The sequence below is a fragment of the Cervus elaphus genome, chromosome 25 (genome assembly GCF_910594005.1).
Source record: "Cervus elaphus chromosome 25, mCerEla1.1, whole genome shotgun sequence".
NCBI lineage: Eukaryota > Metazoa > Chordata > Mammalia > Artiodactyla > Cervidae > Cervus > Cervus elaphus.
This window is the reverse complement of record NC_057839.1, coordinates 28,824,436-29,112,793: the sequence shown is the minus strand read 5'-3', so window position 1 is coordinate 29,112,793 and position 288,358 is coordinate 28,824,436. Positions and strand designations below refer to the sequence as shown.

The 288,358-nt window shown below is 38.2% G+C and overlaps 2 protein-coding genes and 2 non-coding genes across 5 annotated transcripts; all 4 read left to right on the top strand.

Moving 5' to 3' along the window:
* Positions 1-75,882: 75,882 nt before the first annotated feature.
* On the top strand, positions 75,883-75,989 carry LOC122684008. The gene has a single exon (XR_006337905.1). It is a non-coding gene; the product is annotated as a U6 spliceosomal RNA (small nuclear RNA).
* A 42,873-nt stretch (positions 75,990-118,862) lies between these two features.
* On the top strand, positions 118,863-281,986 carry ITGA1 (integrin subunit alpha 1). 2 transcript variants are annotated; one of them, XM_043887636.1, is made up of 29 exons: positions 118,863-118,985; positions 179,916-180,027; positions 190,009-190,121; positions 192,558-192,646; positions 192,767-192,878; positions 193,794-193,921; positions 207,417-207,565; positions 211,892-212,042; positions 218,786-218,951; positions 222,447-222,520; positions 223,464-223,608; positions 232,311-232,453; positions 235,625-235,768; positions 236,896-237,153; positions 239,647-239,777; positions 249,366-249,532; positions 250,889-251,025; positions 252,968-253,078; positions 255,145-255,354; positions 257,259-257,339; positions 257,774-257,850; positions 260,846-260,935; positions 262,780-262,882; positions 264,530-264,643; positions 264,812-264,916; positions 265,079-265,183; positions 266,605-266,697; positions 269,051-269,167; positions 275,157-281,986. In XM_043887636.1, exons 1-29 carry the CDS (start codon positions 118,925-118,927, stop codon positions 275,199-275,201), a joined length of 3,531 nt encoding a protein of 1,176 aa, XP_043743571.1. In that variant the 5' UTR covers positions 118,863-118,924; the 3' UTR covers positions 275,202-281,986. The 2 variants fall into 2 exon arrangements, with proteins under 2 accessions (XP_043743571.1, XP_043743572.1); XM_043887637.1 differs by lacking the exon at positions 118,863-118,985 and adding an exon at positions 119,182-119,230.
* Positions 131,565-135,958, top strand: PELO (pelota mRNA surveillance and ribosome rescue factor). Its single transcript, XM_043887638.1, has 2 exons — positions 131,565-132,305; positions 132,608-135,958. Exons 1-2 carry the CDS (start codon positions 131,580-131,582, stop codon positions 133,040-133,042), a joined length of 1,161 nt encoding a protein of 386 aa, XP_043743573.1. The 5' UTR covers positions 131,565-131,579; the 3' UTR covers positions 133,043-135,958.
* Positions 241,912-242,018, top strand: LOC122684027. The gene has a single exon (XR_006337923.1). It is a non-coding gene; the product is annotated as a U6 spliceosomal RNA (small nuclear RNA).
* Positions 281,987-288,358: the final 6,372 nt, after the last annotated feature.

Below are 288,358 nucleotides of genomic sequence, written 5' to 3'. Positions count from 1 at the left end.
TAACCAAAAAGACTAGAAAGCTTCCATGGGGAAGAGGAAATAGATGTGAAAATTGAGAGAGTAATGGAGCCAAAATCCAGAATGAAATGCATGAGATTTAATTGGACTAAATCAGAAGCCCTCAAAGTTTTACAAGCATGAAAATGAATGTTCAGAGCAAGACTTCAAAATGATTAATTTGATAGCAGTAGAGAGGATAAATTGAATCAATGAAGACTGGATGCAGAGAGACCATTTAGAGAATTATTACAATATTCCAGGGAAATCATTCTGAGAGCCTTTATAGTTGAATCTCAGAAATGAAACTGCTGCTGGGAAAGAGGTAGGAATAAGCTTGGGATGCTTGCAAGACAGAATCAATGAAACTTAGCAAATGATTTCACACAGGGTCAAATAAAAATGATACCCAAGAAGAATTAGAAGTTTTAAATCTGAAGGATTTGAATAAAAACAGGGAATATGTTACAAACAAATTTGAAAAGGAAGATTACTCCTGTTTTTGTCACATACTTGGAGACAGTGACACATCCAAGTAGCAATGTTTAGTACAAAACCTGAAAATTGTCTAAAACAATCTAAGAAGGATTGTGACTGAAAGGAAAAATTTTGGTCATTCATCTTAAGAAATTATTGAAAGACATGAGAATGAGTGTTAATGCCAAGGGTAAAATGTAGGAAAAGAAGAGGCTTGAGAAAGAAACTTGGGAACAACCCACATATAGGAAACTGAAGGATGGAAAGAACCCCCAAAGAGAGTAGAAAACAACAAATAATCATGAGATCATGATCCCTGCAATTGAGGAAAAGCAAAGTGTAAGTAGAAGAAGTTACTGACAAGGTCTAATGACATTGAAGAATTGAAGATGTGCCGTCCAAGAGGGTGGCCACTAGCTACATGTGCCTATTTAAATTTAAATAAAATTTAAAATGTAGTTCCTCAGTTGTACATTTCAAATGGCTTAACACCACATGTGGCAAATGACTTCCATAAGAAAATAGTGCAGATATAGAATTAAGTAATCTATCATGACAGAAAGTTCTTTTAGACACTGTTGGATTGAGGGACATAAAGAGTAGAAGAAAGGTAAATAAATAAAAGTGACGTTTTAGGCATTTAAAGACATTGGTATTACAATTATACCAGAGCTAATTCCTCCTTATTCCATTTATTAAATTAATCTCTATACCTAGTTGCTAGCACTGACCCCCTAAAGCTATCTTTTAAGTGATTAAATGGTGAGATATGATATTTAACCACAACTCCTGGACCACTGTTAGTCCTCAATAAAGGGAAAAATAGCAGTAGCACCAATAGTACAATGCAGAGGGATGGAAGTCAGGCTGCTGAAGATTGAGAAGAAAATATTTGGTCAATATGTGGATGCAGCAGGTCTGGACCAGAGCTTCAGGAGACAGAAAAATAGGACAGCAGGTTATGCAAGTAACAGTTTAGAGAGAAGTTCTTTTAAAATAAGTGCCCTACGACAAAGGAAACTATAAGCAAGGTGAAAAGATAGCCCTCAGAATGGGAGAAAATAATAGCAAACAAAGCAACAAAGGATTAATCTCAAAAATATACAAGCAACTCCTGCAGCTCAATTCCAGAAAAATAAATGACCCAATCAAAAAATGGGCCAAAGAACTAAACAGACATTTCTCCAAAGAAGACATACAGATGGCTAACAAACACATGAAAAGATGCTCAACATCACTCATTATCAGAGAAATGCAAATCAAAACCACAATGAGGTACCATTACACGCCAGTCAGGATGGCTGCTATCCAAAAGTCTACAAGCAATAAATGCTGGAGAGGGTGTGGAGAAAAGGGAACCCTCTTACACTGTTGGTGGGAATGCAAACTAGTACAGCCACTATGGAGAACAGTGTGGAGATTCCTTAAAAAACGGGAAATAGAACTGCCATATGACCCAGCAATCCCACTGCTGGGCATACACACCGAGGAAACCAGATCTGAAAGAGACACGTGCACCCCAATGTTCATCGCAGCACTGTTTATAATAGCCAGGACATGGAAACAACCTAGATGCCCATCAGCAGATGAATGGATAAGGAAGCTGTGGTACATATACACAATGGAAAATTACTCAGTCATTAAAAAGAATTCATTTGAATCAGTTCTAATGAGATGGATGAAACTGGAGCCCATTATACAGAGTGAAGTAAGCCAGAAAGATAAAGACCAATACAGTATACTAACGCATATATATGGAATTTAGAAAGATGGTAACGATAACCCTATATGCAAAACAGAAAAAGAGACACAGATGTACAGAACAGACTTTTGGACTCTGTGGGAGAGGCGAGGGTGGGATGTTCTGAGAGAATAGCATTGAAACAAATATATTGTCAAGGGTGAGGCAGATCGCCAGCCCAGGTTGGATGCATGGGACAGGTGCTCGGGCCTGGTGCACTGGGAAGACCCAGAGGGATGGGATGGGCAGGGAGGTGGGAGGGGGGATGAGGATGGGGAACACATGTAAATCCATGGCTGATTCATGTCAATGTATGGCAAAAACCACTACAATATTGTAAAGTAATTAGCCTCCAACTAATAAAAATAAAATAAAATAAAAAGTAAGCCAAGGAATACTGAAAATAAAATAAAATAAGTGCCCTAGAGGACACACGAGCATAAGGGGATGACAGAATACATGAAGAGGGAACAAACAGGAACAAAGTTGGAAGAATATGTAAGTTTCAATATACATTTTCTAATGGTTAAGAGGATGGTTGTGTTTCCTATCAAGGAAAATATGACATATCTGTGCAGAGACGGGCTCAAGGAATTTTTTTTCATGACATGTTTTTCACGACAGTATTTTCATTTTTTTTTTTCAGTTTCATCCATATAGAGCCAGACTTTTCTTTTTTTAATTAATTCATTTTTTAATTGAAGGATAATTGCTTTACAGAATTTTTTTTTATTTCTGCCAAACATCAACATGAAACAGTCATAGATATACATATGTCCCCTCCCTCTTAAACGTCCCTCCCATATCCCACCCCACCCCACCCCTCCAGGTAGTCACAGATCCCCTGTTTGAGTTCCCTGAGTCATATAGCAAATTCCCATTGGCTGTCTATTTTATATATGGCAAGGTAAGTTTCCATGTTACTCTCTCCATACATCTCACTCTCTCCTTCCTACCCTCCTTCCCCCAGGTCCATAGGTCTGTTCTCTATGTCTGCATCTCCATTGCTGGCCTGAAATAATTTCATCAGTACCATCTTTCTAGGTTCCATATATATGTGTTCACACATGATATTTATCTTTCTCCTTCCGACTTACTTCACTCTGTACAATAGGCTCTAGGTTCATCTACCTCATTAGAACTGACTCAAATGTGTTCCTTTTTAAGGCTGAGTAATATTCCATTGTAAATATGTACCACAGCTTCTTTATCCATTCATGTGTCAATGGACATCTAGGTTGCTTCCATGTTCTAGCTATTGAAAACAGTGCTGCAAAGAACACTGGGGTACATGTTTCTTTTTCAATTTTGGTTTCCTCGGGGTATATGCCTAGGAGTAGGACTGCTGGGTCATATAGTGGTTTTATTTCTAGTTTTTCAAGGAATCTCCATACTGTCTTCCATAGTGGCTGTATCAAATTACATTCCCACCAGCAGTACAAGAGGGTTTCCTTTTCTCCACACCCCCTCCAGCATTTATTATTTGTAGCCTTTTTGATAACGGTCATTCTGACTGGTATGAGGTGATATCTCACTGTAGTTTTGATTTGCATTTCTCTAATAAGGCGGCTCGGGGAATTTTATTGGAGAAATACAAGAGAAAATCAAAATAGAATAGGAGCAAGAGGTGTTTTCCATTGCCACTGAAATGATCTATTATTAGGTCAGGGGTTGGTTTTATTTCTAAAATCCAGGCCTGACTTCATTGGTAGTTACTACCTAGAATCCTAGGTTGAAGAAGTTTCTAAGCCTGTTTTAATTCATTGGGAAAGCATACATGAATGAAGAGCATGTCCACAGGGACACAAAAGTCAACTCTACATGTGATCCTGGTTCACATGGTTTCAGGTGATTAAATGGTCACAGAAAGAACCACCTTGGGCTTTTCTTCCCAGAAGGTCTCCTGCTTCTGGGTCACATGGACTAGAAGGGCTTAGATTCAGCTCCTGGAGAACTGTGCTCTAGTGTTCTACATCCATGTAATTGCAAATCCATGTTCTATTCCTTCCTTCACCAAACACAGGATAAATTCTCCAGCTCCCTCATTCCACACACTTTCTGTGCTCCAGGACTTCCCTATAACCTCAATGCAAAATTAATCCCTACTTGCTCGCCAGGATCCCCTGAGGCACCACTGACCCCCACGCCTGGTGAATGTTGACATTCTTCCCACATACCATTCACAGCCACTTGAACCTTGAAAGGCAGAGAGCAGTTACTTGAACTGGGTAAGGACACAGGTCATGAAAAATGAAGGCTGGGATTCAAGAAAACAAAAAGTGGTGATACTGAGAACTTAACCTATGTCCTTTTTTGTTTTGCTTTGTTTCCATGCAGGATTGAAGGTGATGAGCACTGAACTGACAGGAGGAAATGCATCACCAAACACGATGACACAAACTGGTAACCTAAAACGGAAACAGTTTAAAGATTCTTTGTTAACAGGCCCCAAACACTATTCAGTCTCATCTGAACTTTGGGTATCTACCAATCATCAGTGTAGTTGACATTGACAGTAAAATGATGAACAAGAAGTCACTCCTGACTTCAAGGCAATAAAGGGCTTGCACATAGTAGGCACACAATGATTTCTGTTGCTTTTAAGTGAGTTGAGAAAGGAAATGAGGTTTCTATTTGACTATTTGTAAAGGGATTAATTTAAGTCATTATGTGCTCTTTTACCTATACTGGCCCTAAAAATTTCCTAGAATAACAGTGATCATGCTCATCATTAAACATGTCAGAATAACTTAGAGATATATAAATAAGTAAATGTTAGTCACTCAGTTGCATCCGACTCTTTGCAACCCATGGACTATATATATACCCTGTCAGGCTCCTCTGTCCATGGGATTCTCCAAGCAAGAATACTGAGATGGGTTGCCATTTCCTTCTTCAGGAGATATTCCCAACCCAGGGATCGAACCCAGGTCTCCTACACTGCAGGAAGTTTCCTGCATTGTAGGCAGATTCTTTCCCAACTGAGCCACCAGGGAAGCCCTTAGAGATGTAATCAACTAGATACATGAATGAAATTTTCAGATTCCCTTCATAATTTTTAATCATAGTCCAATACCATCCATACTTGAAAAAAATGGAGAATATTGTTCCCATCCTAGCTTTCAATCAATTAAAATCCCAGAATGGCTGTTTTTGCCTTATCCCTTCTCGCCCTCCCCAACAAAAACACCTAATTTTGGAAGAGAGGCAAATTCCTGCGTTAGGTCAAGTTTTGCCAAAAATAGTAGCCAGACATTACCACATGTTTAGTTGTTCTGCTTTAATATATTTTTCTTCCTTAAATTGAATCATTTATGACAGGTTTATGGAGAACTCAGAGAAAAATGGAAGAATCACTTTGAATAATCGTGTTCAGTGGTGGGGTAGTAGGGAATAAAATAACTGTAATGAAGCCATTTCCCCCTTTACCTGAAGTATGACTAATCCTTAAGGTCTTATTCTCCATGATCAAATGACTTTGAAAAGTTAAAGAATTGGGGAAGTGAGACAAGGAGTGTTTAAGCTTAAACAGAGACCTCTCAGAAGTTTGTTGAGCCACACCAAAAATAGAGAGCAAAGTGAAACCAAAAGAAGACTTCTCTTAGAGTTTCAATGCCATTATACAGGAGCTCTGTGGGTACTGGAGCCCAAAAGAGCCTTTCATTTCTCTCTAAGGAAAAATGTTTCTATGTAGATACAAGAGTTCTATAAATCAGCCAAGCCTTCCAAAATCAGTGCCTCAACTCTCTCTCTGTTTATATACACTAAGCATATGCTTCCTGTGACCACTTCAAAAGAAATATAACTTTCTTAAATATTATTTAAGTGCAGCTCTATGGCTGTGAAAGAGAGAAAGTATAAGTGACTTTGAATCTTTTACTACACGGGTGGAGAAAGAAGGGAGGAGTGATTGAAATGTTACACTGACCAGTCTAGGAAACGGGTAATAACTTGTGATTAAATGCAGATGTTAACCTGAAAAATTCAGTTAATCACAGATATTAAACATGCCTGGAAACTATAAAAAAGCAGAAAGTAAACCAATGAATAACCTCTCACTGAAGTAGTATACTGACACAATTCACATTGGAAAAAAAATAATGGACTAAATTTAAATTACTTCAACTTTTCCATCTTATATAAATGTTTATGTACAAATGAACAGACCATTACATGGACTAGTAACCAGGGAACACTGGCAAATTGAATAAATCAAAATCAGAGTGAAAAGAGCCTTGAATGACAGGTGTGTAAGTAGCACTTGGAAAGGAACAAGCTGAAAAATATTCCATTTGAGTAAGTATAAACCACACTAGAAATATTAAAAATAGATTTTAAAATTCAGAATGCCTGTTGCATCTAAAGATTGTGCAGTAATTTAGAAAGCAGATCATAATTTTCCATAAGTGGTGCTTGGAGATCACAACTAAGCATTTCAAAGCTAATGCTCCCCAGCCTAGCACTTGGCTTGGCACTTAATTGGCACTCCATAAATGTTAGTTCTGATTTATTGTTAGTAATGCTCCTCAAAATAAAATACCTGATGTTATAGTAATAAGAGGATTTCAAATAGAATTCAAATAGGTAAGTATAATTGCTACTATAATATATATATTCATACATTTGACCAGTAGTCACCACTCTTTCCCACGTCCAGTAACCAATCTAACATTGTTGAAAAGCACCTATATTTCACTTTGAGCTACAATGAGTCTCTCGTTCATCATTTTGAGCTGCTGATTTATCACTTTCAGCAGCTGGTTCTTCAAAGCTCAGTTGTAAATGCAGTCAGGAGTTGGGGGATAGAGGAGGAGAACCACAGGTTACAGACTGGCTTTTTTGGAAACAAAACTATTTCTTACCATATTTTCTTTCCAAAGAAGCTTCCAAGATACATTCTCACAAAATGTGGAGATATGCCATATCCATTCATCAAATAAACATAGTCTTGAGAGCAGCAGTCCTTGTCAAATCACATTAGGAAGACTGGAGGAGAATTCCAAAGTTGTGAATGTAGACAAGTGAAATAAAAGAGTTTGGTGTTAAGGAAACCACTGAGACTAAAAACTGTGATTCCTAGTGCCATTGATCCAACCCCTTATATGTCTTTCTCCACCAGATTAAATAATTTTGCAGTGTTTTGGATCTATAGGGAGAGCTTCCTTGAAAGACAAAGGAAAATTTTGATGAAATCAGTTTAAAAAAAATTCAAACTGAACATGCAATCCTGTAGGGGAAACAAAGGAAGGAGCCCAATTAGAAGGTCTGTAAAATGGAATAAAATGACAGAGTGGAGGAATAAGAGTCTTGAGGTCAGAGTCATGGCTATGCACGGTAGAGCAGGTCAACTCTTGACATGAGACGTATTCAGCATGAACAACTAGTCTATAGCTCCTGTAGAAGTAAGGGAGACACGGAGGATATGAGACTTGAGGAGATATCTCAAATCTCATAGTCCTAAACAACGATTAAGAAAGAAAATTCTAATGAATAAGACTTGTAGAGTTTCCATCAAATGTCATTTCTTGCCTTCTCTAGCATATGCAAAATCCCATATGTTTGTAAAGTTAGCAATGTTATCATTGTATTTCTACATATTGGGTTTCTTTATCACAGCAAAAATGCGCTACAAAAAAATGGAAAACAAATTCCAGCTCATTTCTTGTGATGAAAAGCGAAAATATGAAATAACAAAGAGCAGAATCATTATCACAACTGGAACCATACTATAATTTTTGAAGCTTTAGTTTCTCATTTCATGACACATGCCCACAAACATGGAAATACAAGTAAATTTCTTCACTTAGAGAAAAGCTATTTTGACATTTTCCTCTCTTTTTATTCCCCCAAGTACACCACTGAGATAAAAATGGAATTAAAACTATTTCCCATGATCCAGTTTAAGTTTAACATATAGTTGGATATATCCAGGGATGAAACAGTGACAGCATTTAGGGATAGAGTTCGCGATCTCTTAAGGATTTAAAGAAATTCTATCTCTTATCAATTGTGGTTTAGCTACACAGCTTTGTTTGAAGATCTCCAGTCCAACTGTGAGGTAAGTCACTTGGTTTATCACAGGCCTTTTCAAATGGAACATTTCTGCTGGTTCATCAATACTGTGGCTCTATCATAAAATAGTTAGCCATGTTCTTTCACTTTCTGAAACCTTGAGGGGTTTCAATACTTTTTTTTTTTTTTTTAAGTCAAGAACTTTTATTTGTTATAGCCCAGTGACATCTTTAAGTCATCTGACTTAGTCTGTTAAATGACTATCAGTTCAGTTCAGTTCAGTCGCTCAGTCATGTCCGACTCTTTGCGACCCCATGAATTGCAGCACGCCAGGCCTCCCTGTCCATCACCAACTCCCGGAGTTTACTCAATCTCATGCCTATCAAGTCGGTGATGCCATCCAGCCATCTCATCCTCTGTCATCCCCTTCTCCTCCTGCCCCCAATCCCTCCCAGCATCAGGGTCTTTTCCAATGAGTCAACTCTTTGCATCAGGTGGCCGAAGTATTGGAGTTTCAGCTTCAACATCAGTCCTTCCTATGTCAATACTTATTTTTAAGCTGGAGATTTCTTTACCCAAAAACAATGACTTTAAAAAAAGAAAAGAAAAAACTGGAGTCCACTCACATGTATCATGGCAAAAAATAAGAAGGTACCAATGAAGCAGCTTGCAAATATAAGCCAACAGAAAGTATAAACTCAGAAACTCTTAGTAAACCACAAATACTCCTCATTCAGGAAAACACATTTCATTAAATCCAAGAAAAATTTCATTGCATGTTAACTCCAGTGCCTACAAGAGTGCTTGGTTCATAATATCTGTTTGATAAAGATTTGCTGACTGACAAAATGAATTAATGAATGATTGAAAAATAATGCATATAACATTTAATTTGCTGTACTCAAAACATGTGGGGCTATGAGGTGCTAGGTGATTATTTGTGATCTTGTCCAAATTACTTAGTAGAAGAAACAAGGTGAAACTCATAATAATCATGTTTCTATTTATATGCCTTCTTGAAAAACTTTTTCTTTGAAATAATTACAGACCATACGCAATTGTAAGGGGGCTTCCCAGGTGGTGCTAGTGGTAAAGAACCCATCTGCCAATGCAGGAGACATACGAGACATAGGTTCAATGGCTGGATCAGGAAGATCTCCTGAAGGAGAGCATGGCAACCCACTCCAATAGTCTTGCCTGGGAAATCCCATGGACAGAGGAGCCTGGCGGGCTGCAGTCCATGGGATCACAGAGTTGTACATAACTGAAGCAACTTAGCAGTCACGCATGTGCATGCAGTTTTAAGAAAAAATACAGAGATTCTGTGGACTTTTACCTAGTGTCCTCCAAAGGTAACTATAGCTACACTAGAGCTGTAGTTGTATAACTAGAGCACAATATCACACCCAGGAAAGGTTACAATGATATACTCCTCAACCTTATAAACAAATGCACTTATAAAATATTCACAGATTTGCATATATATGTGTATTTAGTTCTATGCAATTTGATCATATATATAGATTCATATGATCCAATTAGATGTCTCTTATTATTTTTAATTTTATTTCAAGGATTTTCTTCCAGAGAGTAGGTGAAGAGGGCTTAAGAGGAAGAGAAATGACTGACATCAGGGAAGCCAGAACAGAATCTGGGTATGCAAGTAAACATATTCAATAAAAGACAAAGCCTTTTACAGTATTATAAATTGAGAAAGGTACAAGCAAAAAGAAGATGAGATCTGCTGGACTTACATAATAAATTAGTAAAGGACACTTGAAGGAACCAGGTAAATGGCAGAATGCAATAGCGTAATCCTAAAGGAAATTCTAAAGGGTCTTCCCTGTAGCTCATATGGTAAGGAATCTGCCTGCAGTGGAGGAGACCAGGCTTCAGTCCCTGGGTCAGAAGGATCTTCTGGAGAAGAGAATGGCAATCCACTCCAACATCCGTGCCTGGAGAATCCCATGGACAGAGGAGCCTGATGGGCCACAGTCCATGGGGTCAAAGAGTCGGACACGACTCAGCGACTAACACCACTACTACCACTAAAGGAAATCAACCCTGAATATTAATTGGAAGGATTGACGCTGAAGCTCCAATATTTTGGCCACCTGATGTGAGAAGTCAACTCATTGCAAAAGATCTTGATGCTGAGAAGGATTGAGGGCAGGAGGAGAGGGGGCAACAGAGAATGAGATGGTTGGATAGCATCACCGACTCAATGGACATGAGTTTGAGTAAACTCTGGGAGATAGTGGAGGACAGGGAAGCCTGGAGTGTTGCAGTCCATGGGGTCACAAAGAGTCGGACACAACTTAGCAACTGAATGACAACAAGAAGCACTGGAAATCTGCTTACATGAAAAAGGTAGAGCAGATAGGAACAAAATGCAGGTGTTGATCAACATGGGAAAATGTCCAATGAAAGAAAGCTGTGTATTTTTTTCTGTAATACATACATGTAAATTTTAAGTTCTATTTTCCAAAGTTATCATCTTCCTTTCACCTAATGGTTCTTACTAATTTCACACCACATTCATTAGTAAAGATCTGGTTAGCAAAACCATTGGATAAATAATTAAGCATAGCATTTTAGAAACAATGCAAGAGATGAGTTATGTTTTTAAGGTTTGTTTTTTTTTTTTCACAGCCACACATCCACAAACTTGGAACAACATCTACTCTTTCAGGTAGAAAAATAAAAACACATTATGTCAATGTACTATTGACAAGTCTTACTAATATTTCTTTCCTTTATTTTGACATGCTTGAGAGATAATAAGACAACTGCTATCACCCATAAAAAGGGTGCAAGAACTGGAAAAGTGGTGTATTTACAGAAAAACACTCTAAAATATACTTGTTTCTCATACTAAATTTGAAACTAAATAGTACTAAAGCCTCTTGAAATCTCAGCAAAAATAAACATTTGTCCTTTTCATTTACATTTTTCTTCTTCATGAAGTTACAGATCTATTTCTAAAGATCTGCTTATATTGTTAATCACTTCAATTAAAGCTCTGAAACCATGCCATTGCTTAGAGTTTTTGCAATGTTCAGGAATTGTAACTTCCTTCTTTAATATTGCTTGCTTGCTGTATAAGAACTTCTGATATCCTTTCCAGGAAATCTACTGAATTTCTGCCTACCTATCATTCTCCATGGTAACTGATGTAAAGAATTTATTAACATTTTATCCGTTTCTTCATTCTTTTCTTTGACTAATATCTTTCCCTTTTTAAATAGCTCTGTCACATCTGTACTTCTGATCTCCAACCATATTTATAATTAACTACTCACATTCTTGAGGGATTAGACATACAAATTCTTTGGACTCTAGTAAACAGTACTCTCTTTATATTTCTAACTGGGCTATGAATAAAGAATTCTTATAAAAATAAGATTTGGTCCTGGATTCAGAAGAAACTAAGATAGACAAAAGTCATTTCAAGAGTGGTCCCCCCAGAAAACAGCATATTGGTGTCTTCTTGATAATTTTGACTCTCCTAATTCTACACACAAAGGAGTCCCACCTATGCACCCATAATATCATATATAAAACCTGTGTATGTTCACAGTTTTCAACAGAAAGGAAAAAGGGTGGAAAACTGGCACTAAAAGATGCCATTCAGACAATATAGGAAAATTCAAAGTGAATCACAAACAATTTATTTTACAAGCACATGGGACAAGTAACTAATCTTAGGATTCAAGACAATTGAACATAGGATAAAATGACTTATGGCAGAATTATTTCAGTACATTAAACACTAAAATAGTGTGATTGAACATAGGAGGAAGTGACAAAATTTTATACATCCTTTCCCTCCTTTTATTCAACCCATGAAACAAGATTAGAAAAAAACTTGAAATGCTACCCACTAGCCTGGAAACGTAGTAAGAATGTTTGATGGAACTCAGAGCAGTAAAGAGGGGGAAAGATTTTAATAAATGGATATCAGGGACTTCCCTGGTGGCACAGTGGATGAGATTCCACAGGCCAGTGTAGGAGACCCAACGCCCACCCCTGGTCCGGGAAGGTTCCACGTGCCTTGGAGCAGCTGAGCCCGCGCACCACAACTACTGGGCTTGCACTCTAGAGCCTGGGAGCTGCAAGTACTGAAGCGCATGCACCTGGAGCCTGTGTCTGCAAAGAGAGAAGCCACTGCAATGAGAATCCCACACACTGCAATGAAGAGCAGCCCGCCACAAACGAAAGCCTGCACACACAAGCAACGAACGCCCAGCACAGCCAGAAATAAATACTAAATAATCTTTAAATGTTTGAAAAATTAAGAGTAAAAGATGTCAGCATCTCAGTCTTATTCTTTATGTGTTTAAATCTAATCTACACTAAACAGAAAATTTATTATGAAAACGGATCCAAAATCAGAGGAACTCGGGAATCTAATGTAGGTAAGTTTAAATCTATCCCTTATAAATGCTTCCACAGACCCAAGTACAGTGCCCATGGAATCAACTGGAGCGGAGGATGTGGCTGACTGTTACATGACTGCATTCTAGGAAAATGTGGGAGAGCATCAGTAGGCTCGGCAAGAGGGCAATTTTGCACCCAAAGGACAGAAAGTCTTTTTTGAAAATCAGAAAGAAGCTTCAAATAAGTAAGTTTAAAATATTTCACAAAATAAAGGACTAGTAACAATGTTTTCTCCATAGAAGAGTGAAAAAAGGCTATTTGAAAATGACTAAAATGGAATATTTGGCAAGAGAAATACAGTGACTGTAGAAGGAGACGGATTTGAACTGTGCAATTCACTTATATGTGGGTTTTTTCAATGATATATGCAGTTGGTTGGATGTACTACAGACGCAGAACCCTAGATACAGAGGAACTGGGGATAAAGTGGGTTGATTATAAGCTATAATGTGAATTTTCAACTGCTTCAAGGGTCATCCCCCAACCCCAAATTTGTTTAAGTGTCAACTGTTTATTTTGTGTGTCAGGACTCCCTAAGACCACTCTTGGGTTTGATGTTTCACTTGAAGAACTCATAGAACTTGGAAAAGCTGCTATATTCCTAGTTACAGTTTTTTTTTTTAATTGCAAAAGGATACAGATTAAAATTAGTAAGGCACCAAGGGTGAAGTCCAAGAGACACCAGACTCAAGCCTCCAGATGTCCTCTTCCAGGAGAGTCCCACAGATTCACTTAATTATACCAACAGTGATGTGTGAGGACATACCTGAAGCTCCCCTGAGCCTTATGTTCAGGATTTTTCTTGGGTATCAATCATGTAGGCAACTGCAGGACTTAGCTTTTCAGACTCCAGTTTCACAGAACAGAGGAAAAAAAAAAACAACTGAGAATATGATTTACCAAAAATTATATTCATTAGCATAAACTATCAATTGAATTGGTGCTGTGTGGCCCAAGACCACAAAAGTGCTCTTGTCAGAAAGAATATTCCAAGACTCAAAGAGTTCAACTTCCAGGAGCTGTCCAAGAGCCAGTTCTGAAGTCAGGCCTTTCTTGGGAATGTGAAGGGTTTGAGCAACTCACACCCGAAGAGTTAACCTAAACACATTTATAAAATTGAAACAAAAAAATATCATTGAGTGAGAGGAGCACAAGAATAGACACAAGGAAAACAGAAGTGAAAAAAATTTAAAGACTGATCCAAGGACATTTCCCAGAATTCAATACATATAGAGACATAAAGGATGGAATGGGATGGTCCAGGGGCCCAGCAGGCAGAGTTAATGAAGGAGGAAACAGAATTAGAGAAAGGTGCTCATTGTCCAGAGAGATGTAGAAGAATGACTCCCAATTTGAAGAAGTTCACCAAGTCATGAGCAGGATAAGAAAAACAAGTACATACCCAGACCTATTAAAATGCAAAAGCAAAATATCAAATAATTTTTAATTTACTGAAGAGGTTCATTATCACAGAAAATAAGATAATTAGATAACATATTTTGCATTAGTGGGTGTCAGCTAAGGATAGAATTTTAGTGAAGCAGCTATTTTCCCTCAATGTATATTGTTCTATTATGTTGGCATTCATTGTTGGTAGCTTTTAAGAATTCTCCAGTCTGAAAAATGTATTTATCCAGTCATTGTTCAGTCTCCTCATTTATGAAATTGATTAAAAATTATAATGCTTACTTTGTAAAATAAAATCCAGACATTTTCAAATATACATAGATGAAGAGTTTATGATTTGTTAAAAAACACACTTAAACAGGTGATTCAACAAGAAATAAGTTGAAACCAGAAAAAAAGAATGGGAGAAATAAAGACATGCTAAAGCTTGTTCGTACATACATATAAATAAGTATAGGCCATAAAATATGTTCATGATGAATGGAGAGGTAATATTTTTAAAAAGTTGGGCGAGGCAGGACGATATGGGAGAATGGCATTGAAACGTAAATTATCATATGTGAAATGAATCGCCAATCCAGGTTCGATGCATGAGGCAGTGTGCTCAGGGCTGGTGTACTGGGATGACCCAGAGGGGTGGGATGGGGAGGGTGGTGGGAGGGGGCTTCAGGATGGGGAACACATGTACACCCATGGAGGATTCAAGTCAATGTATGGCAAAATCAATACAATATTGTCAAGTAAAATAAATAAATAAATATTTTTTAAATGTTGGAATTAAAATACCAGACAACAATAACATGAGATAAATCAGAGTTAAATTTTTCTAAGAACCTTGTATTATATAGGTATTCTATAGGAGAGAGGCATAAAGATACTGAACAACAATGAACATCTTTCAGCTAAATATGCAAGTTAAAATTTAAGATAAACCATCATTTTAAAAGTTGAGTAAAATAAGTACTCTCTCAGAAGACAAAAGAAAGAAATCTTGTCAAAATGGAAAAGCAAGAAAGAAGTAAAGTTGGGGGGGGTGGGGGCAGCGGGAAAGGAGGGAAGCAATCACTATACAATTGTATACTTCTATAATTATACCTAAAATACAAATCAAGTTATAATAACTATCCAAATATGGCAATAATTACAAAAAAATATGAATGTATTAAATCTTCCCTAAAAGGCAGACTATCATAATTGAGTACAAGTAAAATCCAGTTATATTCTGTTTAAAAGTAAGTTCACACATTCCAGTTTGCTCAGAACCATCATGGATTTCACCTAGCTGTCCTAGCTTAATTATTAATAGCATCCTTCCCTTGTGGCTCAGCTGGTAAAGAGTCTTCCTGCAATGCAGGAGACCTGGGTTCAATTCTTGGGTTGGGAAGACCCCTTGGAGAAGGGAAAGGCTACCCACTCCAGTATTCTGGCCTAGAGAATTCCATGGACTGTATAGTTCATAGGGTTGCAAAGAGTCAGACACGACTGGGCAACTTTCACTTTCACATACTCTCAAAAGGTTCTGGTTTGAATAATAAATAACACACTAAAAGCAACACTATACAAGTAAACTGAAAACAAATGGATGAAAATACAGACTGAACAAATATTTACCAAAAGAATCTTGGTATAGAAATATGAATAACAAATAAAAGGGAATTTAAGATAAAAGTCATTAATAATGACAGCGTGGCATCTCATAAAACTAAAAGGAATAATCCACCAAGGAGATTGTGTGTGTGTGTGTGTGTGTGTGTGTGTGTGCGTGCGTGCACGTGCGCACACATACTCAGTCATGGGTTGCTATTTCCTACTCCACTAAGGAAATTAATCAATCATTAATTGGTAAGCCTTCCACAACATCGTCCTAAAATATATAAAGAAAAACAGTGACATAAATACCCATGTAACACTAGACCATAAAGTCTGTGCTCCCCAATTTTACTACCTTGAGGCTGTCTCTTCCAAGTTCCACTTGTCTGTGTTAAGAGCTGAAGAAATCAGTACACTGACATTCCTGTAATCTATTCATGGTTGAGATGCTCTATTACACAAGTCCCGAAGAATTAGCATTGCATTGTTAATGCACCTTGCCCAATATGTAATACATCCTCCTAAAAAATGGATTGAAGAGAAAACCACAGTAATGTGAAATATTTAAACTGAATAACAACAGAAATAATGTTTTGAGACTTCAATGATGGAACTAATGTAGTAACTTCAATGTTATTTCCTAGAATGCCTTTCTTGAAAAAGTAAAATTTTAAATAAATGAATTATACATAAAATAGATAAGAAAAAGCAAATAAAGAAAGAAGAAGCCAATAATAAAGATGAGAATAGAAACTAACAGTATTAAAAAACAGTCAAGCAAAAAGAAAAGTAATGATTACAAAATAAAATCTAGTCTTTGAAATAATAATAGATTACAAAAACATGTAAAAGACTAATCCAGAAGTGGGACATACAGACATATACACATATATTCACATGCATGCATTTTTTTCATATGTACTAAGGGGGGGGGTGTGTGTGTGTGTATTAAGGATATTTACCTTATATAAGGTGAAGGTGTGAAAAACTGTAGTAGAGTGGTAGGATGAAATAATACACATAAGCTTGAAAAAATGGACTAAATCTATAAATATTCTGAGTAAATCTTAATAACGTAAGAGAATGGAAAGAGTAAATTGCAGAACGTTACCTCCAGCATGCTATTAGTTAAGTAAGTATAAAAATCACATGAAGCTCTCATGTATGGATGTGAGAGTTGGACTATAAAGAAAGCTGAGAGCCAAAGAATTGATGCTTTTGAATTGTGGTGTTGGAGAAGACTCTTGAGAATCCCTTGGACTGCAAGGAGATCCAATCAGTCAATTCTAAAGGAAATCAGTCCTGAATATTCATTGGAAGGACAGATGCTGAAGTTGAAACTCCAATACTTTGGCTACCTGATGCAAAGAATTGACTCATTGGAAAAGACCCTGATGTTGGGAAAGATTGAAGGCAGGAGGTGAAGGGGACAACAGAGGATGAGATGGTTGGATGGTATCACCGACTTGATGGACATGAGTTTGAGCAAGCTCTGGGTGTTGGTGATGGACAGGGAAGCCTGGGGTGCTGCAGTCCATGGGGTCGCAAAGAGTCAGACATGACTGAGTGACTGAACTGAACTGATATATGTTATAAAAGTATAACCATATATTTTGACTACACATCTAACTTATAATAATACTTTCCCACAGAAAAAGAAGATAAGAGAGAAGAAAAGAGGATTTCAGAGAGAAAAAAAGAGCTTGAACTTATTTGTAATGTTCGGTTTCTTTTGTTTTAAAAATCTGAAGCAACTATGAAAATTTTTGTTTTTTTTGTTATGACTGGTGGCTCAGTTTGTAAAGTATGAATATCCCTCCCTAGATTCAAATGTTTCTTCATCAGCTCTTCTGGCCCAAGAGTTATCATCAAAAATTTAGGATTGAGATATATTCTGAGGTCAGTTTGGTGATCTAGAGTATCTCCAATGTTCCCTACACTAACGTTATGGGTTGTCATGAATCTTCTACAACAGTGGTTCTTAATCCTATTATATCCAATATCCCACCATCTTCTAAACAAATAATTGTATAATATCTATCCTAAAATAAAATAAATAGTATAGTATGACTTCATCCAGTTTTGAAAAATCAATATAAACCTAACTATAAACTGAAGAAGAAATAAAAATAACTTATTTAAAATCAAACAATATACATTTAAATATGCAAATGTCCAGATACTATTACATTTGAGATGACAATAAAATATTTTTACTTAAGCCTATAAAGTTATCAAGTAGATGGACACAAAAGCAGACCAATATATGTGTTTTACATAATACAGCCTAAAACCATAAACACTGCAATTTTCTAAGATAATTAGCATCTCTTGATAACAAGGTATTAGACAACCTTCCCTCAACTTATATAGCACTAGCAACAGAAGACTTGATAAAATAAGGACTTCTTGGTCTCACCCCTGAGTTTTTGACTCAATAGGTCTGGAGTGGGATACAAAAATCTGAATTTAAAACAATTTCTCAGATGATGATGATGGAGGTTGAACTTTTAGAACAATAACTTAGAAATTTTTAAACACTCTTTTTACATACATGAGTGCTTTATAGAATATCTGAAGCCCTGTGTAACCACTTTTAGTTTGGCATGACTGCCCCATTATCGCAGGAGGCATAGAATCCCTGGCGGAATGCACTAAAGGTCAAGGTAGTTCACCTTCTTGCATGGTAACTCAGTTCTAAGCACAAGTGTTTTAAGAGTAGGGCTAAGGTATCAATCTTTTACAACCTGAGTCAGAAACTGGCACTTCCATTGTACTGTTATCATGGAGTCAGAGACACTCCTCAGAATCAAAAGAAGAAGATATAGACCCCATCTCACAATGAAAATAGCAATACATAAATAGTAGACATCCTTAATTTATCATAATCTACCTTTTTATTACAAAATCTACATTTCTCCCACATCCAAAATCAATTCCTACTTCTCTCAAAACTCTCACCCCTCAAGGCCTAAAGTTTTTTGTTTTTTTCGTTTTTTTTTTTTTGTTTTTTTAAGGCCTAAAGATTTTGTCAGCTCCTGCAAGTCCAGGCGCAGATAAGTTTCTCAGGTGCCGTTCTCTGTGAATATCTGCCCCTCAGACATCCTTATACACTGTTGGGACAGAGATGACTTTATAGGATACTGCCATTCAAGCAGAAGTGAACAGGCGGCACACAGCAGTCCTTGGTCTGTAGAAATTCTGAAATCCAATGGGCACTTGTTGCTACTGAATTGTGCCCCCTCCTACTCCCCATTCGTAGGTTGAAGATCTAGCCCTTAATGCAATGGAATTTGGAGATGGGGCCTTTGGGAGATAACCCAGCTGTAAGGCCAGAGCTCTCATGACGGGATTCAATATAATTGAAATTTTCTCTTTCTCTCTTTGTGTGTCATGTGAAATCACAACAATGGCCCTCTGTCAGTCAAGAAGCAGCCTCTCACCAGGAGCTGAATCTGCCCATACTTTGGACTTGACCCTGAAGTCTGAGAAAGTTCTGTTGATTAAGCCACTCAATTTATGATATTCTGTTATGGAAGCCCAAGGAGAGTGAGACGCTATTCCTTGACTGCAGTCCAGCCCTGCTTCCCGGTAAAGACTGTCTGCAGCTCTTGGTCCACTTTTTGGGCTCTTTATTCCAGTTACCCTTCCTTTTCCATAAAAAATAACGTATGTTTGCAGCCGGGTAACCTATGTTTCCAGCTAGGTTTGGGGTCTAAAGACCTCTGTCCACTTTGCATTGTTCTGTTTCTTCAAGTTGATGGTATTTCTTTTAAAACATTATAGGTTTCCATAACTGAAAAAGACACATATACCTCAATGCTCATCACAGGACTATTTACAATAGCTAGGACATGGAAGCAACCTAGGTGTCCATTGAAAGATGAATGGATAAAGGAGTTGTGATACATAAGGTGGCCCTAGGGATAAAGAATCTGCCTGCCAATGTGGGAGATGCAGGTTCAACCCCTGGATTAGATACCTATGGACACCTTATCTTCGACAAAGGAGGCAAGAATATACAATGGAAAAAAAGACAACCTCTTTATCAAGTGATGCTGGGAAAACTGGTCAACCACTTGTAAAAGAATGAAACTAGAACACTTTCTAACACCATACACAAAAATAAGCTCAAAATGGATTAAAGATCTAAATGTAAGACCAGAAACTATAAAACTCCTAGAGGAGAACACAGGCAAAACACTCTCCGACATAAATCACAGCAAGATTCTCTGTGACCCACCTCCCAGAATATTGGAAATAAAACCAAAAATAAACAAATGGGACCTAATGAAACTTAAAAGCTTTTTCACAACAAAGGAAACTATAAGCAAGGTGAAAAGACAGCCCTCAGATTGGGAGAAAATAATAGCAAACGAAGCAACAGACAAAGGATTAATCTCAAAAATATACAAGCAACTCCTGAAGCTCAATTCCAGAAAAATAAATGACCCAATCAAAAAATGGGCCAAAGAACTAAACAGACATTTCTCCAAAGAAGACATACAGATGGCTAACAAACACATGAAAAGATGCTCAACATCACTCATTATCAGAGAAATGCAAATCAAAACCACAATGAGGTACCATTACACGCCAGTCAGGATGGCTGCTATCCAAAAGTCTACAAGCAATAAATGCTGGAGAGGCTGTGGAGAAAAGGGAACCCTCTTACACTGTTGGTGGGAATGCAAACTAGTACAGCCACTATGGAGAACAGTGTGGAGATTCCTTAAAAAACTGGAAATAGAACTGCCGTATGACCCAGCAATCCCACTGCTGGGCGTACACACTGAGGAAACCAGATCTGAAAGAGACACGTGCACCCCAATGTTCATCGCAGCACTGTTTATAATAGCCAGGACATGGAAGCAACCTAGATGCCCATCAGCAGACGAATGGATAAGGAAGCTGTGGTACATATACACAATGGAATATTACTCAGCCATTAAAAAGAATACATTTGAATCAGTTCTAATGAGGATGAAACTGGAGCCCATTATACAGAGTGAAGTAAGCCAGAAAGATAAACACCAATACAGTATACTAACGCATATATATGGAATTTAGAAAGATGGTAACGATAACCCTATATGCAAAACAGAAAAAGAGACACAGATGTACAGAACAGACTTTTGGACTCTGTGGGAGAAGGCGAGGGTGGGATGATCTGAGAGAATAGCATTGAAACATGTATATTATCAAGTGTGAAACAGATCACCAGCCCAGGTTGGATGCATGAGACAAGTGCTTGGGCCTGGTGCACTGGGAAGACCCAGAGGAATCAGGTGGGGAGGGAGGTGGGAGGGGGGATCAGGATGGGGAACACATGTAAATCCATGGCTGATTCACGTCAATGTATGGCAAAACCCACTACAATACTGTAAAGTAATTAGCCTCCAACTAATAAAAATAAATGAAAAAAATAAAAAAAGAAATAAAAAAAAAAAGAAAGATTCCCCTGAAGGAGGAAATGGCAACACACTCCAGTATTCTTGCCTGCAGAATTCCATGGACAGAGGAGCCTGGTGGGATACCACGGGACCTCAGAGAGCTGGACCCAACCAAGAGACTAAGCACAGCACATATGATGGAATATTACTCAGCCATAAAAAGGAACACATTTCAGTCAGTTCTAATGAGGTGAATGAACCTATTATACAGAGTGAAGTAAGTCAGAAAGAGAAAAACAAATATCAGATATGAACACATATATGCAATCTAGAAAGATGATATTGATGAACCTTTTTGTAGGGCAGCAATGTGTCAGACTTTATTTTGGGGACTCCAAAATCACTGCAGACGGTGATTGCAGCCATGAAATTAAAGATGCTTACTCCTTGAAAGGAAAGTTATGACCAACCTAGACAGCATATTAAAAAGCAGAGACATTACTTTGCCAACAAAGGTCTGTCTAGTCAAGGCTATGGTTTTTCCAGTGGTCATGTATGGATGTGAGAGTTTGACTGTGAAGAAAGCTGAGTGCTGAAAAATTGATGCTTTTGAACTGTGGTGTTGGAGAAGACTCTTGAGAGTCCCTTGGATTGCAAGGAGATCCAATCAGTCCATCCTAAAGGAGATCAGTCCTTGGTATTCATTGGAAGGACTGATGCTAAAGCTGAAACTCCAATACTTTGGCCACCTCACGCGAAGAGTTGACTCTCTGGAAAAGACCCTGATGCTGGGAGGGGTTGGAGGCAGGAGGAGAAGAGGACGACAGAGGATGAGATGGCTGGATGACATCACCAGCTCGATGGACATGAGTTTGAGTAAACTCCGGGAGTTGGTGATAGACAGGGAGGCCTGGCGTGCTGTGATTCATGGGGTCACAAAGAGTCAGACACGACTGAGCAACTGAACTGAACTGAACTGAATGGGGATACAGACATAGAGAACAGGCTTGTAGACACAGTAGGCGAGGGGGAGGCGAGATGACCTGAGAAAGTAACACTGAAACATATCCATTACTGTATAAAATAGATAGCCAATGGGAATTTGCTATATGACACAGAGAGCTCAAACCCAGTGCTCTGTTACAGCCTAGAGGGGTAGGATGGGGTGGGAAGTGGGAGGGAGGTTCAAGAGAGAGGGGACATATGTATGAGTGATTCATGTTGATGTATGGCAGAAACCAACACAATATTGGAAAGCAATTATCAGTTTATAACCAACTCCATTAAACAAAAGTCACACCCACATTTCTTTCTAAGACTAGCCATTTTTACTTATTTCTATGAAAGCAGTGTGGGGAAATGCACTTAATATCCTTAAACATATTGTTGTCTAGTTGAAGAGATATAAGAAGCCACCTACACCCTGATTTAGTCCTTGCCTTGAAGGAATTTCTTTGACTTTTGCTTAAAGGAACTGGAATGAAAAATATCCCCTTAACTCAGCAAATCCTGAATTCTTCATATTTTCTCTAAATTTTGCTTAAAACTTATACACTTCTATGTAGCTTAGCCCATCTTTCTTTCCTATTTTAGCATAAACAGCTAAAGTACTCAAGTTGGTGTTTTTCAGATTCCACTTAAAAACTTTATCTGATACACCCGTTTATTTGATATGTTTTCTATTTTCCACATGAATGCAGGTAACAGCTTCACTTCCTGCCCCTACATAACAGAATCTTTAGCCTCTACTAACATTCTTTTTCATTTCTTTCAGACTGCCCTTTCAACAGTCTCCTAAAGGCCCTTCCAGCTTTAACGAATAGCTTCCTTGAGGCCCATGCAGCTTCTAGAGGCATGTGAATGAGGCAGGTACTATTTCCCCCACATCTTGCATGAAGCCTTAGCAAGGAGAGATAGAATGCTGAGCTCATCTGGGCACCTCTTCTTCTTATATTCTGTGTCTTCCCACCTAGTCTCTCACGAAGTTAAGACAGACTTCTTGTATGTTGGATGAGGGCTTCACATTCTGTGAAATTTCTGTTGAGAAAACTTGCATTTTTCAACTTAACTTCAGGAAAACTGCTATTCCCAAGAACCTGTGTTCTAATGTTCAGTTTCAGTGAAGGAGCCATTTTCTCTGGGGAAGTGTCCACATTCACAAACAGTTTCTTGATCATGCTAGGAACACCTCAGTGGGCTAGGACTTTACAAGACTACCAAGTGCTCTTTTTCTTGGGATTAACTTCAACTTTTCTTGAGGTGTTGCAAGGAAATCAACAAGGGCCTCTATTTTGGCCCAAAAAATGGATTTCTGGCTTGTCTCCAGGGAATTCCCAAAGTGAGTTTCCTATTTTAAACTGGGGAGTCTAGACTTACAAATATTTTAGATTTCTTCTGGAAGAGACAGGAACAGGCTCCTCTGGGCTCCATGTGGGCTGGTCAGCTACAAACTTCTTTTTTTTTTTACTTTCTTTCTTTTTTTTTTTTTTTTATTATTTTTTTTTCCAGTGGGTTTTGTCATACATTGATATGAATCAGCCATGGATTTACATGTATTCCCAATCCCGATCCCCCCTCCCACCTCCCTCTCCACCCGATTCCTCTGGGTCTTCCCAGTGCACCAGGCCGGAGCACTTGTCTCATGCATCCCACCTGGGCTGGTGATCTGTTTCACCATAGATAGTATACATGCTGTTCTTTTGAAATATCCCACCTTCACATTCTCCCACAGAGTTCAAAAGTCTGTTCTGTATTTCTGTGTCTCTTTTTCTGTTTTGCATATAGGGTTATCGTTATCACCTTTCTAAATTCCATATATATGTGTTAGTATGCTGTAATGTTCTTTATCTTTCTGGCTTACTTCACTCTGTATAATGGGCTCCAGCTTCATCCATCTCATTAGGACTGGTTCAAATGAATTCTTTTTAATGGCTGAGTAATATTCCATGGTGTATATTACTCAGCTACAAACTTCTTTATACAGACTACATTTAAATATCCTTACCACTGTGCTCAGCTGGAGCTGCCTGGGCAGTGTTAGGACAGAAGAAAATAAATAAACGGCTCAGGATTCATACAAAAAGGTGCCAAGGACTAAACCTGTGGAGCCAAGCTACTGTGGCCCAGGGCTTGAGATAAGAGGCCAGCTTGACCTATGTGTGCAAAACATCTGCAGAGGAAGGACTCTGTGGTTTTCTCTCTGTCCGGTCTTTCAAACCTGCTACTAGAACACAGACTTTCTAAACTATAAAGCATGACCACAGACATTTGTATAAAGCCAGAATCTTCAGAACTGGAGGCTCTCCTTAATGCAGTAACCTTTATAAATTGCCTGTGACTAAACCCTTCCTTCCTTAGCAATAGGCTGGAAGGATTTTCTAAGCCTCTTGCCTTTATGTGAGTTCAGTTCAGTAGCTCAGCCGTGTCCGACTCTTTGCGACCCCATGAACCACAGCAAGCCAGGCCTCGCTGTCCATCACCAACTCCCAGAGTCTACCCAAACCAATGTCCATTGAGTCAGTGATGCCATCTAACCATCTCATCCTCTGTCGTCCCCTTCTCCTCCTGCCCTCAATCTTTCCCAGCATCAGGGTCTTTTCCAATGAGTCAGCTCTTCGCATCAGGTGGCCAAATACTGGAGTTTCAGCTTCAGCATCAGTCCTTCCAATGAACACCCAGACTGATCTCCTTTAGGATGGACTGATTGGATCTCCTTGCAGTCCAAGGGACTCTCAAGAGTCTTCTCCAACACCACAGTTCAAAAGCATCAATTTTTCAGCACTCAGCTTTCTTCACAGTCAAACTCTCACATCCATACATGACCACTGGAAAAACCATAGCCTTGACTAGACAGACCTTTGTTGGCAAAGTAATGTCTCTGCTTTTTAATATGCTGTCTAGGTTGGTCATAACTTTCCTTTCAAGGAGTAAGCATCTTTTAATTTCATGGCTGCAATCACCGTCTGCAGTAATTTTGGAGCCCAGAAAAATAGTCAGCCACTGTTTCCCCATCTGTTTGCCAAGAAGTGATGGGACCAGATGCCATGATTTCAGTTTTCTGAATGTTGAGCTTTAAGCCAACGTTTTCACTCTCCTCTTTCACTTTCATCAAGAGGCTCTTTAGTTCTTCCTCACTTTCTGCCATAAGGGTGGTGTCATCTGCATATCTGAGGTTATTGATATTTCTCCCAGCAATCTTGATTCCAGCCTGTGCTTCCTCCAGTCCAGCGTTTCTCATGATGTACTCTGCATAGAAGTTAAATAAGCAGGGTGACAATATACAGCCTTGATGTACTCCTTTTCCTAGTTGGAACCAGTCTGTTGTTCCATGTTCAGGTCTAACTGTTGCTTCCTGACCTGCATACAGGTTTCTCAAGAGGCAGGTCAGGTGGTCTGGTATGCCCATCTCTTTCAGAATTTCCCACAGTTTATTGTGATCCACACAGTCAAAGGCTTTGGCATAGTCAATAAAACAGAAATAGATGTTTTTCTGGAACTCTCTTGCTTTTTCGATGATCCAGCGGATGTTGGATGATATGATTTATGTGAGTAAGTTCTTTCAATTCGGGGTGTGCACCTCTCCTATGTTTAGAATTTCTTCACTCTATTATTTCCAGTGAGTCGTGAGTAAATACTGAGGTCAGCTTCAGGGGCTCGGGTCATGAAGTTAAATGCTGTTGACTTCACAATTTCCACTATATGTTAGTGAACAGTAAGCACTAAATACATGTTTCTGAGTTGCTTATCCATCTAGGATTTTATGCTACTTTGTATATTGATTTCTTCTTTTTGAAACTTACTAACTTCACACTGGGGCCCTGGTTAATATATTTCAAACCAGCTGAAACCTATGTAGCCTCCCTGTATTCCTGATTTAGGAAAATGAGACACACAGCAATAACCCAAAGTATTAACATGTTGTCCATTTGTGTCAGAGCTTTTTTTACATCTAGAAGAATTCAGCTGAATCACTCATGTGGTCTACAAAAACAAACACAGGAAAACTGTTGCTGATTTTAAAGTCGTTAGAAATGGAGAGAAGTTTCTTTTTTCTTTCAACAATGAAAAAACCATTGGTTTCCTTTCATAAATGCTTCATCATCTTCCAAGCAATTCCAAGCATGAGTTTATCACTGATGAATACAAACTACAATGGCTAATTTTCTTAGATTTGTTTGGGTCTTATAAACTAGTCCGTAGATTCATTGCATGAAAAGTGGAATGTTAACTTATTTCCACTTTTTTAGGGTAAAAGATCACATGAATTTTTTAAGCCAAACCCCAATGAGGCATTTTCCAGAAAGTCACAAACTATAATTGCAATTTTATAACACATGGGAATTTTATCTGTGCCAATTGGAACTTGGAAAGAAACAGTATAGAATTACTTGTCTCTGTGCAGTTCACACTACAATGCTCCTCAAAGACTAAGCCAATGTGCAGTGTGTGTTGTACAGTAACATCTACAGTGAGAATGGGGGAAGAAAAGCTGAGCTGGTCAAATGCAATGTCCCCTTTCGTGAGGTCAGCCAATAGGAATTGTAACAGCTAATATCCTAGACAGTGGGAATGCAGTAAAGGATTTTTTCCCTTCTTTCCCAAGAGAAAAAGTAAATACCAAGGCAGTCATTTTGAAATCCAGAAAAGTCACAGCTGGAAACCCAAAATAAACCATCTTCAACTCTCAGTTTCTATCATTTGATCTATTATCTTCTTAGAGTCCAGCTAAAGTAGGGATGTTAACTTTAAAGGAGTTTCATCCTAATTTCTATTAGGGGATCTCAATTAGAGGTAACTTGCTATTTGGATTAAGGTTTCTGTATACCTTTAAAGTTTAATACTACTTACCACTATTTAATATAAATGACTCCTATCCTTTTACATTCTCTGTCAGCAACCTGCCTTTCATCATCTTCTTCATCAAGTCAGATAAGCCTTTATGAATCTAACCTTCAGGATGCTTTCCCGAATCACAGATATCACTCCCTTACACATCTTTACATATGTGTCAGTTTCCATCCTTCTGACTTTAAAAGGTTCCATGCCAACTCTCATCCTCTTGCCTGATGAAGTGGGGATGGGATGTAGGATTCTTTAAAATCATTGCACAACCTACTTGTCTCCACGAGCTGCATCTACTTCCCTTGTTGCTTTATTTCTACTTGGAAGCAAAAGGACAGCAAAACAAAACAAAAATGAGGGACCAAAGGATGGGTATGTCCAGCCTTTTGTATTACTACTGGCTTCAGAGTAACTGATTGTGCATTTTATCCATATAGATCTTGGCCATATACTGTGCCTAGTCAGCCTGACCTCAGTGTGAAATAGACAAACTAAAGAGCAAATGGCACAACCAAACCTTGTCCATTGTCCATCTCAGACCTGTTCCCAGCAACATCTGAAAATCTTCTCTAGCATATTCTGTAAATTCTGTTAGGTTAACATTTGTTAAAAATCTTCCTCTTCCAAAGTATGGATGAAAGCTTATAAACTCATTTTAATAGAATATTCTCCCCCTAATAATTTGTACACAATTATATGGCACATTCCATGTAACATGACATTGTACTAATATCTCAAACACATTTGAGCCTCAGCAGATCCCTACGTGGCAGGTATGATTATATCCTCATAATACAGCATAGAAGGGGAAACTGAGAGACATACAGGCTAAGTAAATTCCCTGAGCTTACAAAAGCAGTCAACAGCAAGCAGGCCATGTGTTTGAACTCAGAAAGTCTTGATATCATGCTCTTAACTACTGTGTGCTGCCTATATGGCCGCCAGAGGTCAGCTTCCCTGAAGGAATCAAGATTGGCCGAGGTGTGGTGTTGTGCCAAGGGCAGCAGGGAAGCGTCCTGGGGATCCCCAACAGGTTTACAGCAGGGGGCTTCCACACAAGAGAACACTGGCGACAGAAGTGAGACCTCAAATACTCCTTGACTCAGAAATTTCCTGAAGCACAGTTCTTCTGAGGCTTGTTGAAAGAAACATAAAACATTTCCGGGGGGAAAAAAAGGATTTAAAGGCATTACAGGATACCCAGAGTTTAGAGGACTACAGCTGTATATGTATACTATTTCTCTGCTGCTCAAGTTAATTCCCCAAACATTTATAAAGTATCTATGATTCTTAACACCCTAGACTAACAGAGCAATGCAAAGATGAATTCTGTTTGTTGGCTGGAATGAACGGACCTAACCCTATCTCAGCTTGTAAAGTAATGGTTCCTGAACTTGTCCACATATTAAAATCACTTGGGGAGCTCCAATTAAAAATCCAATAGGGAAAATTCCCAAGACTCCAGACCAGTAAATTCAGAATCTCCAGGGTGGGACAAAAAGCATGAAGATTTTTTTAAAGCTCCTCAGTTATTCCAGTGTGAAGACAAGGTGGACAATACCGAGGAACCCCTGCTTTAGGGCATCTTCTAGAGCCTACCTGCCCTTAGACAAAGGATCTCTCTTGTCATTGCATTTTCTTAAAAGAGCGATAAAAGGCTATAGTTTCCTAATTGCATTTTCTTTAACCTATTTAGTGCCTTTATTTGGAGCACTTACTTGCTTCAAATTCAACAGTGGCATCAGGCGGAGTGGTATGCTGTAGGGGTGGCCACCACTTCTTGCTTTTCCATTTTGGACTATGGAAGATTCTGCGGGCAGTTAGATAGGAGGCAACGCAATGTCATGAAAAAGGTCTGAGCTCTAAAGAGCCTGGCTTACATCTCAGTTCTATTCTGTGTTGACCTTGAGTGTGTCGCTTAGCTCTTAAGTCTTGGTTTCCCTTGTAAAATAGTGACAGTAACATCTGCTTGTGAAAACTAGACCAAATAACTAATGTAAAGTGCCTGCTATAAAGTCTGTGCTCAATGAACAGCATCTTCTCCTCTGCTACAATTATCTTCCTACTTAGAATAAACTCTGTCCCTTTTGGATGCCTTCTTTGGTAGATTCTTTCAGAGCTTCCATGCTGGGTGATGAAGCCAAGGGGCTATCCTCCCCCATCCAGACACTTCCTTTAGCAGCAGTTTCCCACACTAGCCTGCTGAAGTCACATCTTGGCTTCGTCCTAACAGTTTTCAATTCTTCAGATTCTTTGTCTCTTTCATTTTTTTTTTCCATATCCTCAGACTTCCACTTTAAAAGTGGTCTTTGCTCTCAAGATCTTCCCATATAGTTCCTTCCTGTTAGCTATCTCCTCCCTGTGATGAATCCCATTTTACCCTCTCCCCATGCTTTTAGATACATAAAATAGACACTAAAACTCTTTTTATTCCAGCTTTTTACCTTGGCTTTTGCTTTTAAGATTAAAGCTATAAACCCAATGAATATTTCATGTGGTACATTTCTCAGCCTTCATTTGATGAGGTAGATGTAATAACCAGCAAAAAAGCTGTAATAAAATAAACTCGATAAAGATCATCAGACATAGGAATGCAAGGGATTTCTGTGTGTTAATTTTATATCCTGCAACTTTACTATATTCATTGATTAGCTCTAGTAATTTTCTGGTAGAGTCTTTAGGGTTTTCTATGTAGAGGATCATGTCATCTGCAAACAGTGAGAGTTTCACTTCTTCTTTTCCTATCTGGATTCCTTTTACTTCTTTTTCTGCTCTGATTGCTGTGGCCAAAACTTCCAACACTATGTTGAATAGTAGTGGTGAGAGTGGGCACCCTTGTCTTGTTCCTGATTTCCGGGGAAATGCTTTCAATTTTTCACCATTGAGGGTGATGCTTGCTGTGGGTTTGTCATATATAGCTTTTATTATGTTGAGGTATGTTCCTTCTATTCCTGCTTTTTGGAGAGTTTTAATCATAAATGAGTGTTGAATTTTGTCAAAGGCTTTCTCTGCATCTATTGAGATAATCATATGATTTTTATCTTTCAATTTGTTAATGTGGTGTATTACATTGATTGATTTGCGGATATTAAAGAATCCTTGCATGGATAAGGAAGCTGTGGTACATATACACCATGGAATATTACTCAGCCATTAAAAAGAATTCATTTGAATCAGTCCTAATGAGATGGATGAAACTGGAGCCCCTTATACAGAGTGAAGTAAGCCAGAAAGATAAAGAACATTACAGCATACTAACACATATATATGGAATTTAGAAAGATGGTAATGATAACCCTATATGCAAAACAGAAAAAGAGACACAGAAATATAGAACAGACTTTTGAACTCTGTGGGAGAAGGTGAGGGTGGGATGTTTCAAAAGAACAGCATGTATACTATCTATGGTGAAACAGATAACCAGCCCAGGTGGGATGCATGAGACAAGTGCTCGGGCCTGGTGCACTGGGAGGACCCGGGGGAATCGGGTGGAGAGGGAGGTGGGAGGGGGGATCGGGATGGGGAATACGTGTAAATCCATGGCTGATTCATATCAATGTATGACAAAAATAAATAAATAAATAAATAAATAAATAAAGATCATCAGACAGATTATAGTATGAGACCCAAGTTTATGGCTTTTTGATGAGTCAAATGTTCTAGAAGAAAATTTGCAAGTTCTCTTTTTTATCTTACCTTCTTTTAATCTCTTTTCTCAGTGCTGTTTAGCATTATCCTTTGCAACTCACCTCTACCAATTTCCTTGTTAAATCCATGATGAGCACTTTTTATTCCCTGTTGTAAGTACCTTGCTTTCACTTTTATCAGTTGTGAAATGGATGGGAAAGCCATGATCTATTGATACTGTTTGCCTGTTGGATATCTCTGAATATCACAACCCTGGTCCCATTTTATGCTCCAAATCTGCTTTCTTCTCGTTTCTTGTCTTTCCCACAAGTCTAGTCTAAAGATAGATGGCTCTGTTCTATGCCTGCTTTCAGTACATAGAGCAGAGTCTTCTGCGGAAAGTCTGACTTAATCTGATGCCTTCCTCTTTCCACCAACCCACCCACTGACTAAGGAGATGCCAAACATGGATGTGTGAAGTGCCATGAGTGACAGACAGCTATGAGCTCATATTGACTATTTTAAAGAAAGCAACATCATCAGCCTTCCTAATGCTAGTTGGCTTATGAATCTTCTCATTTCTAATCTAACCATTTTTTCCTACTTTCTGAGCTTTTTAATGTAATTTGCCACCTTCCTCTGACCACATATATATGTCTGTACCTTTTATCTACTGTTGTTTCTGCTAAATTACCTTTTCATCAGGGCTATGGGGAAATATCTTCAATTCTGTTTGTCATAAATAAAATCTTGAAGGGTTTTATTTGGAAATGATCATCTTTAAAGAATCTTTAAGGTCTTACTTATCCATACTCTCACTTAATAACTCAATATCTTCCGAATTTTGCTCGATGCTTTATGGACTTTTCCTCTTCCTTTGGAGATTATATATGACCTAAACACAGACTCTCTTCAAGGTAATGTCTATGGCCCACTGATAGCTGTGAGTCTTTCAAATAGGTACCATCTGTCAATATTGTTTAAGCTATTACAGATTATAAATCCTTAAGCTTTTAAAGACTGCAAAATCCAGAGATTAACTTACCCAGGGTTACTTGTTGTCTCCAAAAGACTTTTTTAAATGCACAGTTCCTAAAATACCTAAGACTAAATACATCCTCTATATCTATATGACAACAAAATTGTGGGTAACAGAGAAGAATAATAAAAGGTCGCTGAATAAAAAAATCTCAAAATATTCAAGGAAAAAATTCCAGTTGGGGGATTATAGCATCAAGCAATTGAATGTAGAAAAAAATGTCACCTTCTTAATTTATCCTGAATACTGCATTATCAGCACAGAGCATATACATAATAGAATCTGCAAAAATAAGTAGTAACTTGTTGAATTTAGACAATGATATCTTAGCCTAAATGGGTATTAGACAAGAAGGCCATAGTCTAATCAGTTAATCTATGGTATTAATATAAACATAGTCATAGAATTGCTTACAAGTAATATTTTTTCAAAAAATACATTTGAAATCATCAAACTCAGTCATTAAAAAACTTAAATAAACAAAACAAGAGAGCCCTTTCTCCTAAAGAAATTTTAGGAGATTAAAAAAAAAAAATAGTTTCTGGCTTGAAAAATGTAGTCCCACTCTATAGTCCCACTCTAGAGCCCACACCAATCTCCCCATCCCACAAAGCCTTGTTTGAAAATTTCTTATCTAGGTCAATATGGTTATCTACAATTGAGGACACTAAGACCGAGACAGACTAAATATCTTACCAAAGAACACAGACCTCGTTAGCAATACAGCATAAACAAGAACTGAAGGCTCCCAATGTTACATTTCAAGAAAACAAGTAGAGAAGGCCCATCATGTCCACATATGTCCTGTGTTTTCTATACTCTTGCGTTTATATTGCTGATTTCATCATTAACAAATGGGTTATACAACAGCTTATAACAAGAACTCTGATTTTCACATGGTATGTGAGAACCTGTGACTACAACTATGACAACAAGGATAGAATTATATAAATACTTGCTATGGTACCATTCAGCTGTGTTTAAATTTAGGCAAGCTTTAATGAGTTTGAGTAAGAAATATTTTCATATATGTTCTATACTGATCACTGACCTACAGTTATGACTCAGCCAGGGACATAAATCAGCCAACAAATAAACGAAGTTCTACAAACTGGATTTTTCTTGGGAGTGAGATGTTAACACAAAGGCTCAGGGAAGAATTAATTGACAAATCATGTTTATAAAAGACTATGAAAACTTTTATATATTATTTATTCCTAATGATTAAAAGTAATCTAACTAATGAGGCCCACTGAATTCAGAACATAGAATTCTTAGAATCAATATGCATTTTCTCAGTCAGCCTGAGCCATAATAAAACACCATAACAGGGTGGTTTAAACAACAGAAATGTGTTTTCTTACAGTTATAGAGGCTTATTATTGTTCAGTCACTCAGGCATGTCTGACTCTTTGTGACCCCATGCACTGCAGCATGCCAGGCTTCCCTGTTCATCACCATCTCCCAGAGTTTGCTCAAACTCATGTCCATTAAGCCAGTGATGCCACCCAACCATCTCGTCCACTGTCATTCCCTTCTCCCCCCGCCTTCTATCTTTCCCAGAATCAGGGTCATTTTGAATGAGTTGGCTCTCACATCAGGTGGCCAAAATATTGGAGCTTCAGCATCAGTTCTTCCAATGAATACTCAGGGTTGCTTTTCTTTGGGATTGACTGGTTTGATCTTCTTGCAGTCCAAGGGACTCTCAAGAGTCTTCTCCAACAACACAGTTCAAAAGCATCAGTTCTTCGGCACTCAGCCTTCCTTATGGTCCAACTCTCACATCCATAGATGACTACTGGAAAAATCATAGCTTTGACTATAAGAACCTTTGTTGGCAAAGTAATGTCTCAGCTTTTTAACATGCTGTCTAGATTTGCAATAGCTTTTCTTCCAAGGAGCAAGTTTCTTTTAATTTCATGGCTGCAGCCACCATCAGCAGTGATTTTGAGCCCAGGAAAATAAAGTCTCACTGTTTCCATTGTTTCCCCATCTATTTGCCATGAAGTGATGGGACTGGATGCCATGATCTTAGTTTTTTGAATGTTGGGTTTTAAGCCAACTGTTTTTCACTTTCCTCTTTCACTTTCATAAAGAGGCTCTTCAGTTACTCTTTACTTTCTGCCATAAAGGTGATGTCATCTGCATATCTGAGGTTATTGACATTTCTCCCAGCAATCTTGATTCCAGTTTGTGCTTCATCCAGCCCAGCATTTCTCACGATGTACTCTGTATAAGTTAAATAGACAGGGTGACAATACATAGCCTTGCTGCTGCTGCTGTTGCCGCTGCTAAGTCGCGTCAGTCGTGTCCGACTCTGGGCAACCCCATAGACGGCAGCGGACCAGGCTCCTCTGTCCCTGGGATTCTCCAGGCAAGAATACTGGAGTGGGTTGCCATTTCCTTCTCCAACGCATGAAAGTGAAAAGTGAAAGTGAGGTCACTCAGTCATGTCCAACTTTTCGCGACCCCATGGACTGTAGCCCACCAGGCTCCTCCATCCACGGGATTCTCTAGGCAAGAGTACTGCAGTGGGGTGCCATTGCCTTCTCCATACAGCCTTGTCATACTCCTTTCCCATCTGGAACCAGTCTGTTGTTCCACATCCAGTTCCAACTGTTGCTTCTTAACCTGCATACAGGTTTGTCAGGAGACCGGTAAGGTGGTCTGTTATTCTTATCTCTTTAAGAATTTTCCACAGTTTGTTGTGATCCACACAGTCAAAGGCTTTAGTGTAATCAATGAAGCAGATGTTTTTCTGGAATTCTTTTGCTTTATCTATGATCCATCAGATGTTAGCAATTTGATCTCTGGTTCCTCTGCCTTTTGTAAATCCAGCTTGTACAGGTGGGCGTTCTTAGTTCATATACTGTTGAAGCCTAGCTTGGAGGATTTTGAGCATGACCTTGCTAGCACATGAAATGAATGCAATTGTGTGGTAGTTTGAACATTCTTTGACATTGCCCTTCTTTGAGATGGAAATTAAAACTGACCTTTTCCAGTCCTGTGGCCACTCCTAAGTTTTCCAAATTTGCTGGAATATTGAGCGAGGCACTTTAACATCATCATCTTTTAGGATCTGAAGTAACTCATCTGGGATTCCATCACCTCCACTAGCTTTGTTCTAGAGGCTGGAGCCTGGAGATCGAAAATCAGTATGCCAGCATAGCTGGGTTTAGGTGAAAATGTTCTTCCTGATTTTGCAGACACTGCTTTTCCACTGTGTCCTCACATGGCTGAGAGAAAACTCTCTGGTGTCTCTTCTTAAAAGGATGCTCCACCCTTATGACCTCATTTATTCTTAATTCCTTTCACAAAGGAATTATCTCCAAATACAATCACATTGTGTATTATGGCCTCAACATATAAAGTTGCTGCTGCAGCTAAGTCACTTCAGTCGTGTCTGACTCTGTGCGACCCCATAGACGGCAGCCCACCAGGCTCACCCGTCCCTGGGATTCTCCAGGCAAGAACACTGGAGTGGGTTGCCATTTCCTTCTCCAATGCATGAAAGTGAAAAATGAAAGTGAAGTCGCTCAGTTGTGTCCAACTCTTAGAGACCCCATGGACTGCAGCCTACCAGGCTCCTCTGTCCATGGGATTTTCCAGGCAAGAGTACTGGAGTGAGGTGCCATTGCCTTCTCCCATATAAAGTTGAGGGAGACAAAGTTCAGCTTATAGTATGTGTAATTCTTATTTAAAATAAAACTTAGAATACATACCATAACATTGGCCTTTGATATTTATAGCATATAAAGTATTTTCTGTATTGCACAATTATATTGAAATCTATATTGCCTCTAGGTTTAGACTACGTATAATACAAAGGGAAAACCACTTTTCAAACATCATGTGGCAATAAAATATTTAGTACATATAAATTTTCCAGATAAGTAAAAATAACCATTATAAGCAATGAATCCTTTACTTTATAATAATTTCATGGAATCATTTGCAACATGTTCACAGGTCTCCCTCTTTAGACAGCATATTTTAAAAACAATTCAAAAATCTTCTCTTGACCATCCAAGGTCATCAGTTAGAGGATCAAGCTTAATACTCTAACAGTGAAGAATACAAGATGTGAAAAAATGTTTCCCTCTACCATGAGACCCCAGATTTAACATCTCCATACATGAAAATAAAACAAAGCCAGATAATCTCAAATATCTAAGGTAACAGACCTTCTATTAAACTGTTGTACACTTCTATTTATTGGATAAACTGGCATATTAAATTGCAAGGCTTCTTTTTGCCTTTAATTCTGAATTAATATAGGATGGCCTAACAGTCTAAAATTTTATCCCTGGGTAAATACCAACTCTGTAACTTTTACATTTGTTGTTACAAGTCTCTTATTTATGCGTGTGTGCATGTGTGTTTGTTTGTCTTAAGAATCAAAGTTATTAATAATCCAGTGATATGTGAAGACTCATTGTTTGAAAGAAATCAAGTTACATTTAATTTAAATATCCTATGATTCAGGCTTTTCACTAAATGTAGTTATAAACATAAATTTGGATTAATTTAGTATTAAAGAAATGAGTGGGAAATATTAAACTGGCATGATGATTGCTCCTGAAATATAATCATGTAAATATTTCTCAGCTCCATTGGGAGTAACCTAAGTACTATTTTTAATGTATGTACTTCCTTTTCTCATACACTCTCCACATTTAAATAATTTAAACTAAATAAAAACAAATGTTTTTGTATAGTCACAAGAAATTAACACAGATTTTTCATTATAACACCATTTTATATATTTTCAATCTTTATTTCATTTCCACTGAGCTGACTCATAATTTTGTCAACAATTTTTATAGTTATTTTGATAGATTTTTATTACTATTGGTGAAATTAAGGCCTAAATTGTACTTTGTACATACAATTTCATTTCTTTAAGCAGCATTCAAATATATGTTAAACATGTAGCATGTCTCTGCACATTTTAGTGTTTTAGAACATATCTGTTCTCTTTCAAAATTCAAAATATACAATTCCAGCGAAACATAAAAGTTACTGGTTATTAATATTAATGAAGAGCTCACTTCTAGATGAGAATCCATATTTTTAAGAAGGATTTTGAAAGTATTCTACATGGAGATAAGACTAAAATTTATGATTTATTTTACTTAAGATTACACTATTGATTCATTAAATATTACTCTTGTTGAATAGAATCTGGCCTTAGTTTTCTCTCTGCCAACCTAAACCTGGTAGATCAGGTGTCTGCAGTTCAAGAAAATCACAAAGTAAGCCATCACATAAACTTCATAGATAGTAATTTAAATAATAAAATAGCTCTTTTAAGAGCCCTTCATTGTCAAAAACAATGTGGTATAGTAAAAAGTTTAAACTTAGTCTCAGATGTTTTGTTGCAAAGGAATTTGAGAATAGGTATCAAGAAACTATTCTTATCTTTTCTTGACTTAGTATTTTTCTCTTGGGGACCTATCATTAAATAGGAAAATGTTAATTGATATTGAAACTATGAACAAAGATAGGCACTGGGGCATTATTTGTTACAAACATCTGCAAAAAATTCATTTCTATGACAGAATATTATGTTGTGCTAAAGACGTGATATGGTGTGTAAAACTAAGACCCAATACTGTATACTGCACTGACAGCTAGTGAAATCAGAAGGGCCTTGAAAAGCCTAGTTCCCCTCCACATTCTGTTCCCAAATAAGGTATTTTTAGACAAGCAACCCTCTCTGTCAAGGGGACCAGGTATAGTTCCTGCTCATCACTGAGTCATGGGTTTCAGTTCACTGACAGTTCACAGAATGATTCAAATGAGCCAGTCACATCCTCCTGCAGGAACTAGAGGGCACCCCATGCTTTTGATACCACAAAGCCCGCGCCACGCAGTTCCTGGTTGCTCTTTCTGTTCTCCAGTGAAACCCTCACCTGGCCCTGCATGCCGCAGTGCCCTCCTTCCTTGGGTTGTGAGGAGTAATGAATAAGAGGAGCTTGCAAGGAATAAACTGCTATCATCCTCATTTGCCTAGTGCTGGGTGTCCTGTGTTCAGCCATCCCCTTTGCTTAGGGTAGGAATCCCTTCCTTGCCAATAGCGTAAATAGGAAGTGATTAAAACATTACGTACATAAAGAATTTGTAATTACATGAGGAAAAGAACAAATTATAATAATATATGGGAATGCAAACTAAAAATGCATACAAAAGACAAACTTCATTAAAAAAAATATTTTTAAAGGACTGGAAGGAAACAACCAATATATTTATAGTGATTTCCTTTCCATAGTGGAATTCTGTATTTTTCCTTCTTTCCTACTTGTTGTATATATCCATTATTTAAAGTTTAATATACAAGAACATTTTAAAATAGGAAGCCCTATTTTTCCCTAGCTAAAAAATTTGAACAAACTCTCTCCATTCTTCATTTATCCCCCCAAAGGGGTATAACAGTACCTTCAGAGTCATTGCTAGACTTGATCCAGAGTATTTTGAGACTATCTTATAAATTCTAATAGGTTGTACAACGGAAGGTATTTTTGTTGTTAGTTATTACAGTAATAAGCCAAATTCCTTCCATTAACACAGAGTTAACTAACTGCACAGAGACAATTTCCTGCCTTCAGGCTCTGCTAGCTCCACAAAAATTCTCACAGTTAATCGGTAAGCTGACTTAAGCATTTCACTCCTCTCCCCACTCCTCAGTATTATCCTTTGGAGGTCCAGGGCCCCCAGATTGCTCTCGGAGGAACCACGAAGAACCTCATTTCCCTTCTCCATCCCTCTTCCCTTCTCTGGTCAAAATAGATTGAATTGTATTCAAAATTCTTTAGTCTCTCCTTTCTGCTTTTCATGATATTCAAAAAACCATCTAAAGCATTCCCATAATGACTTAAAATCTGCCAATGACTTATCTATCTGGGTAAGGTATGTATATATTTTAACAACACCTTCTTATAGTCTTAACCCAAAGAAAGAAGTAACTCAAATAGAAGTCATTTATTTTACTCTAAAATTGTCATTATATCCCTGTTTACACAATGAATGATAGAGATTTATGGCACTAAAGTTGATCAACGGGGCAAGTAATTAAAGGTAGGAGGAGCCGCCTAACTAGCTTCTGCCCAACATATTACAAAGTCCCTCAAGAAAAAATCAGGATGAAAGTGTGAAGAAAATGATGTGTCCAGGATTGGCTCCATAACCTGCCCAAGACACTGTGAAGAAAGGAATTAAAGTGGCCAAACTTCTAAAATTATTACTGTAGTTCCCATTTTCCAAGTAAATTTAGGAAAACATGCTGGGGAAGCAAGCTTATAAAAAAAGCACTATGTGAATTTAGTCACATACAGAAATATATCCTTAGAAATGAATGTCGTTTATATTCTCATTTTCATTTTACTTGTTATTCCTTCATCCTGATGGATGTCAATGAAGCTGCAATTGCTTCAGAACTTGAGCATGCACTGTGATTACATACTCCAGGCTCGACAGCCTAAGCCCTAAACAGCTCTCTCTCGTTCCACCAGCAACACTATTTCTCCCTTTGTGCCTGGAATCCAGGTGCTTGTATTCTCCTATAATTATTACTTGACATTTGGAATGGGCTGAGGGTTTGAGCTATTTTTTTTTTTAACCAGTGATCATCAAAAGGCTGCATCAATGATAATTTCAAACATCTTAGGAGGCCTGTTCCCATCTAAACTGTTTGATCATGTGTAATTATAGGTTAATACTCTCTCACGAAAGGCCTCAGCAACTACCATTGGAGGCATTCACAGATTTAGCTGATGCATCATACAGGACCGTCAGCATAGCCCTGGAAAAGCCAGGCTAATGATGATCGATGGTGGACTGGAACATGGCTTGAGTGGTAATAAAGTGCCAAGTGAAAGTAAATGAGTCGAGGAAAAAACAAACAAAAAACTTTTGAGATCTGTTCTGAGGTAAACCTTACCAACAGAGCTATCAGGGAAGCCCTCTGATGGACTGGGAAGCCTGACACGCTGCAGTCCGTGGGGTCGCAGAGCGTCGGACACGACTGAGTGACTGAAGAGAACTGAATCATTAAATTAACTCTTCATTCATTTGAAGACACAAAAATAAAAAGGCATATCAGAGCTGAGGGAAATATAATCTCTTTCCCACAAGAATGCTACCAATTATAACTTACATAGGCACAGAGGTCAGCGGCTATTTTTAAGGGTAATTTGACTGACTTTCTTTCGTAAAAGATTAAGGAATGTATCTTAAAATGCACAGAAGCAATTCTGGAAGACATGCAGATGTTTAACTCTTTGACTTATGAAGTCTTCTCAGGGCCCACCTCGAGATGTCCTGCACAAACTGGTTAACAAGGTACCAGGCAGTCCTCCAAACTCTTCACTGTTTGGTTCGAAACAGAAAACGTACCAGTTAGTCTTCCATGAGAAAGGCTTTCTAGAGTCAAGTATCCCTAATATTAATGACATAAAGCTTCATTTGCAGATGCTTTAGGCATAATTATAATAGGTACCCTTGAGTAGGACTTTCAATTAAAGATAGAAGCTTAGGAGGAAGGAAAGAGTCCCTTGTAAGGAAAAGGACTAGGGGCCAAGGGGGTGAAAAAGATTTACTAGATCATTTACTTTGCAGAAGTATCAATATCTTTTGCATAAGTTCAGAAATACACATTAAACCACACATACAAAATATACAAAAGCAACACATACAAAAATATGCAAAAATATTTTTGACATTAATTCAACAGATAGTTCCTTATCATTAAGATCATTCACTTCAACATCTAACTATAGACGCATGTTAGAATTCAGCTCTGGGCACAATTTTATTAAGGCAGAAGAACAATTATGCTTTCCCAGTCTCGGGAACTGGGACTAATGTTAAAATTTCATCACAGCTAAAAAATCAGGCTTCTGACTCATCCATTAAACAAACCAACAAATACATCTGAACAATTCTTTCCTTGTAATTTTCTTAGACTTGCCACAGCAAAGAGATTTGGTTTTGCTTCCATAGCTATATGTAGGTACATTTAGCTAAATATTTCCTGAGCGAACTATCAATAGCATCCTTCAGCTATAAGACCACTTTTAAATATTCTTATAAAAATCATCAGTACTGCCATATATTTTTGAGACAGACAAGCCTCAGAGAAACTTTAGGTCTCAGTGTACATGAATTTACTAGTCTCCAATAAGTTGAAACTAAAGTCTAGAGGAGGAGTAGCTCTCAGTGGAACTACAAGAAAATTTGAGTATTTATGTGTCTTTGTGGTTTTGGAGAAGACTCTTGAGAGTCCCTTGGACTGCAAGGGGATCCAACCAGTCAATCCTAAAGGAAATCAGTCCTGAATATTCATTGGAAGGACTGATGCTGAAGCTGAAACTCCAATACTTTGGCCACCTGATGGGAAGAACTGACTCATTGGAAAAGACCCTGATGTTGGGAAAGATTGAAGGTGGGAGGAGAAAGGGATGACAGAGGATGAGATGGTTGGATGGCATCACTGACTCGATGGGAATGAATCTGAACAAGCTCCAGGAGTTGGTGATGGACAGGGAAGCCTGGTGTGCTGCAGTCCATGAGGTTGCAAAGAGTTGGACATGACTGAGCAAATGAACTGAACTGACTGAAAATCTAGAGGAGGAGAAGCTCTCAGTGGAACTACATGAAAATTTGAGTATTAATGGAAATCCGCAAAGTCTACACAGATCTCAAATCTTACATTTTTCTCACACCTCTGTACTTCTGTTTGTCTTTCAGACTGAACATGGAAGTGCTCAAATACCAAAGGCATTACTCTTTTATGCTATTTATGGCCTGATCGGGGCAGGAAGCATCACAAATCTCATGAGGATTCCCTCCCTTGTGATATTTTCAGCATCATGTTTCATGTTTTTAAAGATGTGCATAGTTTAGAGGGCTTTCTCAGAAGCAAAAGAACCTGAATCTTTTTCCAATGGAAGTCCATAGTCATCCCAGTTGTATTCTCTAATTTTTGTTTAGAGCTAGGAGAAATGTTTCCCAGATAGATATCTTCTGACCTATAAACTGCATGCAAGTGTGCTTATTCACTCAGTCGCATCCGACACTTTGTGACCCCATGGATTGTAGCCTGCTAGGCTCCTCACCATGGGATTCTCCAGGCAAGAACCCAGGCAAGTGGGCTGCCACGAACTCTTCCAGGGGATCTTCCCGGAATGGAACCTGTATCTCTTTTGTCTCCTGCATTGGCAGGTAGGTTCTTTACCACTAGTGCCACCTAAACTAGAGTCCATAAAAAGCAAGATGTTCCTATACACACACATATATATGCGTGTGTATGTATATACATATATATATACATATGTGTACATATGTATATGTGTGTATGGTGTGTGGTTTAATCTAAATCTTACTCAAAATAATCACATGAGCCCAAGGACCCAAGTTGGATATAGAACATACAATATACTTATTGCTATTGCTATTTGACTAGTAGCAAGTTTTTTTGATTCCATCAAAAACACCAAATCATAAAGCTTCCACTAAAAGGAGCCTATGGAAGAGTCAGTCAGTTCAGTTTCGTCACTCAGTCATGTCCGACTCTTTGCGACCCCATGGACTGCAGCATGCCAGGCCTCCCTGTCCATCACCAACTCCTGGAGTTTACTCAGACTCATCTCCATTGAGTTGGTGATGCCATCCAACCATCTCATCCTCTGTGATGGATATGGAAGAGTAGAACCATGTTTCACCACCAGAAATCACAACGGCACAACCACCGCCCAGCAAAAGGATAATAAGTTACAGTAACTCTAACCAAGACCACTGCTCCTGTCTATCTCCCCCTCTGGAGAGACGTACCTGAAAAGGCACCTCTACCAGAGAAGACACATTAGGAAAAGGGTGCCTTTCCTACCAGTAAAGGTAGTTGCCTCCCTGGGCACATGACATGGAGGCTGCAGCACAGGCTGCAGAATTCTTTCCCCGCCTCCCTCTCTGACACAACCTTTGCACCCAAATGCACACCATGAAGCAGGCTCCATTTTGAATACACGGTCCTGACTACTGTCGTAGTTCACAGGCTCGAAGCCTAAAACAAGTCAGCAGGCGCTGGATTTAAACATTGCTCTCATTTAAGTCTTCCATTTTATGTTCACTGGGAGATCAGGAATGCTAAAGGCATCTCCTATCAGTAAGATCCATATTCTCATTCTTCTGAGGTAGGAAGTGATAGAAAGGAGAAAAGAGTAGGAAAGGAACAGAAGAACGCTTGTGTTTGCGCAGGATGAGTTAAGACTACATGAATTCTGGGGAGCAAATGCTACTTCTTCAGGCATGTTGAATTTTATAAACTATATACAAGGCTTGACAAATGTTTAACACCAAAATCTCTTTCACAAAGTGGCCTAGTGCTTGTCAAAAAAAAAGACAAAAATTCATTTGTTATACATACTATTGATGACAGAATCACACTGAATTATGGAAGAATTTCACATTGCTGTGAGTTATCATGTTTGTTCTGTTCTCTGTTCTAAGTCAGGTAGTTGACTGGTAGATAGACAACTACTGAATACTGAAAGAAAAGTAAATAATTGTTTCAGTTCAGTTCAGTCCGTTAAGTCACTCAGTCGTGTCTGACTCTTTGCGACCCCATGGACTAAAGCATACCAGGCCTCCCTGTCCATCAACAACTCCCAGAGTTTACTCAAACTCACGTAGATTGAGTGGATGATGCCATCCAACCATCCCATCCTCTGTCATCCCCTTCTCCTCCCACCTTCAATCTTTCCCAGCATCAGGGTCTTTTCAAATGAGTCAGTTCTTCCTATCAGATGGCCAAAGTGCTGGAGTTTCAGCTTCAGCATCAGTCCTTCCAATGAATATTCAGGACTGATTTCCTTTAGGATGAACTGGTTGAATCTCCTTGTAGTCCAAGGGACTCTCAAGAGTCCTCTCCAACACCACAGTTCAAAAGCATCAATTTTTCAGCGCTCAGCTATCTTTATAGAAATAATTGTGTCAAACTTCTCCAAAACAGGTTGAAAGACAACATGGTGCACTAGGTTGGAGAATACATTATTTTTTTTTTAATCTTTTTATTAGTTGGAGGCTAATTACTTCACAACATTTCAGTGGGTTTTGTCATACATTGATATGAATCAGCCATAGATTTACACGTATTCCCCATCCCCATCCCCCCTCCCATCTCCCTCTCCACCCGACTCCTCTGGGTCTTCCCAGTGCACCAGGCCGGAGCACCTGTCTCATGAGAATACATTATTTTGTGACCAGAATGCAAATTTAAAAGATTCAAGGCAACTCCTCTCGTATGATGTTCTTAGTCTGCCCACAGGGCAGGCCACTGCCACTCATGTTTAGAAGGGAAGCACTGCTTAGCACACACAAGCTACAAGGCTCACTTGGTTTCAAGACCACCTGATTTATAAATTCAGTGAATAGAACTATGTTTACACTTCTAGTTCCATTCCTTATTCAATGTATCTTTGTATTTGGCCTTACTATATCCTAGGTACCAGCGTAAATGCTGCTGAGTAAAATGTAGAAGAGGATACATTCCTTATAGAGTTTACTAGTAACTCTGATGATGATGTAACAAGTGTTACAGGATGCTTGAGTGGCACAAGAAATGAAAATCCCAGTTTGGGGGCATTGGGGAAGCTTGCCCAGAGAATGTGACGTCTAAAGAAAATCTGAAGAAAGCATGCAGATTGACCAGATAAGAGGTGAGAAGTAGGCAAGGTCAGAGTGTTTCAGGAAACTGTAAACATTTCAAAGTGGTTGAAGTATAAAGAGATGAAGCTGACAGATAAGTACAGCCAGATCAAGACTAATATTACATATTTGATGTTTGGACTTTATTCTAAGGACAACTGGAACAATTGACAGCATTAATTAAAGAGAAAGAGATAATCTCCCCTTGCACTTTGGCAAGATTATTCTTAAAAATATAGGAAAAAAATAACAGGGATGCTAGCAGATGAAGAGAAACTTTGTATACCCAAACAGGAAGCAGGCATGAAAGCTACTGAACAAAGATTGTGATGTAGAGCAAGGTGGTAAAAAAGGGGGATGGAGATAAATAGGAGATTTGGGAGGTAAATAGGAGATCTGGGAGAGTCACAAAGAGTCGGACACAACTGAGCGACAGAACTGAACCGAGGGAGATACTTAGGAGGTTAGGACATGAATCGATCATTGACTTTGATACAGTGAGTAGGGCCAGAATTCAAGATAATGATATTTTTTTGGCTTAGGTGAGTGTGTGGAAAGTGGCACAAGGTAATGAGCATAATTTTGGACACATTTTGAAGTCACTGTGAGACAGTAGAGAGGGGCTGTTTGATGGCAGGTTAAATATGGGCTTCCCCTGCTCCTCTCTGCCCTCAGCCCAAGTCCAAACTGATCCCTCTCCATTAGCGTTTGACTCTAACTATTTGGCATAAATGAAAAGTGGAAGAAGAGAATGAGCTAATATACCTAACTACAATGCACTGTATTCAGTTTTTCTCTTACCATCTTTCATGCCTCATCTAGGAAGAGGGCTTAGCTACACAGAACCAGGAGAAAAGGGAGTTAAACGCTGGCTCAGGAAAAGCATCTGCTCTAACAGGAGCCCTTTTATTATGCAAGGTGAAAAACTATGCAAAGAAACATCTTTATTATTTATATGTGAAAGTGATATTGAAATTGTAGGTGGCATATTACACGGCATTCTAGTCGCTGGTTATGGAGTGCTGTTTCAACGCATGTAATTTTCAAAAGTTCTGAGAATTGTTTCTGGACATTTCACCCCAGAAAGAGTTAATTCTGAGCCTTGTGGCTCACTACTTGAGAACTTCTTCTGAATGGGTTGACATTAACCCACATGACTTTTTTAAGGGGGGGGAGGGGTTAAACAGTTATGAATTCCCTCACAATGAGACCAAGCAGTTCACACTTGTACACAAGGATAGCACGATGCATTTTTAAAATAATTCCTACAAATCAAGAGAGTAGTAATGTCTTCCTCATCTTTGCCTGTCAATAGTGCCATATCAAACAAAGGAAGTAACATTTAATTTAGCATAACTTAGCTTCTTCTGATGGAGAAGAAGGCAATGGCACCGCACTCCAGTACTCTTGCCCAGAAGGAGAAGCCTGGTGGACTGCAGTCCATGGGGTCACTAAGAGTTGGACATGACTGAGCGACTTCCCTTTCACTTTTCACTTTCATGCACTGGAGAAGGAAATGGCAACCCACTGCAGTGTTCTTGCCTGGAGAATCCCAGGGACGGGGGAGCCTGGTGGGCTGCCGTCTATGGGGTCGCACAGAGTCGGACACAACTGAAGCGACTTAGCAGTAGCAGCAGCAGCAGCTTCTTCTGAAACCATGGGCCTTATCATAATTAACATTTTGCTTTTAGAGTTTGTGTGCAAACCACTGGTTTATTAGTCCTGTCTAGAATTTCGTCTTGGACTATCTAGTTATTCCCTGACTTTCAGAAATCTCTGTTTTTCCCAACAGAAGGTGCTGGTATTTCAGCATCCTTTTCTCTCTCAGGTACCCTCAATTGAGTCAGAAGGCTGGAAACCCCAGGAACTATTTCCCAGAACCACTACCAGCAGCTTCCACTCTAGACATGGCAGGTGAAAGTTACAAGGGAAAAAAGGCAAAAGCCTTATTTTCCGTCCTCTGGAGGCTAGGGTAGAAGACCCCAGGACTTCGGTAGACATGAAATTATAGCAGTGGTTGCATATTCCCCTGAAAAGCACCTTTTTTAGTGCCTGAAGAAGCTGTGATTACTGTCAGCCATTCAATCTCCTAACTCCCCAAAAGCAGCAAACCCTAATTCCAAGAGGTAAGCTTTCCTTCTGCTTTTCCAGAAGTCTTATAAGCACCTAATTTCTGTCTCGGGTTCTTTAATGTCTAAAAAACACAAAGTGGCTTCTGTTTTCCCAACTGATAAATTTCCCTTGATGAAGAGAAAGTATTGCATGGTACCTAACAGCACTGGTTTCTCTTTTTTTAGGTTTTTCTATCAGAAACTTTATTTTGCAGCGATTCAAGTAATCTTTATCTACTGTATTCCTACATTAAGCCTAAGACTAGAAATACATCTGCCATGGAAAAGGCACTGGGTACTGGTCAAGAGTGGATGAGAATAGCTATTTATATAAGAAAGGGGAGGAAATGTCACAGACTAATTTTATTAGCAGTAATGGTGGTGATTTTTTGTCTTTCAAAGGCAAAAAGAAACATGACATTTCATTTTTCTCAAAGCATGGACATTTTTGACGCAGACATAGATGAACTACTATCAGATTCTTCTTAAAATGCCAAATTCACCCAGAGAATTGTTAGCTGGACATTTCTGTGTCAGTCCAAAGAAAGTAACATTCTTCTTTGGAGTGTCAGACTGATGTCTTCATTTAGTACATGAAAAAGTAAAAATGAGAAGTTACCGAGGAAACGAGGCAGACAAGATGACGATTCTCTGCTCTTTAATTTTACTTTCCATTCTCATATTCCTATTTTAAAAAGCAAAACATAAGAGAGATTTTGTGTTAAATAAAAACTGCAAAATATGAAGACAAATGTCTAACTAAGATAACAGAGCAAAATCACTTATTAAAAAAAGCCCATGGTATGCTCTGTGGTTTGGGTTAACTGCTGTTAATTTCCTCCCTAACCATCATTTTCCACTGATTTTCTTGTACATTCTGTAAAGAAAATTTTTGTTAAGAAGAGAAAATGAATACTAAGAATCACAGACACTAAGAAGTGAACTTTAATTCTTGCTACTTGGTTATTTTTATTCTACTCCTGACTTAAATGAAAAATAATCTAGTGTTTAGATTTGCTTACTCATTTTAAAATAAAAGTTGCAGTTGTTGAATTTTATGTTTGTTGGGCTAAGAGGCTTGATATCTTTGTGTGTCCATTATTCCTAAAATAGGCATGTGGAAGAATCTCATGTATTCAACTTAGATATTTATTGCCTATCTACAAGATTTAAGTTATGGTGATAGTTTCTGGGTTGGATATAATTATGAATAAGCCATGTTTTTTTCCCTCAAGGAGCTCAGAGTTCATCCATCTACACAATAGATCTTACTGTCCCGTGGCTCCTATGCCTTTTCTTCAGCAGCAAGGAGGGAAAATAAAACTTAAGGGTGAGAAATTTTCTGGCCTAAAGTCACATATATGTAAAGAAAGGGAATAAAAAAAGCACTTATCTCTTCAAAGCTTTAGTTTTCTGTGGGAAACCTTCCAGCAGCAAAAATAACTGATGGAGGTAGTTAGCAAAACACTGGACATCCTGTCAGATCTTCCTTGTTGGCAAAGTTCACTACAAACCTCACAAGAATGCGTGTTATTTATTCAAGAGATGTCTGGAGTTTCCCCAGGAGTCACTGATGGACTGGTCTGAAATGTCCACTTCCTCCTGCCACACTAGCCAGAAGCAGATGGCCTATTCTTCCCACACTTAGTTCAGCTGCAAGGACACAGAAGCCAAGGACTCTGGCCTTTAGGATGGATGAGTAATTCCAGGACAGAACGCCACACTTATTTCTATTTTCACATTCTAGTTAATCTATTACCTTCATGTCCATTTAAGCTCTGGGAACTATGGGGTTAAAGTAGCAACTTGTACTGCCCTTAGGGGTTTCTCCAAGGTTCCCAAGCACCTCCATGAAAAGCTGACGGAAAATTCAAATTTATCTAGGTCAAAGGAGGACCCCAACTCCACCTTTCAAATATTGCCTTTCAATGAGAATTCACCTATGGGTCAATTTAAAGCTGCTTGTCCATCATTTCCTACCCACCTTCCTGCTATGTTTATAGTATTTACTGCTATGTAACTGACTATAAAATGTCCTTCTTGTTTATTAGCCGCTTCTCTCCACTGGCATGTAAGTGGCAATTCTGTGTCCATTTTGCTCATTGCTATATCCCCAACCCTAGACTACTGCCTGGACTACGAGAGTGCTCTATCAATATTTGTTCAATGACTTATAAATAATCTTTACTGCCCATCACTGTGGACATACAACATATGGTCCACGAGCCTCGCTTTGTTCTGTCCACACTCAGTCATGTCCTACTCTTTGCAACACTTTGGACTGTAGCCCACCAGGCTCCTCTTTCCAAGGGACTTTTTAGACAAGTATACTGGAGTGGGTTGCTATTTCCACCTCCAGGGGACCATCCCAATCTAGGGATCAAACCCACATCTCTACATCTCCTGCAATGCAATATGCATTGTATGCATATTTTTTACTGCTGAGCCATCAGAGAAGCCCCATGAACCTGGTAAACACTAAACAACACTGTGGACCTGTTTCAGGAACAAATCTGTTTGAAGAAGTGGCATAATATAAATAATCACATGACCTATAGACTCGGACTATTGAGTTCAAGTTCCAGCTCTACTACTACTTGCTATGTTATCTTCTACACCTGTATTTTCTTTCTGTGAATGAGGATGATGATGCCATCAGTGACTCTGCTGTAGGGCTGTCATGAAGATTAAATGAAATATGCATTGTGTGTGTGGCAGTATTGCTACTACTTCTGCTTATTTCCACTTAATGCAGTCTGAGTGTCTTGCCAGGCTATATTTACATTAGCTCCTTTCACTCTGTAGGGCAACTATTTTACTAGGAAATCTGTCAATTGTCACAGTGAGTGACAACTGCCAGACTGACACTCACAGTGACCAAGCAGGAGGCTTCTTTCATGATGTCTTTATAACTTCAGAAAAGACTATACTCTCTTTCTACTAATCACCTCTCCTAAGCCATCTCCTCCAGCCCATATGTCTAGACTTATAGAATCTCACAGACAAAACAAATTTATTTTAGATTTCATCAAGGCCTCTGTCTCACCGATCACTATTCTCACTCCCACCTTCAAAGTGGATCCCTTCCAGAATCTTCCTGGCAAGGTGGTCATGCAGTCTCTTCATCCTCTCTTCCCTTACAGTGCTCTACAAAGGAGTGCATCTCATATTTTCACACTCTGTGTTATTAGAAAGCCCTTCCTCACTCTGAAATTAAATCTAGCTGCTGGCTTAGTTCCAACTTCCAAAGTTACCCAGAGTAAGATAGTCCAGAAGTGTCTCTTCCCTGATGAATTAGTGATGAAATACTTCTGGTCTTTGTGATCATTCCTCATATGGCAAAGTTTCCAGATCCTTCTTCATCCTGCCCCCTCCCCTTTATTTTTTTTTTTTAACTTCAACAATGATCCATTGAATTATGATCCCCATGACTTGCCTCTAAATTGTAAATATAACATGTCTTATACTGGGCCCTGGGATTTGATCATTCAAATCAAAAATCAGGATTTGGAAATTCAACTTCTTTCAAGGCTACAGGGGCTCATACAGACAATTTTAGAAATTATGTCACACTATTGGCTCGAAGTGAGGTTGTAGTCAAGTAAAATCCCCAAGTCTGTTTCGTGTGAGTTGCTATCAGGTCAGTTTTCTGGCTTTGTTTAGAAACTTGGGCCAGTGTTCTGTTTTCTACAGATGCTCCAGAGATGTGTGGACTCACACATGATTTTTTCTCTTAGCAGACTGGGCACTAAGCTCCAGCTATAAGATCGTTCTTAAGGAGCCCAAGCCACAGGTTTGATGTCAGGAAGAGACAAAGAACTCATTAATAAGTTCTAATTACTAATAAGTTCTCATGATCAAAAGGTGATTTGAGAAATCCTATCATATAGAAATATGAAGTTCAAAACTGGTTCTGTCTAGCTAGTCTTATCCTCAAATCCATGTATGTACTTTTGGAAATCAAGGACCATCCTCAAAGGCATACAAAATTTAGTGCAAATATGCATTCATGAATTTTTCTAGGGAGAGTATCTATAGATTTTATGAGTCATATATAGGAGCTCATAACCAAAAAAGAGATTAAGAACCTCTGTTAGCCTCCTTATTTTAGAAAGGGCATTTTTGAGCCCTGGAGGTATTTAGAAAATTACTCAGGGTCACATAGCTAATAGTTTAGTCTGAACTATAATCAAGGTCCTTCCAATCCCAGCCCAACCTCCCTCCACTGCCCCATGTAATTGCAAGAAAAAATTATTAAATGGAAGAAAAATATCACATATGTAAATGAGTATGTATATTCAATATATACATATCTTACATCATAAAATGTATATTTTATATTAGCATATTCGAGTTTCTTATTGAGAAAGATCTTGGGCATTGCTAATTGACCACAGATATAGCTAAGAATGTGGCAACTGATATAGAGTGGGAAATGTCTCATGGACATGTTATATAATAGCCTTCTCTGTGCTTTGTGACTGATGCTTTGAACACTGTCAACTTCAAAGTAAAAACTGTACTTCAAAAAAAAATCAAAGGAATTAATACCAAAAGAGTGTTTAAAAATAATCAGCTTTGTTCCACTATGTATATGGTATACAAAGCTGACAACTATGAGACTAGATGTCATATTGTTTTATGTCAAGGGTAGGTGCCTCTTCTACTAGGGAGGAGTGATTCACAGTTGGGTAGTATTTGCAATTTACTACCTTAACAACTGTTGCTCTACAAGAGGGCAAATTTTGTGTGTCTTAGTTTTATTCTCATGCTGGTTTGAGTTTTTAAGTAATATATTAAGGTCTATTGTAAACCTCATATTTCTATTATCCACTACTGATTCTTACTCCACTCCCCACTACACTTCTATTCAGAGGAAACCGACTTTCAACAGTCATCTATCTGCTTAGTATGAGAAAAGTACTAAATACAGTTATTCTGATGCCAGGAAAGTCAATACAAGGCTCTTTCATATTATGATTTATCTACATTGAATCTAAAAGCTGGAATTTTATGATCATGCATATAATAGGAGGTTCCTCGTAGTAGAATTTTCTCAGTGGTCAGAGAGATGTATGTTCAACACACTGCTGACCACCCCTAGTTGACAAAACGAGGGCAGTGGAGGAGCCTATGCGTCAGAGATGAGGTGTTATCAGGAGAGAAGCAGCGAGGGGATGAGGACCTGTGGATGGAGCAAATAATCCTCATCAGGCTTAAACCATCCCCCTTTAAATGACACAAATTTGATTGAAACTGACAAAGTTAAAGGATCTACTCCTAAACAAATCGATCTAAAAATCTTCAGGTAAAGTGCTTAAATTCCTAATGAATATTTTTATTCCAATGTTCAATTAAAATACACATACGCCAAAATGTCTTGAGCATACATTGGTAGTACTACTTTCACTGATTCTGGACAAAAACGTGACTAACAACAAAGGACGAGATGGTGGGATGGCATCACCAACTCAATGGACATGAGTTTGAGCAAGCTCCGTGAGATGGTGAAGGAAAGGGAAGCCTGGTGTGCTGCAGTCTGCTGGGTCCAAAGAGGTGGACACGACTGAGTGACTGAACAACAGTCTAACACAGGAATCAAAGTATCTGAGATGTTAGAGAGTCATCTTTTTAAAGCATTTCCTCTGATAAAGTTTCTATGGCTAATATGTGAAAGCATGTTACATTTGATGCTCAGTTGAACAGGACTCTTCAAGAGTTTTAATAATAATATGGTGACTACTTTCAGTAAATTATTAACCTTGTTTTATTTCTCTTCATGAGACTTAAGAACAAGGTGCTTTTTTTTTAAAATAAAGAATAATAACTTTAGCCCTCCTGGATACTCATCAACAACTCTCCACGCCTCTATATAATATTTTTATGTTCTCAATGGCAAGGCCCTAGACCCACTAGACAATTAATAAGTATCTGAAAACATATTTAGAAATGATCAGTGTTTCTTCTTTTCCCATATTTTCTCTAGCAAACAGATCCATTAAGTTTTGGCAGATGAACTGCGTGAAATCCACAGATCAATGTAAAGAACAGCTAAGATTATGACTTCTTTTTCACTTAAGATAGAAAAGTAAAACACAGAACTGAAATATTTTCTCTTCCATTCATGGAACGAGTCAGGATTCTGAGGGTCCCAGACACAGCAGTACACTGATGGAGACAAGATATAGCTGATTGAAAACATCAAACATTGCAATCCTACCCAATATCAGTCCAGACAGACACATGCATCTTCTGTGTGGGAAAGTCTCTTGTCCCTAAGAAAAATCACTGTAAATCAAAGCCTTAAACTAGGAGGAGAGAGGCTGATAATAGAGTATGCAGCAGTGAGAAAGAAAGGAATAGAATAAAGGTGGGGTGTGTATAACAAATAGATACACAGTCTGGAACACTTTTAGACTTTAATGTAAGTCAGTGGAGCTCATCATCAACCTGCATAATATGAATACCCAAATATTACAAAAGGATAAGTAGAAAGTTTTAAAAATTAGTCCTTCTTCAGGGTAGAAGCATGAATGAAATGTCTCATGGACATGTATGTTTGGGGCAGAGGGGTAGTTTATCAGAAGGAAACGGAATGGAAAGGCTAGAGAAAAAAGTATGTGTAGGCAACAGCCATTTAAAAAAAAAAAAAAACATTTCCTTAAGGCTGTGCTGAGTCTTCACTTCCACAAGGGCTTTTGTTTAGCTGCAGAGAGCAGAGGTTACTCTCTCATTGTGGTGCGCGGGTTTCTCACTGCAGCGGCCTCTTCTGTTGCAGAGCAGGGCCTCTGGGGCTCATGGGCTTCATTAGCTGTGACAAGTGGGCTCAGTAGTTGCAGCTCCCAGGTTCTAAAGTGCAGGCTCAGTAACTGGGGCTCACGGGCTTAGCTGCTCCACGACATGCGGGATCTTCCCTTACTATCTGATCACCAATCACCTCTGAACAGCATCTTCACCCACAAAATATTCACCCAGTTTGTTCAACACTAGAGGTTGTTTTTCTTAAAAGAATATACTGATTTTTATTTGTTCTTTCTCTCCTCAAGGCCAGTTGTGTATGGAGGAGGGAGGGTGTTATGAATCTCCTAATCCTTATGAATGTCTCCTAATACTAGTTTTGACAAAGATTGTAGCAGGGGCTTGAAGAAGATAGGACTTATTCCTTCTGAGAAACCCAAGAAACCCTCATCAATCAGGGTCCATTTAGCTCTAATGTTTAAAGTATGCATAGCAGGTGATGAATTAACTCATCTCCAGTGCATCTGGAATGGTACCAACCACTTTCATCCTTAGGACAATTGAGAAAATGTCACTCAAATCATTTTCTTTTTTTTTTTTTCAAATCATTTTCTGTACAGCTTAATTCCCTTATGGAACTGGTAGAAAAAGACCACTTTAGAAAGCAGATTAAGGTTAAAAGCAATAGCTTTCCTACAGTATCCATATCATCAGGAGTTTTGATCGCCAGATTCTCAGGGTCCTGAGTTCCCAGCACCGTACACAGGACTCAATGAAGATTTGCTAAACTGAGGAATGAATGAGTCAGGACTGGTGGATCTATCCAGATAAACCAAAGCCCCGAAAGTCAGGGTTCTGAAATAAAATAGAACAGCAGAGAACACCTGAAAAGGATTCATTTATACTTTGAGCCTTGAAGTTTATTAGTGACACCTTGCTTGCATTAAACTGTAGCTATGTTGTATTCCATCATTTCCTCTCCCTGTAGAAAGGTTTAGCTATGCACCTGGACAGTTTGAGCTGGAACACCATGTATCATACCAGACAAGGGACACTTCCCAGAGAACAAAACTAAAGAAAACCCCAGAGCCAGTGGTTTGCTTTTGACACACAGTTGCCTAATTTTTGACCTGGACCCCAACATATTGCAGAGGGGCAAGGCTGATGTTTGGTCTTAGGATACTTCTAAACTGCTCACTGTTTGCTATATAAACCCCAGCCACCAACTTCTTCTAGCAAAACTTCCTGTTGATTCATTCATCAGATACAGTTTGATAAGAGCAAGGTGGGGAGTCAGGGTGGGCCTTGTTCTGCTTATCACCCCTAATAGATAGGGATCTTGTTCATACAGCAAACAGCGTTGTGTACAATAAACCACAATAGAACTATCAAAGAAGCGGCTGCCATCTTTTAACCTTTGTATGTTACAAAGTTCTCTCGCCATATTTTTGAGTCAAGGCAACTAATATTTCCTTCCTTCCCCCTTTGCTACTCTTTTCCAACTAGACTGTGGATTCCTGAACCTTCAAGGCAACGTGGATCTGCAAGAGGTGGCACACCTGGGTTCTTGATCAGATTCAGCATCAGTAGTTACAGAAACAGAACATTAAATACAAGGAAGGGCATAAACAATGGGATTCTGGAAGGCAGCCAGTCCCTCAACCTTGAACTAGGGCTTATCACAGCATCACTCTCATAGCTGGACACAGAGGGAGAACAAAAGGCCCCAGTTGTCCAGCAGGGTCCACAGGCAGCTGCTAGTTTATTAGTTCAAGTAGGGCAATGTGTTCAGACTTTCTGGAAAGTTCAAAAATTCTGTGTGGGAAAAAAAAAAACAAAAACAAACAAAAAAAATATATATATATATACCTGTCTTTTCAAAAAGTAGAATAGACTGCAGCAACAAATGAGTCCCAGCTGTTTAAAATTAGACTGCTTCAGGGAATTTCGTATAAAAATGCTCCATAGGACTGCAGTATTTTCACCAAATTAGGACTTGAATGATTCATTCACTGAAGCTACTGGCCTCTGCATACAGACGCCTAAGATAGTTTTAAAAAGTGTTCATAAGTATGTTAGTTGTAACCATGATATCTCCACCATCCAAAATGCTTACATTACTTAAAAAAAAAAAATGGGGGTATAGTTGGTTTACAATGTTGCGTTAGTCTCTGTTGTGCAATGAAGTGAATCAGCCAAATATATATGCACATGTATCCCCTCCAGCTTGAACTTCCTTCCCCTCACCCCACCCCCGGGGTCACCACAGAGCACCAGGCTGAGTTTCCTGTGCTCTATAGCAGCTTTCCACGGCTCCACACATGGTAACGTACATATGTCAATCCTAATCTCCCAATTCATCCCACCGTCCTCTTCATTCTCCATGTCTACATGTCCGTTCTCTACATCTGCGTCTCTGCTCCTGCCCTAGAAATAGTTTCATCTGTACCATTTTCTCGATTCCACATATATATTTGCTGATATATGATATTTGCTTTTCTCTTTCCGACTTAACTTTGCTGTATATGACAGACTCTAGGTTCATCCACATCTCCACAAATGTTTTTTTTAAAAACAAGATGCTTCAATCACCACCCAGAAGACACTGACCATACAACCTGACTTACAGGAAAGCAAAAGAGTTCAAGCTGAAAGAATTTTATACCCGCCACAGGAAGCCTGGGTGATGATCTCGGTTTTACCACTTGTCAACCACATGAACCTGGGGAACTGTCTTCATCTCGCTTGTCCAACTGTAAAATGGAGATGATGTGTATACGGATGGAACATCATGGTTGCTAGAAGTCCAGCCTAGCTCTCAAATGGATAATTCCATGACTTTTCTGGTATGGATTATTGTTGTAATATGTATCTTTAAATCAAACATGGGCCTGTAAATCAGCAGGGGTTTTCTCCAGGATGTGCCTTTTACTTCTTCCCAGACCTTCTCTATGCCGCCTTAACATGATAAAGATCCTAACGTGACCAGATCCTTTCTGGTTTCTCTTTCCCTGATCTTAAGAGTCTCCTCTCATGGCAATACTGGTCCCTTCACTTCATTTCATTATATGAGACAGCAGTTCAGCCTATGATAATTCAGCTTAACCCAGAAGATAATTCAAGCATATTGACTATTTTTGTTGGTTCTAATTATTTGTCAGATATTATACAAAATTATGCAAATTATTTATTAAATACTTGAAGTTAGATATTCAGTTCATAAAATCTCCATAACAAATTTATAATGCATTTGGTCCCTGCTAAGCAGAGAGTGAAAGTGAAAGTGAAGGTTGCTCAGTCGTGTCCAACTCTTTGTGACCCCATGGACTCTACAGTTGGTGGAATTCTCCAGGCCAGAATACTGGAGTAGGTAGGTAGCCTTTCCCTTCTCCAGGGGATCTTCCCAACCCAGGGACTGAACCAGGCGGATTCTTTACCAGCTAAGTCACAAGGGAAGCCCAAGAATACTAGAGTGGGTAGCCTATCCCTTCTCCAGCAGATCTTTCAGATCCAGGAATCGAACTGGGATCTCCTGCATTGCAGGCGGATTCTTTACCGCCTTCTTTAGGGAAGCCTGAGAGACTAAAACATATTTCTTCTTCAAAGGAGTCCATGTCAAATGACTTGGGACTGCACAACTTTGACACCCAGGATGAATCTAGGAACCACAAATAAGTTCTTATAGTTCTTTTCACCCTGTTTATCCTTTTTTGTAAAAAAAAAAAAAAAAAAAAAAAAGCCCTCCATCATCTAAGCATCTTTCTTAAGGAGAAACAAACAGAAAGCCTATAGGTACACACTGACCAAAAAGGGGGCTGGGTATTTCAAGCCAAATGGCAAGGCTGATAGATCTTCCTAGAACATCTATTATAAGATTTTTTTAAGTATATATGATATTTAAAAATAAAACAGGAGACACAAAATAATTTTCAAATTTCCTATTTACCACTGGAGAATATGCTCCCCAAATCCAACTTGCCTACAGATTAAAGATATCCATCTTACTCCTCTGTCATGTAGGGATACAGCAATGGACATTTCAGATGAATAGTCTTAAGATGATATGAAAGGGTTTCTTCTTTGAAATACAAAAAGAAGCTATGGAATAGAAAATATGCATATCTATTTTCTTCAACTATATAAAAAACTTACATTCAAGTTTATGTCTGAGTATATACTTTGAGGTCCTTTGAGATTTCTTTGCCATAAACCTTTTTGCTGCCTACTCACTTGTGCTGTTTCTCACCCTGTGATACCCTCCCCAGTGCACCATCTCAGAGTTTCATATATAAGGGTATCCTGATCCTGGACAGAGGTTAAAAGTTCCTCATCCACTCTTTTCCATCTTTCCCAAATCAATCATCTTTATCTTGCGGAAAATGCTACTATTTGCTCTGCATGATCAGCAGCATCAATTAACCCTATTTATAAAATGTACCTTTTACTTTAACTTTGTGAAAATGAAATAGGCAGAAATTTCAAACCTTTTTCTAGTTGTAACAATAGAAAAGAAAATATGTCTGTTGTTCACACACACACACACACACACACACACACACGAGATAATTCTTAGAACAAACAAAAATAATCCTGAGGTAGAGAAAGCTTCTGAAAGTGCTGGAGTAAGAAGATAAACATCACACTAGGAATTTGGCCCCTACCTCACTGGCTGAAAGTGAAAAGTGAAAGCATTAGTTGCTCAGTCCTGTCCAACTCTTTGCGACCCCATGAACCGTAGCCCACCAGGCTCCTCTGTCCATGAGATTCTCCAGGCAAGAACACTGGAGTGGATTGCCATTTCCTTCTCCAGGGGATCTTCCCAACCCAGGGATTGAACCCAGGTCTCCTACATTGCAGGCAGATTCTTTACCATCTGAGCCAGCAGGGAATCCCCACCTTACTGGCTATGTTTCATTATAAAAGAACTAGGTTTCTATTTAAAAAAAAAAAAAGTTTTGATCATAGAATGCTGGAAAAGTTCTGGTTTCCTTTTTACTCATCTGTCTTCCATATCAATAAAGCGTGGGTCACAGACTTTACATGGCCTGTTTTCTGGAAAACAACTCTGGCACACGAAGCTTGGAGAGGAAAGAGGAGACCAGAGAACAGAGCCAGCTTCAGTGAGTCAGAGGCGGAGGAAGGGACTGTGGGAAAAAGAGCTGGCCCCCAGGGCCTTCGGATGCAGCCACCCTTCCAAGCCTCTCATTTATCCTGCAGGAAGGAAGGGGCCAAGCCCTGCTGCCACCAGAGAAGATGAATCAGGATCCCCTTGGGCAGGAACAGCCACATCCCCCCTGGCTTGCCAAAGACAAAGGATGGATTTCAAAGGGTTAGATATGGCAAGTCACCAACCAATCAATCCACATGTTGCTTTTTACAGGAAAAATAATTTAATTTTTTAATAAAAAAAATAGCACATTCATCATACAAAACTCTGCCACTACATAAAAACACAAGGAAGAAAGAATGAGAAAAATCATCTGAAATAGGCATAAAATTTCTTAAGAATCTACTGCATGCCCAGCATTTTATACAATCCTGCTAAAGGCAGTGAAGACACATAAAATGCTCTCAAGGACTTTATAACCTGATGGAACCCTGGTGTTTGAGGCAGTCTCAAACTGGATGACAAAGGAGACCACTAGATTTCCATACTTAAGCCCTCAGAGTTATTTGTCCAGTCAACAGAGGGTTGGCAGAATGCCGCTGCAGAGGGGGCCCTTGGGGCAGCTCCTCTTACTCCTCTCGAGGAAGACAAAGACTTGTAAAGACGACCTTGGGGATAGAGGGCACACGAGGCCTTCTCCCACCTACCTATTTTAAAGGCTTTAAGACACACTGAGGAAGTACAGACACTGAGTTCAAACAATGACTCTGCCATGCATGGTGGTGGTGCTTTAATCACTCAGTCGTGTCCAACTCTCGCGAACCCATGAACGGTAGCCCACCAGGCTCCTCTGTCCATGGGATTTCCCAGGCAAGCATACTGGGTTGCTATTTCCTTCTCCAGGACTGCCATGCATAGGAGGTGACTTTAGACAAATCTGTGAAAGTATCTGATTACTTAAAACAAACCTAATGATGTCCACTTCACAGGATTGTGGTAATATATACTAACTCATCCAGTCCTCACAAAAACTCTATGAGGTTTATTATCATCATTCTATGTATGAGGAAACCAAGGCACAGAAAAATCTGTGTAACTGACCCAAGGCTACGTACACAGTAAGTGGTGGACCCAGGACTTGAACCCAGGCAGCCAAGCTATAGAGCACTCTGTAGCAGTAGTCAGTCACTACTGCCTCTGCCTTTTACTGAATTTAGTAAAAAAAAAAAAAAATCCAATCACTGCCATTTGAATTAAAGTGTGGTGAAGACAGAAGGAATGAAGTTTTACAGCCTAGGGACATAGCATCAAAGAACAGGCTTAAAAAATCTTAAACAGAGTAATAATGACAATGGGCTTCTCAGGTGGCCCTACTAGTAAAGAACCGACCTGCCAATGCAGGAAATGTTAACAGACTCGTGTTCAGTCCCTGGGTCGGAAAGATTCCCTGGAGAAGGGCATGGCAACCCACTCCAGTATTCTTGCCTGGAGAATCGCATGGACAGATGAGCCCCATGGGCGAGCTACAGTTCATCCGGTCGCAAAGAGTCAGACACGACTGAAGTGACTTAACACATACACAATAGTAACGATAGCAGATGTGCTATCAAGTAAAAGGCAACATAACCAAGGGATTGGGAGGAAGGCAAGTGTGTGTGTGTGTGTGTGTGTGTGTGTGTGTGTGTGTGTGTGTGTGTGTGTAAATGATCTCATTTAATCCTCACAATCATTTGTCAGTTATGACATCACTCTACAAATGTGACAACTGGTGCCATGAGGGTTTCAGCACTGAGGTCTATGTGACCAGGCTCTCAACTCTTGGCATGAATTTGTTGAGTCAAAATGGTGTCAGGTAATGTGAAAATAAGAATAAATACAGAAAAGAGATGAAAAATCACAGATCATCTCCCCTACAGTGGGCAATAATGACTGATAGTGACATGGGATGCCTGCGTGCTGATCCTAAGTCAGCCGTAACAAACCATGTGATGATGAGCAAATCACTCTGCATCTGTCTTCTGGGTTTTACATCTAGCAAATGAGCAGGGTGTAATAGGTTTCTGGTCCTTAATCCTTTGGTGATCATAAACCACCCTCATGAATTCAACAAACTCTCCCTCTGGAAAAATGCATACATGAACCTAAGACACCTACCTCTACATTCAATTCAGTAGTGACATCATGTATTATGTATTAGTTGCCAGGTTTTCCCACTGAAATACAACATCCATGAGGGCAAGGGATTTACTCGTCTCTTTCACATATATATTCCCAGTTACCATAACAGTACTGGGCATATCATAAGCTCCCCAAAACTACCAATTGAATGAATAACTAGATTAGGGCTACTGATCTCCTTAATGTCAACCCACATTAACTCTGGCTTAAGAAAACACGAATTAAATTATATCCAACATCCTCTTTCCTTCTGAAAGACCTAAGATTGACTCATATGAAACTGCTTATTCTCCACTACTTCTGATCCAAAAATGGAAATTTCATGTGCTTCAAGCTAATACATTAATTTACAATTTCCCTGACTTGCCTGACTATGATGCTGTACATGTGCCCTTTGATACCTGGTGCTAATCTTCTAGCACTAATTATGTTTATCTGTGATAGCTGCTACTCACCTTGCATTGACCACATGATGAAACCCAGGCAAGCAGATAAATGTATAGTATTTCCTGCTTCTTGTAAATTGCCCATGAATGCAAACAGAGCATATTTCTGCTCAAGTACAATTCAGTTGTAGTTTCTCCTTAAATTACATAATTTGAAATTTATCAGCACTTATATAATTCCAAATGTATCTTTAGTGAGGTAACAACTAAGTAAGTTAAAACTGGATTTAATATAAATAAGGCAGACTTCTGGAATAGTTAAAACAAGAAAATTGTGTTCAACCATAAGCTAAGTTTTTAAAACACATGTCAAGTATAAACTCTGGGTTGGTTAAAATGTAATATAGCTATTCCATTATGTGACTTCTGTATTTTATCATAAAACACTGTGCTTTGCATTTATTCAGCATTCCAGCTATCCTATAACATCCAGTATCCACCACTGAAGATTGTGCACTATGAAATTTTAAGAGTCTCTAGTGACACTTACTTGTAGAAGGCTTTTGATGTGAAAAATTTTAAAGAAGATTGCTTAAACAAATAGAGTACACTTTTATGAGTTAATGCAGTTTAACAATGCTTCTGAAATATGCTACAGAATATGTTGCCTAACTAAGTCTTACCAACTATTTACCAATGGTAATCGCATTTTATTTTGATTTGTGAGAAAAACAAAATGACAATATATCGTAGTTCTGTGTGTGCTAAGACCACTCCTGCCTCTTCTTGACCATAAAGATTTAACGAGCAGTGTTTCAATGAGACCTCAACCAGCTTCTAGCTAAACTGCCTTTTTTCTTCTCTAAAGAACGTTTCCATTCAAATGGGTTGAGGTCAGGTCAGGCAAAATTCAGATTAAAAGAATAAACCAAAGAAATTTCCTGCCAAAAGGGTGAAGAAAGCTACGAGAAGCCGAGTGTGTGGCAATGCCTGCCAGGTAACAGGGGAAGAGAAATGTGGTAGGATATTATAACGTTTAGCATAAGTTCCCCTAAAGAATTCCTACTGTCTGTTATATTCATTAGGAAACCCAAAGTGGGCGGGTGGGGCGGGGGGAAAGTAAAAGGTGTTTTTGTTTTACTTTATTGGCTACATTTTTAAAATATTTGACCTGCCCATTGCTGATTGGAGGTGTCCCAAAAAAATGATAGAAATGAATAAAGAAACAAATATCTGAATCTTAATGTACCCCAAATTCCAGAATGGGGTGCGTGTGTGTGTGTGTGTGTGTGTAGGAGGCACTAAACTAAAAGCAACAAACACTGTAGGCAGAAAAATAAAAATTAAATATATTTATTCTTCAATTGAAGTAGCAAGTAGCAAATTTATCACCATTATGAAGAGGTACTAATAAAAGGAAACAGAAAAACAGAAAAATTAGATTATCTAAGCCAAAATTACCAAACTTTGTATTCTCTCCCCTATCATTCAGTCATAGGGAAGCAAACTCAAAGTTATTTTCTAGAAAACGGATCTTGTCATCATATCACATATCTCTTCAGGTTACTTCTTTCAGAAAGCAATATTATCACCCAATGACTTTAAGCACTCATGCTCCAGAACTTTTAGAGGGAATTACATGTTTGTGGGGGAGATGTAAATCAGATCTACTTATAAACTACACTTGTTAAAAAAAAAATAGTAGAGAAAACTATTGGATAGAATGAAGTTTGAGAATTCTCAGTTATTTTTAATTTACTAAGTCTATATTTACTCCCTTTTGCCACTAATAAGGTAATTAGCTAAACCCGATAAGAGGAAATGTAAACATTATGTTCAGACTTTAAAGCTATATTTCCCCCAAAGAAATGCTTTTCCTAGAAGTAAGTAGAGTTCATATTGTAAAATTATTAACCTACTTTTATGGGTATGTGTTACCAAGTGTTTTGAAAACCAGTGGCCCAGAACTACTTTTTAACCTCTTCTCCTACTTTTCTCTGAACTCCTTAAAGTCATTAAAAATTCTGGAAAAATACAATGAAATTATTTTCTTTCTGAGCATATTGATATTAAAATAGTTTAAAAGTAAAAAGAAGTAAGAGGAAAAAGAGAAAACTAAGAGAGAAAAATGTTTGTTTTTCCTTCATGGACAGGGCCACCAGCAACCACGCAAGTTCTGCTTTTGTGAGGTCTTGTGTGAGAAAGGAAAGTGTGAGAGAATCCAGCATTTGCAAAATCAGAAGCCAGAGCCAGGGCCCATTTGGGACAGTAATGTCCCTCCTCATTATCTTATCTTTCAGTTTGAAAGGAAGCAGAAACAAGGCCAGGGTCCCTGCCTAATCAGTAGCCAGAAAACCAGATGTAAAGGAAATAGACACAATTACCCTGAAGGAAGATTTTTTTTTTTTTTTAAGATGTTACATTGAGAAAAAGGTTACTGATCAGAGCACTTACTTATTTTTTTTTTTAAAAAGGTCTCAAAAATATCAAAGAAAACAAGAGAGAGAAAAGAGGGTACTAAAACATAAAAAATAATCATCATAAGCAAAAAATTAAAAATTAGGTATGCTTATCTCTCAGTTGAACAAATGTATAGTGAAATTACAAATAGGTCCTGAATCAAATGGGAAAGAAAACACAGAAAATTTTTAAAAAGCATATTAAGTCTTTTCCTCACAGTCAAATAGGAAAAGCTATAAAGAAGGAAACTGTTAAAAGTTTGAAAACAGCACAACAGCAAAATAATCTTCCACTTGAAATTGCAAAACTCCATCAGAGAGACCATCTCAGCTTACACTAGAAGGAGGCCCTCGATAGCTGTCTGCAATTGTTCCAGGCTCAGGTTGCCAGGACTCATGGCATAAGGTTGCTTCTTATCCCCAGATCCTGATAGTCAAGGTAAGCAATACCACACTTTTGTATTTGTCCAAAGAGTGAGCAAAAGAACCACTAATGGGAGCTCCCTGATCTAGAATCTCATGGAGCTTGTTAGGAATTCTGATTCCCATAATTTCTCACCAGGGTTTGCTCCATCTCATTATCTGATAATGAGGAAAAGGGATCCACACTTTTATTAATAACTAGTGTCTGTTCCAAAACACATGGCCCTTGAATCTCACCTTAAGAAGCACTGCATTAGAAACTATTAAAAATCCCTCTGCTCATGTGCTATGTAAGTAAGTTCTGTTAGTGAACACAAGACATCTTGGGTGGCTCCCTCAAAAAATGCCACCAGAACAAATCTGCTTGCTCTCATATTTGGGTATAAGATGAAATCCAAAATGTTTTCCAGCAACCTGTACAATTACGCGCAGGCCTCCTATTAAACCCAGAAATTTTGCTGAATTCATCAGACTGCTGCCTTCTTAGATACAAAGGCATGCTGTGCTTTGTAAGCCATTTTCTTAAGATTCTTTAAAAACAATCTATGTACATACTAAAGTACATTTTAGAGGGGAAATATATGCTGCTTGACCAGGTCAACAGATAGGGTTTTAAGTACAATTATTGACTTAATTTGAACGGAAACTTTTACAAATAGGATTCTTTGAAGTTATCACCAAATATTTAAGATCACAAAGAAAAAAATTGGACACACCTATATTTCATTTCTAGTAATGTTCACCTTTCTAAAATTTCTTACTGCTCTATGACCCCAGACTTGACTAGTAAAACTCCCCTGCAGCACAGAGTGTTGCCAAGGATGTATTTATATTTACAAAATCATTAGTACATTATCGAATGCAGATCAAACAGAAAATCATCTTGATTTACTGACTTAAAAGTGGCTTGGAATAGAATATCACTTTCCAAAAGGGGCTTCAGGAGTTACTTCGCTTCTCCAGCAGGGTTAGGGTGTATTATTTTGCGTCAGACTAATCTACCTTTTGGGGCTTCACTGATGGCTCAGATGGTAAAGAATCCACCTGCAATGTGGGAGACCTGGGTTTGATCCCTGGGTTGGGAAGATCCCCTGGAAGAGGGCATGGCAACCCATTCCAGTGTTCTTTCCCCTATGGACAGAGGAGCCTGGCAGGTTACGGTCCATGGGGTCACAAAGAGTGGGACACGACTGAGTGACTAAGCACAATCTTCCTTTTTAAGGATCAAAATGACTCCATCATCACGCTTCTATGTTTTCTTCAATTGTGGAATCTTACAGGGTTTTTGTTGTTGTTGAAGTATAGTTGAAGTTGGTTTCAGGTGTATAACATCATGCTTTAACATTTAAATACATTAGGGAATGGTCACCCCAGTAATTCTAATCACCACCTGTCCTCATACAAAGTTATTACAGTATTATTGACCATATTCCTTTTTTACATTTTTTTTAGTACTCTATGATTGATTGAGAAATCAATGATATATATTTTCTTTAAAATAAGATATAAAGCATTAACAGCCTTAAAGTCTTTGTTTTTTATGACCACAGTGACCTAGTCAAGCATTTCAGTCTTAGTCTATTAGAAGATGTGCTACATTTTATTTATGTTGTTGTTGGAGCCATGAACTGAGTTAATCCCTGTTGTGGGAGACTGAGGTTTATATTTTTATGTTATTCTTTATGCTCCATAAAATCACTTTTCCTGTCTTTTTTTTTACAGTCCAGAGTAACTGCAGCAACTGTTTGGCCTGAATATTTTGAAAGTGTCCTCATATTAAATTTTTTTCCTGTTGTCAGGCTCTATACCATAATGTCAAGACACCCACGACAAATTTTTCTTTGGAAAAGATGATTACAAAATCAACACATACCTTAAAATACTTGAGCATCTCAGAAGGACCCTCTGCACCCCTTAGCCCCTCTCCTACTCTTGATATCTATTAGGATGGTGGCTAGCTGAGGATGGCATTGATCTTAACCCTCAAGGCCTTGGGATGCTTTTGGTCCGTAAATGATATCATCTGTTTCCTGCTTTAGCAGGAAATAGACTGTGCTTTAGTTTCAAAGGTCTCTTATCTCTTGGACATGTGTCTACTGCCACTCTCCTGGTAATTTTTCTAACTGGGACCTCATCTTGACCTTAAGTTTTCATTTATTCTCTGGCCCTTCTTACTCAGCAACAATCTCCTGCTTTTGATCATCAGTTTCATCTATCCCTAGCACTCTGGCTCTGCTGGTCCAACCTTTTAAGTCTTAAATACCATACAGCATCCTTATCTATGACAGTCCAACTCTACCATCTGCTTTCAAATTCTGCTCCCAAACCTTCTCATGCCTCTCTTCTCAGCTCCACAATATCCATTACCTTCCTCGTGGCTCTTGTTCTAAACTTTAGTTTTCTTTTCCCAGCCACTTTCCTAGTATTTGCCTGATAAACTTCTGACCAGTGAAGCTACTAATAACAGAAGCAAAGATCCACTGTACCAAGAAAAATACATGTAAACCTGGGAAGAATACTGAGATAGAATTTTGAGAGAAGTTAAGAGTTAAGCTTCCAAAAAAAATTAAAGCTATACATATAAACAATTAAATTGAGCTTTTTTGTACACGAACCAGTTTAATTATTCTGATGTATTCTTTAGTAAAAATAAATACCAAGTTAGTAAAAACAAGAAACTAAAGATAAAATTAGCAAATAACTAAAAGTAAAATTAGTTATTCACCAACTTGAGGGATTTTTAAACCAATGTTTTACAGGTAATTTGATCAGAACAGACAAACGTGTTTGTACATTTGTCCTAGTCTCAAAAATACGTAGACAGCATAACCACGAGTCTGATACAAGGGTGTTTTTAAACTATTAAATGTTAGACAATTAATTACTCAGTCAGTAATAATAAACCAGGTACTTTTCAACTTTTCCAGTTACAAATACATTCCTATATACATATCCTGTTTATTTTATTACTGTTTCATTCCCTAACAATATCTAGCCTGACTTTTAATTCATGCTAAAAACACTAATGCCAACACCCACTACTTTGCATACCACCGTGGTTTTCTATATGCTGTCTGCCCAAACAGAGAGTGATTGTGGAAGTAAAGATGCCATCTCCAATGAAATAAACACTCATAACAATGAGGAAGCGAACTGCACTCAGAAAAAAATGAAGAGATGGAATCAATCACCTTGCCTTACTAGCAGTCTGCTGAATACACTGATCTTATATGAAATACATGTTTTTGGACTTGACCTTTCTCTGAAGAGCTAGAAATATTTTAGGGGGAGTTACCATATAAGTGGTAGTTGAAGTCATGGGGTTTGATAATATTTTAAAAGACACACACACTGTGGAGCATTAAAAGACAAATCCAGGTTGGATTAGTAGACCATATACATATGTGGAACAGGCAGGGTCTTTAATGGTCTTCACAAAATCACAGCCAACTCCTGAAGTCAAAAGGCCTGTCTCTAGTGCACACACACACACACACACACACAAATTGAACTATCCTCCTAAATTACTTATACACATAAAAAAAAAAGTATGGCAGATTTCCTAAAGACTACAAGACTATTGAAGAAAGGGGCAAAGTGAAGCCATCATAAATATGGGTGGAGTTAGGAGTAGGCACTTAAAACCACTGTGGTGAAATTTTTGAATAACATAAGAACCAAAAGTAAATATTCTCAAATTTTATGGATTTTTTTTTTATGTGCTGTGTGGGTACCACATATACATACACAAGACTATACAACTGTGTTCTTAGCTCTACCTAGATATTTAATGGCCTTAGCCTAAGGTAAAATTGTAATGTGGTTAAAACATGACCCTGGTACTTTAGAAAAATGGAATTTAAACTATTTGGAAGTCATTTAATGACTGAATGAACATGAATCTGAGCAAACTCCGGGAGATAGTGAAGGGCAGGGAAGCCTGGCATGCTGCAGTCCATGGGGTTGGTCACAAAGACTCGGACGTGACTTAGCGACTGAACAACATAATTAGTTTTACAGATGAGGACACTAAGAATCAGTAAGAGGAAAAAATATCACATCAACTATACGTCAGTTTAAAACAAAAAACACACACAATACCTCAAGTCTCTCACACAGACAACTGCTTCCTCAATCCTTGTGACATTTTCTTTTTAATGACAGAAAGCAGCAGTCTTTTGAGACACTCACCAGGGTGAAGGCCACATCTGCGTGTGATTTGCATATGCTCCTCTGGCCTGGCATGCTGGCTAATTTTAAAGTCCAGACTTGGTTTTCTAATGACAGAATGCCAAAGACTGACATCTTTCTCGTAAATGTAGCATCATCTGCCATTTATTGAGGATTAAATGTGCCTGGCATTGTGCTAGGCACTTCATTCGCATCACCTCATTTCATCCTTACAGCAGTCTTGCATTGGATAGTGTTACCCTATTTTACAGGTGAGGACAGTGAAGTTGAGAAAGTAAATAGTATGCCACAGATATTATATTGAGTGATAATAAAATCAAGACTGAAACCCAGGTCCACCTGATTACCATGCCTTCTCTGTGCTTCTTCCATCACTGGGTTCTATTATGGAGCCCAGGGAAAATAGAGGGGAGACAGAAGGCAAAGAAAGTCAGTCAGTCACAACCACTGCTCTAAGAGGAAAGCTGTAGCAGTCATCCTGGCACTGCTACAAGGCTTGTTTTCAGTCAGGAGAATGGCAGGCAATGATGTTCCAGCACTAATAAATGTTCACTTGATGAGAAACAGTGGGAGACATTACAACAAGGGCTCTCACGATAATCACCAAGTTCCATTTTACCAGAGACGACTTCAGGGGCCTCCTTCATCAACTTGATGGGTGGAACAAGACAGCCTCTAAAAATTCTAGTGATCTTGAAAAGAAGTAAATATCAACTTGGGATATTGCCTTAGCAAAATGATATATCCTAATTTGAGAATTAAATCCAGTCCAACATGGGTTTTTGTAACAAATTCTCAAACCCCACAAGATTAGGAAATGTTATCCGTAAGCCAATGGGGACAGCTGGAAAGAAATACTTTGGGCCTGAGCAACTTCTTTGATATGCCCTGATTTCCAGGAGCGTTGAGAAATGGATTCCACCTTAATAAATACCACGTGTCAATTTAACACGGATTCTGGAAAGTAATTAAGGGTAGGCAGAATCAGATCCAAGGAGTTATTTTAGTTTCAGTAGGAGTTATAAATTTTAATTTGCCAATATTCAAAAATATACCCTGGAATATGGCCAAGGAAAGAGATGATGTTTGCCCTTCAGTCTTTCCACAAAAGTTCAAGTATCCAAATCCCTGTGAAAGAGTCTTGCCAGCTGACATGCTCAGTTCTGTCACTCCCTGACTTAGAACCCTTCAATAGTCACCCACGGCATTTAGAATCAAGTCCAAACTCTTGAACGCAGATTTTACAACTCTCCCTTACTGCCTCCTCTTTATTTTTAGACATCCACTCATTCTACTGTCCAGTTATAGTCAATTTCTTTCCAAATTCTGTCTCTTCTCCAAGCCTTGGCTCACGCTACCTCTCCTGCTGGAACATTCCTGGCTGCAATGGTCCCCTCTTGCCATTAGCTATTACCCATACAGCCACTGAAGGCTGGCTGAGTCCCACCCATCCTTCACTCCAACATCACTTTCTCCAGGAGCTCTTACTGACTCCCTGCTTCCTCTGTACTTATCATAGTTCATCATAATTTCTTGTTATATGGTTTCTTTGCCAGGTGGACTGTAAGTTTCATGATGGAAAAGACATGCTGCCAACTAGCAGATATTTGTCAAGTGTCCACACTCTGCGAGACATTGGAGATAGTATGGTCCTTTAGACATATAAGATCCTATGTCTGTCTCACCCACTGCTACATCCTAACATGAAGCAAATGCTTTTCCTCTCAGGTAAGATGTATTTATGATATAGGTTGCTTGTAGGTATATCATGGATCTTTTCATTGCCTGAATATATATGAGGTAGGACAATTTCTAGATGATAGACTCTTGCTCTCCTAGAGAATGGAATCAGAGTGATCCAGAGGAGAGCCATTAGAGACTGCCCCTGCCTGAACTAAATCAGGCCGTGTCAATGGTTGAATACTTTGGGGGATCTTTGGAACACTATTTGACAAGCCCTGTTCCATAATCAAGACACTGTCTGTCCTCCTAGAATCTGAGTATGAATAGCGGTCATCTTGATAGCATTTCTTTTCCATTAATACTGAAATTATTAGCTAGCACTGTCATAAAGTTACTTTGTTGTTGGAGAGCTAATTTACTTACAGAACTCCTGGTATGTGATATATATGGCAAAAGATCCATAAAATTACAAAAATAAAGCAGTCTGGATATATCATTATTGAAGGCTGCTGCCACTTCTACCCAGAAAGTTTAAATTTTGCCCGAGTCCCAATTTAGATTCCATTTCTCAGTTAGCACCTGAACTGAGGGTAGCATCTCATTTAATTATGCAAATGTATTGCTATGTAAACTCAGGCCATCAGTGAGAATGAACTCAGATAACAAATTAATCCCTCAGCATTCTGGACTCTGAAAGTTCTTTTCCTCGCTAGTATAATCTGTTCTGCTTTATCAATTCAGAAACTATTTCATTTGTCATAGATGTACTGAGGTGAGGGAAGTTATTAGCATGGAGACTACTGACTGTCTAATTTCCTGTTACAGTAAACGCAATTCATGCTTGTAAGAATCTTCACCCAATACCAGTACCATTTTACATTTGCCCCTGAATCTAAGAACCACTTGTAAAATGGAAGAGGTTGGAAGAGAGGGAGAGAGAGAGAAGCTGAAGAAAGAAAATTGTAAAGTATTATATCACATGCTTGCAATGAGAATGCATGAGCCGACACTGCAGGGTGGGGTGGGGGTACTTGGAGAGACTGCCTCTTGGTCTTGAGTCCACCAGAGAGAAATGAATGATTCATTAAGAGAGGAATTGTGGACTTCTGAATATGCATGTTAAGTTTATCTTCTTTTCCAAATCTTTTTTAAAATTACAGTGTAGGAAAAAGTATTGATGCTTGTAAGTAGATGCAGGCCTGGTTACTGACTGAATAAAGTAGAGGAAATGACAATCTTAGTATCTGCATGTGAAAACCCCTCCCCCATCCAAATGAGTCATTTCACTCAGCGGAACCTTGAGGGGCTCAGGGTTAGGGCCACTAACATCAGGGCAGGCAAATCTTTGGGGAGATACCACGTTGAAAACAGGGGGACTCTTCAAAGTCTACACACTAAACAGAAGGATCTTTCAAAAAGGCAATTATTAATCATAGGTAAAGATAAAAGTTGTCTGAGAAAGGAACCCAGAATAGCAAAGATTATTATTTACATAAACATAATAATGTTGACATGCTTATTTAACCAAGATGTACCTTAGAACACTAAGGGGAGGCTGATGAGATGGCATCTTGGAATGTTGGTGATGACACGGGGTGTGCTGGGAAGGACAAAATTTTAACTATGACAACAGGAACTCAGTAAATCATATCTAAAATGGATATCAAGAAATACAGAAATATCATTTGTAAACACGGAGGAAGCAGCAGGAGGAAAATTTCTAAGCGTTGAACGTTGTTGCCTCTGGGGCATAGATTAGAGAAGGGACAGTTTTTCAACAAGAAAGCTTCTATGATTTCACTTATTATGTGCATGTATTATTTGGATAAAATTTTTTTAACAAGAGAAGGGCCTTTGGGTTGCTGGAATAATAAGAATATTAGCCTGAAAGAAACCTTGATTCTATAATTTTACATACACAGGGTATCAGGACCTCCTTGGTATGTATATAGGATATATATAATCATGACTGAACTGGTGCATCATTAAAACCACTATAATCATTTTACAGTAAAAAGGAGATGGCACAAAAATTTAGGCCACAAAAATGTTATACTTTGATTCTTTTGTAAACCTCAATATAGTATCGAAGTTTCCTTCCAAGGATCGTTTGTGTCTCGTGGACTTCTGTATTTCCAGGACCTAGCTGCGGTCCATGGGGTCACGAAGAGTTGGACAGATAACTGAGCAACTGAACTGAACTGAGCACAGTGTCTGGTTAACATGGACCCCTTAGAAGTAGCTGTTGAAGAAAATGTACAGAGGTTGCAGCTGAGGTAGTCAATAATAAATCACTGCTGAATTAACTGAAGGGGGTGGGAGAGAAGAGAGGAAGGAAGTTCTAAGGAAGACAACTTGCAAAAGGCCAAATACAACTGGGAGCCATGCCAAACTTTCTCCCATTTAACGAATCAAAATCAGAGTGAAGTCAAGGTCAAACCACTAAGAAAGGGAGATGAGTAAAGTAAGTTTAAGGTGGTAAACTTGTGAATTTCATTTGCTCAGTAAGCACTTTGTGTATAAAGCAGGTGGAGCTTATGAACCAAGAGGGCCATTCCATATCCCACACATGCCATATTGGTTGATATTTTTTTTTTTTGGTTGATATTTTTAAATGTAGAAAAACAGTATTCAACATTCAACTTGGATGGTTAAGAAAATGTTAAAAAGTCTGCGTCATTTACATGACACAGTCAATCACATTCAAAATATGATTTTGAAAAAAGAGAAGTTATCTAAGTAGAAAAACAACTTTTATATTTAAGATCACGTATTAGTTTGCTAGGGTTGCTATAACAAACTGACAAACTTATGGCTTAAAAAACAAAAATTTATTGTCCCTGTTTTGGAGGCTAGAAGCCTGAGATCAAGGTCTTGGCAGGGCTTGGTTCTTTCTGAGGACAGAGTGGAAGCCTCTTCCAGGCCTCTCCGCTGGCTGCTGGGGTTTCCTTGGTTTGTAGATGCATCATCCTAATCTCTGCATTCACATTCACATGGCATTGTTTCTATGTCAGTGTATGTGTCCAAATTTACCCTTTTTATAAGGATACCAGTCATACTCAATTCCCTGGTGACTCAGATGGTGAAGAATCTGACGGCAATGCAGGAGAGCCTGGTTCAATCCCTGGTTCAGGAAGATGCCCTGGAGAAGGGAATGGCAACCCACTCCAGTATTCTTGCCTGGAAAAGCCCATAGACAGAGGAGCCTGGTGGTCTACAGTCGGTGGGGTTGCAAAAAGTTGGACATGACTGAACGAATGACACTTTCACTTTCATACTCCAGGGTGACTTCGTATTAATTATATCTGCAACAGCCCTATTTTCAAATAAAGTCACTTTCTGAGGTACCAGGTTTAGGACTTCAACATACGATTTGGGGGGGCATAATCTATAGTCTTCTCTAGTCTAGGTTTTCCAGAATAATAATCTTTTTTCTCCCAAGTACTTTGATTCTAAGTACAGCTTTTATACATTTCACTATGCCTCCCCAAACCTACCTAACAAACAAGCAGACTATACAGAAGGGTGGATGGCTGGATAAATGGATGTACCTGATTGTGACTGTTAGGCCGAGGTGAGCCCAGAAGATGGTGTGGGTCCTTGAGAACCAAAACTATTAATAATAGACCAAGGGTCTCTTCTTGATGAAAGCACTAAAAAGGGGGGTAAATGAGAAATTTAGAATTGTGGATTGGGAACCAATAGCAGAAGATCCAGCTTACACAATCAAAGATCACAAAGCCAAAAAGGAGGGCCAACAACTGGCACTTGGGACAAAATTAAAAACCCTAAGCACTTAAGAGCCAAAGAGAAGAGAACAGAACAGAACACAACAGAATGAGTAGTCAAGTTGAAGAAACTATGAGGAAACACCTTAGAGTCAAGCTATTACCTGTGATTGTCCTTTATGTGCCCTTTGACATGAGGAAACTTAGATTTGCAAGGCCAGGACCAAAGGGCATAATACTACTAATAATTTTTCTATCTAACAATGAAATTTATGATTTTCATATCAATTTTATATTTATAAAGCTTAATGTAAAAGTGTATCTGAAGTTAGCCTTTGCCTTGAGTGATTAAAACTAAGGAAGAGAGAACCACAATTTGTATATTCTGTGCCCCAGAAAACTCTTGTATGGCTTTAAGTAGCAGGAATCACTTAAGATCAGAGAAGCCAGAGCTAAAGGAATCATGACCATTACTACCAACATCTCTCAAATCACACCACACTATAAACTACATGTAATCCTGGCCCACATGAACACCAGGCTATTTCAGAATTATGAGACAGAGATGAAAAGTTATATCCATATGAAGGCTGCACTTCAAAGTCACCCCCTGAATAAACTGTTTTATTTCACAATAGTTTAATATAACTGCAGAGGTCCTACTTTGGAACTTACATCACAACGAGTATTCCAGGGTGAATCTTATTCTACAAAGTACTCAGGCTATGCCAGAAATGTCACTTACTTTATTTTCTTAAATTTAATTAAATCTAACTCAGAATACCTCAGAAGAGGTTTCTTCCTATACCATTCCCTTCTACCCACCACAATCATATGCAGAACTTAGAAATGCTACATAGTACAAATATTTGTAGGCTTTCTCAGGTTTTGGGGACACACTGGTAACCCTAATATTATCTCTGTCCCAAGTCCTCATTCATGGTTAAACCTCTGTGCTTTCACTGGGCATAGGAATCTTGACCAAGGCTGGAACTGTCAATACCCAAGACCCAGTATCCATATGAAACTATGCCTTCTGTTATCATGAAGGACTTGGCCAACCATCTGGGTCACTTTTAGAGGAATAAATCATAGGTCCCAACCCCCAGAAAAATCTGAATATTTTCATCCATTCTGCAGCCTGGTTTCACTTCTTGCTTTGAGTCTCTCTAGTTCCTCCATGTGCCTTTCCATTACTAGTGAAAGTGAAAGTCACTCAATCGTGTCCAACTCTTTGTGACCCCATGGACTACAGAGTCCATGGAATTCTCCAGGCCAGAATACTGGAGTGGGCAGACTTTCCCTTCTCCAGGGGATCTTCCAGGGATTGAACCCAGGTCTCCTGCATTGCAGGCAGATTCTTTACCAGCTGAGCCACAAGGGAAACCCATTACATTCCATTATTAGTACTCTTCATTACGTAGCCCATGCTCCCAAAATTACAAATATGCCAAAGTTAGAAAGAGAGTTTGTGTACAGGAAACCCTGTTCAGTGAAAAAACAAAAAGCCTCTCTAAGACAAAAGAACAAAAAGAGCACATCTACCCTCTAGGAACTAGGAAGGAAAAAATATCCCTAGAATTAAGCACAAGTTAATATCTCAATACAGTATCACTATAATTTCCAAATTCCATTTAAAAAGTAACATTTTTATATTATAATTACATTCAATTCTTTTAATAAAGTAGTAATGATCATCAGAATGCCACCATGAGAGCATTCCTTGAGTGCAAATCCAAAACAAGAGATTCGATAAATTATCTGAATAATAGCAATATTATCATTGAATTTAATTTTCAAGAATGATTTATCATTGAATATTATCACTGAATTTAATTCTCAAGAGTGATATTTTAAGAGATGCCTGCTGGTTCAATAAAAAGTTAATTTCAAGTAGCTGACGTTGTCATGAATTTATTTATTCATTAACTACTTAAGTCATTTCAATCAAAATCATAAGTAGAATTCCTTTCCCTATCTCTTGGTTTTTATCTGAAATTTCCTTTTCCTTTCAGCATTTCACCACTCAGTCCCTCAATGCCTGCACTTCTTCTATCACTACTTCTAGATGCCAAGACTGATTACTATAAGGAATGAATAATTACTACGTTCCCAGAACAAGCAGTAACAGAATCCAAAGCTGGCCATATGAGCAATTATACAAAGAGAAACTATGAAACATTGCTGAAAGTGTTCAACAGCCTATGTTGAAGACTTTATATCGTTAAGATGGCAATACTTCCCAAATTTATCTATAAATTCAATACAATCTGAATCAAAATTCCAACTGGTTTTTCTGTATAAGTGAGTAAGCTGATCCTACAATTAATATGAAAATACAAGGGATCCTAAACAGCCAAGTCAATCTGGAAAAAAACATAAATAGAGAATTTTTGAGACATTTTCTGATTTCTAAATTATAGCAATCAAGAGGCAGTACAAAGCTACAGTAATCAAGATAGTGTGGTACTGGCATAAGGAGGGGCATATAGACCAATGGAACAGAATTAAGTGTTCAAAAATAAATCCATATATGTATGTGCAGTTGACTTTCAATAGGAATGTCAGGGCCATTCAAAGGGAGAAAAATCATCTTTCTAAAAATACAGCTAGTGCTCGCTTCGGCAGCACATATACTAAAATTGGAACGATACAGAGAAGATTAGCATGGCCCCTGCGCAAGGATGACACGCAAATTCGTGAAGCGTTCCATATTTTTCTGTGGGAGAATGTGAGGGTGGGATGTTTCAAAAGAACAGCATGTATACTATCTATGGTGAAACAGATCACCAGCCCAGGTGGGATGCATGAGACAAGTGCTCGGGCCTGGTGCACTGGGAAGACCCAGAAGAGTCGGGTGAAGAGGGAGGTGGGAGGGGGGATCGGGATGGGGAATAAGTGTAAATCTATGGCTGATTCATATCAATGTATGACAAAACCCACTGAAATGTTGTGAAGTAATTAGCCTCCAACTAATAAAAAAATTAAAAAAAAAAAAAAAAGATGATCAGAGAATAAAGCAATGTGAAATATTTCAGAAAAAAAAAATAAATAAAATAAAAATAAAAATACAGCTAGGAAACCTGGATATTCACATTTGAACAAATGAAGTTGGAACCCTATTCACATCATATACAAAAATTAATTCAAAATCGATCATAGGCCTAATCATGAGTTAAAACCACAGAACTGTATTTCTGTGTCTCTTTTTCTGTTTTGCATATAGGGTTATCATTACCATCTTTCTAAATTCCATATATATGTGTTAGTATGCTGTAATGTTCTTTATCTTTCTGGCTTACTTCACTCTGTATAATGGGCTCCAGTTTCATCCATCTCATTAGGACTGATTCAAATGAATTCTTTTTGACAGCTGAGTAATATTCCATGGTGTATATGTACCACAGCTTCCTTATCCATTCATCTGCTGATGGGCATCTAGGTTGCTTCCATGTCCTGGCTATTATAAACAGTGCTGCAATGAACATTGGGGTGCATGTGTCTCTTTCAGATCTGGTTTCCTCAGTGTGTATGCCCAAAAGTGGGATTGCTGGGTCATATGGCAGTTCTATTTCCAGTTTTTTAAGGAATCTCCACACTGTTTTCCATAGTGGCTGTACTAGTTTGCATTCCCACCAACAGTGTAAGAGGGTTCCCTTTTCTCCACACCCTCTCCAGCATTTATTGCTTGTAGTCTTTTGGATAGCAGCCATCCTGACTGGCGTGTAATGGTACCTCATTGTGGTTTTGATTTGCATTTCTCTAATAATGAGTGATGTTGAGCACCTTTTCATGTGTTTGTTAGCCATCTGTATGTCTTCTTTGGAGAAATGTCTGTTTAGTTCTTTTGAACTCTGTGGGAGAATGTGAGGGTGGGATGTTTCAAAAGAACAGCATGTATACTATCTATGGTGAAACAGATCACCAGCCCAGGTGGGATGCATGAGACAAGTGCTCGGGCCTGGTGCACTGGGAAGACCCAGAGGAGTCGGGTGAAGAGGGAGGTGGGAGGGGGGATCGGGATGGGGAATAAGTGTAAATCTATGGCTGATTCATATCAATGTATGACAAAACCCACTGAAATGTTGTGAAGTAATTAGCCTCCAACTAATAAAAAAATTTAAAAAAAAAAAAAAAAAAAAAAAAAAAAACCACAGAACTCTTAGAATAAAACATAGATGTAAACCTACATGACCTCAGATTAGCAGTTTCTTAAATATAACACCAAAAATGCAACAACCAAATGAAAATAGAAAAATCAGCCTTCATCAAAATTATAAATTTTGTGCTTCAAAAGACACTATCAAGAAAGTAAGAAGACAACTCATAGAATGGGGAAAATAATTGAAAATTATATATAAATGATATGGGTCTAATATATAAAGAATTCTTAGAATTCAATAGTAAAATGACAGCCCAATACAAAAAAGGACAAAAGATTTAAATAGACATTTCTCAGAAGAAGATATTCAAGTGGCCAATAAGCACAAGTTGCTCGCTATCATTAGTCACTTGGAAAATGCAAATCAAAACCACAGTGAGACACTACTTACACCCACTCAGTCACTCAGTCGTGTTTGACTCTTTGCCACCCCATGGACCGCAGCACACCAGGCTTCCCTGTGCATCACCAACTCCTAGAGCTTGTTCAAACTCATGTCCATCGAGTCAGTGACGCCATCCAACCATCTTATCCTCTGTCGTCCCCTTCTCCTCCTGCCTTCTGCCTCCTCACACCCACTAGGATGGCTGTAATCAAAACAGAAAATAAGAGTAATTAACATCTTTGGGAGTTTATCAAGATCTTAAGGTGTCGAAGTTAACACAGAGTTAGAGAATAACAAATGGTTGCAGGATCCCTGGATCACCCTTAGTCATGAAGAAAATGTTGGGACATCTTGAGGTCAGGACTTTATGCCCAGACGTGTAAATGCAGATCATGCATTCTGTTAGCCTGTCTGTGGTTGCTACAGGTCCCAGAAGTGGGTTCTAAAGAAGCATTCAATACCAGATCACTAGGATGAAAGCATGAGTCAAAACCCAAAGTACAACTTTTTTTCTTAATTTATTGGAGTATAGCTGCTTTACAACTTTGTTAATTTCTGCTGTACAATAAAGTGAATCAGCTACAACTTCTATCTTCAACCTAGTTTTAGAAAAGGGGGAGGGGAGGGAGTTTGGACTGTACAGAAACAGTCTTGGCTCTGTATGGACCATGCTCAGTGTACTTAATATCTGGACCGTGCTCAATGTACTTAATGTCAGTGTGAAGAAGTAGATTAATATCAATGTAGAACCCATTCTACAATCAGTTTTACATGCTACAATATTTTAAAATATATAGGATCAGAAAATCAGAGAAGGCTTATTTAACATTTCCTTATCATTCTCTTGTTTATTCCAGAAATGTCTGATATAGTTGCTTGGCTATTTTTGCTCTCCTCATTACAATATTTATTTCATCAAATAGATGTTCATTACTTTCCATTCTCTGAAAGGCACTAGTGTAGCGTGTGCTCTTATGCTCTGACCTTTGAAATAATTCATAATTAGACTAGTGAATGCTGTTCCCTCATTTTCTAACCTCAAAGCTAGCAAGTAGCTGCGAGAATAGTCTGTGACCTATAAGAAAGAATGCTAAAAAGCTTATAAGTATTAGAGAACGGTACTGTTTTCTGCAGAGCAACTAAACACTGGATGTCTTGTTCTTGAGAAAGTAAATAATGGGAATAAAAAATGATTTCTCTATAATTTTCACTATAACTCACACTAAAGTTATTCTTTAATTCAATCAGAAAAATAGTTCATCATTTTTCTTATTTAATATATCCCTACTATCTGTCAGATAATCTGACTAAGACAGATTCAGAAATGAGTAAGCATTTCACATCTTAGGGCTGAAGACAGTTGCTGCTGCTGTTCAGTCATGTCCTACTCTTTGAGACCCCATGGACTGCAGCATGCCAGGCTTCCCAGTCATTCACTATCACTCTGATTTTGCTCAAACTCATGTCCACTGAGTCAGTGATGTCACGCAACCATCTCATCTTCTGTTGCCCTCTTCTCCTCTTGCCCTCAATCTTCCCCAGCATCTGGGGTTTTTTTCCAAAGAAGACAGACATATGAACAAATTGAAATCCACATTGATGATTGTAACAACAGAACCATGCATACAATACCAGAAAAAGGGGTGTTTAATTCTGTAGAAACGTCAAGAAAATCTCTTTCCTCAACATCAATTTTCCTTAATTACAGGCTTGAATAGTACCATGACTTTGACAGAAATTCTATCACAAATGCAATTTTCCATTTATCTCATGAGCATTTGATTAATGCCTATCTCCTCCATTAATATTTGGGCATGGAGCATGTCTGCTCTTGCCCACTTTAAATTCTCAACATACAGAATAACATCTATAAAAAGCTATCAATTAGTATCTCTTAAAATACTGTTGAATATACATAGGGAAAATATTCATAAAGAAATACATTAGGGTACATTACTTGGCTCTGGAGAGTAGGTTAGGAGTTTGCCAGGGGAACTAGGCAGAAACAGGAGGGTACAGCAGACAAAGGACATAGCACAGTGTGCAGAGATGAAGGCACTTGTGCTTGGTACTGGGGCATAAAATCTGAGATGGGTTTGGAAGAGCATGTGATAGAGGACAAAAGAATAAGGAGTGTGCAGAACATGAACATGGCAAGGTAAACAATTTTAGCTTTTGTCTCACAGGTATGAGACCTAGTCATCAAAGCATTCAGGCAAGTGAGAAAGTGAGAAACATGACTGGATTTTCCTTTACACCTTAAAAGGCCAATTTTTACAGGTCTATGTTTATTAGGATTTTTAGGTTGCAAAGTTCCGTTGGGTTACACTGAGTTTATTATAAGAATAAGCAGGAAAGTAGAGGAACTTTCTGCCAACAACTAAACAGATAATATGGAAAAATATTGGATGTCTTCTTTGACTCTGGGAAGAGCAATTTCATCAGTGCTGTGTATGCAGATATCTGATTCCAAGTGGAGGACTTAATTGGTGAGGAAGAAATAGAGATGCTAAAAATGGACTAGTTTTTCAAGAAGTCTGAAAAGAGAAGGAGGCTTCCAGGCTAACATGATGCTGAGAATTTATGCTTCTAAGAAACCTTCTTTCCAACAAATAGCAATGAAAGATAAAATGTTAAACACAAAATACAACTGGGATCATATGTAAGACAGCTATCTATGTGGATGAGAAACAGAAGAGAAACATAGAGTGGTGAGTGGAAGCTGAAGTCAATTTTCTGTGTTTTGTAGTTGTCACAAATAATGTAGCAATGCTGGGCCAGAGCTCATTAATTTAAAAGTAGTCCTCTGATCATGGAGGAGGACTTCAGTTTCACTTTCTACTTAGAACCATGGATTTGGTGAACCTCCTCCACTTGCAAAAAGAAGTAGGGGGAATCTAAGATCTATCAGTTTGCTGGTGAAAGCTAAGAATATGTAGACATTGTGGGTTCAAGGAGGCATTGTGGGGGAAAAAAACAGTTTCATTTTCTAAAACTGAAACAAGCTGCCTTCAAGATTCAGCCTAGATTTGTCCTATGTCCAAACAGCTCATAGGGGCCATAACTTCAAAGTGTGTTTGCAAAATCTAGCCCTATATTGAAGATACAAAAGGAACAGAGGGAACTACAAAACCTAGAACAAGAGGGATGACCATGTGTGTGTGCATAGGCCAGGGTGGGAGAGCACATGTATGTGTATGACAGGGATGAGCGTGTGTGTGTGCATGTGTGTGTGTGTGACAAAGATTGGATCAGAGAGACAGAGACAGAGAGAGAAATAAACTAGTATACAAAAATTTCAAAATAAATGAAGAAAATCTGATACTAAAAATGATCAGTAATTAAAACATGATCTTATACTAAAAAAACAAAATCAATAATTCATTAGTAGAGCTCTTCTACATGATATTTATAAAACAGTCTGATAAAGACATTCTTAAAGTATCAAGGATGTAAAAGAAATAACTGAAGAAATAATTTCAATTTAAATAGAACAGAAAAATAATTGAACAAAAAAAAAACACAGAAAAATCAGAGGTAGATAGATAAGATAGATAGAAATGCCAATTATAAATCTTGGAAATGTAAAATACAGTAATAAATTTGAAAATGCTATAGATGGGATAATTTCTAGACAAACCAACACAAAAATGAACTAATGAACTAAAACATATAATTGATGAATTCTAGCATGAACAAAGATAAACATGGTTAAAAATCTAGAATGAAAGGCTCCAACATTTAGAAAACAGAAGTTCTTAAGAATAAAAGTGAGAATTATAGAGAAGCAAAATTTAAAGAAATTTTTAATGGGAAATTTCCAGACTTATAGAAAAAGATCTAAGTTCTCAGGTTTAAGGGATACCAAGAAGCAAGAGGATTAAATAAAAATAAATCTACACTTGGAAACATTATAATTGAGAGAGAGAGATGATCTTAAAAGCCAGCAACAGAAAAAGAGTGATTACTTACAGGTAATGACAATAAATCTAAGAGTAGATTATTTTCAGCATAATAGAGGTCAGAAGAAACTAGAGGAAACCTTTAAGTAGGCAAGGGAAAATAAGTATCAATCTATAATTTTATACCCAGCCATGCAAGGCTGAGAGCAAAATAAAGATATTTTCAGATATACAAAGTCTACCCACACACCCACACATGCACACACTTACACACACATAACCCACTGAGTCACACACATACACACTTGAAAACATACTTGTGCTCACACTTACATATTATACATATAATTCTTATTCAAGACATATTTTAGTTGGCAGTCAAGTGAATCTGGAAGAAGGGCAAAAAATATAAAAAGCTGATATAAAATGTGTTAATCAAATTAATTCACTATTGTCTTAGAAAAAAATGTTTAATATTTTTTAAAAAGCATAAAATTCCAAACAAAAATAATGAGGCGGAGGAATGTTTAATGAGTCATTAAAACTTGTGAGAGAGCTTATCATGATTGAGAGAGGATGGAAATATCACACAGCAATAAAGTTTACAGGTGTTTTTTTATATTTAAATAAGCATCCTTAAATTGTAAGTGTAATTACTAAAAGAAAAAAAAAGAAGGATATTCAATCTTGAGCCAGAAGAGATTAGTTGAGATGGACCATTACCGCCCATCAGCAAGTTTTCTCAAGGTCAAAGTGGTGGGTGGATCATCTTAAACAAAACACTGGGCTTCCCAGGTGGCACTAGTGATAAAGAACCCACCTGCCAATGCAGGAGACGTAAGAGATGCAGGTTCAGCCCCTCGGTCAGGAAGAGCCCCTGGAGGAGGGCATGGCAACCTAATCCAGTATTCTTGCCTGCAGAATCCCATGGACAGAGGAGCCTGGCAAGCCACAGTCCATAGGGCCAAAAAAGTCGGACACAACTGAAGCAACTCAGCACACATGCACACATGGGTTACCCACAAGGTGATTTAAGTAAATGCTTTTGTCCGAATATAACCAAGCTTCATGGCAGTGAATTTCCATCTTCACCAGTGAATATAGCCCTGGAACTTGGCCCTGGTGTGCTGTGATTGATACTGGATTATCTGCAAAGACTTACTATAAGTGCTAGAGTAGAATCTTTTTATAGAGCTTTTTGCAGGAGATAGGGATTCCCCTCCAACCCCAAGCTTCACAGCTCCTTGGAATGAGCTCTTCGGTTTTCTTTTAAAGACTTCTATCAGTGTCCATGACAGCCCTTAGGACACTAGATCAGATGGGACAACATCTACCACTGCACTAAGAACAACTGTTCCCTCCTGTTCACCTGAAAGTCCATTTTCTCAGTGGAGTCAGGTCAAAATAGGTCTTTCCACAACTTTCCTATCCCCAGACCCCCACATACACTGTCCCTTTTTTCCCTTACTGGAATCAACCCCACGATTCCAGAGTGACCTTTTGTCCCTGCCTGTGCTGTGGAGGAGGGTCATTCTGAGTGCTACAGAGGAGAGAGGAGCATAGCAGGCCCATAGCCAGGCTCAGGGAACATCTCCCTGATGGCACTGCTGGGCCCCACTGGTCCCAGGCACTGTCAGGAGACTTAGAACACGGTGACAAAGGCATGGGCTCCCTAAGGCACAGGGCCCTGTTTCCCAGGTCTAAGGCATACAGTGAAGACCCTGCTACAAGAATCATATTTAGGAATGAATTTGATCCAAGTTCTGGATTCCGGTTGGACTGAGGCCTCAGGTTGCCCAGGGAAATAGTAGATCTGTTCTTCCCTGAACATATCATCTCAGAAGATATGAGATGATAAACAAAGCTGAGGGCTGGTTATCAAAAAAGAAAGAGGACATTTCTCCATCAAACTCATTGTTCTTATTTTGCATCATCAAAGATGCTAAGCATTTCAGTATTCATGTCCAAGACTCGACTCAATATAAAATAAGTATTACCACCTCAATTGCTGCTATTTGGTTAATTTGCCTTCAAGAAATTTACAGGAAGATTTAATTAAGTAAGAAGACTTGACAAGGCAATGTATTTCTGAGAAGTTGTAGCATTCTACAAATGGTGACATGAGGTCAAATGCCAATGGTTTTATCCTCAAATGAACTGTAATAACTTCCCTGAAATGTACTCTTTGGAATTTGCAATTGTTATAAAATGGAATTTATAATTAAAGGAAGAAAGTAACACAGTGTACTAGACTAGAATGGAAGTCTGGAAACTCCAACTTATTTTTAAGTATAAATAAATACAAAGAAGGGACTAGAAAAGAACTAACATTATCCTAAAGTCTGCTGAGAACTTTTATAGATCAGATAGTATATTAGACAATTATACTTTCAGGATTTAAGTTAGAACTCACAATGGCATAATGAATATTCATTAAGCAGGTAGGAGGTTTCAGTATTAAAGGTATAGCACCACTGTTCACCAGTGAATGGATTTATTAAAAGGGGACATGGGAATAAGTAACAGCTTCCCTGGTGGCTCAGTGGTAAAGAATCCACCTGCAATGCAGGTGACTTGGGTTCGATCGCTGGGTCAGGAAGATCCCCTGGAGAAGGAAATGGGAACCCATTTCAGTATTCTTGCCTGGGAAATCCCATGGACAGAGGAACCTAGTGGCCTACCGTCCACTGGGTCACAAAGAGCCAGACACAGCTTAGTGACTAAACAACACAACAATAACAGCAACAAGTTCTTTCAACAGCCTATGGCCAGACATTGGAAGACATATCCAGGACACAGCTATTTATTTATAATTATGCCCCAGAGACAACTACAGCAAGTCCCCTATATACAAACCTTCAGATTGCGAAATTTCAAAACTGCGAACATGCGTTCACATAACCAATCATGTAAGTTAGTTCATGTGTTTGGCATACATTGCACATGCATGCACCCTCTTCAAGTGGTTGTGTTCTTGTGTACTTGACTGTATAGTGCTGTAGAGAGTACAGCAGTGCAGTACCTTTAAGCCCAGGATGTCTGGAAGCAAGCTGAAAGGCAGTGGTATAGAGCTGATTGTGTTAATTGGTAGCACAGGCTAACTTTGTTGGACTTACAAACACTCTCTCAGAACAGAACTCATTCACATGTAGGGGACTTGTTGCATAACTCTTCCAGATACCCTGTCAGATTGTCCACTTTTGCAGTAGCTTCTATTTGCTCTTCTACTATGATGACTCAAATACACATTGCCCATTTCTATGCCTCCTTTATTATAATCTAAATAACATTTTTATATGGGTTTTAAATTGAAAATCAAGGGAAAAAATTAGAGAAATTATAATGTATTAAAAAAGAAATGGCATCAAAATCAGAAAATTCCATGTGATTCTGCTTCTAGGCATTATTTCTGATAAAACAAGCTTCAGTTTGGGCTTCCCAGGTGGTGCAGTGGTAAAGAATCCAGCTGCCAAGGCAGGAGATGCAAGAGACCCTGGGTTCAATCCCTGGGTCAGGAAGATCCCCTAGAGTAGGAAATGGCAACCTGCTCTAGTATTCTTGCCTGGAATATTCCAAGGACAGAGGAGCCTGGTGGGCTACAGTCCATGGGGTGGCAAAGAGTCGGACGTGACTGAGCCACTGAGCACACACACACACGCTTCATTTTACAAAACTAAAAAATGAGTACATTACTATTTACCATGAAGAGCTGTTGTATATGTTAGGCACAACTTTGTTCAATTTTTGCAGTGTACTTGGTATAAGGCAAGACCACAATGTATGGTACCACTTATTTTGGGGGGATCTGGTATTCTTGGCCAAACATTATCTAATACAAGGGCTGAAAGTACATGCCTCTATTACTTGCCAACTTTTGGGCTTCTGTAGGCCTATCAATGGTAGCCAGAATAGTAGAGTCCTGAGATACACTGCAGTAACAATGACTATCTAGCTGCACTACTCAACAAAGTTCCAGAAGGTTTCAGATGTTATCCTAAAGTGAGTTGGCATGAGCTTGTAGTTTTCCCAGTTCACTGCAGCATCTTCAAAAGGACAACTGGTGGCAGGCTTGGCAGGCTACAGTTATTCCTTTGTAAAGAGTCTCAAAAGTATATATGGTCCATGGTTAGCATAATATAATTCACAATTAAATGTTTTACTGTAAATCTTCCAACACTGTCCTTTCTCTTTTGAAAAGAATTCATTAATGGACTAAGTCCCATGAATGAAGAATACCCCTTGCCAAGTTTGACGCCCACTCCAAACTGGCAAATCTGAGCTTTGAAGGCTAACTAAACATGGGATTTTGCTATCATTTACCCGTGACCAAACCTAACTTCCTATTTTGGAGGGGAAATTAATATTAACCATCATTTGAAAGTCCCCAAAGATTTTTCAGACACCACAAGTCATCCTCAAATCAAAAGTTGGAAGAACAAGTATAAATAAACCAAAACATGTGGGATTCATTTCCTTTAAAACGTACATTAATTTTTTTAAGTTCAGGCAAAAGTCATTTGAAAAATTCTAACAGTTGTACCAAGCCAAAGACATGTGTCCTCATGGGACTGTGGTGAGAGGGTCTTGATTTCTAGTATACACATACTCACACAATATTGTAATTGCACTTATTGCCTTTAAAAGATGCATTAAGAAATGAAGGTAATTGGAAAGCCCTTAGAAACCTAGTGTATACAGTGATCAATACAAGAAAAAATATTTTCAAGTCGGTTAGGAAGGGGGATTCGCCTAGGGTGAAACCTAGGTTATCTGAATGGGATAGTGACCTCCAACTTCTCACTTCCTCTCCTCTGTAATCAGTAATAAGATAGAAGATATTTTCTAGAGCTGTAGTCTGCAATAGAACCACCAGCAATAATGTACATGTCCCCCATTCTGTGGTCTTCAATATAGTAGTCACATGTCAGTCAGTTCAGTCACTCAGTCGTGTCCGACTCTTTGCAACCCCGAGGTAGCACGCCAGCCTTCCCTATCCATCATCAACTTCTGAAGCTTCCTCAAACTCATATCCATCAAGTCAGTGATGCCACCCAACCATCTCATCCTCTGTCACCCCTTCTCCTCCCACCTTCAATCTTTCCCAGCATCAGGCTCTTTTCAAATGGGTCAGTTCTTCCCATCAGGTGGCCAAAGTATTGGAGTTTCAGCTTCAACATCAGTCCTTCCAATGCATATGCAGGACTGATTACCTTTAGGATGGACTGGCTGGATCTCCTTGCAGTCCAAGGGACTCTCAAGAGTCTTCTCCAACACCACACTTCAAAAGTATCAATTCTTCGGCACTCAGCTTTCTTTATAGTCCGACTCTCACATTCATATGTGACTACCGGAAAAACCATAGTTTTGACTAGATGGACCTTTGTCGTCAAAGTAATGTCTCTGTTTTTTAATATGCTGTCTAGGTTTGTCCTAGCTTTTCTTCCAAGGAGCAAGCATCTTTTAATTTCATGGCTGCAATCACCATCTGCAGTGATTTTGAAGCCCAAGAAAATAAAGTCTGCTGCTGTTTCCATTGATTCCCCATCTATTTGCCATGAAGTGATGGGACCAGATGCCATGATCTTAGTTTTCTGAATGTTGAGTTTTAAGCCAACTTTTTCACTCTCCTCTTTCACTTTCATCCAGAGGACCTTTAGTTCTTCACTTTCTGCCATAAGGGTGGGGTCATCTGCATATCTGAGGTTATTGATATTTCTCCCGGCAATCTTGATTCCAGCTTGTGCTTCTTCCAGCCCAGCATTTCTCATGATGTACTCTGCATATAACTTAAATAAGCAGGGTGACAATATACAGCCTTGACATACTCCTTTCCTGATTTGGAACCAGTCTGTTATTCCATGTCTAATTCTAACTGTTGCTTCTTGACCTGCATACAGATTTCTCAGGAGGCAGGTCAGGTGGTCTGGTATTCCCATGTCTTTAAGAATTTTCCACAGTTTGTTTCCACAGTTTCCACATGTAGCTATTGAGTAATTAAAATATAGCTGGGTCTGAGGAACTGAATTTTTTATTTTATTTAGCTTTAAATTTACATAATTTCATGTGGCTAGTGGCTACTGTAATGAACAGTGAAGCACTACAGTAATTAGCAATAAAAATAATAAATACCTAACATTTATGAATCATCTAGAGTTTTACCTGTTTATTCCTCACAAAGCCAATTTCTATCATCATCCATGCCCTGGGTGTTTGTAGACTTACCCTTAATAAGATCCTATTGTCATAACTAGAAGCAATGACTCATGTGCTAACTATACAAAGCACTGACCCGTGAGTATAGAGCACACCGGTTGGTAGAAGTATTACTGGATTAGAGCTCACTAGGCCAGATGGGAAATTCCATTCAAACATAGTACAAAGCAGAGGTAATTTTATGAATCGAAATGAGGACCAAATGAGAATGGTAGACTCAATTCAGTCAGTAAACTCCTTGCAAGATAATAGATTGTAGGTCATCTTGATGTGGCTCCCTGTCCTTGCTATAATGATCTTTGTGTCCTCTAAAAGGGAGAGAAGAAAATGAGCAATTGACAACTCCAAGGAGTATATTATAATCATGTGTCTAATAAACTGTTGGGATTGATATAGGAATATTTGCGAGCGAGGAAGAGTTTGCCTTTAGAGACACAGTGACTTTGGAGTCTTACCTGGTTCCTCTGTTTTTCTCACACCACACATCTGATCTCTTCAGCAGATGCCATTGGCTTATCTTTTAAATGCGTGTGTGTGTGTGTCTGTGTGCTCAGTCATGTCCAACTCTTTGTGATCGCATGGACTACAGCCCGCCAGGCTCCTCTGTTCATGGAATTTTCTAGGCAAGAATACTAGAGTGGGTTGCCATTTCCTTCTCCAGGGCATCTTCCCAACCCAGGGATCAAACCTGAGTCTCTTGCGTCTCCTGCATTGGCAGGCAGACTCTTTACCACTGCACCACCTTGGAACCCCTGTCATCTAACAGTATCACAAGGACTTCTCCCTACTCATTCTGCTTCCACATTTGCCCCATTACAGCTTCATCTCAAAAAAGCAGACAGAGTGCTTCTTTAAAATAAGTTAGAATGATGCCACCTTCTACCCAAAATCCTCCACTGGCTTCCATTGCTGCATAAAAGTGAAGTCCTCTAAATGACCTACAAGTCCCTGCATGACTTGATCCCATCTTCCACCAACCTCAGCCTTAGTCCGTCTACTCCAATCACACGGGATACTCCTTCCTTAGGGCTCTTCAACTATAACTCTCTTACCTTGGATTCCAACATAGACCTTCCCATCTTTGCTCAAAAGTCACCCAAACAGTGAATGCTTGCCTGATTACCATATCTTAAATTCACCCCTACAACCCCTATTACACTTTCCCCCATCTCTGCTTTATTTTTCTCAATAAAACTTATCAGTTCATTTCAGTCACTCAGTTGTGTCCGACTCTTTGCGAGCCCATGAACCACAGCACGGCAGGCCTCCCTGGCCATCACCAACTCCCAGAGCCCACCCAAACCCATATCCATTGAGTTGGTGATGCCATCCAACCATCTCATCCTCTGTCATCCCCTTCTCCTCCTGCCCTCAATCTTCCCCAGCATAAGGGTCTTTTCCAATGAGTCAGCTCTTCGCATCAGGTGGCCAAAGTATTGGAGTTTCAGCTTCAACATCAGTCCTTCCAATAAACACTCAGGACTGATCTCCTTTAGGACAGACTGGTTGGATCTCCTTACAGTCCAAGGGACTCTTAAGAGTCTTCTCCAACACCACAGTTCAAAAGCATCAATTCTTCGGCGCTCAGCTTTCTTTATAGTCCAACTCTCACATCCATACATGACCACTGGAAAAACCATAGCCTTGACTAGACGGACCTTTGTTGACAAAGTGATGTCTCTGCTTTTCAATATGCTACTATTTTTTGTATTTTATTTATTTTATATTTCTCTCATTAATGTAGCTTCACTATGATGAGAACTTTCTTTTGTTTTGTTCATTTTGTTCATTGTATTCCTGGAACACAGAGATTTCCTAACAGAGTAGCCACTGGAATAAATTAATATAATGAATTAATGAAGCTTTCTGGATGAAGATTTGATTAAACAGAGATTTGATAAACCATTAAAGTTTATTGCTGGGGAAAAAATGTTCATGCATTTAAACTGTTTCACTTGTCCTCAAAAGTCTGTTTTTCCCATTTCAATTAACAGAAAGTGGCCCACAGCTAAATTTCATTTTTAAGAGAATTTCTCTCCAACTGCATGTGCCTGGATCTTGCTTGGCCACACTTGAAAAGTAGTGATGCATGGAATGTTATAGCTGGAAGGGGGCTTAGGGAACCTACTCCAGTGATCCTAAACTATGTTCCCATAATGGGTAGGCCAAGCTTTCCCACCATAAAAATGAATAATATAGTATTTTTTCCAATTTGCAGAAGTATTAGTCACTCAGTTGTGTTCGAGTCTTTGCAACCCCATGGACTGTAACCCATCAGGCTCTTCTGTCTATGGAATTCTCCAGGCAAGAATACTGGAGTAGGTAGTCATTCTCTTCTCCAGCATATCTTCCCAAGTCAAGGATGGAACCTGGGTCTCCCTCATTGCACGCAGATTCTTTACCATCTGAGCCACCAGTGAAGGCCTTAGGGAACCTAAGCTATGTCCTAAACTATGTTCCCATATGGGTAAGACAAGCTTTCCCACCATAAAATTGAATAATGAAATATTTTTTTCCAATTTGCAGATACAAAATTAATAGAAATATTTTATCAATTAATTTTTATCTCATAAATTTAAGATATTGGCACTGCAATCACTTATCAACTAACAAGTATTAGAAGACATTAAAAATCAATAATCTAGAAGCAGATGAACACAGAAAAACTCAGATATATTTATTGCAACAACTTGATTTATCATGTACACATGGAAATGGTTTTGATATTTTGCCTCTATTTAATCATATTTTCTACTAGTACAATTTTTCCTAGTTTGTCTGAAAATTAAAGATCACATAAACATGGTACTCAACTAAAAATGTACATCTGGAAAACGGAATTCCAACTGCAAGTTTTAATGTCAAACAAGTTTGAAAACTTCTGACCTGATCATTCCCTTCATTCCACAGATTCAGTAACTGACGTCCAAGAAAAATGACTTGTCCAAAGTCACATAAAAGGACTCGCTTAATCGTGTCTGACTCTTTGTGACCCCACGAACTATACAGTCCATGGAATTCTCCAGGCCAGAATACTGGAGTACTCTGGGTATACTGGGTAGCCCTCCCCTTCTCCAGGGAATCATCGCAACCCAGAAATCAAACCCAGGTCTCCCACAGTAAGTAGATTTTTTACCGGCTGAGCCACAAGGGAAGCCCAAAGTCACAGTTACTAGCAAAAATAGATACTTGCAAATCTTTTCTATTTTCCTCCTTTTCCCTTATTTCCCTTATTTCAGTTCTCAAAGATTCAGTCCATTCTAAAAGTTCTCAACATTTATTTCATTATGTGGGAAACGTTTACTCAAAAATCTGTCTGTTGAGTAGGGTGGAGTTTTCCTTGCATTCAACTCCCTTTCCAAACAATCCCTTTTTTCTAATCATTACATAAAAAAAAAAAAAAAAAAACACGTTTAAAAGATAGAAAGCTACAAAACCACTCAAAAAGTATTTTTTAAAAAAGGAAAAATTCACCTTCTCTTCTGCCAGATATAATCACAAACTGGAGACCTGTAGACTGTCTTGTTGTTAGTCACTAAGTCGTATCTGACTCTTTTTCGACCCCATAGACTGTAGGCCCCTAGGGTCCTTTGTCCATGGGATTTTCCAAGTAAGAGTACAGGAGTGGGTCAACATTTCCTTCTTTCTCCAGGGGACCTTCTGATCCAGGGATCGAACCTTCATCTGCACTGCAGGCAGAGTCTTTACTGCTGAGCCACCAGGTATTCCTGATGGCTCAAACAGGTATTCCTTGAAGCCCCCAAAAAGCCACCAAATAGGTATTCCTCGAAGAATTTCCATTGAAGAATTCAAAGAGAGGAGGGGAAATGTCAATGTATAAGAATTAGATTCTTTCTAATTTTTAAACTTCCTAAACTTCTGCCCTCTTTTAAAGCTCTAGAAGATATCACTTCATTAAGCCCATATTCTTGAGTGACAACAATTATCAAGATCTAAGTAGTTACTAACCACTTTATACAAGGCCTAGAGCTCCCTGTTCACCCCAATTCCCTCCACCTTTTTCACCAAGTGTCAGTTGCATATTATTAAATTTGATCTGCATTTTTATTATTTCTCTGTCCTCATGTCACCATCAAAATTGAGGGGAAAAATAAACTGAGATGGTAATGAAACCAAGAAAAAAATAAGAATCACATTTATTTTGTGGAAATGAAGAACACTCCTATCTGTTTTAACATGCATATGATGTGTCTCTCTATGGAAACAACTAAAGATGGATTTTTTCCATACTCCGTGGCAAGGCTTTATTCGAGTTTTGTGATTTCTGTCTTACAGTCATGATTCCTAACTCACTTGACAGATAGTAATTAAAAGCCACTAGCTTCCTGTTTGCTTTTTCTTCTGAAGAATATTTATTACTATGACTGCTACCTCATAGTAGACATGTGTGTCATGCCTAATGTCTCAAAAACTTCCTTGTTCACCATCCACTCACCTCACAAACACACAAACACCCATAAACTACATGCTCTGTGAAATAGCTCCAAGCTGTCCACTGCAGAAGAGTAATCATTCTTCGTGACATTCCTGGGTACTTAACCCAAGGCACTGCAGCTTAGATTAGCCTGTGAGCCATAAAGTGGCCTGGTTTTCACTAAAGCAACCAGACTTTCTCCCTTTTGAATTTTTGGTTTTATAAGATTTTCATTTATATATTTATATAATTTTAATTTTTAGTTTTATGAGATTGGCCGGATAATAAGAACAAAAGAGACAGCCCAGAGAGAAGCAGAGAAACAGGATGAGACCATGTGGGCTGTAAAAAAATGGAATTAGTGATCCTTAATGCTGCCTCTGTGGCCAAGTGATTGTTCCCTTTCAGAAGATATTAGATTACGTTGCTATAAAAAAAGGCTTTTTTACTTATTTTACATTTTAGGAATATCTCAGGGAACTGTCTTATGCTGAGCAGCTCCTTGGGTCAGTGGCCCCTAATTCCATATGTTTTTCTATTGTAGGTTTTTGTTGTTGTTTAGTTGCTAAGTTGTGTCCAACTCTTTGCAACCACATAGACTATAGCCTGTCAGGGCCCTCTGTCCATGGGATTTCCCAGGGAAGAATGTGCCCAGAAATCCCCAAGTGTGCACTGCATGAATCTTTTATTAATAACATTGGTAAAATATAACCCAATAAATAGGCAAAGATGCCAAAGTAATCCAGATATAGTTTAACCAACTTATTATATATATTTTTTTACCTGACCAACTGCTACTAACTGATCAATTTTGGACAAGTAATGAGAATGAAGTGTTGGCATTTAAGAAAAGCCCAAAGAACATTTTTCAGGGTCATCCTAATTCTTAATCTGGGTTAACAACATCAACAACATCAATGGCTTTCAGATATATTTTGGTAGTTTCTGCTAGGTGTTAGCCCAATTTGGTCACAGAGCTGAAGATTTCATTAGTTTTAAGAATTATATACACATCTCCAGAATTCTAGTGTTCCTGGGTTAACTTGCTGAGAAAAATTGACTTACAGCTTCACTGGTTTATTCGTATATTGAGGAATGCAGGTATATCAGATTTGTGACTATATAGAATAATCTTGAGGTTTATCTTCCAAAGATTTCTGCCAAATCTTAAAGCATGTTTCATATTTCCTGCAACTTGAGAATTTCCTCTGAAATTGGGCCTTCATTTACACCCAACATGTTTGTAAATATGGGCAATCTGACTCTTACAAGCTCAGGGCAGATCAGAAAAAGGAAAAGAATCTCCAGTTACTCAATTCACAAGTCTGGTTTGAATCAGAATATTTCACTTCTTTAAAGAAAGAAGAGCTGTCCAAATCTAGATCAGCTTTTCCTTAATTCATATTCAGTCTGTGGTGTCATATCCTAATATCAGTAAGGAAACACCATACCATGATCCCTCTGACAAAGTTGATTCTTGTAGATCTCCTTAACCCCAAACACGCCTTGATAGCGACATGCAGTTTTCATTCTCTCCAACATGCTTTCACCTTCCATTCAGCTGACAGCACAAAAATCAGCAAATTTTCCGTATTTTGCTGGCAATTTCTGCATATATTAGTAAGGTCTGGTCATGAATATAAAAACAGTTCAAAGTGTTGATAACTTTCTTTGTCATCTCACAAAATGAACCCAACTGGGAAAGCTCACAGCAATACTTGCCTGATGAATTTGGATACTGGGCACTCAACATTCTTTTGGAACATGAATAAACTGTTGAAAGCTTTCCTGGTCCTTTTCATCACACTGCTCCATCCAAAGGAAGTACAAATAATTTTCCAAAGTTTGATCAAACTCTCATCCATTTTTTTCTGGCAAAAATTTATTTCATTATCATGTTCTTAAAATATTGAGAAAACTTTTAAGGAGTCTGCACTGGGAGTCGGGTGGTCACAGTTGATCTGCCTGAGAATATTTCTTTCCAACCTATTATCTCTCCTCAGTTCCTGTGGAATAGTTTCTCGCAGGCTGCCATTCTTATGTACTACAATATAATGCCACCCACCTATCTCACCCAAAATAGAAGCAAACAGACAAAGTGATACCTGATATGCAAATAATTTCCTATAATCTACACAAAGCCAGTTCCTAAAATTCTAGACAACATAAAATAAACAAATATTAGTACAACTTGTCCCATAATCTCTATTTGACTTATGACTGAAGTGAGAGTTGGCAGAAACATTATTTTAAAATCAGCTCAGCTGGTATGTTGCTCTTTGTATTTTCTCTGGATTGATGATAGGACATGGGGCCTATCCACAACTATATTATAATGTGGAAACTTATTTCCTATGTTGGATCCTAACTTAATCACTCTTTTTTTTCTGTCTCTAGCTTAAGTCATAATATTTAATTCTCATTTTGTGAGTTTCTTTACTATTTTATCTTATGGTCTTCACTGTTCTTGGGTTCTCCTAACCACTGGGCTCAAGTCAAGGTGGCATAGTTTTTAATTCCTAGAATCCATGGTCATTTCTAGAGACTCAATTGAGAAGACAGTGTTGGAAATGGATCCTAAGGATGGTTAAGATTCTAAAGGCCTAAGATAGAGTGAATGTTGGTTGAATTTTCTGTTTTTTCAAGATCTTCCAAGTCTGAAGTGTTCCTGGGTTGCCAGGAAATGACCTTATTTATCACCTGTAAGGTTTACTTTGTAAACTATAGAACAGATATCTGACCAGCTTCCTGGTAGGGCTTTGTAGGCATCAACGCTACCTGTGAAGTGTAATCTTTACTTATTAATGATGGGCTTATTATACCTGATTAAATGAGACTATGCACTCATTTAGCAATAGCTAAATATAAGCTAATACAAAAAGAGCAATACAAGCAATTTGGTTGTATAATATTTATTCAATTATATCCTAAAAGAAAGGAAAATTATTATACCTATACACTGTTACTGATGTAACAAGCTTCCCTGGTGGCTCAGATGGTAAAGAATATGCCTGCAATGTGGGAGAAGCAGGTGTGATTCCTGAGTCAGGAAGATTCCCTGGAGAAGGAAATGGCAACTCACTGCAATATTCTTGCCTGGAAAATCCCATGGAAAGAGGAGCCTGGGGGGCTACAGACCATGGCTCAAAATGGACAGGACTGAGTGACTAACACTTTCACACATTGTTACTAATATGGCAGAAAAAGAGAGAAAAGAGTAAAAGTCTTTATTTCTGATTCTGAAGGTCAGAGAGAGCAAGAAAGCATTGAAAGAATGTTCTACTAAGTTAATGATTAAAGAAAGATTAAGTATAAAGAAAAAGGATGTTAAACTCTGGTCTTATCTTTCTTCAACATTTACAGATTGGCTTCTCCGGTCTCAGCTTTTATGTCAGCTTAGGGTTGTAAGCTTCTGTGAAACTTTCACTGACCTGGACTGGTTAAACGTCTACCACATGTGCTTTTATTGGAGTTTACCTCTGATTAGGTCTATTAAAATACTGTTTTTAATAACATAAATTGGCAATTACTTAAGTGACCAACAGAAGCAGACATGGTAAATCTATAATATGTAATCAAATGTAATAAAAATGATGTCAATGTATAATCAATGGCATAAAATATATTCATAATAAATATATTCACCATATATTCACATGGTGAAATTACAGAATGCAAAAATTGATTATAAAAACAAAGTATGCATAGTGTAATCACATTTAATAAATATCCTTGTATTCATATATGTATCAAAATAAGTTTTAAAGGCCCTAAGTGTTACTAATGAGTTATCACTTGATAGCAAGACTATGTATTTATTTTTTAGTTATTGTCTAATTTGCATTTGTATAGATTTCTTTTTCATGAGGGGAGCAATGAAGATCATTAAAGTAAACATTTCCTGAGCAAAGAATTGGTAATATAAAAAACAAAACATCATTTACTCAACAAAAGCACACAAAGATGCTTTACTACCCATCACTCTAGATGCAGCACAGAGTTCTAGAATAGAATAGTACAAGATTTTTTTTTCTGCTTAACATAACAAAAAGTCTTTCCCTTTCCTTTCTTCTGGAGTAAGCTAGATTAAAGATAATTCTCATAAACAGACATTTTAAACTGAACCCAGGAGACCTGGCTTTGATTCCTGAATTGGGGAAGGGAATGGCTACCCACTCCAGTATTCTTGCCTGGAGAATTCCATGGACGGAGGAACCTGGAGGGCTATAGTCCATGGGGTCGCAAAGAATCAGACAGGACTGAGCAACTAACACTTTCACTTTCACAAACTGAACCCACAAGTTCTCAAAATATTAATGAACCCTGAACTCCATTTCTAAAGGCCAGACTTATTTTTCTGGATACTTCACATTAGTGTTCTGGATTCTGTCTGGAGGGGCTAAATTCAACTTTACTTGCTTGATTTTTCTGTAACCTCAGTTTATGTATCTCAAACAAGAAATCAGAAACCAGTTGACTCATAGATTTTTTTGTGTATGTGTATGCTCAGTCATTTATTTAGGTCGGACTCTTTGAAACCCCATAGACTGCAGCCTGCCAAGCTCTTGCATCGTCTTATGCATTGGCAGGCAGATTCTTTACCACTGTGCCACCTGGGAAGCCCCACAGATTTTCTTACTTGAGTCTTATGCATTCCATTCAATGACCAAGTTTGTTTATGTGATTTTATTTTGTCTAATTATAAGGAGCCAGTTAGACACAACTCTGAGATGGAAAATGTATCCTAATAAGCCTTGGGGCTCACACTGAAATTTATCCAAAAGATAAAGGTGGAAGAGAAACTGGTATTTTTACACCTGTATGCTAACATTCTTCCAAAAAAATCAATTGTGAAAGGAAGGATTCAGAATGTATACAACTAGATCATCACCCATTCCTGTGGTTTAAATATTTAATTTTTAGACACACATACCTATTTTGATTTTTTAAAGTTACTTTCTATAATGTAGAATATAGTGCTAAATTCTGAATAAAATGATGCTACTACACCAACAAATAGCCCACGCTACTTGTCCAAACTGGGATTTCCAAGGGGCTCAATGGTAGAGAATCCACCTGCCAATGCAGGATATCCCTGGGTCAGGAAGATCCCTGGAGGAGGAAGTGGCAACCCATTCCAGTATTCTTGCCTGGGACATCCCAACGACAGAGGCGCCCAGTGGGTTACAGTCCCATGGGGTCGAAGAGTCAAACCCAACTGAGCATACACTCACTTGGCCAAAACAACCTTTCGTTAATCATCTGCATCTTCATGCCCAGTGAGTGGAGACATGAGAAATAAAGGGCAATTGCTGTTTAACTTTCCTGTTCTTCTCAAGTTCTTCTTCTTTCTACAACTTCAGTGTATTCATGTCATGGTTCACTCTTACTTTACACTGACCTCTGCAATAGCTCACCTGCAATGCAGCTTACTCCTGGATTTATTTTTCCAGTGTCACTTTCCGTATTTACACACATTCATCAGTCTTCTTGGCCAAAAGTGAACATGTTGAATTTAAAGTTTACTTTTGTTTCTTCATACAAATTTAGGTTTACATAATGTGAACTTCACATAGCTGGCTTCTTGTCATTCAAAAGACAGATCAAGTGTCATTTTGTCAGACAGGTCTTTTCTGACTATACAAATGAAGTAGTCATCAATCATCCTAATTATCTGTTTAATATTTATTCCCATGTGACACATTTGCTCATTTATTCACTTACTGTTTATTGTTTATCTCCTCCCAACAAAGGATATGCTTCATGAGGGCAGGGGCCATGTCTACCCTATTTTCTACCTGAGAATGGCTTGGGACTTTGTAGGCGTTCAATGAGTTCTGAAGATTAAATGAATAAACAAATGAGTGAGTATGCGTACAAACCTCCTATCTAAGAGCAACAGTCACTTAACTAAAGAAAAATAGTCCTCAATGAATATAGCATATAAAATTGAAGAATCTTAAGTCTGTATACAATCTTGCCCCACAGTTACTGACTCAGTCAAGGTCAACAAGAAAACAGATATGATTAATCACTCTTATTAACTCATGGTTCAAAAAACAAAACTCCATTGTAATACATAATACATAAGATAAAATTATGAACAGCATTATTTTATTTATTCAAAAATAAAATTCAACAAAATATTGATAACAATATAATGTGACTTGAGGAAGCTATTAGATTAAAATCTATCATTACACTCCCATGAAGTCATCAACATCCTAAAAAAGTTCCTCTGTTAAATGACAACTCATTCTAGCAAAAATAATGTTAGGAGGCAATGATTAAGTAAGGTATCATGGATCTTAATTGTGAATTATAGAAAGCGATTAAATATGCACCTAAACTATGAACACAGACTTTTAAGAATAAAGCTATTCTTGGCATGTATAAATATTAATCTCTACGACTGAATAGTTTCACAACAAAACCTTAGATTGCTTTTTTATTTGACATCAATACATTCTATCTAGTGAAGGTCATTTGATTTCCTGTAAATGGAGCTCTGTAGAGTAATCCAAATAATAAGCAGCGCATTTAGTGACTGCCAGTTATTTAGTGTCACACTGCATTTCAACAAAAGCCATTACATCCTGTGCGACAGGAAAATGGGTGGAGGACCTTGTATATCAAACTTCCAGAAACCCTTGTTTACAAGGCTGACTTTTTTTGTGTTGGCTGTCCAAAACTTTTTCAGCAGGTCATGGCTTTTTTTCTAGGAAAGTTATCTTTATAAAACACCTTGATGATTCTTTCCTTTTGTATACAACAAAATACCTAAAACATACACACACACACACATACAGGCATGAAGACTCTTATTCAATTAAAAGTTACAAACTAGAGAAAAAACTGATACTAAGTAATACATATTTGTATAGTGGCTTATAATATTTGGCATATAGTAGGCACTTCATGGAGTATTATTAAACCACTGAATCAAGAAATAAAAGCACAGACTTCCCATATACTCTCTGCTGTTTAAATTCTAAAGACTTCTTGTATGTTCTTGAATAACAAGTATCTTTTTAACAGAAGTGGCAGAGCTTACTGATAGCCATATTTAAAGGATAGATATATGTGTGTATATATATGTGTGTGTGTGTGTGTGTGTGTGTGTGTGAGGATAAATATTTGAGTAAATAATATATATTATTTACTCAAATATATATATATATATATATATATATATATTTCAGCAAAGAAGTCCTTCTACCCCCAGCTATTCTCTGACCCTCTGACCTCTTCTGTGTTCCTCCCCTGGTAGTTCAGCTCTTTATCAACTTCATCCAAATGAAATGACAGCACTAATTTGTCTTCTCAATGCCCGCTAGATTTTTCAAAATTGAAACAAAAGCTCCAGACTCCTACTCTTGCATGGGAACATTACATAACCCACCTTGTTCGATTACTTAGAAAACATACTTACTGTTCCTTCCTTGGGCTCTCACAGCGAGCTGTGGGACATTTAGGCAGCACTGACCTCCATCGACCTCCTTGATCTGTCCTCTCACCAACCAGACCTCCCGTTACTGCAAATGTCCCCATTTCCACCCCTATTCCAGCACTTAAAAGAGGGCCTCACAGTATGTGATGATAAATGAACCAATAAAAATTTTGATTTAAACAAGAGGGTTTCAGGTGATATTTTGTGATCCTCTCCTATACAAATTTTGACAGGCAAGATAATTAGGGGTACACTGAGACATTAAGTGTACCAAAATCTCAAGGGCAGATCATTAAACAGCAGAACAATCTACTATCCTTATTTTATTTATTTGTAGGTTTCGATTTTTCTTTTTAAGCATTCTCTTACTGTTTTTTTCAACTTTAACACTATATTTTTTGGCCTAAGAGGAAAACCATGGAGGGACACATTATAATAGCAATCACAGTACCAGTCATAATTTTCTCCATATTTTGAAAGTATTTAATTCCTAGAGAAGTTGAATCTCACTGAATTAATAGTGTCATTCAGTCAGATGTAGCAGTTAATTCCCATGCATTGGCCATAATTTTCTCCCTGACCTCCCAGAGACATGAATTTAAGTAAACTTTAAACATGAGCAAATAAGATTCATAAAAAAAAATAATGTTCAATAATATTTAATTATCTTCATATTGGGCTTCCCTTGTAGCTCAGCTGGTAAGGAATCTGCCTGCAGTGCAGGAGACCCGGGTTTGATTCCTGGGTCGGGAAGATCCCCTGGAGAAGGAAATGGCAACCCATTCCAGTATTCTTGCCTGGAGAATCCCATGGACAGAGGAACCTGGCGGGCTATGGTCCATGGGGTTGCAAAGAGTCAGACATGACTGAGCAACTAAACCACCACCACCACCATCTTCATATTAGTCCACGTTTACATGATACCAAACAGGTGCATTTTAAGGGCAATTCCAGTGCTTTTTGGTGAGAGTTTTCTTTCCTAAAATGAGAACCAGTTGTTGTTGTTGTTGTTGTTGTTTAGTCACTAAGTCGTGTCCGACTCTTGTGACCTCATGGACTGTAGCCAGCCACGCTCCTCAGGCAGATTCTTTATCACTGAGCTACCGGGGAAGCCCAAAAACGAGAACCAGAGCTGTATTCAAAGGTAACACAGGACACTTATTTCAAATATACTTTTTCACCATACTGAAGATTGTATATGGTCTGAAACTCTAGTGTTAATTAAGGTTGAACAATAAACTTGGTTTCAAAAAATTTACACTTTCTATAGAAACATAACATTTCAGAGTTTTAGACAAGGGTCCTCCTGGGCTGGTGAACTTTGTCTGACTGGAATATGCAAGCCAGCACATTGAGCGCAACCAGAGTCCCTGGGGACTACTATCAGTCTCAAGGTTTGAGCCAATATGATCATCAAAGTCCTGATCTAATTGAGGTCAGCTGACAGAGATGTAGCCAGCTAGAGCACATCAATATCCAGCTCCATACGAGAACCCTCAGGAATTCTCCTCCAAGATTATGACCCAAGTTTGACTCATCCTCATAAATTAACTCAGGACATGGAGAGCCTAAAATCAGAAAGACTTGTTAGAAAACTCTTCATCACCCCAATTACCATCACCAATGATATGGAGTCTAGGGGTTGAGAGCAGGGACAGAGGGAGGTCTTGTTTGCTTAAGTCGGGTGGTCCCACTGAGACAGCAGCATCCTTGCCTTCGGGGAAGGAATGTTCAATTATGTGAGTACTCTCAAAGCCGTGCGAGTTTGAGTCACCCAGCAGTTTGGGCAGTCAGACTAAGAAAACGAAGCACTGGAGATGAAGACTGGTTATTTACCATCTGCTCCCACCCTTTCCCAGATACATTCTCTGCCGTTTCCTTCTCTGCTCTGTTTTCCAGGGAGACTGATACCTATAGATGGCATCTCCAAGGTCCCCTTGCCCTCTGAGGATTAGACCAATAGGAGCCTTTTGCAGGATACTGGAGGGGAGAAAGGGAGAAGGAAGATGCTTCCACGTGCCCATCCTGGCTCCTTCTCACCCTAAATTTTATCTCCATCTCCATCCCACTCCAGGCTGCCTCCTTCTATTGGACACCAACCCCTTTCCAAGACCCCAGTTCTCACTGGTAATGCCATCTCCTTCATTTATACCTAGGAGTGGGAATAATTTGTAATCAGAAATGCCTTGCTGGTTTCCTCAGCCCTAACTACATATTTCTGCACACTTTATTGAATTCTGCCTATTTATTGAATTCTATTTGAACTCCTGACTGGTTGTAGCTTCCATTATCTGATATCTACACACACATGTTAATTTATGTGATCAGAAAGACCTCATTCTCAGTGAAGGCTCTTTGATTTCTACAGAAAAGAACCAAAAATTGCAGAAAACTTACCTTTAAAGAAGTGAGAAAGGGAAGAAAGGGATAGAAAAGGAAAGAAGGAAATTTCTTCGTTGTCTTATTAACTATTTTTTTTTTACTTTTGCCTTTGACTGTGTGGATCACAATAAACTGTAAAAATTCTGAAAGAGATGGGAATACCAGACCACCTGACCTGCCTCCTGAGGAACCTGTATGCAGGTCAGGAAGCAACAGTTAGAACTGGACATGGAACAACAGACTGGTTGCAAATAGGAAAAGGAGTACGTCAACGCTGTATATTGTCACCCTGCTTATTTAACTTCTATGCAGAGTACATCATGAGAAATGCTGGGCTGGAGGAAGCACAAGCTGGAATCAAGATTGCTGGGAGAAATATCAATAACCTCAGATATGCAGATGATACCACCCTTATGGCAGAAAGTGAAAAAGAATTAAAGAGACTGTTGATGAAAGTGAAAGAGGACAGTGAAAAAATTGGCTTAAAGCTCAACATTCAGAAAACTAAGATCATGGCATCCAGTCCCATCACTTCATGGCAAACAGATGGGGAAACAGTGAAAACAGTGCCTGACTATTTTTCTGGGCTCCAAAATCACTGCAGATGGTGACTGCAGCAATGAAATTAAAAGACGCTCACTCCTTGGAAGGGAAGTTATGACCAATCTAGACAGCATATTAAAAAGCAGAGACATTACTTTGCCAACAAAGGTCCGTCTAGTCAAGGCTATGGTTTTTCCAGTGGTCATGTATGAATGTGAGAGTTGGACTATAAAGAAGGCTGAGCACCGAAGAATTGATGCTTTTGAACTGTGGTGTTGGAGAAGACTCTTGAGAGTCCCTTGGACTGCAAGGAGATCCAACCAGTCCATCCTAAAGGAGATCAGTCCTGGGTGTTAATTGGAAGGACTGATGCTGAAGCTGAAACTCCAATACTTTGGCCACCTCATGCGAAGAGCTGACTCATTGGAAAAGACCCTGATGCTGGGAAGGGTTGGGGGAAGGAGGAGAAGGGGACGACAGAGGATGAGATGGCTGGATGGCATCATCAACTCGATGGACATGGGTTTGGGTGAACTCCAGGAGTTGGTGATGGACAGGGAGGCCTGGTGTGCTGTGGTTCATGGGGTCGCAAAGAGTCGGACAAGACTGAGCAACTGAACTGAACTGAACTGAATGTTCAATAAGTAATAATAGATTTGATAAGTAACAAATAAGGTAGACATGCTTTCGCATCAAAAGAATTCTAATTCTCAAATTCTTCCTTTAGATTTTTTAAGATAAAAAACTTAAATGTTTCTTAATTTAGCAAATTAGTATCAAAGGAAAAACTTCAATAGATTTTCTTCCAAATCAAAAGTTAGTAACCTGCCCAAATATAAGGTTATTTAAAAGCCGTGCATCTATTTAGGTGAAACATGTGTAACCACCTGTATTACCCAAAAGATGGAGCAATATATTTTGCACATATGCAGGCATCAGTTTTTAACAATATCATAAAATTAAAAAACAACCTGGACAAGTACTTAAGAAATGTCAATATTAAAAAAAAAAATCACCAAGGTGTTTGTTCAAACTCTTATTTACTGCTATTGGAAACCAGATAATGTCAAGATTCATTTCCTAACTGAATATATTCTAAGATTTGCTTTATTTTAAAAAAGCTTTTGAAAAATATAATCACTTCCCACATTACCAGTGAGAGCTGAGAAACATCATCATTGCTGCTATTGTCATTTCTTGAGGCTTTCAAATGTCACTTTTCATTCCAAAAGCTTGTAATTTGATGTGCACAATGAACAGGAAACAGATGTGTCCTAGAGATTTACTCTAAATTTTGTGTGTATTTACTACTAACAGAAAAAACTTAAAATACCAAGTTAACATAAATTTTCTAAAAAATCCTCTTTAAAATGTCCCCAAATTGTGAGTACACAGAATTAAAAACAAACAAACAAAAAAACCACACCAGAGTCAGTGGTGTTCAGTCTTGGCATGTCCACTTACTGCATGGCTCCAAATTTCCGAAAACTAAAGTAAATTAGATACCCAGCCAGTCTTCCTAATGGGGACATTGTGAAACTCAAGTATAAGGCTAAAAGGGAAAAAATATAACAATAAATGGAACAATTTCACTAATTATAAAACCATACAAGTAATAGTTATTAAGATTTCCTTCTGTGAATGTTTATGAAGTGTCATAACTCCTCTTAAATTTCAAAGGAAACTAAATCTTTGCAAACAGTGATGAAAGACAGTATCATTTAGAAGTCTGTGAAGCTGAAATGCAAAGGCAATAAAGAAGCAAAAGCATAAAATAGAGTGAAGAGCCGCATATATATTTAAGTAGGTGAGCATTCTTAGCCTCAGCTTGTGCTTGCACAATGTCATATTTTGGCTGATGTACTGGGATGTGCGTTTGTGTGTGTGTGTATGTTTACACACATGTGCATGGTTATATGTGTGTTTTATATGTTAGGACACAATCATTCTTACTTAATTTACTGATTATTAGTTTTTGACTGGAGAACAGTCAAGTATTTCTTTTTTTAAATTGCAGGAAAATCTTGAGATCTTCCCCTACATACAGTCATTTCAAGTCTATTTCATTTTGTCAACTTTGAATTCTATTTAATTGCTTTTAAATAAGGGTCGAAAATTTCTTAAAATAAGCAACTGGAGTCAATTATAGACCACTAGAAGTGAAAGCTGAGTGCCAAAGAATTGATGCTTTTGAATTGTGGTGTTGGAGAAGACTCTTCAGAGTCCCTTGGACTGCAAGGAGATCCAACCAGTCCATCCTAAAGGAAACCAGTCCTGAATATTCATTGGAAGGACTGATGCTGAAGCTGAAACTCCAATACTTTGACCACCTGATGGGAAGAACTGACTCATTTGAAAAAGACCCTGATGCTGGGAAAGATTGAAGGCAGGAGGAGACGGGGACAACAGAGGATGAGATGGTTGGGTGGTATCACCAACTCTATGGACATGAGTTTGAGTAAGCTCCGGGAGTTGGTGATGGATAGGGAAGCCTGGGGTGCTGCAGTCCATGGGCTCACAAAGAGTCAGACACGACTGAGCGACTGAACTGAGAAGTTGTTTATTTGTTGGAATTTTATTTCCAGTATTTCTTCCTATTTTCTAGTTTAGGACAACATACTTCACTGAAATAGTTATAATCACATATTCAGTGGCAGGGCTGAGAGTAAATGGACAGCATTTCCCTGTAATGTCCACTTTGCCCATGGTTTCATTTGATATCTAGAGTATTTTTCACTGAATACACCCTATACATTTTGTTTTCTAATTCATGCAAGTACCTTAATATTCTGTGGTCAACAGAGATATTCTGGATGAGTTTTATATTGCCTCTCACTTTGTTCTAATTATTAATATTGAATCAGTGACTCACCCAAATAAGAAACCAATCACTATCATTTAAACAAACAGCATTCATTTTGAAGAAATCTGGTGGTTTGCTTTTTCTGTTTTGCAGTCATTGCTAGTACTTCATGTGGCCCTCTAGAATTCTTACAAGTATCAGGTTGAGTACTGAAAAAGAACATATTTTTCACTTGTTCTGCATCTACATGTATAGCAGCCACATCACTACAGAATATTTTGGACTACACTTTACAATCAAGTTTTCTGCTCTAAAATCTCTACACTTTACCAAAAATTGTAATGGGCAGCAAGTATGAATCACTGATTATTCCTAATATGTCAGTATAGACATTTGGCCTAATTAGTTTTATCAAAAGTTAAAGAAGAATCCATTTTTCATTAATCCTACCACTGTGAGTGTAGACTAGGCCTCTGGGTATCTACTCACCCACTGTGATAATTAGGAAGGTATTATTTTTTAACAGCTTTATTGAGATAACATAAAATGAACCCTTCTTAAGTGTTCAATTTCAATGGTTCCTAATATATTCAGAGTTGTGCAACCATCCCTACTACCTAGTTTTAGAATATTTTTATCAACTTAAAAAATGAATTCCCTTAGTTATTAGCAGTCATTGCTGATGCCTTTTGTCCTCCAGTCCCTGGAAACCACTTTATTTCTTTATGGATTTGTCTACTCTGGACAATGCATATAAATGAATCACACCATACATGGCCTTTTGTGCCTGGCTTCTTTCACTTAGCATGTTTTCAATGTTCTTTCGTGTTGAAGCATACACTAGTATTTTATTCCTTTTATGACTTAGCAATGTCACAATACATGGATATATCACATTTTATTTATCCATTTATCAGCTGATAGATATTTGGGTTGTTACCACTGTTTGGTTATTTTGAATAATACTATTATGAACATTTGTGTATAAGTTTTTGTGGGGATATGTTTTCAATTATCTTGGATATTTCTAAACTGACTGTACCATTGTGCAATTTATGAGTGCTAGTTTTTCCACATTTTTGCCAGCCCCATTACTGTCATAGCCATCCTAATGGGTGTGAAGTACTCTATCATTGCAGTTTTGATTTGAATTTGCCAATAACAAATGATATTTAGCATCTTTTCATGTACTAATTGGTTATGCTTATCTCTTTATAGAAATTTGTATTTATAGCTTTTGTCCATTTTTTAATTGGGTTATTTGTTGTTGTTTTATTAATTTTTGAGTTGTAAGAGTTTCTTATATATTCTGGGTGGTGGTGGTGGTTTTAGTTGCTAATTCATGTCCCACTCTTGCAACTATGGACAGTGGCCCGCCAGGCTCCTCTGTCCATGTGGTTTCCCAGGCAAGAATACTGGACTGGGTTGCCATTTCTTCCTCCAGGGCATCTTCCCACCCCAGGGATCAAATTCACATCTCCTGCATTGCAGGCTGACTCTTCACCACTGATCCATCAGAGAAGCATATGTTCCAGGTATTAGACCCTTACCAGATTTCTGATTTTCAAATATTTTCTCTTTTTACATTCTTGATGGTGTCATTTGAAACACTAAAGTTTTACATTTTAATCAAGTCCAATTGATATGTTTTTTCTTTCATTACTTGTACTAGTGGTACGGTATCCAAGAAACCTTTGCCTAATTCAAGGTCATTAAGATTTGCTATGACATTTCTATGAAGTATTTCACAGTTTTATCTTTTACATTTAGGTTTCTGACCCATTGAGTTAATTTTTGTGTATGGTATAAAGAAACTTCCTTTATTCCCCTATTCATGACTCCTCTTTTGTTAAATAGCTATTTTTATGGTATACCATAGTAATTCCCCTGTTATTTCTTTTATATATTTTTAGTTGTTTTCTTCATGTTATTCTGGGGATTAATTTCAGTTAGCATCCTAACTTAAAACAATCTAGTTGGGGTTAATTTCAATAGTATACAAAAACTTTGCCCCAATATAGTTCCATTCCCTCCCCTTTTGTACTACTATTATTATATAAATTACATCTTATTAATTGTAAGCTCACCAACACAGTTTTTATAATTATTATTCTACAGAGTTACTTTTAAATATAATAAAAGAAAAGAAACCAAATACATTTGTATTCTCTTTCACAGTTACAAAGATAATCACCTTTACTGGTGTTCTTTATTCCTTCATGTGAATTTGAGTTACTGTCTTCATGTAAATGAAGGACTCCTTTAGTATTTCTCATCAGGCAGGTCTGCTAGCAATCACTTATCTCAGTATTTTTAAACTGGGGAATATCTAAATTTCTCTATTTTTTCTGAGGATAGTTTTGCTGGATATGGTTAATAGTCTTTCAGAAATTTGAAAATGTCACCCTACTCTATTCTGGCCTTCATGATTTCTGAAGAGAAGTCAGTAATCTTATTAAGAATCCCTTGTACATTATGAGTGGGGCTTCGCTGGTAGTACCGTGGTAAAGAATCCACCTTCCAGAGCTAGAGATGTGGGTTTGACCCCTGGGTCAGGAATACCCCCTGGAGAAGGAAATGGCAACCCACTCCAGTATTCTTATCTGATGAGTACTTTTATCTTACTGCTTTCATTATTCTCTTTTTCTTTGGCATTGAACAGTTCGACTAATGAATCCAGGTGTAGATCTCCTTAGATTTTGTTTCCTTCTTTGACTCATGAAACTCTTTGAATGTAAATATTAATATTTTCCACCAAATATAGAAAGTTTTCAGGTATTATTTCTTCAAATACACTTTCTTGCTCTTCTTCTAAGACTTCTGTCATGAGACACTGGCACACTTGACAGTATCTCACAGGTTTCTGAGACACTATTTGTTTTTCTTTATTTTGTATTCGCTGTTGTTCTGTCCCTCCCACTGGATAATCTCTTTAATGTCATTCATTCTTTCCTCTGCCAGTTCAAATCTGCTATTGAGCACTTTTAGTAACTTCTATTTCAGCTATTATACTTATCACCTTCATAATTCTTAATTTTCAATAATATCTATCCTCTATTGATTACCTATATTTAATGAGAAATCATTCTCATACTTTCATTTAATTCTTTAGATATGGTTTCTTTGATTCTTTGAGTACATTTTATAGCTCATTTGAAGTCTTTTTTTTCTAGTAAGTCCAACATTTAGGATTCCTAAGTGATGGTTTATATTGCCGGTTTTTTAATGTCCTGTATTTATGTGTTTTTTCTGGTTGAAATCGGACATTTAAAATATTATAATACAATGATTATGAAAACTGTGTGACTTTCTAGGATATGTTACTGTTGTCTTTGTTACTGTTGCTGCTGCTTCTGTGTGTGTGTTGAGTGACTTTCCTAGACTAACTCTGTCAAGTCTGCTTTTTATGGCTACTGAAGTCTTTGCTTGGTTAGCTTATAGTCACTTGCTTTAAATTTAATGATGAAGTGGAGATTTCTGTTTAATACCGTGAAACATCAAGTCTCCTACCTTTGCTGAAGGGCTCTCTCTGCATGTTAGGGTGAGTCTTCAGAGCTCTACCAGGCAGTTCACGATTCTGCCTTTTAGCCTTAACTTCCTGACCGCACAGATTCAAAGTCAGCCAGAGGGAGAGAGAGGAGTCTTCTCAGGTCTTTCCAGAGCATGTACATAGCCCTGCACAAGTACATGTCCTATATTCTCAGAAATATGTAGAACTTTTTAAAACTGCCCTATGAACATCTTATTCTCTGGTTTTTTCTTTTGCATTTTCATCAGCCTCTTGTTAGCCTAACTGGTGTTGCTGCTTCAGACCTCTGTAGTGTAAAATGATAGCCAATAAACTTTTTTTTAAAAAAATGCCCCTGGAATAGGGTAACTTTCACAGATCTAGCTCTGAATCAGGCAAAATAAAAGACAAATTTTGAAATGCAACTTCTCAGGAAACTGCCATCCAGGTCAAATAGTAATGATTCTCTTGGGTTAGGAATTCTGGGGAGGTCCAAACCTATTTTGCCACATACAGTGACTCCCAGATTGCCAGTTTTCAGTTACTCTAGTTGTGAGGCCATTTGCTTTCAGGGTACCACAGAGATAGGAGGAAGGGGATGGAAACAGGGAAAACTAATACACCACAGAGTCTGCTGTTTTTTGAAGGTTCTGTTGTTTTTCTTAACTATTTCTTTTTAAATTATAACTCTTTGTTTAACTGCAGAATGCTGAATAAGTTGATTTTCACAATTTTTACCAGTGTTCTCACGACCTTTATGGAGGAGCAGAATTTTGGAGATACTCTATAACTCCAGAAATACTTCTCCCCCTTGTTTATTTTAACATTGCATATATATGCCTATTACTATAGTTCACATGAAATGAGTTTTTCATTAAGACATTTTCATGGAGTAAAAATACAGTTTTTACTCAGAAGAATTAACTTTGATCACCACAAAGTAGAAAATTCTGATTCACTTTCCCTAACTTCTAGTAAAATAAAATATAATAATCTCAAAACTAAGTATTATAGAGATGATAAGGAAATTCTAAATATTGTCACTCTAGGTAGACTGAATTTATATCAAAAGATTTTATTCTTCTGTATTCCTAGCAGAGTGATTATTGTAAAATTAAATTATAAGATCATAAGAGATTAACATTCTTTGTAGTTATTCTAGGCCTAGTTCTCCCACGTCAGGAGTCACCAATTTTCTGCATTCTAACATCCTTTATAACTCTTTTCTCATCCAAGGAGTTGAACAACCTTCTGTAGCTCTTCTGAAAAGGAAGACCCATTCTTTTGGTCATATAGTCTCCTATTTCTCTTTTCCCCTCTACAAGCATTAAATTTTAAAAAATCTTAAAAAGTCATTCCCAGGAAAAAAATAAAAGAAGAAAACATTGAATTACTTCTCTGTATTTGAGGGCTTGAGAGAGAAATTTAGTCTCATAAAAATAATCTCCTTTTTTATACACCTTTTTCTGTGACTATGAAATTCTTTCCTGCAATATACAGATATGATTGTTTTATTAATATTATCATTTCTTTACTAGCTTTACTAATACATTTACCATTACAGTTACTTGTCCTATTACTTTTTATGGCTCAGATATATTTAGCCATAACTCCACAGTACGTACTTTAAGTTCTTTGCCTGTGCCTTTGTAGTATATTTGGGCACACATGAAAGAAAAACCAGGGCAGATCCTGGTACTCATGGCCTTTGTTTTAAATGTTCTCAGTCATCCAGTTCCAAACTTGCTCCATAATGCCGCTGTCTTCATTGCCTACACACATGTCTTCATTGCCTACTCACATGTCTTCATTGCCTACTCACACTTGGCTGTTCCTTCTAGCTTTACCCTGGCAACTTTAGTGGCTTTTAACCCCCAATCTCTTGCTCCATCCTCTTGGCTTCCCACAGTTTCCTTTCCTGGAGAGCAATCAGCTCGTCATGGCTATCTTTCATGAAAAGTCCCACATCTCCTCTTTCAGTGCAGGGCCTTTAAAAGCAGTCCTCATGCATCCAACCTGGACTGACGATCTGTTTCACACTTGATAATATACATGTTTCAATGCTGTTCTCTCAGATCATCCCACCCTCGCCTTCTCCCATAGAGTCCAAAAGTCTGTTCTATACATCTGTGTCTCTTTTTCTGTCTAGCATATAGGGTTATCGTTACCATCTTTCTAAATTCCACATATATGCGTTAGTATACTGTATTGGTGTTTATCTTTCTGGCTTACTTCACTCTGTATTGGGGCTGGTGCACTGGGATGACCCAGAGGGATGGGATGGTAAGGGAGGTGGAAGTGGGGTTCAGGATGGGGAACACATGTAAATCCATGGCTGATTCATGTCAATGTATGGCAAAACCACTACAATATTGTAAAGTAATTAGCCTCCAACTAATAAAAATAATTGGGAAAATAAAATAAAAGCAGTGCTCACCCCACAGAACAAAGTCTTGAATGATTAGGAGTTCATGGCTGCCTTCATTCCATCCATCTACATTGGGACCAAAATAAAACGGCCAATAATGGTAGTCTATCTTTCCTAATGTTTAAATTCCTAGCATGTGGTACCCAATTGGAGTGTTTAAAACTTCTTTTAGGCGTCATGATGAGTAGCTTCATTTTTCATCAACTTCAAACTTTAAAATAAACACCAAATGTTCTTCTTGGCTCTCCATGTTTTGTTCAACCAATGTCCAATCTTCCACCTTTATCCTAGGAGTGCATGTAACTGTATTTACTGATAATATATAATAACAAATTTCCTTAAAGAAGACATTGCATAAAAATCCTAGGAAAAAATGTTCCACAGTGTGCTTCATGGCTTTAATATATTTCATCTGCTCTAATATATTTCACAATTAGATCATATCAAGCCACATTAGAAAATGCATAAGAAAAGAAAACAAAACAGTAAAAAACATGTTTGAATGGTCACTCAGAACTATGAAAATATTCTCTGCTTACAAGAAATCCAAATTCCTTGGCCTCCTTCCAAGATTCTTTCACATCTGGTCACAACTTCACTTGCCTTTCCTAACTTCTATTTCATCACATTCATCCATTTCATGCTGCCTGTGTCTAGAATGCCCATCTCCTTTTCTCCATCTATGAAACCTCTGCCCACTTCCTGCAAGGCTAAATTCCAGTGCCACCATCTCTTTGAAACTCTTTTTCTTCCTGTTGACAATACCTTCCATTCTAGGGTTCATCAGATGCAATAGAAATATCATTCTATGCATATATTTAGATAGCTTATGAATTTTCTTGAGGACACGGCCATGCACTTCAACACCTCTGAATCTGCAGGACTTAAAAGACTTGCTTCTGCACAGAAGTAATTTCATAAATGTTTGAATGAATGAATTACATGGGGGCAGATGTCTGCAGGTAATAAAAATGACTATCTTGATATAGATTATGATCTAGTAAAAGATGAAAAATAGCCACATAATTTGTAAAATAATCTACTTGTTATTATTTTAGAGCAAAATAATAGACTTTCTTTCTATTGATGTATTTATATAGATACAGACACATGGGGCTTCCCAGGTGGCACAGTGGTAAAGAATCTGCTCGCCAGTGCAAGAGGTGCAAGAGACACAGGTTTGATCCCTGGGTCAGAAAGATCCCCTGGAGAAGGGAATGGCTACCCACTCCAGTATTCTTGCCTGGAAAGTTCCATGGACAGAGGAGCCTGGCGGGCTACAGTCCACAAAGAGTTGGACACAACTGAGCACACACACTTCAGCATAGATATAGATATCTACTGACCAGTCCTATTATAAGAAATACCTATGTTCTTAGCTTGATTACTAACTAATCATTTATTTGCTACAATCCTGGGATTTTAGAGCCCATTTACTTGATTTAACTTTTTAGAAATTGGTTAAAGGAAAATAATTAAATCAAGTTGTTCAAATAATTCTAGAATTGCCTAATACCTTAAAATATAATCAACTCACATTTCAAATTCAGAGATCCAGCAACATAGCTAAAATGTTACTTCTCAGAGTGGTGGTTATACTGAGTCAGAGAGTGCCACAAATTAAATATTCTTGCCAGGGCACCACCCTGGTACTCACTCCCTTCACTGTAGTCTTACTGTCTCTCTCATGTTGAACTCTGCCAAGTTTTAGGGAAGTTTACTACAGTGTTAAGAACTGTCCCTCACCAGGATCCTAAAGCCAGATCTTTTTTCACAAGTACCCATTGCCCAAATGTCTTTGGACCAGGTTTCTGGCACAGACTTATCCAGGAAATAGAGCGGGAGGAACACCTTTTTTATATTTTAAGTGAAAAAACATTCACACAAGAACATTACACAATAACAAGACCAAAAAAGGTTGCCTGGTGGTGAAGTTCAAGTCCCACATCACTGTCATCATAAACATGACTTTATTTTAGTCACAGAAGAAGTATCATGGGTTCTTAAGTCAAGGTAACAACAGTGAATATGATAATTTCACAAAACTGCTTAACTTAACAAGTTTAAAATGAAACATACCAATGTTAGAATTGAGGACAAAACTGCTTATTTTCTGTTCCTAGTTACAAGTGAAAAAAGTTAATGGACAGCAGATTTTCAGTAGAAAAACAACTGTTCTACCCATTTTTGCCTCAGCAGAACATAACCCTGGAGTCTGATACATAACAGGAACTCAGAATTTATTGAACTACATTAAGCTGCCTGTATGGGTTAGCCCCGTGAATTAGTATCTCTGTCTTGGACTGCATTATTCTAAACACATACATAGTAAAATTTTAAATGAATCATCATGAAATCTTTATAAAAACAAACACCTACCCCTAAATCCTCAAAGAGGGAGAATGAAAGCACACTTGAAGCTACTTTAAAATGTATTTGAAACCTCTTTTTGAAACACATCATTTTGTATCTTGCTTATAAAAATGTTACTTTAACATATAATAGTTTAAAAGTTATTTATTATTGAGTAAAATTGACACTACCCTCATACCCAGAGGGGGATACCTTTTTTATGTTGTGGCCTTGAGAATCCATGATCTTACTACCAAAGAACCCTGGCATACACCAGAAGCAGAACTCTAGACTCTCTTTTATTCCTAACCCCTTAGTGAAATTTTTCTTCTCTTGTTAAAAAAAAAAATTTTTGACAGCTAGCTAATTTGAAAAGCAAATCCTTGCTAATGCCATAAAGGGCTCTGATGTCTTGATGTACGCCCATTTTACAGGTTTTATAATTTTTATATCTTCAAGATAACTTCCTCATCCAAAAGTAAATATTCTAAAGGTGAAGATATTAGATACAATAATAGGAATTGACGGTAATGTTTTAGCCAAATGCTAAAGCTCCCTTCTGATGCCCATCCAATGACATCACTTCCTGTAGGGCCCACCACACAGAGGCCCTGACCTATGTTTCCAATGTCTAACTACTACTAATTCTTCTACCACTGAGAAGAATGATTCATTTTATTACGCATTTACTTTAAAACTAGGCATTGTGCTAAATTCTTTGTGGGCATGTCTCATTTAATCTTCACAACAGTCTTCAAGGATAAGCAGTATTTTCATCCCCATTTTCCTTCTGAGAAAACTGAGCCTTAGAGAAATCAAATAATTCTTCCTGAGCACACAGCTCCCAGATGGTAGTTCCAGGACTTGAATCCATGCAGTCTTAACTCCAGAACCTATAGTAATCTTATTCATGTGTTAGATAAGCTCCAAGGAGAATACTTTGGGATGAAGTATCTTTCTCTTTTTGAGATTATTAGTCAGCAACCCCTATTACTTTTGCATCATTTCACAGACTCTACTTTCCAAATTCTTAATCAGTTCAGCCTCTAACGTCTAAGTGTATTTTTAATTTTCACCAATATTTCCAAACTCTAAGAGATCTGATCAGATTGTCTCACTTAAAATAGAAAAGTATATAACATAAAGCCTAGAGTTTAACATTGAGAAAAATGAAAGTGTTAGTCACTCAGTGTGTCTAACTCTTTGTGACCCCATGAATTTGTAGTCTTCCAGGCTTCTCTTTACATGAAATTCTCCAGGCAAGAATACTACAGTGGGTAGCCATTCCCTTCTCCAGGGAATGTTCCTGACCCAGGGATCAAACCCAGGTCTTCAGCACTGCAGGCAGATTTTTTACCTTCTGAGCCCCCAGAGACGAGTTTAACATTAGCCATCAATAAAATATTAACCTCATATAATTACTAGTTTATGACCACTACTTTTATCTTCTCTAAGCCTCAATTCAATCAGTGGCATGTCTTTCTGTTAGTTAGGATAAACTGGTTAAGAAAGTAGCTTTTCTGACATTGATTTTTGTTTAGAAGTATTGAAATTTAGGATATGAACACTTATTCTAAATTAACTTCTCCAGCAATAGCTGTTTTCTCACTCTCTGCATCTGCATTAACCTGACACGAAGAAGACTGATAAAAACAGCTACAAGATTCGTAACATATATGAAAAATAACTTCAAAAACCACAGCACTGGTAGTGGTGTTTATCACCATTATTCTGTAAATCCTAGAGGAGATTTTTTAAATATTTACATTCAAAGTATTTATTAACACCCCGCCCCAAAGAAAGGTAAAGTTCTCAGTAACTATAGGCTCAATTATAATTTTAGAATTTCTCTTTTCATTTTTTTCTAATTGAATATATTGCAATTTTCTACAATTTCATATACGTACATGCATATGTATATGTGTGTGTATACCTATATGCACACAGACACACAAATATTTTGTTGCTGTTCAGTCACTAAATCATGTCTGACTCTTTGAAACTTCTTGAACTGTAGTATGCTAGGCTCCTCTATCCTCTACTATCTCTCATAGTTTGCTCAAATTCACATCCATTGAGTTGGTGATGAAATCTAACTATCCCATCCTCTGTGGCCCCCTTTTCCCTTAAATCTTTCCCAGCATCAGGGTCTTTTCCAAAGAGTCAGCTCTTTGCATCAGGTAGCCAAGGTATTGGAGCTTCAGCTTCAGCAACAGTCCTTCCAATGAATATTCAGAGTTGATTTCCTTTAGGATTGACTGGTTTGATCTCCTTGCAATCCAGGGGCTCTCAAGAATCTTCTCCAGCACCACAGTTTGAAAGCATCACTTCTATGGAGCTCAGCCTTCTTTACGATCCAACTCTCACATCTGTACCTGACTACTGGAAAAACCACAGCTTTGATTATATGGACCACTTACACTATTATTATCTGTGTTTGAAAACTGAGCAATTTGGAGAAATATTTTTGGGAAAATATTTATTATGATTTGTTAACATCTAAGTGAAAGTGTCAGTTGCTCAGTCATCTTGGACTGTTTGGGACCCCATGCGCTATAGCCCACCAGGCTCCTCTGTCCATGGAATTCTCCAGGCAAGAATACTGGAGTGGGTTGCCATTCCCTTCTCCAGGGGATCTCCCAACCCAGGGGTCAAACCCAGGTCTCCCGCATTTCGGGCAGATTCATTACCATTTGAGCCACAGGGAAGCCTTAAAGTCTAAGCTGAAATCAATTAATTAGAATTTACCGATTATACTGCAAAGCCCTTTGGGTCATGGTGAGAAGCATAAGATGCAGGTGAAACTACAGAGAAGTGAGATATACACAGGGAAGGCATTCTGTGGCAGAACTTTTCCAGAAAGAGGAAGGAAATAGGTTAATAATATCAAGTTAACAAAAATGAGAGATTAGAAAGTCAAAGTGTGATACTGAGAGCATTGAATGCAGGCAAAGTAGCTTCCCAGGTAGTGCTAGTGGTAAGGACCCATCTGCCAACGCAGGAGACTTAGGAGAGTTGGGTTCGATCCCTGGGTCTGGAAGATCCCCTGGAGAAGGCATGACAACCCACTCCAGTATTCTTGCCTGGAAACTCCCACGGACAGAGGAGTCTGGCGGGCTACAGTCCATAGGGTTGCAAAGAATTGGACATGACTATGCGACTTAGTAGGCTTGCATGCAAAGGAGCCCAAGTACTGCCTAGTAGGTTTGACTATGGTCCAATACAATGTAATTTTTTACAGACTTACAGGATTTTTAAACATACTAAGAAATGAATCACTTCATATTCATAAATTAGAAGAGAAATTCTTTGGCTGATAAGTCCCTTTCTGAGATGTGATAGACATCAACATCTCACCTCTACCCACCCAATTTTTTATCTTCATTAAACTTCTTAAATTTCATCTTCTCCAACATTCATCCTTGCGATCTTCTATTTGGCAGTCCATTCCATCATCCTTGTGGCTTTCTCCCCACCCTTCCTTAGATTCTCTGTACTGTGTCACCGGTACTGTACTCCAGGCAATAAGTCCTCCTTTGGGTGGCACTCTTGTCTTGCCTAACTCTAGTCCTGCTAGACAGAAATATTCAATTAGTAGTTACACTGAATCCAATCCAGTAGAGTTGCATATAATTGAGTCCCTCTGCCGCCTGTAAGGGGCTTCCCACGTAGGTCAGTGGTCAAGTATCCACCTGCCAATGCAGGAGATGGGAGTTTGATCCCTGAGTCAAGAAGATCCTCTGAAAGAGGAAATGGCAACCTACTTCAGTATTCTTGCCTGGAAAATTCCATGAACAGAAGAACTTGTCGGGTTACACTCCTTGGGGTCACAGAGTCAGAAATGACTGAGCCACTGAGAGTGCACACACACTACACCTGTAAATACAAGTCTACTCACCCATTACTTCCTCTTCTTTGAAATTCTCAAAACCATTAAAACATAAATGATTTAAATACAGCAAGTATTTGGTGAAGTTACCATGCAGATGTGGCTCTTGACTCAAAGGATGTACAACTCAACGAGAGAAGCACTGCAAACTCCTATGTGGAGTAAATAACATGCACTCAAATTAATTCATTCTTATTTATAAAAGTCTGTAGCAACAAGAAATAAAGCAGTGCCCTAAATTCTTTCTTTGGTTCAATTTCCAGTGTACAAACATCCTAATTGAGATTAAACAAATAGCCCACACACATTCCATTTTTAACGAGACTGTTTTCCTCCCTTCCTTCCCCTCTAGATTCCCTCTTGCATTTCTCTCTTTCCCTTTTTCTCCCAGTCTTAGCTCTCCTCTCCTCTAGCTATCAGTTTTCCCAAAGAAAAGCCTCCCTGTGACCACGAATCAGCAGAAAGGAAGCAAACCCTGATTACGGCAAGCCAAGCCCTCAGAGGGGCGTGTCGGGGTGGACGCCCCCACCCCCTTTGAGTGCAAAAGGGCTGGACAGCGAAGTTCAAGTGCTCGCAGGAGAGACGCGCGGCAACCAAAGTCGCTCACTTTCAGAGACGGACTGATCCCTTCTGCGCAATCGGACCCCAGGAAAGCCGCCCCCCCTCCCCTTACTGGCCGAGGAGCGCCGGCACTTTGAAAGCGCCTGGGTGCCCAGACCCCGGGAGAAGCGAGGGGTGCGAAGGCGGAGCCACTGGGCTAACGACACCCCCGCAAGGTCCGGCCCTCGCCCGCGTTCCTACCACCTTAGGGAGTTGGCGCCGGGAGCGGAGTCACCCTCTCAATGAAAGGCAGATGTCCCTTTAAGGTTTGCTTCGCAGCTCGTGGACTTTAGCCTAAACAAGGACCCGCGAAGCTGGCTTTATTTGTCCATGTCTCAGACAGAGCCTGGGAGGCTGCCAGTGGGATTTCAGAGCACGAAGAGGGGGGGCGATGTGGCAATTCTGCGAGGCGAGTAGCGTGAACCGAACTTAGAGGCACTGGTGGAAAACACAGGAAATCGCCCCGCTGCTCCCCGGGCGCCGGGGCCGACCGGCCAGCGACTGAGACCCCCGGCGGCGAGCAACGCGGCTCCTGCGCGCGGTCCCGCCGAGTCCTCGCCTCCGATCCCGCGCGTCCCCGGGGCGCTGCGCCCACTCCAGTCATGGACCCCCGGCGCCGCGCCAGCCCAGGGGTCGCTGTCGCCTACTCCTGGCTCCTCTCCGGTGAGTGACCCTGCTTTTCTCCGAGCATCTCCTGAGCGCGGGACTCCGGGAGGGAGGCGCGCAGAGCTTCGGCCCGGAGTGGTGAAGGGAGCGCGGATCCACTTTCGGGCGCCCCAGGTAGTCCGGGCAGGTTGGAGCTCTGAAAGCAGTTTTCTGCGTTGGTTTCTCGGTGTGAATTACTTCTGAAATTGTTTCAAAACCCTCCGCCTCAATGATGGGGGTAGCGGTGCTGAAAACTTTACAAGGTGGAATTGACTTTTCAAATTAAAGTTGTTTTTGACAATATGCATGGTATTTTAGGACTTTGCTAATGGCTTCTACTTTCCTTTTTCGTGTTTGTGTGTAGAGTTTCTACTTTCAGGTTGCTCAAGAGTGGACATTATTCATTTTCTTGCTGTTATATACTCAAGATAGTTTGTGCTACAGAGGAGGAAAGAGAAGAATGCAAGGCAAAGTTGTCTCTTGTGCCGAAATGTTGTTTCTGTGTTAGCACCCAGGAAAAGGAACATATTTAAATTGAGGAAGTCGTGAACATTTACTTTGAGAATTAGCAGAATAATTTTTAAAATACAAAATATTGTTACTTGTGCATAAATAGGTATCTTTTAGAAGATGCTTAAGCACATCTTAGGCTTGCTTGGAGATGCAAGCTTAAACTCAATTTGGGGGGGGGGGGGGTAGGTTGAATCAAAGCCTTTTCTAAGATTTTCCAAATCATTAACTGATGGATAGCTCTTTTCTACCAGTTACTGACTGAGCAGGAAAAGTTGCAAGGGTGAAAGAAAGAGAAGGCAGATGGCTGAAGCGTTGTGTGAAAAGGGCCAATAATCCAAATAGCGTCAACTTCTGAAGAGCTTTACAGTCAGTGAATGGCTGACCGTGTAAGCCACTGTCACTATCCTTTACACGTGTTTGAGCTATGTGTGCATGCATGTCAAGTCATGTCCAATTCTATACAACACTATGGACTGTAGCCTGCCAGGCTTCTCTGTCCATGGGATGTTCCAAGAATACTGGAGTGGATTGCCATACTCTACTCCAGGTGATCTTCCCGACCCAGGGATCCATCCCAAGTGTCTTACTGCCTCCTGCATTGGCGGGCGGGTTCTTTACCACTAGCGCCACCAGGGAAGCCCATTTGACCTATGATTCCTCTCCAACTCAATGTTTTTGGAAGCTGTTTGCACCTTGTTGTTGTTGTGCAAAATTTGAATGTTTTACTAAGTACTCAAGTTGTACCTTTCTCATGTTACTGAATAAGCAGTCACTAATTTAGAAATAGGTTTCCCTGGTAGCTCATCTGGTAAAGAATCTGCCTGGAATGCAGGAGACCCCTGTTCAATTCCTGGCTCTGGAAGTTCCCCTGGAGAAGGGATAGGCTACCCACTCCAGTATTCTTGGGTTTCTCTGGTAGCTCAGACAATAAAAAATCCATCTGCAATGGGGGAGACCTGGGTTCGATCTGGAGAATTCCATGGACAGAGGACCCTGGCAGGCTACAGGTCCATGGGGTCGCAAAGAGATGGACACGACTGAGCGACTTTCAGTGTAGAAGTAATCAAACGAGGTTTGCAAATCCTCTGAAAAGAATGAAACGCAAAAAAATAGAAGTAAATTACAGTTTCATATAGAATATATATATTCAACTACTTTATTTCCTTATGCCTAAAACAGCCGTGTTTGTATACTGTTGGTTTTCTGCAATTGTTGGGGGTAATGCATGCATATGTGCTAAATCGCTTCAGTAGCATCCAACTCTTTGTGACCCTACAGACTATAAGCCCACCAGACTCCTCTATCCATGGGATTCTCCAGGCAAGAATACTAGAGTGGGTTGCTATGCTCTCTTCCAGGGGATCTTCCCAACCCAGGGATCAAACCTGCATCTCTTATGTCTCCTGCACTCTTTACCACTAGTGCCACCTGGGAAGCCCACTGTGGGTAATAAACCTTGCTAAATCCAAGAAAGGACTTAAAGGAAAATAATGCATGAAGGGCTTCCCTGGTGGTTCAGACAGTAAAGAATCTGCCTACAATGCAGGAGACCCAGGTTCAATCCCTGAGTGGGGAACATCCCCTGGAGAACCTTGTTAAAACCAGTAAGGGGGTTAAAGGAAAATAATGCATACACATTTCTAAATTACATTTAATTCTCTTTTGTGTGTATATATTATATATTTATATATATATATATATATATTATTCAACCATATTAAAATTTAAAGTTATTATCTAAGAATCAACAGGTTCCTCATATGTGCTATGTTGTTGTTGTTTAGTCATTAAGCCATGTCCGATTCCTTTATGACCCCATGAACTGTAGCCCACCAGGCTCCTCTGTCCATGGGGTTTCCCAGGCAACAGTACTGGAGTAGGTTGCCATTTTCTTCTCCAGCGGATCTTCTGACCCAGTGATAGAACCTGGGTCTCCTGCATTGGCAGGCAGATTGTTTACCATTGAGCCAACTGGGAAGCCTTCTTATGTGCTATATTTATGCCCATTTCACAGCATAACAGAAGGATCTAAAATTTGATGTCTTCTTTTCCTCTGTTGGTTATCCTGTCAGTCATCATGTTGTCAGCTTCCTTACAAACTTCTCATCAATCCAGAGTCCACAGAATCCACAGAATCTGGGGTCTTATCACCATACCCACCCATGCACAGTACTATAGAACTCATCTTCTAGTCTTCAGTCTGAACTTAACCTCTAATTTAATCTTCCTAATACATAGTTTTTATCATACCTTAGTCTTTAGCCAAAAACCTTTGGTGGCTCTATGTTATACATAAGATAAAATCCACAATTCTCAACCAACCTTTCAGGGTCTGCCTTAATCCACTACCCTCTGTCTCCTACTGTGCCTTTTATCAGTTTCCTATCGCTGTCATAACAGATTGCCTCAGATTTACTGGCTTAAAACAAGACAAATTTACCACTTATAGTTATATGGGTCAGAAGTCTCACTGGACTAAAATCAAGATGTTGGCAGGGCTGCCTTTTTTCTGGAGGTTCTAGGGGAGAATCCATTTCCTTACCTTTTCCAGATTGCAAAGGCAATCTGCATTCCTTGGCTTGTAGCTACATCCTCCATCTTCAAAGCCAGTAAAGTAGCATCTTCAAATCTTTCCTGTGACTGCTGCTTCATCACATCTTCATCTCTGATGCTGACCCTATTTCTTTCCTCATATAAAAATGCTAATTATGCTGGGCTCCCCTGAATAATCCAGGATAATCTCCCCAGCTCAAGATTCTTAATTTAATCATATATACCAAATCCTTTTTGCCATATATAGTGATACATTTGCAAGTTCCAGGGATTAGGAAATGAAGATATATGAAAGACCATTATTCTGCCTACCAAAACCTCTGAACATAAACTGCCAGTCATGACAGCCAGTCACATTTCCTTATTTCCCCCATTAGTCCTCATGCTTATTTTGCTACTGTGCATATGACACTATTTTACGCATCTAGAAAAGCATTCCACCCTTCTTTCTTACCACCCCCTGCCCTCTAAACAAACTCTCTCCAGTCTTCAAAGCTGGGTTTACATCACAACAACCATCTCTCTAATAAACCACCTCAGTAAACTTCCCATTATATTTAGGACTATCTTGTATTAACTTTTCTCAACATTTAAACACGATGCATCAAGAAAGATGCCCTTCTCTATGTCTAAAGTCTTTATCGTTACTTTAAATATGTCAAAGTCCCAGCAAAAGAACTAGTGGCACATATAAAGGATTTAGCTGAAGAAAACTGACTTAAGGGACTGTTTGCAGAAACAGAAAGGAATTGACAAAAGTTGGTGGAACACGTAGAACAAGCAGGAACAAGTAGGAAGAGAGCACCTGAAGCAACATGAGATGAAAAGCCCCCGCTGTTCCCAGGCCTGACGGGGCAGCAATGTCAGCTTGACCGTGACCTCTGGCTATGGGAGGGGGCGCCACTGGACAGGAGCTGTGGCCACAGCCGCAGAATGCAGCTCGTGCCAAAGCTGAAGCCCAGCAGGGAGAAAGCGGGGGAAGTGAACACCCTGCCTTTTCCTCCTACCCCCAGCGCCTTGCCCAGCTCTCCCACTGGTCATGTCCAAATGGCAAAATTCAAACTCCCAGGGGACAAAGATCAAGACAATAACAGAGAAGAGCCAGCACAACTAATTGCTGAAAGGCACATAGTTTTTGATAATGTATTAGATATGAGGCCCTATGCCAAGAATTTTGCACATACTACATTTCAGTGTCAAAAAGGGGACATTCTGGAACTATTATTCATATTTTACAGATGAAGAAACTAAGAGACTAATTTGACTAAAGTCACACAATGAATAAATGGCAAAGCCTATACTCTATTCAGATCCCTCATGTTCTGAAATAATATACCATTTTGGCAAAGACCATGATGCTGGGAAATACTGAAGGCAAAAGAAGGGGACGACAGAGGATGAGATGGTTAGATAGCATCACCAACTCAGTGCCCATGAATCTGAGCAAACTCGAAGAGATAGTGATAGACAGGGGAGCCTGGCGTGCTGCAGTCCATGGAGTCGCAGAGTCAGACATGACTTTGGGACTGAATAACAACAACAATTGGCTGTCTAAATCTAAATCCATTTCCCTCTTGCTCAACCCTCTAATGTTAAATCCAAGTCTAATTGTCTAAAAGACTTTGATAAGGATCTGATTAATGGTGAAGTGGGTCTGTTTTCCATGACTTTTAGGTATATAGTGAAATTAGATGATGTCCCTTCCTACATTAATTATAACTCAAATAAGACTCATTATAACTCAAAATTACTCAAATTATAACTCAAAAAATTATAATCTCTGGTTATTAAAAATACAAACACAGAATTATCCCTAATTGAGTTGTGTATCTTTCCTCCATAGAAACATTTCAGCTAGACTACAAGCAGGTGTCGTCTTTTATGATTTTTTTCACAGGCAAGATTTCCTATTCTAAAAGAAGTCCAGTGAGCTAATGGCTGGATATGGAAGGAAGTCAGCCACTTACTTATAACAAAGAAATGACCTCCAATGACATACAATGGATTGTCAGGAACTGCTGAAAATAGTGAAAATATTTAAGTCATTATGAAGTCTGTAAAGTCAGCAATAAATTCAGAGGACTTTTGTTCATTTGTTTAATAAATGGGCAGTAACGGTAGCAATAAAATATACATGCCAAACTAGCTTGCTGACTTTTCTTCCCTGCTCTCATGCTGTTATTTTGATGCATGAGCTCTAGGGCCACAGCTTATAACTGTTGATCTTACTCCCTTAGATGGATGCTCCTCTGCCTGGGTTCCAACACCTCAACCCAACAAACATCCCATTAGATGTAGAACTGGCTGAATTTTAATATGCCCCTTAACTAATTTATAAAATAAAGGAGCTCATGTTTTAAATATATTCAGAAAACTAGGCATCAAAATGCTATTCTTTACCTACACTGCTCTTCTGTTGTATGAAATACAATATAGTATATCTGAATTCTTGTTAAAAATTTGAGATGAAAAATATTTGGAATCATTGTCACAATGCTAAAGTCAGAATACATTGCCAATTCAGAGTGGTCCCTGACTGGAGAATTGTATTCACTCTCAAAGCAAGTACAGTAGAATATCAACAGATGTAAATGAACTGAATATATTCCTGTCTTTATGATTACTGAGCTTCTTTCAGCTCCTCCATTGTGCCAGCTCCTCTGAAATCTCCAGGTCTTTGCATACGCAGTTACGGTGCTACTGATCCTCAAGTCCCCATGTGAACATTATTTCCATGAAGCCACTGGAGTAGACTGAACCCCCTCCCCCAGATCCTTGTATGCCTCTAGCACCTTTGCTTCTATAATATACAGCATATTAAAATTAAACATCAAGTTGTCTGTTTTCCCAGATTAGTGTATGCTCCGTTGAGAATAGGGTCTTTGTTTATTATCCCTACCGTCTATGAATAATAGGTACTTGAAAATTTGCTACTGAATGAGTCACAAAGGAACAGACTACAAACAAACTCATAAAACAATAAAGGAGTCAAGTTGTCTCTTTTAGTTATATCAGGAATATTCTATCTATTTCTATCTATCCATATTTATATCTAGTTGAATGAAATCACCATCAAGTGACTGAGGCACCAGTATTTTAGGTACTATTAAGAAAGAAAAGTACTGCCAATCTAATTATAATTGCTGAACCTACAGATGCCTGCTAGTTTCAAGAGATGTTAAAATGTTGAAATATATACATCTGAAAATTATAATAAATAACATGCAGCATATCTACATGCAATTTTCTATCACATGTTTAAAAACTGCATCATAAGATTCCAAACACACTCCTAGATACAAACATATGAACACTGTCCTCCTTTTAGTTCTCTTCCAGGGCCAAATTTGATTCAAGGAATAATTGCTCCTCTGACACCAGCAACCTCACCAGCTCCCAATAACAGAGCTTCCTGTGAATACTCTACCTTTAAGAGAAAGCTTAGGGAGAAAAGTGACAATAAAATAATTCAAAAATGTTCCAGGTCACAGGATCAGTAACTCTAGTTCTGGCAGGCTTTAATATCTGTAATATTCTTTCATATCAGTGGTTAGTACCAGGACCAAGTATATTTGACGGGACCTAATTTTTTATCAAATGTCTTTTCTAACTTAAAAGGAAAATTAAAAAGTCAACTAAATCTTAAAAGGCAATTAAAATATATGCACTGGTTGGAATTAAGAACTCACTTTATGTGCAAAACATTAATATTGCTTTATAAAAATGGTAGAGCTCTATAAACAAAATAAGTGAGAAATCTTTGAAAAATCATTATAATTCAGATAGTAAAAGCAGTGAAGACATATTTTTTTGGTATGAACTGAGACCTGCTAAAATAAATGAAAATTCTTAAATTTGAATAGGATACCTAAATCAATCACATTAGACCCTCAAATGATTAAGATGAATGATCTGCATATTTTATTATAAATCCTATACTCCTAATACAACTTACAATTGTGCTTTTCAAAATTTTCTCTTTAACTATATACTTTTAGTTTTCCAAGTACTATAGTTTGAAAATTCAAAGGTATTGACCAGTTGCTAAAACTACATATTTTATTGTAATATTTTAATAAAATAATCCTACATTATATAGAGATTCATACAAACAGGAATATACTCTCCCACACATTTTTGTTGATAAGATTATTTATTTAGTAGGAGGCTTTATATTGTTTTGTGACAATTGCAAGTAAGTATTTTTAATCACAGGAAATTTAGATAGTGAGTATAGCAAGTTCCTTAAAGCAAAACAAAACACTTTCCCCTTTTCACTTTTACCATTTTACTTGAATTAGCTGAATAATCCTCCCAGTCAACCACTAACTTTGCTTGTGGAGGTCACATAGGCATCTTTGTACAATCTAAGGTTAGCACATTCTCTCTCTTTTTTTTTAGCACATTCTCTCTTAAATAACTATTGCAATCATCACTAGAAATTTATATAAGAGTGCTGGCTGTTTATTCACTAAAGATCATTTTCCAAACCAAGTGTAATAACACCAATTGTCATCATAGTTTATTTTATAACATTTTAAGACTTTTTTCTCATTAAGATATATTTAAAATTAATCATTTTCTTATCCATGCATAGATAGCTCAAAAAAATGAAATAGGTTTATAAAAACTTATCTTAACAGAACTCTTCCTTTCAAACTATTAGTAACATTATAAAACAGAATGTGATTTCATACTTTTAAGATGTCAGTGACAGACAAGTTAAAAACTCTGAATTAAAGTACAGCTAATAACCACTCATTCTCTCATATAATTATGAACACATGAAAAGAGATACAAAGGAACACAATAAAAGGTAGTGTCTGCCCTTAAGAAGCTCAGAGTCTGAAAGAAGTAATAGACAAGCAAAGAAGCAATAATGAGAAAAGCCCCCAAAGCAGAGAAAGGAAAATATTAGGTTTGTGTTGTTGGAGAGTAACCTTTGCAAAAAATAGAAGATGGATACAAGAAAATGTATACAGATTCTACTATTTAAGGGTCACTGTGCTAAGTACAGAATATTCAAACAAGACAGCCCATTAGCCCTGCTGCTATCACACAAATCATTTCTAACGTTATTATAATAGGAAGGATTGTAATCAGTTCATCACGAGGTACATGAGCCATCTCCTGCAGTAGGAGTAACCTAAGGTTTCCCTGGAAAGGAGGTAGTAAGTAGTATACATAAATACACCCAACAGGTCATCCATCATTCAACTCTACTGAACCAGTTATTTTTCAAGGCTGAATAACTGTGATCATGTTAAAGTGAGTCCTTGCTCCTTGCTTTGTCTGAGCCAAATCTCTATTTTCAAGCCAGGTATTCTTAGAAATTTACAACAATACCTTACATGTCTATAGAGTTTCACAATTTTCAAAGTATCATAATCTCATTAAAACCTTCTCAGGGATAGTGAATGCGAGAGGCAGACAGTCTTATTTATAATTTACAGTGAAAAAGTTTAGGTTTATAGAGATTGGGAACTTATCTAAAGTTGCTAAAATCTAGCTAGACAAGACCATAACTCAGGTCCACTGACTCTTGACATGCAAACATTAAAATTAGTATTGGTCTTTTACCACTAAAATTGACCTTAGAAGAATCAGATTCAAAACTGAAAATAAATGTTTCAGGGTCAGATTATGGGCAGTGTTTTAGTTTTTTAAAAATACCATTGCAGAATAGGTTTCACGATTAAAACAATTTTAATTACTGAATTCAATTTCCTCAGTTCCTAAGTAAAAGAAGTTCAGTTTCAAAGAGAGTAAGTGGTGCCAGAAATTATAGTAAAAACAATTGACAGTGTAAGAATTACAACCCAGGATACTTGACTTCTAGCCCAACTGTCTTTCTGAGACACTGGAAGTATATCAACAACAACAAATTGAAAGCTTTTGGAAGCAACAACACTGACTTCTCTTTTTTCTGGAGAGATTAATATAAATAAAAGTTTATAGGAAAAATAGATATAATTAAAGTTACTGATACAAAGATTTCTATCTTCAAAGAGCCAATAAATAAGTATAAAATTAGTATTTAAAGAAACCTAGTTAAATTTTGTTTTTTTTCCTCATGATTTTGCTTACTTAAAGACTGAAAATAGTCTATACTGCTATATGTTATATAACTACTATAATCATAGAAGTATGAAAATAATGGGAATTATTTTGTAAACCAGGTGAGCTATAGTTAATAATATCAGTGTCTTAAGAAGTATCTGTAATAATATAATATATATAGCATATATAGAGAGAGTGTATATAGTATAGTATAATAATAAATATAGTTGCTACATTTTTTTATCCGATCCACTCAGCTCGTCATCCATATATGAGTGCCTACTGGGTGCAAGGGGACTTTTCATGGGACAGTGGAGGGATGCAAGGATGAACCCATCCAGAGTTCAGTAAGAAAGAAAAGATATGTACCCAACTAATAGAACGCATGGTTTCAACTTGAAGGTAACATTTAAGTTTAATGATAAGTAGGATTTATGGAAGTACGGGTGAGAGAAAGTGACATTTTATAAAGATAAGAGCTAAGGCAGCAAAGTAGAAAGTTGCCAGGATGTACAGGGAACAAAGACTGCTCCCATTGAGGAATTTAGGGGGCTGAAGCAGGTACAGGGAAATAAAATTTGTAAAGTCATGTCTTGGAAGCCTTGAATTTCAGGGAATTTGGATTTTAACAGAGAATGAGAACCCCCAAATAACTCAGAACTGTGATGACTGACCTAGAAAGACTAAGTTATAACGCAAAATCTGGGAGAAAAACATCTGATCATTCAACAACAAGCTCAGATTACTAAAAAAAAAAAAATTCTGTTACGGACATTTCAGATCAAATAACATTTCTACGAAAGTTTTGTAGTATGTTCAGTCACTGAATCACATTTATATTTTAAAAGACAACCCAAAGCAGTATGTCTCATAATTTAAAAACAGAAGAACCACAGAATCAACAGTCAACAGAGGTTTACCATTGATTTGCAATGTAGAAATATATATTTATTTTTCTAAGGTGATATCTGATCTTTCCCAAGAATTACAATGGTGACCAAGGCCAGGCAGAAGGAAAATTATGTTGAAAAGAATATAAGGACCTTTTTGTTTTAGTAATAAAAGAGCAAGGAAGGAACCTTCCTTTCAGTGCCCCAGGTTGACTCCTAAGCTGTGAGTCTTATTTTAACTGATAAAGGTGAGAGTTACGAGGAAATGACAGGAGAGGATGAGATAGTTAGATAGCATCAGTGACTTAATGAACATAAATTTGAGCAAAGTCCAGGAGACAGTGGATGAGAGGGAAGCCTGATGTGCTGCAGTCCATGGGGTCCCAAAGAGTCGGACATGACTGAGCGACTGAACAACTACACATAACCTTCAGGGTTTAGGAGATGATTTCAAGCGTCCATAAATTTAGATTTGTGTTGGTAGAATGAGTGTGGAATTAAGCAGGCCTGGATTTGAATACTGGTTATGTGACTTGAATACATTCCTTAACCTCTCTAATTCATTTTCTTCATTTATGTATGAGAATAACAAGTATTTACCTTATAGATAAGAACTGGAAAAACCATAGGAATGTACCTGGTGAATATTCAAGAAGTGATAGCTCTTCAATAAAAACCTAACATGTATTAAGGGCCCTGTGTACCTATCACTGTGGTTTTTGATCCTTGACAGATTTTCAAGAGGGGGGATGATTATACTTAAAAAGGTGACCAAGGAGCATCTCAAAGCATCTCCTCCTCCTTCTTTACCGATCTCTCTCTCTCTCTCGCTCTCTCCTCTCTCTCACACACACACAATCAGTTAAGAATTCTTCAAGCTTAACAAGCACCTTTTAAAAAGATACATGTCTGTTGGAGACAAAAGCCATACTCACACTTTAGTGTAATCAGTTCCTTGTTCAATGTAAAGTTGTTGAGTTCTGGAAGAAGAAGGCAGTTTGAGTTAGGAACTTTGGGAGGGCACTCAGTCTGATAGGTGACGAAAGGAGGTACAAAAAGGGCAAGGGAGAGGAGATCCCACCAAAAAAACCCCAAAAAACAAAAAACTGTTCTAATTTGCACTAGAGTTTTGGAGGGGACCTTTGTGTTTGCCCCTGACAACCTTTGAGGAAGTTAATTGAGATTTGGGTATCAAGATTTGTGCCAAAGTCATATTACGTCCTTTCATCCCAGTCTTACAGTTTAGGGTGGTTAAGTTTCCCTTCCAATGCCTTACTCAATAACATAGAAAGGAGAATGGGGAAGATTTGTGCCCTCTGCCCTCGAAGCCATCTTAACTCTCAAAAATTTGGTGGGTTTTTTCGATTCACTGGTCCTTTTAAGAGGCAGTTCCCACCTTTCAAACTACCCCCGCCTCTCCTTCATCCCAAAATGTTAAGTGACATAAGAATTTTCTTTCAGATGAATTCTGCAGCTGTTCAGTCAGGGTAAATCAGTCCTTCCTCCACTTCCCCAGTCCTGGGCTCTCAGCTCAGCTTTGACAATGAAGATCCGGTGCTAAACTGTTGAGCCCCAACCCCTACCGTAAACATTTCACAGGCTGCTGAGCAGCGGAAAGCTGAGACTGCCAACCTTGACTTCTGGGGTTCTCAGGACTTCAGATCAAAGCAACTGAGAGGTCCATCCAGGGGTAAATTCCACAGATGGTTTCTTCTCTCTCTGGGACCCGTGTTCTAACATCTGGGTTAATCAGATCGTGCGGACTTGGTCAACTGAGAGCAGAAAACAGCTGGGCACGTTACTCAGTCCAGATGCCCCGTGAGCAGACGTTCTTAAGAAACAGTTTCCGGACTGAGCAGCTCCAAAAAGGGTGCACCGTCTGAGTGCGGATGAGGCAGGAGCAAGGCGGGGCGCAGTTTGGCCTTGGTGCCAAGTGTGCACTTTTCAGGACCCTTTTACTTTTCCGTAAGTTATTACTTTTCCGTAACTAGAATTATCCATAGGGAGAAGGTGTAGCATACAGCTTAAAATATAGATATATATATATTTGCACTCACAACTCCCCAGATTCTTCACAAACAGGGGTGGAAGAAAAAACTTAGGAAGTCCAAGTTCCGCACTAATACCAAAGACTCGCCACCAAAGACTCCGTGTGCTTCCCTTAGGTGGTTTATTCTTCGGGAAACACCTCCGGGCTTAGCGCGCCTGCGCACGCGCAAGCTGCGGCCCCGCCTCCTCCTTGGGGACGTAAGCCGTGCGCCGGGAGGCAGGACGCGGGCTGCGCATGCGCCCTGGTTGCATCAGCCTCGGTCGGTACAGCAGCCGGAACCGCGGAGAGGAAGGTGTTCGCAGCCGTGTCTCTCGAGCCGATTTTGCGCGGCGCGCCTCGAGACTACGAAAAGGAAGGGCTAGAGTAAGTGCCCCACCCCCCCCCAGCCGCAAAAGTCGGATATAACGTGTTTCCTTCTCGCGAGGCAGGTGCCTGTAGGAACCGGGCCCCGCCCCCTTCCCGGCCTAGACTTTCCCTTCCCGATTCCTTTTCCCGTGGGGACCCCCTCGGTTCCTCTTGTTTTGGCAGTGAGCCCCCGCCAGGGTCATGAAGCTCGTGAGGAAGGACATTGAGAAAGACAATGCGGGCCAGGTGACCCTGGTTCCCGAGGAACCCGAGGACATGTGGCACACCTACAATCTAGTGCAGGTGGGCGACAGCCTGCGCGCTTCCACCATCCGCAAGGTGCAGACCGAGTCCTCCACCGGCAGCGTGGGGAGCAACCGGGTCCGCACGACCCTCACTCTCTGTGTGGAGGCCATCGATTTCGACTCCCAAGCCTGCCAGCTGCGGGTCAAGGGGACCAACATCCAGGAGAATGAGTATGTCAAGATGGGGGCTTACCACACCATCGAGCTGGAGCCCAACCGCCAGTTCACCCTGGCCAAAAAACAGTGGGACAGTGTGGTTCTGGAGCGCATCGAGCAAGCCTGTGACCCAGCCTGGAGCGCCGATGTGGCGGCTGTGGTCATGCAGGAGGGCCTCGCCCATATCTGCTTAGTCACTCCCAGCATGACCCTCACTCGGGCCAAGGTGGAAGTGAACATCCCTCGGAAACGGAAAGGCAACTGCTCGCAGCACGACCGGGCCTTGGAGCGGTTCTATGAACAGGTGGTCCAGGCCATCCAGCGCCACATACACTTCGATGTTGTAAAGTGCGTCCTAGTGGCCAGCCCAGGATTTGTGAGGGAGCAGTTCTGCGACTACATGTTTCAACAGGCAGTGAAGACCGACAACAAATTAATCCTGGAAAACCGGTCCAAATTCCTTCAGGTAAAACAGTCTTACCCAGGGATAATTAAGCATGGGCAGAGGGGTTTGCTTAAACTACTCCTAAAGTTTTAGAACTCAGAGTAGTACAAGAGGAAAAAAGGGTTTAACTTGGCTGGGATTGTGAATTGGATAATGCAGTGAAAAGAAACCTGTTAAGCGGCTAGAGATTTTATGTAATAAACTTGGTTTAAATTCTTAAATATATAAAACCTTAGCATTGTTTTTGGCTTGAGGTCATTGTGGGCAGTTTAACAGATACCCTAAGAGATTCTTCTGTCTAACTTTTATAATTGTGATTCTAGGTACATGCCTCCTCTGGACACAAGTACTCCCTGAAGGAGGCTCTTTGTGACCCTACAGTAGCTAGCCGCCTTTCAGACACGAAAGCCGCTGGGGAAGTAAAGGCGTTGGATGACTTCTACAAAATGTTGCAACACGAGCCCGACCGAGCGTTTTATGGACTCAAGCAGGTGGAAAAGGCCAATGAGGCCATGGCAATTGACACACTGCTCATCAGCGATGAGCTCTTCAGGCACCAGGATGTAGCCACACGCAGCCGGTATGTGCGGCTGGTGGACAGCGTGAAAGAGAACGCAGGCACCGTTAGGATATTCTCTAGTCTTCACGTGTCTGGGGAACAGCTCAGCCAGTTGACCGGAATAGCTGCCATCCTCCGCTTCCCTGTCCCTGAACTCTCTGACCAAGAGAATGATTCCAGTTCTGAAGAAGATGAATGATTGCAATTAATAATTGAGACAACCTGTGTCTCACTCCTTCACTGTTACATTTTCTCAGCATCCTGTGAAGAAAGCTGCAAAAATGGCACTTTGTGGTTCTTACAGGGATTTTTCATGTATTTGGTCACTAGGTGATTTGTGGTTGGCAGGACATGTTTTCAAACTGAACAATAAAAGGAAATAATCTCCATATATTATTAATTGGGATAATTTTATTTTGGAATTATGAGTTATTCACAGCTCTTAGAAACATTTTGTATATTTAAAAAGAATGCCTATATATTCTTTGGGATGGAACATAAAAATCCCATACAGCATGCCTTGACGTAGTCTTCCTTAGGAAAAGCTTTTTAATATCTCATTATCTTCAGTTTACATTCTTTATTTTAATTTGGCACAGTGTATTTTTACACCTTGTTACATGATCCTTTTTCTTGCTGTTTCCCCCACATTCCAGTTTTTCTTAATTTTTAAATTTATTTGCTATTTTAAATAATTGCATAATAATTAGAAGACTCCTGAGGCTAAACTTAAAATCTGTTTTTCTTAAGAAACTTGTTAAACCAATCTCGTTAAAAGTAATAAGCTGGGTTTTTCTTTGCTAGTTTAGAATAAATTTTAGAGGAGCACCTAATTAGTTACTTTTAGGTTGTAGAGCTTTGATCTGCTAAAGATTCTCAGGATAGCCTACTCAAGGTGCTTTTATTTGTAAAATGAGGCTAAGTATGGGATTTGCTTATTAAGAGCTAATTATTGGCAAACCTAGATATAGTGTGCAGTCTGTACTTGAGTTCTTTGCTCTGCCACACTATTTATGTATTTGGGAGGTTATCATAGTTACAGTTAATGCTACCATGAATTTGTATGTGCATTTACATTCTTAATGGAGGGATGAGAAAGCCTGCTCAGAAAGTTTGTCACATCATTGTGCTTAGTTGCTCAGTCATGTCCGACTCTGCAACCTCATGGACTATAGCCCACCAGGCTCCTCTGTCCATGGGGATTCTCCAGGCCAGAATACTGGAGTGGGTTGCCATGCCCCCCTCCAAGGATCCTCCCAACCCAGGGATCAAACCCAGGTCCCACATTGCAGGCAGATTCTTTACTGTCTGAGCCAACAGGGAAGCCCATCACATCATTAGTAAATAGCAGTTGATTTGTACTCCAGCTGTTTACTGTAATTAGGGACTTTATGCAAATACCTGAGAGTTTAAAATATTTTCCATTATTTTTTGTGTGCAATTTAAGAATTAAGGAGGGGGCCTTGAAATATAATCACATCTTAACATTTTTCACATCTCAACTTAGTAAAATAATAGGAAAGCCCTATGAACAAAGAGTGATAATTCAGTCTGTAACTCCAGGAACCGTGGTGCCTGCTTCAAATAAGGACACTAAGTATAATTTGCTTGTCCTTCCTGTGTCTTCTGAGCCTTTCTGTTGATGTGCCAAGTTTGTATATTGTTTATAAAAAACTTCCTAACTAACCTGAACCTTTTTGTCTGTAGTTAGCGGTGGTGGTTGTTTAGTTGCTAAGTGGTGTCCGACTCTTGTGACCCCATAGACTGTATCCCGCCAGGCTCCTCTGTCCATGGGATTTCCAAGGGAAAAATACTAGAGTGGGTTGCATTTTCCTTTTCCAGGGGATCTTCCTGACCCAGGGATCAAACTCAGGTCTCCTGCGTTGGCAGGTGGATTCTTTACCACTGAGCCATCAGGGAAGCCTGTAGTTAGGGATAGACACCTCCATATACTTTAAACGCACATTTTAAAATATCTACTTCTTAAAGTGATTTAAATTGTCATTTCATTGTAACTTTATGGATATTTAAGATATAAAATGTCTGTTATTAACAATTTGGTAGGAGTGTAAATATTAAGTCACTAAGATTCTTAATATTAGAACCTTATTGATAGTGCGTTGTGTTTTCAGTCAGAATTTGGAGATTTGGGGCCTCTTGCTCAGTATCTATCGAGTACAGGTTAGTCCTAGCTGTTAACCATGGTGATAGAAACCAGAGGAAAGAAAACCTTACGGTAAATCTAACCAATACGTTTTAGGATGTTAAATTCTCAAATTTAGCTTCATCTTAGCTTAAGGAAGTGAGTGAAGTCGTTCAGTTGTTTCCAACTCTTTCTGACCCCATGGACTGTAGTCTGCCAGGCTCCTCCATCTGTGGGATTCTCCAGGCAAGAATACTGGAGTGGGTTGCCGTTTCCTTCTCCAGGGGATCTTCCTGCCCAGGGATCTTTGCAGGCAGACTCTTTTAAGTAGTGAGCCACCAGGGAAGCCCAGGTGGGCTTGGGAACTCATCTCAGCTTGGAAACTATAAAAACTCAATACCCAGACTGGACCTCAGACTAAATAGCTTTGCAGTCCTAGATGTGATAGAGTATTTTTTTAATCATTATTAAAGCTCCCAGGTGATTTCCAATAGATAACAAGGCTGAGACCCTGGATTCAGGCTTTGCTGTTCAAAAGTGTGGTTTCCATGAACCAGCAGCATCCCCTGAGAGCTTGTTAGAAACTAGCATCCAGGACTCTACCCTAGACCTGTTGAATTGCTGCCTGTATATTAGCATCTCCAGTTGATTGCCATGTGTAATAAAAACTGATAAAACATTTAGGCAGTGGCTTATTCTCTCTGTGCCAGTTAATCTCTGCCTAGGGTTGCCAGCCATAGAGAAAGAGATTTGAGTTTTAAGATCTTTCGGGAAAACTGCTTACCAGTATTCAATTAAATTATCTATAAAAATAAATGAAAGCCTGTTTCTATGTCTAAAGTATCTTTAAGAATTTGTATTTTTTAAAGTTACATTTTTTACCAATACCATTATCAAGTATAAATCTTCCTAGATACATAGGTGTAAATATCAAAATAGTGATAGGAACATAATAAAATAAATTGGTTCAAATAATTATTTTTTTACTGTTCTCTAAAAAACAAAATGAAACATAGGTCTTTGGAAAGCATACAGCAGTTTAATTCCAATTGCTATGCATTAGTAAGGAATTACTGGTAACAAATGAAAACACTGTCAATAACATACCTCAAATTAATACAGTGTTGTACTATAAGGTTCTGTTTATTCCCAGGTGCTTGTTGTAAACAGATTGCTACCCTTGCTAGGCTCAATAAATGAGAAGTTTGCAGTTTGTTTTCTTTTGTTGCAGGTATGATGCATATCGAATTATATTTTGCTATTCCTGGCCTCCTGTTTATGTTAAGTATTTTGTTAATTTTCTGTCTGTATTTCACTTTCATTACTCCCTTATATTCAAGTTGAATTATTTTCCTCCCAGGTACCACTAGAATAACTTTGTGAAGCTAATTTTCTGTTACGTCTGCTTATTTTCAGTCACTTATTAATGACGTTTTTTAATCCTTTTAACCAGATCGCTCAGCTTCACATATTTAAGAGAAGTGATTCATAATTTCTGCAATTCCTATATACTGGAACTGAAATTCTCTGTGTTGCTTTTAAAAAAAAACAAAAGTACACAGATGAAATGGTGTATATGGAAATTCCCCTGAAAAAAGCTGTTCTTTGGGAAAGTATTATTTCAGTTTCAAATCAGATGGTTTTCCAAGCAAATAATACTGGCTATTTGTGTTCAGTATCAAAATATGTTGAATTACATGTTGAAAACAGCTTTCTAAGGTTTTCTTAGGGTTTGAGGAAAGAGAAATCCTTTTGATTATGCCTAGAGCTTAGATATGGGACAACCATACTTACACCAGTTCTTAAAGGCAGTACATTTAATTTTATCCATTTTTTTAGTGCCTGTTTGTATCAAGTACTGAGCTGGATTTAGGAAAGAAACATAAATCACTGTTATAAGAGTAACTTGTAGAACCTTTAAGAGGACACACTGTTGTAAGAGGTGGCTTTTAGGAGGAACTTTCCAGAGCCAGCATATTTGCTTAAAATAATAAACCTGGAAAGATCTGGAAGAGGAGGCAGGCAGGGCAAATGTGCTCATCACCTTTGACACCCCTCTTCCCGTGCCATAATAAAGTGTAGGTTTGACCATTAGAAACCATTGAAAAGTTTAAACAGGATGGCATGACAAACTTTGCATTTCACAAATATCACTGACAACATCAAGAATGGGTTGGAGGTGGCAAGATTGGAGACAAGGGGACAGGTTAAGAGAACTTACTAGAAAAATTTAACAGGAAAACGATGGCCTAAACAAGGCAGTACAGTGACTAGAAGTCATGAGGAGACACTGAGAGATAGGATCAATGGGACATGGAGATTGTTCCGAGTTATGGAAGGAGTCGAGTCTAGGGATAAATCTCAAGTGTGTTTTTTGTTTTTTTTTTTTCTTAATGGTGGGAGAGATGATGGCATAATTCAGACACAGGAAAACTAGGAAGAGAAGCTGGCTTGCAAGGAAAAACTAAGTTTAGTTTGGAATCTGGTTTGAAGTGCCTGTGGGACTCTTGGAATGCCTTTCTACCACATCGCTATATGCTTGCTTAACTCCCTTCAGGTTTTTGTGCAAATGTCACCTTAGTGACCAAAAAAAAAGCAGCGTTTTTTAAAAACTACCTTCTCAAAGCTTCCCTTATCCTTCCTTGCCTTAAGTTTTCTCTGTAATGCTTAAATTCACTTAGTTGCTTTGCTTATCATCTATGTAGGATATAAGCTCTAGGAGGGCAGAGATCATTGTCTGTTAGGTTCATTGCTATATCCCCAGTGCTGAGAACAAACCCTGACATAAAGTAGATGCTTAAAAAAAAAAAAAATGGAATGACTGAGTCAGTCAATATCCAGAAGAAGGTTTCTTAGGCGATTGTGCATACAACTCTGAAGTTCAGGATAAAGTATTTGACTGTGGATAATAATACAAAAGATGTCAGCATATAAGCAGACCTGAAATCATGGACCAAAAAAAGAAAACTAACCTAGGAAGTTTTAGTGAAACTAGAAATAAAAAAGGACCAAACATCCAAGCATAAGGAAAGAGCAATATTTAATCTCTTCAAATGCTACCTGACTCTGTTATCTGTATTATAATAAAGCACAGGTATTTATAGATTTCAACAATTAATATGCCAGGTCATTATTTTTTCTTTTACACATCTCTCTAGTGTACTAGAGATATACATGTAGAATAGTTAAAGTGTTGATTTCCCAGAAAACTGAATTTTTACAAGTTTTTAAGAAAAATTTCTAAGTTGGGGAGCAAAAGCCAAATTAATTTTGTATATGTAATTTTTATTGGAGTATAATTGCTTTACAATGTTAGTTTCTGCTGTACAACAGACTGAATCAGCCGTATGTATACATACATTCCCTCCTTCTTAGACCTCCCTCCTGCCCCACCCCTACCCCACCCCCCATCCCACCCACACACTGTGTGTGTGTCAGTTGCTCAGTCTGCCAAACTCTTTGCGACCCCATGGACTGCAGCCCACCAGGCTCCTCTGTCCATGGGATTTTCCAGGCAAAGATACTGGAGAGGTTTGCCATATGCTTCTCCAGGGGATCTTCCTGACCCAGGGATCGAACCTGGGTCTCCTGCACTGCAGACAGATTCTTCACCAACTGAGCTACTAGGGAAGCTCCACCCATCTAGCTCATCAAATTAGTGCATGAAAAGTTTGTTTTTAAAAGAGAAATGTTAGAAGGTGATGACTGAATTTATTAAGGGATTTTTTTTTCTGGATTCCCAGAGTACAGGAGTTGTTAGCAAGCTCTGTTTCCTTCAGGCCGAAAGGTTACTGCTATAGGGCCCTTGTTTAGTCACTAAGTGGTGTCTGACTCTGCAGCCCTTTGGACTGCAGCACACCAAGCTTCCCTGTACTTCACCATCCTTTGGAGTTTGCATATCTTTGATTTCCCTCACCACTTCCTCTTTTATTCCCTGAAGAACCACAAGTGTCAGAATTGTGGCATAAATTTTGCAAAGTTTTTTTATATCTGTTTTAAAAGTTGATTTTGATCAGCCCATAATTTTGTTGATACACATTTTTCAGTAAATGAGCTCCAAATTAGTGAAAAGAATTTAAAATCGGGATGTAAAAAGTAATTAAAATAAATTTCAGATAAAGTTTTTAAAGCCCTAAATAGTTTTCTTTAAATTAATGTCAGCATATTTAAACTTTGTGCTGTAATTCAGTTTATATAATTTAAGAGAGTTAGTCGTTTAGAGAAGTGCTATTCAAGATTTTCTTAATGTGTTATGTGTTTTACTGATGAATTCTCAATGTAGAAGTTCAGTATAAAAGTGTTATGGAAAAGTAAAAATGATTTCTAATGGAGTTGAGATACAAATATATTTTTGTGTATCAAGGACGCCTTACTCAGAAAAAATTCAAAGTCAGCAATGCATCTCATTAAGACATTAGAGAACAAAATCTTCAGTAATGGTCTAGAACAACTTGAGTTACTTAACATTATTAAATAGCGGATAAACTTAACTAGAAATAAAAAAGAAATTGGCTAAATTCAGGAAGGAGATAGTTAAATTAGAAAGACTATGAAAAAGTATTGGCAAAAGATATTTGTTAAGCTGAAGTGGAAATGATAAAACCTCATTCATCATTATTTTTTTATATGGCAAGAATCCTTCCTTTTTAGGGAATATGTGTTCTTTGTAGATTTCCCAAGTATACTAATTGAAAGATAGCCCATTTATTTTGCAGTATTTAATTTCTCTATCTTAAGAAACATGTTAGTATATTCTGTTGTAGTAAATAACACTGGGAATGAAACTGGAATATTGTGAATTCATTCATTTAAATTTAAGAGAAATGAATGTGTTTCCTCAAGGAAAATCCACTTTTGTGTGCAACTCTTTAGTTGCATACAAATTTGACACTAACACTTTTACTTCTGACAGGGGCTATTTTAATTCTATCACAATTGACGTCAATGTAGGAATTTTCTAGATGCCAGTTGCTTAAGATCATGACATTTATGATAAATTGTAGGGATTTGGATTCCCTGTCTTCTTTCAAGTTTCCTTTCCTTCACCCCTTAACATTTCCTCCATTTTTCAGAATGCCTATTTTTCTATAACATAGGAGATATAGAGGACTAAGAGCTCATTTCAATTTAGGCTGCCACATTTGGTTTGAAAACACCCAATACTGAGGCAAGGCAGTATCTGCCAGACAGCAAAAACAGGAGAACAATGTCTCTGCAGCCACATTGCCTGGCCGTGCTCGGGGTTGGTGCCACTGTTGCAACTCCAAGAATGGACAACCTGTTAAAATAAAAGTCACCATGTGCTTATTGAAGCCCAGACCTATGGGAAGCGCTTTAAAAGAAATTATTTAGATCTTTGAAGATCACTGGGAGAAAGGCTTTGTCATTACTATTTTCAGATAAGAAAACTGAAGTTGTTGTTGTTGAGTCACTAAGTTGTATCCAACTCTGCAACCACATGGACCACAGCACGCCAGGCTTCCCTGTCTTCCCTGTCCTTCAGTATCTCCCAGAGTTTACTCAAATTCATTTCCATTGAGTCGGTGATGCCATCCAACCATCTCATTCTCTGTTGCCCTGAAGTTAAAAGAGGTTAAATAATTTGTCCAAAATCACATAGCCAGTAGCTGTGGTAAGGTGCCCAGTAAAGCAACTCCCTAAAAAAATATAACAGTGGTAGTCCATTCCTCAGTTTTCTGTTTGGAGTAGGTCAAATGTATCTAGAAATAGAAAGAAAAAAATGATAGCACTAAATTGTATAATTGGTCAAAGTTTGTACAATCATTTTGTATGTTTTTTATTTACCTACCACTTATTTTTCATCTCTTATGAAAAGTCAGATCTCAATCATATGGCATTCTAATCTGGAATATAGTTGAGGATTAGAAAGTATACAGAGACTGCTCTAAGTCTACATGTTAAACCAAGCCTCACAAACTCAGCATCTGTGTATTATTTCACATTTAGTTGTAGTAAGCTTGTTTTTTAAAAAGTGTTATGCATACTATGTTAATATGTATGCATTATTCTAACATAGTAGCACCTTAAGTAGCAGAAATTATGCTACTCTTGCATATGTAAAGATGAATTAAGAAATGTGTCCATGCCTTTAGTCAGCAAATTAGATATCAAGGAGAAATGACCACAAGTGGCCAAACTGACAGGGAGGTGACTGCGGTGAGAAATGACAGCTTAGGTAGATCCCGGATTGCCATCAAAAGAAAAAATCCAGGGCTTAGAGGCTTTCACAGGGGCCTGAGGACATTACTGTGTTATAATAACTACTGTACATATTGAGGAAAGGATTGAATTCTATTCAGTGCATTACATTCAGAAGTCAAGGAAATATAATGTCTTTCAAAATTGTTGTCCTCCAAAATCATTAAAAGATAGTCAAAGAAATCTTCATCCATCTTCCACACTTAGAATCACATTTCCAGATAGCCAGAGTTTTACCATAATAGTCTTGATGAGAAAACTTAAATAATTGTTGAAAGATGAATACTTGTTAAGGAAAAAAATTCCAGTAGATTATAGTTGTAAAATTTATTCAGAGGTAGGAAGTTCTCTGAGTTCAAGTCTAAGTTCCAGAAGTTTTATGTCTGGAATTTTTCATCAAGTCCTAGTGTAAACATCAACTAGAACGTTTTGTTTGAAACCAGTGTGAAAAATTGCTCTGTGGATATAAAACATTTTAGTCTTGTGTTTCAACTGATTGATCCCATGACCATAATTAAGATTTTTTTCTTCTTCTCCAAGTGTATTGTTGACAATGGTAGAAGCCACTTTGGTTTTTTTTTTGGGGGGGGTGGGGTGGAGTGGGGATGGTATAGAGAAGAGGAAGATTGAAAATACATTGCAGTGCATGACTGAATCATTTTGAATCATAAAAGGTTAATCAATGCTATATGGAAACTTTACTATCATCTGATCTACCTCATTTCATGATAGGGATGTAAACTGAGACAGCTGAGGCCTATAGAGGATTGATAACTTAGAGAAAGACTCAGCCTCATGCCTTGATTCTTCTGAGAACCAGTTCATTCAGATTGGATTCTTCTGATTGGTTTGTAAGTTCATTCTTCTGACATCCACTTACTAAATACTAACACCTACTGTGTGCCAGCCCCCAAGGTCATGAGGTGAATAGAGAAGATCATAGTTCCTTTCTGGGGAAAGCCCAGTCTAGGATTGGGACAGACTGAAAGAAACTAGAACTTTTTGTTTGAAACCAATGAGAAAAATTGCTCTATGGATATAAAACATTTTAATCTTGTGTTTCAACTCATTGATCCTATGAGCATAATTTAGAGGAGGTTTTTCGTTGTTGTTGTTTTTCCTAGCACTTCAATAGATACAGGAATCAGAACTGTGTGAGAATCTGGGAACTCAGTGCTCTTAATTCGGCCTGTCTTCACTGAGGAGGTGCTCTTGGAGCTTAAATTGCTAGATTTCAGAAGCTTACACTGATCTTGCATTAATTTCTAGAGAAATGAGGCAAAGAGAACTGAAAGCATTCCTCTCAGATTTACTTGGTAAAATATTTTTCTTCTCAATAGTGGTCTCCTGTAATCTCTCAGCTCTCTAGATGTTAAATATTTACAGTAAAGAGTCAACAAACCTGAGAAGAGACTTCATGGAGCAAAAAGGTTCTGTTGCCTCCTGCTCTCAAAAAGAAGTGAAAGGCATCAGTAGAATCAGAAACACAGACAGGACCATGACTGAAAAGAACAGAAAGATTCCAGAACCTTTGTATTGTCCATATTTTTGTCATCTCCTCTTTCTCTCTCATCGCTTAATAGTTAAACCAAAAAGAGAGCTCGCTGCTTTTTGCAGGACAGCAAGGAAGTGGACAGTGAGCGGAGGGAGCAGGACATAATGTCCTACTCCACAACCATTCCTGGAAAAGAGGATGTCCAGGGTAGAGTGGGTGGTGGTGACCACCTCAGGGAAAGGGAAACAGACTTCTGGGCCTGCGGTCAAGTGGGAAGCGATAGAGAGCCGACTTGGGCCTGAGGCTGGACAGCAGGAAGACCTGGGGTCTTTCCTATCTCTGTATTCACCATTTTATCCTTGATATAAAATTCAGGAAAATAACCTTCATAAATAATAACAACTTCTCTCTGAAGTAGTTCAGTTCAGTCGCTCAGTCGTGTCCGACTCTGCGACCCCATGAACTGCAGCACGCCAGGCCTCCCTGTCCGTCACCAACTCCCAGAGTTTACTCAAACTCATGTCCATCGAGTCGGTGATGCCATCCAGCCATCTCATCCTCTGTTGTCCCCTCTGAAGTAGTACATTTTACTAAATGGTCATCGTGGATCAGGTATGGTGGAAGGAAATTTTCTACAGAAAGGAGAAAAGAACAAAATATATTTTATGAGGAGGAAAGAACTCTGGGAATAGTTCTCTGACCCTTTGTGTCTCAGCGATATTCTCAGCCTGGGTGAGAGGAAATGGAACAAAGTGCGGAATGTGGGGAAGTGGGAAGAGCTGAGACACAATTCATTCTCTGCCTCATTAAATGGAGTCATGTCTCTTTAAGAAATGAGTCTGTTATCACCATAGGAAATTTCTCACTCTGGGCCTAACTCCTTGCCTAGAACTTAATAAGTGTTAGAATTTTTCCTGCCTTTCTGGGAATCATTTTCACCCTTATCTCAGACTCTCTCTGGGTCACAGTAAAATATAGTGAGGAATGGTATGAGTTCATAGGAAATGTGAAGAAAGATCTGGCCTTTTTATAATAGTTTGTTGCAGATGTTAAAGCTCTTGGATTTGCATTTGATGCATGGGTTCACATATATCCTTTTAAATGAATTAGAAACTAATTGTCAGAAATAAGAAACTCAGACAACCAGATTTTATACTTGAGAGTATAAAAAGGATTTTGCTCACCAAAAATGACATAATTTACACACTATTTGCTATAGTTACCAAAGGTTGTATATCACCATTTGCAAAAACACTGCCTTTCTAAATAACTGTGAATCACAGAAGAAGGCATCTATGCTGTTCTCAGAGGACTCTGGCTGTGGTGGGCAGACGTGAGAACTGGCCTATGAATCAGATCGGAATGTGCCCAGGCCCGACCAGTTGGTTGTGTGACTTGAAATCATTTCATCGTTTTGAACCTCCATATCTCCATCAGTAGATTGAGCAAAGATGTGTGGCACTGATTTCCTAGTCCCCTTTGTAGATCCCTGCCTCCACCTGGTGCAGTAGCAATAATTGTTATTTTTAAAAGTAGTATCTTTCCAGCAAAATAAATCTTCAGTGACTCTCAGGTTTAAAAAGAATCTATTTTGCACCATATTCCACAAGCTGCCAAATTTGGGGTTTGGCCGACTGCTAAAGAGAGCAGCCTGCTAGAAGGAGCAAATTCCAGAGCAGAGGGTCATTTTTTAGAATGCTTTGCCAAATACTCCCATATTTTCAAAGTTGTTGGGGGCCTTAAAACTTGAGCATTAGGGGAGAAACAATTGTTTAAAATACTTGGTGGATAGGTACACAAAAATGTTGAACTTTACAAATATTTTTGAATAGTTCACTACATTCCAATGACATGCCAAGTTGCACAGTCCTGCCACTTCCCTCCTTGTTATTTTTCCTCCCCTATCAACTTTGCTTGCTGTCCCAAAGAACTAGGTAATGAGAAAACACAGGCAGGTCTTTATTTTTACTGGAATGTTTTCTCAGTTTGGCAAGCAGTTCTCAAACCAGGCAGCACAATAAAATCAACTAGGGAGTTTTTAAATCACATGATAACCTGGCCCCACCCCCAGGTAATTAAGTCAGAATATTTGAGGAAAGGAATCCACGCATCTGTACGTTTCAAAAAAGCTTCCCAGGTCTTTCTTACCTGCAACCAGGTTGTCTTGGCCCTTTACCAGGCCAGCTGGCCTTAAAGTGTTCTATGGCCACAGTACCAGTCAGCATCTGGCTAGAAAAAGAGATGGAGCTTAGAAGAAATTGTGAAATTGTAGATCCCCAGTACTGAAAAGACAACTTTAAAAAGTTGCTGCTGCTGCTAAGTCACTTCAGTCGTGTCCGACTCTGTGCCACCCCATAGACGGCAGCCCACCAGGCTCCCCCGTCCCTGGGATTCTCCAGGCAAGAACACTGGAGTGGGTTGCCATTTCCTTCTCCAATGCGTGAAAGTGAAAAGTGAAAGTGAAGTCTCTGAGTCGTGTATGACTCTTAGCGACCCCATGGATTGCAGACTACCAGGCTCCTCCGCCCATGGGATTTTCCAGCCAAGAGTACTGCAGTGCGGTGCCATTGCCTTCTCCAAAAAAGTTGATGAGGGGAGTATATTTCTTTAATGCCTCATTGTGGGATTTGACTATCCCTTTAGGTGTAATATTTTGACTTGCTATAATAAAGTCACCATTAGGACTGATAGTGAATAATTTGTGACTATTAATTGATGTCCATATATTGCTTGATATAGTGAAGGGGTTACAAAAAAAGAAGCTCCTTGGAGGATGGGCCTTATAAATCTTGGGATTCAAGAATTATGTACGACAGAACAAGAGAGCAAAATCATATTGTACAGAGAGTGAAAACTAAAATCATTGGCAACAGGAAGATAGCACAACTGTTTGGAATCACCTCAAAAGATGGTATGTGAGTCTGGGTCATCTTCTGAATGCCTTCTTTCATTCAAACAACAGGCAGCAGTGAACATTAGCTCTTAGCTAGAAAATCTTAGCTCTACCATAGATGGACTCTGTGACCTTGGGCAAATCATGTTACCTTTATAATACTCAAATTCAGATTTATGAGCTTTAATCTGTTAAAGTGGAAAAAATGCTGAAACTTTCCTCATAGAGTTGCAAAGAATAACATGATTTAAGCAAAATGCGTGGAAATTAATAAGAGCTCTATTTAACTGAATTTTATTCCTCCTTCTTATTACATCTTCTGGACATATATACCACTAGGGCAGTAGATCAGCCATGGGACTATAAGGCAAAAGAAATGCCTGAAGCTTTTTCGTACTATAAATCCCTTCCATCTGTCAAAGATGGTGCTATCACCAGAAAAAGTAGACCCACTCTGTTCAGTTATCCTCAGCAATAGACAGGCTAGCCAGATCATTCTCAGTCTTTATAATATATTTATTTATTTTATATTAGTGTATATAATGCATGTCTCACATCACTGCACAGAGGATGGAGGTGAAAACTGTACTTTTGTAACTGATACAATAAGAAGAACGTAGAAAAGCACTTTTCAGTGCATGCCAGGAAGAGCAACTCCTTCAAGGACACCACTGTTTGCACACAGAGAACCATAACCACCCATCCAAGGGGTCCTCACTCTGTGTACTGAGCCTCAAAAACTCGTGCATCCCTGCAGTGCTGAGATTGGATTTGTATCAGCCATGACCCACCACTAAACTTCCAATCGAGTAAGTGAAATGAAAGTCACTCAGTCGTGTCTGACTCTTTGTGACCCCAAGGACTATATAGTCCATGGAATTCTCCAGGCCAGAATCCTGGAGTGGGTAGCCTTTCCCTTCTCCAGGCGATCTTCCCAACCCAGGGATCGAACCCAGGTTTCCTGCATTGCAGGTGGATTCTTTACCAACTGAGCTATCAGGGAAGCCTAGCCAATCAAGTAAAATTAATTTTAATTCCTAGATTGAACTGTAGGTGTTGTCTTTCCTTCCATTTAGTCACCTTAATTCCTGTAGTACCTGTTAATGATTATTTGAATATCATTATTCCACTGCTCAGCTTTCTTTGGCTGACTGTTTCAGCTGACTCTAAGCCATAAACAAACCGCAATTCTCTTGCTATTCCTATGTCATTTGCAAACAACAGAAAGCAACTCTGGTAATATAAGCAACAAAGAAATATTTTAAAAGATGATGTCTCAGATAGGAAGAAAAAAGGAAGACATAGCCAAATCCCTATAGTCAAATACAGAAATATCTGTGTAGGACGAAGCAGCAGATGGAACTGCCACCCCCAGACAGCCACCACCAATCCGATGAATGTAAAACTCAATCAGATAACATATGGCTGATTCATGTTGCGGTACAGCAGAAACTAATGCTGCTGCTGCTAAGTCGCTGCAGTGTCCGACTCTGTGCGACCCCATAGATGGCAGTCCACGAGGCTCCGCCGTCCCTGGGATTCTCCAGGCAAGAATACTGGAGTGGGTTGCCATTTCCTTCTCCATCAGAAACTAATACAACATTGTAAATCAATTATACTCCAGTGTTTAGAAAACAACTCAAACAGAGCTTCTGAGAATACTCTTTAGGTGCAGGAACATCAGGTTGCCATCCAGAGCTCATCGGTTCACCTTCTGCGGACGAGCAGGCAGGATGAAGTGCTAGTCCATACTCCTATCCTCGTCTCCTCTGCATCCTGAAATTCCACAGCTTCCCCAACTAGGAAAAGTGTGTGGATGCTGGAGAGTAAAAACAAAAGAAAAGATCCACTAACCATTTTAGAACAGTAGGAATATGAGAATTAACATTTACTAAGTCCCATGAAAGGCAGCCTCTATACCGTGTTAGGGGCGCAGGCCTGCAGCCAGACTGTCATTGTTCAGACCCCAACTCAGCACCTGCTGGAAGGAGCAGGGGTGGTGCTGAGCCTGGAACCTATGTCAGTCTGACTCTAGGGCCTGCTGTCCCAACACTAGTTCATCCAATCCAGTAAGTTTTGACTCTTACATTCTTCATCACAGCAGAGATGCTAATTAGTTAGGGAAACCTTTAGGAAGCCTGCATCCCTTTCAGGCTTCATATCTTCTTAGGAAAAAATAAATTACCTAACCATAGTTATGGTACATATATATAATGGACTATTACACAGCCATAAAAAGGAATGAATTTGAGTCAGTTCTAGTGAGGTAGATGAACCTAGAGTCTGTTATACAGAGTGAAGTAAGTCAGAAAAAGAAAAATAAATATGGTATATTAACACATATATATGAAATCTAGAAAAATGGTATTGATGAACCTATTTGCAGGGCAGGAATAGAGACACAGCCATAGAGAGCAGACTTGCAGACACAGCGGGGAAGAAGAGGGTGGGACAAATTGAGAGAGTAGCTGTGAAACATATGCATTCCATATGTGAGAGAGATAGCTAGTGGGAAGTTGCTAAATAGCACAGGGAGCTCAGTATGGTGCTCTGGGACCACCTAGAGGGGTGGGATGGGGTGGGGGTGGTAGGAGGGAGGTTCAAGGGTGAGGAGATATAAGTATACTTATGGCTGATTTACGGTGTATGGCAGAAACCAGTGCAACACTGTAAAGCAACTATCCTCCTATTAACAATAAATTTAAAATTCTTTTTTAAAAACTAGTTGAATACTTGGCACATTTTTTTTTCTTTCATGTAACTACTTCCATTAAATCTTGACTTCAGTTTTCTCTTGGGCTCCTGATTTGGGGACGGATGTCTCATTCACCAGTAAGAACTTAAGAACCAGTTCTATTGTTAGATTTTAAATGGTGGCTTATTGAAGTAGTCCAGGGATCATTAATTTTTAGACTGGGAAATTCTGAGCAGGAGATTCAGTATTAGTCCTGAAGAACAATGGGAGTTCCGGAGACTCAGGGAGCACCTGGCTTCTATAGTCACAATCTTCTTGAGGTTACCTCGGGCCTCTTGAGTCTCTTATCACTGCTTTTCCCCAGCTGACATTTGGCCGTGGAAGGAAATGGAAGGAGAGAGGAAGATGATGCTCTATCTCATTACTCCAAACACACACTTGTCCTTATTTCAACACTGCTTTCCGATCCAGCTGTCAAACTTCAAGCGTGAAAAAGGAGGAACTAGCAAACATAACCAGATTTCCTCTTGGACACCAAATACTAGGGCTTACCAGGTGGGGCAGTGGTAAAGAATCTGCCTGCCAATGCAGGAGATGCAGGTTAAATCCCTGGGTCAGGAAGATCCCCTGGAAGAGGATATGGTAATCCACTGTAGTGTTCTTGCCTGGGAAATATCATCGATAAAGGAGCCTTAGAGGGCTACAGTCCATGGGGTCACAAAGAGTCAAACATGACTGAGCAACTGAGCATTTGCCAAATGCAAAGCAGACTAGGTTACAAAATTTCTAAAGATCAAAACTCACCAGGATTTTTACTCTCCTGTGGTTAAACCTCAGTTTGGAGGTGTGTGTGCATGCATGCTCAGTTGATAAGTCAAGTCCAATTCTTTTTAACCCCATGGACTGTAGCCTACTAGGCTCCCCTGTCCATTGGCTACCTGGTGAGCCGACGTTAAAATATAAAACACATAGCAAGTGCTTCTCTTCCTAACGTTGTCAAATTTAGGGGCTGGGAGGAATAGCGAACATGATAGACTTATTCTAAATGACTATTCATGGCTGACCTGAAATTCAAATTTAACTGACTGTCTAGCAACCCTTTTCTCCTTCTTCCCTCAATCTTTCCCAGCATCAGAGTTTTTTTCCCAATGAGTTGGCTGTTTACATCAGGTGACCAAAATATTATAAGAAGTGTCCAAAGGTTCGGACGCAACTGGGTAACTGAACACCACCACCACCTAGCAACCCCACACCCCCATGTTCATCTCTTCAGTACCACTGGCCATGATTGGCTTTGATCAGAGAGATCTTTGCTGAGTAGAGATTGGGAGGAGCATGGGTGGGTGTATTCCTGTCCAGGACTGCCTTTGGCTCTAGTTTTAGAGCCTTTGTTGGAAGAATGGAGAAGAGCTGATCTCTTCTGTGTTTGAAAAACATTGACCTAAACCTTTCAATAATAACACTGAATACAAATAAATGTCTACTTAACTATCATCTCTTCCAGATGATTCTAATATCCTAAAATAATAAGGTCTTCACCTTTCTCAATTCAGTCACCTGAGACTGTTACTCCAGGGAGGTACCTAATTACAAGATGTCTTTACAGTAGTGGTAGTTATGTTTATGATGAAATTTGATACTGTGAGTTTTCTCACAAAATTCAATTGGTCATTACAAGTAGGCTTATACTCTTGATAAATTAAGATTAATTTAAAGTGTATCACCAAAATTAAGTCACAAAAACTCCATAAAGGCAGGAACAACATACAACAGGAAGACAGTGTTAGGTGATAGTTAAGGATAAAAGCAATGAAATTATACCTCCTGGGTTTAGTGTCTCCAAAAGGACATTTCAGTGATGACTTCCATCTCCTTACCAATAAACTAAATGCCAACCCAATAGGGTTTTTTTTTAATTGAGATTTTTGACACTTTTTATAATTCTTGATCCAGAATAAATGCTCAAGACATTTTACCTGCTTTAGATGCTATTGAAAATTTTTATCCTTGGGACTCAAAAAATATCCATGAACAGTGAACATGTTTTCAGTTCTGAAAAGAAACCCATGTGCCAGCGGAAGCAAAACAGATGTCCTTGTTTTCAAATGAAGATGATTTCTTTATAGGAAAGCTGATTATTAATGATGCCTTATAGACAGTTGAACATATCTGCTATTCATAGCAGGATCTTAAACCATGAAGTTAGTGTTTATTTCTATTGATATAAAAGATTCATTCCTAAGTCATGGAATAAAGTTTCATCTCCAGCCCACTCCATAAACACACTGGAAACTGCCATTCTTTGGGAGGGATAGAGAAACTGGGGGCTGTTGAAGGCACTGTTTTGTGAATTAGATAGGAAGGGCTCACTTGTAGGCTGAAATAAGAGTTGACCCTTCCCTGGTGGCTCAGATGGTAAAGACTTCACCTGCAATGTAGGAGTTGTTGTTTAGTCACCAGTCGTGTCTGATTCTTTGCGACCCCATGGACTGCAGCATTCCAGGCTTCCCTGTCCTTCACCATCTCCTGGAGCTTGCTCAAATTCTTGTGCACTGTGCAATGCAGGAGACCTGCGTTCTATCCCTGTGTCAGGAAGATCCCCTGGAGAAGGGAATGGCAACTCACTCCAGTATTCTTGCCTGGGAAATCCTATGGACGGAGGAGCCTGGCAGGCTATAGTCTATGGGATTGCAAAGAGTTGGACAAGACTGAGTGACTAAGCACATTGCATACCATCACCTGCCCGGCCATCTCTCTGAGACCAGGGTCCTGCTTGCAGAGGAAGGACTCTGAAGCCAGTCCCAGGAGGAGTGGCCTCAGGGCCTAGCCTTGCACATCTCCTCCTAGAGTTTTGGAGGTTTAACCTCCCAGAGAGATGGCAAAGCTTTTTCCAGTCTCCTCTTTTCTGGAAAGTGGTGTGTTTATTCCCTCCCAGACCTTTTCACTTTTATTCTGAATCACAGGAAAAATAACAATAGTAAAAATCTGTCTGTATTATGACTGGCTAAACAGATGGGGATTTTCTTCGAAGTAATATTTTCAAGGAGTGTCACCTAGCAGCTGGATTCCTTTGCCTGGACAGAACTGGCTCCCTAAAAGCAAAAAGAAATGGAAGCACTTGGGGTGGTAAACTTGTGTCAGTTTGGAATCAGTTTGGGACAGTTTAAAACCTCTCAAATCCAGCACATTCTAAAGCTTTAAATGCTATCCACTAAGAAATAATATCTGAGGAATTTTTCCATTAAACATTTAGTCTGGTTCAAACCTAATAAGATGCTAATCTTTTCAGAACTTGTTTTCCCTTATTTGGCTTTCTTACTTTTTGTAAAAAGTCAGTAAGAGTTTAATATACCAGAACTGTTGAATACACGGGTTGGAGTAGAATGTACCCTAGGCTTGGTTTCCAGAGAACTAGGTCCAAACCTGGATTCCATAACTAAGTGATTGTACGACCTTGGGCATCACTAAACCATTGTGAACCTCTCTAAGTGAAGATAATGCCACCTGGAAATGTGCTGTGTGCTTAGTCACTCAGTTGTGTCCAACTCTTTGCGACCCCATGGACTGTAGCCTGCCAGGCTCCTCTGTCCGTGGGGATTGTACACTAAATTATGGAGCTTTTATGTAAGTACTCAGCTCACATAGTAGGTGTTCAATGAATGTTAGCATCTGTGGCCACAGTGGGGATCTGGTCACAAGCTTCATTAGAGCTTCTTATTTAATTAAATGTGAAATGGATTTTACTCATAGAAACTAAAGTAGATTGAGAAGACAGACATCATTCTAGGGTAAGTAACAGAAATGCAGAACTGTATAATTGTGCTTTAATTTCCTGAAGATTAAAAATGATGCAAAATCAGAATAATATTTATTTCATCTGCCAGAATCTTACCCCATTTCTTGCCTTTTATTTGTTTAAGCATAGGAGATTAGGATGGTACAGACATTTGAAGAACTAAACTATTTGTAAATATGTGTCTTTGCATATGCACATTATAACATACATATTTTTAAAAGTTGTTCCAATTGTATTTGTGGCAGAGGTCAGCAACGTTTTTTCTGTAAGGAGACAGAGATGGTACAGTTTTATTCTTTGCAGTCCTCACAGTCTCCTGAGTGAGAGACTAATTCTTTTTTTTAATTATTTTTTAATTGAAGGATAATTGCTTTACAGAATTTTGTTGTTTTCTGTCAGAGTAAGAGACTGATTCTTAATCAGAATTGCTTAATTCTTCCACTTTAGTGCAAAATTAGCCATAGACAATAGTAAACTAAAGAACATGACTGTGTTCCAATAAAACTTTATTTACAAAAACTGACGGTGGGGGAAATGTGCCCCGTAGGACAATTTATGGATATTTGGCCTGGAGCATGATATAGAGTCCATTTACAAATTAGGCATAATTAAGATAACTTATCCAAGGAGAAAATGTGTATGACTATATATATATATATATATATATATATACACATATATATTCATATTCATAAGTTATTAATTCAGCATAACATTAATCTTAGTATCTTTATTTTGCTAAATTTATTTCTTTAAAAGAGCATCATGGCTTGCTGAGTTTTAAAAAATAGTGTGGTTCTTAAAGTGGATTCAGTTGAGATGCTGGTGTGTTATCACGCTGGAATCTGTTTGCGTTTCACCGTTGCTTTTTGAAGTGCTAACCTGAAGCCATGTGTACTTGCACAACAGGCTTTACTACTTTCCTGTGGTAGACACATTTCAAAGTTGGACTCAAACCCATTACACAAATGTCCGGGACAGGATTTCCTTCTCTTGCACAAGAATATCTTGTGAATTTCCTGGGTAGTACATTCAAGCATAGCTTACCTGACAGCCTCAGAGCCATTGTGTTCTAAGGAATTTCCTGCAGAGATTAAACTGGTTAGGCTTAGATCTGTGTTTTATAACTATATCCCATATTAACCTTTAACAATACCTTTTAAGAATGTTTATGCGTGATTCCTTTCTCCAAGAAGAGATTGAAAGTAAGGAAATACCTAGACTATCAGAGAACTTTGAGAATTAGAGAAGGCTAGCACATTATCCCCTTTGTGTGAGGCCCTAATGAGAGGCCGATTCAATCTTCAGGGCCTTAACAATCATCCAGGACTAACATGCACATCAGAAAGGCAGCCAATCTCTCACCATTTAGAGATTCTAATTTTACAAATTCTAATTATTTTGCATTTTGAGACTATCTATGAATCAGAAGCTTTATGTAAAAGTAACAAGGTAAATACAGTTAGCTGTCAAAAGACCCCAGAATATCAGTGTCTTAACACTGACTTTTCTTTCACATTTCTCAGTCCAGTGTGGGTGCAGTGACCCCACTGCACCCTATAATGTGCCCTGGGGAGTACATCCCTTTAAGATCACAGCAGAAAGAAAGAGAAAGGTGTTCGTAGGAAATAGCACACTGCTCTTCACTGCCTTGGCTGGAGGTGACACATTATCACTTCTTCTCGTCATTCATTGACCAGAACCAGCCCACGTGACTCCCACCTCACTGCAAGGAGCACTAGGAAACAGGGAGATGCACGTGGATATTTGGTGATAAATGGTGAAGCTTGACACAGAATAACATTTAAAAAATTTGGTTCTTGTGCTGAGTTGAAAAATCAGTCAGATAAGGACTAATAAGAAACTTATTATCTCAGATTTATTTAGTTGGTTTTGACAAAGGCATAAGCTGATAGAATGTTTGCTACATTCTCTGCTTGCTTTTCTACTTTTAAATAGTCTGTGATGTTTACAATTCTCTACCCCTTAACTTAGTGGACAGATAAAACCCTTGTCTTCTTATGTAATCCTTAATATCTGTGTTATTAAATTGATAATTATCTATTTCTTTATAGTGATAGCCTACCTTCTAAGAGTGTGTGTGTGTATCTTACTTCTCCAGTTGTAATCAGTACAGGAACACAGTATCAATGTGTACTCAATAAGTGTTGGTTTATTAATAGATTAAGGCATTTTTGCATACACCAGTGAATATGGAGACATATTCAGTAAATTTTGGTTATCATCAAGGGCATGAAGATTAAGAGTGACTGCCTGCAGTTTTCATTTCTAGACAGCTTAGGGATTTTTGTTTCTTGAAGTATATCCACTGAGCTAGAAAGTCTATTGTGGAGTCCAGGTATCTATAGTAGTTAAAAAATGCTTTTAGGCTGCCTTTCCCCCCATTCTCAGTGAAAATGGTCCTTTTGAAATCCATGAGAAAGACTATTCTATGTGGGTGCTTATTGCTGTAAGCAGATTCGCTTATACATAATTGATAAATGGACCAATGATGTCTTTCAAACATGTCACTCTCATGCAGTTTTCCCTAGCACCTTAATGGTTATGCCCCCAAGTACCAGCACCTGGATGCCAGTTACACTAAGAGCTGGACACAGCGCGCATGGACTAACACAATATGGACAGAGTGCTCATTCTCCTCACATGCTTCCTCTTGGCTTAGTTTTACCATATGTATGATTTCTTGGAAAAATGTATTGCCTGGCTTGCCCCACACTAAGTTCATTTTCCCTTTGTTGCCATAACTCTGCAGCTTCAATGTTTTCTTACTCCCCTCCATGAAAGACCTATATGTAGTATGGCATTTATTTGTTAGGAATTTAGCATGCCTTTAGGATTTTGTGCTATAATTTTTATTTGGGTTGCTATCAGTTTTGTTTGTGCTTTGGCCAGAAAATTGTGTAGGTTTTGAGTAAGCTGTCCAAAATCTGTTTTTACTGCAAGCTCTCTTATTTTTACATTTGACTTTGTAGAACACATGAGGTTGCTGTGGGAATGACTATGTTGCATTATAGTAGACAGGCCTGTGTTCTTACAACTTCAACTGCATATATTTTGTAGAATAAAGGATGTCAGTAACAAAATTGGCACTGCACCTATTTGAGAATTTGCCATGTGGAGGCAGTTTTCTGACCTTTTATCCTTTTTGTATGAAACTGCTCTAGCATTCCCAAATGGAGTTCATGTAGAGAATCTCACTTCAATCTAAGAGCAATACCACTGGATCACTGTGAATGTTTCTACCTGAAGTCTTGGAAATTGAGGCTGAGAGGAGAGAGATGTTCTGCCTAAGGGAGATTAGTGACATAGTTCTCATTATAATTAGATGTTCTACTCAAGTAACTATATTTTGAACATCTACTTTATGCAAGGCACTGGAGATACAGAGATAAATATGAAACCCAGCCCTCCTCCAGCCCACTTCCTCCCATTGATGTGGGCACCCTTTTCAGCTTGGGCTGGGTGGGGCCCAGAGAACTGCCTCTATCCAAGAGAGGCAACGGCATTGCTGCTTTCTTAGAAGAGCTGACAGCTGATACCCTGGCTGCTCTGTGTGAGGCGTCGGGCACTTGGGTGGCTCCTGGCCAAGGGGCCTTCGCCCGTTGCCAGCTGGCAGTCTGTCCCTTGACTCTATTTCCTCACCAGGCCCTGGTCTAGCCTCTACCCATGACTTTGACTTATCCAGTGGAAACAACTCCAAGAGTGCAGAAGTCCTGTTGCCTCTTGTCTTTCTGCCTTGTGTGACCTATAATTTCACCACAGGTGCACAGTGAAGATGGATAACCTTTGTTTCATGTTCCTCATCTGAGGCAGTTGGCAGGGAATTCAAATAAGAGCAAGGAAATTGTTTACTCCTCTGGGCCCCACCGGTAAACTAGCCATGGTACCCTAACCCAGGGATTTCAACTGCTTGGGTCTGAGTGTCTTCATCATTTAAGGATACTTTCTAATGACATAGCCTGCGTGAGGCCTTTTCCAATTGTAGCCTTCTGAGATTCCTCAAGGACACACTTGGGTATTGTCAGTGTGTGCTCAAAGAAGGGCTCCAAGGAACCAGGTACACAGAGCTTTATGGAGAGAGAGGACGTGCTGGTGCCTTGACTTCCCTGAGATGGTTCTGCATCTTAGACAAACCTCAGAGCTTTTTATAGCCTGAATGATCACCATGGTGGCACCTGATGTGTACGGAATATTTAAACATTTTAAGTGATTTCCCTGGTGACTTAGACAGCAAAGAATCTGCCTGCAATGCAGAAGACCAGGGTCCGTTCCCTGGGTTGGGAAGATCCCCTGGAGAAGGAAATGGTTACCCACTCCAGTATTCTTGCCTGGAGAATCCCATGGACAGAGGAGCCTGGCGGGCTACAGTCCATGGGATCACAAAGAATTGGACATGACTGAGCAACTAACACTCTCAAATGATCATGGATTTTTAAAAACCCATTATAGAAAAAATGGAGCTGTTTAAGATACAGCGACAGTAAGAAAGAAGATAACTATGTTTGAAGGCAATTCAAATTATTTTTAATGAATAAAATATTGGAGAAGATAATCATTTTCAAAATTAATGAAAAAGGCTCTACAATATTCATATTACTCTCAATTTCATTACTTGATTTGTCCTCTTGTTTAGTCACTAAGTTTTGTCTGAATTTTTTGCAATCCCAAAGACCGTAGCCCGCCAGGCTTCTCTGTGCATGGAGTTCTCCAGGCAAGAATACTGGAGTGAGTTGCCATGCCCTCCTTCAGGGGATCTTCCCCACCTAGGGATCAAACTCAGTCTCCTGCATTGGCAGGCAGATTCTTTACCGCTGAACCACCAGGGAAGCTCCTCATTACCTAATTACAGATATATAAATCCTAAATGTATGTGTTTAGAGTGAGTGACATTTCTGGTTATCTTATTCTCTCTGACACCCCAGTCTTTTTCTGCTTTAGGAAAATGGAAGTCACCTAAGTTCTGAGATCTCTTCTAGTTGTAGTTTTGATTCCACAATCCTACTTAGGCAAAAGCCACAACACATTTAATGTTTATTTACTTGGTCAATGTTTAGCCTGTGGTTGGGCATTTAAATATCCCAATGAAGTCTGAAAAAGCAGAGGAGAGAATGGTGAAACACAGACAAAGGAAGAGAAATGATTGGAAACCAGGGGAAAACAAGGGGAAAGACTGAATAGTGCTTTTACCATTTCTTTTTAATTTCTCTCACATGCTTAGAAATAGAATAGGTTTTTGTATGCTAGTAGTAGTCTTATAAATGAATTAAACATATCATCAGCACTTGCCAATTTATTTCACAAGTACGCAAAGTCAGGTGAATGTGTTCTACACTCCCAACATAGATGGCATGTCATATGTTTGAGAAGTTGTAGCTTGAAGTAAATGTACCCTACCTTAAGAGTGCTGTATTTGTTTTATATTCTCATACTTAATGATCTGTGACCTACTTTCTTTCAGCCCTAACCATGTTTATTCTATGGGTTTAAAAGAAGAAAGAAAAACTATGTATATGTACACAATTATACATCACTTGTCAGAGAAATTAAATATGAAAATACATTTAAATATGTACGTGGTCCGTCCAAATTTTAGTATCTATCCTTCATCATGTTTCCTTTTGTCTCCCATTAAAGACAAAATAGCTGGGAAGGTTGTTTCTGTTAATGGGCTGATCAGTAACCAAGTAAAACATATTGTGCTTTTACCCAATGCTGGTGGCAGGAAGCCCAATTTGCAGAATTCCCAATTACACAATCCTATATTAGCCACCAAAGAGAAAGTTTTTTCTTAATGTTTAAATAGGAAAAACAAGGACCTAATATTCTTTAAAAAGCAAATCTGACAAAATACAGGGGCTCAGAGGGTAAAGAATCTGTCCGCAATGCAGGAGACACAGGAGACAAAAGGTCTGAACCCTGGAAGGAAATGGCAACCCACTCCAGTATCCTAGCCTGAAAAATCCCATGGACAGAGGAGCGTGTTAGGCTACACAGTCCAAAGGGTCACAAAGAGTTGGCCATGACTGAGTGCCTAAGCGCACGTACACATACACACACACACACACACACACACACACACACACACACACAGAGGAATGCTATTATTTGTTCTAAGCGCACATGAATCTACAATTACCTCAAAACATAAAATTGAATTTGAAAAAGACATTGTTTATGGTTATGGTGGTGTGGACTAAAAAAAGTCAGCTGCTCTGTCAGTAAACAAAGGATGTTGAGGCCATCAAGCCATCAGCCACTGCCACTGCCCCCAGCAGCATACCTTGAGGGGATCCAGGACGGAAAAAAACAGGATACTGGCCCTAGACGGTGCCTGTCAGAGGAGAGATTTCAGTGAGCTCAGACTCTTGTATCTTTCCATACATAAAAAAGCACTAAATTCATTACCTTGAGATGTCTGGTTTGCTTTAATTAGCAGTAATCCTTTGATGTTTGGATTACCTTGTTTTGTTGCAAAAACTGCTGTGTATCCTAGCCCCTTCTTTACCTCTTCAGAGCAGTTCCTCGGAGTTGAGAGGCTGCCTCCTGTGCTTAAGTCCTCAGAAAGCATAATTCTCAACTTTTAAGTTGTGTATTTTGTTTCATTTGACAGTGGCTAATTGAGCTGCTTTGATTTTTTAATTTATGGTGCATGCTTAGTCACTCAGTCTTATCTGACTCTTTGTGACCCTTTGGACCATAGCCCGCCAGGCTCCTCTCTCCATTGGATTTTTCAGGCAAGAATGATGGAATGGGTTGCCTTTTCCTTCTCCAGGGGGTCTTCCTGACCCAGAGATCAAACCTGAGTCTCATGTGTCTCCTGTATTGCAGGCAGATTCTGAACCCACCGTGCCATCAGGGAAGCCCTTATTTATGGTAAAATATATATAAACTAAAATTTACCATTTAACCATTTTAAAGTTACAATTCAGTGACATCAAGTACATTTATGATGTTGTGAAACAATAACAATAAAGTTCCAGGACTTTCCACCACCCCAGAGAGAAATTCCATATCCCTGGAGCAATCATTCCCCTACCTCCCTCCCCTCAGGCTCTGGAAACCACAAATCAGCTGTTTCTATGAATAGGCCACTTCTTTATATTCCATGTAAATGGAATCACACAATATGTGAGCTTTGGTGTCTAATTTCTTTCATTTAGAATGTTTCCAAGGTTTATTCATGATACAGCATATATCAGTACTTTTATAGTACTTTCCCCCTTTTTATAGCTGAATAATATTCCACTGTATGGGAAAATCATATTTTATCAGTTCATTAGTTGATGTAATATTAAGGTGGCTTCCATCCTTTGGCTCTCATGAGTAGTGTTTCTCTAAACAACTGCGTACAAGCATTTGTGTGAACATTTGTTTTCACTTTTTTGAGTATCATACCTGGGATTGGAATTTTTGGGTCATATGGTAGCTCTGTTTAACTTTTTTAAGGAACCACCAAACTTTTCTTTATCAGCTACACCATTTTACATTCCCATCAGCAATATATGAGTGTTCCAATTATTCCAAATGCTTTCCAAACTCAATTTTCTGGTTTGTTTGCTTTTTTTCAATGACCATCCTATTGGATAAGAAGTGATATCTCATTGTGGTTTTGATTTACTTTTCCTTACTAATTAATGATGTTGAGCATCTTTTCACATGCTTATTGGCAGTTTGTGTAGCTTGTTTGGAGAAATGTCTTTTAAAGTCCCTTGTCAATTTTCTGATGAGGTTGTCTTCTTCCTTGTTATAGAGTTGCTTCTTATTTTAAAAAGGAAATGAAGATTTTGGTTGTGCAGGAAATGTTTTTTTCTAGACTTAAGAGGTAGTTACATGGATGAATTCACTTTGTGGTCATTTATGCCCTTATGTACATTTGTCAAAAATGAGGGTGTGTGCCATTTTCCGAATATGTCAGTTTCCTAGGGCTGCCGTGACAAATTCCCCCGAACCATAGAAAAGATTCTCTCACAGTTCTGGAGGCTCGAAGTCCAAAATCAAGATGGTGGCAGAACGAGTTTCTCTCTGAAGACTAGGGGAGAATCCTTCATAACCTTTTATAGTTTCTGGTGGCTCCTGGAATTCCTTGGAATACCATGGCTTGTAGACACATATCTGTAGATACATATCTGTAGTCCCTATCTCTGTCTTCACACAGTCTTCTCCTTGTTTCTGGTTCTCAGTGTCTCAAATCTCCCTCTCCCTTCTCTTATAAGGATACCAGTCATTAAATTTTCGAGAAAGAAAGTTGTGCAGGCTCTGGAAACCACAAATCTGCTGTTTCTATGAATAGGCCAATTCTTTATATTTTGTATAAATGGAATCATACAATATGTGGCCTCTGATGTCTAATTCCTTTCATTTAGAATATTTCCAAGGTTTATTCATGATACAGCATGTATCAGTACTTTTATAGTACTTTCCCCCTTTTTATAGCTGAATAATATCCACTGTATGGGAAAATCCTATTTTATCAGTTCATTAGTTGATGTAATATTGTTTCCATACTCTGGCTCTAATGAATAGTGTTGCTCTGAGCAATTGCATACAAGCTTTTGTGTGAACATATCTTTTCAGCTCTTTGAGTATTTGAGTCACTCAGTCATATCCTACTCTTTGAGAACCCACGGACTGTAGCCCATCAGGCTCCTCTGTCCATGGAGTACTCCAGGCAAAACACTGGAGGGGTAGCTATACCCTTCTCCAGGGGACCTTCCCAAACCAGGGATTAAACCTGGGTCTCCTGCATTGTAGACTTTACCCTCTGAGCCACCAGAGAAGTCCCATTAAATTTTGTGTCCACTCTAAATACAGGATGTTCTCATCTGGAGACCCTGAATTACATTCATAAAGGTCCCAATTCCAAATAAAGTTGCATTCACAAGTACCAGCTATTGGGGCTTGGGCATATTTTGGGGGAGATAGTTCAACCCATTACACTGAATATATGTCACGCTTCAGTTTTTTAAAAACAGAATTTAAAGAAAAGATATGGTAAATAATTGTAGGAAAATGTGGCAATCTGAGTTTCTGTGTCGACAGATCTGTAGGTTTAGTGAAACTGAAGAATTCATGCTAACTTGCCACCCTATAAAGGAAAACTTCTTAGTCAGTTTTTGAAAATGTTTTTGCTAAATACAATTCTGAAAATAACATTTTCAAATAGTTTTCAACGGACATTGGTGTATTTTTTTTCCTTTATTTAAAAGGAAGCTCTTGAAAACAGTAACATCTTCACATATAGAGAGAACATACTTTTCTTTAAATATACTTTTAAGATACTAAAGAGTTTGGGGGGTTTTGTGTTGTCAAATCCAGTCCTCTATTAAAATGTCCAGAAAAAAAATTGATGTGTTCACACTGTTACCCAGTATGTACTCATTTTTTTTCTTTTGTCCTTTAACCGTCAGTAATGTTGAGATGTGGGCCTTTTGACCATTGTGATACTCAACTTTGGTCTGGTTTGACAGTTTGGCTGAGATTCATGTCATAAAAGGAATATGATACCTGCCACTTAACCCCAGGACATTTATATTTTTGTCTGACATGTAGTTGGACATTACCAGCTTTTGTCAAGGCTTCATTTCATGTCCAGTTAAATAAATATGTAAATGAAGCAATCCTTTCTTCTCAAAAATGACATTTGATCCAATATATTAAAAGTTATTTGAGTCCCTAAATATGAAAAGCCAATAGAGTATAATAGTTCTGTGAAAAGCTGCTTTACTCTGAGAACATACAAATGTAACAGTTCAGACAATGGCCTTATTCAGAAGACTAAAAGCTAAGAAGCCCATTTTCTGGACCCCAGTGCATTTTTGTGATCTTTTTTTTTTTTTTCTTTTTTCTTTTTGGGTAGTGCTATCTGGTAAGAAATAAATGACAAGGCTTTGATCCACCACATTGCAAATTGTCCCCTCTGTAAAATATGTCTTCAAAGAGAAATTTTGGAAGCTTTCATATGTAAGATTGCATGAAGTTTTTGAATAAGTCCTAATTACTTCACCAGGGAGTGAAGACTTGTCTTTACTTTACTTGACTGGTGTTTTTTTAACTAACCTAACAGTCATTTTAAGTTGATTGGAATTCATCCAGAAAATCACTACTTGTTGGTAAAAGGTTAAAACTTAAATTTTAAAAATTGGATTTCTTTTTCACAAAGCTCTTTTTATACTTTTAAAGGTTTAAAAGGCAACTACTTTATAGAAAGTGTCAACACAAATTATATTACTGATCTTTCATCATAATATGAAATAGTAATTGCACTCAAGACATGAAGGAAAATATGCTTCAGGATTTGGTTGTGAAATAACTGACATACAGCAGAATCACTCACTGCTGTAGTTTTTCACTCTAGACGCCAGGCAGGAGTGTCAGTTTCTGGATCAGTCAGCTCTGCCCTCCTAATAAGACCAGCCTGCCACAAAGCGGCAATTATTCTGTGGTGACATCATCACCATTCTGCCCTTTCACTTGTATTTAAATGAATTGTTCTTGAGTTGCCTAATGGAAGATTTCAACTCTAAATCTGACCTAGCAATGGAAGTCAGCGTGAGCTCTGTGTCATGTCTTCATTCTATTTCCACCTTCTGGCAGTGCCTCTAACACAGACATAACATTCTGAAAAGCAGTTTCCAACTTGAAATGTAGAGTCCTCTCAGGAGATTTTTGTATATTTAATCACCTGTCTGAATGAGGTGTCATCCTTTTTCATCATACGTAGAGATTACCCCTAATTATGTCCCAATGTATGTTTATTACCAAATCTCCTTTAGATAGCACATAACTTTTGAATGATTAGCTAGGAAAGAAAAAAGCTAAGATTGTTAGGCTTTATAAAACTGGCATTAAAATTACAATAGTCACAATTGCAGTAATCACTTAAGGCCCTTGAAGTTTTTTTTTCCCCCCTTTTTTAACCTCCTAAATGTCTTATTTGATTATGCCTTATGTCTCACAGGCGACTAAATATCTTTGGAGGCAGGGTAATGTTTATTTTGCCTTTTAATCACTGATAGCTCTTTCACATTACCTTACATAGGGTAGACCTTTATTAATGTTTGCTGAATGAATACCACATATTCATAATGTAGTCACATATACAGATTTATTTACATACTTGTGACAGAGCAGGCCTAGTACTTTTTCTCTCTTACTCTCAGTCTTTTTTTCTTTTTTTTCTTTAAATAGCTCTAGGAGAGGCTAGAGAAACAAGAGGGAAACATTAGTTGAACCAAGTCATTATAGCCTTTCTTAGCTACCCTGCCCTCTTCTTTTTTAAAATTTTTTGTTTTTTGCTTTTGTTTTGTTTTGGGGAGCCACACCACATGGCATGCAGGATCTTTGTTTCCCAACCAGGGATCTAACTTGCACCCCCAGCATTGAAAGCACAGTCTTAACCACTGGACTTCCAAGGAAGTCCCCTGCCTCCTTCTTCTTCCCCATCCTCCCCCAGTCACAGGGCAGCAATAAAATTGACAGGAAAACCAATTATTGGACTAGTATGAAGTGTTAGTCGCTCAGTCGTATCCAACTCTTGTGATTCCATGGACTGTAGCCCACCAGGTTCCTCTGTCCATGGAATTCTCCAGGCAAGAATACTAAAGTGGGTAGCCATTCCTTTATCCAGAGGATCTTCCTGGTCCAGGGATCAAACCCAGGTCTCCTGCATTGCAGGCAGATTATTTACTATATGAGCCACCGGGGAAGCCCTTATTGGACTAGACAATCTCTCAACTCCCTTCTGTATTTTAGAACTTCCTCCTTCATCTCAATTTCACTGCTTCACGCTATGAAACTGCTTCCTGGCAGAAATCAAGCTCGTGTCTGTTCCTGAGCCTCCTGTTCCATGACCTTCTGCATCAGAACTGGAGCATCCATAAGGTGCCAACCTGAGATCAGAGAGTTGAGTACTCTAATTGAGTTGAGTACTTCCCGACCCCTGGAATTGATCCACTCAATGGCTCATTTTAGATTGATGCTCATTCTTGGACCAGCCAGCTGTGGCCTGGGAGGCAGGATCACTTTTTAACATGGCAGCACCTTCTGGAACACCTGATGGGAGTAAGATAGGTGCCAAAAGTAGATAGTTGCTGGCCTCTGGTAAAATGGGAAGGCCAAATTAAACAATACCCAAGCATCTCATTCCTTCCAATTACAAAGTTCTATGGTTTATCACTTTAGCAGTCAAATATTAGGAAGGTATAATACCTAATATTTGATGTTCTCCATGTACCTTCTCTTAAATTCAGTAGATTGACTTGAAGTGAAGTGAAGTGAAGTGAAAGTCACTCAGTTGTATCCAACTCTTTGCGACCCCATGGATTATACAGTTCATGGAATTCTCCAGGCCAGAATACTGGAGTAGTTAACCATTCCTTCTCTAGGGCGTCTTCCCAAGCCAGGGACTGAACCCAGGTCTCCTGCATTGCAGGCAGATTCTTTACTAGCTGAGCCACAAGAGAAGCCCAAGAATACTGCAGTGGGTAGCCTATCCCTTCTCCAGCAGAGACCCAGGAATCAAACCAGGGTCTCCTGCATTGCAGGTGGATTCTTTACCAGCTGAGCTACCTGACCTAGGATCAGTCACACAAATTTCTCTTGGAGGAACTACAGTGTATAACACCATATTACCAACAATATGTTAGAATAGGGAATACAATTATCACTAGAAGGAAATGGCAACCACTCCAATATTCTTGCCTAGAGAATCCCATGGACAGAGGAGCCTGGTGGGCTGCCGTCTATGGGGTCGCACAGAGTTGGACACAACTGAAGCGACTTAGCAGCAGCAGCAGCAAAAATCTAGAAGCATATTAAATCCTGACAAATATTCTAGGTATTGAGAAGACTCTCTTTATTCTAACAGAATATGTATGTATGTTGTTGTTCAGCCACTAAGTCGTGTCCAACTCTTTGGACTTGAATGTAGCCTGCCAGGCTCCTCTGTCCACAGGATTTCCCAGGCAAGAAAACTAGAATGGGTTGCCATTTCCCTCTCCAGGGGATCTACCCAACTCAGGGATCAAACTCCTGGTTCCGGAATTAGCAGATGGATTCTTTACTGCTGAGCCACTAGGGAAACCCAATATGTATGTAGTACATACACATATATTTTTTCCCAATGCCATTGCTCAAAAGAGTTCAATTTGGTTGTTTTCTCTTAAAAATTTGTGTTTGGTCTTGGTAAGCTGTCAAAAGCTTTAAAATTGGAGCGTTTATGTTGTAGCACCAGACAGAAAAGGAAGCCTTTGAAGAGACAGTAAAATGGCCTTCACTCAGATAAGCTTCTTTATAGAACCTTCAGGATCCTGACTACTGCCTCATAAAATGGTGCATCCAGTCCAATACCACTTGATTATCCATATATTTTTATAAGATTCACTCTACAAGTCTCTACAAGATGCACTCTACAGACTCTGCAAGTCTTTAAATAAGCCCTTTACAACATTATATATTATGGGCTCCACAATATGGCAGTATTTCTAGGAAAATGTTTCCTAGGAAAGGTGCATATCCCAGACATTTTACCTTTCTCTTAAGTTTTTCTATCTAACTTTACTACCATGATCTTGGCTAGAGTTAAGAGTTTTCTGAAAGCTTATTCAGTATAAACTAATACTTCTTTTTGGGGGCTATTGTTGTAGGTACTGAAGTTTCTTTTTTATGTGATCATGAAGTTATAGTTTAGAGCAAGGTATTTAGTTGCAAAAATTTATTTAAGAGTAGTATTTTTAAAGTAAGTTGAAGTTCTTAAGATAAATATATGATAAGATATAACTTTAATCTGTGATCTGATCATTAACAGTTTCAGTTGAATTGCACGAATGAAGACCAAAAAATAAATAAAAAGAAAGAAAAACAATGGTTGGGTAAAATGGCATAAAATTGAAGATTTACATGAGATGATAATTAGACTTCATAAGAAACTTTTTTAGAAGAATATTATTTATATCATCTATTCATTCAGTCAACAGGTTTTATGGACCAATTATTATATACCAGTGAATTTGTTATTAGGTTGCCCTGTAACTAACAGAACTGTGACTTTAAGTAATTTAAGTGACATAGAACAGTGCAGAATAACATATAACATAAAGAAGTCCATATGAGGGCAGTTCAGTGCCAAGGTGGGTCGGTGTTCTGTCATCGTAATACCACACTAGTTCTTCATCACGTCATTTCCGTTCAAGTTTAAGTCATAGTCTCACATGGCGGTTGGAGCTTATGTTAGTCTGCTCAGGTTACCATGACAGAATACCACAGACTGGATGGCTTAAACAACAGAAATTTATTTTCTCATGGTTCTGGAGGCTAGAATCCCAAGATCAAGGTTCCCTCAGGGTTGGTTTCTGATGATACCTCTCTTCCTGGCTTGTCCTCACATGACCTTTCCTCAGTGCGTGTATAGAGAGAGACTCTCTGGTGTCTCTTCCTCTTCTTATCAGGACACCAGTCCTATTGGATCAGGGCCTCACCCTTATGACTTCATTTAACCTTAGTCACCTCCTTAAAGTAACTATCTCTGGGAATCCGCCTACCAATGCAGGGGAAACGGGTTCTACCCATAATCCTGGAAGATGCTCCATGCCTCAGAGCAGCTCAATCCACGTGCCACAGCTATTGAGCCTGTGCTGTGGAGCCCCGGAGCCACAGCTCCTGAGCCCACGTGCCTCGAGCCCATGCTCCGCAGCGAGAGAAACCACTGCAATGAGCAGCCCTTTCACTGCAGCTAAAGAGTAGCCCCCGCTCGCCACGACTAGAGAAAAGCCCATACACCAACGAAGACCCAGCACAGCCAAAAATAAAGAAGTAATTTAAAAAAAAATTTTTTTTTAAGTCCCTACCTCCAAACAGAGGCACACTAGTGTTAGGGCTACAACATACAAGTTGGAAAGGGAACAATTCAGTCCATAACAGAACTCTATCTGTTATGCAGGAATTTATACTTGAGGAAAGGAGACAGGAGAGGGACAAAAAGAGGAGAAAATAGAAGGGTAAAAAAGGGTAAATCTTTTAGGTTAGTTAGTTCTGCTCAAGGAGCTCCTTAGATGTCTCCCGCGACACTTCCACCTCCTGTTCATTGGCCAGCAGTTGGTCACAGAACTGTACACAGCTAGAAGTTGTATTTTAGCCACGTGGACTGCTATGCTGAGTAAAGATCTGATTACCAAGAAAAAGGAAGAAATGGATGTTAGGATTCAACAAGGCATCCTTGTCATGTCTAGAAATTGTGCTCAATGTTGAGGATGAGAATATGAATTCCTAACTTCAAGTAGTTTATAGTTCACCAGGGAAATTGAGCATATAAACTGATGTACTGTAATATAAATTAATATGCCCTATGGGATAAGTTTGTAAAGCTTCTGTGGGAACATAGAGAAAGAATGAGTATCAGTGGGAGCAGTGACCTTGAGATAGACTTTGAAAGATGGATAGAAATGCCCAGGCTAAGAAGTGATTCAGAGGAGAATGCAAGATGTTTCAGGGAACTGCAGGTATTAAGAAGTAACCATACCTTCAAGTGCTTAGCTGAAAGCAGTAATCAGACCAGAAAGGTAGAATGAGGCCTTATTTTAATGGCTCTGTAATGCTACATAGGGAGTGGGACAAAATTTACGGGGCTCTGAGAACCAACCAAGGCTTAGACAATGTTATAACCAAATATGTGCTTTTAAAAATATACTTCCAGCAACAGAAAGAATGATAAACTGATGAATTTTGAGACAAGCGTGTGTGTGTGTATGTCTTATTGTCAGAAACTCTTCTGAGGAAATATATTAGATTCCATTGATGTCACAGGACACAGTCTTTGTTAATGTTACTGATTCAGTTGAACTAATTTCTGCCTCTTTAAAGATCCAAATAATAACTTAAGACCAGAAAGTGGAAAGAATACATGTAACGGTAAGGAATGATGAAGTCAGCAAGCTTTCTAATGTTGTAGTACTTGAGGAAAACTATCAAATAAGCATTCACATTCATCTGCCACTAATCTTTCTATATTCTCTTTAACTTTACCAATAATTGGAAAACTCCTTGGCACATTTTCCTTTCATCTTTATATGCTAATGTTTTCATAAGTAGCTATTCAATCCATCTCTAGCATGCTGAAGAGTTCTCAACTGAGTGATGACCTCTTTCTTTTACATCTTCCCTGATAGACTAGTGTTTGTGAAGTAGATGGGCAGTGGAAAGGCAGTATGTGTTTCTTGACTTACTTCCATACTTCTTAGTTAAACTTCTCCCAGACAGAGTAAGGAATTATGAGTTCTTGGAACAGCACATGTGTCTCTTTCTTAATGTAACTCAGTTCCATGGTGAGAATTATCTGCAGTTCTCTGAAGAGGCACTAATTCATCCATATAAATAGCACAGTCCTAGGATAAGAAATATAAGAAACTAGACTGTGAACAATTATTGAGAAAATTCTGGAAAGAAACTAGTGAAAATTCTAGCAGTCAGTACCTTTCCAGGCCAGTATATTTGTTTAAGCAAACAATGAATGTTGGTTAATCCTAGTGTTAATTTCATTTCCCAAAGCTGGCTTCTTTGCCCTTCCAAGTTGACCCTAGTGATGTTCACCAGACTGTGAGTATGATATGGAACTTCTCATGGCAAACATTTGGCCGAATTTTCACCACACTTTTACCTTGTCTACCTCTGAAGTTCTCTTATTTCCCCCTTATCCTAAGCATGCCTCCTGTATCTTCTTCTACTGCCCCTCACCCCTTACTCTGAATGTAAGTCATAAGAATGTATGAAGCAGGTAATGAGTAAGTATAATTAAGCCCATGCATTCAAGTTCTTTTGTTTTTGCCTTCTGGTAGCTCCAAGAAATGAGAATGGCTTTGTGTTTGTTTTAATTTCTTTGTTAAGAACTATGAAAATAGGAAAAGAAAATTAATGAAATTACAAAGAATTAGAGTTGTTGTATCTGTTAGAATATCTTCAAACGTATTATTATACAGAGAAAATTATACAGAGAAAATCCATAAGCTCTTTTAAATCATGAAATATTCCAAGCCAAAAAGGAAATTAGAGGAATAACATAGCAAATAAAAATGTACCCAATACCCAGCATTGTGAAATACAAACATTTTCCCTGTATGTTTATTTTTCTTAAGAAATAAACACCACTGGGATTTTTGAGACATCTCAATGATGGGCAAATCTTTTTATCACTTGAGGTCAGAACCAACTGGGAAATGACAGAGTCAGAATGGCGCACAGCTGGGAAAGGAAATTCCCACCGTTGACCCCTAGATGAAGCGAACTTACCCTTCAGAAACCCTTCAGAAACCAGCTCCAAGCCTAACTCTGGAGGAGCAGGTCAGAGTATTTTGGAGGTTGTTTTATTTGTTCTTCTGTAGGCAGGCTCACTTCTAAGAGATACCCAGATAGTTTCTCCTTCCAAACTTATCAATCGGTTAAGTGTGAAAGGTGGGGCAGGTACAGAAATAGAAAATATTGCAGCTTGTGAAGTTCCCTCCATGTGAAAAGAAACATCAGGAATGAGAAGTAAGCATTTTCCTCTAAATCACAGCTAAAGCCACACTTTTACATCTTTTTTTGGATCCTATTCTCTTCCTTGCCTTTCCTCCAGTCCAGAAGTAACCTCTACTTAAATTTTAAAATCCTTGTGTGTAACAAGTACTTAGTACAAGTACTAGAGTTTTGATTCTAAGTAATAGAATGCTTCCATGTAAGGAAAATACTGGCTGACAGTTCTTGGGAACATTGACTATAACATCTGTATGTACTTTCATTTCAAGAAACCCTAATAGTCTAATGGAAAGGATATAAAAGATGATGCTACTAGATAGGAATAGAGTTTGAATCCAAAGATGCTAGTGCTCAAGTATTCTAAGTGCTAAAAGATCATCATGGTTTTAGCAACAACATAGCTAAGAAAACAAAGTTTAGTGCTATCTCAATACAAAAAAGCAAGCATCAAAAAATTATCTCTTTTCACTGCAAAGAAAATGGGCATTCTGCTGACACTTGCCTTCTGAAATATTTCAACATTCCAGGCTAATGAGTTTTTTTTCAACTCTTATAAACAAGCCCCAATCTCCTTTAAAATATTTTCTGATTTATTTTTATTTTTCAAATTTTTTCAGGTGAATAGCAATTTGTATTTGTTTAGCTTGCATTATTTCCTCTTGATAAAATAGACACATTTTAAATTGAACAGAGGTACCAAGAGGCTATGAATGAAGAGAATGTTTGGTAGTGAATGATATAATGGAAAATTGCTATAATAAGTAGCTAGGAAGGGACATATTTATACAGAAACATTTTAGTTTAAGTGGTAGCATATTACTAGGGGCAGAGCTGAGCTGTCCAGAAGAATTGGCCTGTTAAACAGAATAGGAGAATCAGTAAGGTCTTCTCTTAGTATCTGGAATTTGAAATTGCCTAGGTAACTAGGAAACTCTGGTTTCTTCTCAGTGAAATATAACAGCCAGTAACACTGCTAGTTCCTAAGGTTATTTTTGCTAGTATGCGCAGCAGATAGTTTGATGGGTCAGGGAAGCATAGAAGTAGTATATGCATAAAGTAATACATGAATGATTTTCAAGTGTAGTATAATTGTTTTCTTACAGATTTGGGGTTTGGTTGCAATATACTGTTGAAGTTTGCACAGTATTTTATTATATATATTATATACAATACTTTGTTGGTTAGCTTCATGAAGCCCTTAATTTATTAATGTTAATAATTGACCACTTGTGTGTCAAAACCAGAAAGCATTTAGATAATTGTATTCAAAAAAAGAATATTATAAATATTCTTAAATTCTTAATTCTTTATAAACAAGTATATATGTATACACACACACACACACACACATACACACACACTTTGTCTCCTGCTTCTGAGCAATATGACAAGGTTTTTTTTTTTTTTAATAAGAGGTTAAGACAAGCTACATTTAATAGCCATTCATGATCCACAGCAAACTAAAATATAGTTAGACTTCATTTTATCTGCTGATTGTGTTCTTAAGAACTTATGTAAAGAACCAGAACATTTAAAAAAATCTAGGCATTCTTCCTCTTTGAAAGAATATTATAGCTGACTCATAATGCCAGTGATTACTTTCCAATCTAAATAATGACAGCCTAATTTAATTGACTTTTTTCATGTTGGAATTTCACTAAGTGAAGGATGTCTGTTAGATTATAAACAATCATATTTTTAAAAAGCATTAAAAATGCTTTCAGTCTTTACATTTTAATAATCTAAATAAATGATTTCAAGATATATTTGAAATTTTTATGATTATTGTTTTACATTTATTTCTAAGTTATTTTTTGTTACACAGAGGTGTGTTTTAAAATTTTTAGTTCTGAACTCCAAATTGTACCATTAAGAAAAGAGGATGGCTTTTCACTCTTTATATTATTATTGGTTCAGTTTCAGAATTCAGTCTTACCCAGCCACCATATGCATTCTGTCCATTTGATGCCTTAGAAGAAGGAACCTGAATAAAAGGTTGTACTTTTATTAACGGATCCTTTTCAGTGAATTTTGTTAGCTCACATATAATTTCTTCTCAGTGAAATATATGAGCCAGTAAAGCATTGCTAGTCCTAAGGTTATTTTTGCTAGTATGCAGAATAGATAGTTTGATGAGTCAGGAAAGCAAAGAAGTAGTATATGCATGAAGTAGTATATGAATGATTTTCAAGTGCCTAATTTTCATTGGAGTTATTAAGCACGCGTGTGTGCATGCTATCGCTTCAGTCGTGTTCACCTCTTTGCGATCCTATATACCATAACCCGCCAGGCTTCTCTGTCCATGGGATTCTTCAGGCAAGAATACTGGAGTGGGTTGCTATGCCCTCCTCCAGGGGATCTTTCCAACCCAGGGATTGAACCCAAGTCTCTTGTCTCCTGAATTGGCAGGCCCGGTTCTTTACCACTAGCGCCACTCGAGAAACCCATTATTAAATGCATCAACAACCAAATAAGCATAAAAAAGAAGTGGGATAAACTCACTGTCCCCAGAGAAACAATGGAAGTATCTGAAATAGTAACCATGCTTCACACACTTGGACATGTGTATGGCTTTCAAAAGCCAACAACAAAGCCATCCAGAAAAATTGTCCCATTAAATGATACAAAAGAATCAATATGGAATCTTTTAGTGCCTGGAATTGAAAATTGCCAGTTAAAGCTACTAGGTAAACTGAAAACCATTTATTTTATAGTGTATACTACTTCTTTATTTTTCTGGCCCTGAAAAGTACTTGTTGTACATACTAACAAAAATAACTTTAAAACTGGCAATGACTTACTGTTTCACTGAGAAGAAATTATTTATAAGTTAATAAAATTCATTGAAAGGATTTCATTAACAAAAACACAACATTCCCTCAGATTCTCACATGTCCAAAGACTTCATATGTCATATATCTGGGTGAACATTTAAATAGGGTCCAATCCTACTCTGTTTTGAAGTGCAGTATGCCTTTCCATAGGCAGCTCTCCCGTGCTGTGTAGCCACAAAAAGTAATGAGCTCAGCTCTCAGGATGCCAGCAGCTGGAAAGCAGAGTTCTGCGCTCACGTTGCTTGCACAAACATACAAGTTGTGTTTCCCACAGCGAGATCCAGGGACCCCTAAGGTTCTGCAGCTTTTTTATCCCATAAACACAGAGCCAGAAGATGATGCTGATAGGATGGCAGCATTGAGTTTTGAGACTGTTGCAGATTTTCAGGAGAAGGCAGAGTCTGAGAGGAGCTGGCAAAGCAGGCAATTATTTGTGGTGGGAGGATATGGGGGGAGAAGCAGATGTCTGTAGATACTACAAAGGAAAATAAACACTGTGGAAGAACAAACTTATGTAGAAAAATTTATAAGAGGGATTTTTAACAAAGGATGTTTGGGAAACACTCCACAGAAGTTTAATATTCTGGGTAGCACTTATGAAAGGGGACAAGTTCTTACAGCCAGAGTGACCTTTATACTAAAAATCTTCATTTCTCTGTTTATTCCATCCTGTTCCATTTAACAAACTTGTATTAAACACCTACTGTGTGCCAAGAATTAGCCCTCCTTGCCTCTTTCCTACCAGTCATATACAGAAACACACTATACACATAACCACTTTGAAGTTCAAATACCATTTGTAGTCACTGGAGGCCCACAGGACATTAGTACTGGAAGTCAAAACAATTTGCTCACTATAGCAAGCCGAAGTTAAAAAGCAGCTTCCCAGGATGAAACTTGGAAGATGCCTGAACGTCGAGGTGTTTATTTGGATTGGCTTTTTCTGGACTTGCTGATGGAGGTTGATATCTTGCTGACATATTACATCATTTCTGTTGAAAGGACTTTGAATGGTGAGATTGACTGAGCCAGATTTTCTTTTTACATAATGTATAGGCAAGTTCCACTTCTTTGAAGGAGACTCTGAGTTGGGTACAGTGTTTTTTCCAGAAAAATGTAGATTTTCCGTATTTGAAAATACGATGACATTTCCAAACACTTGTGTTGATCCTATGCTTTCTGCTCAAGGTTTTAATATTGTCTTATTTTCATTCTATTTTTACTTCCCATCTCCTCACCACTGGAGTTCTTTGGCTTCTGCTTCTCAAGGTTGCAATGCTATAAAAATAATTATCTCAGATTTCAACTAGAATTATGTAGTGCTATCACTTTTGTGGACAGATTCACTTAAACTCTTGATCAAATTTTACCTTTTAAGGGAACATATATGCAACACCCACTACTGGAGTATTCTTGTCTGGAGAAATCCATGGACAGAGGAGCCTGGCTGGCTACAGTCCATAGGGTTGCACAGAGTCAGACACGACTGAGCGACTTAGCAAAGCAAACATAATGTTTGAGGTCGATTAGAGGGGAGTAGACTGCCATTGGCAGGAGAGAAGCCTCAAGCTGCTGTTGGCTCAGAGCCTGGGTGACATTAGCAATATGCATCACTTTCTGGGAGACGGAGCTAAGAATCCAAGAGATCTAACTGAGAGGACAGGATCACCTGTGCTCCTCCTCCTCAGCTGGCCCTTCCATTCAGAAGGCCTGACACCCTCATCTTAGATTTTCTTTACAGATGTCATTGCAGCTGGGTTTAAAAAACAGGAAATTTGCTATTGAAATGAGTCAATGAACCTACTGTCCTGCCCCCATTGATATAACACATCTGTATCACTTTTCAAGATACAAATGGTCATCAGAATGGAGGGAAATCCACTTCTAAAAGAAAACTCAAATGCCAGATGGTAAACTGACTCTTTGGATTCTACCTCTGAAAGCAGTAGAGTATTGAGCATTCTCTCTTGCTACATGAATACCTTGTATATCCAACAGCAGCCAACACATGAAAGGTATTTATAACCTTATTTGAAATATGATAAACTGGGGCTCACTTGCCATTTTTTTCCCAGGTAAGCTGTAAGATCTGTGAAAACAGGAGCACTGTCTTTTTATAACTATCTCCAGGGCTTAGCATATATCCAACCCAAAATAAAGACTTGATTAATATTTTGGAGTAGTTTAGTAAATATGAATAATTGAATAAATAATAAAAGTGAAAGGGCTAAGTATAAGCCCAGGCTCACATATCTCTAAAGATCACTGTCTTTCTATAGTATCAAGGAATTTGCTCTAAAAGTCATTAATTACCTATAATAACACTAGTATTATTTTCTATCTCAATACTGTATCATTTCACTCTTTAAAAATAATAAAGTTATGTTAATTGCATGATTTCTGTTATTTCTAGATTGGATAAACATGTGTAGGAAGTTGCTGAAAGAAAGCAATAGCATTTGGATACACATTCCTAGTCAGCATTTATTTGATACCCTCTTGCCTTGGGCTTAGAATTTAAAATACTCAGAATCCTTCTGGCTATTAAATACTCTAATCTAGAAATTACTAGATCAAAATTTCTGAATCACCCTGTGAAAGACAAATCTTTTTTCATTAGAAGCAAACAATCAAACAAGCTGCAGTGACTTTTTTGGGAACTCAGAGGATGTGTGCAGGAGGGGGACCTTCCTTCCACCGGGGAGTCAATGCCTGCTAGAGATGCCCAGAATCTGCCCCCTTTTATTTCCTGCCTGTTATCCTCAAATGTTTCAAAGCTACAAGGTGATTAAGAGCTCTCATGGGCCATATGAGGGTTTTGTTGAGATAGGTTGTTATTTTTTATTTTTATTAACCTGAAAAGAGTCGGACACGACTGAGCAACTGAACTGAACTGAACTGAACTTAATCACACTGCAGTCACAGAGAGTCTATGATTTGACCTCAGAAGACCAATGTTGATGTCTTATCTCTGCCACTAACACAGCCTGACCGTGGACAAATCACTTAACCCCTCTGAGCTCCAGTTTCCAACACACAAAAAGAGAGTATTGACTGCTCTCCTCCTAATCTTAGTTTACTGCCTAGCTCAATACCTTTATTTATATGGAAATGTTTGTAAGCAGAAAACATTATAAAACTGAAGGTTTCTTCTCCCTCTCTTTCTCTCTTTCTCTCATTTGTTGTCTTTCTCTCATTTGTTATCATCATACTCCATCCTGGAGTAAAGAAATTGCACAAATTGATCTTTTATAAGAGCGATCCTTCAATACCAACAATCTCAGCATCCTCTTCAGTTGTTAGCTCTTAGATGTATAAGTCACATCACCATATTTGAAGGGGAGCAAGCCTTTCCACTTCTTTTCTAGTGAAACCTATATGTTTCAGCTGAAGTCCCTTTTGCCGCTTTATCTAGCTCTGTAGCCATGACTTCTCTCCTGTTACAGTCTTTCGCTCCCTGCCTCCAAACATGCTCCCAGCCATGGCCAATGTGGAAGAGTCTCCCCCTCAAATTGCCCCTCAGATGATGGAATTACATGGACTCATAGTAGCCTCTCTTCTAAACCCATCTCTATGTCACCTTCTATTAACTCTTCCCAGGTTTAGTGCTAAGATAATTGATTAATGTAAATGATTTGGGAGTCCTGAAGAAATGTAGGCAAATTTCTCTATCATCCTAAGCCTCCTTCTCCTCTTCTGTCCAATAGTAATAATAGTGGTATTTGATTTTGGGCTTGTTAGCCAATTAAATGAGATGGAGCTTGTGAGGTGTAACACATAATAAGTATACTATATAGTTGTTAATACTATTAAAGGAAAAATTCTCTCTTGTCGGTACATGAGAAATCAGAATTTACTTTTGACCTCTGATTATTGTCTGTGTATTTTTCTCATCATTTTCTCCCCATGTTGCTCCTGAAGCCACCCCAGTCTGTTTGCTGTTTTTTAAAACTTTGGTTAAAAATAAGTGTGATTTTGCTTTACTTCTAGTACATGAAGTTCCAAGACAACTGAATATAGCAACGTGAATGTTGTACTAAAAGTTACGAGAAGCTACTTTTACTGTTTATGCACTCCTTTAAATCAAAAGAACAAGATGTAAACTATTTTTTTTTTTAATGTCATCTCCTGTGCTTCAGGCTCCTTGGTGTCTTAGAAAACATGAAAGAAACTGATTTACAATCATTTTGGGCAAATTGCCTGTGGAATTCTGAGGACAGGAAATGAAAAAAAAAAAGTTCAGCACACACCCCCGGACATTCCACACAACATCTAGAATAAACAAACAGGTCCCCAGAAGGAAACCAAAACTTTTGGTCTTATATTGAGGAGCACTGTGAATAGCCTTTGGGAAGCATATACTGAAGATGGGGCTTCCCAGGTGGCACTATTGATAAAGAACCCGCCTGCCAATGCAGGAGACATGAGACACAAGTTCGATTCCTGGGTCAGGAAGATCCCCTGGAGGACAGTGTGGCAACCCGCTCCAGTATTCTTGCCTGGAGATCACATGGACAGAGGAACCTACAGCCTATGGGGTCACAAAGAACCAGACCCCACTAAAGTGACTTAGCATGCATGCACACATATACTGAAGATGATGAACTTCAGGGAAAATCTTTCAAGAGGGCTTGACATCTTAAATTAATTTCTTTAATTAAGTTGACCTTAATTAAAGAAAACCCTTTTCCCTTTGTATTCCTAAAGGATGATGAGTAGTTTTAATTTAGGTAAATTCTGTTCCTGCATCAACATTATGAAAGAGAGGTACCATGTTACAGACCTGTACTTCTCAGACCTTAACAGGAGTCTGTTTTTCTGGGGAATTTGTTGGGATGCAGATACTGATTCAGGAAGTCTGGGGAGGGCCTGAGATTCTAGAGCCCTCACAAGCTCCCAGGTGATGCAGTAGCTGCTGGTCGGTAGACTACAATTGGTTTTCAGGCACCTTCTTCGATAAAATCATTGGTAGTGGTTTTCTTCACCTTATCCATAGTACAGTGGTTTTCAACTCACAGTGATTTTGCACTTGTGTCGAGACATTTTTGATCTTCACAACTCAGGGCGGACTACTAACATCGTACGGCCAGGGACCAGGGATGCTGTCAAACACCCTACCCTGCACAAGCAGGCCCTCATAACAAAGTATTTTCTGAGCCAGAATGTCAATAGTGTCAAAGCTGAGAAATCCTGCTGTTTAGAGTACTATTTTTTTGTGTCTCTTATACCAAAAATAATCTGTTAAAAGTGTTCAAAAAAAAAAAAAACTATGAGGAAAGAGTCGGAACAAGTACTATTTAGTTTGGAGCAGAGTGAACAGTGTTTAAAACTGTCTTCAAATACATGAAAAGCCATTATGCAGAAGATGGTAACCAGCTGTTCTCTATCATCTTTGAAGAGTGAACAGGCAATGTACATAAATGGACCTTTGCTACCCATCCATTCTTTTCCTGCATCTTCCACACCAGCCAGGCAAATCTCCTTCTGTGATCTTGTAACCATATTTGTCCCGTCCTGTACCTTATTTCTTGCAGAGACTCTCCCAGATCCTTGGGACACATTTTCTTCTGCCAAGTTGTATCTCTCCCTCTCCTTAAAAATCTAACTTGAAAATTTCCATCTCCATAAAGTCTTCCTTAACTAAGATGAAATAGTTGCCAGTCCACGTCTATTGACAGCTGGCACATTTTCTCCTTCAACGTGTTATCTTTCATTCTATGAATATGTTATGCCCATTTGTGTACAAGGAGCTATACTAGATTTTGAGAAAGGTTAAGAAAGATGAATAAGAGTCCCCGCCTTTAAGTACTTTTCAAAAAATCTCACTACATTGTAGTTACAATGTAGGTAGTATTTAATAATTATTTCTATGAGGGATTTTTTTTTTTAAAATAAGAGGGCTTAATAGTTAAGCCCTTAATATATTGAAGTGGGAAGAACTTCCAGGTCAGGAGATCAAAAGAAGACTTTATAAGTAAGTATACAGAACATCTTTTTTTGAAGAATAATTTTCTCTAAGTTATGTATAATTTTCTGCATCAAATAAGCATTTAATATTGTTACCAAAATTTGAAAGTTATACATTAGAGCCTGGAATGAATTAGAGTCTGAATTTATGTTATATTTATGGAAGAGTATACAGTGAATAAGGAAGAAAATTTTTTCTGTTTACATGTAGCTGTAAAACACAAAAGAGTGAATTTAATCATCTCAATACACCTTATGATGCTGTGTGATTTTATAATAGCATATTCTTCGGGAAGAATTTTTAGTTACACCTAGGAGGGGAATACTTTGGAACTTTACAAGTATGCTTTAAAAACCAGTACCAAAGATGGAATTTGACAGCATCCATTTGAGAGAATTTGGCACCACCCAGAAGCCTGGCCTGCTGCAGTCCATGGGGTCGCAAAGAGTCGGGCAGGACTCAGCAACTGAACTGAAGAACCCTTTTAGGGCTTCCCAGGTGGTGCTAGTGGTAAAGAAACTGCCTACTAACGCAGGAGACATAGAGATGTGTGTTTGATCCCTGGGTCGAGAAGATCCCCTGGAGGAGGGCACGCCAGTATTCTTGCCTGGAAAATCCCATGGACAGAGTAGCCTGATGGGCTACATTCCATGGAATCTCACAGAGTTGGACATGACTGGAGCAACTTAGCAGTAGCAGCCATAGAACCCTTTTAGAAAACAATCTCACCAATAAAGGATTTCCATTATCTGAACTACAAACAAACAAAAAAAAAAAAATTGAAGAGGTTTAACCCTTCATTAAATATGTAGTAAGTACCAGGCATTGAGTAAACTCTTTAGATGAATCATCTAATTTAATCTCAATGAATTTAGCCTCTCCACCTGTGAGGCTATCACCACCAACATAATAAGGAGACCTCAGTGTACAAGCTTCCACCCCCTGCTTGATTCAGAGATGGAGGCAGAGCAAACCTCAAGCCTGCATAGGAGGCCATCTCTGGGTGGAAACAGTCAGCTTGCCTTCCTTTTTGAAGCAGCACTGAAAAAGCTTCCTCTCTCGAGGCTGTAAATGGTGATGCTTGTATCCTCTGTAGTCAAAATGGGAAAATGAGGCTGTTTACATTTCATTAGTGTCCATGGTTTGATCTAGGGATGACTACTGGAAAACTATCTGTGACTGCATTAGTCATATGAGTTTCAGCCAGCTCCTTCCCACACATTCTGAAATCTTTGGTTCTGGGAATGGTACAGATACTAAATTATTATGGGATTTTGTTTGAATGTTAATACTTACATTCTTTAAAGTCATTAGGTTGATTTCCAGTCAGTAATACAGTTAACATTGCAGACCTTTCTGGTTGTTCCCATTCTTTGAGCGTCATTGCTCTTTTTAATAAGCACTCAGCTTTGAATGGTAACCTCAAGAATGCCTTAATAATTCAAAACATAATGGAATCTTAGTTAACTTTATGTAACTGGATGTTTGTTTCCTCTCTTGTTCTAGGCTTCTGTGTGTCATTCAATGTTGATGTGAAAAACTCAATGACTTTCAGTGGCCCAGTGGAGGACATGTTTGGATATACTGTTCAACAATATGAAAATGAAGAAGGAAAATGGTAAGTCAGTGGGTTTTCTTGTTGTTTAGTTTTCTTACAAGGTAATGGAAAATATTATTTAGTTACAGTTCGTTTTATGAATGAGACTTAGAATGAATCGTTTATGGTAGGAAATGTAGTCTAATCATTTGGTAATAGAAATTAAAAGAGGAAAAAAATCCTTGGCAGTATTAAGAGCTGTGGTTAGTGATTCTGTTGAAACCTGGGCTGACCTCAAGGAAGGGCCTTATTCAAAATAGTCATTGTTTTGTAATTATGTTATTCTGGCAAGAGTTCTTTGTCTGCATTTTAATCTAGCTGGGACTCAGCATGAGGTATATGGAAGCATGTGAGATGCTGTCTTGAGAGCATTAGTATCACCTCCATATTATAACATGAGGCTTATATTTTTAGTACTTATCTATTGAATTTAGTCTATTATTTATAATGAATCTCACTGAATTTTATACACTTTTAAACCTCTTAATATTGGTTAAGTTCACTTTAGTATGATTTTTTAAAGCATATTTAACTTTTGAAAACTATACAAAATTAATATTAGAGCTCTTTCACTTTGTAGTTAATATAATTTTTAGTGAGTCTTTTTTTTTAAGTGGAGCTTGTATAAAAGGGCTTCCCTGGTGGTGCTGTTGGTAAAGAATCTGCCTGCAATGCAGGAGACCTGAATTAGATCCCTGGGTTGGGAAGATCCGCTGGAGAAGGGAATGGCAACCCACTCCAGTACTCTTGCCTGGAAAACTCCATGGACAGAGGAGCCTTGTAGGCTACGGTCCATGCGTTCGCAAAGAGTCGGACATGACTGAGTGACTTCACTTCTTCACTTCACCCAGCTCTGGGTAAATATTCAAAGGAATGAAAATCAAGGTCTTGAAGAGATATCTGCATTCCCATATTCATTGCAGCATTATTCACAAAAAGCACAACTTGAAAGCAATCTAAATGTCCATTGACAGATGAATAGATTTTTTTAAATGTTTTGCATATATAGTAGAGTATTATTCTTCCTTAAATAAGAAGAAAATCTTTCTATTTAAGAAAATATGGATGAACCTGGAGGATGTTTTACTAAGTGAGATAAGCCAGATGAAGGACAAATACGGCATGATCCCACTTATATGAGGAACCTAAAATAATCGAGCTCATAAAAGCAGAGGACAGAATGGTGGTTACCAGAGGTTCAAAGAAGGGCAAAACAGGAAAGCATTAATCAAAGGGTACAAGCTTCAGTTAAGCAAAATGAATAAGTCCTGGAGATTCACTATACAGCATAGCCCCTATCGTTAACAGTCTGTGTTAGTTGCTCAGTCATGTCTGATTCTTTGCAACCTCATGGACTGTAGCTCACCAGGCACCTCACCTCTGTTCATGGGATTTTACAGGCAAGAATACTAGAATGGGTTGCCATTTCCTTCTCCAGATAGTTAACAATACTGTATTTTATACTTAAAATTTTGCTTAGAATGTAGATTTTTTGTTAGGTGTTTTTATCACCAAATAATAGTAATAATAACTACTACTAGTAAAGAGGGCATTGAGGAAACTTTTGGAAGTAATGGATATGTTTATGATATAGATTGTGGTGATAGATTTAAGGGTATATACTTATCCCCAAACTCATTAATTTGTATACATTAAAGTGGTCATTCATACTTCAATAAAGTTTGTTTTTAAAGTAACTCCCCTAGGGAAATATAGCTACTTGGGGTCAGAGCAAAAAATAGAACTCAAGTCTCCACTCACTATCTAGGGCTGTTACTGTTATTAGAGCTCCATTAAAAAAGTAAAGGTTGATAATAACTATCTCTGTAGTTTTAGACTTTACATTTTAATGTGAATGAAAGCTCATGAGCATTTGAATGTATATATGGATATCAGATACTTTAATTCCATTCTGACATTCCATGTTTACAATGATTTTAAGGAAAAGGTGTGAAAATCAGGAAACAAAAACAGTGTGGCCAATTGAATTTAAAATTAAATGAACTAGAAATATCTAAGCTTACTCCTTGGAAGAAAAGTTATGACCAACCTAGACAGCATATTAAAAAGTAGAGACATTACTTTGCCAACAAAGATCCATCTAGTCAAAGCTATGGTTTTTCCAGTAGTCGTATATGGATGTGAGAGTTGGACTATAAAGAAAGCTGAGCACCGAAGAATTGATGCTTTTGAACTGTGGTGTTGGAGAAGACTCTTGAGAGTCCCTTGGACTGCAAGGAGATCCAACCAGTCCATCCTAAAGGAAATCAGTCCTGAATATTCACTGGAAGGGCTAATGCTGAAGCTGAAACTCCAATACTCTGGCCCCCTGATGCAAAGAACTGACTCATTGGAAAAGACCCTGATGCTGGGAAAGATCGAAGGCGGGAGCAGAAAGGGATGACAGAGGATGAGATGGTTGGATGGCATCACCGACTCAATGGACATGAGTTTGAGTCAACTTCAGGAGTTGGTGATGGACAGGAAGGCCTGGTGTGCTGCAGTCCATGGGGTTGCAAAGAGCTGGACACGACTGAGCAGCTGAACTAAACTCAACTGAACGAATATCTAAATATTCAAATCTTTAAGGATGACATGGTAGCAACATACCATTCTAAAAATATCCAGGCACTGGCCATGCAAAATAAATTTTAGTAATATGTTTGGATATTCTTAAGTGTTTATAAAATCAGATAGGATGCAGACATTTTAAGAAATGAACTATAAAATAACTGATATATTTGGGAGAACATGGATTTTGTTATTTTCTCCAGAGGTGGGCACCAGCATAAATCATATCTACTGGTCATGTTTGGAAACTTTGTAACCTCAGATTTTTTTAAAAAAATCATCCTGATCTATCTCACATCAAGGATGCCTAAGTTAGTTGTTGGTCCATAACTCATGCAGTCTGTATATTTGAAAAGTATTACTTTATATCTTTGGAAAACATGAAAAGCTAACAGAAAAGGCAGCCTATCTCCCTTCACCTTTCAGAAGTTTCCTGTGGAGTGTAACCTTTATATCTTTGGCTCAGAAACCACATGTTTTCTCAGTAACAGAACACATTATACCTCTGATTAAATCCAGCCATTTTTTATTATGATTAGCATGAGCTGGAGCAACCAAATAGTTGCACTGTGGTTTAGAAAATTTCACAAAAAAATACAACTGGTTTAACAGTTTTGCTTTGAAGAGAAGAAAAACCAATGTGCTCAGGATTGCAGAAGCCTCCCAGAGTTAGTGGTGATCACTAGTATGGCAAGGTCTCAGACAGATGGGAAAAAATGAGACGTTGATATGGGTTTTCCATTCTCTGTTGCTCTTTGCTTCCTTCCTTCCAGCATGTTCTCCCACTCCCTTGAGTGCTATCTACACCAGGGGTCCCCAGCCTTCTGTTAGGAACCGGGTGGCACAGCAGGAGATTATTGGTGGGTGAGCGGTGAGCCAGCAAAACTTCATCTGTGTTTGTAGTCCCCCACGTTTCAATTACTACCTGAGCTCCACCTCCTTGTCAGATCAGCGGCATTAGATTCTCATAGGCGTGCGAACCCTGCTATGAACTGTGTATCCAAGGGTTCTAGGTGGCGGCTCCTTATGAGAATCATACTGAAACCATCCCCTTACCACCACCCTGGTCTATGGAAAAATTGTCTTCCTTGAAACTGGTCCCTGGTGCCAAAAAGGTTGAAGACCGCTAATCTAAGCATCCATTCTTAGGGGCTTCAGTGGCTTCAGTTGGCCTGTCTTTTCAAAGTAGATTCTCATGATGAAAATACTTCCCTAGCCAATCCCCAACCCAATATACATCAAAATGTATCAGATGCCTGCCTTTTCCCTAAAGGACCCTGCTTCGTGCCAGGTAAGGTTTATATGTGGGCTCAGGTGACTTTCCAGTGTATATGTGTGTTTTAAATAAAGCCTATTCAAGCTTGGGGTAAAAAGACGAACAGCTCTAAAAAATTTTCTTGTATGGATTTTAATATAAAATTTATTTTTAAGTGTTAATAATATCTTTTGAAGTTAAAACTTCCTCTTTGCCAAACTTGTCATTTCTTTGGCTCACCTCATTTCTACCTGCTACCTTTCATGATCGAAAACACAGCAGCTCATGGGGCCACTGTATAACTTCATTCTCTAAGATGACCAAACACTTACTCTGTTGTTGATTTTTTTAAAAATGGCTGGCAGGAGGTACTTGGTACTCTGATAAAGACTTTGGCTTGGAGATCAAGAAAGAGTTAGATGAAAAGAAATAATGTAAATGTGAAACAATCTCCAGGAAACTATCTTTTAAAGAAGAAAAGTATATAAATATGAAACAGCAGTCCGAGGACAGCTGCCTTTCAAATAAATGTAACAACAGTCAATATAATCACTATTATGAATAGCAAACATTTTTCAGTTTATTAAATTTTTTTATATTTGGAGCTTCTTCATGGAGAAGAGGTGTTTCTCTCACTTTGATGATCTTTGAGTTTATCAGGTGTTTCTCTGGCATGAGATCCAGAACATTCTTTAATCCTCTTAATCTTCAGACAAATCATTGCCATAATGTCATATAAAAAGCAGAAATTTAATATAAATTAAATTTAATGAGTTAAAGCAAACTTGCATTAAAATTTAAAGTTACAATGTCCATAGTTCATGAAACTGTGCTTTGGGTCTTCCTATTGACCCTGTGTGTTTGAGTGAATATGACTGTTAACATCCTCATTTTCTAGACAGGAAACTGGGACTCAGAGAATGAATAGCCAAAGGTTTAACACAAGTGTGACAGGGCCAGGATGCGGAACCCAGCCTTCTTCCTTAAGCCAGTTCTCTTCCATAACAATACAGATTCTCTGGAACCTTGACCCATGGAAATACTTCGTGTGACACCTAAAGGCCTAGATGGCCTTCTGCTTAAGCAAAATATCCAGCCTCTAAAAATTAAAAAAAACTTCACAATTAGGACCTCTTAGCTGGCCATATGAGTGACCAGGTCTTCCTTATTCATATTCTTACAGCATTTGATGCAGTCATAATTTATTCATTTAGTACATATTTATTGAATGCCTATTTTCTACCTGGCACTGTTTCAGTCACTCAAGATATATGAGTGAATGAATAGATGAAAATTCCTGCTATTGTGGAGCTTACAGTCTGCTGGGGAGGGATGAACAAAACATAAATAATAAACTTAATAAACAGGTAGATTGTATGTCAGAATGTGGTAAGTGCTATGAGAAAAAAAAATAAAGCAAGATAATGGGGCTTGAGAATGTTGAAGATTCCTGAAATTCCATAAACTCTAGGCTGGTATTTTTCTAGGCTCTTGTCATTTATATGCAGCCTGGGAAAAGTGAGGCTTTCTTAGGATTAAGTGGTGAGATCTACGTTCTTTCCAGAGTTGCATGCTTGGTGTCAGAACAAATAGCTCCTAGAAAAATACACAAAATTGTTTTATGTCCTGTGTCCTGCTTATCCGTTCTGTGTCACTGATCCTGACTCTCAGATCCCCTGTCTCAGTCCTGACCTATTGCTACACTCTACCACTTGCTGAGTTCTCACACTCTAGTCTTGCCTTATCCAGAATACACAATAGGCCATGGCTCCATTTGTTATATCAGGTTATTTCCAATTATCGTCATACTCTAGGGGCTTTCTACTGCCCTAGAGTTCAAATATAAACTCCAGAACCTTCCCTTCAAAGTCCACTTCTTGCCAGTTGCAGGTTATGAGGAAGCTTTGTGCTGTCTCCCAGTCACTCCTGCTTCCTCATCACCTTCCATGTCAGGCCTCATGCTCCTGTTTCCACACATTTGCCTGAGCTATCCACGACCAGTCTTCCCTTCTGCCTTTGTTATTAACATGCTGATGGTTTAACTCCCCTATTGGAGTTTCTGCTGTCTGCTCAAGCATCACTTTTCCTCCACGTGGCCTCTCATCCTCCATTAGGCTAGACGAGGCTTCTTCATGGCCTGGTGGTATCAGATTTCAAAAAAATGGTGAAATGGAGTCTATACTATCTCCTAAGGCCTATCCTCAGAAGTCACAGTGTCATATCTGCTGCATTCTTTTTATCAAGCAAATCTCCATTTCAACAGGAAGAAAAATAGATTCTGCCTTAATGAAGGACAAGGAGGGACAAAATCACATCCCAAGGTACACAAAATTCCAAACCATATACCGCACTTACAAACCCCTGGATACTATTATTTTACCATATCCAGGTTTCCTCCAGAATAAATTTAAACTCCCCTCAAACCCTAAATGGTTTGCTTGAAAAAAGAAGCCCAAGTTTATTAATATGACCCTTGTCCTTCATTTTTAGCCAAGTTACTTAAAATGAAGTCTGCTCGACACGGCTCCCATTCTTGATAGTTTTGCCTTCTTTGGTTTCTGTGATGTCACTATTTTCTGATTCTCTCTTTCCCTCTCTGATCACTCCTACCAGTTTTCTTCCTCCATTTCTTAAAATCCTCTGTTACTTCCCCCTGTATATTAGCCTTCAGCGTCTTCTTGCTCTGTCCTCTATTGAGTTGGTAGCATTTACTCTTAGGACCTCAGCCATGCTCCTGGCATGCTCATATATGTTCCATGTAGTTTCTGAGATGTTCCTCACAAGGTTGGGCCCAGATGCCTACAGAAGTAACCCTTATCAGTACATTTTTATTGGCCTTTATTCCTTCCCTCTAGCATTTCTCCCACCTTCACATTTGTGCCTACTTGGAATTTCCTCCCCAAAATTTATCTGTAGCAGTCTGCTTTTGGGGAAACCCAAACTAATACAGCTTATATCCTAAATGTCTCCAGAATTGGTTATCCTGTCCCTCTCTACATCCTTAATTCAGATCTTCATTTCTCATCTGGATTACTTTTGAAACTCTTACCTTCACTCTCTGGGTCTAATTTGCCTCTTTTCCCAATTTATTCATGTGTGTGTGTGTGTGTGTATGCATGTGTGTGTGTGCACTCTGTTGCTCAGTCATGTCTGACTCTTTGTGAGCCCATGGACTGTAGCCCACCAGGCTCTGTCCATGGGTTTCTCCAGGCAAGAATACTGGAGTGGGTTGCCATTTCCTACTCCAGGAGATCTTCCCAACCCAGGGATCGAATCCGCATCTCTTGCATTGGCAGGCAAGTTTTTTTTACTGCTGAGCTACCTGGGAAGCTCAATTATTCCTGACACTACATGTAAAAAAGCTTTATAGATCAGAACTGATCATGTCTCATCCCTCTTTAAAAGCTTCAGCAGTTCCCAACTCTCTCTTCCATACACTAAATCCAAGTTCTGAAAATAGTCTATAAGAGCATATGTGATCTAGATCCTACTTACCTAGCCAGATTTAAGTTCCTCTCCATCTACACTGTTACTTGAACTTATTGAAAGAGCAGTGTGCATCGCTTCGTGCTTCTAAGACTTTGCTGACATTGCACCAAAGTCAAACCTATTCAGTATAGTAATAGTACATCTACATATTTGCTCCTCTGCTAAGTTTTAAGCCACCTAAAAAATGGTGTTTTATTATTTTGTATTCTGAGGGCCTGGCATTAATGTTAATGCTGAGCATGTAGGATGTTCTTAATAAACATTAATTAATCTATCTAGTTTCAACTTAAATACTTTCATAACACATCTACTATTTTTCTCCAAACTATTTTTAACTATAAAAATAGTTTAACCAATCACATTACAGAAGTTTTTGCAAATATTGAGGGGGGGGAGCTCCCTAAAATCTAATCATAACTTCCTTAATATAATTTGTTTATTGGTGTACTCCCTTTGAATCTGTGTTCTACATAGATACTGTTGTTCCATCATCTGAAAATATATAGAGTGATAATAAAAAAACCAACACTTAGCACATGCTATGAGCCACATACTATTTTAAACATTTTATATATAGTAAATCATTTCATGCTCTTGATGATTGTGTCAGGTAGCTACTCTTACTATTTCCATTTTACAGATGAAGGAACTAAGGCACAGAGAATAAAACTGGCTTGTCCTAAACCATACAGCTAAGTAAAAGGTAAAACCATGATTTGAACTCAGGAAGTCTGGCACCAAAGTTCATGATATATTTTCTGGAGATTAAATTACTTAAGACATAGAGAGCACTTAGAAGGTGTAAATTCAACAAATTCAGACTATTATTACCATTGCTTTTATAAGTACATTGAATATAATTTGGTATCTTTTGCTTCAAGTTGTCATAAGTTTTCAATAAATTAGGTAGGTTTTTATTTTAAATTAGGTTATAATTTTTTATCCTACCATGCAGTCGTATTAACTATTGTTCTTTTCATGACTGCACAATGTTCTATGGAATGACCCTATAGGAATTAATTAATCTTGCTGTTGATCACATTTCTTTTAATCTTTCATGGTTATATATACCCTATAAGCATTATCTTTATGCATCAAGCTTATTTCCCCTAATTTAGGTCATTTTTTAGGATAGATTCCCAGAAGTAAGAATTATGTGTTAAAGGATTTGAACATTTTTATGGTTATTTATGTATATCAGAAATGGCTTTGCAAAGACATCATATCACAACCATGTTTCAGGGATTCTGTTCAACAATTCAATATTTGCAATTGTTGTAAAACTCATTTCCATTAAAAATCCCTTCCCTTTTATATATGGCAAACTTTCAAATTTTGAAAAATTTAAAAAGATATGCCTAACCCACCTACAGCCCTTTACAACCTTTCAATTCTCCTTCAGACATTTTTTTCCCACACTAAACCTCCCCAACTTTCCCTTGAGCATCTCTGGTCTGACAAAATTACCAGACTGTGAACTGTCTGAGTCATAGCCTCCTAAATACATTCCTTTGTGCCTATGTCTCTCTTAATTTGGAGATTCCAGACATGGCCCGACAGTGCAGAGCACAGAGGGGCTATCACTTTCCTTGACCAGGGCATCTATTTCTAGCAGTGCAGCCTAAGGTCACATTAGCCTTGTTGGCTCTAAAATACACTATTGGCTCCCGTTTTCTCGCTGTCAACTAAATCTTCCATGACTTTTTCACACGAACTTCTATTAAATCAGGTTTCTCACATTCCGTTCTAATGTAGATAATAGTACACAGATAAGTGAAGTTATTTCCATAGGTTCTTATTAAATTTTACTAGTTTAAATTTCTTGTTCCCGAATGTTAGGACATTTCTGAATGCCCACATAGGTATACTGATTTACTTGAAGAATACTTTTATGCTTTCTGTGTCTTCACTTAAGTCATTAACAAAGATACAGACTAAGTCAACCTCAAGTGCAGTCTTAGGGTACATAATAAGAGTCCTTTGGTTGCTAGTAATCAGTGTCTTGGATGTAGCTGTTTAGCCAGCAATAAATGAGCAGCTATGGATCCCAACAAGTATTTTAACATTCAGCTACATTCATCCATTGTATTCCTGAAGATATTATAGGGGACCTTGTTAAATGGCTTTCGCTAGCACTAAAATAAATCATGATTATACCTTTACATTACTTATTATTAGAATGTTTTCATATTTCTGTCTAAAAAAATAAGTGGTTTTAACCTGTCTCATAACTATCTTTATTGTCTAAGTACTTACAAACTAAGCATATACTAACATTAAATGTGATGATCTAATGTTTCTTTTCCCTGACTTCTTTATGAAATTATGTTTCTCTTGGGAAAAAGTCATTTATACTTCCATGTGTGTTTTGTAAATTAAAACATCAGCAGGCTTAACCAATAATTATGCTTTCATCCCCCAAATAAAAAATGTATTAAAGTAACATGATACAAGAAAATAAAATATTCTCAAGCCTCTCTCCTGTGTATTTTACTGGTTTTTTTTTTATTTAAATCAATCTGCAATTTGGAGAAGACTCTCTGCTTATTTTAAATAACATTAAATTACTGAGGGTGACTATTCTGTCTATGGAGCTACTGTCAGTCACCTTAGAACTAGTCATACAGTAACAAAAATAAAATGTTTCTCATTATTCAAAAATGTTAATTGGCTCTTTTAACTTCCAGGGTGCTTATTGGGTCTCCTTTAGTTGGGCAACCCAAGAATAGAACTGGAGATGTCTATAAGTGTCCAGTTGGGCGAAGTGAATCATTACCTTGCATAAAGTTGGATCTCCCAGGTATGTAAAATCAAAATGTTAAAGTCTGATCCTAAACTATGCCCAGCATTCACAATGAAAGTAAATTTCAACCAACTCAAGAAAATACCAGAAGTCATCTGTAAAAATTCTTCAGTTTTTATCATTCACATATTTTTATTCCTTCTGCCTTTCATTTGCTTTAGAAATTCATCATAGAATAGCCATAGACGTAGAAGGTTTTACTAGTTCTGTAACTTGTAACTGCCTCCATTGTCCAGAATCCTTTGTAAACTCGGCAGTAACACAGAAGAAATTTTCCAAATAAACCTATTTATCACATTTACTCCACAAAATTTAGCTTAGTATTTTTTTAAAAAAAGTATTACACAAGGAAATTGTAATAGAGAAATTTAATTTTTTTAAAAAGAGAATAGCATGAGGTAAATTTATATTGAAATATATGTATTTGATAGAAATACCAAAGTTAGAACATGACTAGAAAATTCCTGCTAGATCTATGTAGGAATTAGAACCCTGTCAGTGTTCTGTACAGTATTAAGTGCCTTGGAAATGACTCAGCCTCTGCAGGTTTTCTTAAGATACTGTATTTTTCAGTTGTTGCTTTTTTTTTTTCAAATTCCTGCTTGTTCATTATGAACTTTTTTTTTTTTAATTCGAAAGCATAGCTTTAATAGCTGCTTTAATATCCTCACTTGATAATTCCAACATCTGGAATATCTCAATGTCACTTTCCATTTATTACCTTTCTCTTGAGGTTAGGTTACATTTTCCTGTTTCTTCTTATATTTAGTAACTTTGGATTGTATCCTGGATTAAACTTTTGAATTATAAGTGTGGAGATTCCAGATCTTGTTATGTGTCTTTGAAAAGTCTTAATTTTTTTTTGTTTTAGCAGGCAATTTACTTGGCTGAAGTCAATTTCCAAAGAATAGTGGGAAGCCCTTAAAATCTCTACTCAATTCTTCTAATATTTTAGCTGGGCTGTGTGATATTTACTCTGCACATGTACAATTCAGGTCATTTAGATATTTGGAAAGAATATATCTGTGTATATTGAAACTCTCCTTTTGTGGCTTTCCTTTCCAAAATGCCACCCCCCCACTTGACATGACTGTCATTGGCCCATTCTCTGTCCTCTGTTCCTTCTAGACAGGAAGACTGTGCGTCCTATTTGAGGTTTAGCCACTGGCTCAGGCCTTCCCTTGGGGAAAACAAACAAACACAAAAACAGGAAACTCAACTAGTGTTAATCTCCTCTTACAAGTATAGACTCCCTTCCAGTTTCTGCCTGGTTTGGATTGTTTTCCAATGCCTTCTGATGATTGTTCCTTTTTTTTTTTCCTTTTCCTGAAGTTTATAGTTGTTTACAAAAGGGTTGTTTCGATAGAAGCTACTCCTCCATTACTGGAAACTGGAATAGAGTTTCAAAAGTAGCATGGAGACTGGCTACGTCAAGAGCAATAGAAAAGTTTCTGCTATAGTTCCTGACATCCCAGGAATGCTCAACCCTAGTATTAAAACCTCTGATCCAGATTATTCAAGACCAGTTCCAGGTGCTTTCAAAGCAAACCAAACTGAATTCCGAGACAAAGACAGTGTTCAGATTAGGAGGTCACTGTGACCATTCAGGGCTCAATCTCTGTCTCCATTTCCCATGTAAACTTGTAGTAAGAAAAAATTATAGGCGTAAACAGTAAGACGAGTCTTTCTCGAACTTGAGTTTTGCCACTTTTAAATATTCTAACACTCTGCTAAGCAGGGTTTAGAAGTTTTTGCCTTTCCTGTCTAATCTTTTTTATTTTTTTCCTTTTTTAATGAGAGTGGAACTTCTTTTTGCCCAGGTTTGCATGCTTTAGGGCCCAACATTCTTATTTGTAATGTCAAATGTAGTCCCTTCATTGTGTCTTTATCCAAACATCCTGACCACTGCTCTGATCTTGCTTTGGTTTTCTTTGCAACCCTGTTAATGTCCCTGTGATGATGAATATAATGATTAAAATCTTGTGTTTGAGTTTTCTTTTCTGGTCTTCTACCCATTTTCCTTCTTCTTGCCAGAAATCGTTTTGTCATTGGTCATTTTAAACACGTAGATATAACATATAAGATGAGTGTGTAAATTTACTTTGTATCTACATTCTGAGACTAAATATTTTATTTATTTTAATTAGGAAAAAATGTGTGAAAGGCTGTCCCACGTTCTGATTGCCCTGATAGTTGTGCATTCTTTTACAGTTCGGCAAAAGTATTTGGGACAGTGATCCAGACAAAGCTTCTGAGACAAAAGCCAGTTTTCTGCCTTTGCTTGTTTATTATACTCCTTAATAATACTTCGAAGATTATTTAGTTGAACCAAAAGAAGAATGTCCTATGATATGAGCAAACAGAAGGTTTTTATGGGAAGGCACTTAATTTTACTTTGTTTTCCAGTCTCATAAAAGTTTCTTCTATTTTTAGTTAATACATCAATTCCCAACGTCACAGAAGTAAAGGAGAACATGACATTTGGATCAACTTTAGTTACCAACCCAAAAGGAGGGTTTCTGGTAAGAAAAGGAAGAGTAATGATGGTTAATGAACGAGGAATTCTATGATCATAAATCTTCATAAAAATCTATTATATAATTTTTAATCTAATGGTTTTAATTTTTTAAATTTTTTTAAAGGCATGTGGGCCCTTGTATGCCTATCGATGTGGACATTTGCATTACACAACTGGAATCTGTTCTGATGTCAGCCCCACATTTCAAGTCGTGAACTCCATTGCCCCAGTACAAGGTACAGATTTTATGCAGTGTTTTTGCAGTGTTTAAAAAGCGTAAGCAATGGATGAGATATATATATACACAGGAGCATACCAAAAAGCTTGAAGTATTTTCTTGGCTACCAGCATTACCAATTTAGGTAAATGTTGCTTTGCCAATATATAACCAAACCTCACTGCTGTTTTTGGAATTGATATTAGTGCAAGTTACCTTTACAGAGTCATATTTAATCGTCATAGCTAAAGCTGTCACATTGTTTTTATTTAAAGGGTGAATTTCTTTGAGGAAGATAAACTCATTTGAAATACACAAGGAATGAGAACTGTATACAGAATTAATATTGAAAAAATTTCCAAAGATAACTCATACAGTGTTAATTAAAATTAAGTAGAGATGCATTTTACTTGATGTGAATCCCAAACCAATTGTTACTGAATGCAGTGAATATTTATCACCTTTACTTTTTATTTAAAAGACTCTTTTTTTTTTCTGGTTTTAAAAGTAATGTGTCCATTGTGTAGAACATCATCTTTTTTAAAAAAGATTTATTTAGATGTTTCTTTTATTTATTTATTTTTGATTGTGCTGGGTTTTCATTGCTGCATGTGGCCTTTCTCTAGCTGTGGTGAGTGGGAGCTACTCTCTAGTTGTGGTGGGTGGGCTCTAGGCATGCAAGCTTCAGTAGTTGCAGCATGCGAGCTCAGTAGTTTTGGCTCATTAGCTTAGCTGCTCCGTGGCATGTGGGATCTTCCTGGACCAGGGATCAAACCTGTCCCCTGCATTGCAAGGCAGATTCTTAACCACTGGACCACCAGGGGAGCCCTGAAGAACATCATCTTTTAAAATGAGCTGCTTTCAACCGTGAAACCATTTCATATTCCTCTAAAGATAGACGCCAAATTTGCATGAGTGACTCTTTTTCTTGCAGAATGCAGCACTCAGCTAGACATAGTCATCGTGCTGGATGGTTCTAACAGTATTTACCCCTGGGAAAGTGTTACAGCTTTTTTAAATGACCTTCTTAAAAGAATGGATATTGGCCCTAAACAGACACAGGTATGTGACTTCATGTTTTGATTTCTGTTGTCCTCAAGATACAAATGCATAGATTTTTAATAAGATAATATTCGGAATACAAATTCATCAATAAAGCTAAAATTCAGGATGAACTTTTTATTCCATATAAAATTGCCTGCTTTGACATACCTGAATTCAAACTGCTGATCACAGCTCTCCCCTCTCTTACCACATTCCCAACAATGAGCTTTCTCCCTGCCACTTGTTTTATCCATCTGTTTTACCTTCTTATCCGTCCTTTCTTTCCAAAACTAATGACAGTCTTGGAGTATTTTTGTGTTAGTTGCTAAGTTGTGTACGACTCTTTTGTGATAGCATGGACTGTAACCTGCCAGGCTCCTCTGTCTATGGAGTTCTCCTGGCAAGAATATTGGAGTGGGTAGCTATTTCCTTCTCCAGGGAATTTTCCTGACCCAGGGATAGAACCTGGGTCTTTTGCATCGCAGGCAGGTTCTTTACTGTCTGAGCCACCAGGGACCCTTGGGGGGAAAATGGAGTATTTTTTAAATCTGTAGTATTTTTGGGTCATCTGAATATTTGATTTTACTTTTACATTTATCTATTACACTGTAAAAATTTTATTTCTTTGTAGCTATCTGTGGAAATTAGTGCAGCTGTGACACATTTGAAGTTGCTCCACAAGTTTAGGAAGAAAACCTACAAGGCTATTTTAGAGGAAGAATCTGAGGATTGGTGCCTGCAACTCAGTTTTGTAAAGAAACAGCTGACAATCAATTGCTTATACGCTCAACAAACTCTGCTGCGGTTCTGATGTTTCCATCTATGAGAGCTATAATTAATTTTACATTTCAGTAGTGAGTCCCAATAGAAGAGCTGTTCTGTCCAGCACCATTTGAATTCCAGCCTGCCAGAATGAGCTTTGTGGAGTTATATGTCTCTCTGGGAGGGAACAGTGGCTCCATTCAGAGGAATGGGGGTGAACCCTGGGGTCCAGATGCTACCAGTGAATGGAAGGGACACAAACTTGCGGAGAAGAGTCAGGTCATATTTCCTCGGTTCCAGGACCCCATTCCACAAAGAGAAAAGTTTCAGAATGCAGCCCTGTGCACTGAGTCCCTTGTACCTTCAGATTTCACTCGAGGGAACCTGCTTCCTACTGAGGGAGGAGCTACTTAAGTTTCTGAGTTTTTATGTCATATTTTGCTTGCATCGTTCATGGTGGAGTTTAGCCAGGCTTATTCATTCTTTTATTTGGAGGTTTCTCCTGAGGGTTTACTATGTACCAGGCTTTGCGTGAGGGCTTGGATAATCATGGAAAAATAGACAGACACGACCACTGCCTTCGTGGAGCTTCTCTATAACAATGTTTCTCTAAGTGTGGCTCATGGAAGTCCCGCTTCGGAATCCCAGAGGTACTTGGATTGTACCCCAGACTTTAAGAATCAGAATCTCTGAGAGTGAGGCTACAGAGCCTACATTTTGAGTAAGCAACCCACATAATTTTTAACAGGTAAAAGTTGAGAAACCATGGACTAATGAATTATTGTGTTGATATGTGTGGTGTGTGTCTGTGCTTATTGCATCCTCCAGATTACAGGGACCTCAAGACTGAAGCCTTTATATCTCTTTTCATCCTTGTCAGTGGTCGGCCCAGTGCTTTGCTGGGCTTTTTTAGTGGCCCTTTAGTGAGCACCTGTTGAATAAGTATGTGTATCATACTGAATGCATTTTTGCATTTTTCTCTGATAGATGAACATTTAATGAGACTTTTTCATTTGCTGGGATTTTAATAGTCTTCTAAGTATATTATTTATATGTTGGGTTTTAGTGTTTATACTTCAGTGATTTCTAATCTTTTTCTATGTTGGCTTAAGCTGTATTAATGACTAGTTTCATAAGTAATTCTCTAAACAAAAGGGTTTGAGAAGGACATTCACTAAGCCATCACTTTTGCCAAACTCTATTTAATAGGGTTTTAAGTACAACAAATTTAAATGCTTTAAAGTTTGATCTTCCTTTAGTGCAGTCAGATAAGAAATTCATTCATAGTGATTTAAAAAGATACTTTCATTTCAAAGAAATGTGTACTAAAAAGTATGTTTTTCTTTCATGTGGTCTTATAGTAATTCTCTCTAAAAACATAAACAATTTGCCTTAACAATCATTTTTTCTCCTGGTTGGTTGCTAACATAATTTAAATAGGTTTTTTTTTTTAATCTTTAGTTTTTGTTCCTTTTCATATGAAGCACCCAATCCTGCCCTAAGATTTGCAGAATTAGTTTCTGAAATTTTCCCTCCCCTTTACTTCTCCTCCCTATCTCTCCACTCCTGAAAGGGGCAGCTACAAAAATGAATTTTGAGAGGTATCACCCAGAAGTTGCAAAACTGGAAAGTTAAGAGCTAGATACAGGAACCAGACTCCTCACCCATATCAAGGGCATAAAGGCACTAAGAATAGAGTTGGCCAAATTTGTGAAGAATGTTTCCCTATAGAAAGAGCCTGGTGAGAAAGGCTCTGGTGGGATCACGCAGTGAGCTTGGGAAAGCTGGGACACACAATTGCTGAGTGCCTGACTCCTACACTAAAGGGCAAGGTAGCGGTCTGGCTGCTGACAAACGAGTCACGATGCTAGGATTGGCCTCACCCCTGAAGTTGTCAGTACAAAGCACGTATGTTTCTCGTAGCTTGTCATGGAGTCATGCTTGCTCCTGTCCATAGAATCGCCTGGAAGTGAGTGGAAGCCTCTGCAGAGAATAGCTGATGCTATCCCCAATTCCTAGGCATCACGGTAGTGAGATGCATTCACTCAGACAAGGATGCAGGTGAAGGGAGCTCTCCAAAGAGCCCACTAAAAAGGTAATACCTGTCATTAGCACCTGACCCTTCTCAGATCAGCACCAGAAGAATTTCGGTACCCTTTATTTATTTATCTTCCCTCCCTCTGTCCATGTCAGAAATTATAGTCAGCAATCTAAGGGGCGGGAGCAGAGAAACAAAGAATAGCCAGTCATGCCCCTTCCTCAACAACATGCATCTCTCCTCCCTGGAAAGGAGGAGGAGAGAAGATTTAATTATAAATCAACTTGATGTTTTGTCTTGTTGGTCTTGTTTTAATGTAGATTGAGCCATATGAAATTGTTGCTATTAGATCATGTTTTTAACTTTTTATTTTATATTGGAGTATAGCTGATCAACAATGTTGTAACAGTCCCAGGTACACGGCAAAAGGACCCAGTCACACATATACATTTATCCATTCTCCTCAAGCCATTTGATCATTTTGACTTATAAATACAGCAATTTCATGTTGTACAGCCTAAATTAAAATCTAGAGCTTTCTTAAAAAAACAGATATTTTAAAACTAAAAATAAGAAAAGCCATAAGAAAGACATTTATCTTTCCATCCAGTGAGAGTAGAAGAATTTAACCCTAAATAAGTTTTACAGGGATCATGGGCCCCCCAAAATTTACATTCTAATTATACCTTGTGAGTTCCTGTTTGTTATATTAATTACAGTTATTCACTTGATCAAGGTCGAGTATTATGGCCTACTTTCTGCAGTCATAGATTTTTCATGTAGTAATTGCAATTATTGGAAGGTAGTCTCAAAGATATGAACCATTTCTGGAAGTAATTTTCTCCTCCACAAAAAAAAAAAAAAAATGAAGGAAGGGAGGGAGGGAGGAAAATAAATTTTAAAACTTGCGTTAAAGTTTCCATACGACAATTAGTATACATTAAGAAAATGCAATGCAAATGACGAAAACATCAACCCTAAATAGTTACTCAGAATTTCTCCCATGTCTCTGTGTGGTCCCATTAAGACTTTTGCAAACATAGTCAAGGAACTTTTGCAAACCAGATTTTTATCCAAGACAGAGTAAAGGCTATAAAATCACCTTTTAAAAAACCACCTATAAAAACAAACCTGAAGCACTCTGGGCTTGCCATAAAAGATATGATGGTATAAACATCATGGAGGTCTTATTGATCCTCAATACCTAAACATAACATTGCTTTTAATAATAAATGAGAATGATATAAATATGCCATATACAAGTGCATTACCCTAAATAAAACCAGTAAATTGTGAGGCTTGATATAAAAGTGAAATATACTAATGGAACAATGTCTAGATTGTTCCCATCAAGAGTGTAGCATAACATTAAACCAGGCAAAATGAAAGGGGGAAATTAATTAAATTTTAGGAATATTATTTATCTTTCTTTTTACTACACATTTTATGGCCGTTTCCTAGGAGCCTTAAATATGAGGGCTGATGCATTGTTTTGAGGTCTGAGAAGGCTATGTGAGGCGTGCAGCCAAACCCTGGTCTATCAGGTTGTGTCGTGAATGAGGTGACTCTCCTTCTCTAGCCTCCTTGTCTCTGTTGTCCGCTATCTCCATCCATCACTCATCTGAATTACTTTTCCCATGTAAAGTTCAGATCATGACATTTCCGTGGATAAAAATTTCCTATCTCTGTCTGCTGAATAATACCCAAGTCCTCCAGTGAGTTATAAGGCGTTTGTCACCTCCTGCCTGTGCACTCCCTCCTTCTCTTCTTGCCCTGCAGTCACTCCTGCCTTGGCCTCCCCTAAACACATTGCTCTGTGTTCACAGGATTCTCTCTGCCTGGAAAGCCCTTCTCCACCCCAGGCCCCACGTGCTAGATGAACTTCTGAGACTCAATTCAAATATGACTTTCTCTATGGCTATTCCACCCACCCTTGCTAGGAGAAGTCCCTCCCTCTCCACATCCCCACAGCATTTGCACACCGTTAATCAACTGCTCTCATCACTCAGAAGCATCGCTTTTTGTTTCATGATCCCATCTGTCCTGGTGGAATGTGAATTAAACAATGACAATGTTGTGCGTTAATCCTTATATTTATAGAATACAGTTCAGAGTTTGTGTGTTGCCTAGCAAATAGGAAGCAAGTCATTTATGTTGGAAAAATGTAATTTCTGGAATTTTTAAATTTCTCTTTGTGTTAAAAATCATTATTGTAGTGACCACCATCTCTCACTCTCCCACTCAGCTTCATGAAGTCATCGGGCTAGAAGAGACTTGATTGGGGGGACTCTCCCCTGCCAAGACACTGTTCTACATTGTGTTTTTGTTGTTGTTCAGATGCCCAGTCATGTCCAACTTTTTGTGACCCCATGGACTGCAGCATGCCAGGCTACCCTGTCTTCACCATCTCCCAGTGCTTGCTCAAACTCACGTCCATTGAGTCGGTGATACCATCCAACCATCTCACCCTCTGTCATCCCCTTCTCCTCCTGCCTTCAACCTTGCCCAGCATCAGGGTCTTTTCTAATGAGTTGGCTCTTCGCAATGGGTGGCCAAAGTATTGTAACTTCAGCTTCAGCATCAGTCCTTCCAATGAATATTCAGGACTGATTTCCTTTAGGATTGACTGGTATGATCGCCTTGCTGTCCAAGGAACTCTCAAGAGTCTTGTCCAATACCACAGTTCAAAAGCACCAATTCTTCAGCACTCAACTTTCTTTATGGTCCAACTCTCATATTCATACATGACTACTGGAAAAACCATAGCTTTGACTAGATGGACCTTTGTTGCAAAGTAATGTCTCTACTTTTTTAATATGCTGTCTAGGTTGGTCATATCTTTTCTTCCAAGGAGCGAGCATCTTTTAATTTCATGGCTGCAGTTGCCATCTGCAGTGATTTTGGAGCCCAAGAAAATAAAGTCTGTCAATATTTCTGTTGTTTTCCCATCTATTTGCCATGAAGTGATGGGACTGGATGCCATGATCTTTTTGGAATGTTCAGTTTTAAGTCAGCTTTTTATCTCTCCTTTTTCACCTTCATCAAGAGGCTCTTTAGTTCCTCCTCACTTTCTGCTATAAGGGTGGTGTTATCTACATATCTGAGGTTATTGATATTTCTCCCTGCAGTCCTGATTCCAGCTTTGCTTCATCCAGCCCAGCATTTCACATGATGTACTATCCATATAAGTTAAATAAACAGAATGACAATATACAGCCTTGACATACTTCTTTCCCAATTTGGAACCAGTCTGTTGTTCCATGTCTGGTTCTAACTGTTGCTTCTTGATCTGCATACAGGTTTCTCAGGAAGCAGGTAAGGTGGTCTGGTATTCCCATCTCTTTAAGAATTTTCCACAGTTTGTCATGATCCACACAATCAAAGGCTTTTGCACAGTCAATGAAGCAAAAGTAGATGTTTTTCTGGAATTCTCTTGCTTTTTCAGTGATCCAGCGGATGTTGGCAATTTGATCTCTGTTCCTCTGCCTTTTCTAAATCCAGCTTGAATATCTAGGAGTTCTTAGTTCACATACTGTTGAAGCCTGGCTTGGAGAATTTTGAGCATTATTTTGCTAGCATGTGAAATGAGTGCAATTGTGTGATAGTTTGAATATTCTTTGAACTTTGTGTTTTAGGCTTTTCTTTTCAGGTGTTCAACACATGTAGCCCCATTCACCTCTGGTCTCAATTTCTCCCATAGTCTTCCCCCTCTTAACATCTTCTAGCCTCATATTTTTTAGTATGAGTCAATTTCATTGCATCACCTTCCATCAAGCAAGAGACCAACTAAAGACCTATCATATACCAACTTTATTGTGTTTCTGAGAATTCATTTCATTTACCTGTGAGCCAGTCCTGTTCATATGCCTCTCCGTAGAGACAAAGGTTAAGCCCAGATTCAGTTAACATGGCCTCAGAATGGTTTGTGTTGACACTTAACTTGAATCCATACTCTAATTAATTACAGTAGAAGCATGTTGTCAGGCAGGGCTTTTGCTCTGTAGTTTGGTAAAAGAAAACATAAAATGACCAGACCCAAAGACTGAGGACTTATGTAAAGCTGTTGTACATCCTACAAACACACAGAAAACCTTATGGTGCTTCCCTGTCATTATTCTCCTAAAGAGGCCATTGATTGGATATTATTAACTGTTGAATGAAAGCCCAGAAACTAAACTCATGCTGGGCATTACAATTTAGACATGGTGTTATAACTCCAACTTAACATTACAAGGTAATGGTAGAATTCTAAAGGAGGAGATAATTCCATTCCTTCATAACTCCTTGATGTAGTATATATAATAGCTACTTTAAACATTTCTCTTTCTTAAATTCTCTTGTCATTCTTTTGTGACTTTTTTATGAGAAAAAGATCGTAATTTTTCTGATTTCTAACAGCATCATTCCTTCCATATTCCTCACATTCACTTCCCTCCTTGCTCTACTCTTAAAAAAGAAAGGAAGCCATTTGGATAATTCATTTTAATTCAGCAGATATTTATGAAGTATCTTATTGATAAAGTATTATGCTAAGTGTATAGCAATATAAATAACAAACTTTGTCTCTAATCCTGAAAAACTTCCAACTTAAAGTCAAGGCCTATATTTGGAAAACTGCAATGCATGACTGTTTGCTAAGTCGCTTCAGTCGTGTCCAACTCTTTGTGACCCCATGGACTGTAGCCCACAAGGCTCCTCTGTCCATGGAATTTCCCAGGCAAGAATACTGGAATGGGTTGCCGTTTCCTTCTCCAGGGGATCTTCCCAACCCAGGGACTGAACCTGCATCTCTTATGTCTACCTGCATTGGCAGGTGAGTTCTTTACTGCTACCACCACCTGGGAAGCAATCCATGACAATGTGATATAAATATAACAGGTGTGAATGAAGCAGAGCAATGAATTGATCTTTATAAACAGGCAATTCACAATTAGAATAAAATAATATTTTCCAAGCTATGTTGTTTGAGGTGTGGAACATGTTCCACATAAAAAATAAATTCCCTTAACTAAGAATAAAATACATCAGGTCTTCTAATTTGTGATTCACAATGCATGTTTTCATATTAAAGACTCTGAGAGCACTTTCAGAGTAATCCACTTTTCAGTCAGTACAGAGCAATTCAGGAGTAAGGGAAAGCCTTGCTCTTTTGTATTATTCAAAATTTGTGGCCTTTTTTCCTTACAACAAAAGCAGGCAGACAGACAGAGACAGAAAAACTGTTAAACTTTGTTTTAATGATTGCTTTCTGAAAGTGTGTGATTATGGACTTTAAAAAAAATTATACCTAGCAACTTAGAAAGTTAGTATTCCCTGGAAAAGGAGGGTAAGGAGACATCCGTTTGGGGTTTATCTGAAACATGAATGTAAATTTTATGTTGAAGTGGGAGGTTCTAAGTGTTCCTGTTACTCTTGTAGCAGGATTCTCAGCCAGTTGTGTGCCTAGTTTATGCTATACTGTGAATCAGCTTGCAATTGTAACTACTTAATCAAGAAGTTCAAACTATATCTCCCCAGGAGCTAAATGTGTCCCTGACAGTTGTCTCTGAAAAGTAACTGTTCCTCTATTGTTACTCACCCCTCACTTTGTGAGAGTTTATTGCTGGGGCTTCCCTGGCAGTCCAGTGGTTAAAACTTCACCTTCCAAGGCAGGGGGTGTGGGTTTGATCCCTTGATGGGGACCTAAGATCCCACTTACGCAGCCAAAAAAGAACCTCATAGAAAACAGAGCAATGTTGTAACAAATTCAATAAAGACTTTTAAAATGGTTCATATCAAAAATCTTTTCAAAAAAGAGTCTAATTTTACTATCTTCATCGACTTGTCTTATACTGATGCCATAAGCTACTCTTCACATTCTCCCTTAAAGAAAGCCCACAGCTAACCTAGTTGTGCCTTTTAGCTGCCGTCTCTGCCTACTTTTCTTCATTTAGTAAGAATGCCTAGAATCGTTCTATCTTTACTACTCCTCTCCAGTTCTCTGCTTAGCTCCACCCTCTGGGTCTTTGGACCATTCCAATACAATTGGCTGCTTCAAGTCAAATATGATGATTATTGGTTTTTTGTCTTTTTCTCAATCCTGAAATGATTTAAATGTCTTCACTGATCATTCTTGACAGATCTTCCAGGCTCAAGACTGCTTTTTTTTGCTTTCTCCCATTCTACTTTTATAACTAACTGTCTGTTCTTGACCTGGTCAGCTTGTTTAGGAAGCTGGATCCTCCTTCCTGCCTGAGGGCTGACCTGTGAGACAATAAATGTGCTTATGATTCTCTCTTCTATTCATTCCCTCACCATGTGTGTTCATCACTTTTTCTCTTAACATAAGAGAGAATTTCTTAAGAAATTCTTAAGAAGTAAGAATTTCTCTTAAAATTTCTCTTAAAATAAATAAGAATTATTTAATTCTCATATTTATTTGGCTTGGTTACATATGCACCTATACCCATTATGTTAGTACAGATCTGTTTCACCTGCATTAAATTTATAAACTAAGCTGGGACTTAAATCACTCCTTTTAAAGTGAGTCACACAAAGCATTATGTACGTTTAATGATGTGGCTATTTTCCTGTGATGAAAATTAATAAATGGCACCCTTCTCTGAGGAAGACACAGCAGAAACCTTATTCTGATTCCTAAGGAAATAAGAACCCCCGTGTCAGCCAGGGACCTACACTGAATGTCATCTTCCTGAGATGTGAGTTTCCACTGCCCTCTTCTAATTTCCCATGCTTCTTCATATCTCTCTTTTTCTGCTTATCGTTATTTCCCTCCTATCTCAGTTTTCTACTTGCCTATGTGAAGTGGTACACTCATCTAGTAAGAATGCACGAGGGTCAACTGTGAGCAAAGCAAAATAGTGGCCCAGGATAAGAGAATACCAACAGCTATGACGCAGTCCTGCCCTTTACCCCTGCCTGCCCCTTCCGAACTTATAATGTCGTTGAGAGATAAAGCATGTGTACAAAAGCTGAGAAGAATGCCGTGCTCACAGGAGCAGCACAGACAAGTTTGCTTCAGAGTTTGGAGAGAGGGAAGATCACTATGGACTCTATTGGCAACTAGGTGGACAAAGTTGCATAGAAAGTGAAACTTGAATCTTACCAAATGGGTAGGACTTAGCTTAGTTGCAGGGATAAGGAAGGACATTTGGTCTGGGTAGAATCCTGAAGAGGAGGATGAAGAGAGAATGTAGGGCCAGATGGTTGGGTGGCTGAAACTCAGGGCGGGGGAAACTGAATTTTAACCTATAGGCCTAGTGTTTCAAGAAGCAGCTTGAAGTTCTATCTGTTTTCTATTCTAATTAGAATTGCAGTTCTCTTTTAAAGTATATTTCAAAAAAATTTTTTTAAATAAAGTATATTTCAGCATCATTGATGTAGGTAATGAAGAGTTGTTGGAGTTTTTGAATAATGAACGCATGTGATAAAAGCAGACTCTTAACACAGTTTATCTACTATCACTATGTAGAAGGATTTGAAGACAGTGGAAATGGAGGGAAGAAGATCAGCAGTGTAGAGACCATGATTGCCATGGTCCAGGTTCAAGGCAGTCAGTGGTGTCTGGCCTGGGCTGAAGAAAGAATGCAGAAGCATAGATAATAACTGTCTTAGATCCAATCCCCCAGATGCAAACTCTGAGAGCAGGAGTCAAGTGATAGCAGTTTACAACGGGAGTGCTTCCAAAAGAAAATAGGAAGGGATTTGGGGGAGCAAAACAGAGCAGCCAGGGAGGGCAAGCAAGCGTGTGGCTTCAGGTGAAGTTGAGGCCTCAGCTGCGTCTGGAAGGGGCTCCAGGTTAAGTCAAGGGGCCCATCCTGCCTTGCCTGTACTCAGGCCTTGCCTATGGAGCAGGGCAAGGGATGAGGAGGGAGAAAACTCCAGACACTGCTGACTCTTGGAACCTTTGGGGCAAAGCAGCTCTAGCAGTCCAAGGACAGTCATCTGATGAAAGTCTCGGGTTCAGCTGTGAGAAGCAAAGCGTACACAAAGGGTGAGGGAATGAGCCGTTACGAGTTCTCTTATATCCCAACATTTACAAAAGAATGAGCTTATAAAAGTGAGATATATGTTAAGTAGACAGAGAGATCCATAGATAGATATGATAGATATAAGACATAAAACATTGATATCTGACTTACCAAGATGTTATATTTTCCCAATTTTCCCCAATAATCCAATAGTTCATAGTATGTTCTCTAAGATATGAAAAGTGTGTTGTAAATGTAAAGTGTTACATCATAAAGCAGCCTTATTTAGTTGGCATGACTTCCTTCTCTTCTCATGTGAACTCCTCCCCATGTGTAAAGGAGATGCTGTCTTTTTCCTGAGGAGTTAGCACCTTATCACCAGAATTTGCCTGAAGGGAGCACACTCACTATTAAAAAGTACTAGGATGGTTGGGCAGTGCTGTGTGCAACCTCATTTGAGATTCATGAGCAAAACTTTAAAGAGAAACCAGTCTACGAGGCATGTGGTTTTTGTCTAACAGCATTCAGTATCACAGGATCACTCACAGAGAAGGAGATATTTGGACTTAACCACAGTTGGAAGTTAGCCAAATTAGTTAATGCAGGGGAAAAAAAGTTTAAAGGAGATAAATGTTTGCAAGTAAATGATTATGGTGATGGATCATGGAATCTAGGTTGGATAAAAAATAAAAAGTAACATATATGAATTAATTGGAAGTCTTAATGTGGTCAAGGAATTGATGAATTAGATATACTAGGTAAATGAGCCAAAGTTAATGGTCAGAGAGAAGAACACTTGACATTGAGATTGAGGTGCTGCAATTTTTCCAGATGACAAGGTCAAGGAGAAGACCTTGGAAGCAGATGACATAGGTGAGCTAGAGGAAAAGATTACTAAAGCCAAGGAAGTCAAAGAAATAAGAGACTAGGGTGTTTGATAGAGTCATCCAAGTAGTAAAATATCTAAGAATAATAACAGGAGTGACAGTTTTCCAAGTTCTTTAGTCTCCTGCTTAATCAATCGAAACAAAGAGAAATAAAAACAAAACCAACTCTGAAAGACACCCTGAATGGATGAGCAATTAACTTCTGCAGCAACACAGCACTGCCCAACGGAATCCTAGTACTTTTCAATAACTTCTGTTCACCATGGGACCATAAATTAGGCACAATGATTATATATAAATAACAAAGTAATTTTACTTTTATTTACACTGAGCATTGATACACACAAAGACAATGGCAAACCTACATGGTTTCCCTTAATAATTATTCAGTATCTCCCTGGATTCCTGGTTAAAAGCTGTTAGGGTCATTGGGAAAGTAATTTAAAAGCTACTCAAAGGCTGGTGGCTCAGTGGTAAAGAACCCACCTGCCAATATAGGAGACGTGGGTTCCATCGCTGATCCAGGAAGACTCCACATAGAGCAGAGCAACTAGGCCTGTGTTCCACAACTGTTGAGCCTGTGCCCTGGAGCCTGGGAGCTGCAGCTACTGAAGCCCACGCACCCTAGAGCCTGTGCTCCTCAAAGGAGAAGTCACCACTATGAAAAGCCCGCACACCACAATGAAGAGTAACCCCTGCCTATCACAACTAGAGAAAAGCCCTTGCAGCAACGAAGACCCAAGACAGTCAAAAAACATTTTTTTTTTAATTATTTAAAGAAAAAAACAGTCCTTTGGGTAAAGAATTCTCTGAGTCCCTAATTTGTGGGTAGGAAGGTTAAACAAAGTAACTTCAGGCACAGTTCTTGATATAGGTTAGTTTATTGGTTCACACCAACCTTCAAAGGAGGGTGCAGAAAAAGGATTAAGAAAATGGGCAAGGGGAAGTGAATCAGTTGCACTTAACCTTCAAAGTCTTTTTACTTCACGGTGGCTTTGCAGTTAGCTGCTTGCATTACCCACCTGTGGGAAAGAAAGAATGAAAGGAGTATGGCAGTAAGAGAGAGAGAAGACAGAACAAGAGAGGGAAGGGCTAATTTAGGAGCCATGAAGCTATAGCTGAGCTACAGGAAGCACATATGTGTCCTTGCCAAAAATATCCCTGATCATTCGTCCAACTTCATCTTGCTCCCCTCTTTCCTCCTAGCTTGGCCCAGACTCTATTTGACTGTATTTCTGTTCTCAGAGCACCTACCTCTTTGCCATCTCAGTTTCTTCCCAGGCCCAGTCCTTTAGTGTGGACCCCATCCACCCTCACACTTGCCATCCAGGATGGGCCTCCACCCTCCTAGCACGTATCTTTTAAGTCTCAAATATCTCTTCTGAAAGGGCTTCCCTGAGCACCCATTTTAAATTACATTTCTAGGTTATACTTGCCAGTAATAGCTTTTCTGTTAGTATAGCCTTTTTCACAGTTTGCAGTTGACCCTGTGTTTGAATAATTCTTGTGTTTACTCTCTCTCTCTCCCTCTAGTTTAGAAGCTCCATGAAGGCAGAGACCATGTCAGTTTCATGTTCTATCCCAAAGCCTACCAGAGTCATTCAGTAAACACTGTTGAAGAGAGAAACCAATCATTTGAGAGGTTTAATAAAGCACTCTCATTTGTGTCCTTTGGGATATGAATATTCACAAATGGCAATGATTATTGCTGTCAAAGTAGGATTTGTGTACTGGTAGAGCTTTAAACCCTTTGGAAAGACCAACTTGTATTATTATATCTGATCCATGTGTTTAAACTGAAGACAATTAAAGAAGAAGTCTGCTAGATGGATAAACACAGTGACTTGGTGTTTCAGGTTGGAATTGTACAGTATGGAGAAAATGTAACTCATGAGTTCAACCTCAATAAGTACTCATCAACAGAAGAGGTGCTTGTTGCAGCAAAAGGAATAGTCCAGAGAGGCGGCCGGCAGACCATGACAGCCCTTGGAATAGACACAGCAAGGTATGTGTGTTCAGACGCTCAGTTGTGTCCAAATATTTGCTGACTGTAGCCTGCCAGGCTCCTCTGTCTGTGGGATTCTCCAGGCAAGAATACTGGAATGGGGTGCCATTTCCTCCTCCAGGGGATCTTCCCAACCAGATTTCAGGGATTGAACCCTAGTCTTTTAGGTCTCCTCCATTGCAGGTGGATTCTTTACCACTAGCACCACCTGGAAAGCCCACAGCAAGGTATATAGATTAAAAAATAATAATAATAAGCCAAGGTAAAAGACTGTGCAACAGTAACTGCTTACAGTCTAGTGCTTTGGAGTATTAACTGAACAGTTATTATTACCTTAGTAATATTTAAAGCCACCTTGTTGAAATCAGATTCAACTGATTAGCTAATAATTATAGGATCAAATTTTCTATATTACAGTCTCACCATTCTTATCTTTCCTTTTATTCCAAGATTTTGATTGATGCAGAACCAGTCAAAAAAGTCATGTGGTCTACAGCATCATGTTCTTGGGTACTGAGACATAATATTAGATAATATCTTTTCCCTTTATTCTCTGTTTTCAGCTTCTAATAATCTTGGTATAAAAAATGGATTAAATTAGTCCACTTCTAGTCAGTATATGTGTATACCATAATATGTCTATAATTTTACAGCATTTCACAGATTTAAATTTACAGATGTAGGGTTGTTGAAGCTCTCAAATAAGAGTTTTTAAGAAGGCAAATTAAACATCTTATTTGAAATCATTTTCAGTGAAAAGTTTGAGAAGAGGAAAGGATTTCATTTTTGATACCCTCTCTTTCTCTTCCTTACTTTCCCCAAATTCCCTCTAATTCACATTCCTCCTTTCCTCCCTTCTGTAGTTTCCTCCATGGAGTGCACATAATCCACTCTGGCTGAATTGCATTCTACAAAGATCTACAGAACTATCCTTTCCTTACAGTGTAGGGCATCCTCTTTTCTGTATTTTTCCTGATCCCACTCAGCTCTTTTGCTTATTTCTCCCCCTTAATCACCATGAAAGCTTCTGAACAAAGACTGAATAGTACCAAAATCATAGGAAATCTAATAAGCAGTATGACTAATGTTAAGTAAGGATCCTTCTCTTAAGAGCCTTCAACTTCTGGACTCTCACCTGACTCTGAAAAGCCCATCCTCTCATTCCAGTTAAGATCCATGTTCTAAGAGGGCTAAAATGGTTAATATGGATACTCCAAAGAGTGGATTGGATCTTCAAAAATTTTAAATTTCATGTTCTGCTTCAGACTCATAAATGTTAGAAAAGCATGTGGTTATAGTTAATATGGGGCCCGTGAGAAAAATAACCACAAACAGATGGGGTAATTTTACATTTACCTGCCCATAGGATCACCAGTTTGCATGCACAGAAGTGCACGTGTTTAGGTGTGCTGAGTGCACTTTCTTAAATAATTGACTAAATGTGACTGTACATTCAACGTAAATCAACGTGTTCTTTGAAACTCTGAGCCTGTAGGGAGCTGTGTCCTCCAAAGGCAACCACTTAAGAATGAATATTCATCTTTGAAAACTAACTGACGAAATATTCTGACTGCCTTGCTCCTGCATAAATACCACTCTAAATACCATGTCCCTATATGGCTTTTGCCTCTGTGTTTTCACAGAAGGTCTAGCTGTGGGGCATAGAGTTTATTGAGTTTTGTATATAAATAAAACTCCGTAATGACATTGCTAAGTACTCTTCTTATACATTAGTTTTGCATGTCTAATTATTCTTTATTCCTTTCAGGCAGGATCAGTTCAAACACTATTTCTAAATATTTAGAATCCTTACTTCCATTTTCAGTGTTTCCTAGTTAAACATATTTTTATGTCCCCTTATCCCTACCCCTGATGCTGAAGCTGAAACTCCAATACTTTGGCCATCTCATGTGAAGAGTTGACTCATTGGAAAAGACCCTGATGCTGGGAGGGGTTGGGGGCAGGAGGAGAAGGGGACGACAGAGGATGAGATGGCTGGATAGCATCACCGACTTGATGGACATGAGTTTGAGTAAACTCCAGAAGTTGGTGATGGACAGGGAGGCCTGGCGTGCTGCGATTCATGGGGTCACAAAGAGTCAGACACGACTGAGCAACTGAACTGAACTGAACTGAACTGATCCCGACCCCCAAATTGTCTTTCTTTTCGTTGTTTCACATTATTTACTCATAAAGCCTGGATTCTCCTGTCCCATAGAAAGGGATTCTCCTGGGGTGTATTAACGTATAAAGCCATGCAGACTGGTCAATGCTTACTTTAAAGAAAGCATAATGGATAGTGGTAAATGGGGGTCAAACATAATTTGCAGGAAACATCTGAAACATAAAGGGTATACACATGAGCTCTGCCAATGCTACCCATAGAAAGCCAGTCCTGGTTTCAGAGCTACCAGATTTTCTTTAAGGAACGTCTTTTAATCATCACCTTCAGCTGATGTTCATTCAGTTATGGCCTTGATCTTCAAGAGAGTCAGGAAATTTTGGCAGTCTTCTAAGATAATGGTCCCCAGCCTTTTCAGCACCAGGGACTGGTTTTGTGGAAAACAATTTTTCCACAGACTGGGCAGGAGGAGGATGGTTTCAGGATCACTCAAGTGCATTACATTTATTGTGCACCTTATTTCTGTTATTATTATATCAGCTCCACCTCATATCATCAGGTATTAGATCCTGGAGGCTGGGGACACCTACTGAAAGGAATCAGAATTATAAAGAGGATTGATATCTCATCATATCCATGTCCAGATTTCATTTAAAGGCTAGACTTCTATTTTTCACCTTTGTAGATAGAAATAAGTAAAAAATCTGTTTGTCTGGTATAGAGGGCAAAGATACACAGTTCCCCAGTGGTCAGTATTTAAAAAAAAAAAAACAACTTCTTTTTCTCTTTTGAAAATTGTAGGAAAAATTGAAAATTAAAAAAAATAGTACCACAAAATCCTATGTACACATCAAACAAAATCAACAGTTCTTAACATCTTGTCATATTTGCTGTAAGTCCTTTTAAAGGGAAAGTAAGCACAGATGAAATTGTGTTGCTCACATCACTAGAATCCTCTCTCCCTCCTCACACAATATCTGCTACTGTGCATTTACTGTATATCTACAGTAGAACTAATGTTTACCATGGCAAACCATTGGGAGGTTAAAATGAGAGGTGTTTCTTTGGTGTATTCCAAACTGCAGCTGTTTGTCCTCATGACCAAAGTAAAATATTTATCTTTCTGTTGTTTTCTTATTTTCTTTTGACCAAAGTGAAATATTTAAATAGACTATTCAGTACAATGATTGGTACATTTTATACCAAAATCTAAAAAAGTATTATATGAAATCCATTCATTGTTTTAGTCCTAAGTAAAGTGTACTCGTGCAAGACTCCAGAGGAGAATGCGAAGTGAGGAAAAGAAAGTAATAAAGGGAAAGTGTTCCTCTGTGTGTGCGTGTATGTGTGTGTGTGTGTGTGTGCATGCAGAAGATACAAAACAAACAAAAATTGTCAGTTTCCCCTATCTTCCATCACTTGCCATAAATACTTGTTGAATTAAATCAAAATTCCTTTTTTGAAGTTAACTGATAGCATGTTTCCTTTGTCTCCAGACCACCTCCTCCTACCTCATCCCTAGCAGCCTTTGTCCTAAAACTTAATTCAGGCCAAACCTTTCATAGCTAGCCAAACCCTCCTTGCCCCATGAACCCAGCTCTGCCACTGACTCAGACCACTGCCATCTGCAGTCTAATTCCTATGTCTAAATTTTAGCCCATATCCAAGCGCACTCTCAAGCACTCATAGCCGTGCCCATACTGCATTTTCTCCCACACCCACTCTGTAGCTCAGAAGATGGCCACACTCTTCTGTGAATGTCAGAGCAGGTGTGGGAAGTAAGAGCTAAAGCAAAAGCTTCTGCCAAAAGCAGACAGAAAGAGGCCTGTCAAGTGAGACAAGGAGTGTTTACAGAGAAAGGTGGGGCTGGGAGAGTATTTAAAATCTGACCTTCTCTAAACCTGCTGTATGCTCCAGTCAACACCTTCCCTTTGAAATTTCCAAAGAATGAAAGACTGCTGCCTTTTGGATAAACAAAATATCCCACAAGGGATAAATGGTGATTAGCAAAATGGTAACCTCTCCATCATCTGGAATAAATCTTAAACTATTACAAACAGTGAACATCATGGCTCCCGGCTTGAACAATGGGAGTCAATGTTAATGGGCTCCCTGGAGCTGGTAGTGTTTTCATTTTGTTGATCACCTTGCCTAAACTTGGGCTGATGTTTGAATTGCTCCTCTTTTGTCTGTGATTATTTCAGGAAAGAGGCTTTCACTGAAGCCCGGGGTGCCCGAAGAGGGGTTAAAAAAGTCATGGTAATTGTGACGGATGGAGAGTCCCATGACAACCACCGGCTGAGTAAGGTCATCCAGGACTGTGAGGATGAAAGCATTCAGCGGTTTTCCATAGCTGTAAGTACGGGGCTAGAGATGGCTTTCGGGGTCTGGTGTGTGCATATTGTGATTATTTTATGAGAGTTACGCAAACAAGGTTGAAAAACAGAAGCGTCTCCATTTGGAAGTGAACTCTGTGGGGGCAGGATTAGGTCTTGCCCCTTTTGTGTCTTCAACATAGTGTCAGGCAACTGGAGACTCAGCAAACAATCACTACAAGAAAGGAAGGGAGAAAATGAGGAAAGGCTGAGGAGGAAGAAGGGAGAAAATGCATAAGAAGCAGCAAGGGAGGGAGAGAGAAAGAAAGGGACAGAAATAGGGAAGGGGAAAAGAGGAAGAGAAAGGGGGAAAAGATGGAGGGATGGAGGAAGAAGAACATATGCCTTCAGCCTCAGGGGAGGGAGGTTTCTTAAATTGATTTTTTTTTTAATAGAGAATGAAAGATTTCAGAACTCTAAAAGTTCAACCAAAATTGCTTTTCAACAAAATCCTTTTTATTTATAGTTCATTCAGTTCAGTGGCTCAGTCATGTCCAACTCTTTGTGACCCCATGGACGGCAGCATGCCAGGCTTTCCTGTCCATCACCAACTTCCAGTAACAGCAGCTATTACCCACAATTTGTTTATCAGAATTTAGTCAGTGATATTTCCCTTTTTCCTTTCAAACGTGTGAACAGTGAAAGACACCCCATCCAATTGTAGGTAGGGAAGAAAAAGAGATTCATTCTTGATGAAGTCCCAGAACACACAATTGAGTCACTGCTTCCCTGGGGCGAGGTGCCTATTTCTTATTTTATAAACAGGTGATAGGCTATAAATGGTTGCAAAATTTTCTTTTTCATTTGGGGTATAAGATTTTTAAAAAATTAAAACATTCCATTATTTCTCATTCCGCTTGTTGTTACTTCTTTAAGTTATCATTTGCCAATTATTATTCAGTCCATCATTATCTCTCCTGCTACTACAGCTATTTTGATCTTTTCCAGGGTTGAGGATAATTCCTCATGGCCCAGCCTTCACTCAGAGATACTGTCCACAAGTAGAGACTATGCCTGGTCTCCTTAGTATGCAAAGCCAGCACCTGCCCACTTTGTCCCACACAACCGGGTACCAAAGATGCCATCATTTGTTCAGTTTCCTCCCAGAAAATAGCATATAGTCTAGCATTGCAGATACCATAGATGCAGGTCATGAACTGAATTAATCAGCAGCAGCATTAACAACATTGGGAAAACTTCAGTGGAATTAAAGTATCTATCATTTCATTGTTTCTTAATTTTAAGTGAATCTTATATCACTCTTACATTGTACCTGGCTCCATATTCAGTTTTTATTGCCCATAAATCTGTTTCCTTTTGTTGGATCCTTGGTTGATAATTCACATTTTGCCTCTTATCTGGTCAAAAAGAGGTCTCATGATTGCATTAACCTTCCTGGAGAACCATAAAATCATGAGTCCCTTCCCCATTTTAATCAATGAATTAGTGTCAAATTGCTCTTTGAAATGGTATAAACAAAAAGTGTAGGAAATTTTCACTTTAGCAACAGTTATTTGTTATTTTCCCAATTCATATATCTTCTAAGTGAACCTAATATGTATTTTTTAATTTATACCAAACTAGGAAATAAGACAGTTATTTTACTTCTTCTCCTTGTGTATTCACATGGAAAGGTTTCAGGAATTTCTCCACCCTATTCATGATAAGATCAAATATTCTAGGGGGCCTAGCCCTGTTATTGACTGGACTGTTCCTCCTTCTCCATCTTTCTTCCTTCACAATTTGATCCTGAATACCACAGAGATGTGTTTTGGGGGCAGACAACCACTCAAAAAAGATTGACTACTGAAAAGATAAGCACTCTGACAAAACGGCAAACACTTCCTGTGAAACACTCAGGTTTGGTGAGGGTGCTGAGCTGGTTTGAGGACCCTACTACATGGTCTCTATGCTGTCACTTGAGAATATTAGACATTACTAGCAGGAGCCTGCTTTATATTCAGATTCTAATCTTAAATGATGATGGCAGGGATTATAATGGCTATAAAATTGTATCACCCGCAGCATTCAAATGAAAATAAGGAAGTTAGAAAATATCTTAGAATTTCTTTCATTGGCACACAAAAGGCACTGCGCTACATGTAAATGAGCTTTATACTTTACATTTGACACATCTGCCTCAAGGGAGCTTCAATTCTGACTGTCTACTCCAGGTAAATATTAGCAGAACACCAAATGCCTGGGCTTGACATATTAAGTGAACAGGAGTAATTTAGAAGTATTATTTTGTATCTCTTTTGATTCATAGAAAAGAATGTTTTTACCAGCTACCAGATCCTTGGGTAAAGGACCAAAATACATTTCTCTCTGTTTTCGTTTTTATGCTGTGATACAAAAATAGTTCAAACTGGCTGCAAGTCACAGTAATTCCTGTGAATTCTGTGAGAATTCTTTTCTCTTATAATTTCTGTGGGAATCTCTTCTTACATTTTCTTCTAAATATATACTGCCATATTGCATTTATACATTTTATTTTTATTCTTTAAGTTTATTACTTGGACATCTTCCCGGTTGAACTTTACCGACTTGTCTCTGTCCTGTGACATAAAGCACTAAATGTCTGATAACATTTACATTGCAACGAAGAGCCTCAATTATGTATAGTTCAAGACAATGTTTTATGTGTATCTTTAACGACATCAGTTTATAAGTGAAATGGAAGCTAATGTGTCAATTCAATAGTAAATCTAAAATATGTTAAATAGGAACCAAGGAGGTAAGATAATGACTTACAGAAAAAATTAGGTAAATCAGTGGGGACTTGGAGGGCTTCACACGATACAGAATTTTTATAAATCTAAAAGAAATTCACGCATAGCAAAACTGCTGATAAAAGAGAGGTCTGCCAGTGTGTGCAGAGAAGACTAAGTAGAGAATGAAGTGTTGAGCAAGGCCCAGAGATCCTGAAACCCACACCATGGATATAATAAATACTCTGGACCTCAGAGACTCTGCCTTTTCCATCCTTACTCTGGGGCATGTACGCCCAGCTGTGGTGACACCCACCTGTAGGAAGAGCATTTGACCAACTCTCTAATACCGTTTCCATTTCATTCTCTTACCCGTCAAGCAGCCCAAAGTGGGAAAAGCACTAGTGGTCTCTGTTAAAATGTAGACCACTTCTGATGTTCGGCATTTGCTCTTCAGCCAAATAAACAGGAGCTAAGTTTTTGTGTTCTGGTGTGATTTGAAAGCTCCTCCATAAATCTGGACGTAGTAGTCAAGAGTAATTTCAAAAGTCAAAAAAGCTGCACACACAGTGTGCCCATTTACCTTAGAGCTAGCTCTGGTTTTCCTAAATAGTGTGCTTCCTTCAAAGCAGCTCAGCTTCAAAGCACCGCACAGACAGTAAGGCATTTTTGCCTCCAAGGACATTTTACAGGTGTAGGAGCTAGGTAACTGACAAGGGAACTGGAGAAAGGCCCTGGTGGTCCTGGAGCGCAGGAAGCCCCCAGGGCACAGATGTGTAGTATTCCCTCTGCGCCCCTCCCGCATGGGTAAAGAAGCAGCAATAAAGCCCCCACCCCCTTCTCACTAGGAAGGAAAGTTTGAGAACCCATGATGCACTGCCTGCCTGCCTACTTGGTACCCAACTCCTCTTCTCACGTTAACATTTAGGTACATTAGAGCAATTCAGTTGTTGATCTAAACTGTTATGCGTTTTATGATACAAATAAACAAGTATGTCAAAGATCATAAACAACAACACTTAAAACAATCATTCTAGTTATTTTCTTTCTATGAGTGAAAAGCTATACCCATCTTAATAAAAGTCAGTTTTTAAATCTAACATTCTAAACCTAACAGTAAGGAAACACATGTGGAAGCTGAGAGCAGGCAGCTGAGGAGAGGTGGGGGAGCCACGTGTTCAGAGGAGGCGAGGCAGGGGCCGGGCAGCCAGCAGGGATGCCTCCACCCGTGCCCATCTGCCTACATGTCCAAGATCCACCCAGTCCTCGATGCCGAACTGTAGTTGGAGACTCAACTCTTCTCTGCAACAGGACTTTGGAAGCACCATGGAGGTCTCTGTTGTTAATGATGCCAGACAAATCCATGTCTACCGTTTAAAGATAAAGTGAAGCTAGAAAATTCTGGTAATTTCCTGGTTATTAAGGTCATAATTCTTCTTCTCCCCAAGGAGTCGGATATTCTAAAAAAAGAAAAAAATCAAGCAATAGCACAGAGCTCATGAGTGTTATGGCAACCCACTTCAGTATTCTTGCCTGGAGAATCCCATGGACGGAGGAGCCTGGTGGGCTACAGTCCACAGGGTCGCAAAGAGTCGGACACGACTGAGCGACTTCAGTTCAGTTCAGTTCATGAGTGTTACATTTGCATTTTGGGTTTCAGGAGCATAGAACTGAATGAATCATGAACTTTGGTTCAGGAGACATTCTCATCATTGTCAAAGCATGGCCCACTTTGTTTGTTTCTGTGTCTCTTATTGTACCTGCATACTTATTTTAATAACATTGTAATAACCATGAATATACTACCCAAACCAAGAGCTAGTTTGGTCCTCTGACAACTTACCACCTGCCTTAGCACTTTCATCACCTGCGTTCCTCCACCTGGTAACCATCAGCCCAAATCCTATACTGACTATCTCTTGATCTTTTTTTTTTAAATAGTCCTTTGGTAACTGTGTATATCTGGAAAAAAAATTAATTTGAAAAAGATTTTCTTGTTTTTAACTTTATAAAAGCTAAAACATACAATATTTCAAAACTTTTAAACCTGAATATTAAATTGTAAAGATTCATCCATATCATTGCATAGCATTATGAATCATTACATTTTTCAAAACTGATAAAGCATATACAGTACAAAATTTCAGTGTGAATACTGTGCACAGAGTAAATAATCTGATGAGTTCTGACAGTTGTATTCATCCACATATTGTTGTTGTTGAGTTGCTAAGTCCTGTCTGACGCTCTTGGCGACTCCATGGACAGTAGCACTCCAGGCTCCTCTGTCCATGGAATTTGCCAGTCAAGAATACTGGAGTGGGTTGCCATTTCCTTCTCCCGGGGATCTTCCCAACCAAGGGATCTAGCCAGGGTTGCCTGAAGTAGGAGGCAGATTCTTTACTACTGAGACATCAAGGAAGCCCCTACATACCAGTAGAGTTGCTAAAACTGGAAGAAAGGGAAAAACTTGGTAACACCAAGAATTGTCATGGATGCAAAGCAGCTGAGTCTCTCACATATTACTGGTGGGAAAGGTGAAATGGAAAAATGGAACAGTTGTTCTGGTAAATATTTTGGCAGTTTCTTATAAAGTTAAATATACTTTTATTATAGAACACAGCACCTTCATCCCTAGGTCTTTACTAAAGAAAAAAGAAAACAGATAGTATTCCTAAGCACAAATACTTAGAGCTGCTTTGTTCATAATCACTTGAGACTGAAAACAACCCAGATGTCCTCAACAAATGACTTGTATATCTAAACAGTAGAGTCCTACTCAACAATCAGAAGGACTGAATTATGATACATGTGATTACATGGATGACTCTCGAAAGCTTTATGCAAAGTGAAAGAACCCAGACACAAAAGGCAACTTACTATTTGATCCCTTACCATTAACATTCTGGAAAAACCAAAGCTGTCAGGACAGAAAATAGATCAGTGTTTGCACAGAGTTAGAAGGAAGAGGAGACTGACTACGCAGGGGCAAGAGGCAACTCTTCGGAGTGATGGAAATAGTCTAATCTCAGTGTGGTAGGAACACAACTGTGTAGGTTTGTCAAAATTCATAGAATTGTACATCTAAAGAGGGTGATTTTTACTGTATATAAATTATATCTCAATAAACCTTACTTTAAAAAATTTAAAACTAAATGTTTGAGAAAACCTGATAGAAAATCTAAATAATTACAATTAACTAGAGCAGATAATTCCTGCCTCTGTCTCTTCTCTGTTAAAAAGAATGTCCCTGTCTTAAGCATTTTGTTTCAAACAGGAATGTCCCAATTGTTTATTTTCTAGATTGCCAAGTTAGATTACTACTTAGTCCAACATCTGTTTAAAAAATATACATGTCTGACTTCCCCTTGGTAAGAGTTTCAGGAAGTACTGCCTGTTTGAGATCAAGCAATTCACTGGCTGTTAGCTTTTGCTAGCAAGTGGTGATGTCACTGACTGGAATAATATCAGAGACACTCAGAAACTGTAACATTACTTTTGAACTATCAGTCTTTAAAGATATAGCTGTTAATAAAGAGGGACACAGGAATGGCAGAGAAGAAACCTTGGTAAGCATACAGGATTACCATTTATATTTTTCTACAGCAATTCCAGTATATATTAGAGAATTAATATAAAACAGTTAATATTAAAGAATCTGCAGATTCTGAAAATTACCCTTCTAAGAATGTGGAAATACATAAAAATTGCATTATGCCACAGTACTATATGAGCTTCCCTGGTGGATCAACAGTAAAGAATCCCTGGGTCAGGAAGATCCCCTGAAGAAGGGAATGGCAACCCACTCCAGTTTTCTTGCCTGGAAAACCCCAAGGACAGAGGAACCTGGAGTGCTACCATCCATGGGGTCACAAAAGATTTAGACACAACTTAGCTACTAAACAATAAGGAGGTATATGCTAATATATACTTCCTTGCTTATTGACAAAATGCTTGAGATTCTTGTTTAACATCTAGAATTTAAAAGATATTCTTGCTGTTTTTGATGACTTAGATTCTTGGCAGCTATAACCGAGGAAATTTGAGCACTGAAAAATTTGTGGAGGAAATAAAATCAATAGCAAGTGAACCCACTGAAAAGCATTTCTTCAATGTCTCTGATGAATTGGCACTAGTCACTATTGTTGAAGCTCTGGGAGAAAGAATCTTTGCCCTGGAAGGTATGACTTCTTCTCATAAGCCTGAATGTTCTGTCTGCAATTCAAACTCTATGGGTTTTTGTATTTGTTTTTACCACATGGCTAATGTGTTTTTACTGTGTACAGTAGCCACCATGGAACAATGCCCTTTTTCTATAAATCTGTCCTATAGCACTGTGTCTGCTGGCAGTTCTCTTTGTAAGGACCTGGCAGTACTGATGTGAGGGCCAGATGAAGACAATAGTCCAACAGATACGCAAAAACAAAAATGTGACCATGTGTTTTATTTCTTTCCTGTGACACAAGTTTAGAAAATGGAGACAATAGCTCAAGTTTTATTTTTATTTTTCATTTTGGGCTTCTGTAGGACAGTTCTTATACATCTCCTTCATTCATTCATTTTCTCAGTTTTGCTCCTTGCCCTTTTGAAAGGTCTTCATGGAGCTCTGCCTCAAGACCCATGGCAGCAAAACATTGGTTCACTATATTTGTCTGAGTCATGCTTCTTCTTTGTACATTTTTTCTTTGATTTTTCAATGGCAACTGGCTATTGGGAATAACAAGTCATGGCATTCCCTCCTCTGCCTGAGGTAGAGATGTCAAGGAACAAATGACTTTGGAACTAGATCTTCCTGAGGGAAAAAAAAGAAGTCTTCAGAATTGTTATGCCAGGCACACTGAAAAAGTCTCTTGCTCACATTCTCCAATGATCTGGAGAGTCAGAGAATGTGTCTTTGTTTCTCAACCTAGGATAAGAAAGCTCCAGACTGTTCTGCTGTTCTGCTCTGTCTGAATCTTGTTGACTCTGTCCTTGTGAGGACAGGCCATGCTGAGGACTGTTGTTTCTCACCTTAAACACAGAAACTTATAAGCACCTTCTCCATCTCCCTGATATGACCTGATAATGGGAAATAGAAAGACAAAATGAGAAAGAGACATCACTGAAAAATTGTCGACCGCTTTAACTGAGCATTAAGTGGCTGGGGAAAGTGACGGACAGAGAATATTTTAAAGTAGTAAAAGGAAAGAAGACGGTTTAGGGTAATGGCTTTCAAAGTTTTTTTGATAGTGACTCATGAAAATCAATACATTTTGCTTTGTGACCCCGTGCACACATATGTATACATATAAAAAAAAAATTCCCCAAAACCCTTATTATACGTGATGCATTCTGATAATTTCATCACTTCCATTCTACTCTATTATCTTTCAATTTAAAAAACAATGTGATTATGACTCACCCTGTTGATTTCATGACTGGACTGCAACCATTAAGGAGGAAATTTATTTCAGAGATGACAGGGATCTACAGCCCACCCAGACTGAATTTTTCTGGTTTCCTTCTGCCCTGACTTCTTTACCCCGTGCCTTTAGAAACAGAATACTCCTCTTATTAATCTAAAATCACAGCTGCTTCTAATGAACTTGGCTCTCCTGTGTTTTGTGTACAAGTCACTTTTAAGTGGCCTTGGTGTCACAACAGCTATCCAAGTATCATTTACTAATATGCTGGATTATGACTTTGGCTGGCCTTAAGGAACTATATTAGCTTTTCCAAGTCCTTGTGCATGTTCAGTTTTTAATAACATGGACCAGGTATGATAAAAACAATCTACAAAGATCATTTAAAAGAAAAATTACTTAGTTGAGCATAATAGAGTCTAAATACATAATACAGTTACAATACATTTCTAAATCTCATCTTAAGTAAGTAAATATAACCTAAGATGTGTAGGAATGAAGCCTATATGAGGTATTGGATGGAGGAGGGATTCATCTGCCTTAAATGACATTTCCAGGTACTTTCTAACCTAACCACACCATGAGTTAAAGATTATACACTGGAGTAGCTGCATACTCCAAGAAGTATCTCCACATTTAAAAAAGAAATCATCTTATAGGGAACTCCTCGGGTTAAAAAATGTTTCCCATATCTTTATCATTATACTTCCAGGGGTAACCAAAAGCAGTGTTTTACTAGCTTATTTCTGATTTTTTTCATAATGAGATCCTAAAGGGCTACCTTTCCTTGTTACTTGGGAAATCTCCATTTCCTATCAACATTTATCTTTAGATGGCAAATAGCAGCAAGTGTGAAAATCATGCTTGCCAAAGGACAGTGCCTGCTAGTGAGGTGAACACGCCAGCTTTTGCCCCCCAAAATGGGTAAACTAATGTCCCTTTTTCCCATCAAGCCCTTGGGAAAAATGCATAACCACACCCATGAACAAGTCCAGGGAGAAGCTGACAGCAAGAAGTTCAGGGATATATGATGTGCTTCACCAGGATGAAGACTGAGCAGGCAGAATTTCACAGAACTTCCTTCTGTCTGTCCTCAGTTGTAAGCAGAACAGCAGCAGGGGAAGGTGCTAGAAATATGTAGGTCCCCACTACTTCATTCTTTGATCTTGCAGAGATAAATCGTAAAGCACCTTACACCATTGTGAAACCAAAATAAACTTTCAAATTAAAGTTAAAATGCATTTTAGTCATTTAAATTAGAGGACAATTGGTATGTGAGAGTAAAATGATATAGTTGAATTCTTGATTGATTTCTCCATTTAATCTAGTCCTTTAAAAGACAATTCCTGATGTATTTGTTAACAACTTTATGCAGGTAAAATAACTAATAAATAAGTTTGAGTTCACAAACTAGATTGCTCTCATACCTCAGTGAAAGAGTAGATTGACTTTTTAAAAATTATGTGCTATTTTTAACTTATCAGCAAGGCCAAATAAATCAGTAATTCCCTCCTGAAAGCAAATAAATCAGCATTCCCTTAATCCCCTTAGGAGGGTGTGGCTTTGGCTTGGTGAATATTTTGAGAGCAGCACACTCCCAAAGAATGCTCTGGATTGTTTCTGTGTCTCAGTAACGAGCTTCAAAATGGGTACAGGATCTTTAAAAAAAAACTGTGTGGTCAAATGGCATGTGGCCTGGAGTCCTGTCAGAAAGACCCCTCCTGATTTGTGAGTGACACCCACAGTCAGACATCACGGCAAATACAAAGCCAGAGTCCCTAAACCCCTTATCAAACAGTGGAATTCTGAGAGGATATACCACAGGAAATACAATGAGGCTGGCAGAATCAAGAAACCTGTTTAAATATGTGAATCAAATGTTATTAGCCCTCTGACATTTTAGTAAGTTTAGCCTAATCTCAGGAGGATACCCAGGGCATGAGGGTGGTGATACAGAGCTTTCAACCATGCTGATCCCAAGCTCCATAGGCCCCAACATAGACAGAATATAAGAACCGAAGCATGACTAGAGCCTTAGCCCCTGCAACAAGGGAGGGGAAACTAACAGTCAGGAATGTGAGACCCAGCCCTTCTGCTAACCCTCTCAGTCCTCTACCCAGCCCTGCCTAGGAATTTTGGGGTTGAGAAATCTTTGCCCTGAAAATGTTCTAAAGATGCTAGAAGTTCTGGTTGGTCAAAACCACAGATGGTTCTAGGTCCCTGTCTTCTGCAGATCCGTAGCATGCTAAAGGTGACTCTCTTCCTCTGTTACAGCTACAGTTGACCAATCGGCAGCATCCTTTGAGATGGAAATGTCTCAGACCGGCTTCAGTGCTCATTATTCACAGGTACATTGACCACTTGGTAGAAAACATCTCTTTTTTTTTTTTAGATTTCCTTTCTCAAAGTCAACACTGAGACATCAGCATTACAGATGCGAGTTGCAGTTCATTACATGAGCAGTTATTCAGACCATGTAGCTTATAATCCAAATAGGAAAGAGGGGACTTCCCTGCTGGGTCAGTGGTTAAGACTTTGACTTCCAGTGCAGGGCGTACGGATTTGATCCCTGGTCAAGGGATCAAATGCCTCACACCCAAAAAACCAAAACATAAAACAGAAGCAACCTCATAACAAATTCAATAAAGACTTTAAAAATGGACATGGAAAAGAAAAGTCTTAATAAGAAAAAATAATGTTACTAGTTGTTATAGATTTTTAAAAAAGGAAACAGCATTTCACAGGCTACTTATTAGGAAAACATGTTGTCACACACAGCTCACTACACTGTACTAATAATCATGAATCAGCTTGAGGTCTGCCTTCTGTAATTATACATCTAATGAAATAAAATATTTAATTTAGTGTATTTGCTAAAGATATGTATCTTTTTCTCAGTGTCAGAGTATTCAAGGGTCTAACTAGAAGTCCATGTTCAAGACCCAGAATTCTTAACAGCCATAAAGCAAAAAGACAAGATTAGAAAATATATTCTTTATAGTAGATGGAAGAAAAGGTGCTAATACCATTCCCCCTGCACAGGAATATCGACATTTCAGGGTGCAATTGTAGTGTATAACCCAGGGAAATTTCCTTATTCTGCCTCAATTTCCTCTTCTGTAGAATGGGGATGATAATAATGGAATCAAGCCCAGTGGACTTTTGGGATGATTTTATGGTTTAATATATGTAAAGCACTTTGAACAGTACTTATCATACTATTAATGCTATGTACATGTTTACACTTACTATTTTTGTTAAATATCATTGTTTTCTCTAATTGGATATCAGGACTGGGTCATGCTTGGAGCAGTAGGAGCCTATGATTGGAATGGAACAGTTGTCATGCAGAAGGCTGATCAAAGCGTGATTCCCCAGAACACAACCTTTAATGTTGAGTCCACAAAGAAGAATGAACCTCTTGCTTCTTATTTAGGTAAAGTTTGGATGTAATTGATAGAAAGTTGGTTTTTTATAAAAGTTTTGTGTTTGTTTTTTTTTTAATTTTTAGCATTATTTGCTTATACTTATATAGGCAGACTTTGTAAAAGAGATCACTTCTACAAGTTGGATGTTTTATAGGACCCATGAAAGTTTCCCGGCCTCTGACTAACCTTAATCAAAATAATAGAATATGAGGGGCCTTTCTTAGAAGGACTGTCTACACAGGGAGGGATTTGGGCTGAAATTCATGCTTTTTGAGGTCTCTCAGTGTCTGGTATTCTCGTTAATGTCACCAAGTGCTTCAGACCCGGTGAATAGGAAGCAAAGGTAGAAAAAGAAACCTTGACTCAGCCTACCCTGAAGACCAGACTCCCATATTCTCTTATTTTTTATCATTAGTTTCTCTCTATAGGTCCTAATTTTGGAAGGTAAACTTTTTACTTGTTTTTTCATATGACTTCTTCTTTAGTACCTTTGCTGACAATCATAAACATTGAACTGAAGCCCAGTAATGTAATGATTTTCCAAAGACTTGCCTAGAATGAGGAGGTATATGTCTGGTGTCACTTTATTCTGAATTTGTGCCAGGCTGGGAGCTGTCTGGGGGATACCAGGGGACTCTTCCACCACTGGTCCATCTCAGTAAGCAGTTGGGAGGGCCTAGGATGGAAGGGCTTCCCCGGTGGCTCAGATGGTACAGAATCTGCCTGCAGTGCAGGAGACCCAGGTTTGATCCCTGGGTTGGGAAGATCCCCTAGAGAAGGCAATGGCTACCCACTCCAATATTCTTGCCTGGAGAATTTATGGACAGAAGAGCATGGTGGGCTGCAGTCCACGGGGTCCCAAAGAGTCGGACATGACAGTGACTAACACACACACAGGATGGATTGGACCCTCAGGATATGGTTTCCCAGCTCTCTCTATTCACTCAACAAATATTTGGGGAGCATTTCTCTTCTCTCTTTATTGGCACATCTGTACATCTTTTTATTCAAGGGCATGTATTAAAGCTGTAGAGGCAACAGAATTTAAGAAGAAGAAAGAATCTGAGGAGTTTTGGTAATTAAAAATATATAACAGTTAGCAGCAGGTATAATGTGAGTGCTAAATCCCCTTAAGACATTTTATTGCGCTGCACTAACAGAAGTCTAGTCTATTTCTCATAAATGACCTATTTCATTCTGCCTTAATCAGAGAGCAGATAGAATACGCTAAGCTTTGTCCTAAACATCACACATTATAAAAGAAAATGCCGGACTAGAATCACCAGTAAAAATTTATCTAAAGGCTATAAATCTGAAAACAATCCCCATCTACCCATCCCTCTCCCCACCAAACCTGAAAAAAAATGGTGGTTAGAAAACAGTGTACACTCTATGTCTTTTAAATATTTGAAGGATTGTGATGTAAAATAAAGGGGTTGCTATTAAAATTCATATTCAGTTTTAGCATTAAAAGAGATCTTAGAAAGCAATTGGTACACATCTAATTTGCCAAGTTAAGAAACTGAGTACTAGAAATATTATATCACGGTTAACTGTGGCAAACCTGAAACTGGGGTCTAGGTTTTTTTACTCTTATTTCAGTGTTCATTTCACCAAACCAAAATGCTGATTTTGGGCTGATCAAGAAAACACATAAATAATAAGTGCTGCAGTGTGTCAAATATTCAGCTGTAAATTAAGGGTGACAAGGTAAACAAGGGAAATTTATTCCTGCATTGATGAAACTTATTGTTTTGGATAAGATACCATACAGACCCAACCAGTCACTAGTAGTGTAATATGAGCTATGAGACAGAATACCTAAAAAGAGGACAGGAGGTTAGGTTAGATAGTTTCTAAAGGTTCTTCATGTCCTATGAGTCTATGAGACTCTTCTATTAATATGTGAAATACCTTGAAATCTAGAACCAGTTTAACATGAGGTTTCTTTCCATCCTAGATAGAAGAATTGGAGAACATTTGTTCTCATAAAAATGTTTACACCATATTGACTTAGAAATTTCACTTCTGAGGATCTAACCTAAAGGGAAAATCAGTTATTTAAGAATGCCAAGGGAATGGTTGTTTTCATTGTTTTGTTACTTATAATATTGAGGAAAATGACATATCCTAAATGTTCAAAAATATGAGAATAGTGAAGTAAATGGTAAAGCCACTTGATGCAACATCATGCACATAAAAATAAAAATTATAAAGCTGCTGATCCCATCATATTTAAAGTGACTTGAAGTGATTGTGGCACTAGGCAAGCCATCAGACAGTACAGAGGTACTCTGGGGTCATCAGAGTCTTGAGTTTGTTTTCTGACTCTGCTCCTGGTTATCAGGAGCCTAAAGGCAAATTACTTTATTCCTCAAAGCCTTGATTTTCTTATTTATAAAAAATAGTTTATATACACAGGTATATAAAATTTGCATCATTATGAATATGAGAATAAATAATCCCTGTAAGGTGCTTAGTGTCGTGAGAGATAGTTGACCCTCAATAGGTGTTGTCTATTGTTGTGTTATTATGTAATGTTGTATAGTAATATTCCTCTTATTAGTGTTATGATAGGCAGAATATAGACCCCAAAGATGTCCATGTCCTAATCCCCAGACTTAGGTCTTATGTGACCAAAGGGACTTTACAGATGTGATTAAGTTAAGGATCTTGACATGAGAGATTAGCCTGGGATACCTGGTTGGCCCCAATCTTATCACATGAGTTTTTTTTTTTTTTTTTTTTTAATTTTTTTATTAGTTGGAGGCTAATTACTTCACAACATTGCAGTGGGTTTTGTCATACATTGATATGAATCAGCCATAGATTTACACTTATTCCCCATCCCGATCCCCCCTCCCATCTCCCTCTCCACCCGATTCCTCTGGGTCTTCCCAGTGCACCAGGCTGGAGCACTTGTCTCATGCATCCCACCTGGGCTGGTGATCTGTTTCACCATAGATAGTATACATGCTGTTCTTTTGAAACATCCCACCCTCACCTTCTCCCACAGAGTTCAAAAGTCTGTTCTGTATTTCTGTGTCTCTTTTTCTGTTTTGCATATAGGGTTATCGTTACCATCTTTCTAAATTCCATATATATGTGTTAGTATGCTGTAATGTTCTTTATCTTTCTGGCTTACTTCACTCTGTATAAGGGGCTCCAGTTTCATCCATCTCATTAGGACTGGTTCAAATGAATTCTTTTTGATGGCTGAGTAAAATTCCATGGTGTACATGTACCACAGCTTCCTTATCCATTCATCTGCTGATGGGCATCTAGGTTGCTTCCATGTCCTGGCTATTATAAACAGTGCTGCGATGAACATTGGGGTGCATGTGTCTCTTTCAGATCTGGTTTCCTCAGTGTGTATGCCCAGAAGTGGTATTGCTGGGTCATATGGCAGTTCTATTTCCAGTTTTTTAAGGAATCTCCACACTGTTTTCCATAGTGGCTGTACTAGTTTGCATTCCCACCAACAGTGTAAGAGGGTTCCCTTTTCTCCACACCCTCTCCAGCATTTATTGCTTGTAGGCTTTTGGATAGCAGCCATCCTGACTGGTGTGTAATGGTACCTCATTGTGGTTTTGATTTGCATTTCTCTAATAATGAGTGATGTTGAGCACCTTTTCATGTGTTTGTTAGCCATCTGTATGTCTTCTTTGGAGAAATGTCTGTTTAGTTCTCTGGCCCATTTTTTGATTGGGTCATTTATTTTTCTGGAATTGAGCTGCAGGAGTTGCTTGTATATTTTTGAGATTAATCCTTTGTCTGTTTCTTCATTTGCTATTATTTTCTCCCAATCTGACGGCTGTCTTTTCACCTTACTTATAGTTTCTTTTGTAGTGCAAAAGCTTTTAAGTTTCATTAGATCCCATTTGTTTAGTTTTGCTTTTATTTCCAATATTCTGGGAGGTGGGTCATAGAGGATCTTGCTGTGATTTATGTCAGAGAGTGTTTTGCCTATGTTCTCCTCTAGGAGTTTTATAGTTTCTGGTCTTACATTTAGATCTTTAATCCATTTTGAGTTTATTTTTGTGTATGGTGTTAGAAAGTGTTCTAGTTTCATTCTTTTGCAAGTGGTTGACCAGTTTTCCCAGCACCACTTGTTAAAGAGGTTGTCTTTTTTCCATTGTATATCCTTGCCTCCTTTGTCAAAGATAAGGTGTCCATAGGTTCGTGGATTTATCTCTGGGCTTTCTATTCTGTTCCATTGATCTATATTTCTGTCTTTGTGCCAGTACCACACTGTCTTGATGACTGTGGCTTTGTAGTAGAGTCTGAAGTCAGGCAGGTTGATTCCTCCAGTTCCATTCTTCTTTTTCAAGATTACTTTGGCTATTCGAGGTTTTTTGTATTTCCATACAAATTGTGAAATTCTTTGGTCTAGTTCTGTGAAAAATACCGTTGGTAGCTTGATAGGGATTGCATTGAATCTATAGATTGCTTTGGGTAGAATAGCCATTTTGACAATATTGATTCTTCCAATCCATGAACACGGTATGTTTCTCCATCTGTTTGTGTCCTCTTTGATTTCTTTCATCAGTGTTTTATAGTTTTCTATGTATAGGTCTTTTGTTTCTTTAGGTAGATATACTCCTAAGTATTTTATTCTTTTTGTTGCAATGGTGAATGGTATTGTTTCCTTAATTTCTCTTTCTGTTTTTTCATTGTTAGTATATAGGAATGCAAGGGATTTCTGTGTATTAATTTTATATCCTGCAACTTTACTATATTCATTGATTAGTTCTAGTAATTTTCTGGTAGAGTCTTTAGGGTTTTCTATGTAGAGGATCATGTCATCTGCAAACAGTGAGAGTTTCACTTCTTCTTTTCCTATCTGGATTCCTTTTACTTCTTTTTTTGCTCTGATTGCTGTGGCCAAAACTTCCAACACTATGTTGAACAGTAGTGGTGAGAGTGGGCACCCTTGTCTTGTTCCTGATTTCAGGGGAAATGCTTTCAATTTTTCACCATTGAGGGTGATGCTTGCTGTGGGTTTGTCATATATAGCTTTTATTATGTTGAGGTATGTTCCTTCTATTCCTGCTTTTTGGAGAGTTTTAATCATAAATGAGTGTTGAATTTTGTCAAAGGCTTTCTCTGCATCTATTGAGATAATCATATGGTTTTTATCTTTCAATTTGTTAATGTGGTGTAAACTCAGAGAAGCTTTCCTGGATGTGGACAGGGAGATATAGAACCATAGAAAATGGTCAGAGAGATTAATATTATTGGCTTTAAAAGTGGAAAATGGGTGCCACAAGCCAAAGAATGTGAGTGGTCTCTAGAGCCACAATGGGCAAGAAAAGGGATTCTCCTCTGTAGCATATGAAGAAACCCAGCCCTACCAACACCATGATTTTAGCCCAGGGAGACCTAGAGCTGATTTACGACTGTATAAAATAATAAAATCATGACATGTTAAGCCATCAAGTTTGTGGTAATTTGTTACAGCAACAATAGAAAACTAATACAAGTATATTATATAGCTACTAAGAGTAGCTGATATTAACACTGCTACTAATTAATACTGAACATTTGCAACATTAAAGATATTATCCACAAAGATATTGACGTCCACAAAGATGTGAATGACATTGTCACTACTCTAAGGAAGTTCACACATTAACACCACATTTAATAATATATTAAATAATAACTTTAATAAATAAAACTATAGTATTTTTCATATTCTGAGTGATTATATGATTAAATTCTCTAAAAACAAAAAACCTTAAAGAACTGTAAATCTATTATTCTCAAAAACCTTGGGTAATGATTTGCTTAAAGCAGACTTGGGGAATTCAAGATTGAAAGATACTGCTGCAAGCAAAAACATTGAGAACCTTCACTCTTGACCACATATTTATAATATATGACTCCTGTCTGCCCAGAAAAGGAAATTTGGGGGTATATTGTTGACCGTGTGATAAGATGATTTTTTGTTTGTTTCAAAGATTTTTTGAAATCTTTTTATTAGCTTAGTCACAGGTTAGTGCTTTAGATATTTTGCCATAAAGCCTACTATATGTAAGATTTCTTTCAAAATGGAAAAGCACTCAGAAAAAGATCAAGGGAGAAAAATGGCTTTTCCCCCAAATATTATTCTAAATCTAAAATTAAGGTTTCAAAATGTTCCCTTGTGTGGGTTACACATTAAGAAGAGTTTGAATGTGTTCTTCCAATCTGTGTGGATTGAAAGTTGTTAGACTATGAAAATTCTGAAGGAAGGTAAGTAAGAGGTAGACAGTCTATTAAAAAATCTTGCAGTAGCCAATAATGATCAGAAAGCAGCAGGAACCAGCCATGGAACCTCCCTCAGGACAGTTATGCACCCATGTTTCTGTAACCCAGCAACTGCCTTTTGCCAACATGCATTGAGCAAGTGGCTCTGCTGGTGAGGATACAGGCAAGATCCTGTTCCCTGCCTCCCCCACCCACAGTTTGCTGATTTCTAATCACACCAGACTGATTCAAGAGGAAAGGTAAAGACGTGAGGCAACACATGAAATCAAGATAGATCCTCTGTTTCCCGTTACCTCACCTGATTCTAGCACTTTTCCCAAGAAGTGAATCATGAGAGCTGACAGGATTTACTTTTCATAAATCCACACACAGAGCTATGTCATCAATTTTCCTTTCTCTTCAGTTCTGTGCCTTTCTTTTTCAGAAAGTGGTATAAACTTTTAAATCTTTATGATGATTTTCCTTGCATTAAAATTAGACTTTACTGAGTCCTCCTTCTTGCTCTCTTGTTATTGTAAAAACGCCCAAGCTTCAGCCAGGAATACCTGCCTGGGTTGTTACTGTCCCTGTGAAGGTTTCAGCTAATAGTTTAGTTATTAAGTGTCCATCATCAAAGTCAACTAGATAATAACAAAACCCCAGCCTCAAACATGATTTTCAACTTATTTTTTAAAGGTTGTTTTACCAGTTTGCATTCATAGTTCTGAAATTGAAAAAAAAAAAAATCCATGTGTACTAACACTCTCGTCCCACTCCCTTCTTAATATTTCTAATAGAGCTGCATGAAATAAAATAACCTTTGTTTTGTACATTCTCCTTTTCCATTTTATTTTTACATAAACATTACCCTAAAGTTTTTATTTTCTAAGCAATATTGTGGATAGTAACAAAAATATAACACATGACATGTCTGGAAAAGAATATTTTATAGTCTATTATGTAGAGTAATTTTTTTAAAAAAGCTCTAAGATGAAGCAGTGGAATTGTAAGAAAAGTATTTACGAAAGAAAATGTAGCTGAGGAATTGTGTTCCACTAGCATTTGTAACGGAGTAGGCAATGGCAACCCACTCCAGTACTCTTGCCTGGAGAATCCCATGGACAGAGGAGCCTGTTGGGCTGCTGTCTCTGGGGTCATACAGAGTCAGACACAACTGACATGACTTAGCAGCAGCAGCAGCAGCAGCATTTGTAAAAACAAATATATTTGAGTACAAAACCTCTATTTCTCTCTTAAAGTTTTGGAAGAAAATGAAACTATTATCTTATGGTAAAATACTTGGTGAGTAAATTATCAACATAATCTTTTTCTCAGTAAGGAATGCTATTCTGTGGCGTTTGGAAAAATAATCTGCCTTCTACTCCAGTGGTGGCCAGCACTGGTTATTAGAACATTTCTTCCTTCGGTAGAGTTGAAATCTGCACATGGTTATTTTTATCTGTTTAGCTCTGTTCTCTAGACATACAAACAATAAATCTAATTTTTCATTCAAAATTAATAATAGTCTTAAAGACTTTGAAATTTTAAAGGCCATGAAAGCTTAATTAAAAAGAGGAATGATTAAACATGAGAGATAAGTTATTCAAGCTCACTTTTAATCAAATGAAAATTAAAATCATGGCAAGTTATATTGTTTAACATTTATTAGAGCATCCACAATTTTAAATAATAGTTATATACCTAATGTTTGTGAAATTTTGGTGAAACTACCCTCTCCAATGGCTGTTTATGGAATGAATTTGTACAAATATTCTGGAAACAATTTGTCAGATGTTATAAGAACCATTAAAAATTTGATCTGGTAATCTATTCCTTGAAATTTGTTATCAAAAAAATCCAAAAGAAAGAAAAAAAGTAAGTGCTCAAAGATGTCTTTGCAGACTTAAGTGTTATGCCAAAAAAGTAAAAACCACATAAATTCCACCATTTCATCAGGAAATGATCCTGAGGTATAAACACAAGGCATTTACACTTCAATTCAGATAAATAAGCTTCAGCCACTTAAAATTACAGTTAAAAACCTAGAGAATGATACAGAAAAGGTTACATTTACTATGATTCCAGCTGTATAAAATTATCAATTTCTATAGCATAAACACATGCATCCCAATGAAATACAGTTGGTTTATTACCAAAGAGTAAATTGAGATTACTAGAGTTGTGTATGTGTGTTTTTCTGTCATTGTTATATCATTTGTGCCTTTTAACAGTGAAAATCTAAGGTTTGGGGGAAAATATATTTCAGAATGAAGCAACAGTGGTAGATAATCAGGGAACAAACTAAAAGCTCTAACCAACACAAATTTACCTGCATTAAAGAAAACATTTATTTTCAAAAAAAGAGACGTCCATATAAACATATAAAAATGATTCTCCCAGCCATTTAAAATAGATCTTAATTTATTCCATGCAGACTCTAAGGGGCCAGCGAGTATATCTGGCATCTCTCTTTTGTTAGGTTACACAGTAAACTCTGCCACTATTCCTGGAGATGTGCTCTACATTGCTGGACAGCCAAGGTACAATCATACAGGCCAGGTTATCATCTACAGGATGGAGGGCAGAGACATCAGGATTCTCCAGACACTCAATGGAGAACAGGTAAGCTTCAAACTTGTTGTTTTAAATTAATCCATTCATATTCTTCCTGTGTAAATTGAATTATCTATTGTCCCAAACTTTTTAAAAAACAGCACACCCATATTCAACATCCATGGTATATAGGATCTCATGTTAGGTTTCTTAGAGGTATGTAAACTTATCTGCATCTTTGGCATCAGGAAAATTTCAGCTGGATGGAGATAGAGGTAAGAAAAATAGATACTGATGTAGATACAGACATATAAATAAATGCAAAAGGAATCTCAGACAGTAAGAAGTATGGAAGTACCAGTGCCACAGACAGTAAATTCAGAAGATGGAAAGAGCCATAAGCTAGGATTGGTACAGAATGTCTTCCTAGGAGATAAAATGTGGGCTAGTCTAGAGGAAAGACAATGTAGATAGGCAGAAAGAGCCAGTTAAAAAATGTAGGTACCAATTGTGTGAGGTTTTGAGTGGTAGAGTAAAGAATTCAGATTTTCTCCTGGAGGTGATGGGAAATAATTTGTAACATGTAAAATCAGAGAATTCTCTTTTGATAATATTGAATTTTAAGAGTAATTTAAGAAAAACTATATATGCAATATGCAAACATAACTATATATAGATATTTTTTAAATTGAAAGAAACATCTATGCTATTGTTGGTTATTATTAAATTGTGATAATTTAAGTAATTTTTATTCCTTTTTTCATAGTTTTCTGCATTTTCCAGGTATTCTAGAATGAGATTGTGTTAGTTTTATTCTACATTTCTCATGGGGTGGAGGCATTCTTGGGCTTCACTAAATATTCCAACTCTCTAGTTTACCTGCCCCACCCCACCCCCACACACACAAAATACTCAGAAGGGCAGGGCAGTGCCAGCCTCCCTCTCCTGCAGGAACCCAGACAGGCACCCAGCAAATGGCTCAGCTGAGGTGCCAAGAGACAGATGCTTCAAGCAGGTGCAGTTGCTGCCCTGGCTTTAAAGCCCTACAGGAGGCAAGATCTTTTCTAGTAGCACCATACACATAGCTTCCCTGGGTCTTGTTAAAGGCATGAAATTTCAAGAGTCACTGCTTTCTAGGGAGCCTGAAATATATTATTTCCATCAAGTATTTATCATTCCCCCCAGCCTAAATGCAACATCCCAATCAGAGGTTTTGTCACCACACTCAATGTTGCTAAGTGTTGTAGTTGAAATCCTTCTCTCATCATATTACACAGTTAGAGTAAGCCAAAGATCAGATTCTCATTTAGCAGGTGAGAGGGTGTTATTAGCCCTTTGCCCATAATCAGAAAATGCATCAACAATAAAAACAAGGCTCTTGTTGGAGGTCAAGGATGAGGTGAACAGAACCTGAAATGATAGATCAACAATAAAAGTGGAAAAGGAAGGGATGTGGCAGACATAAATAAGGAAGAATTGACAAGATTGTAAAATAAATCATTTGGATGATATCTTAGGTCTGTTGTATACTTGCATGCTCAGTTGCCCAGTCATGTGCAACTCTTTGTGATCCCATGGACTATAGGCAGCCACTCTCCTCTGTCCGTGGGATTTCCCAGGCAAAAATACTGGAGTGCATTATTTCCTTCTCCAGGGAATATTCCTGACCCAGTGATCAAACCCACATCTCCTGCATCTCCTGCATTGCAGGCTGATTCTTTACCACTAAGCCACCAGGGAAGCCCCTTAGATCTGTTATCACTCTATTAATTGTCTAAAAGGCAGGAAATGTAATATTTGTAAAAAAAAAAAAAATACTTATGAGCACTTGAGGAGAGTATCACAAATGATAATAAATCATGAAAAATTTGAATTTCAAGTCTAGGAGAGAGAAGGCACCATGATTAAAATGTCAGCAACTCAAGCAATTAAAAAATTTTTTTTTAGTGGTATTTGGTTTTAGACATGTTTTCTATAACAGTGAGCACAAATTCAAATGGTTGCAAGTGGCAGGGAGGTAGAGGCAATGAAAAAGCTGCTGGGCAGAAGACAACAGGAAGTGGGAGCCAAGGCCTGGGCAGCTTTTGGCTTAGCCCCTGCTCAACTCTGGATGGCTATTGCCATGTAAGAATGAAGGGCCAATATTGTCAGATCTTAAAAAATTTTAGTTATATTTGTAATTAATTCAATCTAAAAAGCAAAGACTTCTTAAACCCTTTATAAGCCTGTGAGAAAAGGACATTCAAAAAATCAGCGTCTAGCAACTGTCTAAATGTCTAGCAATGTGTAAAAAGGTAGAACTGGGGGTCTTGCAGAGGATGGAGTGAAATTTGCCAGTTAAAATAGTGGGGATTGTTAGGGAAGGATTAATTATCTAAGGGAATAGAATAGTTGCAGGTCTGAACTTAGGGGAGGTCACAATCTAGGGGATGGAAGGAGAGAAAGGAGTCGTCAAAATGAAAGGGTGATCTATGATATAGTGGTAGAACCAGGTGAGCAAAAGTAACATCATAGAGGCCAAGACAGGAAGTTTCAAAGAGAAAATTATAAGAGCATCAAATTTCAAACACAGGTCAATATTTGGGAAAGTTATTGTACTTAGTGAAGCACAAGTACCCTGAATTTCCCTAAAACTCATACCTGTCATTAAAGAGAACATATAATCCTGCTAGACCATGGTCCCCCAGCAATCCTTTTATATTCCTCTATCTCCCATGGCTGCTGGGACAAGACTTAGCCATTCTGTCAAGTAGACAGTCTTCTAAGATTCTAAGGTAAAATATGCTGCCCCAATGTTCCGAGACAGTTCAATTCCTTGTGGTGTATTTCAGTTTATATTTTCATCTTACTGTATTTAAGCATATACTAAAGCCACTGGGAAATGCCCTGTATTGTCCATTTCATTTAAAAAATTGTTGTATTCTTACTAGTCTTTTCTGATTCGTGCAGAAGAGAAGTTAGGGTAAAAATCCAAAGAAAATCCTTACTCTTATTCTCAAGCTACAGACTCTCATATGACAGCTGCTCATCCTCCTGGATGGAATTGACTAATAGTCATTAACTTCATGCAGAATCAATAAAGAGCCCTCAGGTAGCATCAATTTCTATATCTCAGTTCCTTGGTCATCTAAATCCCAGATACTCTTCTCGAAAGGTATAAGAAAAACGCAGGTTTTTCGTTTCCTTGAGAAGTTCTGATGTTTATCAGACTGTTTTGTTCTGTTTTGTCTTGTGTCCTAGATCGGTTCCTACTTTGGAAGTGTTTTAACGACAATTGACATTGATAAAGATTCTAATACTGACATTCTTCTAGTCGGGGCTCCCATGTTCATGGGAAGAGAGAAGGAAGAACAAGGAAAAGTGTATGTCTACGCTCTGAATCAGGTAACAGTTACTTTGGTAGAAATTCAGGAAAATCTCTTTCTTTGTTTCTTAAAATTTCAGTTAATAATGTTCTCATTTTTCACTCACTTTGGCAAAAGGAACAAAGAAGCTTTCAGGGCCAATCTACCTCACTAACCCCTCAGCCTCTCAATGAACATTTAGAATTGTAGCAAAATAAGTCAAACAGTTAGATAATTTCTGCTTATAAATGTGAACTTTATTAAGAGTATATAGAATAAAGATAAATAAATTTCACTAAATTGCTAAATTCTCAGGGCAACCATTTGTGAGCTCTGGTCTAGGAGTGGGTCACATTAACAGTTCAAGCTCTGTGTGAGTGTGTATGGGCACACACGTGTGTGTGTAAAGGTAGGAGTGAGGAGAGAATGCAGAGAAGTAGTGAATGTTAAGGCAGTCACACCAAACATTGAGCAAACTACTGTGATCTTTGGAATACTTCAGTCAGCTGCGGTGAGATTTTTGTTTTTCTGATCCTAGCTTCAGACGTCATTTGCTAAGTGAAATAATTCTTGACTTCTTCGTTAGAAGAATTTTTGCTGTTCACAGCAGAGTTGGGATGGATCTATTTAGCTTGTTAAATTTTTAGTCTTTCCCATTTAATTATTTTAAATCATAAATTATGTATCTTTCTCCCTACCATCTTTTTGATTCTTCCTGTCAACATTTTTTGGTCCTGTACTGTTTTTCCCTTTTTCCCAAGAAACTGTGTTCCTGTTCATTATTTCTGTCCTTTATAGGGAAGAATATAGAGAGACTTTTCCGAAAAACACAATAATGGATAAAGAAAGGATAGTGACACAAATTGAGAATTTAAAAATTCAGCTCTTCAGCTTTAAAAGGCTGCTGTTGAATTATATACTCACTCAATTACATTGAAAAGAGACTCCATTAAAATCCTCAGTACATCCTTGCCTACACTCCTAAAATCTGTTTGTGGAAATTTCTAACTTTGCTCTCAGATAGACACACTACTTAAGAAATTTTGCAAACTTTATCCTTCAGGTACAAATGGTTTTTAATAGCACTGATTTAGTACATACTTTAAAACTTTGCTCTGCTGTAGTTATGACAGAAATCCATAAGGATTCTGTTTATCTTTCTTCCAGACAAGGTTTGAATATCAAATGAGCCTGGAACCCATTAAGCAGACTTGCTGTTCATCCCTAAAGCACAACTCATGCACAAAGGAAAACAAAAACGAGCCATGTGGGGCTCGTTTTGGAACAGCTATCGCTGCTGTGAAAGATCTCAACCTCGATGGATTTAATGACATCGTGATTGGAGCGCCCCTGGAAGATGACCACGGAGGAGCCGTGTACATTTATCACGGAAGTGGCAAGACTATAAGGGAAGAGTATGCACAAGTGAGAAATGAAACCTACAGATTCCTTCATTTATTTATTATTTTAGTGTAACAGCCGTGGATGTTACCAAAATACAGTAATGGTATATGGTCATACAGTCTGTTGCCATGTATGGATTTTTTTTAGTTTTATTAGCCACTGAGAAAGCATCGGTTTATTATATTATTCATGTATTTCTAATCCTGTGATTCTTGCCCTTAATTGATAAATGGGTTCAATACCAGGTATCACCTGTCTTGCTTCATGAACTATTTAATTTTTTCTTCTGATTCTTGGGAAACTAGGTTTCTAAGTTTTCTTCATAGTAGAATTACTTGTATTGAATATTTTATTGTTTTGTCTAGTTTTTCTTTTGTGTTGTTATATGCCTTGTCTTCATGACTTGATTTTTTTTTTAATTGAAGGATAATTGCTTTACAATTGACTTGATCTTTTGAAATGGTAAAAAGCAGAACAAAAGAGCACTTTTTAACGATGCTATTTACCAGCTACAGTGTGTCTGATCCTAAACAGAGGGTACCACTTTCTGAGAAAGAGAATAGTAGTTATATGATTTAGCTAATAAAGGAGAAGAAATTGTTTTTATATTCAGTACCCATGTTTTTATAATAAAATCACATTAAGTTTGTATTTATGAATTAAATTGGTGTATTTTCATAAAAATAAATTTGGACTTCTGAAGGTTTATAATTTTCTACCAAGTAAATCCCTCTTGGAAAAATATCTGTATAATTAAGCTTAACCTGCAGGGGATTTCTATTGTTCTTGATTTAAATTTATTGTCAGCTAATGACTCTATAAATTAGAGCCTAATATATAAATTAGAACTTTTTCCTACATAAGAAAAATGTCCATTCACAGAAGTGTTTTATGTAGTACAAAAGCAAAAGAATTTAAAGGATTCCTCTAATGTAATTGTCTGTTTTTAAGTAACCATAGTTAATTGGGCATTGAACAACTACTTATAAATAAAATAGAATTCACTACTTTTCGAACATATGAAAAGAAAAACAGAGCATCAATTATTTCTTTTTATTTTGTAAATGTTCTTTGGCTCCATAGTCAACAGAATTCTCAAAATCTATTCATGTCTTGTGAAGTTGTCCTTAATTTTTCATTGTCATAATGGCATTAATAGTGAAAAACAAAATAAAGGGCATATTTCAGTAACATATTTTCACTAACAACACTCCTATCTGTTTAATAAGTGATTTGCTTCTGTTAAAAATCTTCACAGTACTTCATAACTGGAAACAGGCAATATTAACTATTGGAGTGTGATGGAATCAGGTACTGGAAGAAGGAGTTTCTTTCTTGTGTTCTTTATTCATTCCGGTTCAATACCTCAAACTTAATGGAGTGGCATTTGCAATATAAAAATAAGGATTTTAAAATCATTAGTAAGTAGACTAGATTCTCTTAACCAATTATTTTGTAAAATGATGATAAATCAAGATGCAGCTTTAAGCAACAAAAACAATAAAAAATAATAGAGTTGAGTTTGTTTAATTATTGGCAGAATGCTTTCCCAAGAACAGGTGAGAGATGTGCTCATTCATTTCTATGGTAACTAGAGGTGCTGCTTGTATATGGAATGATCCAGAATCAAACTGAATCAAGCCCTCCAGAAGCAGTGGGGTCAATAACTCCTGATTGCTCTGTGGAAAATTATAAGGAGACAATTTCCAGTGAACCACAAACCTTTAGGCTTGAAAAATGTTTTCATTTGATTTACCTTACTTGGCTTCTTAAGTTTTATGACATTTAAGTGGAAGATAGGATACGGAGACTCCAAGTTTAGGGAGAGTTTATAGTCAGGACTCCTGCCATCAGGTTCTGTTAAAATGCTATCAGCTTGAACCTGAGCTAAGTTAGGAAGTGCAGATGCCAAACATATTATATATGGTAATGTGCATGAGAACTCCCTATTCATTTGTGCTTCCCAGCACTGTGGATACATGTGAATGAAATAGAATCTATTGTGCTCTTGACTTTCAGTACCATTTTTGACAGACAGTAAAGATCACATATTGAAAAATGTATTTGACGGAATGTATTATTTATACCCAGCCTCAAAGTTCAATGAACCCCAAATTGACCCTAGGATAATTTTCCACTCCCCGTCTTGCTTGTATGATGTGTTTCCAGTACCTTTAAATGTCTCTGTGTAATGGAATTGAACAGAAACTAGAAAGCAGAGCCAATTACTCATAATGTTTTCCTTGAGGATTAGACAAGATGACGTTATATAATATTTCCCCCTCTCTCTGGTGTCAATAACCCTGAAATGATTTTGTCTGCACTATAAAAAGAATATCCTTTGGGAACATCTGAGTAATTCCTCTTGTCCCCGCATGAGGGGCCTCTTGGGCAGGTTTCCAAAAGATCTCTCATTTTAATTTTTTGTCAACCAATCCAAGTTCTCAGATTTATTTGAAACGGTTTTTCAAGAGACTCTTCTGACATTAAAACTCTCTGTTGGTATTTTCACAGCGTATTCCATCAGGGGGAGATGGCGAGACACTGAAATTTTTTGGCCAGTCTATTCACGGAGAAATGGATTTAAATGGTGACGGTCTGACTGATGTCACTATTGGGGGCCTTGGTGGTGCTGCCCTCTTCTGGTATGTATTTTAATAACAGCCAATTAATCTGATCCACAACATTCACAAATTAACATGACACATTACTGAGTCCTTGCCTGAGTGTGTGTGTGCTAAATTGTGTCTTTGCAACTTCAGACTCTGTGACCCTATGGACTGCAGCCTGCCAGGCTCCTCTGTCCATGGGATTCTCCAGGCAAGAATACTGGAGACGGTTGCCATACCCTCTTCCAAGGGATATTCCTGACCCAGGGATTGAACCCCAGTCTCTTATGTCTCCTACATTGGCAGGCATGTATTTTAATAACATCCAGTTAATCTGAAAATATTTTACAGGTAGGTCAGGAAGATGCCCTGGAGAAGGAAATAGCAACTCCAGTAATCTTGCCTGGAAAATCCCATGGACAGAGGAGGCTGGCAGCCTGCAGTCCATGGAGTCACAAGAGTGATATATGACTTAGTAACTAAATAACTAGAGCTCAGAGTATGATCAGAGTTTGTATACAAAATATCCATTTCTTTTTTTGCTCCAATATTCAGAAAAAAATTATGTAGTTTGGGAATCCGAGAAACTGATAAATCTTAAAAATAAAGCACCTGTATTAAAAGAACAAGTAGAATCAACTCTTAATGTGGGTTATCTATTATGTGATTGTCATTCCGCTTAGAGGAGGGGATAGGGGAAAAGAGGGCCTCATACAGGATGTATATAAACAAGAAAGTTTCCCTAAATTTAAGTTACTTACAAGCTTTTAGGGATAACTGACTCTCATTCATTTACATAGTGCATAGAACTAGATGTTTGTGCATCACTGACTGACTGTATTGTTGGTCAAGTGTAAAAGCATCTACAATAGTGTCTTCTCTCAGTCTTTAGAATGCCTGCATCCCCAAATTAATTTCAGTTAATTGTAACATCCTCATCAATAGATATGTTCACTAATGCCATCTAATTAATTAATTAGCTTATTAATAAAATAAAAAGTTATTAATTAATGGAATTAATAACTAGCTTTAACTAGTTAAAAGACAATTTCAAAAGTGTTCCATTTTTTAAAATGTGATTATTTCAAATAAAAAATGTAAATAAAATCAATAAAATATCAATAACCTCATGAGAAATTTGTGTGACAATTTTGAAAAATGTCACAAACTTTGTTAAAACATATAAAAGGATTTAATAAATTAAAAATATTTTCACCTATGCCTTGATGGAAAGTCCATATGTTGATTCTTTCAAATTAATCATTAGTTTAGTGCAATTCAGATGGTCTTCTTTCAAACTTTATGTAGAAGGATAGTAAAGAAAATTATGAAAGAGGTGAAGATAGAGACTTGAAAAATATGACTGTCATAATTTAAGATAATCCTTAAGAACTAATGGTCAAATAAAAGTTGTACACTAAACTACACAGAGAGTAACTATTATGCTTTTTAAAAACTTTTAACTGTGCAGCAGAAAGAAAGGAGAATGCTAGGCAGCATGATCTGTGACTTTTGGGGAAGCCCACTGAAAACCAAGGCTCCAAACCAAAGTCATCAGTTTTGGGAACAACAGATACATTTAGTTTTTCTTTGAACTGCTAATTCTGGGTTAATTCATTAGGATAATCTTTACCCACAAATATTTATTGTATTCACCTCCTTGTATTAAAAAATGTACACCTGTTTTAAGGACAATTTTTATTCTCCAATTTGTGTCAAAGGCTACTTTCAAAGCTCTGAAAACTTGTTTCTGGCCTCTCCTGCCCCCAGTCAAGGCTTTATCATTGATGGGCCAATGACAGAGTTAGGTTCCCGACATCACACAGCAAAATGGACCAAACCAGCATAATAAAACACAAAGACAGAGATTTGCAGCGCTGAAGGGGGAACTCTGAGTGGGTACAGCTGGCAGGCGATAGATAGAGGCCCACACAGTAGTCAGGGATGTCCGGGAGAGTCCAATCCTGTGGGCTAGACTGAGCCATAAATGCTATAAAGATCTGTGTGGAACAGAGAGGAGGTGTGTGGTGGGAAGAGATCGAGGCAACCTTAAGCCTGAAGGACCCAAACTACACACACTCATTCACTCATTCATTGCTGGTGAAAGGGCAAACTGGTCAAAACCCATTATCAGGCCTTTGTCACTAAAGTGTTAAAAAGCCTTAATATGGTGCTTGCTTCGGCAGCACATATACTAAAATTGGAACAATACAGAGAAGATTAACATGGCCCCTGTGCAACGAAGACACGCAAATTCATGAAGTGTTCCTTATATTTGAACCAAATCAACAAAATTAGAAATGAAAATGGAGAGATCACAACAGACAATGCTGAAATACAAAGGGTCATAAGAAACTACTACCAGCAGCTCTATGCCAATAAAATGGACAACTTGGAAAAAATGGACAAATTCTGAGAAAAGTATAACTTTCCAAAACTGAACCAGGAAGAAATAGAAGATCTTAACAGACCCATCACAAGCAAGGAAATCGAAACTGTAATCAGAAATCTTCCAGCAAACAAAAGCCCAGGACCAGATGGCTTCACAGCTGAATTCTACCAAAAATTTAGAGAAGAGCTAACACCTATCCTACTCAAGCTCTTCCAGAAAATTGCAAAAGAAGGTAAACTTCCAAACTCATTCTATGAGGCCACCATCACCCTAATTCCAAAACCAGACAAAGATGCCACAAAAAAAGAAAACTACAGGCCAATATCACTGATGAACATAGATGCAAAAATCCTTAACAAAATTCTAGCAAACATAATCCAACAACATATTAAAAAGATCATACATCATCGCCAAGTGGGCTTTATCCCAGGAATGCAAGGATTCTTTAATATCTGCTAATCAATCAATGTAATACACCACATTAACAAATTGAAAGATTAAAACCATATGATTATCTCAATAGATGCAGAAAAAGCCTTTGACAAAATTCAACATCCATTTATGATAAAAAAAAAAAAACTCTCCAGAAAGCAGGAATAGAAGGAACATACCTCAACATAATAAAAGCTATATATGACAAACACACAGCAAACATTATCCTCAATGGTGAAAAATTGAAAGCATTTCCCCTAAAATCATGAACAAGACAAGGGTGCCCACTCTCACCACTACTATTCAACATAGTTTTGGAAGTGTTGGCCACAGCAATCAGAGCAAAAAAAGAAGTAAAAGGAATCCAGATAGGAAAAGAAGAAGTGAAACTCTCACTGTTTGCAGGTGACATGATCCTCTACATAGAAAACCCTGAAGACTCTACCAGAAAATTACTAGAGATAATCAATGAATATAGTAAAGTTGCAGGATATAAAATTAACACACAGAAATCCCTTGCATTCCTATACACTAACAATGAGAAAACAGAAAGAGAAATTAAGGAAACAATACCATTCACATTGCAACAAAAAGAATAAAATACTTAGGAGTATATCTACCTAAAGAAACAAAAGATCTATACATAGAAAACTATAAAACACTGATGAAAGAAATCAAAGAAGACACAAATAGATGGAGAACTATACCATGTTCATGGATTGGAAGAATCATTATTGTAAAAATGAGTACACTACCCAAAGTAATCTATAGATTCAATGCAATCCCTATCAAGCTACCAACGGTATTCTTCACAGAACTAGAACAAATAATTTCATAATTTTTATGGAAATACAAAAAACCTCGAATAGTCAAAGTAATCTTGAGAAAGAAGAATGGAACTGGAGGAATCAACCTGCCTGACTTCAGGCTCTACTACAAAGCCACAGTCATCAAGACAGTATGGTACTGGCACAAAGACAGAAATATAGATCAATGGAACAGAATAGAAAGCCCAGAGATAAATCCACGAACCTATGGACACCTTATCTTCGACAAAGGAGGCAAGAATATACAATGGAAAAAAGACAACCTCTTTAACAAGTGGTGCTGGGAAAACTGGTCAACCACTTGTAAAAGAATGAAACTAGAACACTTTCTAACACCATACACAAAAATAAACTCAAAATGGATTAAAGATCTAAATGTAAGACCAGAAACTATAAAACTCCTAGAGGAGAACATAGGCAAAACACTCCCCGACATACATCAGAGCAGGATCCTCTATGACCCACTTCCCAGAATATTGGAAATAAAAGCAAAAATAAACAAACAGGACCTAATTAAACTTAAAAGCTTTTGCACAACAAAGGAAACTATAAGCAAGGTGAAAAGACAGCCTTCAGAATGGGAGAAAATAATAGCAAATGAAGAAACAGGCAAAGGATTAATCTCAAAAATATACAAGCAACTCCTGAAGCTCAATTCCAGAAAAATAAATGACCCAATCAAAAAATGGGCCAAAGAACTAAACAGACATTTCTCCAAAGAAGACATACAGATGGCTAACAAACACATGAAAAGATGCTCAACATCACTCATTATCATAGAAATGCAAATCAAAACCACAACAAGGTACCATTACACGCCAGTCAGGATGGCTGCTATCCAAAAGTCTACAAGCAATAAATGCTGGAGAGGGTGTGGAGAAAAGGGAACCCTCTTACACTGTTGGTGGGAATGCAAACTAGTACAGCCACTATGGAGAACAGTGTGGAGATTCCTTAAAAAACTGGAAATAGAACTGCCATATGACCCAGCAATCCTACTGCTGGGCATACACACCGAGGAAACCAGATCTGAAAGAGACACGTGCACCCCAGTGTTCATCGCAGCACTGTTTATAGTAGCCAGGGCATGGAAGCAACCTAGATGCCCATCAGCAGACGAATGGATAAGGAAGCTGTGGTACATATACACAATGGAATATTACTCAGCCATTAAAAAGAATGCATTTGAATCAGTTCTAATGAGATGGGTGAAACTGGAGCCCATTATACAGAGTGAAGTAAGCCAGAAAGATAAATACCAATACAGTATATTAACGCATATATATGGAATTTAAAAAGATGGTAACGATAACCCTATATGCAAAACAGAAAAAGAGATACAGACGTACAGAACAGACTTTTGGACTCTGTGGGAGAAGGTAAGGGTGGGATGTTCTGAGAGAATAGCATTGAAACAAGTATACTATCAAGGGTGAAACAGATCACCAGCCCAGGTTGGATGCATGAGACAAGTGCTCAGGGCTGGTGCACTGGGAAGACCCAGAGGGATGGGATGGGGAGGGAGGTGGGAGGGGTGATCAGGATGGGGAACACATGTAAATCCATGGCTGATTCATGTCAATGTATGGCAAAAACCACTACAATATTGTAAAGTAATTAGCCTCCAACTAATAAAAATAAAAGAAAATAAATAAATAAATTAAAAGCCTTAATATGTTCTTTTTTAAAAATTTTACCCCCTTATTGCAAAATTCATACTTAAATTGAAGAAAGTAGGGAATACCACTAGACCATTCAGGTATGACCTAAATCAAATCCCTTACAATTATACAGTGGAAGTGACAGGGATTAGATCTGATAGGCAGAGTGCCTGAAGAACTATGGACAGAGAGGTTCCTGACTTTGTACAGGAGGCAGTGATGAAGACCATCCCCAAGAAAAGAAATGCAAAAAGGCAAAATGGTTGTCTGAGGAGGGCTTATATATAGCTGAGAAAAGAAGAGAAGCTAAAGGTAAAGGAGAAAAGGAAAGATATACCCATTTGAATGCAGAGTTCCAAAGAATAGCAAGGAGAGATAAGAAATCCTTCCTCGGTCATCAGTGCAAAGATATAGAAGAAAAAAATAGAATGGGAAAGACTAGAGATCTCTTCAAGAAAATTAGAGATACCAAGGGAACATTTCATGCAAAGATGGGTTCGATAAAGGGCAGAAATGGTATGGACCTAACAGAAGCAGAAGATATTAAGAGGTGGCAAGAATACAACAGGAGAACCATACAAAAAAGATCTTCAGGACCCAGATAACCACGATGGTGTGATCACTCACCTAGAGTCAGACATCCTGGAATGAGAAGTCAAGTGGGCCTTCGGATGCATCACTACAAACAAAGCTAGTGGAGGTGATAGAATTCCAGCTGAGTTGTTTCAATTTCTAAAAGATGATGCTATCGAAGTGCTGCACTCAACATGCCAGCATATTTGAAAAACTCAGCAGTGGCCACAGGACTGGAAAAGGTCAGTTTTCATTCCAATCCCAAAGAAAGGCAATGCTAAAGAATGTTCAAACTACTGCACAATTGCATTCATCTCATAGGCTAGCAAAGTAATGCTCAAAATTCTCTAAGCCAGGCTTCAACAATATGTGAACCGTGAACTTGCAGATGTTCAAGCTGGATTTGGAAAAGGCTGAGGAACCAGAGATCAAATTGCCAACATTCACTGGATCGTTGAAAAAACAAGAGAGTTCCAGAAAAACATCTACTGCTTTATTGACTATGCCAAAGCCTTTGACTGTGTGGGTCACAACAAACACAACAAACAGTTGTGTTTCCACAACTGTGTGGAAAATTCTTCAAGAGATGGGAATACCAGACCACCTGACCTGCCTCCTGAGAAATCTGTATACAGGTCAAAAAGCAACAGTTAGAACTGGACATGGAACAATAGACTGGTTCCAAATCAGGAAAGGAGTACGTCAAGGCTCTATAATGTCACCCTGCTTATATAACTTATATGCAGAGTACATCAGGCAAAATGCCAGGCTGGATGAAGCACAAGCTGGAATTAAGATTGCAGGGAGAAACATCAATAACCACAGATATGCAGATGACACTACCCTAATGGCAGAAAGCGAAGAAGAACTAAAGAGCCTCTTGATGAAAGTGAAAGAGGAGAGTGAAAAAGTTGGCTTAAAACTCAACATTCAGAAAACTAAGATCATGACATCTGGTCCCATCACTTCATGGCAAAATAGATGGGGAAACAGTGGAAACAGTGAGAGACTTTATTTTGGGGTGCTCCAAAATCACTGCAGATGGTGACTGGAGACATGAAATTAAAAGATGCTTGCTCCTTGGAAGAAAAGCTATGACCAACCTAGACAGCATATTAAAAAAGCAGAGACATTACTTTGCCAACAAAAGTCCATCTAGTCAAAGCTATGGTTTTTCCAATAGTCATGTATGGATATGAGAGCTGGACTATAAAGAAAGCTAAGCACAGAAGAATTGATGCTTTTGAACTGTGATGATAGAGAAGAATCTTGAGAGTCCCTTGGATTGCAAGGAGATCAAACCAGTCAATCCTAAAGGAAATCAGTCCTGAATATTCATTGGAAGGACTGATGCCAAAGCTGAAACTCTGATACTTTGGCCACCTGATGCAAAGAACTGACTTAATTTGAAAAGACCCTGATGCTGGGAAAGACTGAAGGTGGGAGGAGAAGGGGAAGACAGAGGATGAGATGGCTGGATGGCATCACCAACTCAATGGACATGAGTTTGAGCAAGCTCCAGGAGTTGGTAATGGATAGGGAGGCCTGGCATGCTGCAGTCCATGGGGTCACAAAGAGTCGGACATGACTGAGCAACTGAACTGAAAATTTTTTAAAGGTACAATCTATGATTAGAGATATATGATCTTTAGAATAATCATAGTGCTGTAGGTTTTAGATTTTTTTTAAGGAGTTAAGATACATATCCAATAAGAGAAGTTTGAATAAATAGATTATGGTTCATGCATTTGTTGGAATAGTATGCTGCTGCTGCTGCTAAATCGATTCAATCGTGTCCGACTCTGTGCAACCCCATAGATGGCAGCTCACCAGGCTCCTCAGTCCCTGGGACTCTCCTAATGTTCTCAAAAAAACAGAAATATTGGAAAGTTGCTTATAATATTTTTAAGTAGGTATGCTTATGTATATATCTGGGCCAGTGTTTGTATATGCATATGTGTGTTTATCTATCTATCTATCTATCTATCTATCTATATATATGTATTTGAATGGTGATTAGTGCTGGGTGATAGAATTACAACTGATTTGTATTTTGTTTCTTTTTTTATGTTTTCCTATATTCTATGGGTAAATATTTTTACGAGAAAAAAATATAATTTTTTTACATGCAAAAACATTAGCAAAGTCCTATATATTCACAAGATCATTGTTGTTTAGTTGCTAAGTCGTGTCTGACTCTTTTGCAACCCATGGACTGTAGCTCACCAGGCTCCTCTGTCCAAGGGGATTCTCCTGGCAAAAATACTGGAGTGGGTTGCCATTCCTTTCTCCAGGGCTTCTTACCGACCAGGGATTGATCCCACATTTCCTGCATTGGCAGGCGGATTCTAAGAGCCAGTCTGATTGCAAAGCAGAAGCCAGATAAAGGTATTTAACAATTATACTGGCTTCATTCTAAGGCGTTGACCTCAGGCTCCATATACTCTCTTTGCCTAATTTTGGATTACTGTCTTCTCACTTTGGATTAGTGGAAATCACCGGGCATTGGAATTAGAAAGACTGGGTTTAAATCCTAGTTTAAATCCCTGGACAGCTTCTGACAAAATAATCTCTCAAAGTCTTGGTTACATATAAAGCAGAGAAAATAATATGTCTTGTTATGAAAGTTAATTTAAAATGTAAATGAATAATAAATGGCATGTATATAATAATAAATAGCAGAGTACTTCTCGTGCTATTCTGTTTCTCTTTCCCGGAAACAGGAGCAGGGCTGACCCTACAAGAAGAACAGACAAGTATTAGAGTGCAACAAAGTTGTCCAGGGGTCCTCTGGCCTCTTCCCAGGTTGGGAACAAACTCAAAGGTGCTGAAATATGGTTTTGGTTCTGAGTTTGCACCTGGCCACTTGATTTCATCTCTTTTCTATCATAGCAAATCACAGTTCCTTGGCCTATCAATTGTAGGGAATGAAAATTAATTTTCCTTGTACCTTTCTGATTTCCTGGCTGAGACTTCTGTAATCAAAGACAGATTAACAGAAAAAAACACTAAAACAAACAAAAACCAGAAAATACCCAGAGGTTTATTAGAACACATATACCTCATGTATACATGGGAGATATTGAATAACTCTCTGAGGTAGCTTAGAATTCACACTTAAAAATTACCTTAATAGGAAAGGAAAGGGAGATGTAGGCCTCTTAGGGAAAATAAACAATTTTTAGGAATGATGTATAATAGGCCCTTAAAAGAATATATGGGAGGTAAAACAGTTTGTAACAAAGTTTGTCTGGGTGTGGTGTCCCCTCCAGCCTCCTCTTCTGTGACAAGTCAATCTTCTCTGGTTGATGACACTCCTGGGAAAGGATTTATGACAACTGAGTTTTCTTTAGAGGATGCATCTTTAGGCAGTTAATTGGAGTTCTGAGAAAGTCTCTCAGCATTTGTTGTATTTTAAGTGCCTGCAGTTCAAATGATCAGTATACCAAAGTGACATGCTTTGCGATGGCATGTCCCAAACTCTTATATTTTAGGGTGACATATTCTGTCACCCTTCAGAACCCAATGCCTAACTTGGTTCCAGAATAACCAGGGTGTCTTCAGAATGTCAGATATAATCTCTTCTGTATCAAAGCTTCATGAGAGAAAGGCATCCTGAGAACCCATGCTGCATACAAAGAAGAATCATCTCAGATGACTCACTTTGCACTCCCAAAAGGATGGCCATGCATTAAATGTAAAAATAAGTAGTGACCCCCCATGGCTTATGCATTTGCAGGTCTCGAGATGTGGCTGTTGTTAAAGTGACCATGAATTTTGAACCCAATAAAGTGAATATTCAAAAGAAAAACTGCCGTGTGGAGGGAAAGGAAACAGTGTGTATAAATGCCACGGTGTGTTTCAATGTGAAATTGAAGTCCAAAGAAAACATGGTTTATGAAGCTGGTAAGTGTCATATGTACAGAAGTACTTTGGAGCAGGAGGACAGTGTATTCTATTGCCCCCACAGGATGAATCCAGTAAGATAGTGTCTTCCCCTCAGTGATAGGAATTTTACATCACATTTGCCTCTGTGAACATACTGAACCTTGAAAAAAATTTTAGTGTAGAAGGAATGGGTTATGGAACCTGTAAATTCTGGAGCAGAAACTACATACTTATATTTGGTTGCCTTCCATAGTTGGCTTCCGTATTTCTCCTCTGGCTCTCCTATTTACTCTGAACATTCAAGTGCTAGAGAAAGAGAAAGAGACACCAATTCTAAGGCAGAGTTGAAGACTGGGCTCTCTCCAGTAAGACTGATATTACAAAGGACCTGAATGGCCCCACCTTCCTGAGATCTCTGCTCCAATCAGAAGGTGACCCTTGTTTTTTAGGGTCAAACAGATCCCATGTGTGTTCTCAGGCACATTACATCAGCCTGGGTATCCCTTTTTTGCCTATATTCTACAATTCCTAAAGCAGTTTTTAATGATATTGACACATGTTGGAGCCAAAACTGTGAAGATCACTGCCTGCCCAATAGTAGTTTAGTCTGCAAACCAAATATAAGTAGAATGAGAAAAATGATTAATCCTTAAAATCTATTTTTCTTAGTGTATACTACATGTGCCCATTTATGATCTGCAGTAGACCTCTGACTGGAAGATAAATGAGGTATAGGAATGTAAAATAATGACTTACATTATCATATGCAACATTATTTGTCTTGTTTTTATAAGGTAATTAAGCAAGGAAATAAGAAAGATTGTTGCCTTCATATAAGGTATAAGGCCTAACTTGTTTTCCTTATTGTGGTATGCTTATTTTATTAAACTTTTATTTATTTAGCTTATTTTATTATATCCTTTGAACAGTCAAAAATGACATCTTTTATAATATGTTTAAAATATCATTAATGTATATTTTTGCCTCTGTTGAAATACAACATAGTCAATATTCTAAACAGGGGTCTAACATTTCTAAATTAACAAAAAAAAAGCTAAGTGAAAACCCAGTAAACATACCCACATGTTCAAGAAATTAGGTGGTATGTAGGTAGGTGTGTGTACACATACAAATACATTTTAAAATAAGTGTAATTAAACATTAAAAGCCTTGCAAACTTGGAGAGTTCTTTAGAGTTCCTCAAGATTACCTTCATGACTGCAAATACCATTGTACTACAGTAGTGTGAATATGCTGAATAACTTGTGTTGACTGGTTGCTCTAGAGATTTTTCTATAATATTAATGAGCTGGGTCATATGATAATAACCCCAAATGAACATGTCTGCCAATTATTCTTTTTTTATTTTTATAGATATGCAGTACCGTGTCACATTAGATTCTCTAAGACAGATATCACGGAGTTTTTTCTCTGGAACTCAAGAGAGGAAGTTTCAAAGAAACATCACAGTTCGAGAGTCAGAATGCACTAAGCATTCCTTCTACATGTTGGCAAGTAAATCATATATAATAGCTGACTTATTCCAGATCAAAATAAAATAGAGATGCCTTATTTCAAGTCAGTCAATCTTACGTTTACTTCAAAGTGCAAATCATGAATTAAACTTGGTTCACTTTTCTTAGAAAATCATAGATCTGATTTTCTAATTTCTAAATATATTTCATAAAGCTATCTTTCATATTTCTTCTGTATGCTATCAGACATCCATATATTATAGAACAGTAAAAGGCATGGTGCACCAGTTGATAGAGATCTTGTATTTCATTCATTTATTCATTTCATTCATTCATTCTTTCAACTTGAAAGCATCACTGAACTTTTGTAGGCTTTGTCCATCAATTGTGGCTAAGGTTAAATGCCCTGAGGGGAACTGTTGGGCCTTATGCTTTCTGGGTTCTGTTTTTGTCCATTGAACTATATGTTTCACTCTTTGACTTTAGACTGAAGGAAAAATATCTGGCATTTTCTGTCATCTGTAAGCTTTATGCTACCTGTTTCTATTTTAGTGGATGAAGGAGCCTTGGAAAGCAAATTATTAACCTCGAGAGATGGCTGCTAAGCCAGTTTGAACCATTTGAAATGTATTTTATTGCATCACTGTGTACATGGAGCAAGAGTCTCTTAAAATGTATGTGACACTAAAGAAAAAGAAAAGAAGAACAGATGTACTGAGAAAAACCCTGATGTTAGTAATGGAGATTGAAACTTAGAGACTTGAACATGATCTTGGAATTTTAAATGAAATAAGCCTATTTGCCCCCACTTCTGACTTATTTCATTATTCCTGATGTATTCATGTTTCATATTTTGAAAATATTGTAGTCAGGGGCAGGAAAGTGACAGAAGATATGCAAGCTGGTGTGCCATGTTTATTCTTCCTCAGTAATTTTCAAGTTAATATTCCTCATGACATATATCAAGATAAGCATTTTTGGTCAATATTGAATTCAATCTATGATGAGAAAAATAAAAATGGAGTTAATTTCCTATTTGCTTCATCAGAATTGAAACTTTAGGAGTTAGGACTTGGATAAAATTTGAAAAGGTGTGAAGCCAGATTTGGCAGTGTCTCCAACCTACTCACTGTTGTATATATTTCTCCAAAAATTTAGCATCTAGCTACATCTAGGCACTGGTATTGAAAGGAATGAACTAGTTTCAAAATTTCCAAAATACTTCTGGATTTTGATGGATACTTTAACGTTTGTTATAGAGTCAGCCAGCCGGGAATTTGTAGCCCAGCTTCCCTACATTCTGAATAATTTTGGCAAAGTGGTTTAGTCTCTTAGAGGCTCAGTTTTATTTATCTGTAAAATAAAGATTGTAATTATTTTGTGTCTTGGAAGATTGTTGAAATAATTCTCAATAATGTGTATAAAACTCATAATTCTGGTCATGCCATAAATGATGGCTGTCACTGATGGTAATAAAAGCAATATTGATCACATTCATATTATTTTCATATCCTTTTACATTATAAAATTTTTACAACTCAAGGTATATATCATATTAAAGAAATGCAACTCAGTTTAAAGAAGGGTTGCTCTCTTGAAGTTGAGAGATGTTCCTAGAAGTATTACATAATGTTTTTTAGCTCAAGGTCTCAAGAGAAATGATATTGTTATGCAAGTAGCTTGAAGTTGTACATCCTGACATGGCCAAGTACAACCTATCCATCATTCCAGCAGGCCTGTCTGAGAACCTGGATGTGAGTCAGCTGGTCACAGTCAGAAGCCTCTATGTTCTGGAAGTGTCCCTTGTCAAGGCAGAAGGGCAGTCTCTCTCTAGTGAAGCAAAAGCTTAATCAGGTCATATGTCAGATCAGGAGCACGAGAAGGTCCAATAAGCCTGATCCATGGGGCAGAAGAAGAAAGCCATCACAGGGCCCAAGGAATATGATGCCAATGACATATTCTGTGTTTTGACCTCTAGGACAAGCATGACTTTCGGGACTCTGTGAGAATAACTTTGGATTTTAATCTTACCGATCCAGAAAATGGGCCTGTTCTTGATGATTCTCTACCAAATTCAGTACATGAATATGTAAGTCAGATTTTTAAAATTTAGAATGCCTATTTGTGAATATATTAGGAAAAAAACCTGAAACATATAAACAGATGCACACACACAAGCCTAAAGCAATTATATTAATTTTTTTTTTTAAGGCATTAGATTTTTCTAGACTTTTCTCAATTCTTCTTACTTCCTTTTGCTGGAGTTTAAGGGAACTTACAAATGACACCTATTTTTATCTTTTCTGAATTTAGGAGCAATTGAACATGGGTTGGCCAACCGGAACTCCCCTTTATTACCAATGAACACTGGGTTCCAGGGCATGGTTTGAGTATAATGGGGGTCCTCCTACAGAGCCAGGCTGAGGCCACAGGTAACTAAATAGGTCATCAGCAGTACTCACTAATCTCAGGCCTTCCGGAGGACCCACTTTGTAAAACTTGCAGAATGGAAATGTGATGTATGCTTCCTGCTGGGCTCACCACTACCCCAACAACGGAAGACAGAGGAAGAGACTAAACTGTGCTCATCTAGTTTATGCTTCCAAGTTCAGACTAGTGTCTGATCGCTGCAAAAGAGTGAGATTGTGAGTGTGGCACTGGTGGAGTTTGTTAGTCATTCAGGCATATCTGATTCTTTGTGACCCCAGGGACCACCAGGGCTCCTCTGCCCATGGGGTTTTCCAGACAAGAATACTGGAGTGGGTTGCCATTACCTTCTCCAACTAGTGGAGGTGAGATGGGAAATTCGTTTTCCCCTGCACCTATCTTCTGCCTTCCCTTCCTTCCTTACAAATATATTTACTGAATGTCTTTCATGTTTCAGGCATCAGAACTTGCAGTTCTAACCTAGGAAACAAGTATTAGGCAGTCGTTACAGGACATGCCCTGGAGGAGAACTTCAGAGCTCAAAGGGAACTTCTGCTACACTGAAGTATCAAGGATTAGAAAGCGAAAAGTGAAAGTCACTCAGTTGTATCCGAATCTTTGTGACCCCATGGACTATATCGTCCATGGAATTCTCCAGGCCAGAATACTGGAGTGGGTAGCCGTTCCCTTCTCCAGGGGATCTTCCCAACCCTCCCTGGAACTTAGGCCACTGCAGTTGAGACCTGAAGCACAGGAAGATTTTTCCATCTTATTAGAGGAGTGGAGAAGGCAGTGTTCCAAGAAGAGGGATGCATGCCAAGGTTCAGAGACATAAAAGAAACTCAGTAAGCTTACTAGTGCTGCTGAAGCCAAAGAGCAAGGGCAGAAGGTGATGTGAGATGAGACAGGCGGTACAGGCAGGAGCCAGATCACCAGGACTTTGTGACGCTGCGCAGACTTTAATTGTTCCTGAAGAGCCGAGGAATGCTCTTGATGGCTTTAGTTGGTTTGGTGATAGCACTGGATTTTGGGGGGTTCTTTGAAGAATTACTTCAGCTGCAAGGTGGAAAATGTTTGGAGGGAATCAAGAGTGGGTATGGAAGACCAGTCAGGGAGTTGTTGCTTTAGTTCAGAGGAGCAAGTAAGAAGAGCTGGCTAGAGATAGAGGTGGAAATGCAGAGGCAAGGAGGTGTGGAAGATATTTAGAACAGAGAAGAGTGGATGGTTCTTGGTGATGGGTTGGATAAGGGGGAGGGGCTGAATGAAGAAGAGGAGTCAAGGAAAGCGCCCAGTTAGGTGGCTTGATCTTTTTCTACCTGCTTGACTGAAGCTATTATGACCTTAAGTATTTGATTCTTTTAAACAGAAAATCTCATGATCAGATTTGAGTGTTACAGTGTTCTCTCATAACTTTGGATCCTGGAGTACTTGACTTATTTCTTTGAAACTGTTCAGTTCTGGCAGATGAAAGCCAGTGAAAAACATCTGTGAAAACTGTGCATTCCTTAAAAGACTGGAAAAATTTATAGCCAAAAGTAAAAATTATTATTTTCCCCTATAAATTATAGGAACAACTATAAAAATTCCTTATGATTTCTGCAGTGAAATCTGTTCTCTTTATGACCTGCTTATTTTGGAAATATGTCATTTCTTTTATGCAAGTTCATAGGTAATTTTCAATAATGCCTAGCTAAATTTTGAAAAATTGCTTTTCTGTGACTATTTCAGATTCCCTTTGCCAAAGATTGTGGAAACAAGGAAAAATGTGTCTCAGACCTTGCCTTGGATGTATCCACCACAGAAAAGGGCCTGCTTATTGTCAAGTCCCACAATGATAAGTTCAATGTTAGCCTCACGGTCAAAAATAAAAAGGACAGTGCCTATAACACCAGAACCATAGTGAATTATTCTCCAAATCTAATTTTTTCAGGAATTGAGGTAAACCTTTACTTTTAAATTTATTTATTCTTATAATAATCATGCATTGAACCTACTTTTCATACTACTGGGGTAACTTTTATTACATTGATTTTAGAAGACTAGAAAGCATTTTGTACAAAACTAGCACTTACTAATGATGAAAGGACCAAACTTTTTTTTTTTAAAAAAGTTTTTGTTTTGATGTATTTCTTTAGAGGTTGTATGACTCTTCTTGGATTCAATATCCAGAAAGGATAGCTGATGTACAAAAACTGTAGGCTTCACAGAAGCCTTACATCACTGAAATTGAGACTAAGCCAAGAAAAAATAAAGTCAAAGAGGTTAACAGAAGGGCAGAGAAGGAGCAGTACATTTGCTGAACAATAACAAAACATTTATGTGCATAAAAATCAAGATACCATTCCCCATTTTCTATGCACGATCCTTACATTGGCAAGGGAGTTGTATTAAATGACTATGTCTCATTGTCATGACAGAAGGGTTTTTTTTTATTATTATTATTTTGGCAATAACATACAGCTGCATAAGATGCTCTATCAGGATTAATTAATACTTCCAAATTTGAACTTTGCTTTTAATTATGATCTCTGAATTAACTCCCCTGAATTAAAACTCCGTGTATATTTATATGAGTTAGTACTATATATGATTCATATTAAAACCAAGTATGCTTAATATATATAATACTAAAACTTTAATTGTCCAGGTTCTGTAAATTCAGATTTTCACTGACATGTGTGTGTGTGTGTGTGTGTGTGTGTGTGTTAGTTACTCAGTCGTGTCCAACTCTGCGACCCCATGGACTGTAGCCCACCAGGCTCCTCTGTCCAAGGGATTCTCCAGCCAAGAGTACTGGAGTGGGTTGCCATTTCCTTCTCCAATTTATTAGGACATCACTCAGGAACATGATACTAAGATAGACTTAAAAAATATCCTATATTACTGGCACATAGTTTAGATTCAGTAAAGAATGTTAAATAAAAATCTCAATGAGCAAAGCAATGCCAGGAAAATAGTACCCCTGAATTTTTCTGAGAAAAGAGGACTGTATTGAAAGTCACTCTCTGTATCTTCTTCAACTGACTTCATGGCCTTGGCAGAGAGACAGAGAAATCAATGAAGCCTCTCTCTAAATACTTTTATTTACAGTAACAATCCTAATAATGATAGTTTTTTCTTGAGTCGTATTATGTGCCAGACACTGTTCTACAAGCTTTATTTATTTAATTCTCATTAATTCCTTTGCAAGTAGGGTGTTACTATACTACAGAGATTCTAAGATAAACCCTTTTTTTTACACTTAAATGCTTCTGTAATTGCATTTTACAATATATATGCTTATTTTACAGGAGGCATTATTGTTTCCTTTTTGTTGTATGTAAAATACTAGTGGGTCTAACATTCAAAGGCATTTCAACTTGATGAGATAGAGTTTGACTAACCCTGGTAAATGGCAAATCAGACCCAGAGAAGAGAGGATTCCTGATGAAGATAAAGCTAACAGTGTGGGCCTCAGAGTTTAAATCCTGGTGGTCCCAGGTCAGATCTCAAGCTCTTACCCACTTCTTCAGTGACGACCATTCACTGTGGACTTCCACGTGGTCATCCTGTAGGTGTGGATCATTTCCTACAGACACCTACTCACCCTGAGGCAGATGGTGTTAGTCCTCCCGGTTTTCAGTGGAAGATCCTGTCCTTACATTTCCTTGAGCTGTGGGACAGGTGATCTTAGAATACTGAGACTTTCCCAAAAACTATGCTGCGAAATCTTAGCAAGGCAGCCGCTAAGGCACAGCTGGGAAAATCTGAGCTCAAGTATTTCAATCAATTCAAGTATTTCAGTCAAGTTCAAGTATTTCACCTGCGTATCTGATCTAATTCTGTTTACTTTCTCTTCCTAGGCTATCCAAAAAGACAGTTGTGAATCCAATCATAATATCACATGTAAAGTTGGCTATCCTTTCCTAAGAAAAGGAGAAATGGTAAGCAGATTATAGAAAATACATGTGGCAATTGGATACAAAAAATAATATGCTCAAAACCAAATATATGTGTTTCTAATGGATGTGTTTAGATGGTTGCTGGTACTTGAAGTTTCTGTTTTAAAAAGACTTTAATAATGACCATTTCATAATTACAAGGTTTATGATTGTGATCTGGTAGACAGTGGTAATATGAAAAAATAACAATGGGTGGGATATAATAATGTGATAGTGTTGGATCTGTATGTAACATTTTCTGGTGTGTTAAGATGTTTTCACATATATCTTCTCCTTTGCTCATGAAATTTGCATTATTAATTAATAAACTTAGGCAATTTTATTTTAAAAAGAAAAATATTTATATGATTTAATACTTTAATTAATGCAAAAATTCTACTTCCTTATCTGTTACTAAAGATATTTTTATTTTATAGGTAACATTCAAAATATTATTTCAGTTTAACACATCTTATCTCATGGAAAATGTGATCATTCATTTAAGTGCAACAAGGTTGGTCCCTGTATGTACATGAGTGTATGTGGATGCCTGCATATAATTTCTTTCATATATTTAAAATGTTCTGTAGACTGACTGGAACTTCTTACAGCTTTTATGTAATCAGTGGAAGTAGAAGGCAGTGAACCCCTTTGCTTCACAAAATCATCCTTATGAATAATTAGCAAAATAGAGAAATTTTCATTTAATAGAAATAATAAACCTAATTGGGTTAAACCACTGGTTCTTTGAGCCATAAAACATGTTGTAATCACACATCACTTATATCTGCCAAATTGTATTTAAATACATTAAAAATTTTATAGGCTTTGCTAATTTAAAAACTTTTACAGACTGCCCATCAAAGTCAACTGAATCATTAAAGAGACTTCAAATTTTATGATACCCTTTTGTAGTTTAATAAATTTTATTCAAATCAGTCAAAGCTTCTGAAAGATGGTATAGACAATACACAAACTAAAAATAGCAAAAGTCTAATAAGGAAATTGAAATAGTACTTACCTTTTTTCTAAGAGTAACTATACACTGGACCATAAGCAACTTGAGGTAAACTTTTATCATTTGTTGTTTTATTCCCAGTTTAAAAAAAATCTAATAATTGAATAATTACTAAATAAATGTAAAGTTAATGAGTGAGAAAATGAATTAATGGATGAGTTAATTCTGTATACTCAATTCGGTTCAATTTAGCAAATACTTATTTGAGCTCTACTATGGACAAAATAGCCCTTCCCTGGTAGCTCAGCTGGTAAAGAATTCGCCTGAAATGCAGCAGACCACAGTTGGATTCCTGGGTCAGGAAGATCCCCTGAAAGAGGGATAGATGATTTATTCCAATATTCTTGGGCTTCCCTGGTGGCTCAGATGGTAAAGAATCTGCCTGCAATGTTGGAGACCTGGGTTCAATCCCTAGGTTGGGAAGATACCCTGGAGGAGGGCATGACAACCCACTCCAGTATTCTTGTCCATGGTAGAATCCCATAGACAGAGGACCCTGGTGGGCTACAGTCCATGGGGTCACAAAAAGTCAGACAGGAAACAGTTGGACAGGACTGAATGACTAAACACAGCACACACAGCACGTGGACAAGATACTGACTTTGTCACTTAAATAAGCGCATGAAGCTCCTCATGAAGTGAATGTTACAGTAGGGGACTGAGACTAGTATTTAAATTAATTATCATACAGAATAGAACAAGGAAAATTTATTAAAGAAATAGAAGCCGTGTGTGGAGACTTAATGGAGGGTGAAATTATATCTACTTGGCAATGAAAACCCAAGAAAGCTTCATCAAGAAGGTTATAATTAAGAAGGACCTTAAAGAATGGCTAGCAATTCAGAGAGGTTGGTGGGTAGTTAGATGGAATGTTTCAAGTAAAAATGCACAGCTTGAGCAAAAACGCGAAGGTAGACCACTAGATCTATTTGGGGGAATATTGGGAAATCAATTTTTGTGCAAATATAGGAGAATACATAAAGGAATAATGGAAGATAAACAGGGAATGTACATCTTACCATGGATGGTGAGTATTGAATTTCGAAATGAGGCATCTTTTCTTAGTTGAACAGGCCATGAAATGTTTTTGAGGGGTGAAGTCATCTGTACAGAGCTGTTTCTTTCAAAGATTAACTGGGCTGCAGTGTGGAATGGGTTAGAGGCAGGGTCCATTTACAGCAAAAGCCCAGTCACACATATATCTGTAACCCAAGACAGGGAGCTGCCTTCACTGCCCCATCGCTCATATCATGCTGCTAATATACTTGGGAATAAGCAGTTATTAAAGGGTACCCGTTGCCCATTTTGTGAGACAAAATGCTAGGTGCTTGGTCACTTGGTAGAGGGGTATATATGATAATAATAATAAAAATTAATACTTACTGAGTATTCCCTGTGTCCTTGGCACAATGTTAAGCATTTTACACTTGTTGCTAACTTATTATTTATTAAGAATTTAGTCATAAAATTCCCATTTTATAGATGAAGAAACTGAGGCCTGAGGCAGAGAGAGACTAAACAGCTGTCCCAAAGTAGGTCAATATCCAAGAACAATCTCAGGCCCTCGGCCCCAGAGCCAGTGTTGGTACCTGTTATAGCATTTGTCCATGCTTTTTTACTTAATACAGGAGAGTATGAGATATGTGTATGTACATATAAATATATAACTATCTGGCATGCATTTAACTAATATATAATTGAAATGATAACTAAAATCAGGGAGGAAGGTAGGTGTTCAACAAATAAGCACCAAGTACAAGGCATGTGCTGTGCTGTGCATAGTCACTCAGTTGAGTCTGACTCTTTGTGACCCCATGGACTGTAGCCTGCCAGGCTCCTCTGTCCAAGGGGATTCTCCAGGCCAGAATACTGGAGTGGGTTGCCATGCTCTCCTCCAGGGGATCTTCCCAACCCAGGGATCGAACCCAGGTCTCCCTCATGGCAAGAGGATTCTTTACTGTCTGAGCGACTAGGGAAGCCCAAGTACAAGGCATAGAAGGACTGTTAAGTGAGAAGGCAAAGGTTTTAGATTTATCCTCAGCTGGGTACTCCTGAGCACATCTCTTCACAAGGGCCTCATCTGTGATAAATAAGAATCACCTGTGTGATTTATATAAAAGAACACAACTTCATGAATCTTACTTTGGGCCTACTAAATCCATATTGTTCTGGGAGAAAAGTCCAGTAATCTGTGTATTTAATCTTTGACCCAAGAATACTTATTATTCACATAGAAGTTTGCAAAACCTTGTCATTTTCAAAAATCAGTGTCATTTTCAACCCTCGCTGCACTTGAGAATCACCTTAGGGTCTTTTAACAATATTCATCTCTGGTCTTCCTCTCCACACTGAATTTTCTTTTTAAATCAGTAATTCTATTTTGTGTGTGTGTCTTTATTTAGTTACCAAAATAAACTTCTCATTCAAATGCTTAGAAAAGTCTCTAAATAGCCAACGGTTTAATGATTTGTCTGACTGCTATGTTTTCTAGTGACAGTGAAGAGCCGCCTGAAACCCTTTTTGATAATGAAGTGAACATTTCTATCCCTGTAAAGTATGAAGTTGGACTACAGTTTTCCAGGTAGGAGAACCCCACACTTCAGGTTGATGCCTTGCTGTAACCCAGTGGATCTCAGCTTGTGGTCCCTGAACATGGGTATCAGAATCACCTGGGAGCTTCTTAGGGAGGCAGATTCTCTGACCTCACCCCAGACGTACTGAATAAGAAATTCTGGGGAGGGCGCCCAGAAATCTGTGTTAAACCCTCTGGGTGATTCTCGTGCACTAAAAATTGAGAACCAGCATCATTAATAATCTGAAATGTGAGGTGCTACTGACACTGAATTGCATTAGCAGTCCAGTCTTAAGTCCTAAATGCAAGCTAAAGACCCAGAAATCCTTCATGAAAGGCAGTGTCTGTAGAGGTCACCAACATATTTCTTGGCTCTTATTCTCATTGTGTGGGATCTGATTATTCTGCCCATCCTGGAAATTCAAGATTAAATCATCATTTATTGACAAGAGGTATTTATTTCTTCAGGGACTTTCCTGGTGGTTCAGTGATAAAGACTCCTGTGATGCAGGAGATGTGGGTTAAATCCCTGGGTCACAAAGATTCCCTGGAGGAGGAAATGGCAACCCATTCCAGTACTCTTGCCTGGGAAATCCCATGGACAGAAGAGCTTGGTGGGCTGTCGTCCATGGGGTTGCAAATGAGTCAGACACAACTTATCGACTTCTTGTTCTTGTTCAGTTGCTCAGTCATATCCGACTCTTTGCGACACCTGGACTATAGCACGGCAGGCTTCTCTGTCCTTCACCATCTCCCAGGGTTTACTCAGACTCATGTCCACTGAGTCGGTGATGCCATCCCACCATCTCATCCTCTGTCATCCCCTTCTCCTCCTGCCTTCAATCTTTCCCACCATCAGGATATTTTCCAGTGAGTCAGCTCTTCGCATCAGGTGGCCAAACTTAAAGACTAAACAGCAATAAAATTTATTTCCTCCATTATTCATAAACCATCCTTTTTCGTAAGAATTTCTGAGCTATCCAAACACCAATTATGTTAGTAAACCTGCATGAGCAGGACTCCAGGCTTTTGCTAAATAAATATGAGCCGTGTACAAAAAGTACAAAACTCTGTGTCATTTATTCTGACTCTTGTCATGTTATTAATTTATCTTCTATGGCACTTTTGTTTTACTAATAACAGACCACAAAAATGAAAGGATTGTAGGATATACATGTAGATTTTGCATATATATCTTAACCTTTAATTCTATTCACTGTTTTCTATTTTTTTACTTTCAATTCTCTGGTACACTGACTTATCCCAAGAATTTTTCACTTATTTAAAATCAAATTTTGGCAAACATGTATTTTTTATCTTCTCTAAACTGAAGGATTGCTTTTAAATATGTTTATGTTACATTTCCTTCTACCAAGTTCATCCAAAGAACATGGAGTTTTATGAAAAAGATTGAAAGTTTTATGAAACTTTTATGAAAAAGATTTTAACAGTAAATACATGACTTTAAATTGTGAAAAGCTAACAAATTATTAAAATCTATTTAAATTCAGCACTATTAAAAATACCAAGTTTTAGCCTGATTATTTACTAAATGTAGATGATATTAATAAATTCATGAAAACATTTCATGTCTTATCAATCAAACTTTTATTTTAAAAATTATACATGTTTTAGTATTTTAAGCATTGGTAACTATTGAATTAAATTATAATCTTTCTCATCCTCCTCAAAGATTTAACTTTAGATTTCAGGGTAAAAGAATTTGTGTTTGATTTGAAATCTCTTGAAGTACTTATTGCGGGGTTCCTAGTATATAGAAAGAAAAAGTGAGGTCAAGTGAAAGTTTCACTTTGTTTTATTTTACTTTTCTTCTTCCAATTACTTTTTTTAAGCTCTGCAAGTGAATACCATATTTCAATTGCGGCCAATGAGACTGTCCCTGAAGTTATTAATTCTACTGAGGACCTTGGAAATGAAATTGATATCTTCTACTTGGTAAGAAATTACCTCTAAATTAGTGTTGTGAAAGAGGTGTTTGTAAGTTTAGAAGTTAAAATATTAACAGACACATACAAATATGTTGGTTCAACAGTTAATCTATTCCAGCATATTTTTCTTTATAATTTCTTTAAATTATGTGTATATAATTTCTTTAAATTAAAATAAATTTATAATTTAAAATAGTTTTAAATTTTTTATTTAGGGGCTCCCTGGTGGCTCAGATGGTAAAGAATCTGCCTGCAATGCAGGAGACCTGGGTTTGATCCATGGGTAGGGAAGATCCCCTGGAGATGGGAATGGCTACCCACTCCAGTACTCTTGCCTGGAGAATCCCATGGACGGGGGAGCCTGGTGGGCTACAGTCCATGGGGGTCTTATTTTTGTCTGGGCTGGGTCTTGGTGGCTGCACTGGCTTTCCTCTAGTTGCAGAGAGTGGGGGCTACTCTCCAGTTGCAGTGCAGGGGCTTCTCATTGCCCTGGGTTCTCTCTTGCTGTGGAGCACGTGAGCTCAGAAGTTGCGATTCACGGGCTCTAGAGCACCGGCTCTGTCTTTGTAGCACACAGGCTTAGCTGCTCCACCGCGTGTGGGATTTTCCCAGACCAGGGATCAAACCTGTATCTCCTGCAGTGGCAGGCAGATTCTTTACCAGTAAGTCACCTTAAAATAATTTTATTTAAATTGATGATAATTATACTTTCAAGCAACTTAAAAGACCCAGAGCTCTAATTTCCTTATAAGACACAAATTAGTTAGAATGACTTCCTAGAGAGAATAAGGAATCAAATAGACTCTACCTATAACCACATAGACTTTGTTTGCATTTTTTAGTATAACTAGAAAAACACTTTTAAAAAAATAACATGACTATTTCAAAAATTGTCTTGGTAATAATTTCCTTTACTCAACAAATAAATTGGTAACTCATTCTGCTCCTTGCTACATTTCATACGTGTTATATATACCACAACTTACGGTGTTCCTACTAATGCCTCCATAAATAATGTTTTATATTACAACCTTTATTTTTATTTTTGAACCCTTCATAACAAACTTTTCCTAACCATTAGAGTAAGTAATTATGGAGTTGAGCCAGGCTGTCATTTTAGGTCATGCCTACTTACAGATACAGACTCAAGTTTTTGTTACTCAAGTAAAAAGCATCCAATTCAAATGATGGGTTTAAATCTGTATTCAGAAGAATGAAATCACACAGCATTGTTAGAAGATGGTCTCAGTGTCTCTGGGAATTGGCAATGATGAAAAAGGAAATCCTCTTACAAAGTGGAAATAAATGTACACTATCAAGAATATTTCATTGTTTTTATTTATGCCCTTTGCTGAAATGCCTCAGATACTCTACTATTGGAATAAATTTTTGAAATATAGGCTATCAGTTTTTTCTAGGCCCATTTACTTTTCCTAGATTAGAGAATTCCACAAACAAGGAAGAAAAGGAAGAAGGAAGGAAGCAGGAAAGGCCAATTCTCTGTGCAGTGCCATAAAATCCTCTACATTCATTTTGGGGTTCAAAATATTACACAACTTAATTAATCAATTAAGAAGCAAAATCCTATGTAAGACAGAAAACTTGCTGTTGAAAGAAAAAAAGGTTACGTTTCTTTTTCTCTTTTTCCTTGTAGATTAGAAAAAGTGGGCATTTTCCAATGCCAGAACTTAAACTGTCAATTTCATTTCCCAATGTGACATCGGATGGTTTTCCTGTACTGTACCCAAGTGGATGGTCGTCTTCCGAGGTAAGTCATGTGTGCCTCAGAGTTACGCTTCTTCTATATTGCACACTTCCCAGGAGGGATCATTCGTGGTTGGCAATGTCTATCATTCACAGATTCTTCACATTATTGTACCCAGTCATTTTTCCCTCTGATATCTCATCTGATAAAAGACATGTTTTTATTTCTTAGAATGTCAACTGCATACCCAGTAACCTTCAGGATCCTTTTGGTATCCACACTGGGAAGAAAATAATGATATCCAAATCTGAAGATATCAAACGAGGCACCATTCTGGTAAATTCAAATTAGCAAGACAAGTGCTCATTTTACCTCATGCTTTCCAAGTGAATAAATTCAATATCAACCTAAAAATAACTATGATGTAGAATATTTTTAATATGCTATCTTTTATCAAATGGCATGAATACTAATTTATACCTCTGGGCATTTAAACAGGATTGCAGTGCATGTAAATTTGCCACCATCACATGTAATCTGATTCCGTCTGACACGAGCCAAGTGAATGTTTCACTTATCTTATGGAAACCAACTTTTATAAAAGTAAGTGATTGTATAGTTCTCTTCAATAATTGAATAATATAAACAAATATTCATCACTTAATAAAACAAAGCAGAGTGCATCTTTAGAAAGAATGTAAGACTGAAAGCCTATACAAATGTGATCCAAGCCTCAGCTCCACTAAATCAACTATTTGGATGTCATTCTCCTTGTCTCTTGGGCTTCCCTTGTGGCTCAGCTGGTAAAGAATCCACCTGCAATGCAGGAGACCTGGGTTCAATCCCTGGGTTGGGAAGATTCCCTAGAGAAGGGAAAGGCTACCCACTCCCATATTCTGGCCTGGAGAATTCCATGGACACTATAGTCCACGGGGTTGCAAATAAGTCAGACATGACTGAGCGACTTTCACTCACTCACTTCCTTGTCTGTTAGTAACTAAGTTATTTCCAAGGTCCCCTTTCATATATATGCTTTTTTTAAGTTTCTCTTATTCTTTCCTTTGCACTTTCCTTAATACCTTAGAACTCAGTTAAGATACAAAGAATCGGGGAAGGTGAGGGTGGGATGATTTGAGAGAATAGCATTGAAACATGTATATTACCATATGTGAAATAAATCACCAGTCCAAGTTTGATGCATGAAACAGGGCACTCAAAGCCGGTGCACTGGGACAGCCCAGAGGGATGGGATGGGAGGGAGGTGGGAGCGGGGTTCAGGATGGGGGACACAGGTACACCCATGGCTGATTCATGTCAATGTATGGCAAAAACCAGAACAATACTGTAAAGGAATTAGCCTCCAATTAAAGTAAATTAGTTAATTTTTTAAAAAAGAAACAAAGAGTCATGGAGAGATAATCCTTGACAGCATTAACAAAGATTAGAGCTAATGTATATGATAAATTTATTGCATTACACTGTCTATCTATTTTGGAGGACATTTTGACACCTAATAAAGTCAAATCCATCTGACAATTGACTACTTTAAAACTTAATCCATTGCATTTTATATTATTTGTTTCCCTATTAGAAATATTTTGTTAATTATATGAAATTTCTATTTTTAGATTTGATCATATTAAGTTGCTATCTTTAATAAATCATCAATTGTTGAATATTGGTAATTTCAATTTAATTCTAAACACATAAACCTCATTACCAGAGAGTAGCTATGCCATACCTAATTACATGAAAGGAGGGCAGGATTTGGAGTTCATTTTACAAAGGAAAAATTTTAATAGAAACTGTGTTATTCAGAAAAATTCTATAATAAGGATCTAAGTGAGAACCTGAGTGCAGAGAGGAAAGGTGGATACAGAGTCATCATTTCCTACCACGAATGCCATCTGGATGTTAAATGTTTCAATCTCAGGAAATTTTTAGTTTGAAAAACTGCTCTAAAACATGGCTAGCTCTCATTGTGACTAGTTCCATATGCTGAAAATAAATTGTTTGCTTTTCAGGCACATTTTTCCAGCTTAAATCTTACTGTAAGGGCAGAACTTCAGAGTGAAAATACATCACTAGTTTTAAGTGCTGGCAATCAAAAAAGAGAGGTAAGTGCGACTCCAAGTTTTGAAAACATTATACATTTCACTCCATTTGTGACATAACGTTTTATATTTGCTTATAGTCCCTAAAGCAGTGACTAGCACTGCTCTCAATAAGTGACAGACACTTTCTGCTTCAAATTACACTTGATTAGCTTCAAGTGTGATTTCAGTCTCCTTTTTTGTGAGAAACTGGGAAAAACCATGATATTTACAATTAGCATGCCATGTTTGACTTTATTACTTATAACCATCACAGTAAATTGATGTTTTTATTCTTACCTTGATAACATATGATGCATTTGTAATTTTCATCCTTAAAAACTACCATTACAAAATGCAGTTGACATTGAACAGCAGATTTGAAAAACAATTTCTTTCCAGAAAGTGTCTTTACACAGTATAGGAATACTTGTAAATTTATTTTAAAAGGTTTTTCATTTAGCCATTGGGAAATATGAAACAAAAATGAAGTAATATTCCCTGACACAAATTCATGCTGGAGTTCTTCTTAAAAATACAATGGTTTGCTTTTTTCTCTTTTTCCCTATTGTAAAATAAGGTCAAAACACCTGTTATACATGTGGGCAATTGAGCATAATTTCCCCATTTATCATGAGAGCTTAAATATTTCATATGGACATCATGAGTCATAAAATTATACTTGAAACTACCAAACGTTGAGAAGTTTTCATTTTTCATTTCAAATTAGAGTGTGTTAGTCACTCAGTCATGTTTGACTCTTTCTGACACCATGGAATGTAGCCCATCAGGCTCCTCTGTCCATGGAATTCTCCAGGCAAGAATACTGGAGTGGGTTGCCATTTCCTCCTCCATCAAATTAGTATCTATTTAAAATAATTACAATGTCAGTGACTTCTGATAAGTATGTACCTTTAAAGAATATATGCATCAAATATCTGGATATAATGTTTTCTTACTTTATAAACAGCACTTAGCTTGATACATGAAAAGTTGTTCCACATGTAGAGAAGTTAAAATTTTACCAGTAAGGACCAAAAAAAAAAAAGTATATATTATATTGGAAAGGGTTTGGAAAAGAGTATATTTGATTACTAAATATATTTTGTTTAAATTTTATAATTAGCTTTATTTTCCCTATTTAACATTTTCTTTAACATCCCTAGTTTCCCTATATTTAACATTTTTAAATATGTTATTTAAATTTTCCCACAGAGCTGTTTTTTCTACATTTTATTCTAAAGAAAAATTAAACTGTTAAAATTACTAAAAATTATCATTTCATAGTTGTATGATCTTGGGAAAATCACTGATCGCATCCAGATTTCCGTTTCTGTACCTCTAAGTTCAGGGAATTATTTTAGATGTGCTTAAAGTCTGTCTTCAAAGGTCTGATTCCATGTATGTCTATATTCTTGCCAGCTCTGTCTTCCAGATGCAGGAGCAGTGACCTACTCAGAGTCAAGTGAGGGATCTGGATCAGTATGCATTCTATGCAAATATCTTCCCTGTTAGTTTTCTTTTTTACCTCTAATCTTCCCCTCTAGGTTAAGGAATGGAGATGTTCCCCGTTAAAGGGAGATACATAACCTTGAGGTGTTATTGGTCATTGACAGCTACCCTAAATTAGTTTCCCCCCCCCTCAGAAATATAAGGGATAGGACTCAGAGCAGACAAGTTTTCTTGAGGGTTAGGTGCCATGCTGAGAGAGCTTGAGTAGCTGTAACATTAAAAGCTGTCTCCTTCAAGTTTACTTCAGGTAAGATCTAACTTATAGATGCTAAAAGAAGGTCAACTGAAATAGACAGTGTGGTATAAAAAAAAATGCATTGAGGAAATGCATGCACAAATTTGTTCATCCGTACCCTTGAGATTTGTGCATCTTACTGTATGAAAATTATATCTCAATTTGTTAGCAAAAAATAAAGTACATTATAATTAGAATTAAAGTTAGATTTAGAAGACCCCTTCAGGTTTATATGTCAACAACCTGTGACAACCTTCCAGTCCAAACTTATGCTATTACAACAATGCACTGAAGGCTATGAATAAAACTTTAAAACATAAAATACTGCTCATCCTCCCTGAGTGAAATTCACCTCTACCCTTGAGAATTCTGATTCATAGCTAGTTTACTCTTTATGTATGAATTTCTGGAGGATGAGATTGTAAAATTGTTTTGGTAATAATGAATATGACATGATTAGACATTTAGAATAGAAGAAGGGCCTTTTGAAATGAACTCATTATTTTCTCTGTGGTAGTAATGAGATTGAGTACACTCTTTGGTAGAAAATTATAGCCTACAAGAACTCAGTGTTCTGGAAGTTCTAAGAGGTGTTTATCAATGTTAACAATCTTGTTTAATCATTTTCAGCTTGCTATCCAAATATCCAAAGATGGGCTACCAGGCAGAGTGCCACTGTGGGTTATCCTGTTGAGTGCTTTTGCTGGATTATTGCTATTAATGTTGCTCATATTAGCGCTGTGGAAGGTAAGACCCAGAGTTCCTTAGACTTTTCTCCTTCAATTGTCAACCGCATATTGGTGAAACAAATTGATTTATCCATGCTTTGGAATATAGTATTGTATAGCCATTAAAAACACTGAAATGACAACCAAGACAAAATTAAAAAGAAAAAATATATATCTCAAACACTGTGCACAACTTGAACCCACTTTTGTACAAGAAAAAAATAGACATATCCAAAAATTATGGAAGATCTCTCTAGAGATTGGGATTATAGGGGAACTTCATTTGTCTATAACACTGGAAATTTTAAATTAAGTATGCATTACTTTTATAAGCAGAGAAGAATGAAAACTCCCTTTTATAGAAAAAAGAAAAGAATGCATTTCTATGTAAGTTTAAGAACATAGAAGCAACAGAATTATGGTTAAGATAAAGCCCTTATCCTCATCACATATCTTTATGTATCTTAAAAATTAAGTGCTTCTTTAATATATAAAAATACCACATTTTATGCAATAGTTGCATGCCTGAATGAGAAATGAGAGATTTGTTCAATTAGTTGATGACACAGAAATCTTATACTTTCACACACTCCTGTTTCAAATCCTCCTGTAAAACTAACCTATTTTTTGTCTAGTCAATCTGTATATTTACATATCAACAGATGTTTATTTCCATATCAGTAGATGTTTTGCTTAAATTAAGATATGCAAAATCTTTCAATCTTTATATCTTTTTCAAATTAAGCAGAAATGAAATGATACCTTTTAGGATAAATTTAATAGAGAATAAAATCTCATAGTTGAATTTAATGTTTTTCTAATGAAATATCAAATTGGCATTTATTATAGCATTTATCACCCTATATTTTTTTGTTTTGTTCAAAAGCGAAATTATCAATATGTTAAAAACAGAGATTGTGGCTACATATTCATTTTTCTGATATCCGAGCAACAGAAGTGTCTTTTAATCAAATAGTTTAAATAGTAAATTTCTCCCCCATCAAATTACCAACTGCTCCTATCCACTCTGACTTACAATGACTATCTTCATCTTTTCGGGAGGTTATTCTCAGAGAAGATGAACACAGTTATGTTAAAGATGTATGTCAGGAGCATTTAGTTTATTAAATAGAATCCATAGCTTTTCTCCAGCAAAGTCTCCAGGACAGAATTCTCCTCCATCTCAGGCCTGCAGCTCTTCCTCCTACTTCACAGGGTATCCACGCTCTGTCTGTAATACCTGGCTTTGCCACACTGTGGTACCCAAGGCCCGGCTTAGTGGTGTCACGGGTGTGCCTGGAACGTAGAAAAGGGTTTCTTTGTTTGTAAGCACCTGTGATAGGACATTTTACTGTTGATTTCTTTCAATATGGTCTTCTAAGCACAGCACTTGCTTATACAGTTTTAGCGCACTGCTGCCAAGAGAAGGGGGAAGCCAGAGCTGATATTTAAGTAGTCTCAGACCTAACTGCATACCTCTCCTTAAAATTAACAAATAATTTTCAGCCCTGTTTTTTGGTCATCGGTCTGAAAAGAGCTGGAGAAGGAAATGGCAACCCAGTCCAGTATTCTTGCCTGGAGAATTCCATAGAGAGAGGAGCCTGGTGGGCTATAGTCCGTGGGGTCACAAAGAGTTGGACACGACTGAGCAGCTAACACTGAAAAAAGCATAAGTGTAAAAGCAAACACATTCTTCCATCCAGGATATGATTTGATGATACATTCTGATGGCTTCTTAGGTCTTCTTTTTAAGCCCAAAGGTTTAGCAACCTTTGGACAGTCCTGACCTGTAGGTTTAATTAATTCAGTCACAGCAGCGTGAGTGCCAGTAATCAGAATGGTATTTCCACAAAAGAGGGGAGGAAAACTAGCACTTACTGAGTGTTCACTGTGTACCAGGAAACGTTTTCAGCTTTTCCACTTCAGATATTAACATCAACCCTATGAGAAAGACACTATTATGGACCTCATTTTGTAAGTAAAGAAGCTGAGGCATAGAAAAATTAAATATGTTTCCCAAAGTCACATGGTTTGTCAGTTTCAGAACAGAGATCTGAATCTGGGCCATTTCAATTTTGTGTCAGCGCTATTAACCCCCTAACTCTATGGTCTCCCTTGCTTCTATTCACTCTGTTTTCTTTACAATCTTTTCAACTAAGTCTTTTAACTATATTTTATACTTGGGGACACTGAAGCAAACAGAAGTTAACCCCGCTAAGAGTTCTCATCTAGTAAAGGACTGGGTTGAAGCAATGCCTTTATCCAGTATAGTCCTCTGCTGCACTCTGTGGGGCAAGCTCTTAGCTCTGGAGCTCCAGGAATTGGTTTTGCTCAAGAAGGTCATGAACTCCCTGAAATACATAAAAATATTTGGTATTGGAGTGATAGTCCCTGGTTGGATTCAACCTTTCAGCAGCTCTGTTACACTGGAAAGATTACTTGCCCTCCTCTTGCCTGAACCTCCCTGAAGCATTTTGTCTGCAGTAAGCTCAGAAAGGCTACCCTTATCCCCAGGCATCTTTTTAGACTAATTTTAGACTAGTGGAGCAGAAACCTCAGGACTAGCCTCTCTTCATTCTTCTTCCAAAGAAGCCTTTCTTCCATTCCTCTTCATTCTTCTACCAGTCTGGGAGTTCATCAAAACTCTCAGTTTGAGACTTTCTACAGGGAGCAGGCCAAAGATTTCTCCTGGAACTAGAATTCCATTTCAAAAAGCACAGTCTCTGTAGCTTTATCTTCATAGCATAGAAGAGATTAAGACTTGACAAAATCTTGGTAGGTGCTTACTATACTTAATCTTGAGGGGAGAAGGCTTTAGAGGACACAGGTTTAAATAGATTGGGAAGTATGTCCTGAAATATGGTAACACATGCTAAGGGAGAGGTTCAGTCATCATAACCAAAAGGACAGAATGAGATGGTCCACAAAGGAACCCTGAGAAATCAGATTGTTCCTGTCTTAACCTGATCTTATACTGATGTCTAAAGATCCACCCTTAATGATTTATTTACTAATCCTGTAGCTTTGTTCCTCATCCAATATGCATATTGTGAGGGGAGTGTGAGTCGGGGATAGTACTGCTATCTAGTAGCCTTTTATATGTTAATATAAATGTTTTGGTGATGGACAGGGAAGCCTGGCATGCTGCAGTCTGTGGGGTTGCAAAGAGTTGGACAGGACTGAGCGACTGAACTGATAAATGTTTTCATTCAACACATATTCCATATTACAACCGTTGAGCACGTATTTCTGCCAGGGACTGTTTAATCAGACTTTTGCCACAGGGTTTTTAACTGGCGGGGGGGGGGGGGGGGCACAAAAAAGATCATTAAGTAAATACAAAAAGAAAAAGAAAGAAAGTGAAAACTATAAAGTAAGTTTGGGTGCTGCAAACAGACTTAACTTGTTGCAATGTTGACTAGAATTGGCCCTGTCCAATTTGAAGCTATGAACATATATTTTCCTAGTTTTCACTCTAATCACCCAACTTGCACTGAAAAACCCAATGTTAATAGAATCAGTTGGGTAGAAAACTTTTGATAACAGGAGCTGAGTTTTAAAACTAAGCTTTTCATGTGTGGAAAGCAAAGGGAGGTTGAAAAGAAGCAAGAAAAAAAAAAAACCACTTGAGAGGGAAGAAGAAAAGATCAGGAACTGGGCAGGGCAGGAAAGAGAAAAGTCATGATTCACCACCTGCTTTTGTGAGAGCTTCATCTGATTTATTTTCGACTCAGGACATGCAGGTACAAGTTAAAGGGCCTAATGGTTTGTGAATCCAGAATGCGTATATTTGGCTCAGAGAAAAAGGCCTGATACATGTAGGAGACCTTGTATTCTAGGGAAGACACGTTTATTGTTTCTTCATGTTCATTTGTTCTCTTGTCCCCTCTTTTGTGATGTCTACCACCAACTAAGTTCTGGAGTGGAGGAAGGCATAAAGCCCTGAGTAAAACTTCTCTAATTTAAAACCGCATATTTTTCCCCATGTATGCCCTTAGAAGTCTCAAATGTTTAATAATAATTTTCTTTAAAACAATATAGGACTCCCTTGCATAATTTACCACAACTTCATGATTAAAAGGGACCTTCCCTGGTAGCTCAGTCGGAAAAGAATCTGCCTGCTGTACATGGGACCCGGGTTTGATCCCTGGGTCAGGAAGATCCCCTGGAGAAGAAAATGGAAACCTATTCCAGTATCCTAGCCTGGAAAATCCCATGGACAGAGGAGCCTGGTGGTTGCAGTCCATGGAGTCACAGAGAGTCCAGCACAATTGAGTGACTAACACTTTCACTTTCTTTCAGGATTAAAATGACATGAAAGTGCCATGTTTCCAAAGAATTAACTCACAGTCTTTGCTTGAACTATTATAATCCACCTGAAAGTTTTTAAAAGAATACAGATTTAAAAGAATACTTCTCTAGGACCCTTTAAAAAAATTTTTTAATACCCATGTTAGATTAGAATATTGCAAAGGTTCCTTCCAGCTCCTATCCTCTTTTTTAATGTAACAACATAATGTGCACAGTCACGTCCAACGCTTTGCAGCCCCATGGACTGTAGCCTGCCAGGCTCCTCTGTCCATGGGATTTTCTAGGCAAGAATATTGGAGCGGGTTGCCATTTCCTTCTCCAGGAGATCTTCCCAATCTAAGGATCCAACCCTCCACATCTCTAGCATCTTTTGCAATGGCAGGCAGATTCTTTATCCTTTTTTAAAAAGTATTATTATTATTCTATATAGTTGGAAATAATAAAGCAGTTGTAATTTTTATCACAATGCATCATGAAAAGTGACCCACCTTCACCACCATGTGGAATTTTTCATATGTTCAATTACTTCATTTTCATATCCAAATGATACAGGGTGTTTTCAAGAGTCTCTCTATGTCAAGCCTATATAGATGGATGAGCTAATACATTTAAAGTTAATCCAGGACTTCCTTTATGGCTCAGTGGTAAAAAGTCTGCCTGCCAATGCAGGAGACATGGGTTCGACCCCTGGTCTGGGAAGAACTCACATGCTGTGGAGCAACTAAGTCCATGTGCCACAAATATTAAGCCCGTGCCACCCAGGAACCACAGCTGCTGAGCCCACGTGCAGCAACTACTGGAGCCCACTCCGCAACGGGAGAAGGCACCACAATGAGAAGCAGAAGCACCACAACGAAGAGTAGCCCCGGCTCACCGCAACTCAAGAAAAGCCCGCGCAGCAATGAAGACCCAGCACATCAGAGCCAAAAGTGAAAATATATCTTTTTAAAGTTAACTCAGACAACTCAGAAAGCTCCCCAACCTCCTAGCCATAGTGTACCTACCAGATTCACCATCATCTCTAATGACCTCAATTTATGACCATTGATTGTTCGGTGGAAATTTCTCTGACACATGCTTGAAAAAGAAAGATGATGGCAAAGTAGAGACAGTGCTGGATAACTACAGTTTGCATGTCTCCCGAAATATTTTTCCAGAACCCTTTAAGTTAGTTTGCTACATATATTAGTTTAGTTTTTTTTTTAAATCTGTTCTTCTGTATCATCTAATCTACTGGCGGGGGACGGGGTGTTTTCTTTTCTTTCAATTTTATTTATTTATTTTGGCTGCACTGGGTCTTCGTTGCACAGGCTTCTCGTTCTGGTGGCTTCCCTTGTTGCAGAGCACAGGCTCTAGGCATGCAGGCTTCATCAGTTGCATCAGTCAAGCTCAGTAGTTGTGGCACAGGGGCTTAGTCGCCCTGAGGCACGTGGAATCCTCCCAGACCAGGGATCGAACTCAACTCCCCTGCATTGGCAGGTAGAGTCGCAACCACTGGACCACCAGGGAAGTCCAATAACTGTCATTTCTTGACATTCAATATTACCTAATAGGTCAATTGAAAAGAATACCTCTCGATTATTTTATTTGAATGCCCACAATTGCCAACATTTTACCAAGCTAAATTTTATCTGAGATTAATATTTATTACCTAAATTCAAATAACTAATTGTGTTATGTTTGGTATTTTCTCTAAGATCGGATTCTTCAAAAGACCACTAAAGAAGAAAATGGAGAAGTGAAATATTTGGAAGAGAAGAAGTAATTATTCAATAATCTATCCTCAGGTTTGCCTCAAATATGTGACAAGAAATTAATAAATACAATCAAAGACATAGTCACATAACTTTATGTAATCCATCAGGGATTAGTCACTTAGAAAATAACAGATCAAGCAAGATCCAAAAACAGTACCGTAAAGATATATTTTATAAAATGTTGAAAAATATTTTAAAATAATTACTCATTTTTGTTGAGTAAGCAAAATTACAAAGTGTTTTGAAGATGAAAAATAACCTGTACAAATATGTTTATATATTAAATCACCAAAGTATTTAAGGAATACAGAAAAAGATTTTTATGATCATTGAAGCATTTACTTTCAAAATAATATAAATTAAGCTTTTTCCATTGATTCCTGATGGATATCCACATTCAGCATGATAGTCAACATCTGTGAATGCAAAGAAAGGAATTTTACCTGAAAAAGATCACTTCCCCTCATTTAAATAAGAAAAATTTTCCTATATACAGTATGGACTGAAAATAGAATCAAATCACAGAGAATACAGTCAGCATCTTTGTGTTGGGTTCTGTGCTTGGAAAATTTTCTTTCCAAAGTGTTTGTAAACTAGTACAATTGAGCTGAAATTTTATCTAGGAGAGAAAAATCAAGAAAGACTTGTTGAAAAGCAAGTGCACTGAATGGATTAATTTAAGCTTTTATAGAACACACTTAATTTTGATATTGAACTCTGAAACTCAAAACTCTTTTATACTAAAAATAACAGCAGTTTTATGTGACATGGCACTGATTTGTGATAAAAAATCATGTGTGCAGTATATGCAAAAATGATTTCTGATAATGTTGATGGATGCTGCAGAAATGCTGGTCATCTTTGCTGGGCAGCTTTCAAACATGAAGGGTCCCAGGATGTAACCCACAGTAAGAGTTGATTCAACTCTTTGGTACATGGTTCATTCAAACCCTCAAGCTGTGAGAGTATGTTTATTTTTCATCTTTGTAAAGGTATTTAATTTTCCAAACACAATTCTTTCTATGAAGAGGCAGTATTTCATTTCAGTATTGCATTTTACCAACAAGCCACTGCTTTTTAAATGTGGCATATCAATATTTAAATATGTCTCCAGAAATGCATTTTAAAGAATTTCAAGTTTGAAACCTCATACCAACAGAAAGACATCACACTTTTGTAAGAGCTTCTTTGTTCTTGAAGTAATCATTATGGTGCATCGGACTCTACTGTAGCATAAGTTCCTAGGTTGCTCCATTTCTTGGAAAAAAAACACAACAATGAATGAATGTATATGTAAACTACTGCTGTAAAATTTGCTGCTACTTATGCAGCAACTCCATCTCTCTACCTGACTGACTGTCACAAGATCAGAATCCATCCTCATCTAGAAAATCCTGGGCTCTACTTTTCTCAAAAAGCAGCAAATCAATGGAAAATAATCAAATGCCATGGATTTCTTTTTTAAAAAACTAATTTCCAGGGAATTGTCTGTGGACTCAGAGGCAGCCTACCTCATGGCTCTCTACATCTGCACCTAATATCCTGATGGTCAAAGACAGGCACCTGGGGAGTGCTGAGGACATCAGTGGCTAAAAGAAAGGCTGTCTTTCCGGAGATTTCGTATCCTCTTGCTGGCCTGTCATTTGTTCAGAAATGTCCCATTTTAGAATTTTCTTCATTCCCACCATCTGTCTCCAGGTTCCAAAATCATTCTTTCCACCTGTCCTTTGCTCAACCAAGCATCTCTCATATTCGGAGTCATCACAGTGCACAGCCCGCTTAGCAGCTCTGCTCCAAGCTCAGCACATTCTTAGAAATAAATCTGATAGATAAAAAATTTTCTTAATTAACACTTGTTCTCTGACTCCTAGATAAAGCATTCACTGAATCAGGAGTATGCAGATTTCAACGAAATATATTGTTAACCCAAAGGGGAAAAATAGAAAAGATGACATTTTGAACATATTAGAAAAGAGGGGAAGAGGTATTTGGCCAGATCAAATAGCTACTTATAAGCTCTACACAGTTTTAAACATAAGTCATTCATGGTTTTTAAGTAGACTGTTAAATGAGCCAGATATCCTGTTTCCCTAATAATGTAATCTTTTGAGGTTTATGTGTGTATGTGTCTATGCATCGGTGCACGTAGGTGTTATAAACACACATGCACGCACGCACACACACGCATGCATGCATACCCAGACACAAATTGAAGAAAAAATACCTCAACACCAAGTGACAGTTTACAAGAAATAAACACACAAAAGCTACACCACAGGAGAAGTTTGATTCATCCACTTTGCATATTCTTTTCACTTTCTTTAATATTTAACTTTAGCATATAGTTATGTAATATCTAGATATCATAAATGTAGAAGCTTTGGCTAAAATAATGTCAACAGTTGTCCCAAATTAACTTTGTACAGATGTTCTAAAATATAGTCAATGATTAGGAAATATATAAAATGCTATTATTTTAAAACCGTTAATAAGAAAAGTGATACAATTATGAACTTTTATTGGTTAAATTAAATTGCAAAAAAACTTCCTTTTTTAACTTTGGTATTTTTAAAAATTAATTGTTGCTTTTGCTATAGACTGAACTATGTAAGAAGTCCCTTTCCATACCAAACCTATAGTGGTATTCTGGTAAATTGTTTAATAGCTGACTTTCCAGGAGGAAAAAAAAAATCCCTGATTTATGTCATTAGCCAAAACAATCTAAATTGTTTTGTCATGGCCATTTTCAAGCTACTAACATAACCCTAACCAGCTTGTAGAATTCCTGAAAATATAAATGTCAGCTCTCCTGTATCAGTATGAGATGGCTTCAGCACACCATTGAGATAGACTATGCGTGTGCTAAGTCACTTAGTCATGTCCAACTCTTTGCAACCCCGTGGACTGTAGCCCGCCAGGCTCCTCTGTCCATGGGCTTCTCCAGGCAAGAATACTGGAGTGGGTTGCCACTTCCTTCTCCAGGGGATCTTCCCGACCCAGATTAGATGACAATGATATAGATGATAGACGGATATGATAGATAAATAAAAATATAGCATGTATATATATACATATACAAACATGCACAATACAATCAGATTTCAGATTATTCTTAAAATGCTACCCTCAAGCCCAGTAGACAAAGTGCTACACAGTTTCCTATTTTTCCATCTTAATTTCTAACACTGTAATCTTCCTTTAACATTAATAAAATGATACAAACTTGCTGGAAAAGGAAGGAGTTGAAAGTAAAAATATATATAATTTTGAAGAAATTTAATGAAAATCAGACCTACACAGCTGCAAAGACGCTGTTTCACTTTCTCTAGGAATCCAGAGCCCGGGAGCCATACCGTGAAAAGTCATTCTCTGTAAATATTTGTAATTTCTATGATTCAGTTTGAACTTCAGTGATCCAGTTTATTCAGTTATTTTCTCCAAGCCCTAGATTCTCGGGCAATTTAATCTTTGAATATTTTCTATGTCATAACTGGGTTTGAAATGAGGTTTGTGGGAGGACATACTTTTATAAAATTTGACATTTATTCAACTATAGTAATTTATAATTTTACCTTTTATAAAACCAATACCTAGGCTTAATTGGGAAACAAATATTTGCACCAAAGCAAGAGGCGGTTGCAGAATGCTCGAGTTAAGTTGGGTGGGAGGAGAGGCTGAGGGAAGAGCTGGTGCCTTCTCTGCAGGCGGCCCCGGAAGGACCACAGTTTACAGCGTGTGCCCGCCGGCGCTTTCCTACCAGATGTCCTCTTGGCCAAACATGTTGTAATCTGCTCCTTGTGAATCAGCTGTCTTTTCTTCACACAACACTGAGAAAACTAGGGAAGACTCAGGCTCAGAGCATGGTTCCTGTGTCCAGGACAGCCACAGTATTCTTCAAATAGAGAGGCTTCCGGGCAAATCAGTCTTTTAGAACTAGTATCCTATGTATCCTTCGTTGATTTTCAGCACTTCTGAAGTCTCCCTCTATTAGTCTTCTCCCCAAGGGACACTTTTGAGAAGACTCCTAGAGAAAAATCTGTTTAAAATGTGTGCTCTGTTTGCTGTGAATACCAGCTGCTTTGACTTGATCACTTACACAGGATGTCAGTTCTACCTTCTTCTGTAGCAATCTAAATGGTTGGTACAGTAAATGGAATAGGAGCAAGATGAAAGGCACTTCAGAGATGGAGCATCTTTAAAGCATTTACAAACCATTATTGGGACACTATCAGCAGTGTGGGGCTGGCAGGATTTAGCCCTTCTGTGGGTCTCTATCAGCACCCCCTAATCCCCATCCTCATCCATGGAAATTACAATATAATCTAAAATCAAAAAGAGGAGCTTTAAAACCCTCAAAATGATGCTACTACTTTTTAATTAAAATATACAAGTTAACTGTAAACAGCAGGCATTTTAATGCAAATACAACTGTAAGGTGAATCCCCTGGGCAACAGGATTCTAACCAGCTTGCTGTCCCTGATCACTTCCTACCCAGAAATTCTGAAACCACCACTGGAAATGAACTCTGCAGTGCATTACAGAAGGCTGAAGCCTACCATTTCTGAATGGAAGCACTGTTGTGCAACATCTTAAGTACAACAGTAGAAAGAGAGTTAAAATCCAACATTATAATCTGGTGAAAGAGTCAGTATTTTTGATCCTCGTATTAAAGTTCAACCTTGAGTTTAGCAATTCCAAGCAACAGCCTTTGACCATCAGCCTTGAGGGAAAGTAAAGGAGTGTGTGGAGGCTCTTCAGTCTCCAGCCCATTGTCCCCACAACATGTGGTGCCCGGGACATCCAGTTCTTAAACCTGAACTCCCAAATCCACTACATCCCAGGATCAGCCCTCCCACAAAAAATATACACATAAGGACATGCTGAAGTTTTACCATTCCAAGAAATATATCAATACAAGGATGAGTTATCACTTCTAATGTTGGGCTCTTTGCTTTGAGATCAGCTTTTTCTTTCCTTTCAAAATACATTAAAGCCTTTCTTCCATAGCTAATAAGTTCAGAACATTACACAGGACTTCCTTGCATTTTCCCTCCATCACAGGGTAGAGAATTTCAATGTCATGATGACTGGGCAGTAGGACCGAGGGGCCATTTGCAGGATCTCTCTGCTTTCTGCCCTCCAGGAGGCTTCTTCTCATCTGTACAGTGGGGATGTTTGGTTTTAATCTGGGTCTTCTTGGAAAGGCCATTTGAAGCCTGGTGCCCCTTGCAAGGCCTTGAGGATTGGATGTTCCTTATTGGTGAATTGAGTCTTGGAAATCCTCTAATTATCTGACACACCATGGAAATCATGGCAATACTGGGCGGGTACCAGGAACACTGATAACTATGATTGTGTTTGATGTTACCATATTTCAAATCACATCTTGATGAAAAAAGAGTAAGTCTGGAATTTCAGGAGCTTTTGTGCAAGAGACTGAGACTCAGCATTTAATCTTTTATTTCAGTTTGATCTGTGCAAAGAGACTGGGAACCAAACTTTTAAAAGAAATATTCTAAATGATAGGATGAAAGCCAGAATTCAACAGTCACATACTGACAGTCCCTGTCCCCAACTCTGTTTTCAAGAGATGGAAAGAGGATTGGATGGGGAAGAGTGAGTGGTATAATTGTTTCTTTCTGCTACAGAGTAGCCAAGCAGTAGAGGGTCACCACACAGCACAATAATGGTGGCTTTCTGAGAGATCTTAGCATCACTGGTCCAACGATAGGTGAGTCTTCCTGCCATGTCCCTGAGACATCTTGCATTTTGAGAGACAGAAAAAAAATGTGGGGGAGGGGCTAAAGCGATTTATCTTTTATGTACACACCATTATTCCTCAAAATACTGTAAGCATTTTTAGCCCACATCATACCTGGCCACAATACTAACACATGTACTTCACACAAGTAAATTGTTGATTAAATAAGAGTAAAAGTATATTCTTACCTGTCTGTTAACTAGGGTTAATTTCCTGAAGTTTAACACGCTTTGGCTCAAGTAAAAACATCATTTGAAGCAGCAACAGCTCAGATCTTCTTCATTCTAGAACCATTTCACACAGTACATCCCAATACTTGGTATTTAATTGAGAGACACCCCTGCCTTTATTCAAGATGTAACAGCCACCCTCTGTGTTCCTTATGAGGGAACACTGGCCTGAAGCGAGAATGATGTACTGTGTGTTACTAGCGTCAGGTTGTAAAATTGTTGACAGACAGTGTAAAAAAAAAGTGTCCATTTTATTAAAAAGAAAAACATTGTATATAATAACTATTGCCCTGAAACATGTATCATACTCACTCTAATAAACTTTTCTGCATGGTCTAACATGAAGTATATTCACTGCTTGTCTATTTGCCTCAGAATAAACTCATTAAAATGAACAGCTTAAGGGTGCATGCAAATGACTTTTATTGGACCAGCTTGTTAGAAGAAAATATTTTGATTGCATTCAAGAACAAAGAAGCACTAACTCTGTTGATTCTAGTCATTTATTAAGTGCCTGATTTCAATACATGTTAAAAAAGAAATTGGTTATCAGGTAACAATGATTTAAGATGACATGATTAGAAACAGCTGAGAAACCAAAAATCTATTGTGAATGTCCTATGTGTGGTGCATCCTGTACACTGATTTGAGGTCAGAAGTTTGGTATTTTTGTATAATTCTATCTTATCTTGTGCATCAGCTGTGTATTTTACGTCAAGGTAAATGAGCATCCTGTCTTATATGTTAATAAAAAAAAAATGACTCTTTCAAAGAAAAATGTGACTGCTGTGATCTTAAGTACACGAATTTTGTCCAAGATTAGTATTTCTTCCAAAGCACCATTTTTTTTTTTTTTTAGCTCCTTGGTAGGTTTCCACTTTAATGCTTCTAAGCGGAAAAAACAAAAAGCAAATGCAGTCTGTCTGCGGTGCTTCCTTTATACAATATAGCAAGGAGATTAGTCTTTTGCAAACTTGAGACAAAAACCTCAGAATCCATTATTACTACCTATCTTCTCCTAATGAGATGTTTTAATAATAAATTATCTGCTGTATAATAATAGATTGGACCACATAGTATAAAACAAACAAAAAACTAAGTGAAAAAAGTTATTTTCTCTATTCAGCCTATAGTTTAAAGAAATAATTTCATATATAAGGGCTAGAAGTAAATGCTGGAAGAAGTATAATAACATGTGTTCATCTTACAAAAGATTTTATCCTCAAGCTATGCAGTAGAGTGAATAAAGGAGATATTTTAATGGAAGAAAAAGACTGACTTATGAAGAGGTTATCTGTAAGGTCCTGGACCAAATTTGTGTCAGTACATGATTCCAATGCACTATCTTTTCTCTCTGACTATGAGTTCAGTAATTCTTTTCCCACTTCACCCTTCACCCAGGAGGAAAATGCAGTGGAGGTAGTAGAGAGAATCTGGCTATATTCTCTGTAAAATAAGTGGCAGGCACAGAAACATTATTATTTTTAAGTCTAGAGCATAGACACAACATTTGCTTTTCTTATCCTTTGTGGTGTCCAATAATAAAATTAATGTGATAATCATAAGCAGATTTTAGTAACAATGTTCACCAAATAGAAGTGATCATTAAAGGGACTGCAGATAATTTGTTTTCTTCTTTAGAATAGCTATTTGAATTGTTTTTTAAAAGTGAGTGACAATTTTTAGATTAGGAAAAAATCTTTTAAGGTAAAAGGAAACATATTCACATTGTAAAACAATTTGAAATTCAGAAAAAATAATTTTAAAATAATCATTTCACCAGCACCAGAAATTACTAACATTAAGTTGTCTTGTTTCTGAGCATACATATTTATTTTTTCCATATTTCTATTTTGACATACTTCAAATCACAAAGAAATGGTATGCTGTAGGTGTTTTAATTTTTAAAATTTTTCTTTCATAGTAAAAGGATGATAGCCATCAAATTCCTTCCCTCATCCTGGAATTGGCAACAGAAAGGAAAATTACCCCCATATTCTCTCAAGTTAATAACCATTATACACATATACACATGCCATATTAGTCCAAGTGTCAAATAATTATTTAACTACTTCTTGAAGCAGCAGTGGTATAGGGCAAAGAGCAAGGAGTAAACAGGGAAAGATGGGAAAGGTACTCTCACTAAAAATAATAGCAACTGTGGCCACATTTATCACACAAAACAAATTTGTTTAGTCACTCAGTCATGTCTGACTCATTGTGACCCCATGGGCTTCCCTGTCCTTCACTGTCTCACAGTTTGCTCAAACTCATGTCCATGGAGTCAATGATGCCATCTAACCATCTCTGTTAGATGCCATCTAATCTCATCCTCTGCCATCCCCTTCTCCTCCTGCCTCTTCAATCTTTCCCAGCATGAGAGTCTTTTCCAATGAGTCAGCTCTTCACATCAGGTGGCCAAAGTATTGAAGTTTCAATTTCAGAAAATGAATGGTAATATGACAAATGTAACTCTGACCATATCAGTAATAATGTTAAAGGTAAATGGTCTGAACAGTCAAATCAAAAGTCAGAGATTGCCAAACTGATAAAATAATAAGGTCCATCTATATGTCCTCTAAAAGAGATTCAAAGGCACAAATAAATTGAACAGAAAATTATGGGGGAAAGATACCATGCAAATAATAACCATAAAAGAGCTGGAGGTGGCTATATTAATATCAAACAAAATGAACTTAAAGATGAGTGCAATTCCATACTACTCAGCAATAAAAAGGAATGAAATTGGGTCATTTGCAGAGATATGGGTGGACCTAGAGTGTCATACAGAATGAAGTAAGTCAGAAAGAGGAAATATCATATATTAACACACATATGTGGGATGTAGAAAAATGGTGTAGATGATTTCATTTGCAAAACAGAGATAGTGACACAGACATAGAGATCAAACAAATGGATACCGAGGGGGAGAAGTGGGGGGTGAACTGGAAGGTTGGGGTTGAAATATATGTACTAGTAATACTAAAATCACGCAGATGGTGATTGCAGCCATGAAATTAAAAGACACTTACTCCTTGGAAGGAAAGTTATGACCAACCTAGAGAGCATATTAAAAAGCAGAGACATCACTTTGCCAACAAAGGTCCGTTTAGTCAAGGCTATGGTTTTTCCAGTGGTCATGTATGGATGTGAGAGTTGGACTGTGAAGAAAGCTGAGTGCCGAAAAATTGATGCTTTTGAACTGTGGTGTTGGAGAAGACTCTTGAGAGTCCCTTGGACTGCAAAGAGATCCAACCAGTCCATCCTAAAGGAGATCAGTCCTGCGTGTTCGTTGGAAGGACTGATGCTGAAGCTGAAACTCCAATACTTTGGCCACCTCATGCGAAGAGTTTACTCATTGGAAAAGATCCTGATGCTGGGAGGGATTGGGGGCAGAAGGAGAAGGGGACGACAGAGGATGAGATGGCTGGATGGCATCACCAACTCGATGGACATGAGTTTGGGTAAACTCCAGGAGTTGGTGATGGACAGGGAGGCCTAGCGTGCTGCGATTCATGGGGTTGCAAAGAATCGGACACGACTGAGCAACTGAACTGAACTGAACTGAATTGAATACTCTGTATAAAATATATAGCTAATGAGAACCTATTGCATAGCACAGGGAACTCTATTGAATGCTCTGTGATTACCTAAATGGGAAGGAAATCCAAAAAGAGGAGATATACGTATACATATAGCTGACTCATTTTACTGTACAGTGGAAACTAACACAACATTGTAAAGCAACTACATTCCAATAAAAATTAATTTTTAAAAAATGAACATAATTCTAGACTTGAGAATTCTTGTGAGGGAAACCTGGAATTCCTTAAGTATATAGAAATCCTAGACTTATACTTGAGTTGACTTTGATGTCTTGCAGGTTTTCAAGGACTCATAGGTGCCTGAAATTAAACTTCTGTGTGGAGTAGAGCCAAATCAAGGAGTTATCTCCCTCTGAGACTTGACTCTTAAATCAGCGTGTAGCATGCCTGACTTGCACAGAGTTTAGTTACAATGGTTCCTTCCCAATTTCAGGAATAATAAGGCAAGCACCGTTGTCTGTAGGTAGCCAGGCTGCCAGCCACTTCACAGATGAATGCTCTTTGGCCATGTGCCAGAGTTCTAGTTAGTACATGACTGGCAAGTACTAGCTTAATTCAGTACTTGCATTAATTCAATAAAAGCAGCATTGAAACATCCACAGGTTTGTTCTTTAGCTGCCATTTCAGTCAGTTATTTTTTGTTGTTGTTGCTTTTATAGTTTCAACCAGCTGTGTGTGGCATGAATTCATTTAGAAACCACAATCTTGAATGGCATTCCAAAGGCAAGAGTGGAAATGCCTAAACCTGGAAAATAAAGAATAGCATCCAGAATTGGCCATCAGACTGTAATTAGTGGAGCTGGAAGTTAGCCATGCCAAGGACTCTAAGCACCCTTGATGAAATGTCCAGGGACCTTTAGTTTTACGTGCTGAGTCTCTCGTTTTTTATTTTCTTCCTTCCTTAACTGTCAGACTTTTCTATTCTATTTGCACCCAAGTGCCATCTGTTACTCCTTTTCACATACTTTTCAAAGCTTTCTCTCACTCCTGCCCATTCTGCATACCTCACCATTATAATGTGGATAATTCTGCAGAGATTCCAATTAGTGTGTTGTTGGGCAGCTCAATACAGCCTCTTTGTTATTGAGAGGCATCTGCATTCTCTTCCTCTAGTTCTTGCTCCCGACGCGTCCTGCTGCTGGATCCTCAATACAAAGATGCTGTGCTTTTTTACTTCTGAAATGTGGCTGAGCATCCCTTCCTCTCATGTTTATATTACTCTCAGTTACTCTCGAGCTACAACTCCTTAAAAAAGAACATATCAAAACAAAACACTTTCTTCTTTAACCCACCAACAGGAGCCACTTATCTGCAATCCAAGTCGTACTCCTTTCAGATGCTAGGCCAATGCTTTATCTAGCTCCTCCACCAAGGAAACTTCATTTACGAAACTCCTCAATCCTGAGTGCAAGTTGACTCCCACTGGTCCTCCAGCCTGAGCAGACAACATCCAAGGGAGAGGCCTTGGTTGCACAAGCGCATCCTCCTCCACAAGTGGACTGTGGGGGAAGGGCAGGGTGTATTGAACTTCTGGTTTACCCTCTCTGCTTTCTGTTGGTCAGAGAAGTTGGCCACAACAAACTTGCGTTGGACTGAATATGACAGAACCTATTTAACATGAAGAGAGGAACTTTCCTCACTACACAGAATTCAGAAATTGGCTGACAGCAAAAAGGAGAATAAAAATCAGATATGTTGATTGAATTGCATTTGATGACATTATTAGGGATGGGACCATCAACTGATGGAAATAATAGAGGAAGAGGGACTGCTCAGACATCCCAGGAGCAACCTAGCTCTCCAATAAGGCATTTGCTTTATGTTTAAGTATCATTTCCACAGACTATAAAAGGGAACATCATTCTCTTTAATCAATTTCTAGTCAAGACAGCCATGTGGGCTTAGCTTGACCATACCTTTTAAAAGATGTGATTAAATATGAATAATTAGTCTCTCTTCTTTCCTTTCCTAGACATCATGGCATTAATATTGGCATTTAGTTTCCTTAAATTGCATTCTAAAGTCCACACCCACCACTGTTCCCTCCCCAGATGTCATTTCTGGAGCCTAGAATTTACAAGCCCCGCCCCCATCTCCTTTTCTATACACATATCTTCTTTTTAACTTGAATTTTTAACAAATTTAAAGTCATGATTATTTTTTAGTGTTTTTTTTTCATGTTTTCTGGCTTATTAAAGGATATGATAAAGGATACAGATAAACAACCAGATGAAGAGATGCACAGGCTGAGGTCTGAGAGGGTCCTGACGCAGGAGGTTTGTCCCTGTGGAGTTGCGAGGCATGACTCTTCCGCCGAGGATGTGTGGGAAGCTCCTCAACCCTGCATAAAGTCAAGATTATTATGGCATAACTTCTGGTTTTCAAATAAAACTCCTTTGAGTTTTGAAAAATGTATGTAATCATGTAACCACCACCACAATCAAGATATAAAATATTTCTATCAAGTAAAACTTTCCTCATGACCCTTTTAGTCAGTTTCCTCCCCCCATCCCCATCCTCTACAATTAATCTGATTTCTGTCCCTTTAGTTTTGTTTTTTCCAGAATGTCATATCAGTAGATTCATTAAGTATGTAGCCTTTTGTATCTGTCTTTTCTCATTTGGCACAATGTGTTTGCTATTTATCCATCTTGTTGCATGTGTTGATTGTTCATTGCTTTTTAATGCTGAGTAGAATTACATTGTGTAGATGCATTTTGCGATTACATTTGTTAGTTTGCTTTTCTTATCTTCAAAACTTGTGTGTGTGACAGTCAGGAGGCACTGTATTTACATCACAGTTGTATTTTTTTTTTGTTTTGTATTTCCTATCAGACATTATGGGAGAGAATCATCTTAGGATGCAATTTTAGGAAGTAAAATGCCAATATTAATGCCACAGTGTCTAGGAAAGGAAAGAAAAGAAACTGTTCATATTTATTCATATCTTTAAAAGGAATTTTCAATCTAAGCCCATGTGGCTTCCTTGACTAGAAGCTGAAAGAACAGGTATTTCTCTCACATAGTTACTTGAACTGGCCAGGCTGAAATGCCTGGATCCTAAATGCTACATAAATGACATTATATATTATATATACATATATACATATAAAATTATTTTCCCTATTAAGCAATTTGGCAGAATGTAAGCTGGGATTTTGTATGTATCTCAAACCCTAACATAATTTGGCCTCATAATATAGTACACAGAGAATGAATTTTAGAGTCTGGGCGGGACGTGGGTCCACATCTCCACTCCTGCTGTTTACTAGCTGTGCATTCTTGGGCCATTTCTTGACCTTGACCCTCTAAGAATAAGTTTGCTAACATCATAACAATAAGCTTCTAGACAACATAACAATAGCTCATAAAGTTGTTATGAGAAGCCAAAAGAAAATAAACAAAATAATAATACATGTGGCATGCCATACATTCTTAGCAATGGTAGGCAGTCAAATAGTTATCTCACTACCCTCTTTCAGTGGTATATATACATGTTAAATTTCTATAATAACTTAGGGCAACAAAAAGATTCTTTTTCCTTT

What these genes read in the sequence shown, in the direction of transcription:
- ITGA1 (XM_043887636.1), top strand. Translation starts at nt 118,925, where the DNA reads ATGGACCCCCGGCGCCGCGCCAGCCCAGGGGTCGCTGTCGCCTACTCC. An exon ending in ACCCAAAAGGAGGGTTTCTG is followed by an intron (nt 192,647 to 192,766) that starts GTAAGAAAAGGA and finishes ATTTTTTTAAAG; the next exon opens with GCATGTGGGCCCTTGTATGC. An exon ending in TTCAGCGGTTTTCCATAGCT is followed by an intron (nt 212,043 to 218,785) that starts GTAAGTACGGGG and finishes TTGATGACTTAG; the next exon opens with ATTCTTGGCAGCTATAACCG.
- PELO (XM_043887638.1), top strand. Translation starts at nt 131,580, where the DNA reads ATGAAGCTCGTGAGGAAGGACATTGAGAAAGACAATGCGGGCCAGGTG. An exon ending in ACCGGTCCAAATTCCTTCAG is followed by an intron (nt 132,306 to 132,607) that starts GTAAAACAGTCT and finishes TTGTGATTCTAG; the next exon opens with GTACATGCCTCCTCTGGACA.